Source organism: Oryza brachyantha, chromosome 12 (assembly GCF_000231095.2).
Source record: "Oryza brachyantha chromosome 12, ObraRS2, whole genome shotgun sequence".
Classification (NCBI taxonomy): Eukaryota; Viridiplantae; Streptophyta; class Magnoliopsida; order Poales; family Poaceae; genus Oryza; species Oryza brachyantha.
The window spans coordinates 1,100,293-1,319,687 of record NC_023174.2 but is presented as its reverse complement, the minus strand read 5'-3'; the positions used below and the strand labels follow the sequence as shown (position 1 = coordinate 1,319,687).

At 40.7% G+C, this 219,395-nt stretch overlaps 29 protein-coding genes, 1 long non-coding RNA gene, 2 other non-coding genes and 7 pseudogenes across 48 annotated transcripts; 25 read left to right on the top strand and 14 right to left on the bottom strand.

The window, feature by feature from the left end:
- The first annotated feature begins 1,099 nt into the window (after nucleotides 1-1,099).
- LOC102718410 (glutamate-rich WD repeat-containing protein 1-like) lies at nucleotides 1,100-4,945 on the top strand. The gene is made up of 13 exons (XM_006663728.3): nucleotides 1,100-1,208; nucleotides 1,321-1,374; nucleotides 1,513-1,619; nucleotides 1,706-1,784; nucleotides 2,278-2,451; nucleotides 2,644-2,742; nucleotides 2,836-3,004; nucleotides 3,156-3,259; nucleotides 3,349-3,488; nucleotides 3,573-3,645; nucleotides 4,104-4,216; nucleotides 4,320-4,437; nucleotides 4,611-4,945. Exons 1-13 carry the CDS (start codon nucleotides 1,161-1,163, stop codon nucleotides 4,740-4,742), a joined length of 1,410 nt encoding a protein of 469 aa, XP_006663791.2. The 5' UTR covers nucleotides 1,100-1,160; the 3' UTR covers nucleotides 4,743-4,945.
- A 794-nt stretch (nucleotides 4,946-5,739) lies between these two features.
- LOC102717851 (putative calmodulin-like protein 2) lies at nucleotides 5,740-6,955 on the top strand. Of its 2 annotated transcripts, XM_006663726.3 has the most exons (3): nucleotides 5,754-6,187; nucleotides 6,272-6,641; nucleotides 6,788-6,955. In XM_006663726.3, the coding sequence occupies exons 1-3, from the start codon at nucleotides 6,115-6,117 to the stop codon at nucleotides 6,894-6,896; spliced, it is 552 nt and encodes a 183-aa protein (XP_006663789.1). In that variant the 5' UTR covers nucleotides 5,754-6,114; the 3' UTR covers nucleotides 6,897-6,955. The 2 variants fall into 2 exon arrangements, with proteins under 2 accessions (XP_040385348.1, XP_006663789.1); XM_040529414.1 differs by having other exon boundaries at nucleotides 5,740-6,187; nucleotides 6,272-6,876.
- An 81-nt stretch (nucleotides 6,956-7,036) lies between these two features.
- LOC102718129 (CBL-interacting protein kinase 32-like) lies at nucleotides 7,037-12,137 on the bottom strand. Its single transcript, XM_006663727.3, has 15 exons — nucleotides 11,942-12,137; nucleotides 10,676-10,914; nucleotides 10,386-10,448; nucleotides 10,073-10,144; nucleotides 9,846-9,953; nucleotides 9,662-9,742; nucleotides 9,477-9,530; nucleotides 9,244-9,369; nucleotides 9,072-9,161; nucleotides 8,641-8,763; nucleotides 8,450-8,554; nucleotides 7,985-8,098; nucleotides 7,792-7,848; nucleotides 7,633-7,707; nucleotides 7,037-7,408 (listed from the first exon to the last, which is right to left on the bottom strand). The coding sequence occupies exons 2-15, from the start codon at nucleotides 10,844-10,846 to the stop codon at nucleotides 7,334-7,336; spliced, it is 1,314 nt and encodes a 437-aa protein (XP_006663790.1). The 5' UTR covers nucleotides 10,847-10,914; nucleotides 11,942-12,137; the 3' UTR covers nucleotides 7,037-7,333.
- An 8,214-nt stretch (nucleotides 12,138-20,351) lies between these two features.
- On the top strand, nucleotides 20,352-25,653 carry LOC102715533 (rhamnogalacturonate lyase-like). Its single transcript, XM_006664246.3, has 11 exons — nucleotides 20,352-20,758; nucleotides 20,914-21,035; nucleotides 21,464-21,523; nucleotides 22,920-23,036; nucleotides 23,152-23,271; nucleotides 23,417-23,558; nucleotides 23,704-23,880; nucleotides 23,961-24,223; nucleotides 24,330-24,562; nucleotides 24,669-24,939; nucleotides 25,058-25,653. Exons 1-11 carry the CDS (start codon nucleotides 20,594-20,596, stop codon nucleotides 25,440-25,442), a joined length of 2,055 nt encoding a protein of 684 aa, XP_006664309.2. The 5' UTR covers nucleotides 20,352-20,593; the 3' UTR covers nucleotides 25,443-25,653.
- Nucleotides 25,654-27,143: 1,490 nt separating this feature from the next.
- Nucleotides 27,144-28,121, top strand: LOC102715258. The gene is made up of 2 exons (XM_006664245.3): nucleotides 27,144-27,370; nucleotides 27,708-28,121. Exons 1-2 carry the CDS (start codon nucleotides 27,164-27,166, stop codon nucleotides 27,816-27,818), a joined length of 318 nt encoding a protein of 105 aa, XP_006664308.2. The 5' UTR covers nucleotides 27,144-27,163; the 3' UTR covers nucleotides 27,819-28,121.
- Nucleotides 28,122-28,211: 90 nt separating this feature from the next.
- Nucleotides 28,212-31,172, bottom strand: LOC102714973 (annotated as a pseudogene).
- Nucleotides 31,173-34,035: 2,863 nt separating this feature from the next.
- On the top strand, nucleotides 34,036-39,413 carry LOC102717572 (glutamine--fructose-6-phosphate aminotransferase [isomerizing] 2-like). The gene is made up of 11 exons (XM_006663725.3): nucleotides 34,036-34,443; nucleotides 34,968-35,140; nucleotides 35,670-35,781; nucleotides 36,165-36,304; nucleotides 36,910-37,071; nucleotides 37,371-37,698; nucleotides 37,845-38,095; nucleotides 38,173-38,287; nucleotides 38,387-38,642; nucleotides 38,722-38,890; nucleotides 38,986-39,413. The coding sequence occupies exons 1-11, from the start codon at nucleotides 34,197-34,199 to the stop codon at nucleotides 39,067-39,069; spliced, it is 2,037 nt and encodes a 678-aa protein (XP_006663788.1). The 5' UTR covers nucleotides 34,036-34,196; the 3' UTR covers nucleotides 39,070-39,413.
- Nucleotides 39,414-40,108: 695 nt separating this feature from the next.
- On the top strand, nucleotides 40,109-42,620 carry LOC102714697 (putative receptor protein kinase ZmPK1). Its single transcript, XM_040529355.1, has one exon. It carries the CDS (start codon nucleotides 40,109-40,111, stop codon nucleotides 42,542-42,544), a length of 2,436 nt encoding a protein of 811 aa, XP_040385289.1. The 3' UTR covers nucleotides 42,545-42,620.
- A 5,252-nt stretch (nucleotides 42,621-47,872) lies between these two features.
- On the top strand, nucleotides 47,873-55,095 carry LOC121055961 (pentatricopeptide repeat-containing protein At3g53700, chloroplastic-like). The gene is given in 4 exon segments (XM_040529291.1): nucleotides 47,873-48,987; nucleotides 48,989-51,342; nucleotides 51,641-51,750; nucleotides 55,016-55,095. Coding segments are annotated over 2 exon segments (2,241 nt in total). The 5' UTR covers nucleotides 47,873-47,880; the 3' UTR covers nucleotides 50,123-51,342; nucleotides 51,641-51,750; nucleotides 55,016-55,095.
- LOC107305461 (putative receptor protein kinase ZmPK1) lies at nucleotides 53,286-55,982 on the bottom strand. Its single transcript, XM_015843208.2, has one exon. The coding sequence runs from the start codon at nucleotides 55,950-55,952 to the stop codon at nucleotides 53,532-53,534; it is 2,421 nt and encodes an 806-aa protein (XP_015698694.2). The 5' UTR covers nucleotides 55,953-55,982; the 3' UTR covers nucleotides 53,286-53,531.
- An 864-nt stretch (nucleotides 55,983-56,846) lies between these two features.
- LOC102721317 (protein ROOT PRIMORDIUM DEFECTIVE 1-like) lies at nucleotides 56,847-59,892 on the bottom strand. 2 transcript variants are annotated; one of them, XM_040529608.1, is made up of 3 exons: nucleotides 57,763-59,892; nucleotides 57,352-57,503; nucleotides 56,847-57,259 (listed from the first exon to the last, which is right to left on the bottom strand). In XM_040529608.1, the coding sequence occupies exon 1, from the start codon at nucleotides 59,159-59,161 to the stop codon at nucleotides 57,959-57,961; it is 1,203 nt and encodes a 400-aa protein (XP_040385542.1). In that variant the 5' UTR covers nucleotides 59,162-59,892; the 3' UTR covers nucleotides 56,847-57,259; nucleotides 57,352-57,503; nucleotides 57,763-57,958. The 2 variants fall into 2 exon arrangements, with proteins under 2 accessions (XP_040385542.1, XP_040385543.1); XM_040529609.1 differs by having other exon boundaries at nucleotides 57,352-57,461.
- Nucleotides 59,893-60,118: 226 nt separating this feature from the next.
- Nucleotides 60,119-60,884, bottom strand: LOC121055966 (annotated as a pseudogene).
- A 410-nt stretch (nucleotides 60,885-61,294) lies between these two features.
- Nucleotides 61,295-63,016, top strand: LOC102717299. Its single transcript, XM_006663724.2, has 5 exons — nucleotides 61,295-61,440; nucleotides 61,789-61,875; nucleotides 62,049-62,321; nucleotides 62,410-62,604; nucleotides 62,715-63,016. The coding sequence occupies exons 1-5, from the start codon at nucleotides 61,321-61,323 to the stop codon at nucleotides 62,754-62,756; spliced, it is 717 nt and encodes a 238-aa protein (XP_006663787.1). The 5' UTR covers nucleotides 61,295-61,320; the 3' UTR covers nucleotides 62,757-63,016.
- Nucleotides 63,017-67,167: 4,151 nt separating this feature from the next.
- Nucleotides 67,168-72,434, bottom strand: LOC102713865 (F-box protein PP2-B10-like). Its single transcript, XM_006664242.2, has 3 exons — nucleotides 72,129-72,434; nucleotides 70,340-70,464; nucleotides 67,168-67,860 (listed from the first exon to the last, which is right to left on the bottom strand). Exons 1-3 carry the CDS (start codon nucleotides 72,432-72,434, stop codon nucleotides 67,389-67,391), a joined length of 903 nt encoding a protein of 300 aa, XP_006664305.1. The 3' UTR covers nucleotides 67,168-67,388.
- A 6,683-nt stretch (nucleotides 72,435-79,117) lies between these two features.
- On the top strand, nucleotides 79,118-82,285 carry LOC121055965 (putative disease resistance protein RGA3). Its single transcript, XM_040529354.1, has one exon. It carries the CDS (start codon nucleotides 79,118-79,120, stop codon nucleotides 82,283-82,285), a length of 3,168 nt encoding a protein of 1,055 aa, XP_040385288.1.
- A 1,446-nt stretch (nucleotides 82,286-83,731) lies between these two features.
- Nucleotides 83,732-88,042, top strand: LOC102717022 (aladin-like). Its single transcript, XM_006663723.3, has 15 exons — nucleotides 83,732-84,112; nucleotides 84,187-84,242; nucleotides 84,369-84,509; nucleotides 84,726-84,840; nucleotides 85,006-85,105; nucleotides 85,226-85,408; nucleotides 85,595-85,653; nucleotides 85,742-85,829; nucleotides 85,904-85,979; nucleotides 86,654-86,753; nucleotides 86,866-86,917; nucleotides 87,250-87,387; nucleotides 87,488-87,575; nucleotides 87,656-87,723; nucleotides 87,814-88,042. Exons 1-14 carry the CDS (start codon nucleotides 84,055-84,057, stop codon nucleotides 87,707-87,709), a joined length of 1,308 nt encoding a protein of 435 aa, XP_006663786.2. The 5' UTR covers nucleotides 83,732-84,054; the 3' UTR covers nucleotides 87,710-87,723; nucleotides 87,814-88,042.
- Nucleotides 88,043-88,442: 400 nt separating this feature from the next.
- On the bottom strand, nucleotides 88,443-96,847 carry LOC102716549 (alpha-L-arabinofuranosidase 1-like). Of its 2 annotated transcripts, none has more exons than XM_006663721.3 (18): nucleotides 96,682-96,847; nucleotides 95,932-96,119; nucleotides 95,350-95,404; nucleotides 94,431-94,627; nucleotides 94,059-94,180; nucleotides 93,826-93,973; nucleotides 93,161-93,230; nucleotides 92,299-92,444; nucleotides 92,152-92,197; nucleotides 92,018-92,070; nucleotides 91,431-91,575; nucleotides 90,733-90,851; nucleotides 90,532-90,603; nucleotides 90,078-90,184; nucleotides 89,711-89,767; nucleotides 89,424-89,616; nucleotides 89,097-89,240; nucleotides 88,443-88,585 (listed from the first exon to the last, which is right to left on the bottom strand). In XM_006663721.3, the coding sequence occupies exons 2-18, from the start codon at nucleotides 96,103-96,105 to the stop codon at nucleotides 88,460-88,462; spliced, it is 1,974 nt and encodes a 657-aa protein (XP_006663784.2). In that variant the 5' UTR covers nucleotides 96,106-96,119; nucleotides 96,682-96,847; the 3' UTR covers nucleotides 88,443-88,459. The 2 variants fall into 2 exon arrangements, with proteins under 2 accessions (XP_006663784.2, XP_015698692.2); XM_015843206.2 differs by having other exon boundaries at nucleotides 88,460-88,585; nucleotides 95,932-96,115.
- A 3,321-nt stretch (nucleotides 96,848-100,168) lies between these two features.
- Nucleotides 100,169-106,760, bottom strand: LOC102716270 (alpha-L-arabinofuranosidase 1-like). The gene is made up of 18 exons (XM_006663720.3): nucleotides 106,489-106,760; nucleotides 105,828-106,039; nucleotides 105,609-105,663; nucleotides 105,213-105,409; nucleotides 104,844-104,965; nucleotides 104,613-104,760; nucleotides 103,902-103,971; nucleotides 103,652-103,797; nucleotides 103,496-103,541; nucleotides 103,355-103,407; nucleotides 102,706-102,850; nucleotides 101,917-102,035; nucleotides 101,739-101,810; nucleotides 101,289-101,392; nucleotides 101,064-101,120; nucleotides 100,782-100,974; nucleotides 100,553-100,696; nucleotides 100,169-100,441 (listed from the first exon to the last, which is right to left on the bottom strand). The coding sequence occupies exons 2-18, from the start codon at nucleotides 106,029-106,031 to the stop codon at nucleotides 100,319-100,321; spliced, it is 1,998 nt and encodes a 665-aa protein (XP_006663783.2). The 5' UTR covers nucleotides 106,032-106,039; nucleotides 106,489-106,760; the 3' UTR covers nucleotides 100,169-100,318.
- Nucleotides 106,761-112,355: 5,595 nt separating this feature from the next.
- Nucleotides 112,356-114,735, top strand: LOC121056001 (mitochondrial import inner membrane translocase subunit TIM8-like). Its single transcript, XM_040529593.1, has 2 exons — nucleotides 112,356-112,562; nucleotides 114,234-114,735. The coding sequence occupies exons 1-2, from the start codon at nucleotides 112,356-112,358 to the stop codon at nucleotides 114,420-114,422; spliced, it is 396 nt and encodes a 131-aa protein (XP_040385527.1). The 3' UTR covers nucleotides 114,423-114,735.
- A 1,108-nt stretch (nucleotides 114,736-115,843) lies between these two features.
- LOC102713317 lies at nucleotides 115,844-118,746 on the top strand (annotated as a pseudogene).
- A 141-nt stretch (nucleotides 118,747-118,887) lies between these two features.
- TRNAV-CAC lies at nucleotides 118,888-118,961 on the bottom strand. Its single transcript has one exon. It is a non-coding gene; the product is annotated as a tRNA-Val (tRNA).
- A 1,768-nt stretch (nucleotides 118,962-120,729) lies between these two features.
- On the top strand, nucleotides 120,730-125,361 carry LOC102715991 (protein Mpv17-like). The gene is made up of 8 exons (XM_015843039.2): nucleotides 120,730-121,047; nucleotides 121,175-121,262; nucleotides 121,948-122,042; nucleotides 122,152-122,224; nucleotides 122,352-122,444; nucleotides 122,538-122,624; nucleotides 122,761-122,841; nucleotides 124,776-125,361. The coding sequence occupies exons 1-7, from the start codon at nucleotides 120,773-120,775 to the stop codon at nucleotides 122,839-122,841; spliced, it is 792 nt and encodes a 263-aa protein (XP_015698525.1). The 5' UTR covers nucleotides 120,730-120,772; the 3' UTR covers nucleotides 124,776-125,361.
- Nucleotides 125,362-127,571: 2,210 nt separating this feature from the next.
- On the bottom strand, nucleotides 127,572-128,262 carry LOC121056002 (calmodulin-binding protein 25-like). The gene has a single exon (XM_040529627.1). The coding sequence runs from the start codon at nucleotides 128,218-128,220 to the stop codon at nucleotides 127,726-127,728; it is 495 nt and encodes a 164-aa protein (XP_040385561.1). The 5' UTR covers nucleotides 128,221-128,262; the 3' UTR covers nucleotides 127,572-127,725.
- A 1,878-nt stretch (nucleotides 128,263-130,140) lies between these two features.
- On the bottom strand, nucleotides 130,141-135,410 carry LOC102715712 (pentatricopeptide repeat-containing protein At5g43790-like). Of its 9 annotated transcripts, none has more exons than XR_005812919.1 (9): nucleotides 134,716-135,410; nucleotides 134,555-134,624; nucleotides 134,325-134,389; nucleotides 134,174-134,200; nucleotides 131,632-133,421; nucleotides 130,992-131,110; nucleotides 130,839-130,896; nucleotides 130,460-130,563; nucleotides 130,141-130,319 (listed from the first exon to the last, which is right to left on the bottom strand). XR_005812919.1 is itself a non-coding variant. In XM_040529329.1 (5 exons), the coding sequence occupies exons 1-5, from the start codon at nucleotides 134,842-134,844 to the stop codon at nucleotides 131,628-131,630; spliced, it is 2,085 nt and encodes a 694-aa protein (XP_040385263.1). In that variant the 5' UTR covers nucleotides 134,845-135,410; the 3' UTR covers nucleotides 131,444-131,627. The 9 variants fall into 9 exon arrangements, 1 of the variants encoding a protein (XP_040385263.1); XR_005812918.1 differs by having other exon boundaries at nucleotides 130,141-130,563; nucleotides 134,716-135,092; nucleotides 135,183-135,410; XR_005812917.1 differs by having other exon boundaries at nucleotides 130,141-130,563.
- Nucleotides 135,411-139,925: 4,515 nt separating this feature from the next.
- Nucleotides 139,926-143,953, bottom strand: LOC121055964 (calmodulin-binding protein 25-like). The gene is made up of 2 exons (XM_040529353.1): nucleotides 143,948-143,953; nucleotides 139,926-140,974 (listed from the first exon to the last, which is right to left on the bottom strand). Exons 1-2 carry the CDS (start codon nucleotides 143,951-143,953, stop codon nucleotides 140,444-140,446), a joined length of 537 nt encoding a protein of 178 aa, XP_040385287.1. The 3' UTR covers nucleotides 139,926-140,443.
- Nucleotides 143,954-146,009: 2,056 nt separating this feature from the next.
- On the top strand, nucleotides 146,010-146,502 carry LOC107305434. Its single transcript, XR_001551589.2, has 2 exons — nucleotides 146,010-146,049; nucleotides 146,218-146,502. It is a non-coding gene; the product is annotated as an uncharacterized LOC107305434 (long non-coding RNA).
- A 1,212-nt stretch (nucleotides 146,503-147,714) lies between these two features.
- Nucleotides 147,715-150,926, top strand: LOC102712769. Its single transcript, XM_015843245.2, has 2 exons — nucleotides 147,715-149,445; nucleotides 149,522-150,926. Exons 1-2 carry the CDS (start codon nucleotides 147,723-147,725, stop codon nucleotides 150,283-150,285), a joined length of 2,487 nt encoding a protein of 828 aa, XP_015698731.2. The 5' UTR covers nucleotides 147,715-147,722; the 3' UTR covers nucleotides 150,286-150,926.
- A 3,575-nt stretch (nucleotides 150,927-154,501) lies between these two features.
- Nucleotides 154,502-156,826, top strand: LOC102712490 (annotated as a pseudogene).
- Nucleotides 156,827-159,084: 2,258 nt separating this feature from the next.
- LOC102715160 lies at nucleotides 159,085-161,431 on the bottom strand. 2 transcript variants are annotated; one of them, XM_006663717.3, is made up of 7 exons: nucleotides 161,374-161,431; nucleotides 160,932-161,081; nucleotides 160,423-160,619; nucleotides 160,253-160,333; nucleotides 159,889-160,128; nucleotides 159,697-159,774; nucleotides 159,085-159,624 (listed from the first exon to the last, which is right to left on the bottom strand). In XM_006663717.3, the coding sequence occupies exons 2-7, from the start codon at nucleotides 161,047-161,049 to the stop codon at nucleotides 159,331-159,333; spliced, it is 1,008 nt and encodes a 335-aa protein (XP_006663780.1). In that variant the 5' UTR covers nucleotides 161,050-161,081; nucleotides 161,374-161,431; the 3' UTR covers nucleotides 159,085-159,330. The 2 variants fall into 2 exon arrangements, with proteins under 2 accessions (XP_006663780.1, XP_040385371.1); XM_040529437.1 differs by lacking the exon at nucleotides 161,374-161,431 and having other exon boundaries at nucleotides 160,932-161,087.
- Nucleotides 161,432-161,732: 301 nt separating this feature from the next.
- On the top strand, nucleotides 161,733-162,945 carry LOC102712217 (annotated as a pseudogene).
- Nucleotides 162,946-170,546: 7,601 nt separating this feature from the next.
- On the top strand, nucleotides 170,547-172,064 carry LOC102711117 (annotated as a pseudogene).
- Nucleotides 172,065-173,141: 1,077 nt separating this feature from the next.
- On the top strand, nucleotides 173,142-174,430 carry LOC102710834. The gene is made up of 3 exons (XM_006664238.1): nucleotides 173,142-173,231; nucleotides 173,664-173,948; nucleotides 174,038-174,430. The coding sequence occupies exons 1-3, from the start codon at nucleotides 173,142-173,144 to the stop codon at nucleotides 174,428-174,430; spliced, it is 768 nt and encodes a 255-aa protein (XP_006664301.1).
- A 2,744-nt stretch (nucleotides 174,431-177,174) lies between these two features.
- LOC102710546 lies at nucleotides 177,175-180,185 on the top strand (annotated as a pseudogene).
- A 6,137-nt stretch (nucleotides 180,186-186,322) lies between these two features.
- On the top strand, nucleotides 186,323-188,036 carry LOC102710259. 2 transcript variants are annotated; one of them, XM_006664237.3, is made up of 3 exons: nucleotides 186,323-186,489; nucleotides 186,600-187,328; nucleotides 187,423-188,036. In XM_006664237.3, the coding sequence occupies exons 2-3, from the start codon at nucleotides 186,912-186,914 to the stop codon at nucleotides 187,816-187,818; spliced, it is 813 nt and encodes a 270-aa protein (XP_006664300.1). In that variant the 5' UTR covers nucleotides 186,323-186,489; nucleotides 186,600-186,911; the 3' UTR covers nucleotides 187,819-188,036. The 2 variants fall into 2 exon arrangements, with proteins under 2 accessions (XP_006664300.1, XP_015698574.1); XM_015843088.2 differs by having other exon boundaries at nucleotides 186,569-187,328.
- A 2,318-nt stretch (nucleotides 188,037-190,354) lies between these two features.
- On the top strand, nucleotides 190,355-197,285 carry LOC102709979 (actin cytoskeleton-regulatory complex protein pan1-like). Of its 2 annotated transcripts, none has more exons than XM_040529462.1 (8): nucleotides 190,355-190,462; nucleotides 190,573-190,781; nucleotides 192,507-192,754; nucleotides 192,876-193,049; nucleotides 193,172-193,328; nucleotides 194,024-194,163; nucleotides 194,259-194,294; nucleotides 196,000-197,285. In XM_040529462.1, the coding sequence occupies exons 2-8, from the start codon at nucleotides 190,664-190,666 to the stop codon at nucleotides 196,858-196,860; spliced, it is 1,734 nt and encodes a 577-aa protein (XP_040385396.1). In that variant the 5' UTR covers nucleotides 190,355-190,462; nucleotides 190,573-190,663; the 3' UTR covers nucleotides 196,861-197,285. The 2 variants fall into 2 exon arrangements, with proteins under 2 accessions (XP_040385396.1, XP_040385397.1); XM_040529463.1 differs by having other exon boundaries at nucleotides 190,542-190,781.
- A 4,093-nt stretch (nucleotides 197,286-201,378) lies between these two features.
- Nucleotides 201,379-201,451, top strand: TRNAA-UGC. The gene has a single exon. It is a non-coding gene; the product is annotated as a tRNA-Ala (tRNA).
- Nucleotides 201,452-202,096: 645 nt separating this feature from the next.
- On the top strand, nucleotides 202,097-205,655 carry LOC102714873. The gene is made up of 5 exons (XM_015843047.2): nucleotides 202,097-202,664; nucleotides 203,509-203,808; nucleotides 203,892-204,029; nucleotides 204,148-204,381; nucleotides 204,944-205,655. The coding sequence occupies exons 1-5, from the start codon at nucleotides 202,170-202,172 to the stop codon at nucleotides 205,322-205,324; spliced, it is 1,548 nt and encodes a 515-aa protein (XP_015698533.2). The 5' UTR covers nucleotides 202,097-202,169; the 3' UTR covers nucleotides 205,325-205,655.
- A 3,686-nt stretch (nucleotides 205,656-209,341) lies between these two features.
- On the top strand, nucleotides 209,342-214,802 carry LOC102714329 (AP2-like ethylene-responsive transcription factor At1g79700). Its single transcript, XM_006663714.3, has 7 exons — nucleotides 209,342-209,850; nucleotides 210,447-210,532; nucleotides 210,913-210,921; nucleotides 211,151-211,239; nucleotides 211,331-211,455; nucleotides 212,016-212,092; nucleotides 213,675-214,802. Exons 1-7 carry the CDS (start codon nucleotides 209,597-209,599, stop codon nucleotides 214,301-214,303), a joined length of 1,269 nt encoding a protein of 422 aa, XP_006663777.2. The 5' UTR covers nucleotides 209,342-209,596; the 3' UTR covers nucleotides 214,304-214,802.
- Nucleotides 214,803-215,408: 606 nt separating this feature from the next.
- On the bottom strand, nucleotides 215,409-219,177 carry LOC102714598 (ELMO domain-containing protein C-like). 3 transcript variants are annotated; one of them, XM_015842693.2, is made up of 10 exons: nucleotides 218,879-219,177; nucleotides 217,807-217,977; nucleotides 217,597-217,705; nucleotides 217,339-217,451; nucleotides 216,687-216,755; nucleotides 216,416-216,531; nucleotides 216,251-216,305; nucleotides 216,019-216,139; nucleotides 215,752-215,894; nucleotides 215,409-215,662 (listed from the first exon to the last, which is right to left on the bottom strand). In XM_015842693.2, the coding sequence occupies exons 2-10, from the start codon at nucleotides 217,939-217,941 to the stop codon at nucleotides 215,561-215,563; spliced, it is 963 nt and encodes a 320-aa protein (XP_015698179.2). In that variant the 5' UTR covers nucleotides 217,942-217,977; nucleotides 218,879-219,177; the 3' UTR covers nucleotides 215,409-215,560. The 3 variants fall into 3 exon arrangements, with proteins under 3 accessions (XP_015698179.2, XP_015698178.2, XP_006663778.2); XM_015842692.2 differs by lacking the exon at nucleotides 218,879-219,177 and adding an exon at nucleotides 218,102-218,264; XM_006663715.3 differs by lacking the exon at nucleotides 218,879-219,177 and having other exon boundaries at nucleotides 217,807-218,264.
- Nucleotides 219,178-219,395: the final 218 nt, after the last annotated feature.

Sequence of the window (219,395 nt, the reverse complement as noted above, 5' to 3'; positions counted from 1 at the left end):
AGGTTTTATAGGACGGAGGATGATCATATGTATGATCACATGTTCAAATGGTATTTATAGATGATTTAATATGGTATCTTTGTGATCCATTTATTAATGGAATCTATTGAATGCTTCCAAAACGGGCATTTAATACTCATGTTGCGATTCATTATTGGGTTCAACATTGAATATGTATATATGATATGGCTATCCTGAATATTTCTTATTAATAATATTAAATCCAATAGTTGTTTTTTCTCTGATAGTATATCTTGAGGATATATGCTAAATTTATGACATAATTCCAAAGTATATCTCATAATTACAGTATACTCCTCCCGTTGTAGGTTATAAGATAATTTGATTTTTGCTATATTTATATATAAATCGATGTATACTATATACATATATCCATATTCATTATTATTTATATGAATTTGGAAAATCCAAAACATCTTATAAACTGAAACGATGAAACGAAGGTAATAAAGATTTTCACCCACGACACAAATAACGTCTACCTCATATTTTTTTCGTGCATTGTTAAGTACATTGTTATTTCTGAGTGTGATCTTGACAAAATAATTTCAAGATGTCGATTCTGTATTTCGTTTCTATTGTTGCAGTCTAATATCTCAACATGACTAAAAACTTGTTACATAGTCTAATAACAACCTTAGTTTTCTAAGGCAATACTTCCTCTAAATTTTAGTGTTTAATGCGATTGACTTTGAGACATATGTTCAACCATTTATTTTATTCATTTTCTTTTGCAATATGTAAAATTATAGGCCATTCTCAACAAAGTTTCTTTAATTAGAAAGCAAATAAAAAAATAAATAATAATTGCATAATTGAATTGAATAAAAAGAATGGTCGTGGACGTCAAACTTAAAAAAGCCGAAGGAGTAATAACTGCAGTAAGGCCCATATTGTTTTGGGCTGGAGATTCTGTGCCAGCAGCATGTTACAGCCCATCACGGCCCATTGCTTGTCAAGAGTATTTCGGCCTGGCCCAAACAAGACAAGATACAGCCCTGCCCTGCCCTTGCTCGTCTCCGCCGGCCGCCGCCACTACTTCCACCCTCCCTCCTCTCCTCTCCTCTCCTCTCCTCTCGCCGCGCCGCGCGCAACCGCAGCTCCGGGCATCCGCCGCCTCCTCTCTCCTCTTCCTTCCGATGGGTCGCAAGGTCAAATCCAAGAGGATTAAGAGGACCGCGCCCAAGGTAAGCGACTAGTGACTGCGTTGTCGCGGTATTCCTGGTTCAATCTCGTCATCGTCTTTCGAGCCTAACTCTGCCTGTGCAATTTCTTCGCTGTGGATCGATGGGGTTGCAGAAAGCTGAAGCTGCATCATCTTCCCTCCCTGCGGTGCCTGCTGGCCCAGCCAGGGTGAGACATGAATAGTCCCAATAGCTCGTCAATAGATTTTTTTTAGTCGCAGTGAGAAGAACAAGTGGTTGCATGTGTGATTACTTTTTTTCTACTTTCCATCTATAATAATTGCTTAATCTTTGGCAACAATTTCAGGTATGGCAACCTGGTGTGGATGAACTGGAAGAGGGGGAGGAACTCCAGTTTGATCCTGAGGCTTACAATTATATCCGAGGGTTTAACATTGGTTGGCCATGCTTGAGGTAAAAAGCCTTTCTTATTTGTAGCCAATATTGTGCTATTTTATGTATGGTCCTATTTGTTCTCAGCTATTCACTTGCTGCTGCAGCTTTGATATTGTGCGTGATCAACTTGGGCTTGTCCGATCAGAGTTCCCACATACATTATACGGCATTGCTGGAACTCAGGTTGCATTATCTGTTCTCTTTACAATCCTTTTCCTCTAAAATTTAGATGATGAAAAATATGATCATTATGGTTGTCTTCTTTGGAAGATGAAATATTATCTAATTTTTTGATAGCTATTTAATAGTATAAATGATTAAATTAGATACTATAAAATTAAAAATCTACTTTATAAAGGTGAGATGATGAACTTCTATATAAAATCTTTTTGCAAAAAATACACTGTATAGTAGTTTAGAAAGCATGCACGCAAAAGCCAAGGAATAATCTGATGCAAAAGAACACAGCAAGTAATTTGATTATAAAATCAGATAACAACAATATTAGGATTCCAGATCGTTTCCGCAAGTCAACTTTGCTTTTCATAATTCATGGGTGCCGGACTTTTTTTTTCTGTTATCTTTCCTTTTTTTCTATCAATGCTTTTACCTGCTCCATAGAATCACTCTATCGTTCACATAGTTTGTGCCTAATTAAGCTTTACCTGTTTTTCAGGCTGAGAGGGCTCCATGGAATTATATCGGCATTTTCAAGATTTGCAACATAAATGGGAAGAAGCGGGAACCTATACCAGCATCAGCAGTTGATGGCGGCAGTGATATGGACAGTGAAAGTAGTAGTGATGAAGAAGATGAAGCAGTTAATGAAGATACAATGTCCATTTTACATGTAAGTTCTTTCTCCAAGTGCACATCTTTGATTAAGCTATGTATCTGCTTACTTTATAATTTACAACCCAGTTTACTCCTTTGATACATAACTTCTAATATGCTTTGTATCTGTATATGTGCATATGCATATACAAGCTAAAAAAGGATGCATAACTTCTAATGTGCCTCGTGTCTGTATATGCACTACCAGCTGAAAAAGGTGGCTCATGCGGGGTGTGTAAATAGGATACGCTCAATGACTCAGGAACCACATCTATGTGCAACTTGGGGAGACACAGGTCATGTTCAGGTAGATTTACTTTCCCTAAAAACATGCCACGAACATAATCTACCACACTTACTACTTTTGTGCATAATCAACTGTCCGCTATGTTGTTTGTAGGTATGGGACTTCAGTTCCTTCCTTAATTCGTTAGCAGAGTCTGGAGCAGTTGCACACAATGAAGAAGACAGAATCCATAATCACGTACCTGTGAAAATATTTGGTGGCCATAAAGATGAAGGCTATGCAATTGATTGGAGTCCACTTGTTACTGGAAGGCTTGTTTCTGGTGTGTATTGGATCTTGTCCATGATATAATGTTTGTCCTATGCTGTTTTGCTTATAAAATCGTTGTCTGTCTTGTGTTCATAAAACATCCATATGCTTCATTTGTACATGGACATTGAGTACTAGATCAAATTAATGATTTGAATATACAGGTGATTGCAATAAATGCATCCACCTGTGGGAGCCGACTTCAAACAGTTGGAATGTCGATCCAAAACCATTTGTTGGGCACTCTGCAAGTGTTGAAGATTTGCAGGCATGCCACTGAATGAATTAACATACATACTTGGTGCTCTAGAACATTGAGCATTTGATTATCTCAAACATCTTGACTATATTTTCCAGTGGAGTCCCACAGAAGCCGACATATTTGCCTCTTGTTCAGTTGACAAAACAATATCTATCTGGGATATACGGACAGGGAAGAAACCTTGTATTGCTGTTAAGGCTCACAATTCTGACGTGAATGTCATCTCATGGAACCGGTATGATATGTCCACTTGAAAATTTGATCATCTACATGAAGATCTTCTCCTAATATTCATGAATATATTGACTACTCTTACCAGGCTTGCTAGCTGTATGATAGCTTCAGGATGTGATGATGGAAGTTTCTCAATTCGTGATCTAAGGTTAATCAAGGTACTTCATATTGTTGGGCCACAATGTTCTGTGCTTGTCAGTTGCAAATATCACACTAGAATGGCGTATTCCCTCCATCTCTGTTTTTATGGTTTATTTCAGTTTGGGCTTATCTGTCACTTTCTATGCATTTAATATGTTAGAAAAAAAAATGGACAATTGGGTCTTGTGATGATAATACTGATACAAGATGAACCCCCCTTGCATAGATGAAATTTGGCATGTTCTTGCAACTAGACTTGTGAGGCCAGTGATGCTATGGTAGATAAAATTGTTGCTTCTGATGTCTGTAATTAATTTACACACACTTGCAAAACTCAGTGCATCTAGATACATAATAATGGCACTCTCTTTGAACACCTTTTACAACTGTATATAATAATGTCTCCTGTTCATATAATCTCATATTGCTTTTGAAATTATGTATTCACATTGAAAGATTTTTTTTGTACTGCTAGGATGATTCCTTGGTAGCACATTTTGAATATCACAAGCAACCAATTACATCTGTGGAATGGAGCCCACATGAACCATCAACATTAGCTGTATCATCAGCTGACCATCAACTGACGTAAGTTTCCTCACTCAAGTTTTATACTTCTTTTGTTTAAAGTGTAGTGAAAAGACAAAAAATGCTTTCATTCATTTTTCAATCCTGAATTGTTTGTGTTCAGAATTTGGGATCTTTCATTGGAAAAAGATGCTGAAGAGGAGGCAGAGTTCAGGGAGAAGATGAAAGAACAGGCAAATGCTCCTGAAGATTTGCCCCCGCAACTTCTCTTTGTTCATCAGGTACTATTACCACATTTGTTTTCTCTCTCGTTTTCGAATCTTGTATACACCCATTCCTTGTGTAACAAAATTAAAAAAATATGTTTGTGGACGTCAAGGTGTATTTCAAAATCCATCTATACACTGCTAATGATCAAAATCATAAAGTGACGTTGATTTTGTTTTGTCTGCAGGGCCAGAAAGACTTGAAAGAGTTGCACTGGCACCCACAGATACCTAGTATGATCGTATCTACGGCAGGTGATGGATTCAATATGTTGATGCCCAGCAACATCGATACAACCATTCGAGAAGCTGACACGTAGATTTCCACAGCACTGTTCATCTGAATCCAGGTTTCATGGATTGAAATTTCTTTGGGAGAGTGTGTAGTGATACTGCAAGTCACATCGGTTTTTGCTAGCTTGTATCCTAGTTTCGTTAGGTTATCGGGAGTTGTTTAGATGGGGCTAAACTTTTTAGCCCCATGTCATATCGGATGTTTGGACACTAATTTAAAGTATTAAACATGGACTAATAAAAAAACTAATTTTATAAATGAGAGCTAATCCGCGAGACGAATTTTTTAAGCCTAATTAATCCATAATTAGCAAATGTTTACTGTAGCATCATATAGGCTAATCATGGATAAATTAGGCTCATTAGATTCGTCTCGTGAATTAGTCTAAGATTATGGATATGTTTTATTAATAGTCTACGTTTACTATTTATAATAAGTGTCTAAACATCCGATGTGACTAGGGGCTAAAGTTTAGCCCCCAGAAATAAACACCCCCTCAGTTTTGTACTGATGTCGCCCATGTGAGGATCAGAAGTATTGATTAACTGAGATTCTATGCATATTATAGCAGTGCAAGATAAGATTAATAAGTGCTTATCAATATTTACCCCCGATCGTTTATACATTATTTTTATTTGCCTGATAAAATTCAACTGGACATTGACCTGGTGTCCATCAGCCAGGAATCTGGTCAGGTCAAGCATCATTCTTGCTCTAAACCCATCTTGTGCTGTTAATGAAACCAAAGGCCCAAATTTAAGTTTTTTACAGTTGTAAGCTGCTTTATGGGTTGCCCGCAGAATGAAATCATATACTACCTCCGTTTTACAATCCGTTTTATATTGTAAGTCTTTCTAGCCTTGCTTAAATTTATTTATGGATAAATGTGTATAATTTATATATGTATTTAGATTCATTAGCATCTATATGAATCTAGACAATACTAGAAAGAATTATATTGTAAAACGAAGTGAGTAATGTACAGTATACCCTACATGTGCCACTCCACTTTGGCACTTGATAGTCAGCTACAAGATGGTAGCAATTTGACATGATGAACTTTATTCGTTTCCGAAAATTTGGCGCCCGTCCATTTATATGTTTGAAGATGCTTATGCTTGCTTTTTGGTGGAATGAGAATGAGAATGTCATCAGTACTCTCCCTGAAAGTATTATAAAAGAGCAGCAGCATCACCTGGGGCGAGTGAAGCATGCAGCATACGATACGAATACGTGAGCAAGTGCCCTCCTTTTTATAGCCAGCGACAAGAACGAACGCAGGGGAATCGATAATAATTAAACAACGACATGGCGGCAGCTTAATCCTCTCCCCGTCCCCCATCAATCAATCGCCATTAATTAGTTGCTTTTTTTTTGTTGCTAAATCGGAGGAGGGAATGGAGCAACTGAGCAAGGAGCAGATCGCCGAGTTCCGGGAGGCATTCAGCCTCTTCGACAAAGATGGGGACGGTAATAGTTGCATCAATTGCATTGCATGTGTTCTTGACAGATTGATAGAATGATTGATTGATCGGAGAAAAATTTTTGAATCAGGGACGATCACGAGCAAGGAGCTGGGGACGGTGATGGGGTCGCTGGGGCAGCAGCCGACGGAGGCGGAGCTGCAGGAGATGGTGGCGGAGGTGGACGCCGACGGGAGCGGGAGCATCGACTTCGACGAGTTCCTGAGCCTCCTCGCGCGCAAGCTCCGCGACACCGAGGCCGAGGACGACATCCGCGACGCCTTCCGCGTCTTCGACAAGGACCAGAACGGCTTCATCACCGCCGACGAGCTCCGCCACGTCATGACCAACCTCGGCGACCGCATCTCCGACGACGAGCTCGCCGAGATGCTCCACGAGGCCGACGGCGACGGCGACGGCCAGATCGACTACAACGAGTTCGTCAAGCTCATGATGGCAAAGTTCGCCAAATCCCCCCTTCTTTTTTTTCCCCTTCCTGTCGTTTCAATTGCTCGATTCATCTCTTTGAAACTGAACCTGAGCATTGCAATCTTTGCACTGCATTCATCAGATGAATTTGAGCTGAATGATTGATATTTATATGCAGGAGAAGGCAGAATATGATGGATGGTCATGGAAGCGGAGGTCACCGGTCGAATCGCTCCGACCGGAAATCCGGCTGCTGCGGCCCCTCATCCTCATGTACCATCCTCTGAAAATTGAAAATTGTAGGTTTCAGGTTTGCAACTGATCTATCATAATCATAGAATTCAGAGTTTGCTGTCACCTTAATGTCTGGTTACAGTTGATCTGGAGTTCTTGAGAACTTGTAAATCAAACGACTTCATAGTGTACATGGAAAATGAATGCTGACCAATTAATTATACTTGTTCCTCACAAGATTCTGGTTTATACACACAAAAAACCCCATCGAATGATCAGCTTCACTTGAGCTAACACAAAGGGTTCTCTGAAAATTAAGAGCAACATTTATAACACTAGTGGAGACCAAGCATAATGTACTTTACAGGTCCACCCACAACTAATTACAAATAAAATAAACATGATTTCTGCTATTCCAGCATCTAGAAATGGGAATCAATTCAGAAGAATGGGATGTAAATAATTCACCCATATCTCCTCTCCCAAGTTTCTAGGCAGGTTGACTTTGCAGATCATCTGATTTCCAAACCACATCCTTCAAGGTGTTGGAAAGGTTTTTGTAAAACTGCAACACATGAAAAGTTCAAGCGATTCAGTACAAGCCATTCACACAAAAGTTGCAAAAGAAAAGGGTAAATTATAATTCTGGCGACTCAGTGAAACCCAATTTACTGAACTTGGAGCAGACTAGGGCTGTGAATTGAACTTATCAAATTACTGACTCAGTTTTCCAACGATAGTCCATGAACATCAGCTTTTAATTGACATGATCATTGCATAAAAATCTACCTTATGAAACTCTAGGGTGTCGCCTTTTGCTTTTCGTACTTCAACCATATGAAGAGATGGTGCAACCTGCAGTATCTGAATAATAATGCACAATAACTGTTAGATGCATTGAAGAAGATTACAGTAAACAGATTGCAGTATAGCAGTTTTTCATATTACCTCAGTAGCAACATTCAGATTTCCTTTTCTCCCTGCTTTTACCTTTTCCAGCCTTAACTGGTCAATCAATCAAACAAATTCAGCATGAAGAAAATATATATTTAAATTTTCTATAAATAATGCCTAGAAGGCTTGAACCCATTGTTTTAATAGGGGATTCACGCAAACAGTTGTTTGGGAGAAGGGAGCAGACCTTGTAATTTTTCTTCTGAACATCAAATCCTAGAGGTTTTGCGGCTTCCTCGATCTTGCGCACAATTTCTTTCGGTGGACATTTTGATGCGAACCTTGTTTCTCTTTTGAATTCCTGAAAATAGTGTGAATAAAATTGAAGTACAGCATAATAAACTGCACAAATTTTTTTAAAAAAATATGTACAAAATTATGAGGTTAAATAAACACAAAATTGAACTGCATGGATTTCACGACTCGTGGCATGCAGTATAGTCTAAACATATTAACGAGTAAATTGACAAGGTACCAATAGGTGATTTACATGTTTCTGTGCTGATTTAGGGAGGTATAAGTGGAACAAAAGACAATAAATAGCGCTTCACTTTAAGGTTACATCCTTACAGGTTCATTAAAAAAATAAGGTTACGCGGAGCATTAGTTCAAGGTTCTTTGTCAGTACTGATTAAATAGGGAGATCACATACCCGCTCTGAGTCAAATAAATTTCCAAGATTGAGGCCTGCTGACATTGAAATCAGTTCAAATGCATTGAGAGCTTCTGGTTCTTTCTTTTCTGTCACGTGGTGCTCCTGGAGGAGGTCAATCACAGTAGTAAGAAGCAGTAACTGCCATGCCAATAAAATAGAAATTCAAGTGTATACTGCAGTCTACTCACTTCTGAGTCATTGAAGACAGCATCAACATCATCCAATGTTGTGTCATATTTTTCGTCAAACTCTGGGCGTTTGTAGCCCTTTTTGAACCACTCATCCTCTAATATTTCTGGAATTGTTATTCTCTGCCATGGTAGCTTAAGACATTAGCTCAAGACACCATCCAATGTTGTGTCATGGAGAACTATGGTATTAGTTTTACTATCTGTTTGCGTGATAATTATTATTTATTAAGCATCAAAGAGCCTTCTAAAAGGGGTGGTAGCCCCTGTAGAACTGAGTAATATCAGTTGATGAATCTACGGGAATTATGAGATATTATGTTGTTAAGAGGATACACTAGGTTCATTGATGCATTGGACCTAGCTATCTTAAGGAAATTTGTCAATTTTAATCTTATGTTAGTCTATTCAGCTCTTGTGTTCTAGCATACCGTCATTGGATTTGGATCAAGGATTCTTGTTAACAACCTCTTGGCAGGAAAAGATATCCAAGGTGGAAACGTAAACTCTGCATTTGATATCTGCCAGAAAGTGCAGAGAAGAATCAAATAAGCATGAACAAGTAATGGATCAGCAGTGATCTAAAAGTGGTACACTTCTCACTTTCTTATACAACGTCATAAGATTAGAGTCCTCAAAAGGCAAATACCCTGCTAGCAGCACAAACAGGATAACTCCACATGACCACAAATCTGCCATTGCTCCATCATATCCTTGATCTTCAAGGACCTATCATAAAGGAGGTTGAATTGTAAAAGTTATTTCTGAAATATAAAAATAATTCCAAATAAACTAATGGTAGGTTATATTTCTAAAACTTCTATTTCTGACATTACCTCTGGTGCAACATAGTTTGGAGTCCCGCAGGTTGTGTGCAGCAAACCATCATCCTGTAGAAGACCACAAAGAAAAAGAAATATTAATTGAAGAGCCATATAATAATTATCTGATAATTGCTGAATTGTGATGTTTTGGAGACGGTTGGTACATACTTAGAGAGCAGAAAGTAATAAACTCATACCTTAATTTGCTGAGATAGTGCACTCAGCCCAAAATCAGATACCTTCAGATTACCATATGAATCTAGCAGTAAATTTTCTGGCTGCAGGTATTGTAGTTCAGACTTTGTTTTTTTCTTTCGGAAGGAAGTTTTGATTCTGAAATATATTTCATATTGACAAAAGAGGTACAGGAGATGAACTCACTTTTAAGTCCCTGTGGTACACGCCCCTGCTATGACAATAATCAACAGCATTAATTAATTGTTGGAAGTACCTTCTTGCCTCATCTTCTCTCATACGACCATGGTTAACCTTAATAAAACAAGGAATTATAATAACTGTAAGTCAAAATTAAAAATAGTATCTTCTATGTGTGTTGGAAAGAAGAGAACTTTTTAAATTGGAAATGGACAATGTAGTATGTCACATACAATTGTATCAAAGAGCTCGCCACCCGTAACATATTCTAAAACAATGTAGATCTTAGTCTTGCTTCCCATCACCTGAAATGAACATCGATTTGACAATTAGCAGTGTCCCATAATAAAAACATAACATGTGTGCTGACTAATTGCATCTAAAATATCTGGCAACAAAATTATGATTTTCGTAATATGACTGAATATAGATGCTTTAAGGTTATGGCATGGACGCTAGAAAGATTTAAATAAACTATAATTAACTCTTTTAAAATATAAGATTATCTGGGATAAAAACACAAAAAGAATGGTACATTTTAGGTACCTCATATATGCGGACAACATTTGGGTGCTTAATCAACTTCATCGTCGAAATTTCCCTCTTAATCTGCATGCAAAAACAGAGTTACTCACCAACAAAAGGTGTTACTTCCATCAACAGCTCCTATACCCTGAACAAACCGCCAAGTTTTTTGTCGTGCGAATATTAAGAGGCAGAAGAATCGGAAGGACGGGACCATAATATATTAGATGTGAAATATCACCAAACATTAAAGCAGCTACAATAATTCAGATTCAGAACTTGATCGTTAGCTGGTAGTATTTGACAGTGACCTGCTCGACCATCTTATGCTTGAGAACCTTCTCCTTGTCTAGGATCTTAATGGCTACCGGATCACCGGTCTCAGTATCCCTTGCAAATTTGACCTTCGCGAATGTGCCCTCTCCAATGGTTCTGCCTAGCTCATACTTGCCCACACGTCTCTTCACTTTGGTTGTACTCATCCCCTGCCTTGTGCCCCTTTGGAATTTCAGAGAGCCTCCACGGCCCTGTAAGTGCTTCTTTCACTATCCTGTGGAAAAATATTGCTGAATTACAGTCCATACATGGAAAAAGATGATGCATGATAAAGATGTTTTGTTTCTGTGTTATTGTGTGAATAAACTTTATCTGGAGCCTATTCATTGGCTAAAAAAAAAATCTGAAACCTATCAACAAACTTGTCTAGTACAGGAGCACAATGGCATGTATACTGTATTTCCCACATATTTCTTCCCCAAATCATATATGCACTATTGACTTTGATCTGCATTAGTCAAATATTAGTCTTGGAGAACATATAATAGTATCTTCTGCTACAGACACACATGCAAAGTTGTTGAACAGACAGTTTTCCAAGATTTTATAAAATCACCCCTACGATAGTAAGATGTCATAAAATTTTTGAACTAGTCAATTTAATTAATTGGTAAGTACAGAAGATCATGTGAAATCCAATACTTTATTCTCCTAGAAACATGACCAATCAATTTGCAGTTAAAGAAACGAAGCAGCGCATCGTTTGGATCTGGACAGCATAGTATTGTTAATGAGACACGGGTATGCTGCAAAGAAGCCAGTGGATATTCATGAAAGGTTAAGAGGGCAGAGCATACTCCAGAAAAAGTACAAATCAAGAACATTTGTTGCTGAAACAGCACAAATTGAAGCACATGAAATGGCTGGAATTCCCCAAGCCAGGAACTTTTTTATGCACGAATCAAGGAGAAGCGAAAAAGAATCCGCACAAAAAAAGAAGCAAGAAGGTTCGAGAAGGAACCCATATCCTCATGTAGTCATCAGGAATCCAACTAACACTGGAAGCAGAGGATTGCAGGCACAAAGAACCACCCCAGCTTGCAGGCAATGAACAAGATCGGGGAGTAGTGTGCATTGATGAACTCACAGGAACAAAGGGAGGCAGAAATTTTGAAGAAGGAAGAGAAATCTCCAACTAACGGAGACACAAACCACACCGCAGCACAGAGACTGCAGAAAGAGAGAAGGAACGAAAGAAACAAAACTAAGAGGAGAAGAGGCAAGAGATCGAAGGTACTCACCGCAACTAATCAATCAAGCCGAAATCTGCAATGCAAACTCGACCTGCGCGCGCTCTCTCTTGTGCTGATGGCCGGATTTAGAGAGAAGATCGATCGAGCCCCGGCAATCGGAAACGGCTGCTGGGACGAGGAAGAGGCGGACAAAAAAGAGCTGGCTTTGCTGGGTGCAAAACAATCAGTGGCAGCAACAGCATGTAAATGGTTGGAGGGGCGAGAGGTTGAAGAAGAAGAGGAGGAGGAGGAGGGGGACATGGACAAGCTCAGAGCTGACAGACAGTGGGGCCCTTCTGAAACGGAACGGCTGACACAGGAGTGGGGCCCACCGCCACAGAAAACGGAGTAGGTGGAGACAAGCAGAAGCAGGCAGCAGCGAAGCGTGGAATGATTGATGATTCCGATGGGGATGGGGCGCCGCATGCAAGAACGAACACGCGGGGGAGGGGGAGTAGTACGGATGAGTCATGAGTGGATGCACATGGCTGGTTCCGCTTCCACGTGTTGACTCACCTCGCCTCATTCTTGGCTCTACTACGCTTCGCTACTGAAACGATGCCATTGATCTCGTCTCGATCGCTCACTCGCTCTGCAGCTGCTCCTCTCCGATCGTAGAACGTGGATTTTACATAAAAGCTTTTACATAAAAGCTCCTTACGTTTGATCCACCGGTTCCATTACACCAGTATATGTGTTTAAAATATTTACTTTTACATTAGAAACTTTAACTAGGAATAACTTTTAAAATATTTACTTTACAAGCATTAGAACTACATGTGTAAATTAATTTTAGAAGATACTTATATAAAATCATTAGTTTATCGACATATACATTGTAGTAGAAAATAGTGGTCAAAGTTATTTTTGAAGACCACGTCATTTCCAAACTAACAAGTCTTATGAAATTGAAGAGAGTATTTGATTCTACTAAAGCGGTTTTTGACTCTGTAATAGTTAATTCTATCGGTTATACATTTAAATAGCTATGATAAAATCACATAAATCGAAAAGAAATCTAAAAGACTCGTGAAAGAATAACACCATCTATGACCTTATATTCAGTGCATGATTGAGGTATTAACATCAAGAGATCAATTACTTTACTTACTAGCTAACTTGCTCAAACTATTTTAGATGCCCATTGCATAGCTTTCAACAATAGTAGTAGTAGACATCTCCATTAGATCTTCCACAATGGAGAGATATAACGTGTAGTCTACTCTTATTATATTGGATCTATATGTTCAGTCTTAACCATATTTCTATAGAGACACTATATGACTACATATGGTAGACATCAAGGCTCACTACCTGGTTGCCTAAGGCGGAGAGGCATGTCTCTCGACCCACGTCGGCTCAAACAAGCGGTGTGACCATTAATAACTGTGTTAAGAGATGTGAGGGAGAACCACCATACTTAGAGCACCGCCTTCTCACTCATCGATGCATCGATAGAAAGAAAGGAGAAACAAACCAGGTGTTACGCACACACTCTCTATGCTAATGTGAGACAGAAAAAACGAAATTAGGAATAATTAATGGAGAGATTTTGTAGGAAATGAGCCAATAGAAAGTAGGAAGTGGGCCACATGACTACAAATGTAGTTTATTGTTTTTTATTTAAGTTTGATGGTGCAAAAATGTCTGGAGAAAAAGTAATAATTATGAAAATAAAAGGGTTGAGATAGAACAAGTCAGTGCTGAGACGATGCAAGAGTGTGTGTTTGGGGGGGGGGGGGGGGGGGGGGGGGCGATGATGGCATGCATTGTGGTGCTAGCTAACCTGATGCTATGGACATACTCTCTTTTCTCAAGTTACTCTTAAAAATGGCTAGCTTGCACTTTGAATATCCTCCTGAATTAGGTTAGTATTTCTCGCACGATTATCGATATACTGAATATCAGTATTTGCACTACGTGGCGAGAGAGTGTGTACGTATGATATAATTAATAGACAGGGCGTCGTATATATCCATCCATCGATTGGATCTCTAATTCAACGATTGTACTTGCGATTCAACTGCTTGACTATAATACTATACTGATAATATTCTACTATCAATATTATTATCGACATTAAATTTTAATCATTAATTTAAAATTATATTACTAGTAGTTTACTACCCGTATCAGTATTATTATAGTTATATAAATATATCCGATCCTTTGATTAAAAAATTAACGGTTTATATTTGTTCTAGATAGAACACCTTACGATCCAATCATGCATGCATAATCATATCCAATTATCCATGGTGGACATGATCCGATCTGGCTGGCCGGCCATGTGTCATTTGCATTGTGGCCCGGGGCATTAACTAATTAATATTATTACGTAATTCTCTAGCTAGCAAGCAAATCCTTAATACTTTCTGCGTATTTTTAACGCCGTTGACTTCTTAATTTAGGTTTGACCCTTAACTTATATAAAAGTTTTATCCAAATATATAAAATTATAAACTATATTTAAAGTTACTTTAGTAATAAATTAAATCATAATAAAATAGTCAATAATTATATATTTTTTAAATAAGACAAAGAGCAAAAAGTTAATGTGTCAAAAAAATCGAAGGGAGTAACATATATGTTCTCCGTATGAATTCCTATTATAATTGTGCAAGTCGTAGCTTTAATTCCTTGGTGTAACGAACGTACGCACGTTATCACGTACTACATGCATGTGAATTCAGGCCTTGTTTAGTCTCAAAAAATTTTCTCGAAAACATAACATCGAATCTTTGGATATCTAAATGAAGCATTAAATATAGATGAATTAAAAAACTAATTGCACAGTTATGTGAGAAATCGTGAGACGAATTTTTTGAGACTAATTAGTTCATGATTAGCCATAGTGCTATAGTAACCAATATGTGCTAATGACGGTATAATTAGGCTCAAAAGATTCATCTCGCGGTTTCCAGATGAGTTGTGAAATTCGTTTTTTTATTCGTGTCTAAAAACCTCTTTTAACATCCGGTCAAACGTCCGATATGACATTAGTACCAAAATTTTTTGCCATCTAAACACCCCCTGAATCGACTTTGCAAGCGAGCAATCAATAATAATGACCGTTGCTAGCTGCCCTGGATAATGCCGGCCGGCCGGAGCTAGAGTCGTAATCGCGTCCTAGTTTATACTTATTTAGCAATTAGCATGCATTTGAATATTCAAAAAACACACGAGCTACACACGACACAGTATAAAGTATTGATATAGTCGTGATCAAAAAAAAAGTATTGATATAGTCGCAGTCTAATCAAACTTTGACTGCCATTATATTAGGCAATCGTATCACTAGAGTATGTCGCTGCATATGGAGTGTGCGTACGTGGCAATCTCCATATTAATTCTCCACCACAAAACATATATCAGCTGCAGGATCACTCCTGCTAATTAATCTGTCCGGAGAGACAAAAAGTCCTTTGACTGAAACTAGCTTGTTAGGATATATTCCCTATGTTTCTAAATATCTGACATGACATCGTTAACTTTTTTATACACGTTTGATTATTCGTTTTATTAAAAAATTACATAATTATCAATTGTTTTATATCATTATATTTATTGTTAAATATATTTTTATGCATATATATATATAACCTTATATATTTTAAAAAAAATTGAATAAAATAAACGGTTAAACATATGTCAAAAAGTTAGCGACGTGGAACGTAGTAGTAATATAGATGGATTTGAGCATATATTGATCTGCTATAACATGTTGCATATATGTGCATAGTAACAAACGTGAGCATGCAAAGGTCGTAGCTACTACTGTGCTCCATAGCTAGTAGGAATGAAAATTAACCTGCATATATACAGATGCAGGAGGCTAATCATAATCGACAGGATTGGACATGAACATGATAAAATGTCACCATCCGTGCACTACTCCAACTGCATCGTAGTACCACTATGCTTGCAGCAGTTGGGCCATGGCTCCCAGCTGCATGATGCATGCAAACAAAACAATCCATCGATTGGTCGTCTGCATATCATGATCTCCTTAATTTTCTGTGTATGTTAATTGCGAGGGCCAAAATGCATAATAGGCCGAAGGCCAGCCTTTTTCTGGGGAAAATTTCCAATTTATATTCCAGATACCGGCCGGGTATAAGACACCCAGCCAGTTCTAAAATCAGTTTAAGTCACTTGGTGGTTTTGAGAGTCATTTCTACTAATATGATGGCTAGCTACGTGCCTTGTTTAACTCCGTTTTCATTGCATGTGATGTTCATGTGGCATTGGAATAAAAAATAAAAAATAAAAACGATAATGCATAGTGCCTGTAGATCAGTCACGCAGAAAGAAGCATGGAAAATTAATTCAGGCACCAAGAGTAATCTGGTCACCGTGACAACAATAAATACGTTGTCCTAAATCTTAACATGATTAGACGTAAGATGACATTTCTAACTAAAGACCACAAGCTCTAATTCTTTTAGCTAATGGGAAACCAAAAGCTATTAAATAAAGCGTCAACCTGGGATTTTGGATGAGAATGAGAGAAGAAGACGGGGTTCCAAGTGACACGTGGGCCTCTACATATTTATTTTAATTTTTTATTCTAAATGCCATGTAAGCGCCGTACGATCATTTACAAAATCGATCAATCCAAATAGAGATCACGTCAGCTAAAATTATTCTTAATAATATAAAAGAACTCAATTTGCCTCTACATATATTTGTTTTAATTTTTTATTCTAAATGTCACGTAAGCGCCACACGGAACATTTAAAAAGTCGATCAGTCTAAATAGATATCACGTCAGCTAAAATTATTCTCAATAATATCAAAGGACTCCATTTGCATCTACATATTTGTTCTAGTGTTTTATTCTAAATGCCATGTAAGCGCCATACCGAACGTTTACCAAGTCGATCAATCCAATTTGGATATCACGTTAGCTAAAATCATTTTAAATAATATTACAGGACTCAATTTACACAGGTTTTATGGTGGATGAACGTAAATAAAACTCTACGCATACCGAGAGTTCAGAAATGGACATTTCCCTTTTTCTCAAGTCGTATTCATCTGTTTCTGTGCAAGGTGTATTAAGGCCATGCCAGGCCCAGCCCGGCCCATAATGAGGAGTATTATGTATTCTAGTACGCTACCAACCTGCCCTAATTAATTACCTAATCCCACAGGAACTATTAATTACGGAGTACAAAGCATGCATTATGTTGAGCTGAAACACAACAATTTGAATCGTTTCGAGTCAAAGCACGTACTTAAAATGTACTATTCGGTAACGTCACGAATAATCAATCCTACACGAATCAATATCCCTCTTGGCTGCAGCTTCTTGGTCGAAGAACATAACTGTTCTTTGATTATATTTCCTAGCACGGGCGGAGGCAGTATACATAGGGTCACCGGTTTACTAAAAGTTCAAACTGTGGTATTTTCATTAGGTATTATTTGTAGTATAAATTGGGGGTTTTATATAGTAGCTGAGTTTTACGCAAAACAGTAATTTTTATAGAAAATCTCTCTTTGGTTTAACCAAATTATAGAAAATATAGCAAGCATACCATGAAAAATATATTTAGGTGGATTTAATCAAAGTAATATGGTATTATAGTTATTTCTATGTGCTTGGTTAAACTTAAAAACATTTAACTTAGAAAAAACTAAAATAATTTATAATATGAAACAAAGGCAGTAGCATGTGAATGACCTGTATAGGAAACAAAGATATATATATATATATATATATATAAAAGCACAACTAAAGGCAAGAACTGAGTCGGGAGGAATGTATATGGACGCCTACCATAATAACCAGCTCATCATTTAGTCATAGTTGTCCCAAAAACTATAAATGATTGTACAATTTATTTAAGGCTTAAGAAAGTAACAAAACGAAAAATCATGGTATAAATATGGTAGCCGGGGATCGAAATACAAAATGTTAGTACCTAATCAACGAATACATAAACCAGCAACAAATTTAATTATGTCTCCGGATCTCAAAATATCCACTTTATACTATTAATTCGAGAACAAATATAGAAACAACAAGTACAGTTTCTTAATATTTCGAGAGCGAGGAAGTATCACTTTCCATCTCGATCTTTTCAAGTTTCGTGCCGGCCGTAAGAAACTTTAAGGCTGGCCGGCCTAGCTAGCTAGTTAGCTTGCCGTGCGTGCGTCCGCTCACCAATATGAATATATATATGATCGCCATAGGTATATATACATACATACATACATTAGCCGAGAAGGTAGATCAGCTTAATTAGGCTCCTGAATTAAGAGCGAGCGTGTTTTGTTCCACATAATTATATACAGTGCATTACTCGTCGTCGTCGTCGTCGTCCTGCATGTCGGATCCACTATTAATTATATATACGTCTTCGACCGTCGACAGCCGCCATGAAGCTACAGGCCTTCATGCTGCTTCAATTCTTCTTCTTCCCGTACGTCGTCGCAGCGTTCCTACTGCCGGAGCCGTCCGCCGCCGCTTCGTTGCCCACGCACGGGCTCCTGCCCGGCGCCGCCGGTACTGTTACCTTACAGGTCCAGGACCGTCAAATACCCATTCTTATCTTTTCGTTTATGTTTATATAAAAAATAAATTATTAAGTATAAATTTAAAGTTGATTTTAGAGTTTTTCTTAACGTGGTTTATTTTCTAGATCGTCAATAACCCATATAAAAAAGTATATTCACAATTATTTTTTTAAAAAAATATACCGTTCAGCTTATTCGTGGAATAAACGAGAAGGTGGACACACCACGCGTTTATATGTAACCTGATCTGTTACAGTATTTAGCAATCAATGCAACCGGATCAGACCATTGCATGCGCATGCGTTTTGATCAATTAAACTTGCATTGCTACGTTGTTGTTTAAGTTGATCATCAATGCAACCCAATGTAAAATTAAACTCTGATTATAGGATGCGTGTATTCACCGTTGTAATATTTTTTCATTGACAATAGATTATTGAGATCCCATCGTATTTTATAAAGTACGTGTTTTTATTTAAATTTTGTAATATATTGTATACATTATATTGAAACATATAATATTGATTTTGATAAATTTAATTGACTTTTTAAAACTTAAGTGGACTTATTCATATTATTTTCGATTCACTTTATTTTAAATAATAATTTCATAGGACTATTGTAGAGATCGTAGAATGTACGTAGGTGCAAATTCCAATGGTATATGCATGTTGCAACGAACGAGCATATTAGGAATTTTTCGAATCAGTCATGAATCTGAGATTTTGGCAGCACGTAAAATAGACAAACCATTAACAAATGAATATTAATTATCATAAACTTAGAAAATAGATTAATCTATTTTTTCAAAAAACTTTTATTGAGAAAACTTTTACACGAAACGTGCCATACGGCGGTTTGGAAAGCATGCTAATAGAAATAAGGAAAATCTTATGCAGAAGCTGAAATAAATGAAGGCTTAGTTTTCCCTTAGGAATAATGTTTTTTTGCAACCCTGCTCTCCAAGCTTCTAAACCCGCATTTTGTAAAAAGAAAAATTCTTTATAGACGTTTATCATCTGACATTTCAGTAGTAAAATTTTCACTTGATGATAGTTAATTAAGTAATTTATACTCGTAAATATTCATTAAAAATCAAATAATCCTTTGATACCAGCACTCTCTCGAGGACCCAAACTGCCTATCTAGGCCTGACTTCAGTTGAAGTCATTTTTTTCGAATTGGGCTGGCTAGTACATTAAGGCCCAAACTCGGCCTTGCTTAGGTGGCGGCTGCATGCATCCTTGCTCACACACCAGCAGCTAGCCAGTTAATCGATCTGTCCGAATCGGAATAATTGATACTCCACTGACCTAATCGGATGCGTTGAGCAACCGGATCGATCGATTTGAGTCAAGCAAGTCGACTAATCTTAGACGAATTAGGTTTTCTGCTGTGTATTATTTACTACTTGTGTACTGCTAGCTGCTACACACGAGTACACGACGTAGTCTAGCATATATATGCAGAAGGCTCTTTTACCCCCCTATTTTTTTTTACACGCACGTTTCTTATACTGTTCAGTTGTGTATTTTTTAAAAAAAATATTCAAAAGTTAATCATCTCACATTATACTATTAATTTTATCATTTATACTATAAAACAACTATTAAAAATCATCTATAATTATATATTTTCCATGTTCCATCAGCAAAATAAAAAAACGCAACCTTTCGTGGTCGATCTAACGACTAATCTTCAATACCTATCTATCTGAGGCATCTATATATTGCTAACGGATTGTGTAACAGACATAGCTGCGAGCACTGCTAAAGGCAAGAACTGTGACGACGCACGGTCGCCGGCCGGCCACAGCAACCAACTCCATCGTCTACTATACATCATCTTAATTCCATCTCTCTTCTAAAGTTTTCCGCTGCCGCCATAACCAACTTAAAGGCCGGCGCTTGCCGTGCGTCCGGTCACCGACGGCATAAGCGATCGATCTCGTGCTGCATATATAGAGCTAGCCGCCGCCGCCACCACCACCAGCAGCTGAAGCAGAAGCAGAAGCAGAAGCTAGCTTAATTAGCGCGTGTTTGCACATGCACGCAGTTTAGTCGTCGTCGATCTTGTCCGTCCCACCACCGAGAGCACGCCGGCTTAATTCCGTCGATCTCGTCGACGTACGTCCACATGATGGCGGCGACCGTGGCCAACAAGCTACCGTTACTCCTGCTGCTTCTCGTCGCAGCGTCGTGCCTACTGCCGGAGCTCGCCGCGGCGGCGGTGCCGGTGCCGGTGCCGGCGCAGGGACTCCGGTCTGTCGGCGGCGTTAAGTTACACTTAGAGCGCCGCCAGGTACTATCGAAGCGGCTGGACCAGCTCCTTTTTTTGATCAATTAACTAGCCTAGCACTAGCAGCGATCGAGCCCTTTAGCTAGTTTAATTTGATAGTCGAGTACTATTTCATTAACGCTGATCATATATGCCTCGATCTGCGTGCATGCATGCAGGTTCTGGTGGACAATGGCGTCGTGCAGGTGACGCTGTCCAAGCCTGGGGGCCATATCACCGGCGTCCGCTACAACGGCGAGCGCAACCTGCTCTACTACAATGGAGATGACAATTCTGCCGGGTACTAACACAGTTAATTACATGCACCCTCTCTAACCAGCTAGTTACAGGCTGTTTGGAGCAACTTGAGATTTTTGAGAAAAAGCTAGTTAGAAGTCAGCTTTTCAGAATCTGGAAAACTAGGTTTCGAGTAATGTTTGGAAGAGCTTCTAACTTCTAAAGATTCTGTGAAAAATTATAGCTACAGAAACTCCCCTAAACCGCCCATAATCAGATGATACTGCCTCATGTTCTTCAACCTGTTCTTTTCAACTAGTATATAGTCGTCATATATATAACTAACTAATTAATCCATCGATGAAGATATATAGTACGTATGATGATTGATGTTGTGCATGCGAATTCAATGTATATCAGCTAGCGTACTGTGTAATTATCTTCTGCATGCCTGCTAATTAATCATACTATTTGATATTCATGTTTTTGCAGCTATTGGGATGTGGTGTGGAACTTTCCTGAATCCAATCATCCAAGAGGCATGATCGATATGTGCGTCATTATTTCTTAACCCTCTTGCATTATATTATATATCTTCTGCTAATTATATTTCACTTGGTGCATGCACTTTGATCTTCCGTTGTTTAAGGTCCTCAGTCCTCAATCCTCAGATCACTTCTGTTCTAAACTGAAAAGAATGCATATATCCATGCTACTACCACTCCATCAGTATTCAACAACCTCTCATCTTTGTGTGTTCTCATTCCACAACAGTATAAGGGAGCAGGCCACTGATCAAAATTAATTTATTTACTAGTTTATCCAACTGTTCAACTAGGATTGTACAGAATAACTGAGTTACAAATAAAGTGCATTTTGCCAGTTAGAGATATCCATAAACTAGTACTCGTTGTAATGGGACTACTAAAGTTTGGTACATAACCTGAAAGTCGCTACTGTTATTTAGTTAGCATGCGCTTGCCTAGCTGTTTGTTCTTGTGTTCTTGTTATATTGCTTACTCTGTTACAGCTCATAACATAATTAACAAGACTAACGAGCCCATCATCTACTATATGATAGTATGCACTAGCCTGATTTAGGATGACTTGAACGTAGCTGCCGTCCAGTTACAATTACTATTTCTTTTTTCCTTTTTGATCCATCCATATATATGTAATGGATTCAAGAACCTATCGTCAGACTAGTGACAATGAACAAACTTTTTGTTGTGATCCAAATGAAACGAACAGAGCAATACTTTTGCTGTCATGACTGCACGGAAAAGAAGTCCTCTAATAGTAGGACTAACCAAACCAGTTGATAGTACAAACCGCAAGCTGTAATGCAAATTCAGTTCTTTTCTGAAAAAACAGCGGTGTTAAACACCATCTCAATTATTGCCTGGTGTGGCTCAGTATGGTGCTCTCTACTGGTAACATAAATAAATCTGAATCATTGAACTAATTTTAGTATGTGGTTTAGATCTATTTCTACTATCAGCTCACTTGACGGTAATAAAAACAAGAAGGACACGATAATAAAAAAATACAGGACTGAGGGGTAAAAAATATATTTTCCCTATGTTGTCAAGTACGTGTTACTAAGCGATATAATATGATAAATGAATAAAAACCTCTTATGAAGAACTAATAAAATCTAAAATACCAAAATTCTCTAATTACTAAGCAGTAAAGTACCAATATACTCTTATAGTACTACCAGTAGAGAGCATCATAGTGTTTCTCTTGCCTAATAAGCATAGGACACGCCCTAAGCCAAATGATTTTCTTACTGGAAAAACATAACTTGTTTTTTCAAAATCTGGAGGACATAATAGTATCCAAGTTATGTAAAATAGTATCACTCTGCATTGTGCCTGTTTACAGTCTGCAGCTGAAGAAATTATGCTATTCCGAAATACTAAATGACTGCATTTTCACTTCACAGGCTGGACAGTACAGAATTCAAGGTAGTATCGTCAACTGAAGATCAAGTGGAGCTTTCCTTCAGGAGCACATACAATCCATCGCTTCAAGACAGCGTTAGGCTAAACATCGACAAGAGGTACACCGTACATTCTTCTGAATTTTCAGCCTGTGCTAACAAGTTTCGCTGTTAAATTTTATCTTGTGTTATACTGGTAGTATCACTGGCATTTACACTAACTGTTTCTTTTCAGGTTTGTGATGCTGAAAGGTAGCTCAGGGTTCTACTGCTATGCCATCTTTGAGCATCTCCGAGAATGGCCTGCTCTCAACATTTCAGAGGCTCGCCTCGCCTTCAAACTGAACACTGGCAAGTGAGTATAAACATTCCTTCTGAAATTGTTCTCTGAAGACATTCAATTGAATAACTGTGTTTGTTCTCTCTGCTATTTGCTTGACATGTAGTATAATCTAGATTCAAGAAAACATCTAAATACCTGGATATGAATGTTGTGTCAGGTTCAACTATATGGCGATCTCAGACGACATACAGAGGTTCATGCCGAGTGCGACAGACAGAGATGCACCTCGTGGTGTTCCACTGGCATACCAGGAGGCCGTCCTGCTCGTTAACCCTAAAGAGCCACAGTTCAAAGGAGAGGTAAACAAACTGAATTCTGAACTGTCCAGAGCAAGAAGAAACAGAACTACCTGAAAGAGATGATGAAACATTTTGCACAACAAAATCAAACTGTCATGTTCATCGACGGTTTGGTGTATCTGATTCTGAACTTCTGATGTGTTAGGTGGATGACAAGTACGAGTACTCGCTGGACAACAAGGACAACAAGGTTCATGGCTGGATCAGCAGCAGCCATCCCAACCCCATGGGGTTCTGGGTCATCACCCCCAGCAACGAGTTCAAGAGCGGCGGCCCACTGAAGCGCGAGCTCACCTCCCATGTCGGCCCGACATCCCTCACAGTAAGATCAATTCAGTAGTTCACCCTCGAACTCTGTACATGAATCTTGGTAGATACAAAACTGAAAACTTGATCTTGCAGATGTTTCTTGGAACGCATTACGTCGGGAACGACATCGTTCTGAAGATCGAGGAAGGCGAGTACTGGAAGAAGGTGATGGGACCAGTGTTCATCTACCTCAACTCGAGCCCGAAGAGAGGAGATCTGCAGGCGCTCTGGGAAGACGCCAAGGTGCAGGCGGAAGCTGAAGCTAGCAAATGGCCGTATAGCTTCCCTGGATCGCTGGACTTCCACAAGGCGGAGCAGAGAGGATCGGTCGCCGGCAGACTACTCGTCAGAGACAGGTGACTGAAGCTAACTACTCCTTTCGTCTTCAGTTCTTCACATGGATGAATCAAAATGGCTCGTGGATCATCATCTCTGAAACCTTAATCTGCATTTTTGATTCAGGTACATGAGCAGCGACGACATGACTGCTGGGTTGGCTTACGTTGGCCTGGCCTCTCCTGGACAACCCGGTTCTTGGGCGACAGAGAGCAAGAACTACCAGTTCTGGACAAGAGCAACACCCTGCGGCAGATTCAGCATCGGCAATGTCAGAGCCGGAGTGTACAACCTCTACGCTTGGGTTCCTGGGATTCTTGGCGACTACATGTACACCTCGCAACTAACAGTAACACCTGGTTAGTACTTAGTACTATAATCCAGAAAATCGCATTCGATAGTACAGATGATAATCTCGATCCGAACAATTCTGTCTAACCATTGCTTGTCTGAATTTACTGACAGGATGTAGCATCAACCTTGGTGATCTTGTGTTCGAGCCTCCAAGATCAGGGCCGACGCTGTGGGAGATGGGTATCCCGGACAGGAGTGCAGCAGAGTTCTTTATCCCTAACCCCAACCCCAAATACATCAACAAGCTGTTCGTCAACAAAGACAAGTACAGGCAGTACGGGTTGTGGGAGAGGTACGCCGAGCTGTACCCCGACGACGATCCCGTCTTCAAGATCGGCGAGAGCGACATCTCCAAAGACTGGTTCTTCGCGCACGTCACAAGGTAACTAACCAAACAAACAAACGCAACAATCAATGAGCTCCTCTCGATCAACTCTGAAGTCTGAACTGAACAAATCAAGAACGGAGTTAAAAAGTTGCCGTTTTTTTTTGCTGCGCAGAAGGCAAGGCGACGGGTACGCGCCGACGACGCGGCGGATCCAGTTCACGCTCGACCACGTCGAGGCAGACGCCACCTACACGCTCCGCGTCGCGCTGGCGGCGGCGCACATGTCGAGGCTGCAGGTGCGGGTGAACGGGGCGGAGCCGCTGACGACGGCGGCGGCGATCGGCGACGGGAACGCGATCGCGAGGCACGGGATACACGGCGTGCAGTGGGGGCTGGAGTTCGCGGTCAAGGGGTACATGCTGGTGGAGGGGGAGAACGTGGTGAGCATCACGCAGACGAGGGCGTTGAGCCCCTTCTTCGGCGTCATGTATGACTACATCCGGCTGGAGGGGCCGCCGCCTTTGTGGCGAGATCCTACGACGATGACGGGAGGTTGACGACGATGAATTCATGATCACGTACATTTGCTAGCTAGGGCTAAGTAGAGAGTGTGTATTTGGATTAGTGATCTTGTATTAGTCTGGTAGGAATTCAAGTTTAGTTTTGCAAGTGTATTCATATATAGGGTTGATTATTAATTTATGAGCAAGTTTACTGTTTTTGAGTAAATACTTAGATATATCAAAATTTTAATGTAAAATTTGATAACTCTTGATATCTACACTAGAATTCTCATGATATCTTCTTAATGACGGTAAAATTGCTTTAAATTATTTATATATACACCTGTGTTAACATATGTCCAACATTGGCACATTGACTTGAGTGCTTTGCAAAAAGAGGAAAAATACTAATCCTATATGTGACAAGTTTTGTGGTCATTCTCATTTTTCACTTACCGGAATTCGGTATATATTACGAAATTTTGGATTATTTTTTAATCCTAAAATTGAACAATTCAGCTTTTGGAATTCAGCTTTTCGATTGCTAGTGGTTTTATGCTTTTGTCTACCTATGGGCTTATGTGTGTATGCTCTGTGTTAGACTATTTCTTACATTGTTTGTCATCGACATATCCATTTTGTTTTTAAAGGAAAAATATCATCCTAAGTGAAAGTTTAAATTGTTGCATTACTATTTTGACTGAACTAGTAAATAAATAAGATATTTATAAAACAGGTGAGGACAAAGAGGCACTTCTCATTTACAATTTACAAATATATGGAACATTTCCAGGCTTGCATCTATCTTTTGTTACTCGTTGCCTACCACAAAAGATGATATGCCTATCTATAAGACACACATGTCGGTTAAGCAGTACTTTTTGGTTAGTTACATGTTTAGTATTTTTAAATCAAACATCCCATTTTTTCGCCTGTGATTATGTGTGTAAGCCAAAATTAAATTTTTAACCTTAAATTTAAATAATTTAAGTTGATTTTGGGTTTTATTGAAATTTATTTTCCAGTCTTGAATTTTATATCATTAAGAATACATATATAAAATTTTTATTTATAAATTATTTTTTATTTGCAAATATGCTATTTGAATTTTTCGAAAAAACTCATAAACAATCACCCAATATGGAGAAAATTGGAGATTTGGGTCTCCAAACGTAGCACTTCACAGCTATGGACTTCCTACCATAGACTTTGTTAAAATGAGCCTCGAAACATTGGACATTTGATTTCCTGCCCCTAAATGTATTTTCTCTCCTTTTTAATATGTATACGGTACCTGAATACGCTAATTAATAAGGAGCTGCTTGGGTGCTTGTATAATCTCATATTGAGGAAAATAATATTCTAGTCATAAAAATGAGCAAAAAATAATATGAGCACAATAATATTTTGGACACGGTAGTGTATATAATATTCAATAGTATCCATGCGAGAGAGACGAAACGTTGGATAAGAGAGCTTCCAATACAACATATAGAGAGTATTTCCATACAAAATACAGGTATACACATTAAAAAATAGAGGAAATATATTTAGAGATAGGAAATCAAGCGTCTAATGTTTCGCACATTTTAACAAAGTCGATGCTATAGAGTAGAAACAAGGCCATATTTACGATCAAAATATCCAATTTTCTCAAAAATACGCAGGCCAGATTGACATCGTTCGTTGCTACCTTCCTCCCGTCTCGCTCGACGGCGGAACTCCCGGCTTCTGGCAAACCCAACCTCTCGCCGCTCCAACCGCACAGACCACAGATGGTGGCCGCGGCGTCCGTGTACCGCTGTGTGCTCAAGGCGGTGCACAAGCACATCGGAGGAGGTGACTCCAACTCCAAGAGGCACTTCCGCGAGTTCGTCGCCTCTGAGTTCTGCCGTCCCACAGGCACGGAGGGCGACGCAATAGCGAGGATGCGTCTCGCCAGGGATTACGCATGCCTCCTCACCAACGTCCACCACCACAAGGTTGCGCATACTCTTTTCCTGTTTTTTTTGCACTCCTTTGCAGGCAATATGTTCGATGAAATTGCTAGGATGTCTTATTTCCCCTTCCTATTGGCTTCCTTACATATTTTTTTTGTCCCAAATCATTGCTCTAATTAGCCTGATGAATTGAATTTCATTCAATGTGTTTTAGTATATGATCTCGCAATTGCTTCATTTCTGATCCCCACTTCCCCCAGTACATCACACCTAGTTTGCACAGACCAATAATTTAACATTGTTGCAATATTGACATGTTTCCACTAGCTTTTTATGCACTGTGCCTATACTAATTCTGTAATCATGTTTGATTATCCAGGACCTGCTCTCGTATAATATAGCAGTGGACCGATCAGATGAAATGAAGAAGATATTGAACAAATCTGCTGCCAGTGTAGGACTTCAGCTTCCAGATGTCTATCAGGCGTGATAGTTTCCTTTCTGCAAAAATGTACACCATTTTGGTACCGTCTTTTACCTATTTATTTTCCATTGAACTTTGCTTGCAAGCAGTAGCTTTGCTTCCAAGTTCCAATTTCAGTTCATCTGGAAAGTTTAGATAGTTTGTTGTAAGAAGCTCTACTATTTCCCCAATAGTAGATATATGTCCACTTCATGGTAAGCGTGCTGTAGAAACATATAATGCAGGAAAGTCTGAACAGTGGAACATGGTCTTATAGATGTAATTTCATACATTCCTATAAATTCTGTCTGAGGTGTACAGTCGTTGGCTCTCATCTCATTTCTAATGGAAGAATAGTGTCAATTCTTAAAGGTTACATCTATGAACAAATTCTCGATTTTGATGAGTAATACAGAGCTATTAGCTCACATCCCCCACATTTTTGGCATAACTTCCATCTGAGATATTAACTTTTCCAGCATCATTCTCATCGCTTTCAGCCTCAGATGCTGCATTAGCTTCTTGTGATGTTTGTGCTGAACTTGTATTTGAACTAATTATTTCCTCACCATCATCATTGCTTATTTCATTCTTGTATTCTCCAGTAGCTATTCCAGATGTTCCAGCACCTTCATTGGTTTGTTGTGCCCAAGTTGAAGAAAAAGGTGAAATCCTATTGTCTTCATTCTGGTTCCTGTCATCTGGATTATCTTCAAAGCAACCATAGTCTATGTTCTGAAGTACTGTTGGAATCTGCATACCTCCAACGAGTACTTGTTTCCCATCTCTACATCAATCTTTTCCCTTGGGCTAGTCAAATCTAGTGCAATATATGGTGTATAAAATCCAGCTTCCATTGCACCCTCACCTATCCATGAACGGAAGTTACTCTGCGATGGAGGAATCTTCGTGAAGAACACTTCTACAAAGTTTGCTGCAATGCTCTTTCGGTAGGGGTTGTCCTTCTTGTCATAATGGTATCTGAAGTTTTCGTATGTTGTCTGCAGTATTTGCAATTGGATCTTCAGTTAGACATTCATTAAACAAACATCGTGAAGTCATCAGAACTATATCAAACTCTTAGACTTTGTACTATACTCATTAAAATGCATTTAGTGAATTCTGGTAAAAGAAAACCAGTAACTTTAGCAAGTTTCTAGAATATCTAAAGAAGGAAGTAAATTCACCTGATTAGTACTGATCAGATAAAGATGAAATATTGTGAGGCCACCAACAAACCATACAACAAGGAAAGTATATATAATTAGCACAAACGAGTATGTTTCCTTGCGCAAAGCCTTCCAGACGGATCCACCATTGTCTCCACTTTCATAGTATACGTTGATCCATGAAAAGATGAAAATGAATATGCACAGGAAAGTCGATGTTGCTACGAACAGAAAGAAGTAGCGGTAGTTCCTCTGCAAGAGATAAAGAGAAAATATCATGATTTTTGATAAGATGGTAGGAAAGTGGAAACCATCCAAGTACACAACAATTTTTATTTTTTTTTTTTTTTTTGCCGGTTCGGCTGAAGAGAGCTGACCAATTGATCATGCATTTCTGTATAAGAGATTTGTGGGTTGCTGAACTATAGAATTTAGAGGATTGTTAGTTCTCGGTTAATCTGCTCCTTCATATGAAGTATAAGTTATTCCTTCACCTTATATTCACTACATTAATTGTGAAATTCTAATAGAAATATGTGCCTGATGCCTAAAAAGTGTATGTTAGGTATAGTTTAGGTCTTGCTCTGAAACTTTCGTTGTTCTGTTCTCATAGCTACCTAACCTTATATGTACATCTAGTCAAATAGAGGAACAAGTTATCAACTCATTCTTGGTGATTTTGTAACAAAAAGGAAAGCTGCCATTAAGCCTGGTGTAATTCAACTTAGATGGTTTAGGAGTTCTGTAAGCTAAAAGTAAAGTTACAATATCTCATTCAAGTCAACAAGCTCTATAGTTTTAGAGCAATTTTACAGTCAAATAAAAAGTAACAAAAAATACCTCGAGGTACCAAATCGTTTCTGATCGTTGGATCTAAGAGCACACATCATACTCAGCTAGATCCAATGGTGAAAAATGATTTGGTTCCTCAAGGTACCGGTACCTCAAGATATTTTTTATTGGACCAGAGCAAACCTCATAGTTTTATGAATGACTTATAAATAGTCAAATGCTTTAGATGACTGAAGGGAATTCGGCTGCCTATCAACCGTTGGCAGGGAACTACTTTATCAGCACATACCAGCGTCTTATTGAAACTTGAAAGTAAGTCATTCATTCCATAAAGCTATCTTTAATAGAAATTCATTGCATATAGCTTGGTTATGCTCTACCAGATGACTAATAAAAGTATCAGGACTGGACATTGCATTACATGCTGAGACTAAACTAATTACTGCATGGTCGAATGTTTACTTACAAGTCCAATGCACTGGCCGACCCATGGGCAGTGGTGATCAAACTTTTCAACACAGTTGTTGCAGGTGGAGCAATGTGAGGATCTTGGCGGGCGGTACCTTTGGCAGGTTTCACAGAACTTCACCTTCACCGTGAAGCCATTGACAGTGACATCCTTTGCACGATGGAACCTCATCCTTGGAGTTCTCCCGCTGCTCCACTCCATTGATGGTGTGGTTGAGCCAAGAAATCCATCTGCTTCAGGTGGTGCTCTTTGTTCCTGGGCACTATCCCTGGGTCCCTGGCTGATGTCATGAAGAGGAAGAAGAGGTCCTGCATTTGAGGTGAAATTGGTATAGTGGAAATGACAATGAACTGTGCAGCTCGATGCATGTGTTGTTGAGAGCGGTGAATTGTGGACTGCATCTGGTAGCAGAAGATGATGGTTGGGCCGAGGATGAGGAATATGGAGAGCAGAAGGGAGGCTGCATCGGGGCCGAAGATAAGGCGTCCACCGCACAAGAATATCTGCAAAAAACGAAGGAAAATCAGTCGAAACAACTTAACCAGAAGGATGATGATCCAATGAACTGTTCAGCACCTCTAAAATTTGCAAGCTTTTTTCTATCTTTAAATTTTTGTTACTTTATTTATGTACCTGAAAGAAGCTGAAAACTCCTTTTTCCCTATACATCCCCCACCCTCCCCCTTCTGTACAACTTGTAACACCACCCCATTTTATTGAAATGGAAACAAGGTAGAGCCTCTTCTACCTTCTTATTCAAAAAAAAATCAGTCGACATGTCTCTTATGAAATTGAAGAAGTCTCATGTCTGTTGAAGGGTGAATCCATGGAGCAAGAAAGATAGAAGAGGTACGTAATACGTACGTTATTTCCCTTCCAGACTTGGTAGAGCCTCTTGGGCTTGGGCTTGGGCTGCAGCTGCGGTGGTTCCTGCGACGACGCCATGATCATGATTCATGGCATCATGTCCTCCTGCTCCTGGCTGCTACTCTCATGGAGGCTGGGATGAGGTGGTGAGCAAAAAAAATGTCTTGTCTGGCTGCATATGCCAGTATATATATGCGTGTGGCATAGGTGAGATCGATGCCCAGTTCTCGTTTTTGATAACAAATGCGTTGTTGTTGCCGTCGGCAGGAGCGTACTTGTCTTGTGTTGGAGGCGGGCGTTAGAGATGGAGGGAGAACAGGCCAAAAGGTTAGGAGCAGCTAGCATAGACAAATGTTAGAATTGATATGTGTGGACAGATATATATAGTAAGAGCTGAGGACTGGACAGATATATGTTCAGTGTACACTTTGCATCTCTCTCGCAAAATGTTCTTCCATGATGATATTTGTGACTGTTGTAAAATGTGCTCAAAGTCTGTCTGCTGCTTCGGGTGGTACAACTACTCCCCATCCCATCGCAGATTTAGAGGGCTATTATTGTTTTTTTTTATTATGAGCCTAGAAAACCTAGGTTATTTGGGCTTCTGGGCTGTCGTGGATGCACAAACGGACCAAACATTCTTCTCTTCTGCTGGGCTGCCAAATGTCATGTATATATCACTTTTTTGTTTGTCAAAAAAATTTAAATTACAAAATACTACTAATCAACTAATTAACAAAGTGCTAAAATATTCTTTTTAATTAATGGTTTAGATTAATTCTACACCGGTAGAGAGCATAGGAAATCGACCTATTGTGCTCATATATGTGTGTGTTTTACAACTCGTAGTATGCTAGTGTTGAGAAAAAAACTTCCATTATACTGTATAAGATGATTTGGCTCTTTCCTATTCATAAGATACTAATTAATCTGAAAACTTATATAAAATATATTTATTGATCTGTAAATAAATTTAGTAATTTAGTTATGATCAAAACATACCAACGAAGACAGTGATACGTGAATTGAGCATGTGAATATTCTTGATTAAACATATAACCTCGTCATGTGCAACTTATCTTGGTGACTTGGTCATTAGTACACAGGAAGGAAGGAGAGTGGAGAGAAAAGGACCAGAAACATGGAGCAGTTGTTTCTTTCGTGGAAACTGGACAGTGATGTAGAGGGAGAGAGGAGAAAGAAGACCAGCTAGCTGCTCTTAGCTGACCGGATTGAGAGATTGCCATGCAATTTCTACTTCTAGTTTGACACTTTGACTTTGGCCTGGTTTCTCCAACTTGACGTGGCCGGCCGGCTTTCATTCACGATTACTATGTATAAATATATATTCTTTAATTACCATGGCTTAAGTATTTACGTACAGTACATCATTACCTATCATTACCTAGGCTGTGTTCGTCCCCTTCTTCCCTAACCCATATTCCATCCTTTTCACACGCACGCTTTTTAAATAGCTAAATGGTGAATTTTTTAAAAGTTTCTATAGTAAAGTTGTTTTAAAAATCATATTAATCTATTTTAAATAATTAATAATTAATTAATTATAGACTAACCTATTACTTTGTTTTTCGTGTTGATACTAACGCCCCTTGACAGTTGGTTTCACAAATCACTGATTTTTATTTATTAATATTATATTTAATTTAAATTACTTTTAATATAGAACCATCACAAATTGATAAAATAAATAAATCAATACATCTGTTATTACATGACGTTTGTAATATAAAAAATAAATATAGTACGGTAACATACTATTATATGATAAATTATAAACTGGTCCGATTCTATAAAATCGTCACGGGCTTCACCAATTCACCAAAGAAAAAAACCTCCCGGTTGACCAGTTTCTTACTGTTTCAATTGCAATAATAATTTTTGAGCTGAACTGAGTCACCAAGATTGTTAATTGTGGTTTTTCTGATTCAATCAATCAATCAGTCTCGAATTTTACTATGGTACTAGTACCCATGAGGCAAGAGAGAAATTTTTTCTGTTAAATAAATCTTTCTAATACTATCTCAAAAACTTCATTTTTCCCGTCTCACTCATATCAATAGACAACCAAAGACATAAATATATTTCATTTTTCTTAAACCCTAGTGTATTAATCATTTTCTTAAACTCCAACAAATTTGTCGCACCCTTTTTCAAACTCCAATACAATAATTAATTTAAAAATAAAGTCTGTTTGACAAAGATATAGTTAAAAATGGAGTCTTTCTGTTACGAAAGGAGTATTTATTTTTCAAAATAAACCATCATGGTTTTAACATAGCAGTATTTTAGCCATGTATGTCCCGCCGACTTGACTAACCTTTGCTACGTTATTTCAGTTGGCATGTGCAAATTTTGAAAACATGTTTTGGGAGTTTTTCTAAAGATAAATTTTAAAATTGTACATTTTATTAAAGAAAGTCTCGCTACATTAGACAAATGTTGTACAAATATATACGAACATATGTATCATAGGAATACGACAGCGAGTGATGAGTGACAACAACAACAACGTGTAAATGTAAGATATACTCTCTCCATCAAATAAATGTTTAATGCTGTTAACTTTTTTATACACATTTAACTATTCGTCTTATTTAATTTTTTTTAAATATGTAAATCTATATATGTGCATAAAAGTATATTTAACCATAAATAAAATGATATAAAAATAATTAATAGTTATATAAATATTTTGAACAAGATGAATAGTTATAGAAAAATCAACGGTGAATATTTTTTCTGTTTAGAGACGCTGATAGATAGGAGTATCCAACTATGTTTATCGCATGACACGATGGTGTCATAAATAGCGGTACGCTATAGCATCCGTCCGATCCAAATCCTGCGGCTACTGCCACAGGCCAGTCAATGGTAAACCAACAACTTGTATTCCATCGCTATATAAAAAAAAGAGAAAATTTGGATTTGGAGTCGAGAATACGAGACGCGGTCTTGCCCCTTCTCTTCTTCCGGCCGGCGACTCTCCCGCCGCCGCCGCCTCGTCGTAACCGCGTCCTCTTCTCTCGCGCGCTTCCTCTCTCCGAACCCAGAGCCCTCGCAAAGCTTCTAGAATCCCCGCGCGGCAGGATGTGCGGGATCTTCGCCTACCTCAACTACAATGTGTCGCGGGAGCGCCGCTACATCCTCGAGGTCCTCTTCAATGGCCTCCGCCGCCTCGAGTACCGCGGCTACGACTCCTCCGGCATCGCCCTAGATGCTGACGTTACATCGGCCTGTGGCTCTTCTGCGGCGGCGCCGGCGTACGCCGGGGCTGCCCCGCTGGTGTTCCGCCAGGAGGGCAAGATCGAGAACCTCGTGCGATCCGTCTACTCCGGTGAGTGCTCTTCGGTCCTGAGTCCTGACTGTGCTGTAACTCAATTGAATTTTGGGTTCTTATGACGGTTTCTGGTGGAAAGGCACGGTTTTTATGTGTTCTGTGGTTTGGCCTGCTGTCTCACTTGGTAAAAAGCTTGGATTTTGACCGGGATTGATATCACATTTTGGGGAATATGTTCATGTCGTGTAGCGGTTTTGGAGTTGGTGATCCTTGGGAGGGAAATTCTTTACTCACAGTTTTCCTTTTTGAGATTGGCATAGCTTTACTCCCAAAATTCTGGATCTCCTCGAAAAAAGGCAGTAGAATTTGATCCATTCGGATCAAGTCTAAATCTTTGGGTTTTATGCTATTTACCTGCAGTTTATGTAATTTAGCACGAGAAGAGTTGAAGTTCCTTGCTGATTCATAGTGTATGCAAGTTCCTGCTACAATTCTGTTACTCTTGTGGTACACGCGTCTTTAATTTAAGCACAGAAGCTAAAACTTACTCCCGTTATGTTGGAAATTTGTCTACTTTTCAGAGGTTGATGAGAAGGATGTGAACCTGGACACTGCCTTCAATGTGCATGCTGGAATTGCCCACACCAGATGGGCCACGCACGGTGTGCCTGCCCCAAGGAACAGCCACCCCCAATCTTCTGGCGCAGGCGATGAGTTCTTGGTCGTCCACAATGGCATCATCACAAACTATGAGGTTTTTATTTTACTTTGTTCTTCTCATAAAATTCTTGTATATTATTTTTCCCACATTATCTTTACAGCTGGGGAGTGCACATGCGTTGTTGCAACTATGTGGTGGATTTATGCTAGTGGCCAACATGGTTCTCCACATGGGCTGTCTCCAATCTCCTTCTCCGCGTCACTATTTTTTATTAAAAAAGAATCTGCTTCTTCAAGGTTCATATGCTTCTAATTGAAAATAGAAGTAGATTATCTAGCAACTAGGATATCAGTAAGTCCTATCTCATTTTGCTAGATTTTTTTTGCCATAATGCAAAAAAAATCTTATCTTATAGAAGTGGCAAATGACAATATACTGAATTCACATTTTGAAAGATAATAAGTTTAATAGACATTTATGAATCAGCGAACCATGTAAAACTTGAATTCATGTATCATGTGCAACCCCATGTTACCATCTCAAATTAATATGGCATCATATGATAACCATGTAATCAGGGAAATTTCTATGATAACTTTGTTTTTCTGTTGTATCTGCCCAGGTTCTGAAAGAGACACTAATTCGGCATGGGTTTACCTTTGAGTCTGATACCGATACAGAAGTCATCCCTAAGTTAGCAAAGTTTGTTTTTGATAAGGCCCATGATGAAGAAGGTATACATATTCTTTAAGATGTTATATTATTGTCATAAAACAACTAATAACAGAAAAGTTGTACTATACTGCCTGATCTTTTCATGAACCTTTTGTTTTCTGGTTATATTACTATTTCTTTGGCAGGCATTATCCTATGGTCTATGTTGAAATAAATGAAAACTATTTTTTCCACCTAAGAACTAGGATGACGTAATAATTATCTGTTATGCTTTTCGCACTCAGAACTTTCTATTATGGTAATATAATACATTACTCTTAACAGTGGAGGATAGTTCCTACTGATAGTGGAATTACAAAATGGAAAATTGTTAACCAGATTCTAGAGATGTTTGTCATACTGTAATTGTTCTAGTTAAGGCAACTTTTAATTATTTTCTCAGGTGATGTCACATTTAGCCAAGTTGTTATGGAAGTCATGAGGCAGCTTGAAGGAGCCTACGCACTTATCTTTAAAAGCCCACACTACCCCAATGAACTGATTGCATGTAAACGAGGCAGCACATTGATACTTGGTGTTAATGTAAGTGCATCCTTATTTGTTTCAGACCATTGAATAAGTTCTAATTGAGCATAGTAAAACAGTGAATTTATTATATGCGAGAGTTATATACATTATACTTTTGACCTACATCTTTTGCTGTTCAAGCCTTTCTGTTATTTAGTGTCTCGGCACTAAATAACATTCTTATTACCATCTGCCTCAAACTTTTATCAGGGAAAAGCAGCAGAATAGAAAACATAAAGTGCATCTTTCTTACAACTACAGGCTTGTCAATAGGCTTTATAGGGTACAAGTACCATTTTTACCATGTTGTTTTCTTTTGGAAGGGAACTTGTGATAAGGTCAACACTCAAATACTCAACGTTACTAGGAACTACTGGGTCTAGTTAACTACCACATGTTTTTTGCCATGCAATGCAAACTTGATGAACTATGCAGTAATTTGCTTGAAGATTACACAACTCTGTATATCGAAGTTAGTTTGATTAAGTTGCCTTTTGTGTAATCTTTTTGGCACAATCATATGGCTACCATGATTCCACTAAAGTTGAGTTGGAACACTTTATGTCATTTTATTACTTTTTTTTATCAAAGTCATTTGTTACTGTTGTCTCTGCTTTCAGGAATTAAGTGATCATAACAGTGGGAAACCATTTCATGATGTCAAAACTCTGACAGCAAATGGGAAACCCAAAGAACTATTCTTCTCCAGTGATTTATGTGCTATTGTAGAGCATACCAAGAACTATTTGGTTATTGAAGATAATGAAATTGTTCATATTAAGGTATGGTTCAGCTTTGTCTGTTACTTCACCTGCATTTCCTGTTCCATTCTGCTTTTATTTTTACAATCAGAGATCTAATGGGGGTAATATCTCTTTTCTAGACCTAAAGTTATTTAATTATCATCAGTACCATCCTTTCCTGCTCATTTGACAATTGTACTTTTTTCATGTCACTACCTTTTTCGTTTACTCCAAATAATATGGAGACATGCTATGTCGAGCAGTTATCCTGTTTCTTCGACTGTCCTTGGTCTTACACTTGATGCCTATTGCAAGTTCTAACAATTTGGCCATTGCAGGATGGCAGTGTGTCTATCCTTAAGTTTGGCCATGACAAAGAAAAGCCAGCATCTGTACAAAGAGCATTGTCTGTCCTTGAGATGGAAGTTGAGCAAATAAAGAAAGGAAGTTATGACCACTTCATGCAGAAGGAAATCCATGAACAGCCACATTCATTAACAACAACTATGAGGGGTAGATTGAAGGATAGTGGAGTTCTTTTAGGAGGATTAAAGGAAAAGGAGTACCTCAAAACTATTAGGCGCAGTAGAAGGGTAGTTTTCATTGGCTGTGGTACAAGCTACAATGCAGCCTTAGCTGCAAGACCTATTGTGGAGGAACTAACCGGTATGTTAACTCGATTAATTCAACTTCATCTCCTTAATGCTTACGTAGAAATTGTGGACATCATCATTCGTGAGACAGTGATAATATGTATTTTGCTACCTGTCTTTTAACATAAGTCTGTATTCCTTGCATTATTTGGACAATAGGTATTCCTGTGACTATGGAGGTTGCAAGTGACTTGCTGGACAGACAAGGTCCTATTTACAGAGAAGACACTGCAGTTTTCGTTAGCCAGTCAGGGGAGACAGCAGATACCCTCCTTGCTCTTGATTATGCACTAGAAAATGGAGCACTTTGTGTTGGCATAACAAACACAGTAGGAAGCACATTGTCAAGAAGAACACATTGCGGAGTTCACATCAATGCTGGTTGTGAGATCGGTGTTGCTAGTACGAAGGTATATTTCTGTATATTCTCATGTTACAACCCCTTATTTGGTCATCTTGATTCCTAACAGTATCTCCTATCTTGCAGGCATATACAAGTCAAATAGTAGTGATGGTGATGTTGGCCTTGGCTGTTGGATCTGATCAAATATCCACCCAAGCTAGACGTCAAACAATCATCAGTGGTCTTTCCAGTCTTCCAAGTATGTTGCGTTGGATCAGCATTCAGCTGTGCATTATATAGTCTAGTAAATAGTAGATTTAGAATGACATTTTCTAAATGTGTCTGCTTTACTACACAGGCAACGTCAGTGAAGTTCTAAAACTTGATTCTGAGATGAAGGAACTTGCCTCTTCCTTGATCGATTCAGAGTCACTCCTCATGTTTGGCAGAGGTTATAACTATGCCACTGCCTTAGAGGGTGCTCTGAAAGTTAAGGAGGTTGCACTGATGCACAGTGAAGGCATGCTTGCTGGTGAAATGAAGCATGGACCACTTGCACTAGTGGATGAAAACCTTCCTATCATTGTGATCGCAACACGTGATGCGTGCTTCAGGTAAGCGCTTAGGACAGGGCAGGGCATGTTCATTTTCCATTTCTCAAGAAGCTTCTCTGAACTATTTCACCTCTTGCAGCAAGCAACAGTCAGTGATTCAGCAGCTCCTTTCTCGCAAGGGGCGCCTGATAGTGATGTGCTCGAAGGGAGACACATCTGCAGTTTGTCCTAGTGGATCTTGCAGGGTTATTGAAGTTCCAGAGGTTGCTGACTGTCTCCAGCCAGTTATTAACATAATTCCACTACAGGTTTGACCATGCTATGAACTGTTCAGTTTCATCAAATTTGCGGTGCTTCATTTTTATGGCAATTTATTTATTGAGTGTGTTGTTTGTGGCTGCAGTTGCTCGCATACCATCTCACAGTTCTTCGAGGGTTTGATGTTGATCAACCGAGGAATCTGGCAAAGAGCGTGACTACTCAATGAGTAGGGGTATTGTCAGATAGTTCAGACGTATCAGATCCTATAGAGATCAAGTTGTGTAACTATTGTTCCAATGTTATTGCTTATAGCCATTTCGCAGTTATGTAATTATTTTTAGATAACTGATATTCTTGAGGTGGCTAGCAATGCAGTATCGTTGATAACCCTCACCTCACATTTTTCATGTGTATTTGTCTTGACTGATGATGCATTGACTCACTGAAATGTGTGAGGTGTCCCAAGCCTGGAACTACATGGAACTTCTCCGCTGGCTGACGGCCGAGAAATGCTCTTCCTCAAGAAACCTCTTTTTTTATCATGCATTACAAAACAGTGGATGACTTGTTTACAAAGCCAGCGGTACAGATCATCAAACTAAGGATTGACTGAAAGCTCATTTTTTTTGAAATTTAACTGACAAGACTACCAAACCTTTTCTTAGTGGCTGCTCAGCTCATCCAGCATTGGACACTGCACAACTGCTAGTATGATATAAACATCTTTGCTAACCAATCCTGGTCCAGATTAGTGGTGTGGAACTGTGAACTAAGAAGCATCGGCTTTCTTTAAGCTGAAGCTTAGATATATTTGCAAACGAAAAATAATTTATAAATAAAATTTTTATATACGTATTCTTAGCTATCTAATAAAGATTGAAAAATAAACTACAATAAAAATCTTATAATTAATTTTAAATTCAAGGCTGAAATTTTAAATTTAGGCCAAGCATACGAACAAGCAGAAAGACATAGAATTTCGTAGTTCAGAGATGCACAAACTCCATGGGCCGCAACGTGCATCGGCACCTCGTCATGCATATACAATGCTCAGATCTAAGTCAAATCGCTTTCACTAATGCTAGTTTATTACCATGCTTACAGCTAATGAATTCCATCTTGTCTTAGTTTATTTATGAATTATGACAGCCACTGGTGCCCGAAAATGGAACCAACACAGCTCTGACTTGACTAGCTTGTGTCAAATTAACAGTCCAAATCAACATCCTAACCTCAGTCTAAATCAACATCCTCATCGATGTGCCATGACCTCTCGCCTTGTAACCTTCCTGCTGTTTGTGGTCACGCTTCCATGTCCATGGCGCGTCCACGTGGCGCGTGACTGGCTCGCCCGGGGCGCCTCGATCGCCGTCGAGGACCACGCCGACGACGTCCTCCGCTCGCCGGACGGCACGTTCGCCGCGGGCTTCTACAATGCGTCGCCCACCGTCTTCACCTTCTCCGTCTGGTTCGCGCGCGCCGCCGACCGCGCCGTCGTCTGGACCGCGGCGAGGGCGCGCCCCGTGCACAGCAGTGGCGCGCGCGTCACGCTCGACGCGCGCCGCTGCGCGCTCGTCCTCACCGACTACGGCGGCGAGGTGGTCTGGAACTCCACCGCCGGCATCGGCCGGACGACGGCCTCGCGCGCCAGGCTCCGCGACTCCGGCTACCTGGTGCTCGAGGACACCGCTGGCAACGCGCTGTGGCAGAGCTTCGACTACCCCACCGACACGCTGCTCCCGACGCAGCGGCTGACGGCGGCGACGCGGCTGGTGTCGCGCGACCGGCTGCTCTCCGCCGGCTACTACCGGCTGGGGTTCAGTGACTACGCCATGCTCTCCCTCTTCTACGACAACAGCAACTTCTCCAGCATCTACTGGCCCAACCCTTACTTCACCTACTGGCAGAACAACCGCAAGATCTACAACTTCTCGCGCGAGGCCGCCATGGACGCGCTCGGCCAGTTCCTCTCCAGCGACGGCACCAACTTCGAGGCCGCCGACCTCGGCGCCGCCGGCGTCAGGAGGCGGCTGACGCTGGACACGGACGGCAACCTCAGGGTGTACAGCTTGGACGAGGCCACCGGGACGTGGTCGGTGTCGTGGATGGCGTTCGGCAACCCGTGCAACATCCACGGCGTGTGCGGCGCCAACGCCGTCTGCCTCTACTCGCCGGCGCCGGTCTGCGTCTGCGCGCCGGGGCACGAGCGCGTCGACGCAAGCGACTGGAGCAGAGGCTGCCGGCCGACGTTCCGGCTCGAGTGCGGCCGGCCGACGAAGCTGGTGGCGCTGCCGCACAGCGACTTCTGGGGCTACGACCTCAACGACGGCGAGATCATGCCGCTCCACGACTGCGCCAAGAAGTGCCTCGAGAACTGCGCGTGCGTGGTGTTCCAGTACAAGGAGCACATGGAGTGCTACCTCAAGAGCGTCCTCTTCAACGGCAAGACGTTCCCCGGCTTGCCGGGGACGGTGTACATCAAGGTCCCGGCCGACTTCCACGTGCCGGAGTTCCACGTGCATCAATGGCAGCACGACGGCGACGGCCTCGCCACCCAAGAACACATCGCCGGTTGCACCCCCGCCGGCGACAACGACAGCGACAGTAAGGTTCAACTCAACGTCTCCGCTTCACTGTCAGCTCGTGACGCCGGTAAGGCGGTGTGGCCATACCTGTACGGGTTCTTGTCGGCACTGCTCGTCGTCGAGGCCATCGTCATCAGCCTCGGCTGCTGGCTCTTCTCAAGCAAAGGACTTTTCCGGCAATCTCGCGTCTACGCCGTCGAAGAAGGCTACAAGCTGATCACCAGCCATTTCCAGAGGTACACCTACGCGGAGATCAGGAAGGCCACCGGGAACTTCACCGACGTGATCGGCCGCGGCGGCTCCGGCGTCGTGTACAAGGGCGTCCTCGGCGACGACGAGAGGGTGGTGGCCGTGAAGGTGCTCAAGAACGTGAGCCGGCAGAGCGAGGAGGAGTTCCAAGCAGAGCTGAGTGTCATCGGAAGGATCTACCACATGAACCTCGTCAGGATGTGGGGTTGTTGCTCTCGAGGCAAGCACAGGATTCTTGTCTCTGAATTCATAGAGAACGGATCACTTGCACAGAAGTTGTTTCACAGGGTTGGATCTGATGATGATCATGATGTTCTTGATTGGAATCAGAGGTTCAGGATTGCTCTGGGTGTGGCCAAAGGGCTGGCTTACCTTCACAATGAGTGTTCAGAATGGATTGTTCATTGTGACATGAAGCCTGAGAACATATTGCTGGACCATGATTTGGAGCCCAAGATTACAGATTTTGGACTGTCCAAGCTGTTGAACAGAGATGGATCGGATGCAGCCTTGACACGGATCAGAGGGACACGAGGGTACATGGCTCCGGAGTGGGTATCCAACCTACCGGTCACGGAGAAGGTCGATGAGCTGGTGAAGGGGGTTAGGGTTTCGGAATGGGTGATCCAAGGGATCAAGGTTTGCGAGATGGATATCAGGATGGTTGTTAGGGTGACATGTGAGAAGATGGAATCCAACGAGAGAGGATGTACGGATGATCTTGTGGACTATCGATTGAAGGGTGATTTCAACCATGTGCAAGTGAAGATGATGCTTAAGACTGCTGTTTCATGCTTGGAGGAAGATAGGAGCAAGCGGCCAAACATGAACTCTGTTGTGCAAGCACTTATCTCGGTTGAAGATTAAGGCTATGCCTGTATGTCACCTGATGCATTGTCAATATGTATTTGTTGATTGTTATGTGTGATAACTAGTTTTAACCTTAGACCCATTTCAAGAAACATTAGGAGTTTGTATTGGCTAGTAGTACTCTATAGCCACTTTAAGAGCTTCTTTGGAACATAGGAATTTTGGGGGAATTTTGAAGGATTAGATTCCTATAGGAAAAATTTGTACATTGCCTTTTGGAACAAAGTAATGCCTCGATCTTCTATTAATTCCTTATGAATGCCTCAAAACATAGAAAGTTTGGAAGATTTTCAATATGAGGTCCAACCTCTTGGATAAAAATATGTCTATCTCTCTTCTAATTCCTGCGTGTTTACTAAACTCAATCCAAATGGTTATTCACATGGTTTTTTTGTATTTCTCCAATCTATAGGATTTGGATTGATAGAACACTTCAATCCTACATTTTTCCTATTCCCGTGTTTTGAGAATCATGCATTCAAAAGGAGTCCTTAGTTTCCATAACCTAGGTTGTACTTTTGGATAATGATGTTTTACGGATTTCCTAAGCATTACATGATTAAAAACCCTTGCATAAACGATAATTTTGTCTAACCTTTGCATTTGTGCCTAGCTTCTTGGGGAGCATGTCTAGGTGGGAGTGTGGCGTGGTGTGGTGGGTTGTGAGTTTAGTGGATGCAAATACAACATAAATAGTGCCACACTATATATGTAAGATTATATGGAATGGGGTATTCAAATTTGGATAGAGATATAGACAACAAAAGAAGTCTTTCCCAGGTAAGGAAGAACATTGTAATCCAACTTAGGGATGATAGGGTCTTATCCACCCGTTCTATGATTGGTATCTCTAAGTTATACTTGGAGAAAGGGTTACCTTCTATGGATTTACGGCCTTTCCAGAGGGGAGAGTATCGAATAACAAGGCATCCAATCCATACTAGAGTCTACATTCAAAAAGAAATCCACAACTAGCCAACGATTACACATTGCTGCCTACTCCACCGAGATTAGATTGATAGCTGATTTAATAGCTTGCATGTTTTGTCGCAATGTACTTGGTGTGATACACCTTATCAATACATATAAATAGGAGTGGAGATATTACTCAAGATGGGACTATTAGGAATAATTAATTATATTTTCTTGATGTGCAAATATTGTAGTGGGACCCTGATACTATATCGATTAGCATATATGCACATTTTATATTTTAAAGCATAACTCTCTCTACAAAGTCATCAATTCTTTGCAGACATAGGGGGTGATTGTTTGGCTTATTCAGGGAAAATACCAAATGACATATTTACAATTGAAAAATATTTTATTACATAAAAAATTTATATATGTCTTCTTAGCGATCTAAGAGCCAAGGTGGGAAAATAAACTACAATGAAAAAAATCCCAAAATCTACTGTAAAATTAATGTTAAAAATTTAAATTTTGGTTTATAAGAATAACCAGAAGTAAAAAAATAGGGCTGATAATAACTTGGAAATAAATATGGAGGAACATTGAGACTGTTCAACCAGTGGCGTAGCCAGGAATTTTTCCTTAGGTAGTCCTGCCACACAAGTTGGTATCACATACAAAACAGAGGACTCTAAAGGTTAGGCAGTGACCGACGGATGGCCCGCATCCTTAGGTAGCCACGGAGCTAGAGTAAAACAAAGGGTGTCTGACTTACTTTTCCTATAGTTGTATATATTTCTAACCAAAATGTACTAAATAAATAGGTATCCGTCGACTATAAATATTACTTATTCAAATAATGACAATATAAAAAGTGCATAATTTTCAACATGCACGAAGACTGAAGAAATTCGCGGATGCAACAATTCTGTTTGTTTAATTAATATATAGAATTGCAATTTGCTAGATGTTGGAATAAATATATATGTGTATTTGCTAAGAAATAAACAAAGGAAAGGAACACTATAAGCATTTACAGGAAAATGAGTCATGGTCACCTAATAAATTCAGAAAATATGGTTTGTCTAAACTCTTGGCTTTTTGATTCAAACATGGCTTAGCGATTAGTGAAATATACTATAATTTATAATAATTAATCGATTAGTAAAATCCGGGGGTGGTCACGGGCCCACCCGGACCACCCCCTGGCTACACCACTGTGTTCAACAAGTCTACATTGACATGTCCAGTGCTAGTGAGGAGGAAATGAAGCCTCCTCGTGATGAATATGCAAAGAATGTGTAATGTGCTTAGGGCCGTGGATGGCACGGCATGGGAATGAGCATGTGTGCACACATGTAGAAGGTTAGTCTAGCCACTACTTTCAGTTTAATTTTGTGTATTTATAGTTGAATCAAATTCAAAAAGATGTGGATTTTTAGAGCACCAAAAACTCTTATGTTCTTAGTTTTCTTTGTTTTTCTTGTGCATTTCCTATCGAAAATTCGATCGCTCGCTAACACTATCGAGACAGTAGTCAATCCAAGTTACTTTAGATCCTTATTGTTTATATTCAAAACATCTTGGGTAGTCAACACCTTCTATTGAAGATGTTATGTTTACTGCTTTGAGAGGGTACTAGGAATGAGACGTCTGGTGGGTGGGGTACTAGAAGCACCCCAGATGCTACTTAGCAGTGTTGGAGTTTAATTTACACTTACTCTTAGCCTATTAGGATCACCTTTTAGCTTTCTAGAAATTTACTGATCTACTGAGCTTATTGTGAAGTCGTTGAAGCCAATTGATTGCTCTGTTTCTTGCTTCTTTTCTTGTTTCTATGTAGATGAAATAGGGTGATGAGTTCACAACTTGATCTACTAGAGGTCATTGGTGTTCACTGTTGAGGTAACGAAGTTCTTCTTCATCCATGATAGTTATAGGGATAGTGCTACGAACCTCTTCCAGTGCTGATATCAATTGGGCCCTCTTTAGGTTTTTGGAAAAATTAGCTTAGGATTGGTTGTCACCTCTCCTTAATGCCCTCTCTCTTTTGTTTATTTACATTGGTGGGGCTCAACAGCTTATCCCAATTAGAATCTAAGTTGTTACCACCCATCATGGAAATGTATAATAATCTCTAGTTTGTTTCTTACTTTTTCTGTTAAAAAGATAATGGTGAAATTATCTACTCCCTTAATTATATCGGTAGAGGGCCAGTAAAAAAACCAACATGATGGACCGTATACCCTAATTGTATATGTAGTTTTAATATTAATAAATGACTATAAATCCTTGTTATGTATAGCAGTAGAGTAACAAATGAGAAATAATCCAAATAGCATAGTATACATTTATATTAAATGAGAATATATCCAAGTAGTCCATCAGTAGTTTTAATAAATGAACATGTCTTCAAGATATGCCAAAGGGATATCACGAGTTCAGACATTGACATTTAATACCTTGACATGGTGCATATTTCAAAATACTTGAACAATTAATAAAAAGAGACCGCGCTAGACTTGACATGACCACTATATATAGAAATCTTGTGGTGCATACTATCCTACACAAACATTGATCAACAAACATCTAAGTATAAACATTGACTACATGAAGATGGCTATTGCTAGAGTTATAGGAGTGTTTTGCATCCTAGTGATTATATCCATCTCTTCTCCTAGCAGTTTACAAGCTGAAGGTTGTGAGAGGGAAAAAGATATTGTGATGAACAAGGATGGATGCTATCACAACATAGAAAAACGTTTGGGTGACCAATTCCCAAAGAGACATTCACATTGTTGCCAAACGGTGCGGAGTGCAGATGTCAATTGTATCTGTAACAAGTTTACAGAAACAGATAAGACTAAAATTGCTTTGTCAAAGTGGGTTAATGTTGCAAGAGTATGCGACAATCCATTGCACCGAGGGACTAATTGTGCAGGTCAGTTATTACTATTTTGTACTGTATCTATTTAAGTTTTAAACTTTTGATATAGTTTCCCCTTTGTTTATGTTGTGCAATAAATAAGAGATTTTTCTTCCTTTGCAGGTTACCGTGTTCCGCTGCGGAAGAAATTATGAGTAATCACTTGGAACTGAAGTATGTGATGCAAGCTTGATCAATGCAGTTGTTGAGAAATTAAAAAAATAGAGTTTTTGCACCTTCATAATTTATCTTGTAAATTTCATTGGTGCAAATAATAATAGAAAAGAGATATATTCACATAATCTATTTATCTTCAGCTGGTTAAATGCACGACTTCCGTTGCCTCGTTGGTGACATTCTCTGTGGCAAAATGGCGCTTTAGTTGTACCAAGATTAAAGACAATATTGCACGCATAACCTTATTAAGTAATTACTACGGTACATATTGATCTTTTGTTTTGAAATTTGTAGAATTTTCGCTCCATGTGTGAACTTTGTAGTTTTACCAAGAAAACGGCTGAGATGATCTGGATTTGCAAAACTTCAATAGATAAAAAAGATGGTAATTGCAGTGTGTTACTGAGGAAATTTACTAGCTTTTCCGGTGTAGAATGATTATGAGGCCAATGGACTTCGGATAAATTACTTTTTTAGTGGAACAGAGTTAACCAAACAAAGAAAAAATGTTTACTCGCACCTCCTTAACTATAGCTCGAATTCGATTTTATTTCCCCATCCATAAAACCATGTATAACACCCACACACCCCTCAACTATAGACGCTAGTTGAATTTAACTTCCAAGTAATTTTCATGATAGGTTCATCCTATGTCACATTTACATGGCATGATATTATAGGAAGCAAAAGCAATAACAATTGTACGATCCATTCTCTCTCATTCCCCTAGTGTGTGAAGTGGAGGTGAGAAAAAGAGACAGGTGGACTAACCCTACAAAGTCGCCAAGTACTAACTAGGTCAACTGGTCATTTAGACATCGCATCGGTTAAAACCATTGTCTAAACCATCTAGAGAGTTTATCTGAACATATTCTAATAGTTGAGGGAGATACATACCATCTATTTCTTCTGTTGCACACTATAAGATTTTCTGGTCTTGTCTAAATTTATTTATATGCTAATAAATCTAGACACATATATAAAATATATATATTGATACATAAACAAATCTAGACAAATCCGAAAAGTCTCGTAATACGTAGATCTTGTGTTTCAAAGAGGAAAATCGGGCTCAAGCCATAGTCAGAGGAGGTAAGATCCCGGATAAAACGGCAGTTGGATGCGCGGGCCTAGAGCCTCCCGCGGCCCAAAGCGCTTCTTTTGTGTTAGGCTATGTGGGCCTCAATCCTCGAGCGGCCGGCCCATCAGGGACTGGATGGATAACTCAATCAGCGCCGCGCCGCGCCGCGCTCACTCTCCCCTCGCCGGCCGGCCAGCCTCGCCGCGCCATTGGAGTGTCTCTGGCTGCAACCTGATGCCCCGCGTTGTTTGCTCCGCCCCCTGGGCGCCGCCGTGCCCGCGCCATGTCGGAGGAGCGCCTCCTCCGCGGCGGGTCCGGTGGCGCCGCGACCGTGCCAGGCTCGCTACTCTGCGGGCGGCGGGCCAAGAGGAGCTCCTCACCGCCCTACGCGAGCAGCCGGACCCGGACGCGGCGCTCCGGATGCTCAACGCGGCGCTCGCGCGGGAGGACTTCGCGCCGGGCCCCGAGGTGTACGAGGAGATCATCCGCAAGCTCGGGGCGGCGGCCGGCGCGGCCGACCTCATGAGGGTGCTCGTCACGGAGATGCGGCGGGAGGGGCACCAGGTGAGAGTCGGCGTGGTCCACTCCTTCCTGGAGAGCTACGCGCGGCAGCAGCTGTTCGACGACGCCGTCGACCTGGTTCTGAATCAGCTTGACCCACTGTTCGGCATTCAGGCAGACACGGCGGTGTATAATCACCTCCTCAATGTTCTCGTCGAGGGGAGCAAGATGAAGCTCCTCGAGACAGTGTACTCGGAGATGGGTGAACGGGGGATCAAGCCCGATGTGGTCACATTCAACACACTGATGAAGGCGTTGTGTCGAGCACATCAGGTGAGGACTGCAGTTCTCTTGCTCGAGGAAATGTCTAGCAGTGGCGTGGCGCCTGACGAGACGACGTTTACCACATTGATGCAAGGATTTGTTGAGGAGGGGAGCATCAAGGCTGCGCTGAGGGTGAAGGCCAGGATGTTGGAGATGGGTTGCTCACCAACGAAGGTGACAGTTAATGTTTTGATCAATGGGTACTGCAAGTTGGGGAGGGTGGAGGATGCTCTTGGATATATACAGCAGGAGATTGCTGATGGGTTTGAGCCTGATCAGATCACTTATAACACTTTTGTTAATGGTCTCTGCCAAAATGGTCATGTTGGCCATGCTCTTAAAGTCATGGATGTGATGGTTCAGGAGGGCCATGATCCAGATGTTTTCACCTACAATATTGTTGTGAATTGCCTTTGTAAAAATGGACAGCTCGAAGAGGCGAAAGGAATTTTAAACCAGATGGTGAAAAGGGGCTGTTTGCCTGACATTACCACATTCAACACTCTCATTGTTGCCCTTGTGCTCGGGGAATCGACTTGAGGAAGCCCTGGACCTAGCACGTCAGGTGACACTGAAGGGACTTTCTCCAGATGTTTATACTTTCAATATTCTAATTAATGCACTCTGCAAAGTAGGAGACCCTCAACTTGCACTTAGATTGTTTGAAGAGATGAAGAGCAGTGGATGCACCCCAGACGAAGTAACATACAATACTTTGATTGACAACCTTTGCTCACTTGGCAAGCTTAGTAAAGCCTTGGATTTGTTAAAAGAGATGGAGTCTGCTGGATGTCCTCGGAGTACAGTTACGTATAACACTATAATTGATGGGCTATGCAAGAAAATGAGAATAGAAGAAGCAGAGGAGGTTTTCGATCAAATGGATCTGCAAGGCATTTTGAGGAATGCAATTACATTTAATACTCTCATTGATGGCTTGTGCAAGGACAAAAGGATTGATGACGCTAATCAGCTTATTAGTCAAATGATAAGTGAAGGGTTGCAACCTAACAATATCACTTACAATTCTATTCTAACTCATTATTGCAAGCAAGGTGACATCAAGAAAGCTGCTGATATTTTACAGACAATGACTGCAAATGGATTTGAAGTGGATGTAGTTACGTATGGTACACTAATTAATGGTCTATGCAAGGCTGGCAGGACACAAGTTGCTTTGAAGCTACTCAGAGGTATGCGTATAAAAGGGATGAGGGCTACTCCAAAAGCTTACAATCCTGTGATTCAGTCTCTCTTCAGACGGAATAACACTAGAGACGCCATGAATCTTTTCAGGGAGATGACAGAGGTTGGTGAGCCTCCTGATGCTTCCACATATAAGATTGTTTTTCGTGGGCTTTGTCGTGGTGGAGGGTCCATTAGAGAAGCTTTTGATTTCTTGTTGGAGATGGTTGATAAGGGTTTCATACCAGAGTTTTCATCCTTCCGAATGCTAGCTGAAGGTCTATTAAACCTGGGTATGGATGATTACTTCATTAGAGCAATTGAAATAATCATAGAAAAGACAGACCTTGGAGACTCTGATGTTTCTGCAATAAGGGGTTATCTCAAGATCCGCAAATTTTATGATGCATTAGCAACGTTTGGCCATTTATTGGAGATCAACAATCCTCAATGGAGTTACCGATGATGCAGAATACATATCTGAGATGAGTTACTTGAATAGTACCCTGGAAAGAGTAGATGTAAAATTTGCTGGTTTTTTATGGGATTGAATGCCTTATATTAAATCTAATAGGTGATTGTGCTCATTCCTCAGTTGGGATGAAGTCAGCTCATGAATCTTGGAGTAGAAGCTCAACACTTACATGAATAGAAATCAAGGTTCTAGGTGTTGCCTGCTCCCAATTAGCACCTAAACCTTGATGAAGAGTGGACGCAGATCCCATCAGCTTATTTTGATCAAATCTGATTCCATTATATGCCCTAAAAATTCTTATTCATCTTCATTAGATATGACGTAACCTAGGCTGTCATGTACAGTTAGATCCCATCCCTACATTCTATGCTAGAATATCTTATGAGTACATACTAGTTCATAGCGTTTTCCATAAGTTCATTTTATCTGCACTGAACCCATCACAATTGTTGATCAACTTCAGGTCAGATTCCTTTTTTGCAAGTCCTTGCTTTTTGATTGAGCATGTTTTATGCATTCTTTTTCTTCCTTTTGGATTGACTGTGGTCCTTATTGGATTGAAAATCAGATATGTATTATCTCATTTCATCGAGACTTATTGTCACTTCTGCAACTCATAATGAATATAGCTGGACTATATTTGAGGCTCGCTTGTGAACCTTGTATAGCAGTCTGATGAGTATCGGTTTCAGTCTAAAATTTGCATCCAATTGGTGTGACATTCTGAATACTCTGCAGTTTATGGTTTCTTTGCCCTGTTGAGGAATATTTCAGTTTGTACTTTGCTACAAAAATGAACTGATTCAGAAAAAAAAATCTCAATTTTAAAGTCAGTAGGGAAGGTTACTCTTGGAGAAGGCTTCATTTTTCCTCTGATTTGTCGAACCATTGATTGTGTTATTGAAGGTTCAACCTGTTGGATTTTTCTTTGGCACATTGCAATTCTGACAAACATGGGCTGTAGCATACAGGAGTCTGATGACTGGCATTCCTAGTTAGACTTCACCTACAAAAGTCCTTATGGAAAGTGACTCATCTAGGACAGATCAATGGAAACAACAAGACCAGCTAAAAACCCAGCAATCAAGGTGGGGTCCCTCTTACATGTACAGCTAGCAGATGATTCTTCATTGTGGCTCCTCTGGACTTGAACAATCAAATGAACTGGCCTTTAGTTCGCGGTACACACAGCCATGAGGAGTGATGATCAGGTAAGATAACAATGGCCGTCGTTGAGCTGCGATGTTGACATTTAAGTCATTTTTGCTCTGATTGATTAAAATAAAATTAAGAATTATTAACAACAAAATATGTACCGTTTATACAATGATGAAATAATTTACATGTGAAGTGTCTGCCCAAATTGCCATCATTTGTGTATTTTCTTTGGCAGCAATGAGAGTCCAGTTATATATGCTATCGTGTTGCCAAAATAGCCTATGGGCATGACAGCTTCTGGTAATAGAAGCTATTGCAGTACTTAATACAAACTGCTATCTTGCTGACCAGGACATACAATTGACTATTGACCCTCACCACATGACGAGTATCCATGTTATCACTATATCTTTCTGGTTGACTGGGTGCCAGCTCTGCTAAAAACTACTACAGGAAAAAAGGTACTATTTTAATTCCGGCAAACATGTTTTTGGAGCTGGATGTTGCTATTGATGTTTCATACAATACAATACAATAATCTCCTTATGAGAATTTTTAGTAATAGAGAACTGATCAAGCTATTATTTGCTGAAACACAGAGAAAATTAATGCCATGTGATTCTCAGAGTTAATAGAGTGACTTAGATTTTCTACTGGGTATGTATAAGCACCTGCTGCATTGTATGTCCGGTCATTATCACAGTTTTTCGAACTTTCTTCTATAAAAACTTGTATATGTGATAAAAATAGAAAATGTGATGGGGGTATGCATATCAAGGAAAACAGCCGTACGGAATGCAACTAAATTTCATCAAAAAAAAAGAAAAAAGAATCCAACTAAATTTTAGTGAGCAGACATTTCAGAAAACCGCAACCTAATAAGCATTGTGTTGCCAATGCTTATATATATATATATATATATATATATATATATATATATATATATATATATATATATATATATATATATAAAAGACTAATACGTGCACCCCAGTATAAGTTATTCTACACCCCCTCTCTTTCAAGGCCTCCCAAGGCCCATCCCATCTCTCACACCTTTTTCTAGGCTCAAAAGTTATCCCCACCTCAATTAAAAGTTGGTCAAAAAGTTCCTCTCATGCGTCAACCATCTTATGGGTTTCCCCTCATGCTTATCTAAGCCCACACCTTGTCTCACAGGAATTCTACAGTAACACGAAGGAAAAAATACAGTAACACGATAACTAATTCGCAGTAACAACGTCGAAACATACCCATTAGGGATCTACTTTTTTAAAGCATTTTTTCTAACAACGTGGTATAAACGTTTTTAAAAAATAATATATGAGGTGAGAGATAAAGTTGCTTAAAGTTTGAAATCTTAAGAAATATCTATAGGATTTGTATTAGTATACAGTAATGCTATGGCAATAGCTGCAGTAATGCTATCACGTCATGTTACTGTAAAATATATGTATTGTTACTGCATAATTACAGTAACATGGTGATATAAGTGCAGTAACATGTGCGTTGTTACTATATAATTATAGTAACGTCATGATACAAGTATAGTAACATTATGATCGAAGTGCCGTAACACGAGTTGTGACTGCATATTATTGCTATAATACAACTAATACATGTGGGAGAGCTAAAATATTGTATTCCTAATCTTTAGAGAGTAATATCCCATGTGTTTTATATTATTCTTAAAAACCGTTTTCACTACAGTGGTTAAAAAATTATGATTTTAAAAACTAGATTCGTCATGGTATTGTTACTGTATTTTATAAGGCTTGTTACTATATCTTTGCCTTCGTGTTACTGCACTTTTCAGATAGACGGGACTAAACAAAGGTGGGGTGGGGAAAAAGGTCAAAGGATAGGTTTGACCAGCGGGGAAGTGGTTTGACCAAGTCAGGAGAGAGCTTTTGGGCCCTTGGAAGAGGGTGGGAGGTGGGTTTGGGCCTTGTGAGGGAAGGGGGCATAGAATAGCTTATTCTAAGAGGGGTGCACATATTAGTATATATATATACTATCACTATTCCATAATCCATTACTAACATGGATCCAGTTATGATATCTAAATAAAACACACTTCTATAAAACAATATATACAAAACAATAATACATTGCAGTAATCCTAGGATCCTAGGAAACTAAAACTCCTAGAACTAGAATGTTTCTCACCATAGCCTACCATTAAGAGATTTTCCATATTACAAATATTCTTCCTTCGGTACACTATTGTTTTTATTAACTTCTAGCTATCTTCTGAGAGGAGGCTCTCCACTATCGATTCCATTGTTGGCCTTTTCTTCCTATCTTCCTCCAAGCACGACACAGCCAACTTTACCAAAGTTTTTGCTTGCAAGTAGTTGAATTCATCACCCAGTCTACAATCTACAAACTCTGCTAACCACAATGACTCACTTTCCAATCTATAACAAATCATGTTGATAAACTTCTTGAGTATGAAATGCACTTTCTCATCCTCACCTACGATCAGATCAAAGACTCTTCTTCCTGACACTAGCTCAAGAAGAATGACTCCATAACTATACACGTCAACCTTTGATGTTATAGGTAAACTAGAAATCCATTCTGGGGCAATGTAACCTATAGTCCCTCGTGCTTGTGAAACATTCTGATTAGACCCAGATCTACTCAGCAGCTTTGCCAACCCAAAATCAGTGATCTTGGGTTCTAAATTCTCATCCAGCAAAATGTTCTCTGGCTTTAGGTTGCAGTGAATGACCCACTCTAGGCACTCGTGGTGAAGATAAGCCAGCCCCTTTGCAACACCTAAAGCAATATTAAACCTTTGCTTCCAATCTAACAAGATTTTACTGTTGAACAAAACATTAGCCAATGATCCATTCTCAACATACTCCAAGACCAGCAACCTATGGAATCTTTCTGAGCAAAAACCATAAATCCTTACTAGGTTCATATGGTTGATTCTTGCAATGACCTGCAACTCATCCTGGAAGTCCTCCCTGTTTTGCGCAACATTTTCCAGCTTCTTTATGGCCACAGCTCGATCGTCATCCAATTTTCCCTTGTAGGCAACTCCTGAACCTCCCCATCCAAGCTCATGTTTAAACCTTTCAGTTGCCTTAACCAGCTCTCTATAACTATACGCTCGGAAATGACTAGTCATGACCCTATAGCCTTCCTCAGCTGCCCATACCCGCGATGACCTCATCTCCTTCCTCAAGACAAAGAACCATGCAAATGCGAAGAATAAAACTTCAATAACAAAAAATGCACCAATGAACCCATATAAGTAGAACCATTTTGATTCACTCCCACTAACCTCATTCATGTTAAGAAATGCTTCTGTGGTTATTGTTCTTACATGATCACAAACAAGTTGGCTTGGTGTAGAATCGTGCACACTTGACTGTGGAATGGGGATCTTTGGAACATCCAAACTTAAAGGAAGCTTGATGTACATTGTGCGCACGAAAGGTGTCGGGAAAGTCCTTCCATTAAAGAGAAAAGCTTTTGGATAGCATGTACCGTTCCCTTCTTGGTACTGAAACCCCTTACATGTGCAGTCACTTATGCATGCGTTCCAACACACCTCTAAAGACACCTTTTCAATACGCTGTTGGTCAGAACCCCAAAAGTCAGTGTTTGGGAGTTGCAAAAATGTCACATTCTGTGTACCATCGCATGCAATTTCTACTGTAGGCTTGCAACCTTGTGTCCAATTACCTGGGTTCCTCATCCTGTAACCAGGTGGGCATGAACATGTTGGTGTAGGCGAATAGTGGCAGATTCCGTATGGACCACATAAACCATGAGTCATGCAAGTTTGAGGTTGAGCAATCCATGAAGCTGTCCATGTTCCATCTGAGTTATTCAAGCTATAGAGTCTAAGATTACCATCGTAATCTAAGGTAAGCCTTCTTTTAATCCCAAAGCCTCTATCAGAGGCAACAAGTGCTTTACTATTAGCAAGATCACTTGCAAAAAAATCACCATAATCATCAAGACTCCCTATCCTTGTGCTGTTATAAAGGTTCCTATTATTCTCATAGTACAGGTAATCAGGATCTGGCCAGTATATGCCGGAAACATTAGCATCATCGTATATAAGAGACAATATCGACTGATCGCTGAAACGGAATGAGTAGTGACCAGGAACCTGCAAACGAGTGGTGGAGACTAACTTTGTTGTAGCAAAAATTCGCTGAGTTGGAAGGAAGGTGTCTGTTGGAGAATCAAAACTTTGCCAAACAATGTTGCCACTGGAGTTCTTTAGGACAAGGTTACCGGTGTTCAGTAACTGAACATACTGAACATCTGGGAATTTACCGTCAGTTTGCCACACGACCGTGCCATCATAGTCAGAGAGGACTATGCTTCCATCCTTGCGCAAAGTGATCGCCGATCTCCTTGAATGCACGGGGCGGCCTCGGTTCGCGCTCCAGACGATGGCCTTGTCAGCTGAATTGGAGTACCAAATTGAGAAGGTGAAGGCGTTTGTGTAGATGTTGTAGAAGCCACAGGAGAATGTGCCATCAGATGACTGCAGGCTGTTGGTTTTGTAGTCTTCTACGATGAGAGAGGATTTCAGTGGTAGAATATCATGAGATGCGGCACTCAGTGGTAGAGCAAGCAAAGAGAGGGTGGTAAGAACAGCAAGGGAAGTGGCAAGAAAGGGAGCATCCATGGATGCAGTCTTGCAGAGATGATCTGATCTTCGGAGTTAGGATGCACATAGCCTAGCTACTACTTTGTTGTATCTGGTGCAATGTTTCTTGTATGACAGCTATGATGAAAAATCGGTCTTGGTCAGAAATTCACAGTGCAGTTATTGTGACGTTTTGGAATACTTCTCTGCAGCATTTTGACTTTTTTGAAGTTATCCTGCTAAGAAGCACGTCTGTTTGGACTTTTCTTTTAAAAAATGACATTTACCTTGAATATACAGCCAAAACAAACATCTTATGAATTATCTGCAAAGAAAACGTTCGGCTATGCTTCACACGATTGATCGATCGGTAGGTCCCTCTCATAGTCTCATGCATGAATAAACAGCCAAATGGCGATGCTTCAGGATGGTTTTATCTCTTCGTTCAACTTGCTAGAATGGCCAAGGAAACACATGGATAAGGCAAGGGCAGTCGCTGTTGAACAGGGACATGAACTTGAGAGTTCTGAATTCTGATGCTACATCACCGTCCGGACAACTATACTTTCCCAATCATCTGTCATGTTGGCTTGTGGTTCTGTGTATGCTTCAGGTCTTTCGATACTACATCCATCCTAAAAAAAACTTTATTTTTTAATTTTTGTGTCTAACGTTTGACCATTTATCTTATTTTAAAAAATATAAAAAAGTCACGGGTAAAGTATTATTTATGTTTTATTATCTAATAACAATAAAAATATTAATAAAAAAATCAAATAGGATGAAGAGTCAAACATTATATTCAAAAAATAAAAAATAAACTTATTTTAAGACAGAGGGAGTAGCTTGGAAACGAACACTGTAACTTAACTAATATAACACTCTGCACTTAGCTAAACTTGAGTGATTAGTGAAACTAGTAATGATGCATTTAGAAGTATGAATTCTAATAAAGCCAGTTCTGAGGAATAATAGTATCATATTCCAAACAACAGCATTGTTATTATTATTGAAATGTGCATTGACCAACAAAATGAAAACAATCATGCAAATTTAACACCAAGGGATGTAATTGTACACGACACGAGCAGAGTTTTGTGTATCGAAGAAATTGCCACTCCTTGTCAACAACACCTTTCATTCAGAAAGTTTTCATTTGCTTTGAGGACGATGATAACTCTGGGCTCAGACGGTGAAATAGCTTCTGACCTCTGATGGCTGCCTTCGTCTCTTCTATTGCAGCTAGCGTGATAGGTCTTACAATAAGCAGAGTTCCTTCCCCTCAAAAACTTCCACGAGAGAAATGATAATTGGTTTTATGATAGACCAGTCCACAGCATAAACGACTGTAGTGAAAATAATCATCAGAGTACGGTAAGAATAATAATGAATATGTGGAGCAGTAGCACGAACCAAGGTTGACAACTGATTAACTGACCTCCTCAAGCACCTCTTCATTGTTAACTGCTAAGCATTGCAATGCATGCCCCTGAGTGGACAGCTGACTCTTAGCTTGCAACAATCTTCTATTCTTCACCAGATGGCACTCTGCCACCGACATGTCAAGAATTACAAACTTCTTATCAGCAACTGCACAGGTGACATCATTAGTTTTTAGCTCAACATATGCACTCCTATAAACATGTCAGAGATTAAAAAATGGTTCGTGGTTTTTAGCAATCTAGTCAATGTATTGCTTTTCTCAGCCATATGATTCTTGAACAGGTCAAGTATATCCTTGTAAAAATGATACACTTATAAGCACTATAAGAACGTTGATATTACTTCAAGAAGGCACCCCAGAAAACTACATGAATTATTTTAATTATCGCATATAGGACCATCTTACCATATTTGAAGGAGAAACAAAGGCTACTGGAGATTTTTGGGGGGATGCTGCCGACTCATCTTGGTCAATTGATATTCAAAGCCTAATCTTTATTCGAACATATATCAGCAATTGCCTTCCGGTATGATAATTCTTTGGCTAATGCCACTTGATCTTCCAACAAGTCATTCATGGTATCTGTCTCACACATGTGATTCTATGTAGCACTTTCCTGATTGTGCTCCTCAGAAACCCAGGTTGCACTGTCCATTTCATCAATGCCACGACATCCTGACAAAATAAGACCTAGCATTTTCCTTCTTACATTGTAGACAGGGTTAGGCTCAATTAGGCATCCCTTACTGTAACTCTCTCTAAGAAGGACAGTCTGTGTGCTTCCTTTGGTTGAGATGTAGAAAATTCCAGGGTGCTTAAGAATAAGTTCTCGCAGGTTTACCTCCATATCAAAAGGTCTTCTGAAGTGCGACAACCTCTCAAGTGGAATCATCCTTTCTACTGTCAAGCTTAAAAATTCATGAAGAATGCCAACAATACGTTTCTCGAGCCGCTCGACATTGCAGATTGGATGCAATCCATTCTTCTCATAAGGCTTAGTGTAGGGAAGCCTCTGCCAGTTTCCAAGCTTTTCCCTAAAACCTTTCTCAATCTTAAAGCCAGTTGGAAAGTTTATAGGAAAAGCATATTTTGTCTCAGATTCAGCTAACCATTTTTCTGTATACTCCTTCGCTCTCCATTCTTCCACATTGGCTATAGCTAGATTTTCATCCGTAGTGGCCAATGTCAGAGTACCAGGGGAACCTAGAGAAAAACCAGACTGATGGTTTGATAGTATGGAGCACCTGTAGTCATCGGGCAGCCCAAGTTCCCTTCTTATGAGCCACAATGCATGTGTATTCAGACTTCCATCTTTAGACAGCATGAGAAGCTTCTTCAGCCGCTTAACAACAGAAGGCTCATTTTCCCTGATGACAACATCTTCTTCTGCAATCAAATCAGTCATCCTTGTGGTAACCTTACAGCATTCACTCCTTTTGATCGGGTGCACGTAAATGTTGAAAATGTGGGGATATTTCTTGAGGAAGGCGCCAATCTCAAGGTTTAGGCCAATCTCGTGTCTCCATCTGGAGAGGAGCTGGAGAGATGCGTAGCTGTTCCTCTGCTGGGATATCAACTCATGTAAATCCAAAGCCAGCCTCAAGTTCTTCAGTTGAGTCATCAGCTTGTCGAGCCTATGATCCCTTGTTCTGCCCTCCAGACGAGTTCTTGCTGAATCAACTGGCTTTTTCCACCTCCTCTGTATGCTACAACTAAAAGGACCATACCGGGATAACTCATCCAATTTGTTCCTTCTCAGATGAAAGGCAAGTAAATTTCTTTGACCAAACACTACAGAGGCCATTCAGATGTATATTCAGATCCAATCCTTATTTAGAGCATACAAAAGTGTATGCGTGAATCAAGGCCGACTTGTCAATCTGCAAAGAAAGAAATTTGATGCATTGTTATCTCTAATATAATATGGCACAAAAAAGATGAGCTAACTGTTAGATTAGAAAAATATTAGTATATCATCTTTAGAACTGCAGGAAGAAGACAATTTTCTTTTATTATTGTTCCACAAGGTTGTGCAAATCTAAGAGAGAGTGACAGAACGTTAACCTTGCTAGGCATTTCATCGAACAGCTGGTGCTCGAGGTGGAGTAAGCAAGCTATACTATACCAGGACCCAGGTGGAAGGACGACGAATGCACACGGCACAAGGGCAATAATGTTAGACGAGGAGAGAGCAGCAGCGACGAGAGGGATTACGTTTCCCCGCTCTAGCCTCTAGGCTGCTGGCTGCTGCTAGGTGGAGTAGGTGGAACTGGAAACGGAGAACGAACTGGGGATGTTCTCCTGACCTGAGTCCTGAGTCCTGAGTCCTGCCTGCCGCTGGTCCGCCTCAGCCCTGCCGTCGCCCGGCCCACCATGGAGAGCTCGCCGGAGGTCCGCAACCGTCTCGTGGAGAGAGCGGGAGGAAAGCGATGGCGGCAGCGACCGTGAGTGGTTTCGAGGATCGGACGCGACGCCCGACGGATGCAGCGGGAGGGAGGCGTCGCCTGGGAAGAGAGAGTGTGTGCGCCCGCCGTGTTGCCGAGAAATTGGACAGTATGCCACTTCCCACGAGTGGTGTCCGCTAAAATGCCACACCCACGTATTTGTGACACTTTTAAAATGTAGCTGGGGATAATATTTATTTTGTTATTTTCGCAATTCTAACCGATTTTGCTGCATTTCCCCAGCCGGTGGGACAAAAATACTCTCATCAGATCGACGCCCGTTCAGAGAATCCATGGAACTCATGAGGGTTAGTTCATCAGTGGGTAAAGGTGTAGAAGACGGTGCCGACGTAGACGGCGAGCGCGGCGGAGACGAGGCCGGCGGCGGCCTTGGCAGCAGCGCGGTTGGTGGCGCAGCTGAGCGTGCCGAGGCGGATCTGGACGACGGAGCCGACGGCGGAGGCGAGCATGGTGAGGCGAAGCGGGCGAGGTCGAGCGCTAGCTTGAGCCCCTGCGTGACGAAGTTGGAGAAGAGAAAGGAGGAGAAGGCCACCAACTCTAGCACCAGCAGCAAGCGCGCCACCCCTAGCCCGACGTCGCAGGACGGGTCGCCGGCGAGGCTGCGGAGCTCGCCGGGGGTGGCCAGGGAGAGCCCCACGAAGACGGCCACCGTGAAGAGCGTGTTCATGTTCACCACCCCACTGTCGTCGCCGTTGTTTTGCTCCTCTGATCTGGTCAGCAAAAAGAATAAAATCTTTGAATCAGCTCTGAATCGATCGTTCTTGGAGTGCTTTTGACCGAGTGCCTTTTTCTCTCATCTTTCAAGAAATGGAGTGCTTTATCGAATCGAACAATGCAGATTGCTGGTTTTTGCACTGAGGCGGCGGCGGCACCTAGGAGGCTAGGAGGCAGCAAGGTGGCGGCCGAGTCGGGGGCGAACGCCGGCGCCGATTGATGAGGGTATTTTCGTCCAACCGGGTGAGAAAAAACAGCAAAATCGATGAGAATTACGAAAATAGCAAAATAAATATGTGAAGTGGCATTTTGACGAACGCCGCTTTTGAGAATGACATCATGTCCCATTTCTCGCCGTCACACGTTTCATCCAGCGTTGATGAGCTGGATCGTAGCCTGACGGAGGGACTGCTAGCCTGGGCTGCTACCACCTGGCTGACATCACGGGCCTACATGGTCACAAAACACGTAATAATGGTAAATTTTGGTGTGCACAATTGCATTTAAATTCCGGCATACTTATTTACGGTATTAATTAATCGTAATTTTTCTTACGGGGAATGAATTCAATTATTTTGGTGTAAACTGTTCCTCCTTTCTATATTTCAACAGAGTAAATTGATATAGCAATCAATGGATAAATACATATATAATTAATGGTTAACACATTTATTTTGGTGCACCATAAAAAAAAGCCTATATAAAGTGTCCATATTATCCTATCTGCCAAAGGTAGTATCATCGGTCGTCGGCTTCGATTGTACTGAAGATCGACTCCTAGAAAATGAGCTCTCTTCATGCTTTGCATTTTGCATTATTTGCAGTAGTAAGCCAACTTTTGGCAACAACGAGAACTGTTCATGGCATACGCGTTGATCCCAGTGATATTATCGAGACCATACAGGTATGAAATTATACATTTTGATGATAATCTTGTTTAGCCTTTGGGATTGGATATGCAAAACTACTCGGTTGATTGGGCTGCTTACATCATGTTGAATGTAGAGGGCCGGTTTAATCCATTATTTTAAAACCACTTGGCAGATATCTATTGCTATATATCCACAGTAATCTGTTGTTTAATTTTGTTACGTGGTGAATTCTCAAATCCCAAATTAAAATGTTCCTGATCTTGATATATAATCGATCTGGTTGAATTCATAAATCATAAATTTTACTTTTTCCACCGATCATTCACCTTAACCCAAAGAAGCTTCAATTGCTAAGTGTTTCTTTGGTTTCTATGTGACAGAGCGAGTGCGGTGATATTATTGATTGCGTGGACATGTACAAGCAACCAAGCCTCAAGAATCCGTTGCTCAGAGATCATAAGATCCAGGTGCTTCCATTGTTCAATAGTATTAATTATATAAATTTTTTGAATAAGACAAAGAGTCAAACATATATATAAAAAAATCAACAGCGTCAAACATTTAGGGACGGAGGGAGTAGTTATTACTGTAATTTTGCAAGGACTGTCATATGAACATTATTTCCATTGATATCATTCAGCTTAAACCAAGCATGGGTCCTCCCAAGATTGTTGAGAAGATGATGGCGATGCGAAGGAACAACTCGCACATGATTGCAGCGGAGCAGACATGGCAGCGAAGCGACAGTTGCCCTGAAGGAAGCATCCCAGTCCGAAGGACACCTGCTAATGCAGGTGCCACTGTCGCTAACCAAACTCTCGCATTCTTCTCCTCCTATGGACGCCCTCCTCCTCCAACCAATATTACTACTATCCAGGATGAAGCTGGCAAGCAGAGCAACTATAATCTAGAAGTATGTAGGATACCATAATCTTAATTATCAATTTAATCATCAGAGAGATATACATGGTCATGGTCTCATGGATGGATGATTTGTGTAGATCGCAGCGGCATATGGAGTGAGCGGGCCGTATCACGGTGCATCGGCATGGATTCCAATATGGAAAACAGCAGTGGAGCCCTCTGAGTTCTCCAAGAGCTATCTCCTCATTGCCAGTCCTTCGGTCAGGGATTTCGTGTCCATCAGAGGCAAAGATCCACCCAACACCGACAACCAAGTTGCTGTTCGAATTGTTGTACGTGAATATATATATATATATATATATATATATATATATATGTGTGTGTGTGTGTGTGTATATATATTATATAAATTTATATTTTTGTCTTGTGTTGTTGTATGCAGGTTTATCCTAAATATTTTGGTGACGATTTTCCTCCACTGTAAACTTGGCAAAGCTGACAAAAACTCAGGAAGAATAAATAGGAGGCTAATCAATGCTTTCAGAAACAGGCTGAACTAGCTAGAGCCCAGGGAACTATACCTGTTTGGTAGGAGACAAGTGGCCTTAGTTTGTTTTTTTTGCAAAGCATTTGTAACAAATTAAGTACAAATTAAAAGTAGGCTATTTTCCCCTTTTAATTAAGTGTTTAGGGTCTCTTTTTTCAAAAAATATCAAAAAGCTATTGTTACTAATAAATTTTATAGTTCTACCATCAAGCTAACCCTCATAATTGGTTTACAATGATGCAATTTACATACTTGCATATAAATCAATAAAGACGGGGGAGATATAAATATCTCTTAGACCTTGCTTCCTTATGATGCTGTTGGAAACCAAGTGCGAAGCGTGTCGTAATCTTCCCAGTAGCCATAGCTTCAGACAATGAACCCCAATGCACTCTGATTTGTACCACAACAGCATTACCTTAACCATTCGCCTGTCCAGAATTTCAGTAGGTAACAACTCCTCAATATCCAAAGCCACAAAATCTCCTTAATATCCAAAGCCACAAAATCTGGTAAGTTTAATAAAATCTAGCACCGTAGAAGGAACAAATTATTTCAATTGAGAAACATGAAATACTGGATGCATTTGACTACCAGCTAGCAATTGTAACTGGTAGGCTAGTGAACCAACACGCTCCAATATCAAAAAGGGGCCAAAATACTTCATAGCCAATCAGGCAAGGACGATTCACCACTGAATTTTGTGCATAGGGCTGCAATTTCAAATATATAGAATCTCCTACTTGAAAGGCCCGTACTGTTCTCTTAGAATCAGCCACCTGCTTCATGTGATTCTGAGCACGAGCCAGATGATGATCTAGTAAGCTGGAATAAAAACTTATTTTCTGAAGCAGAACATTAGAATCATTGGACTTTCTAGCAGATTCATATGAAGGAACTAGAGATAAAAGGAGGTAGTAATCCATAAGATGGGTCTAAGGCCTTGTTTAGTTGCCAAAAATTTTTGGCAAAAGGTCATGTGGAACGTTTGACCGGATGTCGGAAGGTATTTTTAGACACGAATGAAAAAACAAATTTCAGATTCCGCCTGGAAACCGCGAGACGAATATTTTGAGTCTAATTAATCCGTCATTAGCACATATCGGTTACTATAGCACTTATGGCTAATCATGTCCTAATTAGGCTCAAAAGATTCGTCTCACGATTTTCCCCATAATTGTGTAATTAATTTTAATGTTCACATATATTTAACGCTTCATTTAAATGTACAAAGATTTGATGTGATGTTTTTAAGAAAAGTTTTTGAGAACTAAACAGGGCGTAATTCATAGAGAACTTTGTGTGGAGAACCCGGAAGAGATGCACGGGAGCACGTATTGTACTAGAATTGAGCCAGAAAATGCCAACCTGCCCACTGTTTAGGTGTATGAACTACTACACATCTCAAATACATTTCAAGGCACTGATTAACACGCTGAATCTGCCCATCCGACTGAGGGTGATAGGAAGTGCTCAAATTAAGTGGAATGTGAAATCTTGCAAAGAGTGTTTTCAGAGGCTAACATTTCATTAACCTGCTTCTCAATCTCATCCTTCTGAGTGGGAGATTATCTGTAAGGCCTACTATTCACTAGTAAAAGTCCATCCAAGTGAGGAATAGAATGATCAAATTGCCTATGAGGAGGTTGTCTGAAATAAAACGGCTATTTTTTTTTGTCAGTCAGTCACACAATCTGGTACCGAAGAACAAGGAGAAGAAGATGCAGGAGAAACATCTAGCATCATAACTCCCTAATTCCAGGACTTTCATAGAAGAAACAAATGTATATCCTTGAATCCACCAGTACCAGCCATGAAAAACATAGTACCATCAGCTATCTTGACAGTAGCATTCTCACAAGAAACTGTGGGTACTTTTAATCCATGGCAAAGATTGGCATTGAAAATAAAACTGTGTGAACTCCCTGAATAAACCAAAATTTGTATCACCTGGTTTCCTACTAATGCTCTCAATTGCAAGGAATTAGTATGACTAGTACCAAACATAGCTTGTAAAGAGGGTAACATTTCATTTTAAACAAAAATATCTTGCTGACTAATAGAGTACAACAGTGCATCATCCAAAAGTTCAGCAGAAGCAGTGAGATCCATAGCTTTTAATTGAGCCCCTTCAGGTTTGCCAGACACATGACATGGACTAGAGGAGGGACACGGGCCGTGCTGGGCTAGCACCTAACGAAGGCAAATTCTGCAGTGGTGGATGATTAGCAGAAACATGAATAGCGGCCACCGCCTTGAGTGCACGTGCCATCACAGTCTGCTCCTGCTGCACTTGGCTTAACAAAGACATTGAGAGATCCACCTTGCTCTGCACTGAATCCAACAATTTTCCTTGTTGTTCTGGCTTGAGATCAATCTGCTCCAATTGCTTACAGATCTCCTCATTCCTCAACACCTTCGACCTTGGCGGACGCTGCATCCAACACCTCAATATGTTGTTCCATCGCATCCATGGCCGCAACCACTTGGCGAATTAGAATGCCTTGCTTAGATGGAGCCGTGGCGGCGATTTCTTCAAATCAAATCGAACCAAGCACGAGATTAATGGAGATTCCTACGAACAAGGAATCCAAACTCTGTTGCTCCGATTGATCGATCAACCATGACAGAAACTCCACACACCACGCCCTAATTGCACCAGAATATGACACCACCTCAAAGCTGACGAACTTTTCCGTCGCGACGTCAAGGAAAAATAGAGAAATCAGAGTTCAGGGGAAAGGCCGTTTCATTGATCAGCTTGTCGAACACACTCCAGTTCACGGGGATTTTTTATATCTCCCACACACACAAATTGCCGTTAGGGCCCCCCTGTCAGACTAACACCCCTTACATCACCAAATGTGTTTTCCCAACGCAAATACGCCTTGTGACAATTACGCCTTCCACTATTGATCAGACAAAACCGTATGAGCTTGAGCCTTATTGGCTCAAACACTTCACCACGAATGACCGAATTAATGATTCCCATCGAGTTTCAATAGAGTATGATACAGTATATATCTACTACTCAAGAAATGCAATCACTGGTCCTCCTCCTCCCCTCCTATTATGTGATTGGTTAAAATTCCCTACTCCCAACAAACCAGAAATACACGATTGGTTAAAGCCCCCCGTGAACGTAATGTGGGACTATCCTTAATCACTGGATGATATCCCGCGTGTTGCGGCGGGCCACAGTATGGGTAAAATCGTACTTACAGTGAAATAGGAGTGGTGTAGAATTTTGCATGATAAAAAGAAGTAAAGTAGAATTTGAGAAAAAAATATTGGAGATTTTATATTTGATAGTGCTGAAGGCATAATAATGCATGACAACTTTAGACTTATATAGTTTTATGTGAGGCCCAAGAAAGATAAATTGTATTTGCTTGTAGTATTAGCATGTAATTTACCTATATCATCATCTGAATAAATAACAAATAACAATATTACATGTCAGCATATATTTTCTAAAATGAAGTAGTTTGATGAGTTAGCTACCTAGTAGCATAAAACATGCCAAAAGACCAAACAAAGTTCAGCATTATATGTACATATGCAAAATGTTGAGCTATCAATAGAAATTGCAGCAACTCCAAACACTATCCATGGAAAACAAAGTGAGTGAACTATCATATATTATCCATCGATGCGGTGACAATTTCAAACACGATTAGCAACAGCCATGTGTGGTGTTCTGTTTAGACATGATTAATTTTGTCATGGAAAAAATTTGTAGGCTGAGCAAGATCATGGGCACTGATGAGGAAGTGCTACCGGATCTGATCGAAATGGGAGCTGCCAGTGAGGAGAGCAGGCCGCGGGGCGAGGAGAGGAGGTGAGGCGGCACGCCGGCGGGCGGTGTAGGGCGGTGGGGAGAGGAGATCGGTGGGCAGCGGTGGGCGACGAGGAGAGGAGAGCAGGAGCGTGGCGCAGGGCACACGCCAGGGGGTGGCGCACGGCGGCGAGGAGAGCAGATCGCTGGGCGGCGCTGGGCGGTGAAGAGAGGAGAGCAGGCAGGTGGCGGAGGGCTGGCTGACGGCGCAGGGCGACATGGAGAGGAGATCAGTGGACGGAGGGGAGAGGAGATCGGCGGGCGGGTGCAGGATGGCGAGGAGGGGAGAGGCGGCGCTGGGAAGCAGGGAGAGGAGAACTCACGTGCGGCGTGGATGTCTGCGTGGTGGGATGACAGTGGGTTTTTTTGGGCTAAAGGATGGTGGACTTTTGGACTGAAGAGATAAAATCTATAGACATGTGGAGAAAATCTAGAGCTCATCGGATATGATAAGATGACTATAATTTAATGATGACGTGACCTTATAGAATCAAACTTTGTGGGTGAAAACGGGCCCATTATAACACATGAGTACATTATTAATACAGAGAAATATAGCAGTACAACATGTATGCATCTGAGACAAAACTGAAAATACTAATAAAAAGATTCCTGATCATGAGAACATATATTGTCAATGACTATTTATTTTATTTTAAGTGATTTAGACACCATGTGTATTAAATATTGTCCAGCCTGCAGGCAGCGATGGGAATGAAACCACATAATTCTCACGGCGTATGTTTTGGCCTAATCTCTATACCCTCCAGGATGAGTCCTTTCTTCCAGTGCTGTTCCACGATCTCTGTAAAGAGGATGGTGACCTCTCCGTCCTCCCCTTGGTCGTTGTAGAACTGTCCCATCTCTACCTCCAACCAGCCATCAGCCCTCTGTCTTGGGTAACTTCTGGTTCTGCATTCTCCTTGTTCTTCTGCATTATGCTGTTCATCAGTACTAGTGCTGCTTGTGCTGGACTGTGACTCTTGTTTCCGTGGGTACAGAGACACGATCCGCTTTGATACATTATTATCGCCTACGGTGATGGATGCCTCTTGCGTCAGTGAGTCAAGACCATATGAATCATCAGCCAACTTGAAGACGAGATAAGCTGAATACGTTGTGCTCGGGGAGAGTTCTCTGGAGCCAATTTTGCCAGTGATGTGCAACCAACAGACTGATAGCAGCTCGGCTACCTGCTCAAACCTGTTAAGTACAGTAGACAAGGTTTTACAAATATGGCACTATAAATTTACCTATTTGTCTCAATGGCAAATATTACCGCTGTTTCAGGTTATAACATTTTTTTTACAAATATACTCACAGTGCCCTATCTACTGCCGTGCACCCCAATTATTTTTTTTTACATTTTACTAATTGTGCTGCAGGACTACGCGCCTTATGTGAGTAAAGTTTTAATTTTAATGTTTAGAGCAGATATATGAGGGCTTTTTTTTAACTTTCTTATGGCGAAGCAGTTATATCGACATGACATACAGATGGCTGAGTAATCTTGTTACCATCTTATCTACTAACAGGACGCTGTTTACGGCGGTGATTTATAGAGTTGCCAGAGCAAAATACAAGGATTGAAAGCGGAGAACCTCAGATAACTACCTCTTCTCACTGATCCAATAAAGATCAAAAGTAAGATTTTACCATTCCCATTGCCATGCATCCATCATATATTGTATTTGTAAATGGATCAAGGGGAAACTGCCGGAGAAGGTAATTAAGGCAGATAAAGTTTTCTGGTTTGCAATCTGAGTACAGGATGATCGATCGTTCCGGATACTCAGAATGTAGTCGCCCCCAAGGTTTTGGCCCATAGACAGACAGACCGGAGGGCAATCTAGCTTCCAGGCGAAACAGTCTAGACACAAAAAAACCGCAAGAGAATGAAGAAGCTAGTCGCAGGATCCAATTGACAGTTGAGACTTGAGAGATTTGTCACATGAGTACGGTGGACGATGCAACGGGTGTGTCCATGCGACTAACGACGATGGTGATCACGACCTGCGCTGCAACGGTGTCTTCCTCCCTGACATCGACCAACCAATTTGAGACCTCTATGCCCAAGATAAACAGCGTTCTCCATGCTTGTCTATGTCGCCACTTTACCTCCAATGCATAGTACTTACTTAACAACATAATTAAACTAAACACTATACTTTTTATTGGAGGTGCCCTTGCCAATTGTATTTTTTTATGCGTAGTACTACTCCGTCCAATATAACTTCATTTGTGAATTCCGGTGTTCAACGTTTAACCTTTTGTCTTATTTTAAAAAGTTATAAAAAATAGTCACACATAAAGTACTATTTATGTTTTATTATTAAAAAATTAAAATACTAATTATAAATTTTATTTTAAATAAGACGACGAAAGAAACGTTAAATATAAGGAGTGCAAAAATGCATTTGTGGTGGGGCGGAGGGGGTATATATTAATGAAACTTGGAGTAATTTTTCTACCCGTGCATGGTGGAATGCTTTGGTGTAAATACACGCGATAAAAAATATATCCATCAATGTATTATCATTAATGGTGTATTTTTTAGTAAAATACATATTAAATAAATAATGTATAAAACATCATGTTGTACCATGAGCATAAAGTTTTTATTGGTTCGAAAACAAAGAGTAAATAAATTACTCATGCCCGGTAGAAGTATAAAGTTTTTATCAGTTCACAACTAGAGAGTAAATATATTATTTATGGAAACATCATGTCGGTAGAATAGAGTAAAAAAACTACTGACATAAAGTTTTGTGAGTAAATAAATTACTGGGAAAGTTCCATGACATACCATGGATATTTTTTTGCATAGAAGACCAAATCAAGTAATAATTATTTTATTTAGGTATAATTTTTAACTTGAGAGTAAGAGTTGACAGTAAACTTTTTACTTGCTGGTAGGAGAGGAGAGGTGTGTGTGGCCCACTCACAGTAGGACACGGCTAAATTATCAACAACTCCCGTTTAGTAAATAAATTACTCTTCGGTAGTATTACTTGGAATAATTTTATTATTTAGATTATGGGGTGCTTTCCAAAGTAACTTTTTTATAATATGTAGGAACATGACGTGTGTTAGAGCCCGTGTCATTCGTTTTTTAGTATGAGTAATTTAGTTACAATATGATATTTCTACAATGCAATTTATTTCTACAAGCATTTTATTTATTATGTATTTTCGATCATTAGTATCGATTAAAAAAAGATGACAGTTATGACAGGGTAATCGAATGTAAACAGATAGGCATATTTAAACCAAGCATATTATGATTGCAAAAGGACAAAGACGCCGGTTGCAATAGGGTCATGGGCGAGATATATGAGCTCATGTTTTAGCTATAGCACGGGCTGCGCGTGATAGAGTAGTACTGCAAGAGCTTCAAAAAACAAGCTTTCTAGAATAGCTGCTACATCCGTCGCTGAATGTTTAACGTCGTTGACTTTTTAATATATGTTTGACCATTTATCTTATTTAAAAATTTTTACATAATTACTAATTTTTTTATCATTTTATTCATTGTTAAATATAATTTTATGCATATATATAACTTTACATATTTTTAAAAAGTTTAAATGAGACGAACAGTCAAATTTAACGACGTCAAACGTTTGAAGGAGGAGGAGGAGGAGGAAGTACTTTTTAGGGCGTTCGTACCGCGGCCAAGTACCTGGAGTCTGCGAGAGAGAGAAATCTCCAGTGGATGGGATGGTTGCCCCATCCCCATGCAATTCCTAGCGACCTTGAAGAAAGCATATAGCACTTGCCGCCCCTTATTTTGTCCAAAGAAAAGCTCTGCACGAAATTATACTGATTAAGAAAACTTTTAACAACAATAAAATGCATAAACATTTAAAAAAGTGAATTTAATAGAGTGATTGAAATATCTATGTAAGTGGGAGTGGATATGTCTGGGGTCGGTCTAATGTACGAACACATGTGCGCTCACTAACCTATGTGAATACATACATATACATATATAGACAGTTTATATATATATGTATACTTTGTGCTTATATGTATACAAGTTTCATCTTTATACATAAAAGGTTATATATAGAAAAATTATACATAGAACCAAACTTAACATATAAAGTATTTAGTAGAAAAAAATACCTAAATTGAAAATATTATGTCTCTACAAAGTTATACACAAACAATTATATATAAAGTTTGTATATAGGAAGCAAATATGTTTTATGCTACTGCCAGGCGTATAATTTTTCTGCCATGTTGATGTCAACAGCACTTGTGTGGTCATGGTTGACAGAGGAAATTTAACTTTTTGCCACTCTTACGAATGATAAAACAGATTTATCACTTGCTGATTATGATATATGACCTCTTATGAATCTATGATATGTACATTCAATGGTAAATCTACTACGAACGTTCGTAAGAATGACAAAAAATCAAATGCCTGGTTGACACAGCTTGTTGCCTCTAACTCAACGGACAAAAAGGGAGCACAAAAGGTCCATGGAGGAGCCATCGAAGAAGATCACAAGATTGTAGCGATCCCCGGTTTAGTCCTGCTCACTCAATCCCATGAAAAGTACTAGGATGTTTAGTACAACAACTCTGTTCCGGACAGACCTACGTTCAGATTTATATTGTTATAATGTTAATCTTTAATAGTAGATTTAATTTTTTAGACGGAGGGAGCAGGTGTGTTACTATTGGATGTGTGCATCCGTTGGTTAGGTCTGATCCCGTTTAAAAAAATCGGTTAGGTCTTATCCCATTTAAAAAATCTATGTCATACTTTTAACCACTCGTCTTATTTAGAAATGAATAAATTTATGTAATTATTCTTTTATGGTTGGATTTATTGCTAAATATATTTTTAATTATAATTTAACATTTTACATGTTTATATAAATTTATTAATAAGACGAATAATCAAATTTATGACAAAAAAATCAATATTTGATATATTAAAATATGGATGGAGTATTTATTAGCTATGTTGAGAAAAAAAAGGTTCCTATACGAGTGAAGTGCGTACGTATGGAAGGTTAATGGATCTGGAATTTTAATATTTTGGTTCTTTTTCAAAACATATTTTATAAATAGACCTCTAGAAAATTTATAGTTCGAATGAACCTTTTCACGACGCCAACGTCACTAGCGCCACAGTTGAATAGAAATGTTTAACCAAACCGTAATGGCAGTCAGGCATCCAACCATGTTTGAAGTATGAATTGTCATCATAGCAACACTAATATGGTCACAAGCAAATATTTCATCTCTAACCACGTTCCACGGTTGCACCCACATTGCAAATCATGTGACGACGAAATTCATGAAAAAATGGTACCATGCATACACATCACATGCTAACAGAATGCTCCCACTAGAAGGCCCAAATAGAGGGTTAAAGTCGAAGAATTAAGGATCAAAATTTCAAGTTAATGGATGGGGCCGGGTTGCGCGCGGGCATATATACAATTATATACCTTAGTGCCTTTGTCGAGGAGGACGTGTTCCTGGACGAGGCTTCGGAAGAGATCCTTCTTCGTGGAAGACAAATCGACGGGATCGTCGGCGCGGGCGAGGATGGAGGAGTAGTCCGTCGGCAGGAAGCGCTCCCAGACTGCGTCCAAGTCCGCTGCTGCTTGGAAGGCCCGCGACACGGCGGAGCAGCGGCATGCGTCGCCGGGCGTGGTGAGGGAGATGGCATGAGACACGCACGCCTCCGGCAGGTCAAGCAGGAGGAGGCTGCCGATGCCATGCGCTTCCTCCGTCTTTCGAGATTTCTTCATACGTGTACGTAAAACTGACAGATCGATCACTAGCTAGTACTACAAACGTATAAGCTTGCTTCTATGGTCATTCCATGCCCTGGAGACCTATCTTCCCATGGCAGGAGGGTCGGAGCAACAGCGACGACGGACGGTCGTGTCGATTTGCTCAACTAATGCAGATTGGGGAAGTCGTCTGCCACGCCACATGTCTCTAACGGCTCCACTGCTTGTCGTCTGCCACGTCATTTATCGTATCCAACCAGAGGATGTTTTATACACCGCGTTCACTGGTTGGGTACGTGCGACTAGGTTAGTTTTGAAAATTTTAAAATAAAAATATATTTATGTAAATATTTTTACAAATAAAATTATTAATAAAAAAAACCAATTACAACCAAAGGCCCTATTGTCTTCTTCCTCGCATACTCGCCCTCGCCGCCATCTTCTACCCATGGACAACCGTTTCATCTTAAAAACATCACATCGAATCTTTGGACACCTAAATAAAACATTAAATATAGACAAAAATAAAAACTAATTGTACAGTTAGGGGAGAAATCATGAGATGAATCTTTTGAGCCTAATTAGTCCATGATTATCTATAAGTGCTACACTAACTCATATGTGCTAATGCTGGATTAATTAGACTCAAAAGATTTATCTCGCAGTTTCTAAACCCGCCGTGAAATTATTTTTTTATTCGTGTCAAAAAACCCTTCCAATATTTAATCAAACATCCGAGGTCATATCTCTCTTATAAATTGTTATCGTCTAAACCTGGCCTTGGCCTAACTGTGAATAACGTGGATGTCACTATTTCAATGTCAAGTTCTCTCTCACTCAACCGCTATGTCTCCAGTCCTGTGAGACGTGAACTTCGGAAAACGTCCAATTTGACCTTTTTGTAACAACTAAATTGCTTCTAGAAGAATATAAGTATTCTGATTATTTGCATACTAATCATTAATTGTCACCTATATTTTCAGTTTTAGTTATGTTTACAAACAAAATTTGAATTTTTAGCCTTAAATATAGAGTTAAATTTAGGGGGGTTTAGTAATTTAACTTTAGCCTTAACTTTTAAATCACTAAATCACTAAGAACACCATAATAAAAGTTTTATTCATAAATTATTTTTTGTTTGTAAATATATCATTTTGACTTTTTCCTGAAAAACAAAAAAAAACAACCCAATAGTCAACATCTTTCTATTTGAAATTTTTCTTATTTTATGTTCACCGAACTGTCATCATTCATTTTTTATTTATTAATATATGCTGAACAAAAATATTTATATTTTAGGAATGAGGCAGTCGGTTTCTAATGGCAAGTTTCGAACTTCACCTAACTACCATGATTCATTTCTTATTTATTATTCGATACTAAACAAAAATATTTATATTTTAGGAATGAGACAGTCGGTTTATATTATATCTCCAGTACTGATCATAACAACATCAGTGTCGCTATTCTATTTTTTAATTGTCAACTTGGTTGATTGTAACGCAAGGAGAGCATTGCACATGATTGTAACATTACTTGCTATTACTGCTTGTGTTGACCAACAAATTTGCTTTTTCATGCATGATCCTAAGGATATCCCTATCTTGCTTTGATTAATTAAGCATATTCCTTGATACCTTCAGGGTACTCTTGATTATGGCTTGGTGCTTCATTAGACTTCCCCTGTTGGCATGTGGTTTAGTACATTACTAATATTGACGGGGTTGGTTGTCCTAACATGCGCAAGAAGTCCACTTCTAGCTAGCTATGGTGTGTTTCTCGGTGATAACCACCTTGTTTTGTGGCCTTGGAAGGGGTCTTTGGATGATTTGCCATCCTTCCGAATGACGTATTCTCAGATACCATTTTCTTCGTGAACTTTAACTATTTGCCACTCGTCCTATAGGTTTTATTGATTTAGTGCTATATTTGCCTAGTTTTATAAGATTATAGCTATATAGAATCTCTTGTCTTGATAATAATTATTTTTTAATTGTTAATTTGAATTTAAAATTTTATAATTATATTTTTACATAGAAACTATTTACCTATATTCTAAACTGTACTGGTTCATAAACTCTTTTCTACATAATATTTAATTTATAATTCAAATTCCAGATACTTCTAAATTGTATTTATATATTGAAAATTATTACAAATAAAACAATTGATACTAAAATTGATATTGAGGAAAGAGTCCATCTATAAATACTATTTAGAAGTATCTAGAATTTAAATTATAAATTAAATATTATGTAGAAAAGACTTTATGAACAAGTATAATTTAGAATATAGGTAAATGAGTTTCATGTAAAAACATAATTTAGAAAATTTAAAATTCAAATTAAAATTAAAAAATAATTATTATCAAGATAAATGATCCTGTATAGCTATAATTCTACAAAACTAGATAAAAGTGACATTGAATCAACAAAACATATAAGAGCGATGATAAATAGTTAAAGTTCACGAAAAAAGTGGCATTTGAGAATGCGTCTCCCGGGAGGACGGCAAATCGTCCGAAGTCCCCTTCTCGGAAGGATCTAAGTACTGTCTCTCACTCCCGTGTAGAAGCTTAATTCGCTAATGGTGTGGCTGAAGCTCAAGCTACTTGGTCGTTGCGCCAGATCTTGGATTCCCGCCCGCTCTAGAGCGTGCCACCTTGGTGTGCCGTGATAACATCTCTGCCGTCTACCTCCCCTCCAATCGAGTTCAACATCAGGCTAAAGTTATAGAGATTGATTTACACTTTGTTCATGAGCGAGCGAGTGGCTAGCTGTTGGTGAAATTCGCGTTAGGGACAAATTAATATTTTTACAAATTAAGAGCCTACACACTTCAGTGTTCCCGGAGTTCCTATCCAGTCTCTACGTTAATCTGTCTCCCGATGCAACTGGGAGAGGGGATGTATACTACCCGGTTTTATAACGTAAGATGTTTAACTTTTTTTTTCCAACGCTTGACCATTCGTCTTATCTAAAAATTTAGTATAAATATAAAAAATGATAAGTCGTGCTTAAAGTTTTTTTAATAATAAGGTAAATCACAAGCAAAATAAATAATATTTCATAATTTTTTGAATAAGATAAATGGTCAAGCGTTGCAACCATAAAAGTTAAATATCTTATATTATGAAAAGTATTATTTTGAGCGATTTAGTACCCTTCCTATTTTCGAAGGTGGTTCTGATTCTACAAACTGGTAGCTAAAATATGGAAGGTTTAGGCCTCTCCCCTAGATATATGTATCTCTTGATTATTCTATAAAGTGTGAGCTATTCCGCCTTTAGCGTGAATTCTATGAAATTTCAATTAACGTGAAAATTTTCAACTATTTTTAACTCGTACGATTAATGCCGGCTCTTACAAGAGACTTCAATTAATACGTGTAAGGAGATGGACTATTTATTTTATCAAATTTAAAATATTTCTTAATTGTACTCATACATAAATTCTTTTATCAATAGTAATTAATTTAACCTGAATTTAAGATATTTCTAAATTGTATTTCTACATGATTCTAATTTAAGACATTTCTAAATTATACTCCTCCATAAGCTATTTTCATCATATTTTTTATTTTTATCTGAATTTTGGATAGTTCTACAAAATATTTCTATCGAACTCTTTGCCTTAAGAATACTTGATTTTAAATGTTTCTAAATTATTCTTCATGGTTTTTAATTTTTATTTCGATTTCACACTAAATTATCTTTATATATGGTTCTTATATAGATATTAATTATTTTTTATTTTTAATCTGAACTTCTGAATTGTTTTGAAATATATATTTCTACATGGACTCTTCTTTTACCTTTATTTATTTTTATTAAAAAGTTGTATTTTTACTTGGATTCTATGTAGTACTACTACATAAACTCTTTTTGGGTAATATTTATTTTATTAATTCAAATTTTATATACTTCTACATGGTATTTCTATGCCGACTCTTTCTCTTAATATTCATGGTTTTTAATCCGAATTTTAGGTGTTTCTAAATTTTATTTCTGGTTGACTCTTGTCTCAATATTAAATAATAGTTTTTACTCTTGATTTTTGAAGTTTCTAGGGCCAAGTTCGGCTGTGGGGGTGTTAGTTAACTTAGCCCTGGCAAGGAAAACGTAGTAATAAATTAGTACATGATTAATTAATTATTAATTATTAAAAAAATATAAAATAAATTAATATGATTTTTTAAAATAACTTTCCTATAAAAAATTTTTACAAAAAATATACCGTTTAGCAGTTTGGGAAGCGTGCGCGCAAAAAACGAGACGGATAAGTTAACTAAGGGAGGGGTGGCGAACGCGGCCTAGATTGTATTTCTAAACATAATTTCTTTTTTACTTTGCTTTATTTTTTAAAAAAAATGTAAGGTTGTGACCAGGAACGTGATGACTACTTTCTCTGTTACATTATTAATTTAGAAAAATAGATATAAGGGAGCAAGCATGAATAGACGGTGAAGTACAAAGAGAATATAAAAAACTGTTTTGAGTGGATGGCTTCTGATCTAGTTGTAGCTTATAATATTGATAAAGACGTTAACCTTGTATTTGACTGGAGTTTGTCCGGGCTTGGAATTAATACTTAGGCTCGTTTAGTTCCTAATTTTTTTCTAAAAATATCACATCAAATCTTTGGACACATAAATTGAACATTAAACATGGATGAAAAAAATAATCGCACAGTTAGTGAAAAAATCGTGAGACGAATCTTTTGAGTCTACTTAGTCCATGATTAGTCATAAGTGCTACAATAACCCTATATGTGCTAACGATGGATTAATTAGGCTCAAAAGATTTGTTTCATGGTTTCCAGGCAAGCTATGAAATTCGTTTTTTTATTCATGTTCAAAAACTTCTTTCGACATTCAATCGAACGTCTGACGTGACACCCAAAATTTTACTTTTCGCGGACTAAACAGTGCCTTAGCTACGAAGTATACTCCTACCAAGTAACGTGGTCAACACAGGGAAGAGAGGAAGGAAGCTTAACACTATAGCTAATATTAGTGTATTCCTATTAAGTTGTGACGAGGAACGTGTGACTACTTTCTCTGGTACATTATTAATTTAGAATAGATATAAGGGAGCGAACATGAATAGACGATGAAGTACAGAGAGAGAGTATAAGAAACTGTTTTGAGTGGGGTGGCTTCCGATCTAGTTGTAGCTTATAACTTTGATCAAGACGTTAACCTTGTATTTGGCTGGAGTTTGTCGGGTTTTGGACAATTTAGGCTCGTTTAGTTCCTAATTTTTCTTTTTGAAAAACATCAAATAAAATCTTTGCACACATAAATTGAGCATTAAACATGGATGAAAAAAAATTAATCGCACAGTTAGTGGAAAAATCGTGAGACGAATATTTTGAGTCTACTTAGTCCATGATTAGCCATAAGTACTACAGTACCTACGTGTGCTAACGATGGATTAATTAGGCTTAAAAGATTCGTCTCGTGGTTTCCAGACAAGCTATAAAATTCGTTTTTTATTCGTGTTCGAAAACTTCTTTCGACATCCAATCGAACGTCTGACGTGACACCCAAAATTTTACTTTTCACGGACTAAACAGTGCCTTAGCTACGAAGGATACTCCTACCAAGTATCGTGGTCAACGCAGGGAAGAGAGGAAGGAAGCTTAATACTATAGCTAATATTAGTGTACTCCTACTAAGTTGTGACAAGGAACGTGGTGACTACTTTCTCTGGTACATTATTAATTTAGAATAGACATAAGGGAGTGAGCATGAATAGACGATGAAGTACAGAGAGAGAGTATAAGAAACTGTTTTGAGTGGGGTGGCTTCTGATCTAGTTGTAGCTCATAACTTTGATCAAGACGCTAACCTTGTATTTGACTGGAGTTTGTCCGGGCTTGGAATTAATACTTAGGCTCATTTAGTTTCCATTTTTCTTTTTGAAAACATCAAATCAAATCTTTGGACACATAAATTGAGCATTAAATATGGATGAAAAAAAACTAATCGTACAGTTAGTGGAAAAATCATGAGACGAATCTTTTGAGTCTACTTAGTCCATGATTAGCCGTATGTGCTACAGTACCCTACATGTGCTAACGATGGTAATTAGGCTCAAAAGATTCGTCTCGTGGTTTCCATGTGAGCTATGAAATTCGTATTTTTTATCCGTGTCCGAAAACTTTTTTTGACATCCAGTCAAACGTCTAATGTGACACCTAAAATTTTCATTTTCGCGGACCAAACAGTGCTGTACTCCTACCAAGTAACGTGGTCAACGCAGGGAAGAGAGGAAGGAAGCTTAATACTATAGCTAATATAAGGTAGGAGGTGGACGGAGTATTAGCTTAACCATTAGCCGCCACCAAGAGCAAGTGAGAGAGGAAATAACAAGGGGCGCCGCCATGTCGTCGGACTCAAACTCAATCGCCGGTTGCTTCCTGTCGGCGATCATCACCTGTGCAACCGAGAGGATGGTTTCGTACCTCCAGGGTAACTACAACATGTCCAGTAACGCCCGATTGGTGATGAGCAAGCTCCGGGATAGCCTCGGCAGGGTGAAGAAAGCGACGGAGGAGGCGGACAACCGGCTGATCACGAACCCTTACCTCATCCAGCAGCTGAGGCGCCTGTACGAGGCAACCTATGAAGCCGAAGACCTGCTTGATGAATGCGAGGAGGAGATCTAAGATGAAGCAGCCAGCGGCAAGCGCAAGATGGTAGGCAGCGGCCTCATATCGTCTCTGAAAAGGTTAGTCATTCCTGATGGCAGCATGAGGAGGCTGGAGGAAGTCAGGCAAACGCTGGACGAGCTCTGCAATACTTTTGTGGAGCTCAAGAAAGAGGACGACGCCGCCAGCTGCCAGCAGTCATCAGGAGATCACGCGGGCCCTGAGACTAGCTCGTACCTTCCACCTGATGCCAAAGTGTTCGGCCGAGATGATGTCCGGGAGCTCATCCTCACCATGATTCTGGACTCCTTCGTCAACGATGGCGAGGCATCGGCTGAGTCCAGTAGCACGGGAGCCAAGCGAGGTGCTGGAATGCGCCAAGACGACCATGGCACCGGTGTTCTGCCCATAGCCGGCATGAGCGGGGTAGGGAAGACAACGCTTGCCCAGGTCATCTACAATCACCCAAATATCGAGAAGCATTTTCCACAAAGAGCCTGGGTCTATGTTTCAGAGCATTTCAGCTTCAAAAGAACGCTGCAAGAGATCCTGCGTTCTCTACAAGGAAATGATTCTTCATCTTTCTCTTTCAACAGTGAGGACAGGTTGGAAACCGTTGTAACCAAGCTTCGCGAGGCCATCCATCAAGATGAGAGATTGTTTCTGGTGCTAGACAATGTCTGGGATAATATGTGCAAGTACCGGCAAGATCTACTGGATGCAATTTATGTTCAACAAAAACGGGGAAGTGTGGTTCTTATCACCACGCAAAGCCAAAATGTTGCACAAAATCTAGGAACCATGCGCACCATACTTCTACGTACTTTGCCATGGGACAGTTTCTGGCCTCTCTTTCAGTATCATGCATTTGGCACCGTGCAGGATGACCAAGACAGCAACCAAAGGCTCCTCGACTTTGCTCAAGAAATAGCAAAGAAGCTAGATGGATCACCACTAGCAGCAAAGGTAATAGGATATCTTTTGAGATCCAGAGTCGACGAGGACAAGTGGAGAAGGATTGCTGAGAGTGAGTGGTGGAGAGTCGATGAAGTTGTGAAGAACATTCTTCCCTACCTCAGAGTCAGTTATCAGCAGCTATCACCAAGGCAACGGCAATGCTTTGCTTATTGTTCCATATTTCCAACAAATTATCTGTTTGATAGGGATAGGTTGGTTCAGATGTGGATGGCACATGATTTCATTGAGGATATCAACGGAGATGGCCGACGGTTGGAAGATGTAGGGAGGGATTGGTTCGACAAACTTGTGGCAATGTCATTGTTCCAGCCGACACTTGACAAGAACAAGTATGTCATGCATGATTTGGTTCGTGCTTTGGCAATTGCTGTTTCTACTAACCAATGCTTTGTCCACCGTAGTGAGAGTTCAGTAGCCACACCTAACATTCGTCACCTGGCATTGCAAGCTGACACTGTTGGAGAAAACTTTGCTGATCTGCACAAGTACAAAAATCTGCGCACTCTGTTAATCTTTGCCAATATAGAGAGTGATGCATTCTTTACTTGTCTTGACAAAATGCTTGAAAACTCAAGATGTCTCCGTGTGTTGGACCTATCATATCTGGAAGCTCAAGGGAAGGAATGGCCCAAAGCTGGTAGTATAAAAAAGCTGCAGTTCCTCGATCTCTCATATACAAGGATCCAAAGATTGAGAGATTTCCCTCGCAGGCTACAAGTTTTGCAACTTCGTGGTTATGGTTCTGGTTCTTTACCACAAAGCATAGTTAAGTTGTCCGAGTTACGCCATCTGTATGTAGATGATTCGGCACTCCTTTTCATCTCTAGCATCGGGCAACTGACGAAGATGGAAGAATTGGAGATGTTCAGTGTTAGAAAGGGAAAAGGGTTCATGATAAATGAACTGAGGAACTTGCAAGAGCTGAGAGGACAAATTTGCATCCGTGGCATCCACAACGTGAGGAGCAAGGACGAGGCAATGGAAGCCAGGCTGATGGAGAAGAAGCATCTAAAAGGATTGGCGCTGGAAGGGACAAGGGTGCCAAAGGTTGTGCTTGAAGGACTCCAACCACACCCAGGCACCCAGGAGCTGAAAATCAGGGGGTATGGGGGGGCAGAGTTTCCTAGCTGGATGATGCAGCCCATTCCCATTGCAGGCTTGGCCAATCTTTTGTGTGTGCAACTGTCAAAGTGCCTCTCGTTAGTTGATCTTCCACCATTTGGTAGCCTTCCTTGTCTAAAGTTTCTCAGCCTAGAAATCTTGCCATCCCTGAAGAGCGTCGACGGCTCATCCTTTGGTGAATTCCCATCTCTGGAGGAGCTGAAAGTTTCGTATTTGGAAGCATGGGAGGAGTGGTCAGTTGGCGTGGCAGGTGCCGAAGATGGTCAGCACCGGCAGCAGTTCCTTCCTCGTATCAAAGTGCTCCATCTTACCGATTGCTCCTCACTCAAGGAAGTGCCGCGGCTGTCATCCATGTCCACGTTGTCTGAGCTAGAAATCTCAAGATGTGGGGAATATGTAAAAAGGCTACCCAGCTGCACACGAGTCTTGGCATCTCTCAGATCCTTGAAGATTTCCCAATGCGACCATCGGGTCTCCATATCCGCGCATCAGCTCAAGTCTCTTGAGAACCTGGAGCTCATGTGCTGCAAAGGGCTACGCCTGACAGACAGATTCCGATGCTTCACAAACTTGAGGACTGCCAAAGTGTTGAGCTGTCCGGAACTCTTAAGCGAGATTTGCGGAGATCAGGAGGAAGAGCATCTGCACGAGGAGGAGCACTGTGCACATCTCCTTGCTCGCCTATCAACTGACAAGAGCTTAATAACAGGGAATTACATCCAGACGCTGGGAAGGCTTCCATCACTGCGTGACTTGTTTATCTATGACCTGGACAACCGCCAAGCCTTCTCAGAGGGGCAGATGGACACATGGTTTCAGCATCTGACATCTCTCGAGTCACTCTATTTTGCGCATTGCAGAGCACTGGAGCAGATTCCCGCCACACTAGCTGGGCTTTCCTCCATGAGCCGGCTTATTGTACATGCTTGCCACAATATACAATCCGTGCCGGCGGGTGTTCTGCCCCGGGGACTTGACTCCTTTATGTTCGTAGACATTGGTCACTTGGCATCTCGTATCAACTCTCATCAAGCCGTTGATTGGCCAAATATTGCTCATGTTCCCTACATTGACGTTGACAGTGAGGTGATTCAGAATCTAGGAAACAAGTGAAAACATTAGGGCTTTCTTCTTGTCCTAAGTGGGTTGTGAGTTTTTCCTTTTGTGTCTCGAGGTACCAGTACCTTGCGGCGTGTGTAATTTGTCAATTACTATTAACTAGCCATCACCAGCTTATGCACCTGTGAGCAAACATTTTACATACAATTCATTGTATAATTTTTATTTGACAAAGCATACCTGAGTAACTCTGATGCTCTACTTTTGTTGTTACTGATTTTATTTTTGTAAAGAAAAAAAGTCAGTCCTATAAAAAAGATGACTTAAATAAGAACAATTTTACAGTACTTGATAAGGTACTAAGAAGTACCAAAAATTTAATGCTATCAAAATTTTACACTAAATTTTTGGTAACTGTTGGTATCTTCTCAAAAACTGTAAAATTACTCCTTAAATAAACATCAAAGCTTGGCGACCATTCTTACCTGATCTTCGGCTCGTCGCTATTCAAGGCTGCACCGCAAACTAATGAAGCATAACGAACTAGTTCATGTGATGGTGCAAGTGCAGAGAGTCACCTTGATTGCTTGGTTTCAGCTGGGATTGTTCTGTTTATTGATCTGTCCCAGATGCATCACTTTCCATAAGGACGTTAGCTGAATGCCCGTCGTCAGACTGCCGTGTGCTACAGCCGATGCTTCTCAGAATTGCATCGTGCCGAAGAGAAACTCCCGAGTCCTGGGCTCCTGGCAGGGAGAACCTTCAAAAATGCAAAGCAAAGGTTTGGCGAATTATAGCAAAAATAATGCAAAGCAAAGGTTGTATCGAGGAGTACTTTCTTTTGCGGGACAGTGAATACTTTCTTTTGTCATCTCTGAGGTTGCATTAGCAATTTTTATTTGGTAGAATTGCAGTGGTGATGGGGAGTGACATTAACTTTTTGGAATACAAGGTGATTTCTCTATAACATTAATACACGTACTGGTATTTTTTACTTAGTAGCTAAATAATTTTGCAGTTACTATTTAAGTATACAAACAAACAAATAAATTAACTATTATAAATTAAAAATATATTTAAAAAACTTTTAAGAAATTAATATTATAAATTTTCTTTTATAAAAATCACGCCATTGAAAGAATGCCACATCAATCCATTTGTGTAAAATACTTTATATTATATTAGGAGCACACATGTTTGTGGATACGAGAGAACTGATTTTAATCAATCACGTGTAAATTTTAGAAATTAACTTGGGAGCCTGTTAAAGATATGTTTTATGGTCTAATTCTCATGATTCAGGTTAAGGATCAATTTTAGCCGTATCTTAAATATGCTGTTAGTAGGCATTTCATCGAACAGGATATGCTCAAATGCACCGAGCAGAGTGGTTGGAACGGCAGATCGTCGCGGAAGAAGCTCAAGCAGCGATGTAACCGAGGAGATGGGGCATGGGATGATGGTACGAGGATGATGCTGGGGTTGCAGATGGTGAGGGGATCGAATCGACGGGGAGGGGAGGGGGAGCCGCCCAAGCCTCTTGCGTTGGTCCCTCCCCTCTCTCTGTGTATCGTCGTTGGATTAGGGACAGGGTCATCTACACCGTCCAATCGTCGGCGAGGGTTTAAGGAGGAGGACACCACGAGTCCTCCCCTCTCGTCGCCGTCAAGCTCAACGCCGGCCACAGCCAGCCCTCCGCCGTGCGCCCTTGAGAGAGCTCTACGCCTGTAGCCCCAATCCTCATTGGAATCCAAGCTTCCCCTGAGGCCCCGAAGGCGAACAAAACCGCCCCGTGCGGTCTCCGCGCGCCGCCGGCCGAGACCATGCCGAGCTTCCCGCCGCCCGGCGCCGTCACCATCTGCGAGATCAACCGCGACCTCGGTATCTACCGCCAACGCCCCCGCTCCTTTTCTTCCTCTGAATCGGCTCTTAGTCCCCAAATCTGTGCGTTGCAGTTGCGGCGGATGCGCTGTCGGACGATCGAGCCAAGGAGGCCTACGGCGATGTCCTCGTCAGTTCATCTTCCCCTTCCTCCTCCGCGTCGCAAAAATTCCATCGTTTCCGTAACACCACTGATTTTTGGCCTCTAGCCCATTGTTCACGCGAAACCCTTATTAGTTTGGGATTTCCTCTTCAGGGAATGGTCTTCAGCCCGATTCCTTTCCAGCCGGATGCTCCTGCTGCCAATGAAGCTCAGCCCGCAGAGATTGTCCCCAAAGCAAGTTTGGTGTCAACCATAGCCGAGTCCTTCAAACAAATGCTCTTCCCTTCTTGTGATGTGAGTTGGTTCATCATGTTTCATTGACTAAATTCCTTGCATTCGTTACTTCACTGCTGTTCCAGCATATGTACCCCCATTCTTGACATTTGTTCGGTTCACCCAAAGTTGAACCTTGATTTTTTTTTTCTTTTTGGGGACTCGAAAGCACTCTGGAAATATTTTATAAAGCCTCATAACAACCATATACTTATGACAAACGTTCTGGTTTATCAGCCAAATCTGCTTGAAGAATTGGATACCCAGAAAGTAAGCTGGAATCAGCACAAGCATTGCTTGGCGTTTGTATCTGGGAGGAACCAAGTTACAGTTCATGACTTTGAGGAGCCAGGTGAAATCTGCCTAAGTTTTTTTGTGTTGTATTGATAAGATATATGTGATTCCTGGTTTCTTTTGGCACATGGTTATATAAACATTTTTGCCTGTGTGTAATGAACTGAACTATGTTTATCAACTCAGCTAAGCTAACAAATAATTATGTCTATTCACTGAATAGATAATAAAGAATCCTATATTCTAACAAATGACCAGCAAAAGGATGTTAAAGCTGTTGAATGGAGGCCAAATAGTGGAAAGATGATTGCTGTTGGCTGCAAGTATGTACTACTGCCAACTTATAGTAATAACTCAATTTAAAGATATCTTTATCATGTCATAATACCTGGTGCCATAATCTACTTTTAGATTGAGTTAGTTTCTTCCTTTTTTTTCTCCAGGGGAGGGATATGCCTTTGGTCAGCATCATATCCTGGCAATGTTGCATCTGTGAAATCTGGTGTCACCTCTTCTTCATTTGGTGCCTTCCCTAGAGGTTCTGGAGGTCAATGGATACTTGTGGACATTCTCCGTGGTTCTGCTAATGAGCTAGTTACTGCACTTTGTTGGAAGCCTGATGGAAGATATCCTTTATAATTTTTCAGTGTAGCGTTTAGTGATGGGTATCATTGGTTCCATCATTCTTGTTTGAAAAAAACAAAAACAAATAATATCTTCATTTTTAAATGAATATTCAGTATTCACTATGAATAATCAAACATAAAATCTATCAGTGACTCTAAACTGTTTTCCTTGACACATCTCTCCACATACTTGGTATCTGCCTCTTGTAATAGCCCATCATTCACAATTTGGGATGTTTCTCAAGGTATATAAATCTCATCGGAATGCAGATATCCAGTTCTATCTTACACTGAGCTGCACACTAATATTTGTGGATTTTCTTTTGCTTTCAGGGTTGGGAACACCTATACGACGTGGATTAAGTAGTATATCATTAGTGCGGTGGTCACCCACTGGAGATTACCTTTTAACTGCTAAGCTGTATGAACTTCATTTCTCTAGTTCATTTCATTAGTTATACCTTTTGAACACTTATATGGTTTATTTTTAAATAGTGATGGAACTTTTCACTTATGGGAAACAAATACATGGACGTCAGAACCGTGGTCTTCATCTAATGGATATGTATCTGTAAGCAATATCTTCATTCTTAAATGAGTATTGTTTAACATTCAACATTGTTGTTTACCATGTTGCAAGGAGTGGATTCTTAGTAAGTCATGACATGAAAGGGGAAATGCTTGCATGTGAAGCTATTGGGTTCTGTTTCTTACAAAATTATTGGAAAATGATGTGTTGTGTATGTAGCTTTACTCCTGATGGTATAAATTTATCTATATTGAAGACTAGTATGTTTAGCATGATTCTGATTTATGAAGATTGATACAGTATATTACCTTTTATTTAAAGATGCCTGTATCGAACTTTTTATTTCATATATATGACTCTTGCATTACCTGTTTACTTATCTAGTGTTGTCATTCCAACACCTGATCATTATGTTCTTTTAGCATCTAGAATAGATAATAGGCATGTATACTTTTGTTTGCCAAGAAGGGTAATTGCTTGTTCAAAAGTTGATGGTGTCTCAGTTTGTTTACTTTATATTTTGTAAATACTACATAAAACTTCATTTGGAAACTTGCCAATTATATCACATATGATCAGTTTTGCATCCAATATATCTCATTCACTTGTAATATGTAGGCTCCTCCCTTAAACCATTGTATTGAATGAAATATGGGTGTTATGGCTCATTTTTGGAGTTATGATGTTTTATGATTTTTATCTTGCTTCCATACCAGGGAGCAAATTGGGACCCAGAAGGTCGTACTGCATTGTTATCCTTTTCTAACTCAACTACACTGGGCTCAGTTCACTTCTCATCAAAGCCACCATCTTTAGGTATGCACAGCTAGTCAGCTACCCTCATCTCACTACAACACTTTTATGTGAAATAATGCTATTATCTTTATTGTCTGAATCGTTTTCATTATGTTGTTTTCGTTGACTTCAGATGCCCATCTCCTACCAGTTGAACTTGCTGAAATTTCCTCTGTGATTGTTAGGTAACAACAGTGGCAGTACCTACCATTCTATACTTCTGATCTCGTAAATGCTACTATCTTTAACTGATGATATTTTGATTAACCACATTTGCAACTGATTCAGAAATCACTTTTGATATGTAACTTATGATCTCTCCCTAACCAATGGAAGCATGTAAATGTTTAGATTTACCCTGTAAAAATCCAACTCTTGCTGTCATGTAGTGTATATCCAGATGCTTTCATTTTGGATAAACCTTACATGCTCAAAAGTTCATCCATTACAGCCTATACAAGCAACTTATTGTCCAATCCATGTACTAATTTATGCTAGCTTTCTCTGGTTCATCTAGCCAAGGCATAGAGAAATTGGCATGGGATTCTTCAGGAGAGCGCTTGGCATTGTCATTCAAAGATGGTAATGAAATTTATCATGGCCTCGTTGCTGTCTATGATGTGAGGAGATCTCCACTTATCTCAGTTTCACTTGTGTAAGTGCAGTCCTATGATTTACTATGTTTTCTTGGTCGTGAATATTGTATCCTGATAGTCTTGGACATTGTCTGACGAAGTTCCAATGTGCATATCTAGTGGATTCATTAGAGGACCTGGAGAAGGAGCAAAACCACTTGCATTTGCCTTCCATAGCAAATTTAAGCAAGGGCCATTGCTTTCTGTGGTATGAGATCATTGAAAATTTTGGGAAAGTAGTTTATAATAACTGTGGCCCCTCATGTTTTTGTGTAACTGCTCATGCAGTGCTGGAGTAGTGGCTGGTGCTGTACATATCCCCTCATACTTCGTCCTCATTGATTCCCTAAGAGGAGGTAAATCTCTTCGGCTGAAAGTTTTCTACTTTGATGGCATGATATCAGCGGTGTTTCTTAACCTGAAGTTGCTTGTTCTTTGTTCTCCAGTAAGGAAGCCCACTGGGTCAAGGGATGGTTGCCATACTATTGAATTATAATCTTTGCAGGGCCAGGGGGATGCATTCTCTAAGTGCCTCGAGAATGCTACTAATATTGCTATCCTCATGTATGTCAATCCTGGCTGATGTAAGTGATGCTATCGAATGGAAAGAAGCAGAAAATATACTGGGATTTATTTGGTATCATTACAAAATGCCTATTGGCTGCTTTTGAGTTTATGTCAATTCCCTCAAGCAAAGACACCATTGTCTTACCATCTATCCTTTTAGTGCATGATTACGGTTGTCATTAATTGCTTGCGGTATATACAAGGTAAACAAGCAGGAATAAGGATGATGCAAAAATAATTCAAGTCAAATCTCTTCTCGTCGCTGATTTAGATTGACTGAAATCACTCAAACTGAGCAATACTTCGGTTTGATCAAGATATAAATATTAACATTACTAGTAGTTTCACTCATTTGAGAGACCTTTACAGTGTGCTTACAGCGTCATAAAACAGCAGGGATCAGACGAGGTGTGATTAGCAAATAACAGAATGCAGTATGCACTCAGCTAGCTTCCTGAAATTCAGGTACCACACCTCATGTAATCACCGCGTTTTTGTCTGATAAAACTATGCAGCATTAATGCGTCACATCTCTGCTACAAGCTTGCTGTACTGGTCCAGAGCAAGGTCAAATGAAGTGAATGAGTAAGGAGCGAGCAAGGCTTGCATCTCCTCTGAAGCATCTGGCAGCTTGCTTGTTACCGGTACGACCTACAACAGTCATTTCACAAGATTGCTGTATGTTAGCTGAACTCGCTAACACCTGAGGACATCAGGGCATTTAACTTTTTGCCACTGGTACTATAGTGAGTTTACATATTTACCATTTTATGTTTATGACATGTGGGTCCTGGACACATGTCATAGACACATTGCTTAAATGCTATATATAAGAGTGACAAGCAGTTAATTATTTCGAGAGCATCATGTGCTACACTGAAAGTAATAATCTTTGCATACAACTTCTCTAGAAATGCTAGGAAATAATTGCAGACAACCAAATAAACAGTTTCCTGGAAAGCTTGCAAATAAAACTGAAAAAGCAGGGGGGGAAGGACATCTACAAGTCCAAAAAGGTGTATGTTTATGTAAAATGCTAGATTACTGGACAATGGAAGACATAGGACTTGCATAATTCTTCAAGGATAAGGTTGACGTCTGCTAAATTCAGTGCGTGGTAATGGGAAAATTAGCTTTGTCATCGAAGCAATAGTTGTCTTACCTTGTTTGGTTCAGTAAATGAATTTTCATCCAGCATGTTACCGGATGTGAGAATAGTCACAGTTGATTTTGCCGTATTGACACCAGCTTGAAGTCCTTTTGAAGATACTGTGAGGTTCACAGCATTTGGCCCAAAGTTTACTATCTGCAGAAGATCTTTCGAAGATCAGTTTGCTCTAAAATCCATACAAAGTATGCAGTGGTTCAATCAGTTTTATATCAAAGTACAGTAAGAGCTGTAACTAAATCATTTAACACATTTGGGTTCTTGTTTAATAAATTGCTGCAATGGTATGCAAATTAGGAGAAACTGGAATGGGTAATTTACCTTTACTCTCAGAAAGATATCCTCAGCGTCTTGCCAGGTGATTGCAGAGGCAGCCAATGCATCAGAGTAGCTGGAGTTGATCATAATAGGATGAATCACAGAACCACTTGATTCACGGAAATACGTCTGCATCCAATAACTAGGAGTTCCATACTGTTGCCAGGAATTGAAGACAATCGCATCTGGGTTCCAGCTGATCATGACATTCAGATCAGGTAAAGCTCACACACTTGGAATAAACAAAATAAAGAAGAAAAAGAAAAACGAGAAAAGCCAAAGATACTAACGTGCGGTCGTTGTCATTTACAAAGAGTGGTGCATAGCTTGCCATCTGAACAACATCACTGCAAAGGAACAGGACAGAAACTTCTAATTTATTCATGACAGAGTATTCTTGCTGATCAATGTTAGCATTTTTCGGGAATATCAATGTTAGTATTTACAGTATAAGTATATTTATTATCTTGTAATTTCTGAACAGGGTTAAATCTGATAGTCTGAATAGAGCCATAAAACTCAATTTCCATGGTAATATTGACATTCCTGGAAAAGTTATGAATGATCTAAATACAACTGGATGACTGACTCAGTTAGCCCAAGAATATGGAATGAGAGATTATCCAAATAGAGGAAGGAACAAGTGAGGGAGATCACCTATTCTTCTCTAACCCAGTAAGGAAAGCAGCCTCAGCCAGTGAAGCAAGAAGGCTTCCTTTACCAGTATCTTTTGGTTCATTGACAGCGTACTCACTGACAAACACCTGGAACAAGGTTGTAGCATACTGATTTATAACATACTTTTTTTTTGCATGTCCAACATCCTAGGACGTCATCATGCAAGAGAAGAGAGAACTATAAAGTGTTGTGACACTACTACACTATCACTAGTTGAAGTTGCGTGTATAGTATTATGACTTCAATTTAATTTCTACATTAATTAATAAATGAATATGCCAACCTCAGGTAGAATAATATGGAAGAAGCAATGTCCTAAAATATTCTACCGAAGTTAGGATGATAGGTATATGCAATACTGGCCTTTATATGAGTATTTTAAGGATATATTTTGCCCATGGATCCAGACCATCCCAACAAGGCTAAAACATACCTTAGGCCCAATACGTGATGTCCTGTCAAACTTATTCTTCATGAGAAAAAGATTAGCAGCACTGGTATAGACCTGTAAAAATAATACTTGAAGTCTTAAGAATGTGTCTTAACAAAAACAAAATGGGAAGTCTGTTAGAAGTCATGAGGCATAACCTAAACAGTGAAAATGGAAAAAGTTATTTGGAGGAAAGAAGATTACATGGAAATCATACAAATCAGCACGATGGTCAAGTGGCCTAGATGATCCATCACAATTTGAAATCATTTGAATGTCTGGATAGGCCTCACGTATAGCCTCATAGAACTTGAGGTAGTTTCCTGTACAATAGGATTAGAACCATCATGGACAACCTGGGGGGAAATAGGATATTATTGGCCAGCTCTCTAGTACTATAGCAAAATTAGTGAAGGTTATTGTAACAGTATGACCGTATAATGAACTATAGCTTCATGTCAATGAAAATGTATCCTTGGAAACTGTTAAGGTAAATGCCTCGAAGTTCCAGATATTCTATTTCTATATCTAATACTTATTTCAAACGTTTATATTCTGACCGTGCTTCCTTTGTCAGGATGAAAAAATTTTGCTACAACCATAGTTGACTCCACCGGTAATGATGGGAAACAAGCAAACAAAAAATAAGGGGAAAACAAAGAAGGAAAATAAGCGGTTTTAGATATGAAAATCAACAGAAAACAGCAAGCGGTTTTAGATATGAAAATCAACAGAAAACAGCCATAAATGATAAGAGATTTGTGTTGATTTCACTTGGCCGTCATATGTTTTGTCTATAGGTGTGCCCAAGTTATTGAAACCTAAGGAAAACAGCTATGGTATTGACAACAAATACGATTATGAATATAGTATATATCAAACTGTAATTAATAAAAATATACCTCGGTAAAATTCCTTCCCACAATCTTCATTTCCAATAGCAACATACTTCACTGGGAAACGTTCAGGATGCCCCATGGCGGCTCTAACAGAGCCCCATGTTGATTCTTCACTTCCCCTTGCAAACTCAAGGCTGTCCAATACATCCTATAATAAGAAAATAAAATAATGAACTTAAAGTATTGATAAATGCATATGATAAATTAACAACAATTTGTTTTGCTATAGTGGTATCTGCAATAAGGCAAAACGGAGTCGGAGTAACCCTCCACCAGTTCTGTTTGGATGACTATTCTTACTTTGAATTACCCTAGGAAAAACTAGTCTTACTTTGAAGAACAATATGCCAGTTTGGCTTCACATCAATTAGTGTGTTGATATCAATATGACAAAGATCCAACTATCTCCTTTATTCAGTATTGGTGGTGTAAGTACTTTGAGCCACATTTCATCAAGTGCACAGATTATATGTGATTGTTCATTCAGATTCCCATGACTGGTCTATTGTTCTGAACACCCGCATGGGCTGAAAATAACACATCTTGAATAATTACTCCATACGATGTAAAATCTAGGACATTTAAGTTACCTTTACAAAAGGTTCAATTACGGTGGTATCAACTTCATCATGGTGGCTGATCCCTAAATTTCAAAATAAAAGCTGCAAATAGTTAATGGGCATGTGGCAATGCAGGAAAATTTTAAATAAGAAGAATATATTACCAGCATTAAACACCCAAATAGGGGAAGCTCCCAGGTCTTCAGCAAGCTTTCCATCAACATTCCCGTAGAAATATTTTCTTAATGTTAATAACAGAAGAGATGAAAAACTCAGATGGTATTAAACTATTAATAATAATCAACAGATACCTGGAGAAACTCATAATATCCTAGGCCATCATCAGTCCAATAATTCCATACATCTCCAAAGTGCCCAGGTCTCTGTTCCCATGGACCAATAGTTTCCCTCCACCTAAAAGCATTTCGTAACCAATCGCCTTCAACAAAGCACCCCCCTATCAAAAGTGTCATATAAATTTTTTTATTGAATATATTTAGACGTTTTGTCTATATTTAAATTTGTCTATTAATTAATGTATATCATTTGTATATATGTATAGATTCATTAGTATCTATATAAATCCAAACAATGCTGAAAAGTCTTACATTTTGAAACGGAAGTAGTACAAATTATCACTGTCTAGACCATCATGGAAACATATCTAAATATGGGTTAATCTATAAATGCAAAGGGGGAAACAATTATCTATATGATATGTTGTATAAAAAGTTATCTATAAGTTTCACATGCATTTTTGTACGAATTTGCCACAATTGTTCGATGCTTTACTCTAAAGTCTTAATTATTAATTATTTATCCCTGTTCCTATCCCAGAAATGATTTAGACGACCCCTTGCAAAGCATAACTGTAAAATAGCACCACATAGTAAAGTATAATATATTTCTGTTATATTATGGTAGAAATTCATTAGTAATTCCTAAGGCAGACATCATAGAATCTTCTGATTGTACACATGTCTAAGTTTATTTTTGGTTACCTAAATAAGACTAGTTCATGTTTAAGTGTCTTAAAAAATTGCAAGGGGATATGCTGTTGAAGTTCAACGAGAAACCATTGGACATAATGCAGTGATAATAAATATGCTAAAAACCTAGACATATGTTTGAAGCCCCTAGTAGTTTATTTTGATTAAGGAACACAGGAAACACCAGGAAACCGTAGGAACTGTGGCCTTAATTCCAAAAGCATGTATGTTAGTTCCTTGCGAAAACCATGGCCCTGTAACATAGAAGAAAGTGCCCATTAACAAATATTGCTAGAAAATTCCAACTTGCAAATGTTGTAAGCTAATCATGGTCTGGATATAAACAAAGGAGGGTTAGATTTTTTTTTCCCCAGTTTCTGTCAATATGAATATAACTAATTAGTGATGAGATGGAACCAACATTTTTGTTATATACTTATCAACAATTTATAGTTCTGGTAGTGCACACAGCTGCATCACAAAGCACTAAGGCGGTGCATCCTTACTTTCTCTTTTTGAGGATTATAGTTACTATATTTTCTTCATGAATATTCACTGGCCACTCCCAGAGAAAAGCAAGCTTTTGTGACTGTCAGTGACCAATATCAAGACAAAAATGCAAGGGGTCATTTTTTTGCTTTTCTAGGGAAAAGGCTAAACAACATATTTGCAAATGAAAAATAATTTGTGAATAAAACTGTTATATACACGTTATTAGTGATCTAAAAGCAAAGGCTGAAAAACAAATTATGATGAAAAACCCTAAAATCAACTTCAAATTTAGGGTTGAAAATTCAAAATTTGACTTATAACACAAGCAAAAGCGAAAAGATAAGGCTGACAATGAACCTTGTATGTGTCTGAAGGCATCAGTGACACTTGATCAAACCAAATTACACCCCTTTTCATACTTGTCAATTCAAGTCTTGAAGCTCTGCATGTTCCTTGAGCTAATAATTGCATCTCTATCTTTGTCCAATTTGATAGATCAATACCTCTGCAACATTTCATATGCAATCCTTTCAATCATAAACAAAGAACATTAACAATATTTATTTCAGTCTTCTGGCAAAGATTCATACTGTATAGAAACTGATGCCAGATTTTGTAAACCATCTGAGCATGTGAGAGAAGCAGTCAAGTCCACAGATTCTAATGACCTGACATACATGACTAGATTATAGGCCTTTCCTTCTTCTATGTTCTGGACATTGAAATGAACAGATACATGAAAATTAGAAGGTAAAATTCCAATCAAGATAAAAGTGGAAATGCTTTGAAGAAAAGCTATAAAATTTATTCACATTTCTAAGTAAAATGAAACAAAACCAGTTAAGAGGATAACATTATGTCAGAAAAATATCAATATGAATTTAAATAAGAAAAAGTTAGCTTAGCTAGTTTAGATTAAAAAAATGGAGTATGAGTTATTTTTTATCGACATGGACTCATACCATGCCCCAGAATCCTGGGTTGTAAATACCAACACCACCAGCTGGACAGTTATCACAGAGAATCTCCATCCTTAGAGCAACACTATTTTGGCTGAAACAAGATGAACGATCAGTTGTGATGTATATAGAAGAATCATCTCCAATGATAGACCATGGGTCGATATCTGAAGGGGTGTGGGGCCCTCCAGCTTCAAACCCTGAAGTATAATCATGCATTAGTCAGTTAAAAAAGACTTCAATGTTAATAAAAAATATAAAACACGGATGCTTTCGTTTCACGTATGTTTGAGTCCTAAACTTTAATCTATTGTCATGTAGCAACTTAGAAGCAAAAATATAAATAGAAAAAAGCAACCTGATGCCAGTTATCAATATGAATGAGGATACATATAGTAGATGCACTTGACAAAGGTTGATGAAATTCTCTCTATTGAATAAAATAGGAGCAATGCATATCATTTCATTTAGGAGGGAGGTTTGCTCTTATACATGAAGCAAAAGACTGAAGTTCTGAATATTGACAAGAAGTTCTATACTGTTGTAAAAGACATTCATTGTGAATAACTTTCACAAAAAGGTCACTTTACACTTTAATTTCATTCATTAACTACTAGATGTATGTGAACCTAATAACATTTGTTATACAGTAAACCTACAATGGATGCCACTGTCTTTCTGACATGTGAACAGCACAAACAAGTGATTCATTGCTTGGTATTTTGAATGATTTATATATTTCCGTGTAAACAAAAATTCTGCAACTTAGTCAAGTGCATCCATTCGCTCATCATATCTTCCAAGAGGCATGATTATCAAACTGACCCAATCTCTGTAATTTCTGTACATTCTATTTCTGCTTAATGAATTTTGGTCGGTTTTCAGCCGACCCGGTAAAAAAGATTATCAAACTGAGAGTTACCTCTGTTACTGACAAGCTCTGCCCATATCCCACCAGCTCCAGCATGGTTAATTTCCTATATTGTTTACTGATCTAGTTATCACAAATTCATGACTGAAGAGGATAATCTAGAATATCCAGATAGCAGTGAACATGTAATGATTATAAAGCAAGGGCTGACAAAAGAAATCTTCACAGCCCCAATCCCAACCCCTCCTCTTCCCCTTTGTAGAAGTAATGAAGACAAAAAATTTCAACACTGGCATCCACAGAAGAAATGGGCATATAATACGTGGTGGAAAAGCAAAAGGAGGCAGGTGAAAAATATACAAACTAGGAGATATTTTCTGAAATCATTCAAGAGATGGGCATGAAGATATATGAAATATCACTGTAGATAATACAGTGCACTGTAGTGTAAATAATGGTAAATTCAAATGAAAAAGCTAGCTGCATCCCCTAATGTAAGGTTAACTAAATTATTGAACCCATCTTGGTGCATATTTTGAAGCATGCAGAACTGGTGCTATAAGATCATGAACTGACACAAGCTAAATAAGAAAAATCTTTTGGTTTGGACGGCTTAAATAAGAAAAATCTGACCTCGAAAAATAATCCAAATAGTGTATCAGGGATCTTCCGCGAAAGTTCCCATGAAACATCGACCTCCACTAGTGCTGTCTGGGCCAGCTCCAGTTCTGCAGATAGGCGTGTGCCGCTGAAACAGAAAAGAAGCATGGAAAACATGGTGGAAAAGAATGCATATTTGAAATCCATGCCCTTAGCCCTGCCTGTCAAACAACAGTAAGCACTAATTCAGACCATGAGTCATATAATGTAGAGTAAGAAAAGTAGCAGTAAGGGGAATAAATGAAACTGATTGAATTAATAAACAGCAAGACACTGGAGATAAAAGAATAAGCATCATTGGATATTCAGACCTACATGAAAATCGAAACTGACAGCTACAGAAACATAAATCCACTACCAAACATTAACAAAGGGACCTCCAGAGATCGTCAGCAGTCACCACGGAACCCATCTAAACTACAGCGAAATCCCACAGAATCTCCGTCAGAAAAGATGTATTTTTTTTCAGAGGAACAGGGGAAGATCCCCTAATACCCCCATAGGCCCATAATCATATATCGATGATCAGCTAACAAAGTACATAAAAAAGGCCTGAAGGGTCAGATTAGATGAAATGGGGACGAGTCTCTCACCCAGTCCTCGCAGTGCACCAAGAACAAAAGAAGGAAAGCAGGATAGAGATGTTCTCTTAGGCATTTCATCGAGCAGCTGAACCGCACCACAACAAGAACAAAATCAGGAGTGAGAGACAGAACTTTCGACCTGAGGATTTCAGATTCCTTTGCCTCCCGCACTCGGAGACCACGAGAGGCAAACAGCTTGAAGCGCGTGAACTAAAATTTGTGAAACTTCGAAGATGTTACTAGAGCTCAGGAGGAACAGAAGCCGTACTGCCGCTGCTGCTGCTTGCATCCTTAAATAGGCGTGAGATGCTATGAACAACACAAGTGTGAGCTAGGCTACATCACAACATGACATCTGTAGCCTGAGCCACGGACGGACGCAATAATGCAAGCGCCTCTCCTGCGCATACGGACCGTCGGATCTTGATCGAGCGGTGGAAAAGGCCGAGCAAGCAACCACTCGATCGGCGGTTGCTTCCCGGGCTAGACATGCCCTGTTGCGACAAACAATTCAACGGCATCGACAAAATGTGACAGTCTTTCAATACTGTACTGACGCAAAATGAAGCAACTTCTTGTCTGCATTGAATAATTGTTGGGCCTAAAATAGATCTTCATCAATGAATTTTAGATCCTATTTGAATTCACTAGTACTTTTTTAGTCACTATCACATCGAATGTTTGGATACTAATTAGAAGTATTAAATATAGACTATTAATAAAACTTACCCCATACTTTGGATTATTTCGCGCGACGAATCTATTGAGTCTAATTAGTCCATGATTAGAGAATATGATGCTACAGTAAACATTTGCTAATCATGGATTAATTAGGCTTAAAAAATTTATCTAGTGAAATAGTCTTTATTTATGACGACGGTGAAGAAGATGAAGGGGTATATCAACGGAATGGCTAAGTGGGCCGTTAATGGGCCTAACGGCTATAAGATTTCCGTTGGTGGCCTAAATGTCCTTGTGTCTCTTCACAAGCAGAGCGGGCCAAAATTTTAGGTGCTGACACAATTGATGTCATGCTATTTTCAAGGATGGATGCGAGTTTTATGGGAATGCCAAACAGTAACATAAATTCGTAATTTCCCTTAACTCCGGGAATCGACGGTATGCCTATATATTAGGCCCATGGTCGCACTTTTACGGGCATCGATCGATATCGCCCATGTCACTTAATAGCGCTCGGGTCCAGAAGCACTCGGAACAGTGTTGCTCGAGTTGGGACACTCGATATGTCGAGAACATCTTTTTGGGTAACGGTCCATAGGTGACTCTATTAATTGTTACGCATTTAAGCATAGAGTCGGGGGGCTACACCTATTAGGTGCATCACCTAATTCTTTCTTCCATTTGGAGCCCTCCACAGCCTCTACAATCATTACGGAGTACTCGGGATCACCTGAGAAACACTCGGGGAGCGTCTGGGAAGCACTCAGATTATGTCGTGTGAGCTACGTGAAGACGTCATCCATGATCTGGATATCTAAGTGAATGATTTGCGCTGCTATTGACAACTCCGGGGGCTGTTGTGGGATACTTATACCAGGGGTATCTGTAGACTACATGAATACGTACGGTCAATAGGATACCGAATAGGAAGGAGTATGTATATGTATGGTATCGACTAGGAGTTTGGTAGCTACCGGATTGCATGCTGTGTACACCATATCCGGGCTGTAATCGAACTGGAATAGATCTTAGTCTTGTTAGACTAGGATTCTACCATATCTGTAACCCTACCCCCGCTATATAAACAGGTACGGGGGCACCCCCTTGAGGTCACGGAGATTCATCTACGCAACATGATCGCCAATCAGGAGTAAGGTATTATCTCGCCTAGCCGAGAGCCTGAATCTGGGTAAATCGTCTTCTTCTTCATCTTAACCATCAAGTTCCGAGCCTAATAGCCACCCTATAAGTTTATTGCGACATCAATCGTCGACAATAAGCATAAGCAAAAAGATTTGGGCAAAAATTTCTCATAAATCACAATGCAAGTAGAGGCAGAAATCAATGCGCCTCTGTTACTGACAAGTTCATCCCATAGCCCACCAGCCTCGGCGTGGTTGATCTCCTAGAGAAGAACAAAAAGAAGATACCAGAGGGAAAATGGAATCCCACGTTCCTGTGGAAGAAATGCAAGAACAAGAAAGAAGAGGGAAAAAAAATTCAGAAACTGATCGGCTCGAAGAACACTCCAAAGAGTGTGTCCGGGATCTTCCGAGCATGTGAGGCTGAAGCATCAACCTTAGATCACTGCTTGAGTTGTCGCTTGTCGGCCTCTACTAATCAAGCGCCTGCAGCTATGCTTGATCAGTAGAGGACGACAAGAGACAACTGAAGCAGTGATCAAGTTTGATACTTAAGCCTCACTGGCTCGGAAGATCCCAGGTACACACTCTCTCTCTCTGTACCAGGGGGTTGGTAGCTAGCTTGAGCTTCCTACTGTGGCATGTTCATGGCAAATAGGAGCCACGAGATTGAACTGGAGCCCAGTTATACGTGTCTCCCCATTCTTCACTCCATAACCCAACAAACACATGCATTTTCATGTAAACAGCTTCCACCAGGGGCGGATCCAACGTGGGTGCTGGGGGGCTAAACCCCCCTACCCGCTAGATCCCCATAGAAAATAAGAGAGATGAAGGGAAGAAAAATAGAGAAAATATGAAGAGTAGGGAGGCTAAAGGAGAAAGAAGGCAATTAGTCCCCCCTAATTTGCTAATCTGGATCTGCCCCTAACTTCCACTTAGCTAGATGTAGTTTTGTTACTCCCTTCAGACTGCTATTCCAGAGGTTAACTACCCGAGAGGAGTTAATCATGTATGTAAACCTCAACCAAGCATGATCAAAGATGTTTAGAAGTAATGGATAAACTAGTCTTGATGGCGATAACTTTGTGTGGATATGGCAGAAGTTTCTCTCTTCAATATTTTATTCTCTTGTGATTTTATCAACCAGCTAGTGAGTTTCTTCTCTGCTAGGCTTCTCAAAATGTAAAGGCCAAAAATTTGAGAACACACGCACACTCTTCTCTAAGAACGCACGCACGCAAACCCCCCTATGAGCATCTCTCTCCCATAAAAACGCACGCACGCAAAGCCCCTATGAACACCTCCGAAAACTGGCCGGCATCTAGAGAATTGTCGACCTCCCACTGAAATCACAAACCTCCCACTGAAATCACAAAGCCGTTAGAAAATCCTAAAAAATTCGCTCTAACGAGAAAAGTCAAACCCAGAACCTCAGGTGCTACTGAGACCTTTGTAACCACTAGGCTACAGGCCCATTCACAATTGCCACTATACTTAATAGGGAACATGCCAGATTTACGGTATCTACAAAAGAATGAACAGGCATCCTACGAGGGACTGAGGTCTATTTGGATCTGCTCAATGCTAAACTCAGATTTTCGGTACTTAATCTGAGCCTTAATTTCTATACAAATATGTTATCGTTGGACCAAATCATTCTCTCCTTATCTAGCCCAAGAGCCCATATTTTCTTCTTCCGGCTTCCTTTTCTCTAGGTCAAACAAAGCATTAAAGCAATGGCATGTGCCATACTGCCATCTAGTCTCATCCAATACAAATATAGAGAAGGCTAAAAAAAAAGCAAATAAGCCTGATGTGAATTTTATTCATCATTTCCTATGGGTTACACTATACAGTAGTGCTTCAAGATACAAGCATATATATAGACAGCTGGCTCGTATTCTCATATCACATCTTATGTATTTCAGCCGCTATTCTCATGGTGCCGTTTCACATCTCTGCCACGAGTTTGGACTGGGCCAGCGCAAGATCGAATGAGGAGAAAGAGTGAGGAGCAAGTGTGACTTTCATCTGCTCTGCAGCATTGGCCAGCTGGCTTTTGACCGGCACAACCTGGATTGGTTACATGAGCAAGCATTGGCTTCAGATGACCAAAAACTACAAACTCTTTTATTCATTGAGATGTAGTTACATTTAGAGAGAAAGCAGAAATGGTTGGCTTACCTTATTTGGGTTACTGAAAGAATTTTCATCCATCACATTGCTGGAAGTGAGAACAGTGGCAGTTGATCCCACTGTGTTGACACGGGCCTGAAGCCCAGTTGCAGAGATCGTGAGGCTCACTTGATCTGACCCAAAGTTTATAATCTGCATAGCATATTTCAAGATCAATTCATGAGATTATGCAATCCTCCTACAGATGGAGAGTAGGTTGAGAAAAAGAATTCCTTACCTTTACTCTTAGGAAGCTATTTTCAGAGTCTTGCCAAGTAATTGCAGATGCTGCCAGAGAACCAGAGTAGCTGGAAGTGATTGTAATTGGATGAATCATAGCACCACTAGATTCACGGAAAAGCGTCTGCATCCAGTAACTAGGAGTTCCATATTGTTGCCAAGAGTTAAATACAATAGCGTCTGGGTTCCACCTGATTGTTTGATTCAAGCATTATTACACTACTTGTTAAGTCAACAAGAAAACTAGAAACAAGGAAACCATGGAGTCCACAAAACTCACGTTTGATCATTATTGTTCACGAAGAGTGGTGCATAACTTGCCATCTGAACAATATCACTGCAAAGAACCAACAAGAGGTTACCTAACTCACCGTAAAGATCTTCAATTTGTTAGATCTTAATAAAGAAGACTTCCTCTACCAAGCGTGATCTATCTAGGAAAGCTCAAGCGTGATCTCCACACATTCCAAGGAGAAATAAGAGCATTGTTTCAAGGAAAGATCACCTATTCTTCTCCAGTCCAGTAAGGAAAGCAGCCTCTGCCAATGAAGCAAGAAGACTTCCTCTACCTGCATCACTTCTCCATACAGCATATTCACTAACAAAAGCCTGCAACCAAGACATATTAAGAGAAACTACGGTATATTCACTAACAGGATGAGAATATATCAATAAGGCACTGCATCAATAATGTGACAAGTAAATAAGCATAAGAAGCAACAAGGTTCCCAAGATTATCCAAAACATGGAAACATTATCACACATGACTTGGATGCACCGTGGATGTTACTGAATTGTTTATTAAGAAATAGAGAACGGGATCATCCTGAGAATAATACCAAGAGAGATGTCATGAAGTCCCACAAATTGGGAGATTTTGCAATGCTGTTTGACAAGCATCTTCCCACAAATGGAAAGGTTCACAGAGCAATGGAAGTCCAGGCATATAACGTACCTTGGGCCCATTACGAGATGAGATGTCAAATGTATTCTTCATTGAAAACAAAGTCTTAGAATCAGTATAGACCTGGAAGAAGAAGCACTGTTAGAATTTAATAAATGGAAAAGCATTGACATTGGTGACAAGAATGAGAGAAACTACAGAAGAGAACTCCAGAGAATGAGTGGTTTACATGGAAATCATATAAATCAGCAGGATGGTCAAGTGGACTTGATGAAGCATCACAATTTGAAATCATTTGAATGTCTGGATAGGCCTCCCTTATAGCATTATAAAACTTGAGGTAATTACCTGTATAATAGCAAAGAGAATATCATGCATGGGCCTACAACGAGAATTCAACAGTTGCTCTCTACACAGAGTAAAAGGACAATGCCATTGGAGCTTATGATTGAATACGAATAGTTTTTAAAAAATAATCCATACTTTAGTATATTTTTGCTACGAGGACTCATTTTTTATGTGTTACTGATCCTAGTTTATTTGCAAGGATAAAAAATGAGAGCATCTGAGTACACTGGCTTGACGAACTACAATGGAGAAAAAGGAGAGCATATGGAACAAGAAAAGGTAATATTATATGAAGATCAAAATATTGCTCTATAAAATTTTTGCTCTGGAGATTTATGCGAAATTAATTAAAAACTTCTCAGGAAACAGATACAGCATCATAGAAAAGTTTGGACCTTTATTTCCCTCTGGTTCATATAGAAATTTATTTTATTGAGCTAATTAATTTTGAAATACATGTCCAATCAGAAAAACAAGAACCTGTTGAAAGAAGAGAGAGAGGGAGTTGAGTGATTATATCCATAAAAAGCATTTTACAGGATTAGCATGGTCCATGTGCACATCCTTCTCCTCAATTATGAACCTTCTTAGAAAATTGCAGACAAGCCTGTTCCAACTAATCTGGTTTTATGGTGAGGTGGATAAATTAAGAAAGTAGCTGAGGATATACCGCGGTAAAATTTTTTCCCACAATCTTCATTTCCAATTGCAACATATTTGACAGGGAATGGTTCAGGGTGCCCCATTGCAGCTCTAACAGAACCCCATGTTGATTCTGCACTCCCCCTTGCAAACTCTAGACTGTCCAATACGTCCTGTGGAGATGTTCCAAAAAAAAGGTGGTGTTATAACAACTGCCATAATCTCAATTCAGGAAAAGATATTTGGTATTCTTGATCTGTAAGTAGATCAGAATGCAAATTCAGGTTAAACATCATCACTGCTCATGAACTTTGTGATTTTTTTTCTTGTGAATTATAGAGTAACAACAAGCCCAATATAATCTCTATTTTTGTACATGGAAAATCAGTTCTTTCTCAATAGTGAGAAAACAAGACAAGTGTTTTAGCATCATTCAATGAGACTCGTCATATGCAGCTTCATTCTTAGGATCTGCACAATCAAGATCTTTAATATTTAGGTGTGAACAGACAAAAGATGAAACACTACTAGGATGGTAGTAAAGATAATATTAATTTTCTCACACATCATATCCATGGTAATGCCCAGCCATAGCTAGGACTGTACCATGCATTTTTAAAGTGCAAAGCATGTCGGTGGCAGAAAATGAACTAGAGAGTTTAGATTTCAGAACATACTTTTACAAAAGGAGCAATTGCAGCAGTATCAACTTCGTCATTATGGCTGATTCCTGATATTTTAAAAAGATTTTATTAGCAATCAAGGAGGCCAGTGATGGACTGATGGTAATCAAGATGAAAAAATATGGCAATTATTACCATTGTTGAACACCCAGATTGGGGCAGCACCCAGGTCCTCAGAAAGCTTCGATGCAGAGTATAAAGTTTTCATTAGCAAATATAGAGTTCAAAGAAATATATGATCAGGAGGGATAAGAAAAAGAAAGACAGAAATAATGTCAACTAAAATGGTACCTGGAGAAACTCATAATATCCAAGGCCATCATCAGTCCAGTAATGCCAAACATCCCCAAAGTGTCCAGGCCTCTCTTCCCATGGACCAATAGATTCTCTCCACCTGAATGCATTCCTTAACCATTCCCCCTCCACAAAGCAACCTCCTACGGTTGTTTGCAGGGAACTCAAGTCAATTATCCCAGACTTCTATTCTATGTATGTGCGGATATCAAAAACTTGATTTTCAATTGGAAAATACAGCTCATACCTGGGAATCTCAAGAATCGTGGTTTCAGATCCAACATCATAGATATAAGTTCTGTGCGAAAACCATGTCCCTGTATGTGAAAAAGAAATGTTGGCAGCACTTGAAAAAACTCATGAGGACTTAAGCATTATCATACGCTACAGATAGATAGCTAATTCATGTTGTCAGCAAGATAAAATTAATTCAAAGATTTTAATATCCTAAACAGACTAACCAACGTGTGAACAGCCTATGCAATTATGTATTGACAAGGGCATCAAATGCCTTCAGTTGAGGACAATTATTTTTCTTGTGCATATAATGGCATGTAGATGGCCTGCACCATTCCATAAAAGTAGTTGGACGTAATTAAGTCTGCTTGTTTAGTCGTTTGGGTGCCACCCCTAGTGTATTTTATGAGGCACATGGCATCAATATCATGTGCAGGAAACAACTAGATTTTGAGGTCACATAGAACAATTTAACGTGATCGAGGTAAATACTAAAGAAAAATTTTAGATGTTAACAGAAAATGACACTTAAGTATGATTCTTTTAATGAAGAATTGTGTATCTTGTAATTTGTATGCATCTTGTTTTGGACAATAAGTGTCATTGATTAGCAGAATGCACCATATTCCTATCTAGAACTAAAAATGAATAACTGATGTTGTTTTTTATCAACTTGTTTCCTTTCTCCAGTAAGAAAGTTTGACAACAAAATATAATATACCTTGTAAGTGTCTGAAGGCATGAGTGATACTTGATCAAACCATACAACTCCCTTCTTGTTAGTTGTTATTTGAAGCCTTGAGGTTCTATTTGTTCCACTAGCAACCAATTTCTGCTCCAGTTTTGTCCAATTCGATGCCCCAGAAACCCTGAAACAATATAATCCTTTCAGCCAATGGGAATGGGAAAATATCCTAGCTCTCCTGTCCTAACTGAGAGAAAAGATACTAACGGGATGGTAGTTGAAGCCAGATTTTGCAACCCATCGGAGCTTGTTAAGGAAACCGTCAAATCCACAGTTTCTGGTGATTTAACATACATCACTAAATTGTAGGTCTTTCCATCTTCTATGTTCTGGAGGTTGATATGACAATTAAGGATGATCAATGTATTGGAAAGGAAGCATTGCAAAAGTTAGGAAAACAAATGTTTACTATATTTTGTCAACACAAGTGTATGAAAGAGCTATCACTACCTAAAAAATTGAAACAGGATGTGTTGATATCCATGATTTTACTAGTCACTTTTATGAGAGCAAAAAGAACAACACATAAATGACAGTGTAACGACAACTTAAGAACAACAATACCAAATCCCATACCATGCCCCAGAAACCTGGGTTGTAAATGCCTACACCACCAGCGGGGCAATCATCACAGAGAACTTCCATCCTTAGAGCAACAGTATTCCGACTAAAACATGATGTTCGATCAGTTGCCACAAATACAGAAGAGTCATCTCCAATGATGGACCATGGATCAATGTTTGAAGGGGTATGAGGTCCTCCAGCTTCAAAACCTGCACATAAAACCCATAAACTTGTTGTACAATAGTACTAAACTCTGAATGTCAATACAATTTCAAAGAGAGGGCATCTTATTTTCTTTCAAGCTTATTCTTTTGATCAAAGTTTTGCATCCATTTTACAGAATTACTTCTATGCTGAAATATAGGGAAAAACACAATTGAATAAATGCATATAATATAATTGAATTACCTCTGTTACTAACAAGTTCTGCCCATATTCCACCAGCTCCTGCATGATTGATCTCCTACAGTAGTAGCCAAGATAATTATTGTCAGAACATAGTGGAACATGTAGGCTGCGTTCGTTTACAAGCCTGTTCTAAACATGCTATTCATACATGAGAATCCTAACAAACTTCCAGAGGAAAGCATAAACTGATATGGTGCAAAACAGAATTACACGACTCACCTCAAAAAATATTCCAAATAGTGTGTCAGGGATTTGTCGAGCAAGTTGTGGCGAAGCATCGACCTTGAGGACCGCTGTTTGGGTGGCCTTTAATTCTGATGCTAGACATTTGCAGCCAAGGCAGAACAGAAGCAAGAAGCAGAATATGGTACGCAGGGATGCTTCTCTGGAACCCATACTTGGACCTGTAAACACTAGTGCCATACGTTTTTCTGTTGAACAAATAAGGGCAGAAGATGGTACAGTATGAGAAGTCAACAGAGGTAATTGACATCAATGGGTAGGTGCTATTAAGGCATCAAAACAGAGATACCATTAGAAGAAACCAAAGGCAAACATAGGGAGACAGTGATATGTGCAAAACCATGCATACAAGACAAGCACAGTCGCAATCATTTGCTCAACTGGAGTACAATTTTATTTAAAGATGATAAGAGCGTTGACGCCAGACTATAAAAACTAAACAGTCAATTTGGTAAGGACTAGGAAAGATGAGTTCAAGATGATCTCATCCCATCATCAACACAAAGGTCAATGAATTCCTTTGTAGTGGTCATTTCATCGAACAGGTTGTTTGCATAACCATTAACGAAAGAAGCAGAGCTGGAAACAGAACAAGACAAGCAGGAAGAGCAGTAATCGATTGATCGAGATTCCTCACCATAAGCCCAGCAATATCCAAGGCCTCAGGAAGGAAGCAAGGAAGAGGAGGCGAGGAGGGCGGACAGAGAGAAGAGGAGGCGAGGCTTTGGAGTTAAGTAGAGGAGAACCGGGCGGCGGAGTGGCAGTGGCAGTGGCTTTGAAGGGAAGACCTCGAGAGGGGAGGGGAGGGAGGCACGCAAGCGGTGTGGGGGAGGAGGAGGAGCTCGCGGGCGGGCGGGCGGGCGGCTGATGGTGAGCGGCGGCGCGGGCAGCAGTTGCTTGCCGGAGCGGGGTTCAATTCGGCGCGGCGGTTGGGTGCGCGCGCGGCCCCCCACTGACACGTCGGATTATCCGTAGCATTTATTTGCTCGTGGAATGGATCACCCAACGGCATCTGCCTCCCAGACTCCCTGTGGTTGTCTGTCTCTCCGTGGTCAAAATATTTAGTAACATTTAAATTTCAAAATTCTGATCACTAGTATTTTCTAAATATTAAGTTTGAAAGAATAATACTATAATATGGTTGTATCTTTTATTAGATGAAGATAAAATGTTATCTGATTTTTATAGCAGTTATTTCATATGCTTAGCGTTTAGGATACCCTATTTCATGGTATAAATAATATAGTTAATTAGCTACTATAAAATTAAAAAATTAGTTTAAAAATATAAGGTGATCAACCCCTCTATATATAAACTTTTCCTAAAAAAATATATCATTCAACAATTCAGAAAGCGTGCGCGTAAAAGTCGAGAAATAATCTAGGTAAAAAGAACCCAGATTACATTGATTTGTTTTAGGAATATCGTCGCATCACAGTCTCATAAATTCATTAGACTTTACAAAAAATATAAATTTATTGTTAGAATTATACTTAATGGCCCTAAACATTGAATATTTAGCCGTGTGTAAAAGAGAAAGAGAGGAAGAAATCTCAACAAAAGAAAGCACAGGATAAAAGAGAGGGGAAACCAATTTAAAACAAAGGGGATGTTCCTGTTCGTTGCTATCGCAATGGATTAAGTGGTTGGGTCTCCATCAGAGTTAGAAGTACTACTTAAAAAATCAGATAATACAGATTACCTAATCAATTGATTTGAATAATGCAAGTATTAGGGCTACACTCTTGTATACCAGATTATTTCTCGTTTTGCAAATGCATTGCAATTTTTATAAAAAGTAATTTCTACATAAACGTTGATCGTCACATTTATAGAGTGGATCTTCAATTGTACAGTACTAGTAGTTAATTTTTAAGTAGCCATCGAATATAAGATAATTTTTCATTTTATTTATTTTTCATCAACCAGAAAAAAAAATACAACCTAATCTCTCCTACGACTTGGTCAGCACTATGGCAGTGAAAAACACCGTCCTGGAATATTCATTGTACAGACGAAATAGTAGCAGGAATAATCAGGGGTGCATGTGTGTGGCATTGTAATATGAGAAAATTCGCTAGATACCCCTGAAAATTTGCTCAATCCTTTCAATACCTCTGAGTTTTACCTCATCCCTTATATATCCCTGAGTTTTCATTTTGATTGCTCTATATCCATCTCCATCAGTTGACCGTTAAATTTTTTAAAATAACTATATTACTCCTCCTATACATATATGCAACCTATTCGATAAACTTTTATATGAAAAAAATTAACTTATACCAACATACAAGCGATATAATCATTTAATGACCAATTTAAAAATAAAACTTATTATTATTTTTTATTTTTTAAATTATGATTAAATCCATACATTAGTTTCACCAGAAAATTAAGAACTAAAACTAAGTATTATTTAGGTTTAAATTTTTAGATATATACGAAATTCATCAAATTTGATCTGAAATTTATTTAAATTTTTTTGTAGTTTTTGATAAACTAATTGCATCCTGAATTATTTAATTTTTTTTGTAGTTTTTGATAAACTAATTACATCCCTTTGTTTTGTATTTTTTGATAAACTAATTACATCCCTTTGTTTTTTCAAAACAAATCATTTTTCAATACATAGTTGTTGAAAATTAATTTCCAAATTTGATACAGAACTTTTTTACAATAATATTTTTATTTTAATGAAATAATGTTTCATTTTTTAAAATACATAACAAATATTTAGTAATTTATTTCTTATTGGTTTGCACAACTCAAATAATTTACACATAAAACATTTCTAGCATTTAGCAATATATCAAGGATAATAAAGTAATTTATATAATAACTAACGGTCAAACTAATGGTTAATAATGGAATGGGTTTGTAAGGGATCTAAATAAAAACTCAGGGGTATATAAGAGATCAAATAAAATCCAATCCAGAGATATAGAAGGGATTTGGTGAAATAATAGGGGCATGTAAGGAATTGGCCTTTGTAATATTTATTTAGAAGGGTTGTAATGAACAGCTTGTAGAAATTGAAAGCGATCTACATGTGGCGTTTTGCATTACATTAATCTGATTCCTGGATATATATAGGACAACGGGCTGGAGAAACAAAACGGGCAGATTATCCGTAGGCATATCAAGGAAGTGTTGGCCGCGCATGCATGCAATATATTGGCAGTAGCCATCCCGGCCATCTCGTCCTCTGTGATCATGCCTTGCTTGGCTCTAAACGCAAGGAACACCATATCCAATATTATCGATCGATAATATTCATAGGTAGGAGTACATGCGTGATTCTGATGGGTCTAAATGGTAAGGCATGTAAAATTTTTTTTTAAAAACATCACATCAGATATACGGACATATATTTGAAGTATTAAATATAGTCTAATTACAAAATAAATTATAGATTTCATAAAAAAACCGTGAGTCAAATTTTTAAGCCTAATTAATCCGTCATTAGCACATGTAGATTACTGCAGCATTTATGACTAATCACGTACTGATTAGGCTCAAAAGATTCTCTTAGGATTTCCCCAGTAACTGTGTAATTAGTTTTAATGTTCATGTATATTTAACGCTCTCTTTATGTGTCTAAAAATTTAATATAATATTTTTGAAAAAACTTTTTGAGAACTAAACAAAGCCTTACCACTGCAATAGTACTGCTCGATCAATTAAGAAAATCACCGAAACAATATGCGTGTGCGTGCACTGCACTGCACACAAGAGAAACGTACGTATGCACGCATATATTGCTCCATCCATGGATGGATCGATCGACAGATAATAGTCCTTGATGTTTGATTGTTGCATATATATGACGGATCGATTTCTTAGATATGATGTTGCGTGTCCGTTTTACCAAAAAAGTACGTGATTGGTCTTTACATGTGGAGTAGTATATCCGTTGGAGAAGCTGCCCTTGCATATAATAGTTGCATTGCTTGCAAGATTATACCTCTCTCGCTGTCGCAGGAGGATCTCGATCATCCCTCTCGAGTGTCGAGTCTAGAGTTTTGGCCCTGTTCAGTTCCCGTAAGTTTTTTTTTCCAAAAATATCAAATCAAATCAGTGATATATACATAGATCAAACATTAAATATAGATGAAACAAAAAACTAATTATGCAATTATAAAAAAAATCATGAGATGAATTTAATTAATCCATGATTAATCATACGTGAACCCCTAGGTCGGGCCCGTGCTCTAGGACATTAAGACTTCCCTCACACATCACCCATCCCAAGATTGCTCCAGGCTAACTAATTATGCAATTATAAAAAAAATCATGAGATGAATTTAATTAATCCATGATTAATCATACGTGAACCCCTAGGTCGGGCCCGTGCTCTAGGACATTAAGACTTCCCTCACACATCACCCATCCCAAGATTGCTCCAGGCCAAGCCTAGGACATTAAGACTTCCCTCACACGGCGTACTTTGTGCTCACTCATGCACACCCCATTAAGACTTCCCTCACACGGCGTACTTCCAACAACACATGTCTTTTCTGTGTCTTTTCTGCGCACTTTGTGCTCACTCATGCACACTCGAGAATAACTTTCCTGTCGGTCACCCATCCCAAGATTGCTCCAGGCCAAGCACACTTAACCTTGGAGTTTCCTTAAGATAATCTCCTGAAAAAGAAGTTGTAACTTGTTGGTATGAGCATGTATGTTACATACACCCACCCTCAAAGGACCCGTAGTCCCCGTCGGTCCAACATACCCACACTTGGGCAAACAACTAGGAACGTTCCTCTCTTGGACATGTCCGTATGTCCAGATCCGACCCATGTGCCATGCCGTGTCCGCGACGTCCCCGTCGGTCTAACATACCCACACTTGGGTAAAAAACCAAGAACGTTTCCCTCTTAGCCATGTCCACGACGTCCCCGTCGGTCCAACATATCGGTCACCCATCTCAAAATTGTTTCAGGCTAAACACGCTTAACCTTAGAGTTCTCTTGAGATAAACTCCTGGAAAAAAATTACAACTTGTTAGTATGAGTATTTATTAAATCCCTTGGGCTGGAACGTTACAATTTTATAATTAAACTATCGTTAATACTTCAAATATAACAGTGATATGCATTAAAAAAAATTTGGGAACTGAACACTCCCTTTGGCACGGCCGGCGAAGGGCCATCAGAGCGGTCCTGCTGTCACGTCGTATATAATATCTACCACCTGACTAATTAATAAACTGTTCAAAAAAAAGACTCAATAAAGCTCAAAAATAATTCTTAATGGTTAATTGTATTTATTTTTACCGTATTTCATATTTCCTGAAATCGGATACAAGATTTCGTACTTCAATTAATTAAGACGTTGATTACAACTGTACACTATTCAAATTATTCAGCCTGCATCTCTAATTAATTGGGTTAATTAGATGAGGCAATTTCGTTTCTGCCCACGTTTCAGGTGCTAATAATAATTTTGCCCTTTCTTTTTTTTCATTTTTGTCCTTACTTTTTTAATTGAACTAACCAGTTACCCCTGTTAAATGACTATTTTACCCCTGCACGAGAATATCATTTTGATTCTTTTTTAAGTTATTTGTGTTGTTACCCTCCGTTCTAAATAATAGAAATATACAAAAGAAATATATTATTAATTCAAATGACATGTTTTAAAACTTATAATTTTTTAAAATATTTGACAGAGTTTCAAAACTATGTCAATTTTTTTTAAAAAAACTATAAGCTTCATAGAAATATAAAAAAGCAATATATTATTAATTCAAATGTTTAAAAACTTATAATTTTTAAACATAGGTAATTTCGTCATTAATTATTTCAGGAATTAAATCTTTTATTTTTAAACTAAATATATTGGTCAACTAACGGTCAACATAACTTCCATCCAAAATAGGGACAAACGGTTCATTCGGTTAAAAAAAAGAGGGGCAAAAACGAAACCCCTAAAAAAGGGTAAAATCAATATTAGACTTGAAAATTAGGACAAAAACAAAATTGTCCCTAATTAGATTCATACCATTATAAACTTGGTTGTTTTGAAAAGATATCATTATAATTTGACTAATTGGAAGAATGTCATTACAATTTTAGAATTATTTGACCACTTCGGTGTACTTTTTAAATTTTTTGGACCACATTGCCTTTCGCCTCTAGTGTTGTTCCCTGCTTTCTTCAGGACACCGTTGGAAGTGCAAAGGATAATTTAGTCCAAAATATTTTCTAACTTCACCGAAGAAGTATGCAGTGACATATCTTAAATAATTCTGAAATTATAGTGACATTCTTCCAATTAGTCAATTAGTAATGACATTTCAAAACAGATAAATTTATAATGACATGAATCTCATTAACCCTACTTAATTTGGTTGGTTGTTTATGAATCCCGTCCCATTTTCAAACATTCCGGTAGAGATGGCAGATGGAATTGGGCCATAGTACAACCTCCTCTGAAGGCCCATTGAGAGCAGTTGAGGCCTCTTTCACATCGGAATTTGGCCAGATCGTAGAAAAAACAATGGCTCAAATAGCCGATTGCCTCTTCTTCTTCTTCTCTACTACGGCCGCCGACGAGACGAGAAGGGAAATTTGCAAAGGAGAAGCCTTTGTTGTTCGTCGCGAGCCGGCGAGCGAGACAGGCGAAGCGGGCGGAGGGGAGAAGAACGGAAGAGAAACCATGGATGCTTCAGCGCTCAGCAACCCGCGCCTGCAGGCGATGCTAGAGGTAAATCAATCTCGTCAGAGTTACACCCACTCACTCACTCAGTACAGGCAACCCTAACACCCTAGCAGCCCCCATGTGTGTTAGATTTGTTGCTACTACTCATCATCGCCCCCATATGGTATACTTGCGATTAAATTTGTGTGCTTTTGAGATCGATTTGCCCATTCGCTAACCGTTTTCATCTTTGGGCAACAAGTTCATAGATTTGGGCCACAGCCTTTTCTGTTCCAACCGTCAGGTTCTGTAAATATTTATTTTTTTCAATTTTTTACAAACATTATTCAGTCAGCAAGAGTTCATAGAGATGATGAGAAAAAAAAATTAGTTAAGCGTAAGGTTGTGCCCTCTGGGGCTTTATAGATGTTCTGGAAATTACTGTCCAGGTGGAAATAGTTACTTGAATCCAGGTGCGTGTTGGTACATGATGGGCGGCATCAGGATTTTCTTTTAGAAGTATCAAGCGCACAGCACACAACGGGAAGTGTTGTATCTTGATAATGGAGGATTTTTCTTTTGTCACAAATCTCTTATCTGGTTCTGTTGTTGAAAGGGCACCAAAGTAGTAGAATCAGACTTATTCACGCTCGTGGTTGTGGCATTCAACCAATTCCTTGTGCAAAACTAGTACAACTAACCCAGTTGGCCTGAACATAAGTAAGTACATACTTTGGGTACTGTCTGGTTTAGGCACCACCTGAATGGTACTGGCGGTTAATGAAATATTTCCTAAAAAAAATCCATACCTTGCTAAGTTTCTAATGCTTCAACTGAAGAGATATTCTGTTGTTCGTAATTGCTTTTGTGGTGCTCTGTATTTAAGGTACACAGCTGTGAAGTCATTCAGAGTGCAAGTTAAAATTGGCCAGTAATTTCTTAAATTGCAGTAGTTCCAAATCCCGTGTGGGCTAACTCATATAGGGGGGCGACTTGTTGCTATGTTCAATTTAATTTTGTTGGCCTAATAATCACCTAAAGGATATGCTGGTATATTATTTCTGAGAAGAACATGATGAGTTTTGTGTCACATCATTCTTGATAACCTTGCACCTTTATTTGGTTTGCAATCAGCATCTTTTGTATATCTTTCAATGGTGAAACATGATAGTGAAAACTGCTCGGTTTTAGTTGATGTCATGTTCTGTGTCACTTGCATAATCCAATCAAAGAAAACAGCAGTGAGATCAAACTTCAAAGGGATTTCATCTTTATTAAATGTGATTACTGATTAGCTAGCAGTTTCTTTACATAGAAAAATGATTCTGCAATGTTTTCTGGCATGTTGCAAGGACATATTTCTGGCGACACATGCGAAAGGGAGTTAGTATACTAGAGAAACATCGAGTTCTGCAAAACAACTTTGAGTAAAAAGTGCCTTTCGTTAACACCTGATACGAGTTCCTGGTTTTGGATATGTTGAATGCTCAGGAGTTGCTTGCTCTCCTTTTACACAATAATTATTTTGTATTTCCGTAATTCCTTCCTTTGACAATGGTAATTAAGCAATTCCTGTCAAAGTTCCTCTTCCATAAACTATTTTTTTGTAGACATCTATAATGAAGTCGTGCCTTCAGCTTTAGTTCTCTTTTCTTTTCCAAGATTCCCTGTTCAATTACAGAGCCGTGGTGCTTGTTACTAAAAAAAATGTACTGACCTTTTGTTTTCCCTCTTCAGGAGGAGAAGAGGAAGGCAATGGCAAACGAGGTTGTGGCCAAGCTCACTGATGTCTGCTGGGACAAATGCATCACTGGGAGCATTGGAAGCAGCTTCAGCAACAGCGAAGCTTCGTGCCTGTCCAACTGCGCGAAACGCTTTCTCGAACTGAAGATGCTCACCATGCAACGATTTAGCGGCAGTAGATGAAATAATAATATCGTGGTCTTTCCTGCATGGAGATGTAGAATCTAGTGGAGTCGATGCTAGAAACTAGAGGAGCAATCACTTGCTTTTTGCTTCGTTATCAGTTTTGGTGTTTCCATGCATACGTTTTCAAGTGAAACGATTGCAACATTCGCTCTTGTCAAAAAGAGATCGTATTTTTACTACTTTTTACCTGAAAAGAATCAGAGACAATACTACTGGAGCAAGAAATTTGTGTTAGTGAGGTTTCTTTTCTTTGGAAATATTGAGGTGGTGTTGAAATGAAATGAGTTGAGTCTGCCGATGCAAGAAGTTCAACACCTCCCGTGGCCTGCCTCTCAGACTGAACTGCACCGCTGTTCTTTTCTTTCTTTATATTTTTTACTGCATCGCTATTGTAATTTATGTTTAAGTAGAGCCGCCATTAATTAGCTCTCACTCAGTATATTCCAGCCAATTCCGGAGGCACATATCTCGAGGTGATCCGACGGTGGATGGTGATGAGCCAGTGCTTAGTGACACGACGGCTATGATTCCACTTGTAGTACACTAGACGATTTCGTCGAGGAGTCTCCGCTAGTGGGACTGCTGTCCTTTGGCCTCTAAGCTCATTAACTCACACACTTCCCTTCCCAGCAAGGCGACATCCTCAAGGTTAGCTCCTCATCTGATGCTTCTTGATCAGGTTTCTCTCTACACTGTTTTTCCTACAATCCTAACTACTACTAGTACATTTTTCTGCAAGTCCTAGCTCCTGATCATCTTTTTGCAGCAAGTTCGTGTTATTGTTAGTGCTCTTATCTGTGTGTACTGTGTAAATGGTTGCCTTGAGTTAACTATGGTTTTGTTGAACAAATTTGACACTATTGGGGATGCCTGGATGAGTGCCTCGAAGTTGCAATGCATTTTGTTTCCATCTTTGTCACTTGGTGCCTGCGTTTTTCGGTTAAGATGTTGGGGGAACAAACAAGTAGGGCTTTGAAACGTTGATGCTTCTATGAGACGAAATCCATTCCAATCAGACACATCCTGACATCCATATGATTCATATGCCAGAGAATCTTTACATTGACACATTTGTATTCTTGAGTGAGCCATTTCTCAGACACATCCTTACTCACCCGACCGATTAATGACCAAAATACGCAGATTGTCGTGTTTCTGATTGTTGGATTTCACATCACAACGTAGTCCTTTTTTTCAGAAGTTGGTGCCATTTCTGAATTTTTGCAGATTTATTTTCTTTTTATTGTCTTTCTTCGGTCTACTTTGTATTGCACTGAACAGTGCCTTGTATATTCATCTCGCATACTTATTCTTAACATATGAAATTCTGAGATATCATTCATCATGCCAATTATCATACAAGCATCATTAGTGACTTCTGCTTTTGCTACTGTCAGAATTTTTCTCAAGAGTTCGGCATGGAGAACTCAGAAGATGAAGCAGACAAAGGCAAGCTACCCTTGGAATTGAAGCCATTACTCTCATTAGCACCAAAGATTCCCACTCTTTTGGGATATGATGTGGAAACTAAATCAACCAGTCCACTTTTAGTTTATGTCACACCATGCAGACCTTGCTCCTCATCAGAACAGCCTCAAGAAGCCCCACCTTCATTTTCTGAGCCCATACCAAAGTCACCAGTTCCTATAAAGGCCACACCAATCTCAGTGGCATTGCCCACACATCAACAGGAAGATGAATCATCAGATGGAGATTATAAGCCCTTCTGCAAAGAGAAAAAACCAGCATCACTGAAGAAATCCAAGAGGCCCCGGCAAGCTGAGGAATCTAATGTAGCCAACATCAAGCGCAGATCGATAAGGAGAAACCTGGACAACGAGTTCAACTTATGTTCTTCCTCCTCAGACAACCCAAAGGAATCAGTGGAAGGAACCATGATGATGTTTGATTCACTGCGGCGCTGCATACTACAGTTGGATGAAAAAGAGGACGCAGGCAGGCGGGCTGACCTGAAAGCTGGCACTCTTATGATGCACAACAACCTCAGAATCAACAACCGTAAGATGATAGGACATGTACCTGGAGTTGAAGTCGGCGATGTTTTCTTCTTCAGGATGGAAATGTGCATTGTTGGTTTGCATGCACCAGCCATGGGTGGTATTGATTACATCTCTTCTAAGCATAAAGATGAGACCCTGGCTGTCTGCATTATTTCATCTGGAGGCTATGAGAATGACGACGATGACACTGACATTTTGGTGTACACAGGGCAGGGAGGCAACAGTCGTCACAAGGAGAAGCACGACCAGAAGCTTGAGAGAGGTAACCTTGCTCTCATGAACAGCAAGAACAAGAAGAATCAGATCAGGGTTGTGCGCAGTGCACAAGACCCCTTCAGCTCAGGTAAAATATATATTTATGATGGGCTTTATCGTATCGAAGACTCATGGACACAAGGCTAAGAATGGATTCAATGTTTTCAAGTACAAGCTGAGGAGGGAGCCAGGACAACCTGATAGAATTTCACTTTGGAAGATGACTGAGAAGTGGAAAGCAAATCCTGCCACAAGAGAAAAGGGTATACTGTTAGATTTATCGTCAAAGGCAGAGAACCTACCTGTGTGCCTTGTTAATGATGTTGATGATGAAAAAGGGCCAAGCCACTTCAATTATGTTGCTGGAGTGAAGTATCTGAGACCTCTTGGGAAGACAAAACCTTTACAGTGTTGCAAATGTCCTAGTGTGTGCTTGCCTGGTGACCCTAATTGTTCATGTGCACAACAGAATGGTGGTGATCTTCCTTATAGCTCATCAGGATTGCTGGTGAAGCATGTCCCGATGGTTTACGAGTGCTCCTCTAACTGTCAATGTTCTCATAATTGTCGAAACAGGATCAGCCAGAAGGGTATAAAACTGAATTTTGAGGTTTTCTGGACGGGAGACCGTGGCTGGGGTCTCAGGTCTTGGGACCCCATCCGTGCCGGGACATTCATTTGTGAGTATGCTGGTGAAGTCATTGATGAAACTAGGACTGACATGGATGTTGAGGAAGACAAATACACTTTTCGCGCATCCTGTCCTGGAGATAAGGCTTTAAACTGGAATGTGGGAGCAGAATTACTTGAAGAAAAAAGCACAATTGTCACAACTGAGAACTTTAAGCAGCTACCAATCATCATAAGAGCAAACAATGAAGGAAATGTGGCTCGTTTTCTGAACCATAGCTGTTCTCCAAATCTCCTTTGGCAAGCTGTACAGTATGACCACGGCGATGATAGCTACCCACATATCATGTTTTTTGCAATGAAACATATTCCCCCCATGACTGAACTAACTTATGATTATGGTACAAGAGGTGCTCCCCCTGGCTTTGAGGGAAAACTCTTCAGAGCTTGCAAACTCAAATCATGCCTATGTGGCTCTAAGTATTGTCGAAGTTTGTTCTGAGAGAAGATATGGTGGGCACGGATGAACTAATGTACTAAAGCAGGTAAAAATTGGTGTTGCTGTTTTGCAGTGTTCTCTGCACCCTTTTATTTTTAACCTTGATTTTCTAACAAATCTGTGTCTTCTAGAACTGAGTTGTACAATGATAAAACATGTCTTCTAAAATTGTTTTTACTGTTGCCACTTACCAATTACTAGTATGCATTTGTGCTATATAAAGCATATGTAATGCTAAAGAAGAGCATATCTTTGCATACTATTACTGGAGTAACCAGATGATAGAACTAAACTTTTTATAAAGAATTTTAGATTTTGTAAAACTATAATCCATTAGGGTACAGTTCTGCTAATTCTTTTTTTTATATATTCTTCTTCATCATTTTAAATTTGTTTGATGGGAAGTTATACGTAGTACATTTGCCCGCTGCGCCTACTAGGTGACTTTTCATGCTTTGGTAAAGAACTACAAAAATCTGTTTGGAATTTAACCTTAGCATCGCATGCCGTAGCTTTAATCATCAAAGTATTTAACGTTGATGATTTGAACAATTAACTCTTAACTTTGGCAGCTCAATTTCTCTCGTGCCTGCCTAATGTTGACACCTACAATTTTCAGGATATTAAGCTACTCTATGAATGCTAAACGTATATGCGTTGTGGATGCTGCTAAAGAAGAGGAAGACGACTAGGAGAATGGCATGAAGGGGCTCAGTTTTTGTGGCAGAATGTAGTGGAATGCAGCAATGAGAACTTCACATTTGTGCTGTCCGTTGCCCACGTTGTAGGCGTGTATAGCCCCCCAACGCAATTATGTCTTTTGGTAGTTGCTATGGCAGCACTAAACCCTGTTAACTTTGTGATGTGAACTTTGCTTTCAAAAAAAAACTTTGTGATGTGAATGAGATATCTGCATGTGGTTATGCTGCTGCTGCTTGATGCTGTGAAGTTAAAAACTAAAGAGAAAAAAAAATGAGATAATGTATGCTGCGAAAAACTGGGATAATATATGTGGTTATTCTGCTTGATTATGAAGTTAAAAATTATTTTAAAAATTTGTCTGAGCCCAGGTTCGAACTGGGGACCTCTAGTGTGTGAGACTAGCGTGATAACCGACTACACCACCCAGACTATTTGTCTTAAATATTCGTTCTAATTTATTTGGACTCAGTTTTATTTTACAGAAACTCATATCCCGAATGTTTTTGGTTTGTCATACAAACCACATCTAAACTTACTAAAAAATACTTGTCTTACGACTAAAAGAACAGCCGACCTATACGAGGTGTGCACATTGTGACAAACTGTCATTGTTGTATGAATTTTGATAGCTGATATTGAACTATGCGAGCTACAACGGGATCGTTATCTCAAGAAAATGTGTAAAATTGTATGAACTATGCGAGCACAAAATTATGTACAGATCTACATCACGTTCCCCTTCCCACAAAATTGTGTAAGAAAATCTACAACACAGTATAATGTACAACACAATTAAGTATTCACCAGAAATCTCCACAAAAACACCCCCCTTCTTTGAAGTGACCATACATCCGAGAGACGAGCTTTGCGCTCTCAGGGCAGTCGACACACATCCAGAGGTTCTTGATGATCCTGATAGGTGTTCTTGGTTTGGAAGCGATGAGAGCAACGACAATGATGAGCCTCTCGCTGTGTTAGGTCAGTGTATTCGTCTTTGTCCTCCTCTTTGACATCAAACAACATAGATGTAGTGCTTGATCGGTGCCCATACTCACTTAATCTAGTCTCGATCTCTTCAACTATGGTGTATTTCTTCTTTGAGGTAGGATGTGTCTTGTCACCCACCAAAAACTCATGGAGAACTCCATTCATGTGCAGGAGGGTTGATCCATGCCTCTTGTCAATGCCCATGAAATTCATCTCCTTCCTCTTTTTGGCTTCCTCCCATTGATTCATTTTAGTATAGAAGTTGTCCACCGTACGTCACATCAGTAAAACAGAGTAAAAATAGAGTCAATACTACCATAAGACGTTCTTTGAATGGTTTTTGTAAGTTTAAGAGTATATATTTTTAGTTTTAGGGTCAAGAGAACTTAGACAGATTCGACGTTAAGTTAAAATATCTATAATGACCTTATTCCTATAGTGAATAAATGTAGCTGGAAAAAGTCCAACAACAAACTGACGGCCTACACAATTAGGCCCATCATCCATTGCTACCTTCTTTTACCTCACCTACAACCAAGGTTCAAAATTCCGGAATGAAATTTTTAAAATTTCAGCCGTTTTGGTGGGTCCTGATAGTAAGTGACTCCGATTGAATATTTCTGGTTAAAAAAGCACCCAATTTTAGGGAGGAAACCCTAGAAGTCCCGAAAATCCCCGATCCACGCGCCAGCGTCCCTGCGAATAAAAAAGATCGTCGTCTCCTTTCCTCTCGCGTCGCGATCTCTACCACGCCCGCTGCCGGCGTCGGTGGCCGCCCGGCCTCCCCCAGCTATCGTCACGTCGCTCCATCCTCCGTGTGGCGCCGCTCGGCCTCCTCTAGTCGTCGTGTGGCGCCGCCCGATCTCCCCCAGTGGCCAGCGCTACCCCACCCTCCACATCCGACCTCCTCGAGCCGTCCGGTGCCACCACGCGGCCTGCGCCGACCGCCGTCGCTGCCCCACCCTCCCCGCGCCACCGCCCGACCTCCTCCAGCAGCCGCGCGCCGCCTGCAGGCCTTCCCAAGCCACCGCACGCCGCCCCCAGCCGATGAGTGCCGTTGTCGCATCCTGTCAGCTGATGGTTTGAATAAATATTGTTTGAACATATTTTGTCCAAAATTTTCTGAATTTCAGAAATTTCGCTATTTTGGTGATCCCGATACAAAACATTGTTCCGATACTCAGAACCCTGCCTACTACAAGGACCCTAGCTGAAGCGCCACCCAAAACCCCAAGCTGCTCAGCACAGCATCCATGGCGATGGCTTCCACCCTCCCGCTCCTGCTCGTGCACCGCTCCTCCCCTCCGACGAGACCCACGGCGCCACTCCTCCACTCCCGCCGCCTCGCCCTTCCTCCCCTCCCCGCGACAACCGCCGCCGTCGACCCGCGCAAGGGCGTCCGCCTTTCGAGGCTCCACGCCGCCGCCTCCTGCTGCGACTCCGCCTCCTCCGCCGCCGTCACCACCGGCGGAGCCGGAGGAGGAGGTGGGTCATCCGGAGCAAAGGATTGGCGTCTCCTGCTGGCCTGGTAAATCCAATTTCGATCCCTTCCTGATTCCGGTGCCTCTTTGCGGCCAGGCACTGCCATGTTCATGTGCCTCGCGTTGCCATGCTCATCTAAATGCAAAGCTACTGCAATGTGCCATGGTTTGCAGGTACCTGCTCGTTCTCGATAAGCATCCCATCATCACTAAGGCTGTTACCTCGGCCGTCCTCACTCTCACCGGGGACCTCATCTGCCAGGTGCCATGCAATTGTTTTCTACTTGCCACATTTTCACTTCCATAGGATGCAGCATAAGTGGATTACTTAGTGCTTAATTGATTCATGAATAATGGTTGGTCCATGAAGATGAAGTAGTAGTATCCTCTTCAGCTCAGCTATCCAGTTTTAGGAGGGCTTCCTGTTACTCAGCAGTACTTTCACAACCGATGTGCTTACATGTCGCATCAAATGGTCAAATCATACCGTGCATTGGAATGTTATCTGCTACCGATACTACTTGGAACTCAATGTGCTGAATTATGATTCCCTTTCACCTTAGTTGTACTCGATGTTGAATCCTTAAGTTGGAGCCCTGTCACAATCTTGTCTAATTTTCTGTCCATATCAATTTGCCAATCCGATATCAACCATATTCTGAATATCTTGTCTTTAGTCAACTGTGTCAGCCTTTAGCATGTGTTAATCACTCGGTAAATCATATGATACCTCAGTGGATTTCACTTTGGCCAAAGTATCTTATTCCATTACTATGTTAATAAAGAACATTGTCCTAATCAATTTGGATTGCATTCACAGATTGGACAAGATGTTTGACATTTCAATGATGGCATACCCTTATTGTATCTTGTTAAGGTTCCTTACAAGTTACAACCTTATTCATTCTTATATTGACTATTGCCCTTGTTGTTTGGTACTGTTCCAGCTTGCGATTGATAAAGTGCCAGAGCTAGATTTGAAGAGAACATTTGTATTCACATTTTTGGGACTTGTACTGGTGGGACCAACATTGCATGTCTGGTAATCTTGTTTATGCAGAAGAATTAATGTTTAGCGGAGATTAGGATAGCATGTTTTATCTGCCCAGTTCTGTTTATTGCATTACTCATCTGATCATCTCCGCATGCAGGTACTTGTATTTGAGTAAATTAGTGACAGTCAGTGGAGCATCAGGTGCAATTGCTTGCCTCTTACTTGATCAGGTATGCTCTTTCCCTTCTGCCCCAAAGAAAGAGATATATACTATTAGCATAATTTCACTAATTGTTCTATTCTAGTTTGGTTTTGCTTTTATGTTTTTTTTTGACATTTTTTATCTGCCCTTTCCAGTTCATCTTCTCTCCTATTTTCATTGGAGTATTTATGACTTTGTTGGTCACCTTGGAGGGAAAGCCCTCTCTTGTAGTTCCAAAGCTCAAGCAGGTGACATGATCCTCTTCTATTGATTCTCCCATCTACCTGATAATATGTTTCCACATTCATTTGCTGGTACCTAATTTCAGTTGTAATTTACAGGAGTGGTTATCATCAGTAATTGCAAATTGGCAATTGTGGATACCCTTTCAGTTCTTGAATTTTTACTTTGTCCCACAGAAACTTCAGGTATTTTAAAATTTTCATATTTTCATAGAATTTTTAAAGTATTATACTTTACTTTGGAACTGACTTTGCTTTTATCTGTTCGTTTTGCATGCTTTATATGTTGTTTTAACCTAATTTATTGACATTTTTTTCCCAGGTTCTTGCTGCTAATTTTGTAGCCCTTGCATGGAATGTGATTCTGTCATTTAAAGCACACAAGGCAGTTACTGTGGAATAGGTAATATTGTATGGTACATGGACATGCAATATGATACCTTTGCTTCAAGTTCTAGTATTAATTTCTTTTTTGGAATGTTCATATCAATTTGTTTGAAGCAAGAGTGCAATGTAACCACTTTTCCCACGAGGGTACATCTCGTGAGAAAAGTGGTTACATCACCTATTTCCAGATTGCTATATAGGTGACATCGACTACATTGCAGTAAGTGCAGTCGTACTCATTATATACGTCTCTGAGCTTCCCTTTTATTCTATGTTCATTTCAACTTGATCAGCCGTGTTAGACATTCTAACCTGTGTTTGCACAATAACTCTTTCCCTATGGCTTTTATTCCTGGACTAACTTTCTGCCACCCCCTGAAAACAACCTTGTGTTGTGGACTTGTTATGAAATTATTGTAGCTTGACTCCTCAAAGTCAGACAAATCACCTTCCTGTACCTTTTGCAATTTAAAATGATGTTGATTGATACTAAAGATGCTGTTTGTTCTTTTGTTCCTTTGAAAACCTAGCCAGTAGCCCAGCAGTGTATCTGAAGGCAAAAAGAAAGAGACAAGGTCAAAACGTTATTACTCTGCCGCTTTGTTTCACACAACTACCAGCACTGTACAAATATTTTATCCCACAGAGTAGATTTGAAGTTGATTTCCTTATGGTGTATAAATGTTCCAGCATTTCTCACTCATTAATTAGGTTTTCACATATATTTATATAACTTGGCCGGTCAAATGACATTTTGTTGTAGCTTTAGGCAGATTTGGATAGTCGGTGATAAGGAGAAGGATGTAGTGGCATGTAAGAGCTGCAGTTGCACTGGAGAGTGGACTCAACACAAGCATAGCCATTCTTTGACGACCCTAACAGTTGCATGTAGAAATTCTTAGGTTGTGAATTATAGGGGTTGTTACTGGTGTTGCTGTGCTGAAGCCTGAAAGTAAAGGTGTTATTGTTATGGCATGCCTTAGTGGCTTAACTTTTTGCTGTAGGGGCAAGGTGGGAAATGCATGAACAACAAGCCATGCATCTATCGTGTAAACTATGTAAGTGAGTAGGTTAAAACTGCCTTATCAGAAGCAATGGTGTTTGTCAACGCATGGTCAGTAATTCTGTGCGCCAGCTGCCAGAGCTTGTCTGGCTGCGGCAAACACAGTTGGTGCCTGTTTTTGTTTGAGCTTGCATCCAGTCTCCCTCGCAAGCAAGGGTTGCTATCGAGAGTCGATAGATGTCAGTGACGTGACAAGATTGCCCTCTTGTTTTTGGTTTGTTGAATCTTGGATGCTTCTAGCTCCCTTATTAATTTGTTGAAGTGAGAGTCCAATATAAGATCTTTTCCAACAAGAGTACATCTGTGATTGTGTATATTCATAAACTATTTCCCGATTGCTATATAGGTGATATCAAGTACATTACATTACATGTAGCTGTAGGCATTATCTACATCTCTGAGCATCCTTTTATGTTCTGTTCTTTTCAATTCGACCAGCCATATGAGACACTTGGACTTGTGCTTCCAGCCTTGCATGATAACTCTTTCCCACTGCTCATATTTGTGGACTTGTTTTCTGCCACCCCTGAAAACAACCTTTTGGACTTGTTATGAAATTAAGTAGCTTGATCTCCCTAAAGCCACGCAAGCCACCTTCTTGTACCTTTTGCAGTTTAAAATGATGCTGATTGATGCTAAAGGTGTTGTTTGTTCTTTTGTTCCCTGTGAAGAACTAATCAGTAGTGTCTCTGAACACAAAAGTAAGGAATAAGGTCAAAAGAGACTGTTTTGTCTTGTAATTTCACCATAGCTACTGAAAATGTAAACCTATAAACCAGGCTGGATTTGAATTTGATTTTCTTGTGGCGTTTAAATGTTTCAGCATTTCTCAATCATTGACCAGATTCATTTATCACTTGGTCTCTCACTTCTTTTGTTCTTTGCAGTTGTTCTAGGTTCAGACAGATTTGGATCAGTGGATATATAGTTGGCGACTACAAGGACGTAGCGGCGTGTTGTAACTACAGTTGGGCGAGCGAGCAAGCACAGCACAGCCTTCTTTTGCGCCTCTTGCAGTTGGGTGTAGAAATTCTTAGGTTGTGAATTAGCGTAGGGCGTGCTCCTTACTGGTATTGCTGAACTGAAGGCGGAAAAGCAAGTAACCGTTTGGCGTACCCGAGTTTGTGCCGTATTGGCCATGCAGCAAAGGCATGATGTTGCGAACCATGTATCTACTATCTTGTAGAAGATTATATGTAGGTGAGCAGGTTCAAAGTTTCTTTATCTGAAGCAACGGTGTTTCATGTTACCAATGGTCTGTGCGACAGCTGCCTCAACTTAACTTGCTGTGGCGAACACAGTCGTAGCCTGTTTTTCTGTTTGAGCTTGCAATCCAGTCTCCGGTGTAAGCAAGGTCGCTTTTGATCCAGTTAAGCCGACAGTGATCGATGCGTGTACTGTGTAGCATGAAAAACACATTTCTGCCCTGGGTTTCCAAGGATGTTGCTGTGATGCGTAAATGTTTATTTATGACATGAGCATGACGGTAGAAAGGTCAGTCTCAGGTTGGTCGTGAGTAAGTTTGCCGACCTCGTCTTTTAGCTTATTTTAAGTATAATCGAAAGGGTTTATTAATGATTAAAAAATAATTTATGGGTAAAATGATTATATATACTCATCTAAAATTAAGGTTGAAAAATAAACAACGATGAAAATACCTAAAAATCAACTTCAAATATAAGTATTAAAATTCAAATTTTAGTCTATAAGCATAATAATAAGCGATAGTTACTTAATGCTAGACATGCCAGTTCAAACAAGAGATGGAGGAAGACATAGGAGACCACAACAGTCAACGAGAAAATTATTATCCTATATCCATTTTAAAATGTAAGTATTTTTATATTTATTTTAGATATAAGAATATCTCACTTGTTTATGGACTACTTGGTTTAGCGAGTTTTAAAAAATCCAAAAAAAGTGAACTGTTTGTCCGTTTCTATGAAATTTCTATGCAACTCACTGATTCCGGAGACCTTTATTTGGGAACGAAGCATCGTTATTAGAGTGGTGTCTAATCCGCTTGCGAGCAAACAACATCGCCGCTCTCACTGCGTGGGCATGCCGTGGGTCTCGTTTTTGTGTCTCGATTCGTACATACCATACCCATCAGAACGAGCCGTTAGTTTTGACTGTCTGCACGGTACGGTGGATCTAAGAGCGTACATCCTAATTAGCTAGATCCACCGATGAGAAATAATTTGGTATCTCGAAATACCGATACTTCGAGATACTTTCTATTGAACCGAAACAAATCACAGTTCATAAAGATACGCTAATTGTACTACTAGTACATCATCTAGCGACTGACACGTACTATTGGCGTTTGGACAATTGGACCTACTAAGGGTGTCTTTTTCTCGACAAAAGATCGATAAAATATTTTTTTGATTTTTGATAGCTATTTAATCTTATAGTAATTATAGAAACAAAAACTATATAGTTAAAAAAATCTATTTCAAAATGATTTTAAATATAAACTTTTTTACGAAAACATCACGTTTAGTCATTTAGAAAACGTAAAAAAAAAAGCCGGCTACACCTACAAGTGAGCCATCACCGCAAAGGAGTGTCGTGGACACAAATGAGTTAGTACTATTAGTAGCTTGCTGCTTGCAAATGAGGAGGAAATGACAAGCAGCCAGCAGCTGCACGCATCACTACCACAAGTCTGTTGCCCCAAGATTTCCACCCCACGCGCTCCTTGCAGAAATATGTATCCCTGATTGTCCTTTTTTGCTTATTTGCTTTGAATATTGACGAGTAATCTAGGCTTCTACAGATGGTCACTTGTAAGCACCAACCAGGTCAACATCATGGCTACATTTAATTGTTTAACACATAATTTATTTGTTTTTCTCTCCCTCAAACATGTATTAATTTCGGAATCAAAATATCTATCATTATAGCAATGTCACTATAAAAACTGATGTATGGATTCTAAAGTAGAACCCATATATTAATAGTTGTAATGGTATTTTTATAATAGCAGGGGATACACGCTCATGAATCTCACCAGCCACACCAAAACTGTACTCTTTCTTCATTTACACCGTACCTTGGTATGTGGAATGTGAAGCTCTCAGATCTCAACTCTAATACTTCCTTATCTAAAAAGATCTAGCTAGATGATTATTATTATATAATGGGTTGATTTATATAATTGCATCTCACAATCAAACTTTCGGAGGATTAATGATCAACCCTGCTCTGCTCCAACTGAATTGTTAACTTCATCTTAACGTATCTTAATGTCTAAGTAGCATTTACATGCTATTTCCCCACAATGGTTTGGTGAATTAATTATAGTTAAACCCAAAATGCAGTAAGCACCTTACTAACTGTACTAATATATGACTACAAATATTATTTTTTTTCTTCATTTTGTTCATTCATAGTCAGGAGAAATTAGAAAACATGGCGGAAATGGCAACAACCAAATGAAAAAGGGTGTATTTATTCATATATGCTACTGGAGCAGCTAAAAAATTAACCAAGTGAGAAATAAGAGACAATCGATCAAACAGACAAAAGAAGAGCTGCAGTGAAGTGTGCTACTCCACAATTCAATTCACAAGAATCAAAATCCTCTAAAAATTAAGAAACTTGAGAATGCTGCTGGAACTAAGCAGAAGGAAGATCGCATCAAACATAACAATTAAGTAGGTAGCACAAATTAATACTGATGCTAAAACCTCTTCCATGTGTATATGAGACATCGTAAGCTTAAATTAACAAGCACACGAACAGAGAATCAGAGAGATGCCTCTGTTCGTCGATCTTGTCTTGCTCTTGATTACATCTATATATGAAGAATCAGAAATCGATCGATATGATTTACAGAAGATCCCACGAGTCCAAGGTCGGGAACCCATTTTGGTTGCCGCTGCTATTGCTGTTGTTGTAATTAGGCGCCGCTCCTCCTAACAACGCCAGCGAGCCGTCGCACGGCGGCGTCGCGACCGCGGCCTCCGTCCGCGGGACGACCGGTGCCTCCCCGCCGAGCAGGAACGCCGACGTGTCGAGAGTCGGCAGCATCAGAGGAGCGTGCACCGGGCGGACGAGCTCCGTCGGCGGAGAGAGCGCAGGCGGAGGCGGCGGGAGGTCGTCCGCGCCGGTGATCTGGTGCACCATGCGGCGGAAGTTGGCCGGGTCGGCGCTGATGTAGGTGGTGGGCTGCCGCCGCGACGGGCGCGGGCGGCGCTTGGCGACACGGCGGTGGTGGTGTAGAGCGCCAGCGGTGGCGGGCGGCGGCGGGGGCATGAGGTGGTGGCGGTCGGGAGGGAGCCAGGGGGAGGTGGAGTCCACCATGTGCACGGCGGCGGTGAGCATGGCGGCGAGGTGGGTGGAGATGGAGCGAAGGGGGAGAGACGATTCAGCTCACACATGGGTGGCCTATATATTAAGATCTTTTTATTAGTATATTTTTATTTGTTAATAAAATTTAGGAAAAAAACCGCACAATGTTCTCAATAATTGAATCTTTTAGCCATGCACTATGGAGGGCAAATTTAAGTAATAGTTTATAAATTTATAGCATGTATTTATTCAATGACACAAACGAATGAACTATTACTTAAAAAGTTGTCATAACTCAAGTTTTTTTAAAAGAAATGATGATGAAATTTTTTAACAAAATAATATACATGCACGAGATGTTATAAGATATTTTAGTTTTCTAAATATATACGGATAATAATATATACGGCGATGGTGAGCATGACGGCGAGGTGGAGATGGAGCGAAGGGAGAGACGATTCAGCTGACACATGGGTGGCCTATATATTAAGAATTTTTTATTAGTATATTTTTATTTGTTAATAAAATTAAGAAAAAGCCGCATAATGTTCTTAACAATTGAATCTTTTAGCCATACACTATAGGGTTCTATGTTTATAACATACATTTATTCAATGACACAAACGAATGAGCTAAATACTCATAAGAAGTTTTTTTTTAAAAGAAATGATGATGAAAATTTTTAACAAAATAATCGTACCTGTACGAGAGGTTAAAAGATATTTTGATTTTCCTAATACATATGGATAATATAATAACAAATGTCTATATATATATATATATAGACACAAATATGTTAGAACCAAAATAGAGAAGTGTCGTTTAAAAGATTAAGGAGCGAACATGTAACTATCCGTGGTCTGTTAGCTCGAAAGAATGGGATCTAACTAAAGCAAATTGTCAATTTTATTTCAGAGGCCATTCTAGTTTGATTCTTGGAAAGAAACATCCATAGAACCGGCCTATTTCTGTGTTTTAATAAAAGAGAAATCTGGTGCTTTTGGAGAAAATATCACGAGGTATTGTGAAATTTTGATATCTCTAATTACTTAGTCTTGAGGTATCAAAGTTTTATATTCAACATATTCCGTGTCGAGAGATCTTTTCAAAAATAATAAAATTATTTTATATACAATATATACATATATTATACCACATGTCTTAAGCGGTACCTTGACATGACATCACCTCCATCTTTTGGTTGAGAGCATCCTCAACATATATGGGCTACTTAGCCTATATAGATAAACCCACGTAGGTGGTCTTTTGGTGTTTTAATTTGTACCGTATATAAAGATATCAATGGACATAAGTTAGGACTCTTACGAGAGAGTGAAGAGATAATGTATTTTAATTCATATAGGTATCCTTATCATACTTTATTTCATAATACCCTTTTCCAGAGACAGTTAACTACATGAGAGGAGCTAATCATGTTTAAACCTCAGCCAACGATGATCAGAGATGTTTAGGAGTAATGGATAAACTACTCTTGATAAGGATAACTCTGTGTGGATGTGTGGATAAGGCAGAAGTTTCTCTCTCCAATATTTTATTCTCTTGTGATTTTATCAACCAGCTGCTGAGTTTCTTCTCTTGTAGGTTTCTCAAAATGTAAACGCCAGATTGCCAATATACCTAATTGGGAACATGCCAGATTTACACTATCCACAAAAGAATCAACAAGCATCCTAGGAGGGATTGGGGTCCATTTGGATCTGCTCAATACTAAACTCAGATTTTCGGTCCTTAATCTGAGCCTTAATTTCTATACAAATATGTTATCGTTGGACCAAATTACTCTCCTTATCAGGCCAAAGAGTCCATATTTTCTTCTTCCAGCTTCCTTTTCTCTAGGTCAAACAAAGCAATGGCATGTGCCATACTGCCATCTAGTCTCATCCAATACAAATATAGAGAAAGCGAAAAAAAAGAAAAAGAAGCAGCAGCAAATAAGCCTGATGTGAATTTTATTCATCATTTTCTATGAGTTACACTATGCAGTAGTGCTTCAAGATACAAGCATATATATAGACAGCTGGCTCGAATTCGCATCACATCTTATATATTACTCGTATTCGCATATCACATCTTATGTATTACTCGTATAACTTGCCATCTGAGTAATATCACTGCAAAGAGCCAACAAGAGGTTACCTAACTCACCGTAAAGATCTTGCATTTGTTAGTAGATCTTAATAAAGATCTATCTAGGAAAGCTCAAGCGTGATATCCAGGGAGAAATAATAACATTGTTTCAAGGAAAGATCACCTATTCTTCTCCAGTCCAGTAAGGAAAGCAGCCTCTGCCAAAGATGCAAGAAGACTTCCTCTACCTGCATCACTTCTCCATACGACATATTCACTAACAAAAGCCTGCAACCAAAACATATTAAGATATATATTTAATGGCTAACAGGATGAGAATACATCAATAGGCAGTGGGTTAATAATGTGACAAGTAAAAAAGCAAGAGAAGCAAACAAGGTTCCCTAGATTACCCAAACATGGAAACATTATCACACATGACTTAGATGCACCCTGGATGTTACTGAATTGTTTATTAAAAAATAGAGAACTGAGATCATCCTGAGAACAAGACCCAAATGAGAAGGTTCACAGCGCAATGGAAGTCCAGGCATAAAACGTACCTTGGGCCCATTACGAGATGATCTGTCAAATGTATTCTTCATCGAAATCAGTATACACCTGGAAGAAGAACCGATGTTAGAATTTGATAAATGGGAAAAGCAGTGAAATTGGTGACAAAGATTGAGAAGAACTCCAGAGAATGAATAATTTACACGGAAATCATATAAATCAGAAGGATGGTTAAGTGGTCTTGATGAAGCATCACAATTTGAAATCATTTGAATGTCTTGATAGGCCTCCCTTATAGCATTATAAAACTTGAGGCAATTACCTGTATAATAGCAAAGAGAATATCATGAATGTGCCTAAAAGGAGAATTCAACAGTTGCTTTCTACGGAGAGTAAAATGAGAATGTCATTGGAGCTTATGATTGAATATAAATAGTTTTAAAGAATATTCCATATTTTAGTATCTTTTTGCTACCAGGACTCATTTTTATGTGTTACTAATCCTAGTTTATTTGCAAGGATAAAAGATGAGAGCATTTATGACAAAAGAATACTTGTCTTACGCATCAATCCTTCATCTAGAACTCAGATTTATTTTTACAGAAACTTTTTGTTTTTCTTACTATTAACCATCTGTAAAGTGACTAAAACAACACCCTACAGATATGAGGTATGTGCATAGTGACAAACTACAATTCTTGTGTGAATTGTGATAGCTGATATTGAACCATGTGAGCTACAACTGAATGGATCATTATTTGAAACGAATGTGTAAAATAGTATGAACTATTTGTGCGAGAAATCTACAGCACATTGTAATGTACAACACAATTGAGTATTCACCAGAAATCTCCACAAGAACACTCCCCTTCTCTGAAGTGATGGAACCGGGTGCGGTCCCTCATGACAATCTCTCTACCATACACCTGAGAGACAAGCTTTGCGCTCTCATGGCAGTCGGCACACACCCGGAGGTTCTTGATGATCCTGATGGGGGTTCCTGGATTGGAAGCAATAAGAGCAAAGGCAATGGCGAGCCTCTCGCTGTGGTAGGTCAGTGTATCCGCCTTGTCCTCCTCTTCGACATCAAACAACACAGATGTGGTGTTTGACCGGTGCCCATGTTCACTTAATCTGGTCTCGATCTCTTCAACCATGGTGTATATCTCCTTTGCGGCAGGATGCCTCTTGTCACCCACCAAGAACTCATGGAGAATTCCATTCATGTCCAGAAGGCTTGATCCGGGGCTCTTGTCAATGCCCATGGACTTCATCTCCTTCCTTGCCTTCTTGGCTTCCTCCCATCGGTTCATTCTAGCATACAAGTTGGCAATCAGGACATGGTTTCCACTGTCTTTCAAGTCAAGTCGCCTCAATTCAGTGATCATCCTCTCGCCGAACTCCAGCTTGCCATGAATGCCACAGGCCCGGATCAAAGATCTGTATATTGCAGCATTTGGCGCAATGGGCATTTCATGGATCAGCTTCTCAGCATCGTCAAGTCGACCTGCTCGGCTCAGCATGTCAACCACGCATCCGTAGTGCTCAATCCTTGGCTCAATCCCGAATTCGATCTCCATTTTGTCAAAGTACTCCAACCCTTCATCCACCAATCCAGCATGGGCACAAGAACACAACACGGACAGAACAGTGACGCCATCCACTAGCATGCCTGAGCCACGCATTCTATCGAACAGGGCAAGGGCAGCACGACCATGACCGTGGGCGGCCAAACCTTGGAGCATCGCATTGTAACAACGCGTGTCTCTGTCCGAAGTAGTGGCAAAGACATGCTCGGCTAGGTCCAGCCTCCCACACCTGGCGTACATCTCAACAAGCGCAGTAGTCATGATGCAGTTGATAGCAAGCTGGCGCTTCACGAGATAAGTGTGCGCCCATATGCCGTGGCCGAGAGCGCCGAGCTCACCACACGCGCCAATGACAGCGACGAGAGTGATCTCATTGGGCCTGATGGTTGCTAGGGAAAGCATCCGTGCAAAGAGCTCAAGGATAGTATCTGCAGCAGACGAAGCACAACGCGCGTAGGCGGAGAGTAGTGCGTTCCAGGCCGGTAGGTCAGGGCGAGCGATCCGGTCGAACACTCGGCGGCACGAGGCAATCCTGCCACAGCGGGCGAAGACGTCGAGCAGTGCGGCCCCGAGGAAGCGGTCGTAGGAGGCAGCATGGGTGCCGAGGAATTTGACCGAATGGGTGGCGAGCGCGAAGGCAACGGCCGGGGGCGCGGCGCGAAAGAGCAGCGGGTAGGTGAAGGCGTTTGGGCGGAGGAGCGGTGGCGGCGGCATGGTAGAGGAGAGGAAGAGGAGAGAGTAGAGGGAGAGTGAGGAGGGGAAGCAGCGTGGGGAGGAGGCGGCAAGGAGGGAGTTGGCGAGAAAGGTGGTGGGTGGGAGCGGGGAGCAGAGGAGGAGGTGGAGGCGGTGGGAGACGGAGAGGGCCGGGGAGGCGAGGCGGAGGAGGAGGGACAAGTTTGGGGAGTGGTGCGCGAGCCCGGCGGTGAGGAGGAGTGCGTGGAGCTGCGCGAAGAGGCGTGGTGGGAGCGCGTCGTGGCGGCGGCGGAGCATGGGAAGCGGGTCGGCGGCGCGAAGGGCGAGCACTGCCTCCGCTGCTAGGCCCATCTGCATGTTGGAACTTAATTCATTTCGTTAGTTTTGAAGTATTCTAGAATAATCTAGCATATACTTATCTCATATCTAGAAATGTAAAGTTCTAGATAATATATGCAAGTCAATAGCTACTAGAAAATTAGAGTGTAGTCTAGATAAATCCTACACAATCTAGTGTCTTTTGTGTGTGCCTATAAATATGCATGGGCTGTGTACATTTTGGAGCGAATGAGAGAATCACTCTATTTTCCTCGGAAGCCCAAACCATAACTGAGAAATAAACAAGCAATCAACTGAATCTGATCCAGGAAAACCAAATAAAATTTGGATGTAGCCTGACCTGGGGATCCATTCTACAAGGAAGGCCATGAGATAAAAAAGGATTTAAAACAACAAAAAAATCTATTCTGAAGTAAAAAAAAAATGAAAAGAATACAGAGTACTAATGTGAAATAAGAAGCAAGCTTGGGTCGGTTGGCTTCCATTATGTATGTCCCTCAGAATGCCTATTCTCAACAGTGCATATGGATGGAATTATACATCGATCGGTTCCTTCAACCTCACACTCACAGGCAGCATAATGCTGTGTGGAGGGAGCACCAACTCGACTAAACTGAATCAATTGCTCAGATTACTAAACTGCTCATCACTGGGACAGACCATATGGAACTCGCACGCCTCAGCAACTAACTAACCAATCGTGTCTAAGAGAAAAATGCAAGGGTAAACTAGGCAGAAATGGAGAGCAAGGGATTGGTACTTACTGCTCCATGGCCCATGGAGGTAGCGGCCTGGAGTCCGCGCCGCCATAGGGGCAAGGAAAGGAGTGGAGGCAGACGGAGACGTGGCACGCCTCGCCCTCATTAAAATTGAAATGTACATGAATAATCACAAATTTACCATTTTAATTTTTACCTCTTTGTTATGTCGCCTTTCCCTTGCCTTTCTTATCCATCTTCTATTGTTCTCAATTATCAAACCTACCAATTAGTAAATCACAAATTTACGGATCATGAAATGAGAATAAAAAAAATCACAAATTTACTACTCAGTTTTCAGTATATGAAATCATGAAATGAGAACCACAAATTTACTACTCAGTTTTCCGTATATGAAATCACAAATGGACAAATGGTCAATCAAACCTGCCTGCCGGTGTGCAAATGGATGCCTCGGGGTGGTCTTGCTCCATTCCTCAATCAGGTCCAGAGAAAGCTGTGCCATTTACAGAGCAACAAAATCAGACGAGCACTTCATCGAGAACGATGCTTGATTCAGCGACGAAAATTACCATGTGTTTAACTACCTGGTTCTTGGAGAGACCAATCTGGATGACACCGCCACGGTTATGCCGCAGGTCGAATGGGTTCGTGCCGTAGGCCTTCCCACGTCGAAGTACGACAAGTTCTCGCCGTGGCCATCGCCAGTGGCTCATCGAGAGAAGGCTCCAACTTCCAAAGATATATCAGAAGCTCGGACCCGGATGGCTAGGGAACCTTCTCCAACCTTGCCGAGCTCCCGCCGCTGCCGCCCCGCCCAGGTCCCCGCCTCCCCGGACCGGCCTGGCCGAGCCGCCGAGGGACGCCCGATGCCGGCGCTGCCCTGCCCCGACGACCTCCTCGCCTGCAGCCTGCTCCCCGCGGCCGGTGCCCGCACGCCGCCACGCCCCGACGACCTCCTCGCCTGCAGCCCAGGGACGGAGCTACAGTGTAAGCCGACCCGATGACCTCTGCCAAAAGATAATACTAAAAATTTGTATTCTGATCCGGTGACCCTGATAACTAATTTTCTAGCTCCGCTGCAGCCTGCTCCGCGCGGCCGGTGCCCGCACGCCGCCACGCCCGTCGCTCGCTCCTCCGGTTCCTCTGCCTGGGCACGCTACCGCCCTACGCCTCGGCGCCTCCCGCCCTCCGCTCTCCGCCGCTCCGCGCGCGCGCACCCGCCGCCGCACGCCCGATTCCGACTACCACCGATGCCCCAAGCAACAGCCGAAAATCCCAAATGTGCTGTGCTCAGCTAGGGTTAGACAATATGGGCCGTGGGCTTTAGTGAGGTGCCAGTACATGGGCCAAAATAAGAAAATAGCTACTAAACTTGTCTTTTACTTCCTTCGTTACTAATGTAAATGTTTGACTTTTTTACTTGTAATGTTTGATCATTTGTCTTATTCAAAAAATTATGAAAATATCATTTATTTTTCCTGTGACTTAATTTATTATCAAAAGAACTTTAAACACGGCTTGTCATTTTTTATATTTGTACTAAAATTTTGAATAAGACGAATGGTCAAACGTTGCAAAAAAAAGTCAAACATCTTATATTAGGAAACGGAGGTAGTAGTTTGTATGAGCTGGAATAGGTTTTTCTTTCTATTTCATTGAATACACATGTGTATACATAGTGTATATTTTTTTTCTAAAAATTTTGGATATACATCTGAATACCTTTGACTAATGGTGGGCCCGCCCCATGTGGGTATGATTAGTGTCTTGATTGTGAATCGGCAATTGTGGGTACCCTTTCAGTTCTTGAATTTTTTTACTTTGTCCCACACAAACTTCAGGTATTTGAACTTTTTGTATTTTCATAGAATTTTTAAAGTATTATACTGTACTTTGGAACTGACGTTGCTTTTATCTATTTGTTTTGCATACTCTATATGTCGTTTTCACCTAATTTATTGATTTTCATTTTCTCTGGCTGCTAATTTTTGTAGCCCTTGTATGGAATGTGATCATGTCATTTAAAGCACACAAGGCAGTTACTGTGAAATAGGTAATATTGTAGAGTTAATTAGATCTATATCATTACATAACGATAGTCGAGAAAAATGTCATTGCAATTCACCTAATCGTAAATATGCCATTACAATTCTTACTCTTTTAGAAATATGACATTTTATACACCTTGAGAGCTATTGGGTCTGCATGCTGACTAATATTCATATTGACCAAAAATGCCCATATTTCTAAGTGTTGGAGTAAAGTGGCCGGAGGCGCCGAGTAAAGTGGCCGGTGGCAGGTGGCCGACGCGGCTATGGGCACAGGCGGCGCAGCGACGTCGGAGTTGACGACAGTGGACGGGTAGCGCGCCGACGGCTGCGGCGAAGCGGAGGCGACAGCAGCATGGGGCGGTCCTCCCCACCGGAGGACCGCCAGCCAGCGCAATCGACGGCGGCGGGCGGGCGGCGCACCGACCGAGTAGACGAAGACAGCGGAGGCAGGTGGACGACGTGGCCATGGCTGCGGGTGGCCAGTCCTCCCCATCCAGAGGACAGCCGACCGACACAGTCGACGGTGGCGGGCGAGCGAAGCAGTCGACGGCGGCGGCGAAGACGGCGGAGGCGGGTGGCTGGCACAGTCGAAAGCGACGAGCGGGCGGCATTTCACATGTAATTGTAGGCATTGTGTACATCTCCGAGCATCCCCTTCATATTTTGTTATTTTCAATTTGACCAACCATGCATGTCAGACGCTTGGACTTGTGCTACCAGTCTTGCACGATAACTCTTTCCCAATGGCTCTTATTTGTTGACTTATTTTCTGGCAACCCTAAAAAGTAAAAACAACATGTGGACTTGTTATGAAATTATTATAGCCTGGCCTCCCTAAAACCAACTTCTTGTATCTTTTGCAATTTAAAAGGATGTCGATTGATGCTAAAGCTGCTGGTTGTTCTTTTGTTCCCTGTGAAAAGCTAACCAGTAGTGTCTCCAAACGCAAAAATAAGGGACAAGGTCAAAAGAGACTGATTTTGTCTTGTAATTCTGCCATAGCTACTGGCAATGTAAATTTATAACCCCACAGCCAGGATTTCAATTTGATTTTCTTGTGGTGTTTAACTCTTCCAGCATTTCTCACTCGCTGACCAGATTCATTTATCACTTTTGTCTTACTTTTTTGATTGTTCTTTGCAGTTGTTCTAGGTTGAGGCAGGTTTAGAACACTGTGGCTGTCTGGATAAAGACTTTTTCTACTTAGTACTTTGTCACATCAGATGTTTGGACGTTAATTAAGAGTATTAAATATAAACCGATAATAAAACTAATTGCATAAATAAAGGCTATTTCATTAGATAAATTTTTTAAGCCTAATTAATTCATGATTAGCAAATATTTACTGTAGCATCACATTTGCTAATCATGGACTAATTAGGCTCAATAGATTCGTCTCACAAAATAGTCCAAAGTATAAAGTGGGTTTTATTAATAGTCTACATTTAATGCTTCTATATCTAAACATTCCTTACGATAAGGGAAAAAAAAGTCAGGGAAAACAAACACATGACGTAGCGGCATGTTGTAACTACAGTTTGTGCTGCAGCTAGTAGCCATATGCAGCAAACGCATGATGTTGCGAACCATGTATGTATATCCATACTGTAGAAGATTAATTATATGTAGGTGAGCAGGTTCAAATTATCTTTTATCCGGTGTTTCGTCTTTGTATCAGTTGTTCTCTGTACATGTGCGACAGCTGCCCCAACTTAAACTGTCTGTGGCGAGTACAGTCGGTGCCTGTTTTTTTTTTTTTTTATAGCATGCATCTGGTCTTCCAATTGAGCCGACAGCGATCGATGCGTGTATCGTGTAGCATGAACAACACACTTTTGCCTTTAATTGTCTTCCAAGGATGTTGCAGCGGTGTGTAATGTTTGTTTATGACATGAGCATGACGCAGTGATGGTGTAAGCGGTGGGAAGGTCAATCAGGTCGGTCGTGACCAATATGGATGATTGGAAAAAACCAAAATGATATATTTAAAAATAATAATCTGTGAATAATATATTCTTAGCGGTATAAAAGCCAAATTAGATTTTGACTTATAAGTATAAACAAAAAACGTTGCATAACTTAATGGAAGACATGACGGTCCAAACCAGAGTAGATGGAGCACGACAAAGGAGATCGTAGCAGTCTACGAAAGGAAATATTATATCATATGTTCCAAAATATAAATATTTTAATATCTTCAAAGATTATTTGAGTCAAAGAGTAATTCCAAAAGGAACTAGTTTTATGCAGAAATTATATAAAATTCCTCAATTTGGAAATGAAGCATCTTTCAGTAGAGTGGTGTCCCCTCCGCCTGCAACCAACAACCTCGCGGCTTGCACTGTGTGGGGATGTGGGTCTTGTTTTGGTGGCTGCCTTTCTCAAATGGACAACGAACCGGTAGTTTCGACTGTCTGCACGCTACGATGGACTATGAATCCTTCTTCTTATGTTCACAAAGTTGTGCTAATTGTACTACGAGTACGGTATTAGTACGTTTTTTACGTTTGATGTTGTTAATTTTTAAAGTATGCGTTTAATCATTCTTCCTATTTAAAAATATTACGTATTTACACAAAATACAAATTTTTTTAAGTAAAATAAATTATATGTAAAAAAACCGCATCAAACATTAATTAAAAGCGGGAGGGAGTATTTTTCTTTGTGCTATAAAAAATAAAGCTAGTACTAGATGCGATACCTGTTATTACTAAATTAATAGATTAATAGTACTAATATGTTATATCCAGTATTAGGTTGGTTTTACATAATGGTGGTCCAGAAACTGGCAGACTTAGCGTTTGGGACCGGTCAGACTAAACCAAGTGACCATCACCATGACACAAATGACGTTAGTAGTACTAGTAGCTTGCTGCGTGCAAAGATGAAGAAATCACAAGCAACCAGGCAGCAGCTGCGCCTGCACGCACCACAACCACAGGTCTGTTGCCCCCAGATTTCCACCCCACGCGCTCCTTGCAGAAATATATACACTCCTAATTGTCCTTTTCTTTATCAAGTTTCTTTTCTCCTCTGTATATTTAGGTGCAATATAGTAGCTATCTTTTCGCTTCGAATTTATAACTTTGAGTTTAAAGCTTATTTAGAGTTTTTTATCGAAATTTATTTTCTATTAGTTTCTTTAAATTGCTAAATATATATATATATATATAAGTTTTATTTATAAACTATTTTTTATTTGTAAATATGTCGTGGGAAAAAACCAAATGATCAGCCCCTACACTGGGGGAGGTGGTCACTTGTAAGCACCAACCAGGTCTACATCAAGGCTACATTTAAGTGCTTAACAGACATTTTATTTACCTTTTCTCCCCAAGCATACAAGTTGATCTCACACCACACCAACCTTTTTGTTTTCTTCATTTCCATCGTACCATACCATGTGTGCATAGATGATGCAAAGTTCTGAACTGCAATACTTCCTTTATCTGAAAAGATCTAGCCCGGTGATTATTATTATTATTATTATATAATTGCATCTCACAATCAATCTTTTAAACGACTGATGATCATCCCTGTTCTGCTCCAATTGAATTGTTCGCTTCACCTTAACGTATCTTAGTGTCTAAGCAGCATTTACATGCTAATGCCCCCACAATGGTTTGGTGCATTAATTGTAGTTAGCTAAACCCGAATGCAGTAATCACCTTACTACAATGTACCAATATCAAACTTCTATTTTTTGCTTCATTAATTTGTTCATTGTTAGATACTTAAGACTGATAGTCGGGAAAAATAAATGTTGGAAATGGCAAGCAACCAAATGAAACAAGGGCATTTTCATTGAGAGATGCTGCTGGTTAGCTGGTAGTAACTTTATGGAAGGAGTACTCATCAAAGACTCGAAACCAATAGAAAAACAAGAACCAATCAAACAGACCAAAAAAAAAAGAGAGAAGAACTGCAGACCTGCACAGTGAAGTGTGGTACTCCACAATTAACAAGAAGGTAAATCCTGTAAAAATTAAGAACCCTGAGGCTGCTGCAGGAACTCAGTAGGAGGAGCAATCGAGCTTGGTTAACAATCGCCTTAAGAAACATGGAAAAAAAAATCTGAATTAAGTAAGCACTAAGCAGCATAAATACAGAACCGGTAGCCCATATCCATGTATATATGAGGCATAAGCTAAAATTAATCATCAAGGACACGAACAGAGAATCAGAGATGCCTCTGTTCGTCAATCTTGTCTTACTCTTAATCAATTGCATCCATGCAGAATCAGAAACCGATCGATATGATTTACAGAAGATCCCACGAGTCCAAGGTCGGGAACCCATTTTTGTCGCCGCTGCTGCTACTGCTGCTGCTGTAGTTGCCCCCCGGTGCTCCTATCAACGCCACCGGCGCCCTGCGGCCGGGAAGGAAGGCCGAGGTGTCGAGCGTCGGCAGCATCAGCGCGCCGGCCGAGCCCGCTGGGGCGGGTACTACAGGGTGGAGGAGCTCCGGCCGCGGAGAGAACGACGGTGGTGGCGGCGGCGGGAGGTTGTCGGCGCCGGTGACCTGGTGCACCATGCGGCGGAAGCTGGCCGGGTCGGCGGTGATGTAGGTGGTGGGCTGGCGCCGCGACGGGCGCGGGCGGCGCTTGGCGACGCGGCGGCTGGTGGCGGCGGCGCGGAGGTGGCGGTGTAGAGTGGCGGGCGGCGGGGGATGCGACGGCGATGGCATGAGGTCGGGCCAAGGGGAGGCGTAGGTGGAGTCCAGCATTTGCATGGCGGCGGTGAGGAAACTGAGGATGGATGGATGCTCTGCGCTTGCTGCCGGCCACCTGGCCTATATATATAACTACTATATTTTATTAATTGTACAATGATAAAATTTAGCAATAACCCCTGAACAATTTTATCAACAATTAAATCTTTTACACATACCACGGCAATACGAAGACAAAGAATGAATCTAATTTTTTATCCTATTTAAAGATATAAACCATAAAATTATTTTTCTTAGAAAGTTAAAATTTGTTCTACAAATATAAATGCAAGATAATCAACTTTTATATAGAAATATTTTTTAAAAATATATCTTTTAGTAGTTTAGAAAATATACGCGTATAAGCTAGAAAAAAATGTGAATAATCTAAAAACGAACGCAAAATATCCCTCAATCTAACTCCCAAAAACCGAACCATACGCATGCTGGGATTGAACTCTTGATTGTCTGAGAAAAACAATCAAACTCTAAACTCGAGTCGAACTCAGGAAATAAAAGAAAATTTGATGTGCATGCATACATTTGGGGAATTCCTTTTGCGTGGGTCCCACAAATCGATTTTCACGTTGCAGGTGTAGCTGAAATTTTCTTCAGCTTCTGTAGACTGCAATTGTCGAACAAACACTGGAGGTTCCCTAAGTTTATAATAATTATTTGATGACACAAATAGTTGAATTAAACATGCAAATTATTTTATAAAATATACATTTTTATTTTTTAAAAAACTTTTGAGATTTAATTTTATTTAAGAGAAATTTCAAAAAAGAAAATAAAAAAATCACATTTAGATGGGACTTGGCTTTTCTAAGATTGCATTCACAGACTCGTCCACCTCAATGCGGCTGTATTATTATGGCAATCAATTTTGTCAAAAAAATATTATGGCAATCAAACAAGTGTTGTTTCTTAAGCAAATGTATTACTGTATCAATCCAAAAAAGCTTCATTTTCATCTCATCTTGTTTATCCCACAAACATACTATTTTTGTGCAACTATTACATTTAAGTTTAGTAAAATTGATGAGAATGTCCTGGACTTTGAAAAAAAATAGAAGGACAAATGTACTGCACTTTGAAAAAAGTTAAGAATATTCTAGTCCTGCTTTTCAGAAGATAGCTTAGAAAAAATTTTGGGACCAAGAGAGTATTTACACCTAACTTAATTACTTATATTATTAATGAACAGAATCCTAGGCTACTAGCTAGTCCTATATTACTTCAATTTCAAACATGATTTAGTCAGATCACATATACGATACGGATGGATCATCAACTGTACTCCACAATTTTACGTGTACGGTCAATTTGATCGGAGAATACACATGCACGTATATATATACTTATTAGTACTAGAATTTTCAGTCGCAAACATATATCGAACCGTACCATTAGTGCAAACCAAGAAGGACCTAGCTAGCTTTGTGAATCAAAATTAACCAATTAATTAATAAATAGGTGTGATCTCGCGTGCATGCAAGCTAGGGACTTGCAACTCAATAATTTGATCAACGCTAATTAAGGACATGTACAATAGCATAGACGACTGCTGTCTATTTGATATATAGAGACAGCTAAATAGACAACATGTATAATAGGTTGTCTATTTGGTTGTCTATAGCATATTTAATATATAATTTTTTATTATGTTTGTATTTGTTACATGCAACCAATACATGAAGTATCTCTCTAGAAAAAGTTTACATGTAACTTTAGAGCACGTGTCTAAGCAGTAGACGCACGAAGAGACAGCAATCTAGTTTTTTTAGTTAATGATGCCATATAGGATAAATAATCTAATGTAGACGTATACAGTTATACATGCTCTAAATAATTAACGAACGCTCGTGCCCATAGTTTTGATAGGTCGGCAGATCAGAATCGGGGGGTGCGCGTACGTGCCCCTACTGTTCTAAACTATGAGTAGGAGTACATTCAATTCAAACACTGATCCATTATACTTGTACTGTATTATTTCCCCCCAATTCAACTGTTTCATTAGGTTAGTTTTGACCGTAGTACGACTGTATGACTGTACTGTATGTATAACGTCACGTAACTCGTACAGAACAAGATTTATATGTACGTGAAATTTACCTAATTAATTAAATCTTAACCTTGCATGAATCAAAGTAAGCGCACGTAGACTTAAAAACAAATGAAACGGACGTTCTCCGTGTTAGATATAGATATCTGGATTTCAATACGTACTATATTCGAATATATGATCTGGATTTCAATATGTAATGTATTCAAATATATTATCCGGATTTCAATAAGTAATATATTCGAATATATTTTATCAGTGTTTTATAATATGACAAGTAGTCTTTTTATTTTACTCTTTCTATCCTAAAGTAAGTGATTACTTTGATCAATTTTAAATAAACTAGTACCGAAATAAAATGACATTCATACTCTTATTCACTAACCATTTTGGTGATGAAAACATGTACTAACGTTACTTCACACAACAGGTGCAATAATTGCGCATGCCCATAATTACTTCGGCTTCTTAATTGTAAGTCACCTTGTCATATTGGTATTGTGAATTTGTGACGTCCATGATTTTTTTTTCATAAAGGTTTTCATGTAAAATTTATGTTTCCATTGTGCCCTATTTCATCTAACACTCAGCAATATATATTTGGAAATAAAATCATGTAGCAGCTGGCAATCGATCGTTTTTGTTGTACAGAAACCATCAAAGGATGGTTGGCACTTGGCACCTAGCACATCTGTTTGCTTTATTTATGGTGTTGGCAATGTGAAAATGGTTGGGTGTAAGCTGAGACTTATTCGCCAACTGGCTGGTGGTCAGTGTCAAAGTACTACACGGCTGTTACTTGACTCTAGGATAGACCTTCTCCTTTGACTGCCTTTTCGTCAAGTCAACCACACGTATTCATCACATCGTTTTGGACTGCTTCTGCATGCAGTACCGTTAATTACAACACTAATTATATTCTTCCCTTTTTGTTTGTTTTTTGCTGTATCCTTCTTGGGTTGAGAACGGTTTCAGTTGTTAGCTCTTACCTCCATCTTTGAAGTTATCTTCCATGTCAATTCTTTGGGCAGAATTGCAAGCAGTATATACTTGTCTCTGAAAAAATGACTAATACGAATGGAGGTGTAGATAAGACGGTCTTTATTTCTAGCAGTAAATTACTAAATTTGCCACAGGTAGTGCAAATTCTGTATCACTTGCATGGTTGTTCTGAAACGAGATGGTACAGCATACTTCAAATGCATGCAAGACTCTGTCTGGACCTGTCACTGTTATAAATGTCGACAGGTTTGATCGACCACATACATATAATTGTTTTTTCTTCAGTAATCCACTCAAATGGAAAGAAGACGATGGATCGATGGAGCCCCGAACTTCATAAATGATGGTGATGATGATCTTGTGCGTGCTACATCACTCAGCTGATTAACGCCACTTCCTGTCTAGATCGACTCCTTTTTTCTTTTTCTAAGACTTCAAACTGGAGGCATGTAGTCTCTGCATCAGTCTAGCACAACTGATTGGAATTGAGGTCCAAGCAACTTGGAATACTGACTGAAATTGATGATCAAGATTATGGAAATACCCGACTCTAGTCTATCATCATGCAGTCTTCAGAGGTCAGCGAGAAATGCAAGGCAAATGGTCTGAAATGCAGTGCTATACCTGCTGAAATCTGAAGAGAAGATGGAACCACGTATTGTCACACCGATTAAACTATTGAAGTCAAGCAAAAATGTCTTTGGTAGGTCATCAGTTTCTTGACCTCACCATACATGCATATCACACGGATGTACAAGTAACTGCCTGAACAGGAGTCAACTAAGTGAGTCAGATGGGCGGTTCCAGCCTGTTTTGATCGATTGATTCTGATCTCTTTCACTCTTGAATTCTATCCACGATTCAAGATGCCACATGCACGTCCATTAATTAGCAGCTAGCATTACGTGGAGAATGAGTTTGCTTCAATTTTAGATTGTTATAGATAATTTGAAACAGATAAATAGGTTATTCTAATAGATCATTAATTTCCCTGTTTCATATTATAAGGCATTTTAGCTATAACTAGATTCATGTATTGATCGATGTATATTATTTATATATAGAAAATCTAAAAAAGTTATAGACAAACATCTAAGTCTAAGAAATGTCATTGACGGGTACGAGTTCTAGGAAATGTCATCGTATAAACGAATTTTTCTAGGAAATGTCATCACCGTTATGATTCTATCCATTTTTACCGTTAATATACTATTCACACTATAGAGCGGAACCCTAACGGCGATGACATTTTTTTAACAAATTTATTTGTACAATGATATTTTATAGAGCTCGCACATGTCGATAGCATTTACTAGAATTAAGTGTTTGTCAATGACATTTGTTAGATTTTCTCATATATATATATATATGTCTAGATTCATTAGCATTAACATGAATCGAAGCAATGCTAAAAAGGCTTACACGATGAAATTCATGTCCATATTACTGTAATCTAATAAGCCCCTCAAGTTACCTACTTACCATCTATTGCTTATTTCAGCTCGTAGCAATCTGACTTAACATAGGCGCAGACGTGTCCACATATATATAAACGCACATACACTAGCCTATCTAGGAATGACAACAAGTCGTGTTTGGGCAGATAAAGCAATTACCCGTTCACCAACTCAAAAGACCGTAGGTAGAATTCTCTACTCATATTAAAATCTTATACCCATATATGTTGGTGCCGGGCGGGTATCGGATATATTACAGCAATTCTATCCGGAAACAAACAGGCCTTGCGTAGGCAGGCAGAAGGAAAGATCAATGAAGAGATTAATACAAGTATACACGCCTCTTAATCTGAACCGCACCGTCTCGATCTAACGGCTAGGGTTGGGAACTCAACCCCCAACAATCCAGTGGTATGGCGCCGCCGCCTTCGGTCCCAACTCCGGTGGCCGGTACAACTGGTCCCCGGGGCTCCGGGAGGAGACTGCGGAGGGGGGTAACAACTAACCACTCTTCTTCTTCCTTCAACTTTTGGGTTCTAATGAGGAGCGCACCGTAGATTTGACAGGATGCGTTTCTCTCCTGTGTTCTTTAGGAAATAAGGGCATTGAGGAGGGCACTAACTTCAGCTCCGGTAAAAGTTCCAACATTTGGTAGCTCCAGTGATTCCTGCGCTCCACCATGTGCCGCTGCTGCTTTTGCGTTTTTTTTTTAATTTTTTACCTTATGGTTTGGCTTGTCAGAGGGAAATGATGCACTTTTTCCAACTTAAATTCGCATGAATTCACTCTCGAATGTACAGGTTTTGTTCATAACTTCTCAGGCATCTCTATGGCTGTGAGATTGGGTTCAGTAACACTGGCGGAAGGCAAAAATATGACTGTCACATGGAGGTAAACTTTGTTTCTTTCTTCTGTATAAATTGTGTCTGGTTTGGAATCCAGAAAGTGAGGTGAGCCCTCAGGCCAGGTTCATGATTTACACACCACAGATGTACAGCAAATTGTTTACCTACAACTTTGTGGCCCAGGAGTGAGCTTTTCCTTGTACAGCAGATTAATAAAATGAGCTGAGTTGTGTTTGTGGAGGTTTAGCCCCTTTTTCTGCCTTTTGTTTATCACTTGTGGGTTCATGATGTAGCACTGGCATGCATTGATCCATAGCTCCATACAGGCTCGCCCCACAGAAAAAAGTGGAGCACACTATGTGCTATCATTGTACTCGTACCATGCTGTCCACGCACATGGAAACAGGTTCAATGGCAGATAGAAGGAGGAGCTCAGTTTGCATCAGTAAATGCAGTTTGGATGCTGAAACCAAGATGGGTTAGCTTCTGAAATTTCAGTGACACACTAGTATCCAAACATTGCCACACGATGGAGAAATACCGACATCTAACTTGTTTAGGCACAGTAATCTGGACAGAGACATGAGCTGACTGTGCGGAACGAATGAGGTAAAAGTGAGAGTGAGAGTGACAGCTAAAGATACCAAGACTGCTCTCCACTTTCCCTACAAAACTTCTCTCTCATGGCGGCACTCCAAAGCAAAGAATCCTAGAGAGAAAAGGAGGCAACCACTGCACCGCCGCTTCCTGTCTCCTTTATTTGGTCTTCCATTGCTTCATGTTGTTGAGGTAGCCTTCCTATTGCCCCTCCTCTCTACTCTTCCACTAACACTTCCTTCAGGCTGAGTGTTTCGGTTCTTGGTGCCGTCTCTGCATCCCACAGGTGAGCATGGCATTCTGTGTTGTGATATGGTCTTATTTTAGGCTCCATTGTTAGGCTCTTGCGTGGTGAAATACTTTATGCTGTGATAGTTCTTAATTTAGCTTTCTGGTGTGGATCTGATCGTCCAATCGTTTTCTAAATCATCTATAAACCTGCTGTAATTTTGATATAATGCTAGATGATCTTGTTTATTTCTTTGTTACTTTCCTCTCTTTTATGGGTTGACGGTATATGATTATAGCCCAAGAATACTGCTGGATTCCGAAATCTGCATTGCAATTAGTGACTGCATATTTAAAGAATTGGTGCTTATCCACCTACCTTTTGAATGTTAAACCATTACAGATGAAAATTTTCTTTAAACATGTCGTTTCTATAGATCTTGAACTGAAATGAAGTTGGTATGCCATCTTATTTGAGCAGTTTGATTCTCTTGTACATTCTTAAACCCATGTTTTAAGATAAATCTTTACTTGTTCTGAATAATCACGATAATATTATAGTGATAGACTGCTACTCTTTTTCCTTTTAGCAGGCCACCCTTTTATTCTAAGGGGAAAATTCAAAGAAGATACATATGGCTTTGGGTACAAACGATATCATATTGCACATCAAGAGACTAATTTACTCCTCTATCAGACTTGCATATCAATGTGCTTGTGATTACCCTATAGTACTTGGTGCTGGCATTTTGTTGTTGTTTCTACACAGGCTTTGCCCTTCTCTATTCAATTTCTTGCTGTCTTCATCTCCGGTCTTCCTTTTAACTGCACTTTTACTTGGAGCACTTCTAAGCTATGATGAATCTGTTGCTCCTATTGTTGGAGAGAATCAACAAGCCTTGTCCCTTAAATCCAAGATTTCCATTACCAACTGTTCAATTGACAAGGTTGAGACAGTTGCTGTCGAGGAGCACTTAGATAACACAACTACTAGCAATGAAGTATATGTCAGGGAGAAAACTTATGAGGGTAATATGCATCGCACTCAGTGTGAAGAAAAAAATGGCACCTACATGACAATTCACACTGTATTAATTGAGGAAATATGTACCAAGGATGGAACTTCTGACTATGATTTGCAGGATACCCACCATGGCGGAAAAAATGTCACATATATGGAAACAAATAGCGTTCCTTGTATGGAGCCTTCAAGTTGTGCCAACAGAAGTGTAACTGTGGAAACAGAAGAGCACATTGGAGAGAACAACAAGAAAGTTGAGCTGCAGGAACTTGGAAACATGAATCTTGAAAGTGATAACAGTAAAGTGCAATATCAGTATCAGTTAGGTGAGTTTATGAGTTCATGTTGGGAACCTGTTATGAGACAGGAGCCACAGGATACTTGTTCTGATTCTGAATCTGATCTTACTGAGAGTTCTCCTGATGCATCAATGACCGACATTATTCCAATGCTTGAAGAGTTGCACCCACTGATAGACTTGCAGACCAGTCACCCTTTCTTGGCCTCAAAAGACGATTTGAATACTTCTTCGGATGATGAAGAAGATGATCTTGAGGAGGATGCTAGCACATATGAAAATGGTTCAGAAGGGAAGAAAGATGATGGAAATAACTGGGAGGATGTTATTGATCTGAATTACTTGGATATGGACAATAATAGTAAGATGGATAGTCTGATGGATCTTCAAAGAGCAAAGAACATCCTGAAATTTGAACTTGACAAGAGATTAATGGACTTGCAAGCAGATGATGCAGTACAGAAAATGGAGGCGGCATCACGCTTCCATGTTCAGGTTCCTTCCATTTTCACATCAAGGCAGATCCCATTTGGTTTTTCAAATGGCTCAGATGAAATAATTGAATTACCACATCTTCCTGATTCAGCACCATCTTCTCTCCTTCCACGAAAAAATCTATGTGATTTTTCAGTCGACAAAAATATGGCCCATGATATTCAATTGCAAGAAACTTGGACTCCTCATTCATACTTCTCAGCAAGAGGGCATAGAAAGCATGGTAACTTATATGTGCAGCACTCTACTAGTCTGCATCACAACTGCTTCAAATTGGAGAAAGATGAAATCAGTAAAAAAGATGCTCAGGATAGTCAGTTAGACAGTGAAGGGTACAGTGGCAAGTTATTTGGTTCACTGGAAAAACATATTGGTGAAGAGATTAAAATATTAAATGCAGCAATTTCAGATGTGGGTGTGTTAGAGGTAAATCATGAAATGGATGAAGGTAACCGAAATGCTGATTCCAGTGATGATATCAATTCATCTCCTATCCAGAAGTATATACAAAGCACATCCGAAGAGAAGGATCCAATTCATGCAGGTAAAACTGTTATTCTAAGTAATGTAATTCAATACCTACTAGAAATGATAATTGAACTGAAATTGGTGTCGCACAGGTATTGAGCAATTAATATTGTCTCCCCCCTACAAGATAAATAATTCTGATCCACATATAATTGAAGGAGACTCCATTGGGGAATTTAACTCATTATTTAAGTGCCGTATGCTGGAAGTACTAGAGCAATCCATCTCAGAGTCCAGTGTTAGTCAACCCTTGACAGTTAAACTTGAAGATGAATTGAGTGAACCGTTATCTTCAGAGTCTGGGACTGGGACACCTGTCATTGACGGGTGTTCAATTGAAGATATGGATCAACAATTTGCACAGCTCAATGATGAAGCACTGGCAGCTTCTGATCCGACATGTCATAATGAACCAATTCAAGAAAAACCAAGTGAAGCTTTACTAGCAGGAAACGGGCATTATTCTGAACTACATCACGAAGGTTCACTGTTGGAATTTACTTTTGATCCACCCGTGCTAAGTGTTAAAAAATCTACTACTGACTCGTTACCTTTACACACTGAGCAACCTGGATGCTTTTCTGTGGCGCATATTCTTGAGGAAAGCTCGGTGGAAGACATAGCTGTGGAGTTAGAGGGAGCTCACGATCAAGTGGAGACACATGGTTCATCTGTTCCCACTGTCAAGCATTCTAACAGTTCAAGTTGTCAGTTGCATGTTTTTTCACTGGGCTCAACAGAAGAGGAATCATGTTTAATTAAGCAACAGGACAATGGATTACATATGAGAAGTATTTCAGATGCTACTATTTACAAGCCAACGACTACAGAGACCGAAGAAGGTACATCAAACTGAGTTATTGTCTCATTGACTACTGATGCTGAGCTTGGTGTTATACAAGCAAGCTCAGTTGGAAGACCTGAACTCGTTCCTCGAGCAAGCTGAAGAAGAGGAACTCAGGAACAAGCACTGATGCGGCGATGCTTGTCTGTTCAGAGCAAGGGTCTGACCAAGATCCAGGAGAGAGTGTGCCTGTGCTTTTGGGCAAAGCAATGGTCATTGCAAAATGAAGATGTCTCAAGATGGTGAGGTGGATAGAGTGGAGCTTCAACTTAGGTGTGCAGGTTATTGAGGCTGACTGAATGTTGAGAGAAAGGTCCTAAAACAAGGCCCAAACAACCAATTTCTTCTGCCCCTTTGGTTGAACTTGGTCTAAGGCGTCTGTACCGGGCTATTTCTCTTGTTAATACAAACTGCGCAGCAATCGTGTGCCTTTCTACAAAAAATAGTCGGCAATCTGAGATAATTTCAAACAACAGTGGATGTACATTGATATGTTCATGCCGTGCTTTCTTTTCTTGTTTGTTTCTGCTTATTTGGTTTTGGACCAATTGGTAAATTGGAGAGTAGATGCCAAAGTTCAGTGGCAATGACTAATGAAATGGGTTATGATAATAATATCGTTTGGCACACTACCACTGACGTTTGAAAATTTATTCTCCTACCAATCTGCGAGGCAAACGATAATATATACCCCTTATTTTTTTTGACGTCATCTTATTTTTCATATAGATATGCAAAAATACAAGCCATGCTTAAAGTTTTTTTAAACATAAAAAATATATAATTTTTTAATAAGACAAAGATCAAATATATAGATCCAAAAACCAACCGTGTTAAGGCCCTGTTTCTTTCGGCTCGGGATTATTATAATCCAGACTATTGGGAGTAAGCTGAAAGAAATAGACAACTTATTGAAGTAGCTTATTATAATCTGATAAGCTCATTTAGATGAGTTTTTTTTTCAGATTATTGGGTAAAAAATTACGCACCATATCACCCCACTCAAGAGACTTGCAAACCCACTCCCTCTTTAGACTTGCAAACCCAATAATCTAGGCTCTAATAATCTAGGAAAGAAACAGCTTACAGCTTATACTACTATAGATTATAACAATCTAGTTTATAGTAATATGACTCAATAATCTATATTATAATAATCTTAAGCTGAAAAAAACATGGCCTAAATATAAAGTACTGGAGGGAGGGAGTATATATAAAGCTTTTATGAAAGGATGGAGCAACAATGATAGATACAGCATTTTGATAATATTCTTTGCCATGTTATGGAGTGATAAGCATCTGGTTGTGTTACCAGGTATATATTTGGCATATTTTACCAGTTCATGTCCTCTGTGAATGATCCATGAACTCGTAAATCTCTGCAACCAGAATTTTCTTCTTTCCAATAGGCCATCTAGCCATGGAATATAGTCAGAGAACATTAGTTACATTGGCAAAGTGTTAGCGTTCAGCATTAATGGTCAATTGCAGTGACTCTGTGCTTGTAATCCTCATTTCCATATTAGTTTGGACATTGTAGAGGTCATCCACTAGGCCAACAACAGTGTTGGTCTTGGTGTCATGTTAGCTATGTCTATGTACTAACAGCACAAGCTTCTTTTCCAAAACAATGTCAGCTCTGCATCCATCTCCTGCATATGCTTTGAGTTGAGTTATACATGGCCAAGCTGACCTCGTTCCTTTCTTGATGCAACTTGCAGCAGGTGTTTGATCAGCTGCTGTTTGGACTTGGATGGCATTACCTGACAGTTTACAAAACTGAATGTTGTGGCCAAGCGTGCATGGTGGAGTTGTCAAAATGCATTTTCTAACAAGAAAAAAAATGCATCCCTTGGAACTTGGATGGAGGCTTCGAGCTTATGGTTACAGGACAGAAGGGGATATGTTAAATGGATTTGCCTAAACACAAGGACAGTGAAACCTGAAACTGCCATTTACTTGGTGAAAATCCATTTTCGGAAGGAGAAAAAAAAGCAGTAAAAGTGTGAGAGGCTTGATGGCAATTTTTTTTAATTTTTTAAACCTTTTTAATAAATAATTTTATTACTAAACCTCCGGGAAAAATATTTTCATTAATCTTTTGGCCACACCATCAACATTGGTGTGACAAAACAGTTTGCCATGACATTAGCGTGACAAGACTGTCACGCCGATCAGGCTATGTGACAGCGTTGTCTTGTCACGCCACCAACACTGGCGTGTCAAAAGGTTCAGTTTTAAAAAAAATTTGCTCAGTGGTTTAGTAATAAAATTAGTTGCTAAAAATGTTTATTTAATAAAAAAAATTTCCTTGATGGCACGGCCCTTATGTATTACCAACGTGGAGCCCAGTACGGCCCACTACTCAAGTCCAGCCCATATAAGGCAGTCAAACCAAGAAGCGCTCTGCCTTCGCCGCTCGCCTCACCTGCCTTCACCGGCGCCGGTGCGCCATCGCTCCAAGAGGACTCCACGGCGACGAGCGTACGCTGTTCTCTCCGAGAGCTAACTCTCGTTTTTCTCCTCTGGTTTCGTGCTCGTAGTTCTCGGTTTGTCCCTGGTTTCTTGATTTTGTTGGCAGACTTCCCGGCGAGCTCTTTGCTCCGGCAGCGCACGGCGAGGATCATCGGAGAAACCCGCCCCACCGAGAGGTCTCCACGGCGTCAAGGAGGCTCCGTTCTTGGCGCGAGGTAACTCCCATTCTCTCCGTTGATTCCGTGCGCGCTCTTCTCTCTTTGCCTCTGTTCTTGATTCTGCTGTCTTCCCGGCCCTACTTGCTCCGGCGACGGACAGCGAGGATCGTCGGAGTTTAACATATGGTGTTAAACAAAGCGAGCATCGATCAGTTGCTGATCACAAATCTTGCGCCTATTCCTTTTTTTTATCAAACACCATATTATTTGACCCATTCGTTCATATTCGTAATCAAACCCACGCTATTAGTCATTTTTCTTGATCAAATCATCAAATTATCACACCAACTTCTGCGTACCGTATTAAGGCTTTGCTTAGTACCCAAAAATTTTTCTCAAAAACATCACATCGAACTTTTGGACATTTAAATAGAGTATTAAACATAGATGAATAAAAAACTAATTACACAGTTGTGAAAGAAATCTTGCGGGTTACCTCTAGAGATAGCAATAAAGCTTTTTCAGCTATTTGTAATTCGCGATTTAATCACGAAACGCGCTACTTCTAATATTAGGATTGCTAAAAGGAAAAAGAACCCATTACATGGGAAATACTTCAAGAAGTTACGAGGGGAGTGGAGTTTTTCTGACATTCTCATAGCTAACTGTCATTGTTCTGACAGTAGTAGGAGTAGGAATTGACAGATAAAGAATCTAGTGGTAGGCAGTAGAGAGACGAATCTTTTAAGCCTAATTAGGATATAATTAGTCATAAGTGCTACAGTAATCAACATGTACTAACGATGGACTAGTTAGGCTCAAAAAATTTGTCTCGCAGTTTCTAGCCGGAATCTGAAATTTGTTTTTTCATTCGTGTCCGAAAACCCCTTCCGACATCCGGTTAAAAGTTCGATGTGATGTTTTTGCCAAAAAAAATTTTGGCAACTAAAAGTAGCAACGGAAAAATGACAGCAAAAGTATTTAATAGTAACGAGTATGAACAGAATAAAAGTGCGATTTTTTAGTAGTACCAACTCTAATCCTTTTTAATCACAAATCATCGTCATTATCTGTAGTATTGTAATTTGATCAACAATAACTTTTAATTCATTAGATATAATATACTTCGATGATACAGCGACATAGCGTCCATTTAAATATTTATTTTTTTAAGAAAGGTTGAATAGTCTATAAATATTGCTCCGTGGCTAATCCTCCCTGGTTCATGTTTAATTTTTTTTTACGATGTTTGATCATTTGTTTAATAAAAAATTATGAAAATATTATTAATTTTACTTGTGACTTATTTTATTATCAAAATAACTTTAAACATGACTTTATCATTTTTTATATTTATACTAAAATTTTGAATTAAACGACTGATGAAATGTTGCAACAAAAAATTAAACATCTTATATATGAAACGGTGGTAGTAGTATAAAGATAAAATAATAGCGTGAGATGACCATTTCCTACGTGTATTATGTCCATTTCTTCTCTTCTCACGCGTTTTACGCCGGCGTCATATAAATCCGGCGAGCAAGCGACCACTCGGTCACTCCATTTCGTCGAACGACTCGCCTCGCAACCCCCCCATGGCCGACCGCGTCCACCCCATGCCCGCGCCGCCGTCCTCCTCCCCTCCGCCGGAAGCCACGGAGACCGCGCCGCTGCACCCCAGCTTCCGCCGCGCGCCGCCGCCTTCCCCGGGCACGTACGTCATCCAAATCCCCAAGGACCAGGTCCTCCGCGTCCCGCCGCCCGACCGCGCGCGCCGCGTCAAGAAGCTGTCCGCGCGCCCGCTGCGCCGCCGTCGGCTCCGCCGCGCGTGCTGCACCGCCTGCTGCGCGGTGCTCCTCCTCGCCGCCGCCTTCGTCGGCGCCGTCTACCTCGTCTTCCGCCCCCGCGCGCCCTCCTTCTCCGTCGCCTCCCTCTCCATCCGCGGCCTCGACGAGCTCACCTCGTCGTCGCCGTTAACGCCGCAAATCGACGCCGCCGTGCGCGCTGACAACGGCGCCAACAAGAAGACGGGCATCGACTACCGCGGCGGCGGGGAGGTCACCGTCTCCTACTCCGGGAGCAGCTCGCCGGCGGCGCGTGGCCCGCGTTCCACCAGGCGCCGAGGAACGTGACGGTGTTCACCACGGCGCTGACCGGAAAGGCCGTGAGCTTCACGGACGAACAGAGGAAGCGGCTCGCGGCGGAGCAGGCTGCCGGCGAATCGGCATGGATCGCAGCTCGAGACCATGCGAATCGGCATGGATCGCGTGCGTAAGGCGAACGCACAGCGAGTTCGGCGGGAGTATGAAGCGATCGCGTTCAAGGATGGTGAAGGGGTCGACGACTTCGCTATGCGTTTGAACGGGTTGGTGTCACAGCTCGCAACGCTCGGCGACCCAGAACCGGCCAACAAAGTGGTGGAGAAATACCTACGTGTGGCGTCATCCAGGTTCTATCAGCTCGTGCTTTCAATAGAAACTCTCCTAGATGTCTCAACATTGTCCGTGGAGGATATAACAGGCCGGTTGAAGATGGCAGAGAACAAGCCGGCGGAAATTACAAAAGCATCTGACTCAGGGGAGAAGCTATACCTCACGGCTGAAGAATGGATGACGACTCCTGGTACGGCACGTCGCCATGTTCCACGGCCTCCCAGAGGCCGCGAGCTTGGAGCATCACTTTCATCATCAAGGACCACTCGTTGTAGTTTGTCTTCGTGAGGCTCGAAAACGGCGCACCACTGACCTCCTTGACAACGCGCTGGAGCACAACCTCACGGCCACCGTCGCCGCGGTGCCGAGGTCGGCGCGAGGCAGGAGTCGGCGATCGGCCTCGTCTGCTACGGCCTCCGGAGGACATCGCACCAGGACGCCGCTAATGCGGGCTCTGATACCAAATGTCAGAACCGATCAAACTCACGCGAAGTGAAAACACCTTGAAAATGAACAGGAACTCAACAAAGCAAACAACGGATTGGTGCTGTCAAGCGGCAGCTTTTTCAGACTCTGATTGAACTTATAAGCAAAACCAATTACAGAATTGTAACAAACCACTACATGCACCATGCCCATCTATCTCGTGTGCCATCCCACACGTCAGGACGTGCTGCATCAACTAACCCACTAATCCACCCGCCATGCACGCTGGATAGTGCGCCATCCCACACGTCGCCCATGCCAAGTCATACCATGTGAACTCGACCAACAGACCAAAAATACAGAAGAGTTCAGAGAAACGAAAAACAAACGACGACCACTAAACTAAGATAGCAAGAACTATGCTATCACGGTGCCGCTGACGGTTGAGGCGACGGTGCCGGTGAGGGTGAGGTTCGGGAAGGTGCTGCGGACGTGGACGGTGGACGTGAAGGCGAGGTGCGAGGTGACGGTGGACAAGCTGGCCGACAAGGCGGGGGCGGCGGTGAACAGAGGGTGCAGAGTCAAGGTCCGACCGCTCTGGTGGTGGTGGTGATCGCCGGCGCCGGCGTCGCCGCCCGCCGCTAACGGCCGGCCGATGGACAGTGCATTAACGGCTTCTTCCTACTATAGCTAGTAACAGCTGTGCATTGAACAGAGAGATATTACAGTAGTTATTACCTGTGCATTGAATTAATTTCATAATTTGTATCCAATTTTGAGGTGCATATCTCGAGCTGTTGCCTGTTGGTGAGCAGATTAGTGGATTACCACCAGTGTGACATTTTGCAAACTTTCAGTTGCAGATGTAACTGGTGAAACGCAGATGATCTCTCTCTGTCTTCTGTTGGTACAGATGAAGAATGAATTAATCAGATATTGCTGCGGTAGTTTGTCTCCCAGCAGTAACTAAATGAATTTGTCCGGGTTGTCACTAAAATTCAGTACATTACATTGCTCAGTTACAGATGTAGTGTATGTGATGAAATTTGTGTTACAAATAAGTTTCTGTCACTGTACAAAATAAGCGTAGATTTGATCATATCTTTAATCTCAGTCCCACTATACGTACGACTCAATTGCACCATCTGTATATAACGTGAGTGGTAACGTAAGTCGGATGGTTGAGTCGTACACATAGTAATTTCCCTTTAATCTTGCGTTGCCAATTAGATGGCTCCTCCTCCCCTGCATTAAAACAAGGAACAAAGTTACAATTACAGTTGCTTAGTTCCCCTGCGTGTAGCTAACAAGTCAGTCAACTGGTGTCCCTGTGCCGCTAGCTTGGCTTTAACTGGTGTGCTATCAACTTGCCGAGTCGTCATGTACCTTCGCTTTCTTCTTCACTTTTCTTCGTTTGTTCTTGTTCATAACTTGACGATGTGTAATTGTGCTGACGGCAAAAATGAAATCGTCCAAATTAATTGTTGCAAGTTTTCTTCCCTTGTATCTTTTATCCACCAAACCGTAGCATCAGTGTGAAACCTTGTTTGATTGTCCTACTCCAGGGTTATGTTCTAGATGTTGCCATTCATTTGAGAGATTGTTCAAATAAAAAAAGTTAACTTCGAATTATAAACATTTTAAGAAAAAATAAAGCGTTTCCTTGAATGCTTTCTTAAGATCCATGGTTATGTATTAGTAGCATAGTAATATGATATTGAGCTGTCGTCAACACCTTGTTTAGTTAATTATAGGAGGGGGATTAATTAAGATGCAAAGTATAGTGGTTCGAGCGGCTGTCCATGATCGTGTGCTGGGTGCAGCAAATAAAACGTAGGGAAATGTAGGTCTGCATGACAGAGTAATTTATAACTGTAGCTTGTCCTGTAGGACACATATACTACGCTCTCCTCTTGGCAGTTGCTTCCTTCCTGCATCTAATATAATCTTAATTAAACACCATCATCTTACTCAAACCGCAATACATATACTTAGCTAATGTGTGTACTATAGTCCCAGCACAGTATGTGTGTGTATCTTAAACTCTAAGGCTCCGATGAACAATTCAACAAAATCAGCGTGTTTCACCGATTGGCGTGTTGTGATAACGAGAGCATGGTTGGAGCCTGACTTCATCCACTGATTTTGTGTAAACAGCGACTGGCCAGCTTCAGGTCGTTCGTGCAACTAGCTGTACGCATGTCTAAGAATTTCCAACGGAGTGGTTAGTTATTTACTCATATGTCATACTAAGACCGTGTAATCCAAATATCCAATATGCAACACCTGTATCATGCGTATGCAAGAAACAATACTTTTAAAATAGGGGAAAATGCAAACATTCCTACAAATTACTAATTTTTCTACTATTGTATTTCAGCTCTAGAAAGACGACAGGTGAGATGCTTTTATGAAAATATTGGTACATAGTCTCTCCATATATGATACCGTTGACATTTAAATGATACTGTTGATTTTTAAATTTACGTTTGATCGTCCATCTTATTCAAAATTTATATCCGAATATATAAAATTATAAGGTATACTTAAAGTTTTTATAGTAATAAATCATATTATAACAAAATAATTAATAATTATATTTTTTAACCGGATGAATGGTTAAACATATAACTAAAAGTCAACGGCGTCATATAAAATATATAAAAAAAAATAAAATACAGAGGGAGTGCTTCATTTACTCGCCAAGGACACGCTAAAGGCCTACGGAGCATGACAGTTTAAAAGAATAAAGAGAAATCAACAAAACAACTGACGGGGTGACTTGTATGGGGGTTTATGTGGAAGATAGAGTTACAGGAGGAGCATGACAGTTTAAAAGAATAAAGAGAAATCAATTAAAAAAACACAACATTGGGGGAGGGGGTGAATTCCATGGGGGGGTATGTGCAAAATAGAGTTATAGGAATAGTAGAAACAATTGTGACGTATTTGGTTTTTCTCTTCATCAAACTAATACCAGACATCTTTCTCTTATTTTTATTCTTTTGCCCTACCCCATGCGAGCTACATATATGTACATATACACATACTAGTAGTATGTACCTCAGCTGCGTCAGAGAGTAGAATACGTCCCCATCAAAAATAAAAGGCTAAAGAAGAGTACGTCAAGCTACTCGAATAGTCAAGCCATCACTAAGAAAATACTTCTGAACTGGCTGGCCAAGTTCAAAAACTAGAACCCTGAAACCTGCCTCTCTGTTCTCCTTTTTCGGTCGTCCTCTGATACCTCCATTCTCTGTTTATACCCCAAGTTAGCAAGCAATAGAAAAGATCACAACAGCATGCATGAAGCTAACATCAACATGAAAGAGAGCCCATCCTAACAGTAAACTGAGTTGTCACATCCAGGCTTGATTTGTCAAATGAAAGCATTAAGCTTCTAATAAGATTTAGCAGTTAGTGAAAAGAGCGTCCTAAAGCTATATATTCGTCCCGAACTATAAGTTGCAACTTTGCCTGCCACTTCAAAAGGATTACCTAATGCTACTGTCTGTACATGACAAAAGGAACCTGCAAATCTCATTGGCAAGAACAGAACAAACTCATCAGTTCTTCCTTCTCTTAGATGCCCTGGTTGGCTGTGAAGGTCCTGCAGATCGTTCCTCCTCGACAGCTTCAGATTTAGAGCTTCTCAAATTCCTCCTTGTCCTCCTCGCTGATGGGCCTGTTCTTTCATTTTCTTCCACCAGTTCAGATTTGACTGCTCTGGTTCTAGTCCTTGAACGACGATTGGCTGATGGGACCTGATCTTCCTCAGGTTCGTTAGCTTGCTCAGCACCATCATCTTCAACCTCCGACCGAGGCCATTCGGTACCACAACCACGACAGGCTATTGAGGCCTACATACACATAGATTTAGCAGCCCATTTCTATTCACACGTGTAGCAGTGGAATTAAAAATAGCTAATTACCTTTCTCTGTGAAAATTTCTTCTCCAAACAGTACTCATGAATTCTTACATTGCATCCCTCATTAGGACACGTCGATGCCTGTTTTCAAACATAAAAAATAACAGAGATACAGAAACAACAACATTAGTGGAATATATGACCATGCGTAACAAAAGAAAGGCAAACGCAAAAATCATAATCACATATTCACACCTTTATACCAGCTTCGTTGCAGACCTCACACGATGGGATGTCATTATTGTGGAACCAGCTTCGGAAATCAAGAAATGATCGTATGCCAAGACCAATCTTGCCTGTGGGAGTGTATGACAGCCAATGATCTTGTATGAGTTCATTAAGGGTTTTCTCCTTTTGGGACAATGAGAAGTTAGTAATGGAAGTAGGCAGACGAGATTGACTGTCATGTGACTGTGAACCATCTGCAATTACGACCTAGGGAGCAGAAAACCAAATAATTCTTTCATTTGTCGCAGCATCATAAAAGTTTGCAACAGTAAACATATAAAGCTTTGCTCAAACAAAAACAAAAGCTCCCAGAATGATTGTTACACTAAACCTGGTTATCGATCCGCGTGTTAAGAGCATCAATATTGGTTATGCTCCCATCATTTCCAGCTTCATGAACTATTGCTTCCAACTGCCAAGAACCATTGTTGATGCAGTTAAAAGGATATATCAAATGCTACTAGATTGAGCTAGATAACAAAAAGCAAAGTGATTGCATACCAATCCCTTGTAGAACGCAATCTGTGGCACGGAATACTTTGATCCAAGTTTTGATTCTTCATCAGCAATGTTGTTGACCACTCCATAATACACTGTACCATCATACTGGTGTATGCATGCTCGTAACTCAAACTGCAAGTATGAGAGCTCCTTGTTGATCTTGAGGAGTGTATCGTTGAACAGTTGCTGATGAGTGGCTGCAAGCCATTATAGAGAACATTAGTGATTGGAAACCAGTTTGGCAAATTCAGTTATGGTAATATTCACACCCCTGAGTACTAAGGCCAAAACTATGCTTATAGTATTCTTGCGATTTCTGAACAATTTTAGTTAATTAAAACAGGCTTGAATTGAGCTGGACCAAGTATTTTTTTTCCTTTTATGTAACAGTAATTCCTAGAGAGACATTGCGTCGAGCACCTGTGGTACGAGTAAACAGACCAAGGGGAACAGCAACAGAAGGGTCGAAGGAGCAAGGAATGGGATCAGACAGTGGCATATATACATACCAGGGTTCTTGCCGCCGGAGATGGCGGTGAAAAGGGCGTGGAAGTCGCGCTCCGAGAGGGGCCCGCGGGAGAGCAGCGCCTGCAGCAGCGTGTGGTGGCGCCACGAGAGCGGCGCCATCGCTGTCCGGCCCTCCCTCGACTTGCCCCTGCCTGCCGCTGGATCGATGTTAGTACTACCCTAGCGAGCAAGAGCAGGAGGGATGGAGTTTGGGGAACGAATCGAATTGATGAGGTAGGGGATGGAACTAGGGTTGGCAACGGGGCGGGGCCGGGTTGGGCAAGAACGGCCCCGGCCCCGACCCCGAACTCATTCCCCCGCCCCGGCCCCGAAAGCAAAATCGGGGCTCAATTCATCCCCGGTGGATCCCCGTCCCCGGACGGGGCCCCGACGCCCTGCAACAACGATGGACACAGACGAGGAGTCGAGGAAGCACGGACTCACCGTCGCCGGAGACAACGAAGACGAGGACGCCGGCCCTCCGCACCGCCGCCGCTGGCCGCGCCGCCGCGGCCCCTCAGCACCGCCGCCGCCACCCCCGACTGGTGGCCCCGACGCCGGCCTCCGCGCCCGCCGCCGCCGCCCCTGACCGGGTCGCGCGTGAGTAACGAGAGAGAGAGACAGAGCGAGGGAGAGACAGAGAGAGAAGGGGATAGGCCAGGTAGGGTTTTTGCTGTGTTCTGTTGGGTGGGCTTTCAAGTTACTGGATCTTGAAAGTTTTAAAGTCTAATATAAATCCCCAGGTCCCCGCGAGGATCCCCAATAGTTTATAGATATTTTTTGTGTTGAGTGGTTGCGCACGCATGAGTCCATCTCAACCACCAATGGTCTCTGGTCTGGTTGGGTGAGTCGATACGTTCGTGCCAGTCACACTCATAATTCACAAGCACGCTGCATGCGGGTTCGGTTTCTCTGCATTACTATAGAGCAACAATGTTTATGTGAGTGAAACAGTGATTCAATGTCGTGAACAATGCTGGAATACTGTAGTAACAATAATTTTGAAACATTGGTCATTACTGTAGCAAATACTGTAGCGCTAAATTTATTCATCCGTTTCGATCCAACGGTCACGACATATACCAAATTCACATCACTGTTGCTCTCTGCAGTAGAGTATCTCATTCCCAAGCACGCTGTTCATTCGCTTTCGCGACAAGCAGGCAGCTCCAATTTCAATGGCATCCCTGCACTACTCGTGCCTTTTGCCACAGCAACACACGCTCACCATGCCAACGAAGCTATCGTCGACGGGGCTCTTGCTCCACCCCCACCCACCGTCGTTGCCCCTCCTCTAGGCTTGACCTCCGCTGCTGCCACTGCCTCCTCACGGCATGGGGTGACTACCACGAAGAAGAAGAAGATGAGGAAGAGTCTCAGGCTATGGGCGGCTTCGACACGGCGATAGCGTTGTTCAACAGCTAGGACTTCCACGCATGCCACGACGTGGTGGAGGAGCTCTAGTACACCGCCAAGGAGCCCACGTGGATGCTGCTCCATGGCATCCTCCAGTGCGCCGTCGGTACCACCACCTCTTTAACCAGGTGTTGTCTCGTTTCCCGTGTGCCTTACTACTAATCACAAGTAACTTGTGATGTGATTAGACATGACAGTGTGTTACGGTGCATAGCAGAACCACCGTGGTGCCATGATGGAGCTCGGGGAAGGCCTCCGCAAGCTACGCCTCAACGACGATGACAATGCCACCACGATCCCCTTCTGTCGCTTCCAGGAGGAGGTCGCCGCGGCGTTCAACTTCATCTACCGCACACAGAAGGAGTTCGCAGCGTGCACCGATGATCTCTGCCTTACCATGGATGGCTCCATAAGCCCTACCAGCTGCTTGGCAACTTCGCTAAGGGGCAGCAGCTTTACCGCCTGCAGCTGCAAGCAGAAGTGGATGATGTTCCAACCATAGTCTTCTCCGCCACATCTGATTCACGCATGAAGCTCCCGACAGTGAGCGCCACGGAGCAAAATCTAGCCGCGCCTCCGTGCACACGCGAGTATATGTAGTTTTTTTTTGTTTCTGATCAAGTTTTTTTTCCTTTTATGTAACAGTAAGTCCTAGAGAGGCATTGCGTCAAGCACCTGTGGTATGAGTAACCAGACCAAGGGGAACATCAACAGAAGGGTCGAAGGAGGAAGGAATGGGATCAGACAGTGGTATATATACATACCAGGGTTCTTGCCGCCGGAGATGGCGGTGAAGAGGGTGTGGAAGTCGCGCTCCGAGAGGGGCCTGTGGGAGAGCATCGCCTACAGCAGCGTGTGGTGGCGCCTAGGGTTCATGTTACCGCGGTTACTGCGACGGTAACCGCGGTAACCGGCAGGTCCGCGGGGAGACGGTTTCGGTAGGAGGCGGTAACCGCGAATGAATTTGAGACAAATTCAAAAAGATTGATGAATTTTTTTAAAAAACATACATGTTGTAGAGCAGATTATTTAGTGAAGTTTGGTGCAAAAAGTATGTGGAGAATGTAAGATTTGAACGCAATATGAAAATTGAAATAAAAAATCGGCCAAAAAAAGAGAAAATGCACTATTTTACAGAGGGGCCAACATGGCCCAAGGGGGGCAGAGGATATCTATCTTGGACAAGGGGATAGGGGCGCATTTTGCGTTGGAGGCAGTAGAGCAAACCCGTGCATCGACGACCGTGGTCCCTCCGCCGCCAGATCCGATGCCGCCACAGCCGCTAAAACCACGCGGTTTCTGCGGGAAATCGCGGCGGGCTGGGCAGTTACCGCCTGGAAGCGGCGGCGTGTAGTTCCCCCCTCGGCATGCGCGGTAACCGTGGCTTGTGCAGGATCTATCGCGCGATATCTGGTGGCAACCGTGGTGAGTAAAATTTTCTCCGGTCGCATGCAGCTATGGTTACCGACCGTTTTCACGCGATTTTGATTTAATTTTCACGGATTTGTTGGGAAAGCCGGCTGTTTTCTTCGCTTACGACAACATACATTCGACATGCTATGTAGCCTTCACTCCTTCATATTTACATGCAATGTAGCCTTCAATCCTTCATGTGTACATGCTATGTAGCCTTCAATCCAGGATACTTACATTTTGTACGAATGTATTGTGCGTTTTTGAATGGTGTTAGTAACTTAGTATGTAGCTCACATATATATAGAATGTGAGAAATGGTTTTGGCTCATCATGAATATAGAGTTACAAAACATTTTCACATTTTTTATGTTTATAGATCTGTTGAAAATTCATTTACAATTCATATCGCGTATGTCATTTTCAATTGGAAATGAGTTAGTTGGTACCCGGTAATGCTTTGTAAGATTTGGTAATATTTGTAACATATAGTGATATGACCGTAGGTACATGTCGTGACTTATTTGTTACCTCCATGGATGCAGGTGATTTATGGCGGATAATAGACCTCCCCCTGATGTTGTGTGGGAACATGGAGACCCAGTGGGCCATGGATTCCGTTGTAGGTACTACCGAGATAAAAAAAACGGCGGCATGCAACCAGGTTCAAGCAACACCTAGCTCATCATGGAAGAGGTGTCAGATATTGTAACTATGTTCCGCATGATGTTAAGGAATATTTTCGACGGGAGTTGGAAAGAATTGCCACGACCGTTATGAGTGTAGGGCTGAAAAGGCCAGGTATGAGGATGCTGCAGGGCAACGGTACCACCAGCGTACAACAAGTGGTGATGATGATGATGACGATGACTTGCAGGCCTCGATTGATGCGTCTCGGCGTGATGCGGAGTTTACGAGGAAGGTGGAAGAGCGAGGCGGAACCTATGAACATGGTGGGGGTGCAGTGCAGGAGGTTCATGTCAAGGGGGTGGTAGAAGTAACCCTATTACAAGTATGTTGAGGCGGGCCACTTCGCACAGAGAAACACAGGGCGTGAGGGAGTTACACATTATTCGAGCGAGAGCTCCAGTGCAGCCTAGGATTGACACTGGTTGGTGGTCCAAGAAGGAGAAGGAAGCTAAGGAGGCTGTAGGAGAGGCCTGGGCACGGTTCTACTACACCGCTAGGCCGACACCACGTCAAGCTGACAATCCCTACTTTGTCAATGCAGTTAGAGAGACTCAGAAGTGATGTGAGTTGTTAATATTGATTTGCTACACTATAGCACATCGTGGTTTCCTTTGTGCTTAACTATATGAATGTTGTGCTCAATACAGGTGAAGGTGTGACTTCCCCCAGTGGAAGGGACATAGACGGCAAGTACCTTGACGCTACGGTTAAGGATATCGACAAGCAGTACGAGTTGTTTAAGGACGAATGGTGCATGTACGATATTACGCTCATGTGTGACTCTTGGACAGGACCAATCGGGATGTCGGTCATTAATTTCTTGATCTATTGCAATGGAGTCATGTTTTTTCACAAGTTCATCGATGCAATGGCGCATAGCCAAGATGCTGACTGCCTACTTAATGTAGCCTTATGATACTTTGCAATTTTGAGCTAATAACTTGCTGCCAACTGCTTTTTGACCTATGTATTTTGCTCATGCAGGAGATAAAGAAGGTAGTCCGAGGTGTTGGACCTAAGCACGTTGTACAGATTATCACTAACAACGGTGCGAACTATAAGAAGACTTGTAGGTTGTTGAGGAGGGAGTTCAGCCATATCGTGTGGCAACCGTGCGTTGCACCCACGGTTAATTTGATGTTGAAGGAGGTTGGGAAGATATCATATCATACCATCGTCATCACAAGCGCACGAAAGATAAGTTGATGGTTGTACAATCATACAAAGCTACATTCCATGATAAAAGAAGCTATTGTAGAGGAGTTGGTTAAGTGTAATGTCACACGGTTTGGGACCAACTACATGTTTCTCGATAGCTTTCTAAGAAGATCGCAAATTGTGCAATGGGTGGCGTCACCATAGTTTTCAGACATGCAAGTTCAGCTTGACAGAAGAGGGGAGGTGCGCCCAAGCATGCCTTTCAAATGTATCTTGGTCGGAAAATATGGACATGGTTGTCAAGTCAGTGCAACCAATGTACGCCTTCCTCCGTCTCGTTGATGAGGACAAACATCCGAACCTAAGCGAGGTCCTACTCCAATATCAACAGTTGAAGATGGAGTACGATAGTCTATTTGGTCATGATAGGGATACGTTCGAGCAGTACATGGAAATCGTGGATAGGAGGATGCGGACTTGACAAAATGAGACCCTCATCAATGCAGGTATGGTTGTGTAATTAACATATCCAAATGTCAGTTCCATTGAAACCTTCTAACATTATCTTTTTCATGTTATGCAGCTGTCGCGTTCAACCCAAGGACGCATTACACATACAGTACATCCAAATCACTCTTCTTGGACGTGCGACAGGCGTTGGAGTGGATGGTTGATGTCGATACGACGGTGGAGGCGTTGAATGAGATGGAGCGGTACAGGCGAAAGACGGGAGAATTCTCCAAACAACTAGCACAGAAGATGACTTTTGATAACAAAACATCTCTAGGTATGTCAAACCAATTGGAGCATAATCGTCATCTCGCAATCACCTTACCTAAGCATCTCATGTATGTCTTGCAGCGTAATGGTGGTCAATGTTTGGTTCCGATACGCCGACCTTACGGAAGGTGGCATTGTGCATCGTTGTCTAGTGTTGCTCATCAAGTGGATGTGAGGCAATTGGAGTACCTTTGCTTTGATCCACACGAAGGTCCACAACAAGCTTACAAGAAACTGCACAACCTTGTCTATGTGAACTACAATCTCCGCCTTCGACTTCAGGAAACGGGAGGGTAGTTTAGAAAAGACGACGATGATGCACTTCAGAGGCTTGCTGACCTATCTTTCTATGAGAGCAACAATCAGATAAGAGCATGGATGGATCAAGGTTGATCAAACGCTCCCCCAACACTAGATGAAGACTCTGTGAGAGTGATGCCCCTATACCCTCCCCCTTGTAACTGACCAAGTGGACATCTCTGATCTCCGAAGGACCACTGGGGTATCAACTTTTTTAGAATGGGCAGATACACATGTCAGTGACACCCACATAGGTAAACACAAAACTCGACATGGCCCGACACGAAGTAAGGGGAAGAAACCTAAGGGAGCCCCGAACCTAGGGGAGCCCCGAGGTCACCACCTAGTGTTAACATCGATGATGAGACGGATAAGAGTCCTACATACCAAGAATTGAACGACTCTAGCTCAAGGACTGAAACGAACAACAACAACGATGGAGACGGAGGTGGAGAGGGAGGTAGTGCCCAGGGTGGTGGAGGTGGAAGCGCAAGTGGAGGTGGAGGTTCACAAGTAGGGGGAGGAGCACAGGGTGGTCACGCAGGTTCACAATCACAGGCCCCTGGAATCCAATTTATATGTAAGAAATTAGTACATCAAAATGTACTTAACTGCGTTGCATTGCATTTCGCTAACATGGTTTTCTATTTCTATGTAGGTGAAACTGACTTCACACATGCAACTCAAGATCAAGACCATAGTTCTCCTAGTTCATAGCGTGTTACAAGGAGAAGACCAGATTATTCATGGGGTACTGTCACTCCAGAGGATAGCTACAACTCGCATAATTCTAGTAGCTTCCAAAAGACAAACCTAGTATCCTCTTCCTACTTCATCTGAATGTCCTCCTATTACATGGGTATATCAGTGGCAAGAGCCAGATTAGTATGCTCAATTGTACGGACAACGGCAATCAACTACGTGTTGGACAGGACAAACATGGCAAGACTACAAGGCCAACTTGCTTCAGACGCAAGGCCTCATGCTGTTGTCGACACAGGAGTACAACATGGCGTATCAACAGTGGGGTGCATAGACCCCTTCAGTATCAGTGTCATCAAATTATGGACAATATTTGGTATTGTATTTTTGAAAGTACTATATTTTGAACAATTGCAATGTGTTGTACTATGGACTGTACTATGGACACTTCATTTAAACTTTGGTCTATCAACACTAGCCTATGTATGGTCATTGTTAAGTTTGATGATGTGAAATGTGATTAGAGTGTATGTTATGTTGTGTGATTATTGCGAAATATTATTGTGAAATGTGCAATGTGAAGAATTTAGAAAAGGTCAAGCCGAATTTTTCTTTTTTTCCCTACTAAATGTCCTCAATGTCACAAATATAGCTATTTTTCTATTTTTCCTATTTTCCTGGTTTTTTCAGATTTTTTGCAATTTATTTTCTATTTGCATCGTTCGGGTTCTACTTGGCGTGGTTACCGCAGCAAACCACGTAGTAACCACGTCAAACCGTGAGGCAAACCGTCTTTACCGCAACGTTTAAATTCAAAAATTTAACTTTCAAATTCGTCCCGGTTTTCGCGGCTTCCGCGGTTACCGCACGGGATCCACGGGTGTGCGCCGCCGTGGCTTTCGCGAGATGCACGACAACGCAAACACAGGTGGCGCCACGAGAGCGGCGCCATCGCTGTCCGGCCCTCCCTCGACTTGCCCCTGCCTGCCGCTGGATTGATGTTCATACTACCCTGGCACGGAAGAGCAGGAGGGATGGAGTTTGGGGATCAAATCGAATCGATGAGTGAGGGAGGTAGGGGATGGAACTTTGTTGGTGATTGGCAAGAAGAGGCGAAATGAGACGTGGGAAGGGAGGGACGAGAGATTGTGACTGTGCAGGCAAAACACAAGGACCAACATAATCGAGCCCACCAGTTGGTGAAAAGCCCATATGTTGTAGATGGTTAGGCCCAAGGGAAACGTGAAATTGAGCACTGAGAAAATCAGGTCCACAACGTTTAGTTAGGCTTGTAGTTTAGATATTTTTGCGCTGAGTGGTTATGCACGCACGAGGCCATCTCAACCACCTCTGGGCTCTGGTCTAGTTGGGTGAGTCGACACGTCCGTGCCACGTCACACTCGCAATTCACAACCACGCGGTTCATTTGCTTTCGACAAGCAGGCAGCTCCAATTCCAATGGCGTTGCCCCTGCCCTACTTGTGCCTTTTGCCATAGCAGCGCATGCTCACCACGCCAAAGAATCTATCGTCAGCGGGCCTCTTGCTCCGCCTCTAGTGGTGGCGCCACTGCTTAAGTGATCCTCGTCCTGACCTCCGCTATCTCCGCCACCTCCTCACAGCATGGGGTGACTAGGACGAAGAAGAAGATGAGGAGGAGGAGGAATCCCAAGCTATGTGTGGCTTCGGCATGGCAGTGGCGCTGTTCAACGCCGGGGACTTCCACGCGTGCCACGACGTGGTGGAGGAGCTTTGGTACACCGCTGAGGAGCCCACGCAGACGCTGCACCATGGCCTCCTCTAGTGTGTCATCAGCTTCCACCACCTCTTCAACCAATACCGTCTTGTTTTTCGTGTGCCTTAATACTAATCACAAGTAACTTGCGATGTGATTAGACATGACAATGTGTTACAATGCACAATAGAACCACCGTGGTGCCATGATGGAGCTCAGGGAAGGCCTCTGCAAGCTCCACAGGTTGCGCCTCGACAATGACGACGCCACCATGATCCCCTTTTGTTGCTTCCAGGAGGAGGTCGCCGCGACACTCAACTTCATCTACCGCACACAGAAGGAGCTCGCAGCGTGCACCAAGGATCTCTGCCTAACCATGGATGGCTCCGTGAGCTCCTACCAGCCCCTTGGCAACTTCACCAAGGGGCAGCAGCGCAGCTGCCTACAGTTGCAAGCAGACGGAGATGGCATTTCAAGCATAGTCTTCTCTGCCACATCCGATTCACGCATGAAGCTCCCCAAAGCTCCCCACATTGAGTGCCATGGAGCAAAATCTAGCAGCGCTTCAGTACACACGCGAGTATATTTAGTTCTCTGTTTTTAGATCAAGTTTATATGCTATTCGGATCCGTTTGATTACAAGTTACTAGCTCTGTACAGTACTTTGGAAATGAGGAATTAACAAAATGAGATTGACTGTCATGTGACTGTGACCATCTGCAATTACAACCTAGGGAGCCGAAAAGCAAATAATCCCTTTCATTTGTCACAACATCATAAAAGATTGCAATAGTAAACATGTGAAACTTTGCTCAAACAGAAACAAAAGCTACCATAATGATTGCTACACTAAACCTGGTTATCAATCCGTGTGTTAAGAGCGTTGATATTCGTTATGCTCCCATCATTTCCAGCTTCATGAACTATTGCTTCCAACTACCTAGAACCATTGTTGATACAGTTGGATGAACATATCGGATATTAGATTGAGCTAGATACAAAAAGCAAAGAGATTGCATAACCGATCCCTTGTAGAACGCAATCTGCAGCACGAAATACTTTGATCCAAGCTTTGATTCTTCATCAACAATGTTGTTGACCACTCCGTAATACATTGTATCGTCATACTGGTGTATGCATGCATGTAACTGCTGCAAGTATGAGAGCTCCTTGTTGATCTTGAGGAGTGTATCGTTGAGGAGTTGCTGGTTAGTGGATGCAAGCCAGTACAGGGAACATAAGTGATTGGAAACCACTTAGGCAAATTCACACACTTGAGGCTGAAACTATGCTTCCTAGAGGGACAATACGTCGAACACGTGTGGTGCGAGTAATGGGAGCAAGGAGTGGAAACAACAGGAGAAAAATAAAGTAGCAGCAAGTGGAGCAGGCAGAAGCATACATGCCAGTTCTTGCCGCCGGAGATGGCGGCAAAGAGGGCGTGGAAGTCGTGCTACAAGAGGGGCCCACGGGAGAGCAACACCTGCAGCAGCGTGTGGTGGCGCCACGAGAGCGGCTGCATCGCTCTCCCCCTCACTCGAGGCTGGATTGATCTGGTAACCTAGAAGAATGAGACGGAATGAGAGGGAGATGAAAGGGATGGAACCCTGGCAAGAGTAGAAGCGAGGGAGCTTGGGATCAAATCGAATAAATGCTGCCACTGTGCGAGATAGGGAAATTTTTGACGGTTGGCGGAAAGGGGACGCGGGAAGAGATTGGCAGCGATGCAGCGCAGCGCAGGATCATGTTGGTTGGCGTGTGCAGGCCAAATATAAGGCCCATGTATTTGGGCCCGTCCATTTCCGTTGCTGAGGAAGCCGCCCATTTTTGTTAGGAGGCCAGGCCCATGGGAAACTCGAAATGTTGCATGGGCATGTACTGTAGTTAGTATAAAAGATATTTTTGTTTTGACACTTTGACTCCCTCGCTCCATTGATTGGTTGTGCATGCATGAATTGTTCTCGAAATCTGCTTTTTTGTGGAGTGGACATGTACGCCACACATTTGCATTGCAGTGTGGACAGACCAATCTCTTGCAGGCAACTTCCTTCTGCACCGATGGCTCCGGTGATGGCGCCCTCCTCGTGCCTTCTTCTGTCGCAGCTACGCTTGGCCACCACATAGAGGAAACTATTGCCGGTGGCGGATGGTCTCTTGCACCATGCCAACCTACCACTGCTGCAGCAACAACAACGTCACCCCGACCTCCAGTGTAGCCATCACCTGCTTACCGTGCAGGGTGACTATGACTATGTCAACTCTGCCCACGAAGAAGAAGAGGGGGAGTCTTCACCGAAAGTTACAGGTGGCTTCGACACGGCGATGGTGCTGTTCAACGGTGTGGACTTCCACACGTGCCATGATGTGGCAGAGGAGCTCTTGTACACCGTCGAGGAGCCCACGCGGACGCTGCTCCATGGCCTCCTCTAGTGCGCTGTCAGCTTTCATAACCTTTTCAACCAGGTACCATCTTGTTTTCCATGTGCCTTAATACTAATCACAAGTAACTTGCGATGTGATTAGACATGACGGTGTGCTACGTTGCACAACAGAACCACCGTGGTGCCATTATGGAGAACAGGGAAGGCCTTTGCGAGCTCTGCAAGCTATGCCTCGACGACGACGACAACACCATGATCCACTTCTGTCGCTTCCTGGAGGAGGTCGCTGGGACGCTCAACTTCATCTGTCGCACACAGAAGGAGCTCGCGGCATGCACCGGTGATCTCTGCCTAACCATGGATGGCTCCGAGAGCTCCTACTAGCTGCTTGGCATCTTCACCAAGGGGCAGCGGCTCTACCGCCAGCAGTTGCAAGCATATGGAGATGGCATTCCAAGCATAGTCTTCTCCGCCGCATTCGATTCACGCGTGAAGCTCCCTACATTGAGCACCACAGAGCAACATCTAGCAACACTTCAGTGCACACGCGAGTATATTTAGTTCTTTTTTCTATTTGTAGATCAAGTTTAATTTACTATACGGATCCATTTGATTACATGTTACTAGCTCTGTGTAGTACTTTGGAAATGAGGAATTAACAAAATGAAATTGATTGTCATGTGACTGTGAACCATCTGCAATTATGACCTACAGAGCAGAAACCAAAATAATTCTTTCATTTGTCGCAGCATCATAAAAGTTTGTAGCAATAAACGTGTAAAGCTTTGCTCAAACAGAAACAAAAGCTTCCAGAATGATTGCTACACTAAACCTGGTGGTTATCAATCGGTGCGTTAAGAGTGTCAATATTCCTTATGCTCCCATCGTTTCTAGCTTCATGAACTATTGCTTCCAACTGCCAAGCACCATTGTTGATACAGTTAAATGAATATATCAAATGCTAGATTAAGTTAGATAACAATATGCAAAGTGATTGTATACCAATCCCTTGTAAAACACAATGTGTGGCATGAAATACTTTGATCCAAGCTTTGATTCTTCATCAACAACGTTGTTGACCCCTCCATAATACACTGTACTGTCATACTGGTGTATGCATGCATGCTCGTATTTCAAACTACAAGTATGAGAGCTCCTTGTTGATCTTGAGGAGTGTATCGTTGAAGAGTATTTGGTTAGTGGCTGCAAGCCTGTATAGGGAACATAAGTGATTGGAAAGTTAGTCAAATTCACACACCTGAGGCCGAAACTATGCTTCCTAGAGAGGCAATACGTCAAACACCTGTGGTGCGAGTAATGGGAGCAAGGAGTGGGAACAACAGGAGAAAAATAAAGTAGCAGCAAGTGGAGCAGGTAGAAGCATACATACCACGGTTCTTGCCGCTAGAGATGGCGGTGAACATGGCGTGGAAGTCGCACTCTGAGAGGGGCCCGTAGGAGAGTAGCGCCTACAGCAGCGTGTGGTGGCGCCACGGGAGTAGCGGCATCGCTGTCCCCCTCCCTCGATGTTGGATCGATCTGGTAACCTAGAAGAATGGGATGGAATGTGAGGGAGATGAAAGGGAAGGAACCCTAGCAAGAGCAGAAGCGAGGGAGCTTCGGGATCAAATCAAATCGATGCCGCTACAGCGTGAGGTGGACAAATTTTCGGCAGTTGGTGGGAAGGAGACACGGGAAGAGATTGGCAGCGGCGCAGTGCAGGACCATGTTGGTTGGTGTGTGCAGGCCAAATATAAGGCCCATGTATTTGGGCCCGACCATTTCCATCGCTGTGAAAGCAACCCATTTTTGTTAGGAGGCCAGGCCCATGGGAAACTCGAAATGTTGCATGGGTCTGTAGTGTAGTTAGTACAAAAGATATTTTTGTTTTGACACTTTGACTCTATCGCTCCATTGATTAGTTGTGCATGCATGAATCGATCTCGACATCTGCTTTTTTCATGGAGTGGACACATACGTCACACATTTGCGTTGCAGTATGGACAGACCAATCTCTTGCAGGCAGCTTCCTTCTGCACCGATGGCGCTGGCAGTGGCGCCCTACTCGTGCCTTCTTCTGCTGCACTGCGCTTCGCCACCACATAGAGGAAACTGTTGCCAGCGGCGGATGGTCTCTTGCCTCGTGCCAACCCACCATAGCTGCTGCAACAACAACGTCGCCCTGACCTCCGGTGCCGCCACCACCTACTCACCGTGCAGGGTGACTATGACTACGACAACTCTACCCACGAAGAAGAAGAGGAGGAGTCTTCACCGGAAGTTACTGGTGGCTTCGACACGACGGTGGCGTTGTTCAATGGCGGGGACTTCCACACATGCCACGAGGTAGTGGAGGACCTCTTGTACACCGCCGAGAAACCCACGCGGACGCTGCTCCATGGCCATCTCCGGTGCGTCGTCGGCTTTCATTACCTCTTTGACCATGTACCGTCTTGTTTTCCATGTGCCTTAATACTAATCACAAGTAATTTGCGAAGTGATTAGACATGACAGCGCGCTATGATGCATGGCAGAACCACCGTGGCGCCATTATCGGGCTTAGGGAAGGCCTCTGCAAGCTCCACAAGCTGCGCTTCGATGACGACGATGACACCACCATGATCCACTTGTGTCGCTTCCTGGTGGAGGTCGCCGTGGCGCTCAACTTCATCTGCCGCACACAGAAAGAGCTCACGACATGCACAAGTGATCTCTGCCTAACCATGGATGGCTCTGCGAGCTCCTACCAGCTGCTTGGCAACTTCGCCAAGGGGCAGCAGCTCTACCGCTTGCTGGTACAAGCAGATAGAGATGGCATTCCAAGCATAGTCTTCTCTGCCGCATCCGATTCACGCGTGAAGCTCCCTACATTGAGTGCCACGAAGCAACATCTAGCAGCGCTTCAATGCACATGCGAGTATATTTAGTTCTTTTTTCTGTTGGTAGATCAAGTTTAATTATTTATACGAATCCATTTGATTACTTGTTACTAGCTCTGTGTAGTAATGTGGAAATGAGGAATTAACAAAATGAAATTGATTGTCATGTGATTGAACCATCTGCAATTACGACCTAGGGAGCAGAAAACCAAATAATTCTTTCATTTGTCGCACCATCAGAAAAGTTTGTAGCAATAAACGTGTAAAGCTTTGCTCAAACAGAAATAAAAACTTCTAGAATGATTGTTACACTATACCTGGTTATCAATCCGTGCATTAAGAGTGTCAATATTCGTTATGCTCCCATCATTTCCAGCTTCATGAACTATTGCTTCCAACTGCCAAGCACCATTGTTGATATAGTTGAATGAATATATCAAATGCTAGATTAAGCTAGATAACAATATGCAAAGTGATTGCATACCAATCCCTTGTAAAACTCAATCTATGGCACGGAATACTTTGATCCAAGCTTTGATTCTTCATCAACAATGTTGTTAACCCCTCCATAATACACTGTACCGTCATACTAGTGTATGCATGCATGCCGCATTTGAAACTGCAAGTATGAGAGCTCCTTGTTGATCTTGAGGAGCTGGAATATTGTCATTTTGTTTTAAAAATTTTATTTTACAAATAGACCTCTTAAAATACTTATTGCACAAATGGTTCTTTTTGACCGCACCAACGTCATCGGCGTTGTATAGGACGGCGCCAATGATATTGGTGCCATTCTCCAAGTGATAATGTTATGTTCATGTGGCGAGAGGACAGCACCAATGTCATTGGCGCCGTCCTATGCAACAACGATGCCAATGATATTGGCGTGGTCGAAAAGGTCCATTTGTACAATAAGTTTTTTTAGGAGTCTATTTATAAAATAAGTTTTTCAAAATAACCAAAATGTCAGAATTTAGTCTTGAGGAGTGCATCCTTGAAGAGTTGCTCGTTAGGAGAAATTTGGTTATTTGGGACTCTAAACATCGCGCTTCGTAGTTCTGCCATTTGAAATATGGACTTTGTAAAACTAGGACTCCAAACATAGGATAATTGATTTCATTGCAATTTTATGTATTTCCTATATTTTTTCATCTCCTTTTGCTGTATTTGGAACCTGAAAAGATATCTTTACCCTTCTCTTCTAAATCTAATCTATACGTATATTACGTATTGCTTCCCTTCTTTTCGATTAAAAAAACACACATGCAATGCATTGAGAAATCCGTCGCCGGTGCGCACGCCTGGACGAAGAACGTGTGGACGAAGAGGGCGTTTTCGTTTTCTCATCTGACAAGCACATCGAGTACTGCTTCCTCTTCAAGCTGCTTCCAATCTGGGTGACGAGCATACTGTTCGCCATCATCACCGCGGAAGACGTTGGGCCGCCACGTTGGCCGGGGCCTCGTCGTGCCGCTCGCTATGCTGCAGTTCGCCATCAACGTCAACATCGTCACCCTGCTGCCTATCTACAAGCACGCCCTCGTGCCGCTCACGAGGCGCTTCACCAGGCACCCCGCGGACATCACCAGGACGTACGTTGCTTCTACCCCGATTAAAAAAAAGAGAAAACACCACATCTACCGCCGCCGCTTGATCCTCCTCACGACGCGCGGACGGCCATGGATAGCGAGTCAGCCGACACGCACGCCCCGCCCCTCCTCTCCCATGGCTGTGTCTGCCTCTTTCCTCGCCGCGTTCTTTGCCCTAGACGCGCCAGCGGCCGTGGATGGCCAGAATGCTGACATGGGTGCCTCAGCCTCTTCTGTAGTGGCCACAGCGGCCTGTGCCCTCGAAGAATTGACCATGACCAATGACGTCCCTACAGTGACTATGGAATACGAATCGGCAAGTGCTATTGCCCTAGCTAGGTCTCTGTTACCCATCTCTCCTCCTCGAACAATACAATATGATATTCCAGTATAGGGAACATAAGTGATTGGAAACCGGTTAGGCAAATTCACACACCTGAGGCCGAAACTATGCTTCCTAGGGAGGCAATACGTTGAACACCTATGGTGCGAGTAATGCGAGCAAGGACTAGGAACAATGGGAGAAAAATAAAGTAGCAGCAAGTGGAGCAGGCACAAGCATACATACCAGGGTTCCTACCGCCAGAGATGGCGGCGAAGAGGGCATGGAAGTCGTACTCCGAGAGGGGCCCGCGGGAGAGCAGGACCTGCAGCAGCGTGTGGTGGCATCGCTGTCCCCCTCCCTCGACACTAGATCGATCTAGTAACCTAGAAGAATGGGATGGAATGGGAGGGAGATGAAAGGAAAGGAACCCTAGCAAGAGCAAAAACGAAGGAGCTTGGGGATCAAATCAAATTGATGCCACCGTTGTGTGAGGTGGACAAATTTTCAACGGTTGTCGAGAAGGAGACATGGGAAGAGATTAGCAGCGGCGCAGTGTAGGACCATGTTGGTTGGTGTGTGCAGGTCAAATATAAGGCATATGTATTGGGGCCCATTCATTTCTGTCGCTGAGGAAACAACCCATTTTTGTTAGGAGGTCAGGCCCATGGGAAACTTGAAATGTTTCATGGGCCTGTAGTGTAGCTAGTACAATAGATATTTTTGTTTTGACACTTTGACTCCCTCGCTCCATTGATTGGTTCTACATGCATGAATCGATCTCGACATCTACTTTTTTTCGTGGAGTGGACACGTATGTCACACATTTGTGTTGCAGCGCGGATAGACCAATCTCTTACATGCAGCTTCCTTCTGCATCGATGGTGCCGGTGGTGGCACCCTCCTCGCGCCTTCTTCTGTCGCAGCTGTGCTCGGCCACCACACAGAGGAAACTGTTGCCAACGGCGGACGATCTCTTACACCGTGCCAACCCACCACTGCTGCAGCAACGGCAGCATCACTCAGACCTCTGGTGCCACTGCCGCCTGCTCACCGCGCGGGCTGACTACGACTACAACAACCCTGCCAAAGAAGAAGAAGAGGAGTCTTCACCCAAAGTTACTGGTGGCTTCGAGACGGCGGTGAGCAGCGGGGACTTCCACACGTGCCACGACGTGGTGGAGGAGCTCTGGTACACCACCGAGGAGCCCACGTGGACGCTGCTCCATGGCCTCCTCTAGTGCACCGTCGACTTCGATCACCTCTTCAACCAGGTACCGTCTCGTTTTTCGTGTGCCTTAATACTAATCGCAAGTACCTTGCAATGTGATTAGACATGACAGTGTGTTATGGTGCACGGCAGAACCACGTGGCGCCATTATGGAGCTCGGGGAAGGCCTCTGCAAGCTACGCAAGCTGCGCCTCGACAACAACGACGACAGCACCATGATCCACTTCTATCGCTTCCAGGAGGAGGTCGCCGTGGCGCTCAACTTCATATGCTGCACACACATGGAGCTCATGGCATGCATCGGTGATCTCTGCCTAACCATGGATGGCTCTACGAGCTCCTACCAGTTGCTTGGCAACTTCGCCAAGGGGCAGCAGCTCTACCGCCTGCAACTACAAGCAGATGGAGATGATGTTCCAAGCATAGTCTTCTCTGCCGCATCCAATTCACGCGTGTAACTCCCAACATTGAGCGCCACGGAGCAACATCTAGTAGTGTTTCAGTGCACACGCGAGTATATTTAGTTATTTTTTCTGTTTGTAGAAATCAAGTTTATTTTGCTATTCGGATCCATTTGATTACATGTTACTAGCTCTGTACAGTAAGGAATTAACAAAATAAAATTGATTGTCATGTGGTTGTGAACCATCTGCAATTATGACCTAGGGAGTAGAAAACTAAATAATTCTTTCATTTGTCGCAGCATCATAAAAGTTTGCAGCAGTAAACGTGTAAAGCTTTGCTCAAACAGAAACAAAAGCTCCCAGAATGATTGTTACACTAAACCTGGTTATCAATCCACGTGTTAAGAGCGTCGATATTTGTTATGCTCCCATCATTTCCAGCTTCATGAACTATTGCTTCCAACTGCCAAGAACCCTTGTTGATACAGTTAAATGAATATATCAAATGCTAGATTTAGCTAGACAACAGAAAGCAAAGTGATTGCATACCAATCCCTTGTGAAACGCAATATGTGACACAGTAATACTTTGATCCAAGCTTTGATTCTTCATCAACAGTGTTGTTGACCACTTCATAATACATTGTAGCGTCATACTGGTGTATGCATGCTCGTAACTCAAACTGCAAGTATGAGAGCTCCTTGTTGATCTTGAGGAGTGTATCGTTGAGAGTATTTGGTCAGTGGCTGCAAGCCTGTATAGGGAACATAAGTGATTGGAAACCACTTAGGCAAATTCACACACCTGAGGCTGAAACTATGCTTCCTAGAGGGACAATACGTCGAACACGTGTGGTGCGAGTAATGGGAGCAAGGAGTGGGAACAACAGGAGAAAAATAAAGTAGCAGCAAGTGGAGCAGGCAGAAGCATACATACCAGGGTTCTTGCCACCGGAGATGGCGGCGAAGAGGGCGTGGAAGTTGTGCTCCGCGAGGGGCCCCTGGTAGAGTTTTGCCTGCAGCAGCGTGTGGTGGCGCCACGAGAGCTGCGGCATCGGTGTCCTCCTCCCTCGACGCTAGATCGATCTGGTAACCTAGAAGAATGGGATGGAATGGGAGGGAGATGAATGTGAAGGAACCCTAGCGAGGGAGCTTGGGGATCAAATCGCATCGATGCCGCCGATGCACGAGGTAGGAAATTTTCAGCAGTTGGTAGGATGGAGACGTGGGAAGAGATTGGCAGCGGCACTGCACAACGCAGGACCATGTTGGTTGGTGTGTGCAGGCCAAATATAAGGCCCATGTATTTGGGCCTGTCCATTTCCGTCTCTGAGGAAGCAGCCCATTTTTGTAAGGAGGCCAAGCCCATGGGAAACCCCGAAGGTTGCTTGGCCCTATATGTAGTTAGTACAGAAGATATTTTTGTTTGACACTTTGACTCCCTCACTCCATTGATTGCTCATGCATGCATGAGTCAATCTCGACCTCTGCTTTTTTTTCGTGGAGTGGACACGTACGTCACACATTTGCATTGCAGTGCAGGCAGACCAATCTCTTGTAGGTAGCTTCCTTCTGCACACATGGCGTCGGCGGTGGCACCCTCCTCGTGCCTTATTCTGCCGCAGCTGCGCTCAGCCACCACACCGAGGAAACTGTTGCTGGCGGTGGACGGTCTCTTGCACTGTGCCCACCCACCACTGCTACAGCAACAGCAGCGTCGCCCAACCTCCAGTGCTACCGTTGCTTGCTCACCGTGCAAGGTGACTCCGGCTATGACAACTCTGCCCACGAAGAAGAAGAGGAGGAGTATTCGCCATAAGTTACTGGTGGCTTCGACACGGCGGTAGCGCTAGTCAACGGCGGGGACTTCCACGCATGCCATGACGTGGTGGAGGAGCTCTTGTACACCGCCGAGAAGCCCACGCGGACGCTGCTCCATGGCATCCTCCACTGCGCCATCGGCTCCCACACCTCTTCAACCAGGTACCATCTCATTTTTCGTGTCCCTTACTACTAGTCACAAGTAACTTGTGATGTGATTAGACATGACAGTGTGTTACGGTGCGTGGCAGAACCACCGTGGCGCCATGATGGAGCTCGAGGACTGTCTCTACAAGCTCTACAAGCTACGCCTCGATGGAGATGTCATTCCAACCATAGTCTTCTCTGCCGCATCCGATTCACGTGTGAAGCTCCCCACATTAAGCGCCACGGAGCAACATCTAGCAGCGCTTGAGTGCACACGCGAGTATATTTAGTTCTTTTTTCCAGTTTGTAGATTAAGTTTAATTTGCTATTCAGATCCGTTTGATTACAAGTTACTAGCTCTGTATAGTACTTTGGAAATGAGGAATTTGAACAAAATGAGCTACATTTTCTAGTGAAGGGTATTTTTGCCCGACCTCTATGTCCAACTAGATATATGCAACTATTTTTTTTTATTTTATTCGGGAACTAGTCTAAGCAAGGAACTTAGCCTCTCAAATAACCCAATCTGAAGACTTGAATTCAGGACCTTGGGCGCTACACAGATCACTGCAACCACTAGGTTACATGCTCTTTCACTACAAAATGAGCTGCATAGTGTACAGTTTCATTGGTTTACCTATTTTTCCTTGTGTTTATTCTAAGTTTTCTTTAGTCTGCATAAGTTGTGATTCTATTCGATGAGGCCATTGAACAAAACGTGAGTTATATATGGCCGGAAGGCCTAAGGCCCGATGGCCTCACACACGGCACAGACATTCTGCCCGGCCCAAACACGACATGGCACGACTGATATCGGGCCCGTGCCGACCCAACCAGGACGATGCCTTAGTCTGGTGGGCGGCCCGGTACGACACGGTCCAATGAGTAGGGAAAAAAATAGTTGTATGACCCAAAATAGACTTAATTCGACCATACAAGCACGACATGGCACAACTGATGTCGGGCCCGTGCCAGCCCAACTAGCCAGTTGGCCATCCTTGGGACGATGCCTTGGTTTGGTGGGCGGCCCGGTACGACACGGTCCAATGAGTAGGGAAAAAATAGTTGTATGACCCAAAATAGACTTAATTTGACCATATATGGCATGGCCCAAAGAGAAGAGAGAGGCAAAATAGACTTTTTCAGCTAGGTAAGACATGGCCCAAAGAGATGAAGTAGGAAAATAGATTTATTCTATAGAAAAGCATGATGGGTTGTCATGCCTTCGGACCAGCCCGGCACGGCTCGAGTCTGGTTGGGGTCATGCTTGGGCTATTGGTCTAGACCGTGAACAGGCATGACCTTGCCTGACCAATATCACGTCGGGCCTAGTCATGCCTGGGCCAAGCAACCATTTTGCCTTCTATAAGGTGAGTTGTGATTTAGTGTACTCTTACATACATGTTTGCAGATTTTCATGACAACACAAATGTAATTTGTGATTTTGTAACCAAATCCGAGCTATCCACTAAATTACATTATTAGAAAAGGAGTTCATAATCAATTTGGCTAAAAAAAACCATCGATGTTGTAATGTGTGAAGTTCTGGTTCTTTATACGCAGCAAAAGTTAAGATACATCGTTCTCAATACATCAAACAGTTAATGAATTTGGCTCTAAGAAATATCAGCATATTACCTGTACATCTTACTATATCCATTTTATATTATAAGACTTCTTATGCTTATATAAATTATCAAATGATGAAAATGTGTGTCTATATATATATATATATATATACACTATACAACGCTTTGAGCACTACGTAATAATACAATATCAGTATCCCCGACCCCACACACTGTCCATCGTTCCCCCCACCTCCACAGCCCTAGTTAAATTTTAACTTTTTAAACAACACACCGCATATATCGATTTGAGTTAAAATTTTACTAAAACACACCAACCATCGAGCACACCAATAGCCTAAATCAACTTGAGTTAATTTTTAACTTATTGTTTTTCAACGTAGACATTCACATTAAGTGCAGTTAAAAATTTACGAAAGAACACACAGACAGTAAGCATAAGTGCATCATCTAGCTATAACATACAGTTAAATTTTAACTGACACACAAACATCATGTAATATTTTTCGCTTGTGTCCAGTTAATTTTTAACTATTAGGTGCATCCTGCAAGCGGAGTATGAGTTAAAGTTTAACTCAGCAACATCGTGGGGGTATTAAAATATAGTTGTTTTGATATGTCAGTTAATGTGATTCGTGGCAGCGAATCTTCTGGTGGTTGGCACATCAAAACCGACGCGGTTATCGCCGTGCATGTCTTTCCTGGCCTATTCATTTTTCATTTTTCCGTTGCGTGAGAACAACTCCCCTATTTTTTTTGGCAGTGTTTTTTCTTGAAGCGATCTCCGGCGACAGCATAGCACTTTCCTAGTGATCTTTTTCTCCTCAATCTCAGGCGGCCAGCAGGTAAGTCCAAGCATCATCGTATTCACAATACATTACACATATTGTCCCATTCGTAATACCTAGGGTTTATCGCTAACTGCATCTTACACAGCACACAAGCCCGATCATGGAGGTCTCCGGAAAAATGCCTTCAAAGGGGAAGAAGATTAGGTTCTTAGACTCCCAAAACCGGTGCGGTTATCGTTGTGTACGCTTTTCCTGGCCTGTTCATTTTCCATTTTTTCGTTGTGTGAGAACGACTCTCCTATTTTCCTCGCAGCATTTGTTCTTGAAGCAATCTCTAGCTTCGACGCAACGCTTTCCTAACAATATTTTTCTCCTAAATCTTAGGCGGCCAACAGGTAAGTCCAAGCATCATCGTCTTCACAATATATTACACATATCGTCCTTTCATAATACCAAGGGTTTATCGCTAATTGTATCTTACACAGTACACAAGCCCGGTCATGGAGGTCTTCGGAAAAATGCTCTCAAACATGAAGAAGATTAGGTTCTCAGACTCCCAAAACGAGTGTGAGGTCATGCCCCCCTAGACCCAGGCCAGCGGTGGACAAACCTCATCAATGGCGGGTGACGGAGCAGCGCAAGGGAGGCCCAAACAGAGACGACGTGCATCGTCGGCCAGCGATGCTACGGTTTGTCGATGATGTAAGCAACATTTTTCTTCGGATGATTTTGTTTGCTATAACATGGGTTCTTGGTAACAGTGTTCAGTTAAATTTTAACTCATATATCTCTATGTTCATTTTAGCTATTGAGTATGTTCAGTTAAAATTTAATTGCCTATATGCCTCTGAATATTAAACCATATCGGCTCCATATTTATCATATGCACCATTTTTATCCAAATCCATAATAATGTTTTCCACGTTGCAGGCCGACTGAACGATTGTCCGATCAACGATACTCCACCAGTTAATCTTGAACTAGTATAACCAGGCCATGCCGCTACACCTAGAGATTAAAAAGTTCCAAGTTCATGCGGAAGACGATCATTCGGCATAAAAGCTACAAACAAAAAACAAATTGACCATACTGTGTGTTTTCTGTGGAATGTCTAATGTGTCATAAACATCTGGAAGCAATGTCTAAACCCATCAGCATATTGCACGTGTGCACAGTAACAATTAGGTTTATGTGTCTTTTGTTATGTAAGATGAATGTATATATTTTTACTATTACTGATGGGGTGATAAACTTTTGTATTATGTGACATGATAAGTAGATGGTCTATCACATTACGAGGTTTTATAATTGCTTGATGTTTCCAGATACATTTATAATCAAACACGGCACGAGGCATGTATGAGTTATTTTTTAACTCAAACATGCTGGCAAGGTTTTGGTCATCATTGACTACAGTTAACAGATAATTATCTTACACAACAACAAATTTTTAACTTATCACCTACTGAGCCATGTAATTGTCGATTTGGTACCGAGTGGAATATGTTAAGCATGGACGAAAGTATTTTTGTCATGATGATCGACAAGTTATTTTTAACTCAACAAGTATAACGTTGCAATAACTAGGTCAATCTCCAAGATAGCAATCTCACGCAGGCATTCTGAATGATAGTAAAAATTTAACTATACATCGAACGACTATAAATGAACTAGTAAACGAACACATTCCTTTCACGTTGTCATAAGTTATTTTTTAACTCCGTAAACCTTCATGGTGACTAAAAGTTGTGGGGGTCATCGGTTAATTTTTAACTCCTCAACCAGTAAACGCACACATTCCTTTCACGTTGTCATCAGTTAAATTTTAACTCCATAGAGTCTCGTAGTAAACACCCCACGCATATATAAGTTATTTTTTAACTCAACACTCGTATATGTCAGTTACTAAAGCATGAATACAAGTCAGTAAACGCGAGTTAATTTTTAACTCAAGAGCACATTGCACACATATTGAGTTATTTTTTAACTGACATGTCCACCAGCAAGCACGCACATCACGTTGTTATCCTATGCAGTTAAAGTTTAACTAATCGAACAACACAACATATGTTAGGCATATGAGTTAATTTTTAACTAACACACTGGTAGTGGGGTTGAATGTGTGATGAAAGTTAATTTTTAAATTTCGTGGTGGTGGGAGAGGGTGGGCTGATGTGGAGGTGGTTGGTTGATCGCTGTGTGACGTGCTACGTTGTTTCGTAGCGCGTATCTTCTCTTTGGCGCACTATGTAGCGCCACCGTATATATATATATATATATATATATATATATATATATATATGTGTGTGTGTGTGTGTGTGTGTGTGTGTGTGGATTTATTAATGTCCATATAAAATGTAGATAAGACAAGAAAGTTTTATGATGTGAAACTGAGAAAGTAGCACATCCTCTTTGCTCCCTTATCTATTACTTTCCATTTGTAAATACATGATGTTATTTTTTAAACATATAGTTATATCACATTTTAAAAGATCATGTAAGTATTATTTATTTATTTATTTTATTATGAATTGTTTTATCATTAAGTATACTTTATATCCATGTTCCTTCTTAAGGGAACTTCTGCTCATTTTCCATGAACATGCTTCCTAAATTACTAAAAAGAATATTTAAAATGATATTAATTTATCATTCAATAAGGAGATGTCTTGTTTTGACCGATCTTGTTCATGTATTCTACCAACTCTCAAACTCACCCTAACCCTAAGGCCGTGTTCGGCACCAGGGGAGGTGGGTTAGTTGTCCGACGCGAAAAACATATTAATATATTAGTATATAATTAATTAATTGTTAATTATTAAAAATATAAAATAGATTAATATGATTTTTAAAATAATTTTCCTATAGAAAAATTTCACAAAAAATATACTGATTAGCAGTTCGGAAAGCATGCGCGCGGAAAACGAGGGAATCTGGGATTAGAAATGAGGAAGCCGAACAAGGCCTAAGTATGAATTATATTTTTTTTTATATTTACTCCAAATTTTTCTATAAGACAAAAAAGCAAACTTCACATCTAAATTCAAGGCAGATATTAAAAATGGAGGAGTACATGATTTACGATCTCAGTTCTAAACAAACGTATGAACATGTTAATGCTAAAAACCGATCAACATAATTGGACATAGAGTTCATACCTAGTTTAACTAGAGCTCCCTTGGAATGTATGAATTTTATAGGATTTTCAGGGGATTTAGTCTAATTCTCATGAAATATTTCAAAAAATCCTCCGTTCTAGAGAAGGCCTAAAGCTGGAAAGTTTAGAGTATCAGTGTTACTAGGTAATTAGCGAGTGATTATTTAACTTTTTAGGGAAAATTAAAGCAAACAACATGTTTACAAATTTAAAATAATTTATGAATAACTACACCACCAACTTCTAGTTGGAATAGGTTAAAATAGTCAATGTGAAAGATTTGTTCATATAGCAGGGAATCTTTCCTACTATAAAAGCCTCTAGCGGTGCCATCATCACCTACTCCCATTGTATTTTTATAATTTACCCTCTTAACTTCGTAATATTAAAAATCAATTAAATTTAGATGGATATCCGTATAAAATCAAATTGATATAGAAATTTCCTATATAAAAAAATGGTCACATATTTCATGAAAAATATTTTTCTATTTATTCTAGAAATAACATAATATGTTTTTATCCTTTTCAAAGCACAAATATTCAGCTAGTAAATAATAAACAAAATTATCTTGAATAGTTATAGTGTATTGGTATTACGTTTAACATTTATTGTTTTGTAACATCTTTATGTTTTGCTATAACTTGTGATGTAACTATGTTTATTTAGTCAATATTACAGTAAAAAAAGAGCACATTGCATAATTTGATGTCTTTTAAGCATATTTTAATTAGTTGTATGTTTTATGGGTAATTTTAAACCTCATGAGAATAACAACAAGAGTAATATTCATATTCAGTGTACCTCTATATCTTGTAAAACAAAAATCCAATGATATTTATCATTAATGCTTCAGTTGTTATTTTTTCACCATATGGTGATGTCGGGGACTTGTGGCCTGAAAAATCCTTACCCCTGGAATCCCAAGAGCGAGCGAACACACAGCACGTAAAAGGGGGAAAAACCAAACCCTCTCTTCCTCCTACCTCTCCCTCTCCCTCCCCACGCCGCACTCTTCGCCGGCGGCAATTCAAGCTGAGGAGCTGGCCACCGAGAGGTACGCACCACGCACCACTCCCCTCCCCCTTCCCAGAACCTCCCAACCTTCAATCTCTCACCTCAAATTCCTAATTCAGGTCGCGTTCTTTTGGTATTTTTCTGCGCCAGGATTGCCTCGATCTTGCCCGCCCGACAAGCATAAATTTCTTCCGTTGATTAGCTTCTCCGCGAGGGGCGGAGTTCGCCCTCGACTTCGTGATGGCGGATACGAAGGCGGACGCAAAGCCGGAAAAGACAAAGTAGATCGGCGTTCCACGGGGCCTGTAGTTTAGATATTTTTCGTTGAGTGGTTGTGCACCGTTGTGGTCTGTTTGGGTGAGTCGACACGTTCGTGCCACGTCACAATTCACAAGCGCGTGATTCGTTCCCTTTCGCGACAAGCAGGCAGGGCAAATTGTCAGCAAGCCTCCACCAATTCCAATGGTGGCGTCCCTACACTACCCGTGCATTTTGCCGCAGCAACGCAAGCTCACCACGCCAACGAAGCTGTCGCCGGCGGGCCTCTTGCTCCGCCCCCACCCACCACAGCCGCAGCAACATCACCGTCGTCGCCCCTCCTCTAGGCCTGACCTCCGCTGCCACCGCCGTCTCCTCACGGCACGGGGTGACTACGACTACGAGAGCCCTCCAGACGATGATGACGACGAAGAAGAGGATGAGAAGTTGTCCCAAGCTATGGGCGGCTTCGACACAGCAGTGGCACTATTCAACGGTGGGGACTTCCACGCGTGCCACGATGTGGTGGAGGAGCTCTGGTACACCTCCGAGGAGCCCACGCGGACGCTGCTCCATGGCCTCCTTCAGTGCGCTGTCGGCTTCTACCACCTCTTCAACCAGGTACCGTCTTATTTTCCGTTTGCCTTAATACTAATCACACGTAACTTGTGATGTGATTAGACATGACGGTGTGTTGTGTTACGGTGCATGGCAGAACCACCGTGGCGCCATGATGGAGCTCGGGGAAGGCCTCTGCAAGCTCCGCAAGCTGCACCTCGACGACGACGACGATGACGACACCACGATCCCCTTCTATCGCTTCCAAGAGGAGGTCGCTGCGGCGCTCAACTTCATCTACCGCACACAGAAGGAGCTCGCAGCGTGCACCGATGATCTCTGCCTAACCATGGATGGCTCCGTGAGCTCCTACCAGCTGCTTGGCAACTTCGCCAAGGGGCAGCAGCTCTACCGCCTGCAGCTGCAACCAGACGGAGATGTCGTTCCAAGCATAGTCTTCTCTGCCGCATCCGATTCACGCGTGAAGCTCCCCACATTGAGCGCCACAGAGCAACATCTATCAGCGCTTCAGTGCACACGCGAGTATTTTTAGTTCTTTTTTTCATGTTTGTAGATCAAGTTTAATTTGCTATTCGGATCCGTTTGATTACAAGTTACTAGCTTTGTATAGCACTTTGGAAATGAGGGATTGAACAAAATGAGCTGCATAGTGTACAGTTTCAAATGGCTAGCAAAGCCATTTGAATTAAATTTTCTCTCCAACGCTGTTGGAAATAATATTTTAATGCTTATAGTGTCCCATGCCAAATTACCACATTTTTTCAATGTCCTTCGGCAAAACCACTTTCTTGTGGTCTCTACATGCAAAGACTACATATTTTAAGTCTCCTGTGGTAAGTTTTGCTAAGTTATTAATAGCCAAATTTTAAAAAGTTTGACTATATTATGTCGAAGACAACAAATTTTATAACCAAAGAGATCAACGTTCTAACAGGTCCTGGCAACTATTTTAAGGATATGATTTATTTACTTAATTGAAAGGAGTTCGCATCGGCCAAAAGCACCTTTTGTAAGAACTAGCTCAATCTTCTTAGATGCTCATAGGGTAGGGTGTGCACGTGTGCGTTCTTCGGGGTGAGTTCACATGTGTTACGGTGGTATGTATTTGTATTGTGTTTGGTAAAAAAAGGGATTGATGTCATACGACTATCTCATCCAAAATGTTATGGTACTAGGTTGGTATCAGCCGATACCCATTGAATACCTGTTGATACTAGGGTTGGCAATGGGGCAGGACGGGGAGTGCTAGAATGCCCGGGCCTCGAAACGAAGTCCGAGGAAAAACGTTCCCCCGCACCGGCCCCGAACGGAGGCCGGGAGGCGGCGTCGTAGGTTTGAGGCGGTGCAGCGTCGTCGGTCAGAGCCCGAAGGCTGGGAGGGGACGTCGTCGGTTGGAGATGTGGTGGCGTTGGCCGGAGCCCAGAGGCGAGGGCAGAGTAACACAGGCAGTGGAGGGTCGAGGACGGCGGGCTAGCGGCAACTGCAGCCGCGCTGCGCGCCTGCTCTTGCGCGACGCGAGTCAGGTGGTGGCTGGCGCACTGGCGTGTCGTGTGTGGGTGCTAGGTTTGGCACGATTGCATACCTATTGCTTTTGCTTGCTGGGCTTTGGGCTAGGCCTAATTAGGGGTACTGCTATCCACTATCTAACATATCTTGGATTTTTCTTTTTTATTTCTTTTAATATTTCGGGGCCCCGCGGGTTAAAAATGCCCTTGGCCCTGGCCCCGACTCCTCGTGGGGCGAAAGTTGCCCCCGACCCTGTTGGGGCGGGCCTCGACGGGGATTATGCTATCCCTAGTTGATACATATTGATACTAGATTGATATATTTTCTGGTTCCAGCTAATAATAATTGGTACCAAGCTTAGTAGATAACGCTCGGCACCAGATTGGGTACATATCAGTATCAAGCCAACACTCATCAGAATGATCGGAGCCACCCTCGACCATGGCGGCGGGTAAAGAAGGGGGGGCGTATTTGCCTTCTATAAGGTGAGTTGTGTTTAGTGTACCCTTACATACATGTTTGCAATTTTTCTTGACAACACAATTGAAGTTGTGACTTTGATAAGAATATTTAAAGATAATATTAATTCATTTTTCAAGTTTACAATAGCTAATACTTAATTTATCACTCAATAATGAGATATCTTGTTTTGCACTATCTTCTTCATGTATTCCACCAACTCTCAAACTCATCCTGAATATTACTTATAATTTTTATATTTACACTAAATTTTTCTTTAATATATTAAAGTCAGATATTGAAAAGGGAGGAGTACATGATTTACGATCTCCGTTCTAAACAAACATATAAATGGAAACCAATCATAAAAAAAAAAAAGACATAAAGTTCATATCTAGTTCAAGAGTTCCCACCACCGAATGTATGAAATTTATAGGATTTTCATGGAAGTTGGTCTAATTCTCGTGAAATTTCTCAAAAAAATCCTCCGTTCCAGAAAATCTAGAAAGTTCAGATTATCAGTGTTCCTAGGTAATTAGGAGGTGATTGTTTAACTTTTTAGGAAAAAACCAAACAACATAATTTTAATTTTAAATTAATTTGTAAATAATTACACCACCAACTTTTAGCTGGAATAGATTAAAATAGTCAATGCGAAAGATTTGTTCATATAGTAGGGAATAAATAATAAACAAAATTAGCTTGAATAGTTATAGTGCATTGGTATTACCTTTAACATTTATCGTTCTGTAACATCTTTATGTTTTGCTAGAAATAAGAAAAAATAGTATACCCATACCTAATGGTTACGTATAACTCGTGATAATATATCATACCTATTTTTATTTAGCCAATATTATAGTAAAAAAAAGAGTGTACACTATACAATTTGATGTTTTTAAGCCTATTCAAATAGTGGCATATTTAAGCATACTTTTAATAACGACAATTCATATTTAATTTACTTCTATATCTTGTAAAACAAAGATCCAATGATATTTATCATTAATGCTTCAGTTGTTTTTTTTTTCACCATACGGTGATGTCGTGGACTTGTAGTGCGAAAAACCCTCACCCTTGAATCCCAAGAGCGTACGCACAGCACGGAAAAGGGGGAAAAAAACCAAACCCTCTCTTCCTCCTCCCTCTCCCTCCCCACGCCGCACTCTTCGCCGGCGGCAAATTCAAGCTAAGGAGCTCGCCACCGAGAGGTACGCACCACGCACCACCCCCCTCCCCCTTCCCAGAACCTCCCAACCTTCAATCTCTCACCTCAAATTCCTAATTCAGGTCGCGTTCCTTTGGTATTTTTCCGCGCCAGGATTGCCTCGATCTTGCCCGCCCAACAAGCATAAATTTCTTCCCGTGGATTAGCTTCTTCGCGAGGGGCGGAGTTCGCCCTCGCCTTCGTGATGGCGGATACGAAGGCGGACGCAAAACCGGAAAATACAGGCGGCAGCGGCTCGTTCAGCGAGCAGGCGTTTGTCGAGAAGCTCAACAAGCTCAACAACACAGCAACTAGGATCCAGAGTATCCTTTGTTTCCGCTTTCTTTCTTTCTCGTGTGCTTGCAAATTTGGTGGCTCGGACCTTATCTTTCTCGTAGTATTGATTGATTTACTACTGTTCCGGATGAATATAACCCTAAATTCCAATGTGGATTGGTACAACTGACCTAGGATATCAACTTGGCGTTCCGTATATCGGTCCTTGCACTGTTTGTTTGGTTAATATTCACCTTCTTCTGTTCCAAACAGTGCTTATTGCTGTTAGACTGCATCGTGTTTCACTTATTGGTACTTAACTACTTATTGATGCAATATGAACAAGTCAATGTGACCAATGTTACTGTATCTTCTGGATCATTCTTTTGGGCATATTTTGATGTATTGTTTTTGAGAAAATTCAACAAATGCCATTGACAAGCGCACCCTTCCAAGAAATGGCATCGACGGATGCAACTTCCAGAAAATGCCATGGTACAAGCACGTTTGTTCAAGAAATATCATTGCCGTTAGGGTTCCATCGATCTTTCCATCCAAAAATGTGATGGGGTTAACAGAGAGGAATGGATGGAACCCTAACAATGATGACAATTCTTAAACAAATAGGCTCGTACAATGACATTTTCTAGAAGTTGTGTCCGTCGATGGAATTTCTTGGAATAAAGCACTTGTCAATGGCAATTTGTTAATTTTCTCGTTCTTTTATATAGATCTATATAAAGGGGCATGTCTAACATTTGGATTTCTTATCAGCGTTATGGTGTGTCTGCAATCAAGTTTGTATAACATTGTTTTATTTGGGGCAATTGCAAATTTGTCACTAGATTGAATCGTTATTGCAAAACAGCCAATGCATGCTTTCCTTTCTTTTGTAGTTTTGTGTTTCTTGGGAAAATATGTTTTTCGCCGTCTTTTGAGGATGCTTATATTTAGAAAAATAACAAATGTTGGCATGAACTGTGAGGTGGTTGTGTTACAATGAGCAGCATTTTCTGATTGATGTGTAACACTCTGTTTGTTTCTTGGAAAAAATGTTTTTCAACGTCTTTTGAGGATGACTGTATTTGGAGATTCACAAATAATTAGTAGGAGCATTAGGGCTTTGTGTTACATTGTAGTATTATTTTTAGATTATCTACTTATCTAGGTTTCTTGTACACAGTACACTGGAGGAGAATTGCTTCCCCATTCAGTCTACAAATTGATGAGCAGAACTGATCATATGCCACATACTTTGGTTCCTTTTGGTTGTTTCTATTAGGGTAGTGGTAATACAGTACAGCATTTTTTTTATCTCTTGACTGCTTCTTAAACTATCTTTGCGGAATTGATTTTTCTGATGGTATCTATTAATCTATGTTCAAAAGAGTGTGGTAGCATTTTGTTGCTCTAAGGCTGTATTGGAAAATGGAGAAACAGCATTTTATTAATTTATGGCCATTTATCTTCATTTCTAAGTCAGTTAATTAGTTAGGTCGGGACGTATCATACATTATCATCAATTAAACAAACCAGAAATTGCTTTTTTTTTTGTCATTTAAAGAAGAATGGAAGCTTTTACGCAACTACATGATGATTATATCATGTCTTCTTGTTTACATATTAGGAACTCGAAGCCCTATGTAGCATCTTCTGAGCAAGTCTTACCACATACATTTTTCAGATAGTCATGATACCAATTTTCTGCAGCATATTTTTAACCATAGCATTTAGATTGCAGTAGCTTGCCTGTTTCCTTAATTCTTAAGCAGCACTTTCAAATTGGTGCATTTTTCACCGAAAGAGAGCCAGAAAGGTTGTTGATACATGGGAGAAGCAGTACAATAGTGCAACTAAGGATAAGAAAGTATCATTCCTCTATCTGTCAAATGATATCCTGCAAAACAGTAAACGCAAGGGAGGAGAGTTTGTGAATGAATTCTGGAGGGTTCTTCCTGGATTACTGAAAGATTTTTATGTCAATGGGGGAGAAGACGGAAAGAAAGTGGTTGGAAGGCTTGTAAGTTATTCTTAATTTCTTGTTACATTTTCAATGGTTGGAATTGTCTATTTACTTTGTTGTTTCTATCACAAGAACAAACCTGAAAAGTAAAAAGAAATCTTTATTTTTACAATTACAGATAGGGATTTGGGATGAGCGCAAGGTGTTTGGAACCCGTATTGAAGGTCTGAAAGATGAAATTCTTGGTGGCAGTACTCATGCAGTGGGTAATAATGGCAATAGTTCAAATCCAAGCTCCAACCCCTCTTCAGTTTCCAAAGCTGTAAGGAAAGATTCTGGTACAATAACAAAAGTAAGTTTCTAGCTCTTGACCTGTGCCAAAGAAAAAAAAAATGTTTTCTTGTGCTGAGGATGGATTCAGTATATTGTGATGAATTTGAGAGAGCTATTTTTGTTGTTTGTCTTTTCATGTAGAAACTTACTGTTGGGGGGATGCCAGAAAAGATTGTAACTGCATACCAATCTGTGCTTGATCAACATTTTGATGAAGACACAGCTTTAAACAAATGTAATAGTGCTGTTAGTGTTTTGGATAGGATGGATAAAGATGTAGACGATGCTTGTACTCAAGGTAAAGGATTTTTCTCATCTCACTAGGTCTGTTATATTATGGAAATCTACCATTGATTAATACCTTGGCCTGTATCACATCATAATTATTCCAGAGCTATTTTACTTCCAGTTCCATCATGTCCTTAATCCATTTGAGATGTAGTCTTGGCTCTTGAGAAAGGGAAATTAACATAGTATTTACACTGATCTTCTATGTAAATTCTAGACCAAACCAACATCTTAAATACATAAAAATGATCTAGCATGTTGACAGAGAATTGCTGTATATAATTTTATAATCATCTATGAAAAAAAAATGATAACATGATTGCAGCATGCCAAAGGAAAGAAGTCAAAATTTCTGGCATATTTGTTTTCACAAGTGTTAGTGTAGCATACATATTCTTTTTGGTGAAGCACATCCAGCAGCTTAACATGTTGTTTTACATTGACATAGTTCCTCGAGTTCTGGATGGTGCCTCAAATTTGACTTAATGTTTTGATGAGTTACAGAACGAAAAATGAAAATATTGTACTGCAAAGTTTACTATTATAAATGCTCCTTAGCTCTGATAATATGAGACCTAAATTTCTGTATTTACAAAATTGGTCACTGGATGTGAAGCGATGATGCTTTGACACTAATGTTTTCACATAAATTCTTGATTAAAAAACTATGCACTTATGATTCCTTACTCCTTTTCTATTCCGTAGGTATTCAGCAAGCATCACCATTGATTTCTGATCTTCAAGGCCAGGAAGCAGTCCTGAAGCAGTGCATTGAGCAACTTGAAAGCGTCAACATGGCTAGAATAACCCTAATCAACAAACTAAGAGAAGCCCTCACCGAACAGGTCTTGAGCATCTTTTATATTTCTTTCAAATCTTCTGCCTCAATGGCATAAGATTGCGTTCATAGCTTCATGCTTTTTTTGTTTTTATATAACAGGAAGCAAAGTCGGAGCTTCTTCGCAATCAGTTACATGTAAGGATTATTCTTTTATACATTCTCACTTGTTATTGTCCTTGTCATTGCTTCATCTTTCAGTGCACAGTCACTTTAGATCATTCTATTTCTTATGCCATGTCTGTTCTTGCCCAATTATAGTGGAATTTTAGGATCAAACTGCATCATTATGCCGAGTATTTTCATGGACCCATAAGCTTTTGTATTACAGTGTATGCTTACTGAGCCAATCATTTTCCCCATGCCACAAGGTGCTATAAGCCTATAACCACTTTTTGATGCCGCAGCTTAAGATGCCCTGTTGAATCCACGAGACCATGACATGTGTACACAATTTGAGCTTTGCTTTGTTGAGTACATCCATTCATGAATTTATGCCCACATGTTCAGGCTCAATACAGCGAGGAAAGGCAAAAACAAACATGGAAACACATAGAGATGCACACTTCTCCCTCCGTCCCAAAAGACAATAAGTTTTAGAGTTAGATATAAGGAAGTAGGTGAAATTAAATAGGGGAAGGCCGTGATTGGTTGAGAGAAATTGAATAGGGAAAGTAGGTGGAGACATTGAAAGGTGGAAGGTTGTGATTGGTTGAGAAGTAGGTTAAGTTATATTTTGGGACAAATTTTGAATGCTAGAAGTTGCTATATTTTGGGATGGAGGGAGTACATGCTCCAACACAAAAAAAAGCCTCTAAACTGGAGTTATTGCTTAAAATTCTCTCAAAGACAGCTGCTGAGTCTGCTGTAAATTCAGCTTTATGACAGAAGCACTAGAGCAACCATGGTCTGCTTGGGCTATTTAGCACATGTTATGTCTGGCCAATTGTCATAGGTAGGGGCCGAGGGATCGAGGCCCATAGGCCCAACCCCACGGTGGGTGAACAGTACACACAGTATTGTAGCAACCGGTACTGTAGTAGTGCGGATAGGATATTATTAAGAGATAAAATTAGATTAGATCAAGTTTGTTACCTAGGGATTAAGTCTCACCATCTATATAAGGATGGGATTGTATCATCATTCTAATCAAGCAATGAATCAAAGTTAGTCTTCCCCAACCTAAGTCCCCCTCTCATCCCAAGCAGCTGTCGCCGCCCGGCTATCCTCCCGGCAGTGTTTACCTCCTATGAACCCTAACCCATAACAACAATCTAGTACCCTGCTTCAAGCACATACCTGCTTCCTAAAAGTTCCCGTTGCAACCCTGAGGTCTCTTCTGCATTACAAGGCAATATGCCGTTTCCTACTTAGACTGCTTCCCCCCTCCAACTTATATTTGCTTATGTATGATATTCCTCTCTTTATCTGTTACAAGAGACATACTATGTCATGCGCCAGCACATTGGGTCATCTGATCCATCTCTATGGTATCAGCTATCAGTTAAAGTGGCTTTTGCATGTGCTAATAGAAAGATGTGACTGCAGTGATGTACTCATGCATATGCATTGCTATTGATCACAGGTTCTAAGTAGTTAACCTGCTAACTCCTTGGTCCAAACAAGTGCCATGCCATTGCATATTAAGTTAGAATATTTTCAAACAATTTCTGCTCCCATATATAGCATCCTATCTGCTGGCCTTTGTTGATATTGCTATCTACCATCTCAATTAAGATCACGGCATCTTTCTTGCCACTGTAGGGGTATTTTAGGCTTTCATCAGCTACCGGAGAAACTAGTAGAATAATTTTTTCCTTACTCCTGATTTAATTGACAACAGGTTGCTCGAGCAAAGGCTGATCATGCCATGCAACTAAGACAACGACTTGGTGTTGCCCTGAACAATGGTGCAGGGTCTAGTTCTAGTCCACTCATGGTTACACTTCCACCAGGACAAACAGCTGCCATGATGCAGAATTCAGCAGCAATGCCAATATTTCCCCAGTTTCAATCACTGCATCCAGCAACCTCACTTCCTGCCACGTCTAGTGCTGTTGGTGATGAGCCCAAAAAAACTGCAGCAGCTATGGCAGATAAGCTTGCATCTTTGTCAGCTCCTGAGAAGGTGCTCTCCTCCATTTTCTCATCCCTCGCAGCTGAACAAGCAAGGAATGGTGGTTCAGCTTCTGGAGATCTCTCTGCAGGACCTCCAGGATTTGAGAGCAATAAGAAGCCAAGGGTTGAGAACCCCATACATGGCAGTGACATGGGTGCTTCCTCATATTTTGGGCAAATGCCACAGGTGCAACAACAGATTGGAGCAACGCCTGTTCTTGGAGGCACACAGGCAAACCAAGTACCTGGTTCATTTCCACCACCTCCGCCTCCATTACCTCTTCTGCCACAATTCGGTCAAAATACTGGAGGAATGTTTGGAATTGGACCTTTTGGGATGGTGAGTGGCTCTGCTCCGCCTCCGCCTCCACTGCCCAACATGATGTCAGCAGGCTTTCCAAGACCAAGTGGACTGCCACCTCCGCCTCTGCTTTCACAATCTCAGAACCAGAGCCAGCCCCAGCAGCAGCAGTCTCCGCAGGCACCACAGCAATCACCGACCTCAACTGGATTTTTTCCACCACCAGGTGCTGGGTTCTTCCCACCAGTGCAGGTTCAGCAGTCTCCATCTGTCCAACGGCAATGATGATTCTACAACAATTGTCAGGTTATGAAGGAAGCACCTTGTGCTAACTTTGTATATTAAGAATAATCCGCAAGGATTGGTCTGATATATAGTTGGCGAGTCATGTGTCGTGAAGCAGGATTAATGCTTATGAATTGGGAAAATTTGTAGGATAGGCTTGCGGCTTATGCGATGTATAACTGTTATTTTTGGTCTGAAGAGTTTGTTGAACTCTTCTTGGTTATGTGAAGTAGCTTAGACTTTTCTCTCTTTTGCATAGCCTGATCTTATTAGTCCTGAGACAAACAAGCGTTGGCATTACATTGTTACTTGAAGAGCTGCCCAAGTGAAAGAACCTTCTTTGGGCTCCTCATTGGTAGAACTTACCTGTGGTTTTGTTAGTTTGCTAGAGAAGCCACAGATCCATATATATATCTTTACCTGAAGCTGTTAACTGCAAATATTTGTCACGTTCAAGTTTATTTGTTCATTTATTTTTATTAATACAAATGTATGCAAATTTGCTGTTTGCGTTTCCTTTATTGATTCTGCGGACGTGGTGGCTTTGATAGCTCAGATGAAGGGAGGTTAGTCTGCATTGTAAATAAAACAAGCCCTCTGTGTAAAGCTTAGTTTGCCACAGTAATAGTAAGCCAGTAGTAATATATTTGATGGGTGCTTCAGGTATATAAAAACTCAACTTTGATACAAGGCATCATGAGCAATTATGGACCAGGAATACACACTACTGTTTGTGTTGATTCTTTTCAAGTCCGGGCAATGAGGCAATAGCTCGTGAAACAGAAAGGATTGCTGGTAGTGAGTCTAGCGACAGATAGGAAGCCAAAAGGACCACACAAGAAGCATTCACATAATAATATCGATCTAAATAGTGGATTGAGCTAGCATTCCCAACGGCTTTCCTAACGGGATGTCAGTCATCCAGCTGATTAAGCTACAAGCTACTAATCTAGCAGTTTAGTGGAACTAGTGTCTAGTGATAACACTAGTGAGATGATCATGTACTAAAACTGGGTTAAAACTATCCAAAACAAGCTAGGGAGAAATGACAAATATCTGCAAAATTTTGCTAGCTAGATCTAACTAAAATGGAGATGTAGCAGAAAGAAGCTGAAGATGCATGTCAGCCTCTTCTAATTATGTCTGGGATTGAAGTTACTCCTCGGCTTGGGCTTCATGCTGGCGTCGAACTCCACCTTGGGCTTCCCGCTCGCCTGATGAACGCCATTGACTCTGAAGGTGTTGGTTGCCATTGCCGCCGGCTGCTGCAGCAACCTCCTGCTACTCCTAGTCATAGCAGCAGCTGCTGCATTGTTGTTGCCGTCGTCATGCAACAAGCCGCCGGTGGTTGGTGATGCAGCAGCTGCAGTGAGGAGAAGATGGAGCAAGAAGATGGCAGCGAGCACATTCTGCAAAGCCTTCTTCTTCATGGTGTGGTGGTCTGCTCGATCGATTGTGAGGTGATGGTTGCAGTGTTGCTCTATGTCTGTACTGTATGGCAGTTGATCATCAGGGGAGAGCAATGGCAGCTTATATATATTGTTGTAGCTGGTACACACCACTAGCTTGCAGTAGCAGTAACATGCAGACGCAAGTGCAGGCACGCTGCTTCCACTACTGGGGAACATGCACAGAACATGCCACATATATTTCCCTGCCTGTAACTTTTAGGCAGCTTCTGTGGAATATATGGATCAGCAGAAGGTAGTTATGCGTCAAGTGGCTGTGGAACATGCTACCATGATATCTCAATTTTGTTTTGCAGACCTGAAATTAACAAGTTTCTCTTTGACTGAAAATTCTCCTTTTTCTTGAGCTTTTCGGATATAATCCATGAAAATGCTTCGCATTAAGCACATGACCATAATTCTATATGTGAGTGCCGACCATGTGAGAGATGCTTCTATTTGACTAATAGCATTTCTTGCCGTCAGGCAGGCAGTATTCAACAACTAGTAGATACAATTATATCGAGTCATGACTCATGTGATCAGATCGGACATTCGTTTTTTCTCCAAGAGTAAATTCAGAATATATAAGAATCTCAATAATGTTGTGCTTCAGATTCAGATCGGCTAGCAGCTAACTTCGTCTGGAGAGGTACGGCCGATCGGCCACAAACATATCGTACACAGAAAGCATTACCCATGGTTTCAGAGTCAAGTTCTTTTTTAATAAGATGGTTCGCCCGGGGGAAATTCCCACCTGAATTATTGTTATATAAGATTTTCAAATTTAAGAGTCAAGTGTTTAGACCCTGGGAATCCTAACTATGTAGTACTTATTGCAAAAAAATATTATATTCAAACCTCTGCAATAACATTGGGATTCCTTCGTCTATGAGTTTTGATTTATTCAGTTAATCAGTTGTGTCTTTTTTGCGAGGGAGATATTCAGTTCAATACCTCCTTCTGATGAAAATTTTATCCAATTCAGTACTGAATCTACATTTTTGTCTGAAACCGGTGACTAACATTTCTTCATTGCGCCATCGACCATTCAAACTCTAGGTCTATATAAGCAAAGCTGAAACAATGTTGATGTTATGTTAAGATTAATTCTTAATAATGGGATGGCCTAGTTAATCATATCAAGTGGAAATGTCATGATGCTAACCAGAGAGAAAAAAACACACAACCAGTACTGAAAAAAAAAGTTGCATGTCCACATGGAAGAGGCTGGCCATGGACCATCTGTCTCCTAAGTAAACATGTTTGACCATTTTTAAATTTCCAAGTGAAGTGCTCAGCTCTTGTATTGCTTCTCCTCAATCATTGAGAACTTCATGGCCTCCTACTTGATTAATGGTAGATACCACCAAAAAAATGGCATAGGTTAACAACTTAAGATGAAGCGTGTCACATGAATTTCTCAGCAGTAAACAAAGTTCTAATTAACCCAAGACCTGAATCCGAGGAAATCATGAATTCTTATGACTGATAATTATGGCATTAAAGTTCCCATAGTTCAGGCCGACGTTTGTACCGTAAACTTTGACAAGGAAGTGGCAACTACTAACGTCAATGTTCTGTGAACGATCAAATATACTGCTACATCCGTTTCATAATATAAGATATTTGACTTTTTTGGTTACAACGTTTGACCATTCGTCTTATTTAAAAATTTAGTACAAATATAAAAAATGACAAGTCATGCTTAAAGTTCTTTTGATAATAAAGTAAGTCATAAGCAAAATAAATGATATTTCCATAATTTTTTGAATAAGACAAATGATCAAACATTGCAAGTAAAAAAGTCAAATATATTACGTTACGAAATAGAGGGAGTACCAAATATAATTTTTTTAGATAATGGATAAAAATCCAGCCTTGATTTCAAAGAAGCTATAGCCACTTATTTCAAAGTTTATAGTTTCCTAACAAAATAAATTTGGCCCATACATAAAGCCAAAAAAAATCCATCAAGCAAGAGAGAATATCTACAGATTTGTTTCACTACCAATGTTCAGCAACCAACAACTCCTCTCTTCGATTCACACATATCTACAGATTTGACCAGCCATTCGTCCTGTTTAAGTTCCAGTTTGGTTCTAGCTACTGTCAATCATTCTAACATTTTGGACTTTTCTCTTGGACTTCCATAGTAGATGGCATATGTAACATGGGGGCATTAGGAGAGGAGAGGAGAGCAACTTGTGTGCATTCCTAATGGATGTTAAAATCCCTCTGTATGACTGAAAAATGGTTTTGTGATGTGGACAGAATCATCTGCGGTCTCTGAACTTCAAATTAAAATTAAGAATGTTGTACACTTCTCTAGCACTCCCTTGAGGGACTGAGGCTTCCATGGAATAAACATCAACCAAATATGCTTCCTTTACATGCGTCTTGTAATGCATTCCTGGTGGTTATGTGTCAGAAATCAAGATGCTTTAATCTTGCAAAAGATACAAATTTTGATGGTAAGGCTACAAACTAAAAGCATTCAATGTTGCCAAAATTTTGATAACGTCAAAGTGTGACAAGATAAAGCATTGTCAATTTTATTAAGATTTATTTTGGCAACAAAATGAACAAACGCATGCGCAGGATCTGACAAAGTGTGACAAAATTTATTTTGAACAAAATGAGCACACCACGGTTCGACCAGGCTTTTGCAGGCCCATGTCGCGAGGTGTCAGCGACTTGTATGGCCTTTACTCGTGTTGCTTGACTGCTTGAGGCCCAATACTGAATTACTGACGCATGCGTAGAGCCAGCCATCTTCACCGTGATCAGAATTTGACTTTGTTGGTTTGAACAATCCCGAATTTCTTTTGTTTTTCTAAATGCGAGGCAAGTTTCTTAAACACACTTAGTTTAGATGGATGAAATATAATAAATTTTCAAAATGGTAAATTGAACATTTGAATTTAGCATATTCCGGTCGGCCTAGAACAATGTTGGCGAACATGGATGATTCGATGTTTGACAGAATCAACCGATCTATCGAGCGTCCCGAGCTGTTTGGGAATTTAAACACTTGGAGTATCTAATTATTTCAAAAACAATCATGCGAGGGGATGTAGCTCAAATGGTAGAGCGCTCGCTTTGCATGCGAGAGGTACGGGGTTCGATCCCCCGCATCTCCACTTATTTTTATTCATTTATTTTTTCCTTCATGCTGAAAAACGTTGATTCTACAAAAGAATACCGATAATCTTTTTTATTCATTTATTTTTTCCTTCATGCTGAAAACGTTGATTCTGCAAAAGAATACGAATAAAAAGTAGAGAAAAGGCCAAACTTTTTTATAAATTGATTTGGTAAGTAGAAAAAAAGGTCAATTTATTTCATTCTTGCGATGTGTTTAATTAATCTTGCCTTTGGTTTTCATTTATTTTTATTCATTTATTTTTTCCTTCATGCTGAAAAACGTTGATTCTACAAAAGAATACCGATAATCTTTTTTATTCATTTATTTTTTCCTTCATGCTGAAAACGTTGATTCTGCAAAAGAATACGAATAAAAAGTAGAGAAAAGGCCAAACTTTTTTATAAATTGATTTGGTAAGTAGAAAAAAAGGTCAATTTATTTCATTCTTGCGATGTGTTTAATTAATCTTGCCTTTGGTTTTCCCACCGACGAAGCACCCTAAGCTTAACTAAATCTGTGTGTTTAGCTCATCAAAAAAAATCTGTGTGTTTAGCACAGCACAGCAGAGACGACCAAAGCGGCAGTGACCAGCCCATGAGGAGGTGAGCTCTGCTCAACCCGCGCGCAGCCGAAAAATTGTTTGACTTTCTCACTCTCCTCCCTCCCTCCCTCCATCCTATCGCTTCGCTTCCGCAATCCAGACCCCGAATCCCATGGCGTCCTCCGCGTTCAAATCCACCACGCGCCGGGGCCTCCACCCCGCCGACGACCGCCCGCCGGGCCCCCGGAACCGCAAGGCCACAGCCCCTTGCCCACGCCGCTCCCGCAGCGTCAGCGTCGAGCCGCGCGCCCGCGCACGCGGCCTTGGGGAGTACGCCGCCGGCAACACACGCACCAATCCTCTCTTCGACGGCGGCGGGGACTCTGCGTGTGCGTCTTCCTCTCCGCCGCCGCAGGTGACGGCGGCGGCTGCTACTGGACGTCGCGGTGGGGAGGCGGCGGCGGGCCGGGAGAGGGGGAGGGAGGTGGCGCGGAAGGGTTCGTGCCCCGCCGGCGGGTCAGGGAGGGCGCGCTCTGTGTCCGTCGCGCCGCGGCGACGGTGCACCGCCTCGTCGCCGTCAAGGGAGAGTGATGACGGTAGCGGTGGGAGGAGGGCCTCGAGGAAGACGTCGGTGGACGGGGACATGCAACCATATCGGGACCCCGAGGTTGGTCTCAAGAAAAGCTCTCAACTTTACCTTACTATTGCTTTGCAAAATTCAAACTTTTTTTTTTTGCAATTGGAACTGAAAAATAAAGATATCGGTACCTGGTAATTCTGGTTTCGAGCAATGCAAAAGATAGGATAATTCACATAGTGGAAACTGGAAAGTCCTCTCTAGATTCTCTATGATACGATGAAGAAAAAAAACACATTTTTGTTGCACAAAGTGGAAAGATTCATGGTAAACTAGTTCACAGAGAGTTGTCACTGCAGAGGAATTGAGATCCACAGCATTCCATCAATCCATCTCCATCAATCTGATTGATGCCATGGGTATCCTTGCTCAAGTCACAAGTTCTGTTATTGTTAAATTTGAATAGAGTGATGCAGAAACCAGGGGTATGTCAACAGAATTTCTGTCTTGGAGGAAGCTGCATTCAGTTTGAGCTCATTAAAGATAGTTGTCATTTGTAAACCATAGGCTATCTTTTAATCTCAAGGGTACAATAATAGGTTGTTGGGTTATATTAATAGATGCAAGATATGAAGTTTACTGGAAAACAAGTTACTATGCTCTATGTTACCACCATACATGCCTAACACATGACTAGAAATACACATTCAGGATCTAGCAGTGTCGCTTGTGAAATTTGTGATCATTTTGAGCATGTAAGAATTACCTATCTAATCTAAGAATGTCTTTGTGACCATTTACATTATGTGCACGCTTATAATCTATCCATTTTATTGTCCCTATACCATATCCTATTCTGTTTTACAGTGGCATTCTTGCTTTACAGTCTTGCTCTCAACTTTTTGTGATGCTACTATTATTGTTTCGTTGACAGGCCATTCGGCAAAGCAACCATTCAAATGTCCCAGTGCAACAAGTTATTGAAATTCCTCCTGAGTTTGATCCAGACTCTGCTGAGTTTATCTCTGACATATGTGATTACACAACAGAATTCATAGAGGAAATTGTGCACATTCCTTTTGAGTTTGATCCAGACAACGCTGATCTGGCTCCTGACGTAGAACTCCATTCAACAAAACTGCAACAGGAACAGATGGAAATTCCTCTTGAGTTTGATCCAGACAGTCCTGAGCTGTCTACTGACATGATCGAATATACAACAAAGCTCAAACAGGTCTGTCTATTATTTTGCCAATTGCACTGTGCCTCCAATTCAATGCAGTCAACAGTTATAACCGTTTACTACTTTGGTTACAGTCACATGAACGTGCTCGAAAGCTACGGGCGGATTTAGCTGTCGAAGAGCAGCGTGAACAAGAGTTGAGTAGAGTACTTAAGGGCATTGTAACTGCACCAAATTTTACTGAGGCACATAAAAGAAGGCCAAGAAGGAAGGTAATGTACTTGGTATTCAAGTATTTCACCCTTCGGTATGATTCCATTTGTTGGTAAACATGCTATTCATTTTGTCCTGGTATTTGAACTGACCTTTGTCTCCATATTGTGGTACCAGAGCAGTATAGAACGACTCAAAGTATCAAAGCACTTAGCTGAAGAGGCAATGAATTATTTTGAGGAATGTGTCTCAATCTCAACATTGGATAGCACTGATCTCTCATCACTAGAGGACCCTCAAATAAATTCAGTTGTGAGTGTCGCACAAAAGAGCAGCAATACATTTTTCCACAAAGGTGTATCAAGCATTGCAGATCCCCACTATCCAACTGATCGTCATTGGCATAATGAAGTAAGAAAATCAATATTGGTTTATGTTCTCAAATGTTGAAAATCAATATGGGTATATCAATTCACTGAGGCCTTAAGATTTTAAGTATTTCTTTACGAATATAATTAAATGTTTTAAAGTGTCTACACAAGTACCCAACAACCTCTATCGATGTTTGCTTTTCAACATTAAATTGTTTTACTGTTAAGTTCAGAAGTAGTGCTATCTTTGTAGTGAGAAAATTAAAATGGTACCTGTTGAAATTCAAAGTGTAATATTGAAGTGAGAGAACCAACTTCCCTGGGATTCATTTCTGTTGGTTGTTGCAATCTCATTAGTAAGTAGTAACTCTCTTTTGTATTGGCATACTGCAGCTATTTTCATATTCCTAGGTTTATTCACTCAAGTATTCCTGAATTGTCTACAATGTACTTAGTTTGCTGTATGGATTCATGATTTTATATTATGTACCCAAGTTGATTTCCCAGCAGCATTTCAGTAGAATGACGTGTAGGTATCTTCTATGGACAGCACCAATCATTCTCACACTATAAGTCTATAACAAATACTTTTGCCCTCCCAGGATTCTGACAACCAAATGCGGTGCTCAATCAGCTTAACTGGATCTGATGCGTCTGGCAGTCATGCTATGATGACCCTCATTCCAAGAACTGCATATAGCTCCAGTGACGATCTGGATGGCTTTGACACACCAAAAAGCAGAAGTTGTTGTTTCTCCTTCACTCATGAGCCAACAAAAACTGTTGAGGGCGATGACGTTAAACAATATTTAAGAAGTTTTGGGAAGGGGATCTGTAAAGATCTAAGAGAGATAAGGTCAACTTATTGTGATGATGACTATGTATTTCAGAAAATGAATGCAGACTTACTAATGGATAGTATGAAATTTAAGAACAGGGTAAATTTTGGGGGTCTCCTTATTTGTAACACTAGAAGATTTTGAGAGAGAAAACATCAAGTAGTGCGCAATGGTGGAAGGATTGATATTCATATTAGCAACGTGCAATTAGTAGTGCTCTAGATATATTTATATGATTCTCTCTACTAATTGTGATTTTTTTGGTCACTGCCTTAAGATTTTTTTTTATCATGTGATATGCATGCTATTTTTTTACTTGGGAATAATTTATGAAACATTAGAAGATCCTGAGAAGAGAAAACATCAGTAGTGCCGGAATGGTGGAAATACTGATATTCATATTAGCAACGTGCTATTAGTAGTGCTCTATTTGTATACAGCCCTATGATTCTCTGTACTAATTGTGATTTTTTGGTCACTGCACTGATATGATGTGATTATATGTGATCTCATGCTATTTTTTTTACTTTGAAATAATCTATTAGTACTATAAGGAAATATTATGTCTAGCGGACAGCTGATCTGAAACAGTTCACATATGATTTTATAACACTTCCGTATCATTTGCACTATCTTTGCACATTTCATCTCCTTTTTAAGCTGTGCCAAATGAAAACCACTAGTTTACATCGATCAATGTTGGCAGTTAGTATCTTGTTAGGATTTTACAGGAAAGGACTCGTGTTCTAAATTGAAATCGCGGTGTTTCTTCTGAACATTGAAATTTGATAGTTGCTACTACTTCCATCCTTAAATGTTTGACGCTATTGACTTTTTTATGCAAGTTTGACCATTTGTCTTATTCAAAAAAATTTTAAAATTATTAATTATTTTTATATCATTTCATTTATTGTTAAGTATATTTTTATACATATATATAGCTTTACATATTTTTTTAAAAAAATTAAATAAGACGAATAGCCAAACATATATAAAAAAATCAACGGCGTCAAATATTTAGAGATGGGGGAGTATTACCGAGGAGAGAGGTTTGGTTAGTTGACATATTGGAGTCCAAGTTTTACCGTGGTGTCAGTTCATTCTAGAATCTAGATGTGGTTTGGTTCCATGAAAAGCTTCAGGTTTGACTAGTTCTGTTTATTTTCCAGAAATTTATGGAGGATATTCAGTTAATCCGTGGACAGTTGTATTGTCAGGTAGCTTGCAAGCAAACATGTTTCTGGTCTAATGAGGGAGATGTTAGATGGAAAAACATGGAATTTCTTCATCTTGACTGAATATTCTGGGAACCTAAGATTTATCTTCATTTAGCTTCTCAGATGCAGGCAGAGTAGATGAGAAACGTGATTAACAACCAAACCAAACATTCACCGTACGAGCTGCAATACAACTCTACAAGCAAGCAGCATGTCCCTCTTTTTTTTGGAATAGAGTTGAGAAATATTCATATCAATGCTTCATGGACCATCCTATATCGTACATGTACTTAGCGTTAATTGCTGTGGTTGCACGTCTTATACCCTGCTGATGAATGTGAACAAGCTGGACGGACGTGATGGTGCCAGACGTCAAGAGACTCAGACTAATCGACAATAAGTCAGGTTCCTAATAATTAGGGCAACTGTAGCAGACTGTCTGCCTAGACAAAAATGTGGTCAGACAGACTCGTGATAATTCCTTTTTGGTGAGTATATATGATCTGCAAATAATGGTTTGGCATTCAGGTTTGGGAGACTAATTTACTCAAGGATTGAGGTCATCATGGTCAGCGATCAATCCATCATCATGTACAGGGCAGGGCAAGCAACACATGTTTCACATGATCTGTTCATTGCTGAATTTTTCTTACTAAAGGCACCGTTTGATGATTCTTCATCGAAGGGGGGGCTGCGTTGTGGTATATACTAAAGGTAGTCGCCTTTTCGCTTTATAAATAAAATTTTAAATTTTTAACTTTAAATTTAAAGCTGATTTTAAGGTTTTTTTATTATAGTTTATTTTTTATGTTAGTTTTTAGATCGTCAGGAACATATATTTATAAATATTTTTTTATTTGCCATTCACTTTTCCCGTGAAATGACAAGTGATGGCCTTGCTAGACTCGTGATAAATCGTTTTTTGGTGAGTATGTATGATCTGCAAATAATAGTTTGGCAGACAGGTATGGGAGCTTAATTGGCAGACTAATTTACTCATGGATTGATGTCATCATGGTCAGCGATCAATCCATCAAATCATGTACAGGCAGTGCAAACACATATGTTTCACATGATCTGTTCATCGCTGAAATTTTCCGACTAAAGGCACTGTTTGATGATGCTTCATCGAAGGGGATGCTGCACTGTGTTATTGATGACTGCATGCAGAATAGGATGCTCTGAAATGTTGGGACAGGTGCCAGCCCTTGAGGAGAAGGGAATGCATATTTTTGCATGGGTGCAGAACTCTGTCGTTTGGACGCTTGGCGTTCATGGACTCTTTTGCATCTTACATGTGTTTGTTTCTTTTTCATGTTCCAATGTTCGTCTCCTTGTGTAGCTATGCTATGCACCTTCCTTACTATTGTTTTTAGAAATTTATTTTAAATCTGTGTATATCGAATGTTTATATACTAATTAGAAATATAAAAAATAGATTATTAATAAAACATATTCTATACTCTAGACTATCTAGACTATTTTACGAGATAAATGTTTAAACCTAATTAGTCTATAATTAGCGAATATGATACTACGGTAAACATTTGCTAATTAGTTACTTGTCTTCTTTCTGCAGAATCAAATCACTGTTAGTCTGTAACTCACCTGTAAATGTGGTGAAAACTACCACGTTCTTTCGGGAACAATTAGTTCAGAACAAATTAGTTGTTTATTTTGGCTCAAAAGAACTTGCCTAAACCGGGAGTTAATGTATCCCTCGAAAAAAAACATAATCACAAAATATTGCCGGTGTACAATCTCCGTGGAAATCATTTCCTTCCAGAAAGAATCTCAACATGACCGGTTGTGTACAATGCATACTTAAGAACAAAAGCAATAATAAAAGGCAGGATATTTTTAAAAAGAAAACATAAATAAGTGCAGCAACATTTATTCCTGTCCTTCAGTGTCCATCTGAGTCCTGGTGACACACAAATACAAAAAAAAAAAGGCGTCATTTCCAGTTAATTCTGTTGTTTGTCTTCTCAGCAAAATCAATTCAGTGCAAGTCCGTAACTGATCTGATTAATGAGGTGAATAATTTTCCAAGTATTATCTTTTGAGCTTGTTGATTTGCACGTGTGTGCTCTGTAAAATGATCATGTACCTTCGCAGATAGCATCTCAACTCAACGCAATTGCAAAATTCATCGATGTATTCCCGGAGGAAATTGTATCCTTCCAGAAAGAACATGAATATGACCAGACCAAACGTGTGCAATGCAATGCATACTTACAATTATCTATACTGTTATGGTAGTTGTGATGGTAATACATGATGAATCTATCACCTATCCTACCACAGACTTTCTATTGATTTGAAAGAAAGGATCGTGGGATCATATCCACATATTAATCACCTTCCTATACACTTTAAAAAAAGAAAGGAATTACTGTGAGATCAATGAACCAACGTATCAGTAACAAAAGAGAGGATAGATGCACAAAATTACAGTAATAACGGTTGATCATGATTTTGTTTAATTAAAATCTCGTTGTAACATGATAGCAATATACTTGTCAATAATTTAAAAACAGAAGAAATTCCTCAAAAATACAAGTGTAGCAAAATCGACTCATATTCTCGTATAGTCCTACTCCTATACCATTTTTTGATAACTAAATCGAAATACAACGATTAGTCTAACAAAAAAAAGCATAGCCGGCGCTTTCGAAAACTCTTGTACACCAATTTTCATCCCAAATGTACACTGCACTGCTACGCACTGTAAAAATGCTGTGTAAGTTGGCAAATTGGTGGTGTACTCCCCGTGGAAATTGCCCTTCCAGAACGAATCTCAACATGACCAGGTGTGTACCATGCACACTCATTAATAATGATACAATCCTAGCTATAGAAACAGAGCAAAAATTCTCAAAACAAAACAAAAATGCAATAAGTGCAGCAAAATTGACTCCCATGGTGGCCAGCTTTGAGTTTGAGGTGGAGAGCCCTGCCTGACGCACACACAAACAAACAAGAGACCATGCTGTCATCTTCTTCAGAGACTTACAGTAATCGCTGCTGCTTAATAAGTGAGCAACGCAAAACCCATCACCATCTCTGCAACTGCATTGTTTCTCCTCTATAAATTACTAAACCTCGGGCCTCCACTTCCCTGCCTCTCCTCCTCCTCCTCCTCGTCACCTCTTCTCGCCTGCACCGGCGTGCGAGATCACGACTGCAGTGAGATCACATGGGGAAGAGATCATCTCCTGATCCTGCGTCATCTTCCTCGCCACCGCCGCCGCCTTCGCCGTCGTCTTCCTCCTCCGAGGACGACTCCTCTTCGGCCATGTCGGTTCCCTGCAAGAGGAGGGGGAGGACACAGAAGAGCGCCACCGGCGCCAAGGCCAAGAGGGTCAAGAAGGAGAGCAAGGAGTCTACTGATCCTTCTGCCAATGGCGGCGGCGGCGGCAAGAGGAGCTCCATCTACAGGGGTGTCACCAGGTTTGTGTCTGCATGTGCTGCTGCTTCCTTCTCTTTTGATCCCAATTCTCTGCTACTCTCTTCGATCTCCTCTGTGGTTTCTTCTGAATTTCAGTCAAAGATTGCATACAAATTCGTCCTGCATTGCCGCTATTTAATCGATGGCTCATCTCCAGCCAACAATTTCGCATTTTTCCACCATTTCAGACTCCCCAAGTAGGAGTTCTTTCAATCAGTTTCTGAATGTTCTGTTGCCAAATAAACTTTACTTGCATGTCAGAGATCATGAATGATTTCGTCGTTTCTGGGTTCGTTCGCCGGTCTGCTCCTGTTTTTATGCCTCATCTCTCGGAGCTCGCCAAGCATGATGGGATCCATTTCTTGATCTCAGAATTCCCTTTTTTTTAACTTTTTTGTTCTTGCTCTCCTCCCTTGGAGTGAGTCAATTATTATTAGATGGGAAGTAGTGAGTTGGTTGATCTACATTTACTGCTTGCTCATCTTGGAGTGGTCAACTCCTCCTGTTTTTTCTTCCCAATTAAGGCAATTGATTTAATGCTTCTTATTTATCAATTATTAATGATTTCATTTTTTTTGTTGCATGCACGTATAAACAGGCATCGGTGGACAGGCAGATTTGAGGCCCATCTGTGGGACAAGAATTGCTCCACTTCTCTTCAGAACAAGAAGAAAGGGAGGCAAGGTACGTAGTCAGAACATGCATTGCGTATAATTTAACAATTGTCAACCTGAATTTTCGCTTCATTTTTATCTGAAAATGACAAGGAGAAAGTGAATACGAGAATTTTTATGTTACAGTATAAATGTATAGTGAAAGAAAAAAAAAAGAAATATACAAGGCCCTTGGTGGTGTACTTTGGTATACTGCCAAGGATCTTAATACACGGCCATTAGCACAAAGCTTATTACAAAGTGTAGCGAATTTTTTAAGGCTGACATTCTGATTAAGCCTTTTTTTATCTCCCCTTTTTTTGCTGTTATCTTTGGGGGACCTTGCCCTTGTGATGTGCATGTGACCCTGATCTGCTGCTGCTTGATGCTCTATTGGCCTCCCATCTATAGTCTATTTGGGTAAGTCCCACAAGCCAGTATTTTTCTAGCCACCCTGTTTTGTCAGATTCATGTTGCATGTTACAATCTCAGGTTTTGTTTGTTTGATCTGTCACATACTTGGTTTGTCTTTAATATGAAAACAGTTTATCCCTAAGAATAGAGGCATATAGCAACCAGTTGTTACAAAATTATAGTTTTGGTGTTTGTGCTGTTTCTGAACATTGGTGCAATGTTTAATGATGTGCAGGGGCTTATGATAGTGAGGAAGCAGCTGCCCGTGCATATGACCTTGCAGCTCTCAAATATTGGGGTCCTGAGACAGTGCTCAATTTCCCAGTAAGTTTGCCATCTTGGACAATTATGAGATTATTAAGACGTACTAATAAGTAATGTGAAGAACTGTTACTGAAGAACTGATGTGATGCAGCTGGAGGAATTTGAGAAGGAGAGGTTGGAGATGGAGGGGGTGTCCAGGGAGGAGTACTTGGCTTCTCTCCGTCGCCGGAGCAGTGGCTTCTCCAGGGGTGTCTCCAAGTACAGAGGCGTTGCCAGGTATACTAATTAATCTCTCTCTAATGACCTGGATGATGAGTCAGCATATTGCTAGCTAATCACCTGGACGATGAGTCACTAGCACATTGCTAGCTAGTAGCTAGGGTCTACATCTTGTCATGCATCAGCTGGCAACGTCATTTGCCAGACGTGTATGCTCTGCATCGTCTGCATGCGTTGCCCCCATGGCCTCTTTCTTTCTTGTGTCAGCTTCGTGCAATGTCAGAAAAAGTCAGCACCGAAAAAGTTCTGAGTTTTTTCTTTCCTGATGAATCTGTACTCTCTGCCTCCAAGATCAGCACTGTATTGTGGTGCCAGTGCTACCAACTTGCTGTTTACATTTTGTTCAGAGCAAGGCTGTTGCAGAATTCATTTCTGAACTTGCTGTTTACATTTTGTTCACAGCAAGGCTGTTGCAGAATTCATTTCTGAACTTGCTGTTTACATTTGTTCACAGCAAGGCTGTTGCAGAATTCACTTCTGAACTTTCTGTTTACATTTTGTTCAGAGCTAGCAGTTGCAGAATTCATTTCTGAGCTTATATGTTGGGTTTTCTTCAGGCATCACCACAATGGACGGTGGGAAGCACGGATAGGGCGGGTCCTGGGAAACAAGTACCTCTACCTGGGTACTTTCGGTACGTATTCTTTCATGCTCTTTGCTCTTCTTTCTTTCTTTCTTGGAGCATCCTAGTTAACTCAAGAACTGTCAATTGGTTGCATTTAAAAGCCACTCTTGTTTGTTGGACAATTCCTTGTTTGCCTGCTGTAATCCGGCCGGCCACCTAACTTTTACCAAATTTTATGATGGTTGATCAACAAACCATCTACGAAATTAAATGGCGTCTATTTCTTGTTTTCCTTCCCTTCAATGTAGATTTGACATTTTCCTTGTTCCAAGTGCTACCTCTGTTAGCATAGTCTTCAATACACATGTTCCCTTATTTCTCAACTGTATGAAACAACTTTTCATGAAAAATATACTAATCTAGTTTTCATATTTTGGATCATACTCTCTCCATTTCATAATCATTTCATAATATAATATAAGACGTTTTGGCTATGTCTAAATTTATTTTTTAATCAATTTATATTGTTTATATATGTAGCTTCATTACTATCCATATAAATAAAAGGAATACTAGAAAGTCTTACATTTGAAATATATGTGGTAATATTTTTGCATCTATTAATTGTTGAAGATATTAAGGTTTGACTGCACACATTTTAGGACGTCATCGCTTTACGAACGGAGGTAGAATATCATTCTGCTTGGATGCTCTTGACCACAAGCTTTGTTTTTTTACTAGAAAAATTAAATGAAAGTGCTATGGAAGGTAGTGTTGAATCGTTTTTGTTTCACTAGAAAAAAAATCATAGAACTTTTTCATGCTGGCAAGATCAAGACCATGAGACCAAGATCCTGGACCTGTGTACAATCCCCAGAAGGCTGTCCAACTTGCTTAAGAAAGAAAATAAAAACAAGCATCATACTTGATCACCACCATGTCCTAGTAATTACCAGACAAAATCCTAGTATATATAGTACATGGCTTGCAAGTGCATGTGACAAGCATGTGAGTGGTGCCAGTAGTAAACCAGATGGTGCATAGGGATCTTCAATTCTTCATCACTGCCTGGGTGCTTGCCCTTTCCACTAGAGCCAGCTGGGTGAGTCAGCAACCAGTTGCAAGTGATCACTTCACGTGCATGGAGCATGCCCTACTACCCCCCTTGTATCAAACTAGATCAAGATTCAAGATCCACAACTAGAGTCACACAGATCACAGATGGATTCATCAGTACTTTCATAACAATTAAAGAAAGAAAAAAGAGAGTGAATAGGGTCACTAGTTACTAGTAAATAGAAGGTTGCCAGCACAGTTCTAGATACCAGCAATGTGGGAAGGCATTTCAGGTGATGTCCAGCACATGTCAAAGTAGAAAGTAAATATGTGATGCAATTCAGCATCTCTCAGAATTAAGATCCAATGCGTTCATTCATTTACTAATATAAACAATTCAGTGATGAACTAAAGTCTTAAGTCTATTATTCTAGCTGCATTCTTATATATGACATAATACTGAAGCCTAAAGGCATTAATATGACCTGATCAATTATGTAATGCCAATGTTAAACTCTGTTCTAAATTGCCCCCAAAATTCCTAGTCTCACCAAATAATTTGTTCTCATGTAAACAAACCTACAACTTTCTACAGATACCCAAGAGGAGGCCGCCAAGGCCTATGATCTTGCTGCCATCGAATACCGAGGTGCCAATGCGGTAACCAACTTCGACATTAGCTGCTATCTGGACCAGCCACAGTTACTGGCACAGCTGCAACAGGAGCCACAGGAGGTGCCAGCATTACATGAAGAGCCTCAAGATGATGGCCAAAGTGAGAATGCAGTCCAAGAGCTCAGTTCCAGTGAAGCAAATACATCTAGTGACGACAACGAACCACTTGCAGTTGATGACAGTACCGAATGCATGAATGAACCCCTTCCAGTTTCTGATGGCATTGAAGAAAGCCTCTGGAGCCCTTGCTTGGATTATGAATTGGATACAATGGCTGGGGCTTACTCCAGCAACTCGATGAATTTCAGTGAATGGTTCAATGGTGAAGCTTTCGATGGCAGCATGGACTACCTATTTGAAGGATGCTCCAGTACAATTGAAGGCAGCAAGGATAGCTCGGGCCTGGCAGAATACAATTTGTTTGAGGAATGCAATATGTTGGAGGACATTTCAGACTTTTTAGAAAAGGACATTTCAGATAGGGAGCAAATATCTCCTCAAGCAAACAATATCTCCTACCCTCAAAAAATTATCAGTGTGTGCAACTGATTATCTGTGTGTGTGTTGATGTGATAAGAATATTGAGATATACAGGGAAGTTCTCAGGATTACAGTGGGTTATGTTTCTTTGTTCAGTGGCACTGCTGCAAAGAAGCAAAGCTTCTGGTAGGAGTTCCATTCAGGTGGGAACTGAAAAGATTCATATGCTCCTCCCTGTGGTCCTAGTCTCCTAGAAACCCAAAGACAATCAACTTGGCATGAGACGAGTGTCTGTGTTCTTTTTGTTGTAATACCCCAAAGGTTGACTGATTAACTAGGGAGAGAATTTTCTCCCTTACCCTAGAACAGTAGAATCCTAGATTGAGCTAGTTAATTCTGATTACTTAGATTTTGATGCTTGAGTGGTACTGTAGGTGTTCCCACAAGGAAACTGGCAAGTTCACAGTTTTATAAGATATGGAGCATTTGTTATACAGAAATCACATTATGTAAATCTAACCAACTTCCAGAATATACAGTCAATAATATACATCTTTTGGTTGAGGCATGAAAGCATAAGCAGTGCAGCATTTATTGACACTCCTGTTATGAATAGCACTTGTATTCATTACAAGTTACGAGGGCATAGGCCCGAATATATACAGGTACAAGGTAAGTACATATGAAAACTATAGAAAACGGTGAGTGCATATGAAAACTATAGAAAAAAGGAAACTATAAGAGTACGAATACATATACACCTAACAATTCCAAACATCAGTAATGTTAACGAAAATGAGCAATTTTACTAGTTTTGAGAAAATAGTGAGAGGTGTCACATTTTCTAGGATAAAATTTAGTAATTCAAAGTATTTTGTAATTGGAAGTACATAAAATTTAGTATAAAATTTTGGTACCTCTAGTTACTTTCTCGAAGCCTATAAAATTTCTTTAACAAAATATATATTACTTTAGTTACATTTTATCACCTGTTTCAATAATTTTCATTAGAGAAATACTTAAATTGTTACCCCAGAAAGCATCAAACGCTTTCCAAAGCACCAGACATTTGCTGTTTTTTTTTATTATGAGTTTCCTTTTACCATCCTTGAAAATGTACTTAGAAGTACCATATTTTCTAATGTATAAATTTGGTATCTCTAGTATTTAGGTACTTCTTCAAGAACAAAGAGTAAAATTTCTCTTTTATTATATGATAAATAATCTTACAGTGTGACACGTTGAACAACCAATAAGAATGGGTAGTATGCACAACATCCTACTGACAGGTAAGACATACTCCTTTCTGTAAACAACAAACACGGGCTACCTTTTTAGCAATCTAAATGATGGCATCTCCTGAACACTAGAAATGCTTCCAATTGCAAGTTCCTGTTCTAACTGAATACGTGTGGACTTTAGAACCTCCTGAAAAATGGAAATGAAGACAACTGAATAAGGTGATGGAATGAGAAGCCATTAGTATGAAGAGAGCAGATGTTCTACAGAGGACACACATTGAATTCCATATAACTAGCTTGTCTTGCGAGCCACTGAGCGTCAAGCATCTCAAAAGCCACACAGAAAAGGTTATCAAAAGCCATCTCGTCTTCTCTAAGTAGTTGAACAAAGTGGGAACTGGCTTTTGTGCTCATTTTTCCTACAAAGAAGTTAAGAGATAAGCTGTAGTTCTGCATAGAGCTGGAAAAAAAAAGTTATAATTCTATAGTATAGGCAGTAAATTGGATCAAAAGGAATATCAAAAAGGTTACTGCAAATTTCACCTGATTGCAGATCAAGCATTTGCACTAGCATATAAGATATGTTCACGCCAGCCACTGCAAAGGGATATTCCCATTCAGCTCTCTTACCATCTGCCTTGTGTAACAGACTATGAAAGGAATCCTGCATGTTAAACCAGACATTGAGCATTATACCTAATGGAGGCATACTGGGAAATCAGCTAATAAACGCAAAATCATGCGGAGTAATTCTCTATGATTAATGGAAACATACTGGATAGTTTCTAGCAAAATATATTAAATTTTCCAAGGACATGAACCCCCCTGCCCTGCAAACATTAGATAATTCAAAAGATTAGTAGTCAGGGTTGAAGTGGTGTTGACAAAATGCATGACAGCTTATATCCTAAAATCATCAGTAAGGATTAGGGAAATGAACCTAAAATCAGTTGCTGGATCAGAATTCTGCCAGCCCATCTCCTTCCATAGATCTGATTTCAGAGGAGGAAGTTGTCGGCTGGGATAAGCCAGTCTCCAAAGTTCTTTCAGAGCATCCTGTCATAGGAATTTTTTTTATTAACATGCATATAAGTATGTGAAGATATAATTTATATTTCCGGTTAATAATTTCTTCTGAGCAAGAAATTGGCATCTCACTGATGAGAACAATAGACAAGAATACCATAGGTCTATAGGTACAGAAGGCGAACCTGATGCTTCATAGAGGAACTGTCGAATGGCACATTTAGTCTTTGTCTTAAGAACTTTAGTCTCTCTTCCTATAAAGTAGATATGGAACTGTCAAAACCCATTAAATCATGTCAAAAAGTTTCTGAATGTAAAAACTTGTTTAGAAACTTGAAATAGTGAAGAATAACACAAAGATGCCATTGCTTTGCTCCTGTAGAACAGAAGGGTTGGAATTGATAGACTAACTCAAGAATTCATTTGATTTTCTAAAGGATGCAGGTCAACAAGACTTTTGTGGAAGAAATACAACACATGTTTCATGGACATACCAATTTTTTTGTTGAATAAATGATGAAAGCAAATAAGTACTTCTATTATTGTGTCCAAGATGATAAAAAGTTAAATAAAAGGATGAATTGAGCATCAAAGCTGTTAGGTGCATGCTTGGAACAGCTCAGTAGCTCACTCAGATACTTAACCTTCCAAGAAATTAAATATATTTTCATTCACACTTCAGTAAAAGGTTTGAAACGTCTTAAAACATTTACATGAAAATAACATATAACATCTGATACTCATAAAACTCATGCTTTAATGTGAATACTTTCTTCATACATCATACAATATTTCAAATGAAAATAGGAGATCTGCATGTGCCACCACCGGTTATACCTGTATTGGACTGAGACCAACTAGAATTGCCTGTTCATTATGTGAACCATGGGAAGAACAAGACCACCTAAAGAACCTTGCTAGCAATGAACCAAACTGAGAGACGGCGATTCCTGAAAAGAAAAGAATTTATTTTTCAGACAGTAAATTATCTAAATATCTAAAAGGCCACGTTTAGCATTCTCTTTTCTATGTTGGAGACGGCAGCAGGACACCAAAAAAAATCCACTCTTCTGGAATCATATTCATGACAGTTACCTATCTTCCTTACAGATCGAGCAATAAAAGTTGATATAAGATGAATCCAACCAAGGCGCTCTTGTCCTTTACCATCCCATAAATCTGGCTGCAGAGTAGGTTCATATCTCTATAAACAAAGTAAAATAAAGGGCATACAGATAAGGAGCATGAACAACTAAAATGTCTTGAATAATCAGGATTCGTATCTTTTGGAGAAATTTTACTGACATCCGATTGGGGTTCATGAGTACTGTTTCCTAGAAGAGGTTCTCTCACAGAATCTGGTATGGTTGCCTCCATTTGTTTTTCGCTTCTATCAATATCAGCAGCGTAAGGCTTCCTTTTAATGGCTTTTGAGGCCATATTACTTGTCCAGTCAGTGTACTGCACAAATCATGCCTGCAATGTAGGAAGAGAAAATGGCATATCTATCACTCATATCTGGTGGTTTCGCAAAACTACCACTACTAACTTAGGCTTCGGTAAAATATCACCCCTAACGTGTGCATTGGAGCCGATATACCATTTTGGAGTTTTTTTTACATCTTGCACCTCCTTTTTGGTCCCTGTCAGACTTTCTCGGACGAAATTGCCCCTCTTCATTTTTTGCAATCTTTCTCTCCAGCCAGCAGCCAGCAGAACTACGGCCGTGTTCGGTTGGGTGGTATGATAAGTTAACTTATCCGGCACGGAAAACGTAGTAATAGATTAGTACATGATTAATTAATTATTAATTATTAAAAAAATATAGAATATATTAATATGATTTTTTAAAATAACTTTTCTATAGAAAATTTTTACAAAAAATACACCGTTTAGTAGTTCGGGAAGCGTGCGCATGGAAAACGAGAGGGGTAAGAACTTACCCCTGGCGGCGAACGCGGCCTACGTCTCCCTGTTTGCGTTTTCTCTCGGCTCTCTCTCTCTCTTCTCTTAAGTTATGTCTGTTTCCTCTCTTCTCACGTTCTCTCGGTTTGCTTTCTCTTCTCTCTATTTCATCTCTGTATATTCTCACATTTACCACCCAAAATTTATTAACAGGCAATTTTTTGTATGTGCCAAATTCTTTAGACCAACATCATTTTAAAGCAAAAAAAATTGCAAAATTTAGAACAAATTACACATTTAAAGATAGAACACAATTCATAGATAGAAATGGAATAAAATGGAATGAAATGGCAATAATGCAAAATTTAGACCACAATTTAAAGATAGAACAAAATCTAGACCACAATTCATTGATAGAACACAAAATTTAAAGCAATAATGGAATAAAATGGCACATATAATTCATGCACACCACATATGAACCGCCGCCCGGAGGAGAGCCGCTGTGCCGGCCAGAGGGGAGCCGGGGCGCCGACCGGCGGGGAGGCGCGAGGAGGCGCGGGGAGTCGTCGACCGGTGGGGACGCGCCGACCCGCGGGGAGGCGCGAGTAGGGGCGGGGCCGGCGTGCAGGCGCGCGGTGGGGAGAGGCGTCGCCGGCCGGGGGTAGCGGGGAGGGGCGTCGCCGGAGATGGGCGGGGGCTGGAGAGAGGCAAACCCTAGCTTGAATACGTGAGAGCACGGAAAGAGAGCCGACGCCCAAGTTAGCAAGTTCTCGTTCTGGCTGGAGAGAAAGATGGCAAAAAATGAAGAGGCGCAATTTCGTCCGAGAAAATTTGACAGGACAAAAAGGAGGAGCGAGATGAAAAAAAACCCCAAAATAATATATCTGCTGCAAGGCACACGTTATGGATGGTGTTTTATCGAAGCCCAAATTAGCGGTAATATTTTCGTGACACCACCGGATAAGAGGGAATTTAACTATTTGTCA

Excerpts from the sequence above, each read along its gene's own strand:
- LOC102718410 (XM_006663728.3), top strand. The coding sequence starts at position 1,161 with ATGGGTCGCAAGGTCAAATCCAAGAGGATTAAGAGGACCGCGCCCAAG. Across the intron at positions 1,620-1,705 it reads ATTGGTTGGCCATGCTTGAG|CTTTGATATTGTGCGTGATC; the intron begins GTAAAAAGCCTT and ends TTGCTGCTGCAG. Across the intron at positions 3,646-4,103 it reads GTGATCTAAGGTTAATCAAG|GATGATTCCTTGGTAGCACA; the intron begins GTACTTCATATT and ends TTGTACTGCTAG.
- LOC102717851 (XM_040529414.1), top strand. The coding sequence starts at position 6,115 with ATGGAGCAACTGAGCAAGGAGCAGATCGCCGAGTTCCGGGAGGCATTC. Across the intron at positions 6,188-6,271 it reads CTTCGACAAAGATGGGGACG|GGACGATCACGAGCAAGGAG; the intron begins GTAATAGTTGCA and ends TTTTTGAATCAG.
- LOC102718129 (XM_006663727.3), bottom strand. The coding sequence starts at position 10,846 with ATGAGTACAACCAAAGTGAAGAGACGTGTGGGCAAGTATGAGCTAGGC. Across the intron at positions 8,764-9,071 it reads TTGATCCAAATCCAATGACG|AGAATAACAATTCCAGAAAT; the intron begins GTATGCTAGAAC and ends CTACCATGGCAG. Across the intron at positions 7,708-7,791 it reads ATCTGAATGTTGCTACTGAG|ATACTGCAGGTTGCACCATC; the intron begins GTAATATGAAAA and ends ATTATTATTCAG.
- LOC102715533 (XM_006664246.3), top strand. The coding sequence starts at position 20,594 with ATGATGGCGGCGACCGTGGCCAACAAGCTACCGTTACTCCTGCTGCTT. Across the intron at positions 21,524-22,919 it reads CCAAGAGGCATGATCGATAT|GCTGGACAGTACAGAATTCA; the intron begins GTGCGTCATTAT and ends TTCACTTCACAG. Across the intron at positions 24,224-24,329 it reads AGACTACTCGTCAGAGACAG|GTACATGAGCAGCGACGACA; the intron begins GTGACTGAAGCT and ends TTTTTGATTCAG.
- LOC102715258 (XM_006664245.3), top strand. The coding sequence starts at position 27,164 with ATGGTGGCCGCGGCGTCCGTGTACCGCTGTGTGCTCAAGGCGGTGCAC. Across the intron at positions 27,371-27,707 it reads CCAACGTCCACCACCACAAG|GACCTGCTCTCGTATAATAT; the intron begins GTTGCGCATACT and ends TTGATTATCCAG.
- LOC102717572 (XM_006663725.3), top strand. The coding sequence starts at position 34,197 with ATGTGCGGGATCTTCGCCTACCTCAACTACAATGTGTCGCGGGAGCGC. Across the intron at positions 34,444-34,967 it reads CGTGCGATCCGTCTACTCCG|AGGTTGATGAGAAGGATGTG; the intron begins GTGAGTGCTCTT and ends TCTACTTTTCAG. Across the intron at positions 35,782-36,164 it reads TAAGGCCCATGATGAAGAAG|GTGATGTCACATTTAGCCAA; the intron begins GTATACATATTC and ends TTATTTTCTCAG.
- LOC102714697 (XM_040529355.1), top strand. The coding sequence starts at position 40,109 with ATGACCTCTCGCCTTGTAACCTTCCTGCTGTTTGTGGTCACGCTTCCA.
- LOC107305461 (XM_015843208.2), bottom strand. The coding sequence starts at position 55,952 with ATGGATGCTCCCTTTCTTGCCACTTCCCTTGCTGTTCTTACCACCCTC.
- LOC102721317 (XM_040529608.1), bottom strand. The coding sequence starts at position 59,161 with ATGGCCTCTGTAGTGTTTGGTCAAAGAAATTTACTTGCCTTTCATCTG.
- LOC102717299 (XM_006663724.2), top strand. The coding sequence starts at position 61,321 with ATGAGCTCTCTTCATGCTTTGCATTTTGCATTATTTGCAGTAGTAAGC. Across the intron at positions 61,441-61,788 it reads ATATTATCGAGACCATACAG|AGCGAGTGCGGTGATATTAT; the intron begins GTATGAAATTAT and ends TCTATGTGACAG. Across the intron at positions 62,605-62,714 it reads AAGTTGCTGTTCGAATTGTT|GTTTATCCTAAATATTTTGG; the intron begins GTACGTGAATAT and ends TGTTGTATGCAG.
- LOC102713865 (XM_006664242.2), bottom strand. The coding sequence starts at position 72,434 with ATGAAGAAATCTCGAAAGACGGAGGAAGCGCATGGCATCGGCAGCCTC. Across the intron at positions 70,465-72,128 it reads TCCTCGACAAAGGCACTAAG|AGCTTTTCTTTGGACAAAAT; the intron begins GTATATAATTGT and ends AATTTCGTGCAG. Across the intron at positions 67,861-70,339 it reads CTCTCTCTCGCAGACTCCAG|GTTTGAGCAGGTAGCCGAGC; the intron begins GTACTTGGCCGC and ends TGTACTTAACAG.
- LOC121055965 (XM_040529354.1), top strand. The coding sequence starts at position 79,118 with ATGGTAGGCAGCGGCCTCATATCGTCTCTGAAAAGGTTAGTCATTCCT.
- LOC102717022 (XM_006663723.3), top strand. The coding sequence starts at position 84,055 with ATGCCGAGCTTCCCGCCGCCCGGCGCCGTCACCATCTGCGAGATCAAC. Across the intron at positions 85,106-85,225 it reads ATGATTGCTGTTGGCTGCAA|GGGAGGGATATGCCTTTGGT; the intron begins GTATGTACTACT and ends TTTTTTCTCCAG. Across the intron at positions 85,830-85,903 it reads TACCTTTTAACTGCTAAGCT|TGATGGAACTTTTCACTTAT; the intron begins GTATGAACTTCA and ends ATTTTTAAATAG.
- LOC102716549 (XM_006663721.3), bottom strand. The coding sequence starts at position 96,105 with ATGGATTTCAAATATGCATTCTTTTCCACCATGTTTTCCATGCTTCTT. Across the intron at positions 94,181-94,430 it reads ACCCAGGATTCTGGGGCATG|AACATAGAAGAAGGAAAGGC; the intron begins GTATGAGTCCAT and ends TTCAATGTCCAG. Across the intron at positions 90,852-91,430 it reads TGGGAAGGAATTTTACCGAG|GAAACTACCTCAAGTTCTAT; the intron begins GTATATTTTTAT and ends CCTATTGTACAG.
- LOC102716270 (XM_006663720.3), bottom strand. The coding sequence starts at position 106,031 with ATGGCACTAGTGTTTACAGGTCCAAGTATGGGTTCCAGAGAAGCATCC. Across the intron at positions 103,542-103,651 it reads GATATTATGAGTTTCTCCAG|CTTTCTGAGGACCTGGGTGC; the intron begins GTACCATTTTAG and ends TCTGCATCGAAG. Across the intron at positions 100,442-100,552 it reads CTTTCAGTAACCCAAATAAG|GTTGTGCCGGTCAAAAGCCA; the intron begins GTAAGCCAACCA and ends TAACCAATCCAG.
- LOC121056001 (XM_040529593.1), top strand. The coding sequence starts at position 112,356 with ATGGCTCAAATAGCCGATTGCCTCTTCTTCTTCTTCTCTACTACGGCC. Across the intron at positions 112,563-114,233 it reads GCCTGCAGGCGATGCTAGAG|GAGGAGAAGAGGAAGGCAAT; the intron begins GTAAATCAATCT and ends TTCCCTCTTCAG.
- LOC102715991 (XM_015843039.2), top strand. The coding sequence starts at position 120,773 with ATGGCGATGGCTTCCACCCTCCCGCTCCTGCTCGTGCACCGCTCCTCC. Across the intron at positions 121,263-121,947 it reads CCGGGGACCTCATCTGCCAG|CTTGCGATTGATAAAGTGCC; the intron begins GTGCCATGCAAT and ends GTACTGTTCCAG. Across the intron at positions 122,625-122,760 it reads TTGTCCCACAGAAACTTCAG|GTTCTTGCTGCTAATTTTGT; the intron begins GTATTTTAAAAT and ends TTTTTTTCCCAG.
- LOC121056002 (XM_040529627.1), bottom strand. The coding sequence starts at position 128,220 with ATGCTCACCGCCGCCGTGCACATGGTGGACTCCACCTCCCCCTGGCTC.
- LOC102715712 (XM_040529329.1), bottom strand. The coding sequence starts at position 134,844 with ATGAGCCACTGGCGATGGCCACGGCGAGAACTTGTCGTACTTCGACGT. Across the intron at positions 134,201-134,324 it reads AAAGGCGACATAACAAAGAG|GCCGCTACCTCCATGGGCCA; the intron begins GTAAAAATTAAA and ends CGCGGACTCCAG. Across the intron at positions 133,422-134,173 it reads CCTCCATGGGCCATGGAGCA|ATGGGCCTAGCAGCGGAGGC; the intron begins GTAAGTACCAAT and ends TCCAACATGCAG.
- LOC102712769 (XM_015843245.2), top strand. The coding sequence starts at position 147,723 with ATGGCTTTGGGTACAAACGATATCATATTGCACATCAAGAGACTAATT. Across the intron at positions 149,446-149,521 it reads GAAGGATCCAATTCATGCAG|GTATTGAGCAATTAATATTG; the intron begins GTAAAACTGTTA and ends GGTGTCGCACAG.
- LOC102715160 (XM_006663717.3), bottom strand. The coding sequence starts at position 161,049 with ATGGCGCCGCTCTCGTGGCGCCACCACACGCTGCTGCAGGCGCTGCTC. Across the intron at positions 160,129-160,252 it reads ACACGCGGATCGATAACCAG|GTCGTAATTGCAGATGGTTC; the intron begins GTTTAGTGTAAC and ends TCTGCTCCCTAG. Across the intron at positions 159,625-159,696 it reads AGAAATTTTCACAGAGAAAG|GCCTCAATAGCCTGTCGTGG; the intron begins GTAATTAGCTAT and ends ATGTGTATGTAG.
- LOC102710834 (XM_006664238.1), top strand. The coding sequence starts at position 173,142 with ATGCCGCTACAGCGTGAGGTGGACAAATTTTCGGCAGTTGGTGGGAAG. Across the intron at positions 173,232-173,663 it reads GCGGCGCAGTGCAGGACCAT|CTGCTGCAACAACAACGTCG; the intron begins GTTGGTTGGTGT and ends AACCCACCATAG. Across the intron at positions 173,949-174,037 it reads TTCATTACCTCTTTGACCAT|AACCACCGTGGCGCCATTAT; the intron begins GTACCGTCTTGT and ends GATGCATGGCAG.
- LOC102710259 (XM_006664237.3), top strand. The coding sequence starts at position 186,912 with ATGGTGGCGTCCCTACACTACCCGTGCATTTTGCCGCAGCAACGCAAG. Across the intron at positions 187,329-187,422 it reads TCTACCACCTCTTCAACCAG|AACCACCGTGGCGCCATGAT; the intron begins GTACCGTCTTAT and ends GGTGCATGGCAG.
- LOC102709979 (XM_040529462.1), top strand. The coding sequence starts at position 190,664 with ATGGCGGATACGAAGGCGGACGCAAAACCGGAAAATACAGGCGGCAGC. Across the intron at positions 190,782-192,506 it reads CACAGCAACTAGGATCCAGA|CACTTTCAAATTGGTGCATT; the intron begins GTATCCTTTGTT and ends ATTCTTAAGCAG. Across the intron at positions 193,329-194,023 it reads AGACGATGCTTGTACTCAAG|GTATTCAGCAAGCATCACCA; the intron begins GTAAAGGATTTT and ends TCTATTCCGTAG.
- LOC102714873 (XM_015843047.2), top strand. The coding sequence starts at position 202,170 with ATGGCGTCCTCCGCGTTCAAATCCACCACGCGCCGGGGCCTCCACCCC. Across the intron at positions 202,665-203,508 it reads AACCATATCGGGACCCCGAG|GCCATTCGGCAAAGCAACCA; the intron begins GTTGGTCTCAAG and ends TTTCGTTGACAG. Across the intron at positions 204,030-204,147 it reads AAAGAAGGCCAAGAAGGAAG|AGCAGTATAGAACGACTCAA; the intron begins GTAATGTACTTG and ends TTGTGGTACCAG.
- LOC102714329 (XM_006663714.3), top strand. The coding sequence starts at position 209,597 with ATGGGGAAGAGATCATCTCCTGATCCTGCGTCATCTTCCTCGCCACCG. Across the intron at positions 209,851-210,446 it reads ATCTACAGGGGTGTCACCAG|GCATCGGTGGACAGGCAGAT; the intron begins GTTTGTGTCTGC and ends ACGTATAAACAG. Across the intron at positions 211,240-211,330 it reads AGACAGTGCTCAATTTCCCA|CTGGAGGAATTTGAGAAGGA; the intron begins GTAAGTTTGCCA and ends GATGTGATGCAG.
- LOC102714598 (XM_015842693.2), bottom strand. The coding sequence starts at position 217,941 with ATGGCCTCAAAAGCCATTAAAAGGAAGCCTTACGCTGCTGATATTGAT. Across the intron at positions 216,306-216,415 it reads GATCCAGCAACTGATTTTAG|GGCAGGGGGGTTCATGTCCT; the intron begins GTTCATTTCCCT and ends TAATGTTTGCAG. Across the intron at positions 215,895-216,018 it reads AATGCTTGATCTGCAATCAG|GAAAAATGAGCACAAAAGCC; the intron begins GTGAAATTTGCA and ends ACTTCTTTGTAG.